At 42.9% G+C, this 240260-nt stretch overlaps 9 protein-coding genes and 1 pseudogene across 19 annotated transcripts; 6 read left to right on the forward strand and 4 right to left on the reverse strand.

Moving 5' to 3' along the window:
* Nucleotides 1–697: 697 nt before the first annotated feature.
* LOC124042891 (Golgi reassembly-stacking protein 2-like) lies at nucleotides 698–5253 on the forward strand. Its single transcript, XM_046361024.1, has 10 exons — nucleotides 698–873; nucleotides 1347–1427; nucleotides 1615–1818; nucleotides 3257–3343; nucleotides 3449–3579; nucleotides 3667–3799; nucleotides 3929–4052; nucleotides 4158–4244; nucleotides 4339–4455; nucleotides 4565–5253. Exons 1-10 carry the CDS (start codon nucleotides 811–813, stop codon nucleotides 4693–4695), a joined length of 1158 nt encoding a protein of 385 aa, XP_046216980.1. The 5' UTR covers nucleotides 698–810; the 3' UTR covers nucleotides 4696–5253.
* Nucleotides 5254–7736: 2483 nt separating this feature from the next.
* On the reverse strand, nucleotides 7737–37883 carry tlk1a (tousled-like kinase 1a). 3 transcript variants are annotated; one of them, XM_046362918.1, is made up of 23 exons: nucleotides 37788–37883; nucleotides 37520–37635; nucleotides 18448–18578; nucleotides 18191–18262; nucleotides 15660–15698; nucleotides 15302–15377; nucleotides 15146–15189; nucleotides 14801–14896; nucleotides 14557–14643; nucleotides 14364–14456; nucleotides 13601–13711; nucleotides 13323–13459; nucleotides 12924–13112; nucleotides 12732–12798; nucleotides 12261–12358; nucleotides 11849–11930; nucleotides 11670–11761; nucleotides 11279–11368; nucleotides 11023–11192; nucleotides 10777–10912; nucleotides 9635–9746; nucleotides 9443–9550; nucleotides 7737–9159 (listed from the first exon to the last, which is right to left on the reverse strand). In XM_046362918.1, exons 2-23 carry the CDS (start codon nucleotides 37626–37628, stop codon nucleotides 8989–8991), a joined length of 2310 nt encoding a protein of 769 aa, XP_046218874.1. In that variant the 5' UTR covers nucleotides 37629–37635; nucleotides 37788–37883; the 3' UTR covers nucleotides 7737–8988. The 3 variants fall into 3 exon arrangements, with proteins under 3 accessions (XP_046218874.1, XP_046218875.1, XP_046218876.1); XM_046362919.1 differs by having other exon boundaries at nucleotides 37520–37632; nucleotides 37788–37819; XM_046362920.1 differs by lacking the exons at nucleotides 37520–37635; nucleotides 37788–37883 and adding an exon at nucleotides 36419–36438.
* A 15196-nt stretch (nucleotides 37884–53079) lies between these two features.
* Nucleotides 53080–56816, reverse strand: LOC124044413 (annotated as a pseudogene).
* Nucleotides 56817–61206: 4390 nt separating this feature from the next.
* dcaf17 (ddb1 and cul4 associated factor 17) lies at nucleotides 61207–68458 on the forward strand. The gene is made up of 14 exons (XM_046362930.1): nucleotides 61207–61930; nucleotides 62016–62119; nucleotides 62225–62315; nucleotides 62681–62817; nucleotides 62975–63053; nucleotides 63193–63282; nucleotides 65111–65218; nucleotides 65351–65453; nucleotides 65585–65727; nucleotides 66165–66274; nucleotides 66426–66510; nucleotides 66665–66748; nucleotides 66889–67044; nucleotides 67236–68458. The coding sequence occupies exons 1-14, from the start codon at nucleotides 61811–61813 to the stop codon at nucleotides 67350–67352; spliced, it is 1527 nt and encodes a 508-aa protein (XP_046218886.1). The 5' UTR covers nucleotides 61207–61810; the 3' UTR covers nucleotides 67353–68458.
* Nucleotides 68459–68605: 147 nt separating this feature from the next.
* LOC124043858 (plasma membrane ascorbate-dependent reductase CYBRD1) lies at nucleotides 68606–71762 on the forward strand. Its single transcript, XM_046362935.1, has 4 exons — nucleotides 68606–69187; nucleotides 69814–70022; nucleotides 70467–70621; nucleotides 70736–71762. The coding sequence occupies exons 1-4, from the start codon at nucleotides 68995–68997 to the stop codon at nucleotides 71019–71021; spliced, it is 843 nt and encodes a 280-aa protein (XP_046218891.1). The 5' UTR covers nucleotides 68606–68994; the 3' UTR covers nucleotides 71022–71762.
* A 145-nt stretch (nucleotides 71763–71907) lies between these two features.
* On the forward strand, nucleotides 71908–92611 carry LOC124043855 (dynein, cytoplasmic 1, intermediate chain 2a-like). Of its 3 annotated transcripts, none has more exons than XM_046362927.1 (17): nucleotides 71908–72030; nucleotides 74050–74167; nucleotides 74479–74593; nucleotides 75345–75435; nucleotides 76764–76823; nucleotides 77228–77343; nucleotides 82313–82402; nucleotides 82624–82786; nucleotides 82920–83019; nucleotides 84025–84150; nucleotides 85214–85360; nucleotides 85538–85651; nucleotides 86087–86220; nucleotides 88685–88829; nucleotides 89129–89269; nucleotides 89489–89614; nucleotides 91538–92611. In XM_046362927.1, the coding sequence occupies exons 2-17, from the start codon at nucleotides 74060–74062 to the stop codon at nucleotides 91649–91651; spliced, it is 1890 nt and encodes a 629-aa protein (XP_046218883.1). In that variant the 5' UTR covers nucleotides 71908–72030; nucleotides 74050–74059; the 3' UTR covers nucleotides 91652–92611. The 3 variants fall into 3 exon arrangements, with proteins under 3 accessions (XP_046218883.1, XP_046218885.1, XP_046218884.1); XM_046362928.1 differs by lacking the exon at nucleotides 71908–72030 and adding an exon at nucleotides 72051–72234; XM_046362929.1 differs by lacking the exon at nucleotides 76764–76823 and having other exon boundaries at nucleotides 71909–72030.
* On the reverse strand, nucleotides 92507–114065 carry LOC124043854 (calcium-binding mitochondrial carrier protein Aralar1-like). 5 transcript variants are annotated; one of them, XM_046362922.1, is made up of 19 exons: nucleotides 113912–114065; nucleotides 113332–113436; nucleotides 112737–112790; nucleotides 110443–110585; nucleotides 109661–109776; nucleotides 108153–108292; nucleotides 105349–105495; nucleotides 105135–105273; nucleotides 104628–104721; nucleotides 104000–104084; nucleotides 102664–102748; nucleotides 101350–101508; nucleotides 100398–100450; nucleotides 100104–100184; nucleotides 97180–97320; nucleotides 95806–95944; nucleotides 95370–95528; nucleotides 95130–95220; nucleotides 92507–93160 (listed from the first exon to the last, which is right to left on the reverse strand). In XM_046362922.1, exons 2-19 carry the CDS (start codon nucleotides 113341–113343, stop codon nucleotides 92947–92949), a joined length of 2052 nt encoding a protein of 683 aa, XP_046218878.1. In that variant the 5' UTR covers nucleotides 113344–113436; nucleotides 113912–114065; the 3' UTR covers nucleotides 92507–92946. The 5 variants fall into 5 exon arrangements, with proteins under 5 accessions (XP_046218878.1, XP_046218880.1, XP_046218881.1 ...); XM_046362924.1 differs by lacking the exon at nucleotides 113332–113436 and having other exon boundaries at nucleotides 113912–114057; XM_046362925.1 differs by lacking the exons at nucleotides 113332–113436; nucleotides 113912–114065 and adding an exon at nucleotides 113149–113261.
* A 145-nt stretch (nucleotides 114066–114210) lies between these two features.
* hat1 (histone acetyltransferase 1) lies at nucleotides 114211–132727 on the forward strand. Of its 3 annotated transcripts, none has more exons than XM_046362934.1 (11): nucleotides 114211–114347; nucleotides 117478–117549; nucleotides 117755–117830; nucleotides 117976–118096; nucleotides 126710–126889; nucleotides 127075–127196; nucleotides 127728–127832; nucleotides 128273–128379; nucleotides 129784–129935; nucleotides 130409–130525; nucleotides 132169–132727. In XM_046362934.1, the coding sequence occupies exons 2-11, from the start codon at nucleotides 117480–117482 to the stop codon at nucleotides 132334–132336; spliced, it is 1218 nt and encodes a 405-aa protein (XP_046218890.1). In that variant the 5' UTR covers nucleotides 114211–114347; nucleotides 117478–117479; the 3' UTR covers nucleotides 132337–132727. The 3 variants fall into 3 exon arrangements, with proteins under 3 accessions (XP_046218890.1, XP_046218889.1, XP_046218887.1); XM_046362933.1 differs by lacking the exon at nucleotides 114211–114347 and adding an exon at nucleotides 114705–114758; XM_046362931.1 differs by lacking the exon at nucleotides 114211–114347 and adding an exon at nucleotides 116772–116858.
* A 40940-nt stretch (nucleotides 132728–173667) lies between these two features.
* Nucleotides 173668–177628, forward strand: LOC124043859 (homeobox protein Dlx1a-like). Its single transcript, XM_046362936.1, has 3 exons — nucleotides 173668–175324; nucleotides 175607–175806; nucleotides 176159–177628. The coding sequence occupies exons 1-3, from the start codon at nucleotides 175012–175014 to the stop codon at nucleotides 176411–176413; spliced, it is 768 nt and encodes a 255-aa protein (XP_046218892.1). The 5' UTR covers nucleotides 173668–175011; the 3' UTR covers nucleotides 176414–177628.
* A 5409-nt stretch (nucleotides 177629–183037) lies between these two features.
* dlx2a (distal-less homeobox 2a) lies at nucleotides 183038–185104 on the reverse strand. The gene is made up of 3 exons (XM_046361025.1): nucleotides 184623–185104; nucleotides 184327–184511; nucleotides 183038–184088 (listed from the first exon to the last, which is right to left on the reverse strand). The coding sequence occupies exons 1-3, from the start codon at nucleotides 184936–184938 to the stop codon at nucleotides 183762–183764; spliced, it is 828 nt and encodes a 275-aa protein (XP_046216981.1). The 5' UTR covers nucleotides 184939–185104; the 3' UTR covers nucleotides 183038–183761.
* Nucleotides 185105–240260: the final 55156 nt, after the last annotated feature.

Genomic DNA, 240260 nt, shown 5'->3' on the forward strand with positions numbered 1-240260 from the left:
TCAGCCTCCTGCACTCCTGTTCTAAAATGATAGCAATATGCCATACTCCTTCCAGTGATTGTATTAGACAGCACCATCCAGCACCTATGGCATCAACAACGATGTTGTTGTTTTCATTTACAATGTGTGGTTGCTGCCATAATGGACAAAGGCACTGATACAGTTTGTTGAGGAAAACACATTACATTTATGTTGTCTATCATCCAATCGTTCAACATGAAATTCCTTTCTCATAATACGTAAAGCCTGGAACACGATGGAATACGCGAGACAGATTAATAAGGCTCCTGTTTGTGATGATTCCCCAATCATGAGCTAGACACCATAGCATACACTGCTTTCATCAGCTCCACTCTCATTCCAAAACATATCAAATAGCCAATTCAGGGTAATTTAACCTTCTATTACCCTTAACATGAACCGTTTTTTCTTTAAAGTGACCTTAAGTAACCTTAAAATAAGAGCATATAAAATCGAGGCACAATATCGCGAGACTTCCGGGAACGGTTGCGAAACAGACCAAGACCAGGCCGGGGTTTGGGAAGTCAAGTAGAGAAAAAAAAATATATATATATATATATATATATAAAACACACTGAACACAAATGGTAGAGGAAAGATACAAGGTTTTAGTATTTTTTGTATTTCAGATGATGCCATAAACTCTCTCTTACAATGTACCGGAAGTGTTTCTATGTAGTCAAACATCTTGATTTTAGCATCATCCCGGAACCGGGGGAAAGTGTTAGCTCCTGTGTAACCAGCTACACTGATTTATTCACCAGAATAATATCCAGGGTTTGATGAGACATGGGGGGTGCACAGAGCATCGAAATACCTGGAGGAGGATCCGAAGGTTATCACGTCCTCAGGGTATGGATCTTTAGTAGCATGCTAAACCACGAGCTGTAACTGGGCTAGTTGATGATGGGAACGTAACACATAAATGCTTGTCATGAGTGTAAATAACGATAATGTTGTTGCTGTCATCAGGTTGCTGTAGAATGTCAGTGTGTATTTTATGTTAGTAATTCCCCACGTTTTGTCGTTCAGGGAAAAAACGGTGTAGTCTAACCAATTAAACAGAGCAATGTCTGACGAGTGAAATTGTGCAAGCTGATTTGAATAGCTAGTTAATTAGTTTGTTAACTAGTGCCAGTTCGTCGCTTGACTCGAGCAACCGGTCTGTCAATGTGTATGACGGGGGTGGGCTGTTGTTTCAATTCAGAACACACTTGCAAAGGGCATTGCACCTGTGTGTTAGCTGTAAAAGTGTGGTGATTTAAATTTTTACGGGAATGTCATGTTATATATGTCATGCGCAAAAATACTGTCTCAATTTGCAGGTGCAAGAGAATTCCCCTGGGCATCGTGCAGGATTGGAACCATTCTTTGACTTTATTATTTCCATCAGTGACATAAGATTGGTAAACTCATTTCTCAAATCTACACAAGATTGGTAAACTGTCATTTCTCAAATGATCTACATCCTGAAGCTGTCAGATCCCATTGCAGCTCAACTATTTTCAAAGTCAGGGTTACAAGACAACCTATAGGTGGACTAACTTTGTTTACAGGTGATGATACACTTTAACATCTGTACATTTTTGTCAGAACAAAGATGATGACACATTTAAAGACTTGCTGAAGGTGAATGTGGAGAAACCCATCAAGATGCTGGTATACAGCAGCAAGACGATTGAGCTGAGGGAGGCAACAGTCACACCCAACAACATGTGGGGAGGTCAAGGGCTTCTGGGTGTCAGCATTCGATTCTGCAACTTCGAAGGAGCCAATGAGAATGTGTGGCATGTTCTGGTGAGTCAATCGCCTTGGCGTTTTAGAGCTGCACGTATGAAGAAATGTAAACCTGGATATGTGTTGATGTAAAGACTTGCAGTGACCCGATATACAGTGCTGTGAAAATGTATTTGCCTTAATAATTTCTCTATTTTTGCAAACATTTTTATACTTAATGTTATCAGATCTTCAATCAAAACCTAATATTAGATAAAGGGAACCTGAGTTTACAAATAACAAAAAATATACTTATTTTATTGATTTTAATTAACAAAGTTATGCAACACCCAATTCCCATGTGTGAAAAAGTAATTGCCCCATTACACTCAGTAACTGTTTGCGCCACCTTTAGCTGCAATGACTACAACCAAATGCTTCCTGTAGTCATTGATCAGTCTCTCACATCGCTGTGAAGGAATTTTGACCCACTCTTGTATGCAGAACTGCTTTAACTCGGTGACATTTGAGGGTTTTCAAGCATGAAATGTTCGTTTTTAAGTTCTGCCACAACATCTCAATTGGGATTAGGTCTGGACTTTAACTAGGCCATTTCAAATTTGTTGCTTTTTATTAATTTTCATGTAAACTTGAGTGTGTGTTTTGGATCATTGTCTTGATGACCCAGCTGCGCTTCAGCTCACAGACAGATTGCCTGACATTCTCCTGTAGAATTCTCTGATACAGAGCAGAATTCATAGTTCCTTCTATTAAGGCAAGTTGTCCAGGTCCTGAGGCAGCAAAGCATCCCCAAACCATCACACTACCACCACCATGTTTGACTGTTGGTATAAGGTTCTTATTGTGGAATGGGTGTTTTGTTTTCTGCAGGAATAATTGGACCCATGTCGTCCAAAAAGTTGACTAAAGTTTGCAAAAAAGCACAAGGAAGCACCAGGATGGTTCAAGACTCTTGGAAGAATGTTCTATGAACAGATGATTCAAAAGTATACCTTTTTGGACAACAAATTTGAGGTTTTGGAATGGCCTAGTCAAAATCCAGACCTAATCCCAATTGAGATGTGGCAGATCTTGAAATGATCCGTTCATGCTTGAAAACCCACGAATGTCACTAAGTTAAAGCAGTTCTGCATGAAAGAGTGGGCCAAAATTCCTCCACAGCGATGTGAGAGACTGGTCAACAACTACAGGAAGCATTTGGTTGTAGTCATTGCAGTTTAAGGTGGCACAACCAGTTTTTGAGTGTAAGGGTGCAATTACTTTTTCACAGGGGCATTGGGTGTTGTACTTTGTTTATGAAATAAATTAAGTAAGTATGTCATTGTTGTGTTATTTGTGTACTCCGGTTCCCTTTATCTAATATTAGGTTTTGGTTGGCGATCTGATAACATGCAGTATCACAAATATGCAAAAGTGGAGAATTAGAAAGAGGGAAAATACTTTTTTCACGGCACACTGTGTTTATAATTTTGGTCTGTATTCTATTTCTTGTCCCTAGGAAGTGGAGCCAAACTCTCCTGCAGCCATGGCTGGTTTGAGACCACATACTGACTATGTCATAGGTGCAGACACTGTCATGAACGAGGTGTGTGGGATGCCTTTCTTTAGTGTTAATTCAATGATGTTTTCCCTACACTAAGCTGTTGATGTAGTGTTTGACTATGGTTTTTGTCTGAACTTTTCCCCACAGTCTGAGGATCTCTTCTCCCTCATTGAGACGCATGAAGGGAAAGAGCTTAAATTGTATGTGTATAACACTGACACGGACAACTGTCGCGATGTGGTTATCATTCCAAACTTTGAATGGGGTGGAAAGGGCAGGTATGGCATTGACGTTTTGTTAATTAATTTAGCAGAAATTCCTATAGGTTGCCCCATAGAACACATACTCACTGTGCCCTTCTTCAGCCTAGGCTGTGGGATTGGCTATGGCTACCTGCACAGGATACCCACACATACATTTGAAGAGGGTAAGAACATCAGCGTTCCTGGGCATATTCCAAGTGAACCAGTTTCCCCACTTAAGGATGGCTTCACAGAGGTAAGACAATTTTGTAAATGACCTACTTCTTTTCACTTCCAATATCTGCCAGTCACGTGAATGAATTTGTGTGCAATGAGAATATTTTACAGCACTGGGTGTTGATCCCAGTTTTAATTTGTTCCTCAGGTTCAGCTCTCTGCTGTCAGTCCTCAATCTGCAGTGCCTTCTGCTCCAACTGGGTTGGAACAAAATCTCTTTGACCTGTCAGTCAGCTCAGCTCCTCTCACTGTCCCGAGCGCTCTTCAAACAGGTATGCTAGGTATCACTACTTTTCATTGAGACGCATAATGCTTACAGACTTGATATCACCAAGTAAGAGATTAGTTATTAATAATGGATTCTATCTTTGTCCAAGGAGTACCTACTGTGCCAATGTTGCCTAGCCAAGTCAGCCACCTGCTAAGCACTATACCTCCAGTCATCCCTGCTACCACATTACCAGGTCATTGTTGGACACTGTTCTAGTTTGGGAACAATATGATGCATGTATTATGCATGTGGCTTGGTGTATTTCATTGTTCATATGTCCAGCACAGGTCTAATGTCGTTACCCGGAGGCCTACCTCCCCTTCACAAACTGGCAAATTTAAATGTCACTTTACCAGACTTGGGCACTGTGTCATTACCAGGTATTGGAGGGATGCCACCAGCAGGTACTGTCAATGTTTTCAAGATTCTTTGATGGTTTTTAAGATGTAGGTTTATGGATATTTGTATACTACTGTTAGTAATATTGCTGTAACTTTCCACCTGTCTCCTCAGGTTTCCCTCCATTGGCCCCTCTTCCTCCCCTAAACGTATCCATGCTCAACTCCCAGCTGCCTCTGGTCCCAGGAGTAACTCCATCAGAGTTCACTCTTCCACCTAGCTCTGCAAGCGGCAATTCCCAATGAGCAAACACCCTCATCCTGGACGCAACATCCTCCTCCAGAGCCCCAGTGGTCAGTGACACATTGTCAGAAACACTTCTCCCTACACCTGTGGCTTCCTCTGAACCTAGAGAAACACTAGTGACTTGACTCCTAGCAGAGAACCATTTACCGACAAGATCTACTGCATTTAAAACTCAACAAGGAAAGAATCTGGAAACGCTCTGTTGTACTTCTAAATCCATGGCGGCATCCCCAATTATCCACCCTTTTCCAGAAGTGTGTGTATATTTGAACATTTGTTATAATCATTGGCTTGAAGTTTCCACCATTGTTAAATCCACGATGGGGAGTGTACACTCTGGGGAAAAGGGTGGAGAATTGGGATGCAGCCTTGGTGGCTGAAACAACAGCAAGGGTCTTCGAAGAACGATGGGCGGTCAGAAATGTGAGAATTATTGTGAGATCTGCTTTAGCCTGTTGTAATGCAGATGTATTTTTATTTTTGTTGTACAAAAAATTACTAAAACATGAATGAAATATCCCGTTCTTGAATAAATTGATTTATTTTTCTTGTCTGCAGCATTGACTTCTCATACTTCCATTTGTAGTTCTTTGGTTGGTGTAAAAATGAAGGTACTTTACTGCTGAAAACCACAGGGTGTCAGTGTAGGACCACAATGAAACGTGACTATGGGAGAATCTATTGCATACTCATCCCATCTTCTCTCAACCCATCATGAGTACACCAGAGGTCCTGCCCTGCTGACCTTCTCCAGTGGGTTTTGAGAAGGATGCAGTTGAGATTTTCCCACAATGTACCTTAAGCAGATTCCTTTGCAATGGGATTGATTCATTTTGCACTCACTATTACCAAGTTGGTGAATCTTGGCTACAAACCAAGTAGTTTCAATTTCCATTCAGTGTTGTAATTTGGTATGATTCACTCTTTGTTGGCCTGCTGCATGTTAATTGTATTGAGCCTTTCAACATTTTCTGCTAGAAGTTTGGTCAGTGGAAAAGACTATTGGTGCAACAGCTGATCAAGAATGCTGCTGCTCATGTTACTTTGCCCTTCAGTTCCATCCCATCACTGGAAGCATTAGGTCTAAAGCATGCCTACTCCACTGGGCAGTGAAACTCAATCATACACGCAAATAATCAGACTGGGTCACTGTCTGGTCAGCAGGCTCTTCTGGCACTGTCTCATCGGTCCTGTCTGACCCCAATGACAAGGAACACCTATCTTCCCTTCTCAATTATCCCCAATATTGTCAGGGAGCCAAATGTACACATTGGTGTTCACTCTGGGCTACGTCTACAATTCCAGCAGAATCCTCAAGTACAGGTTTGGGAGTATAGCTATTTTCCTTTGCCGCAATTGAAACGGTAGCCAGACAGTGCATTTGGAAATTATTCAGACCCTTTGACTTTTTCTACACACAATACCCCATAATGGCAATGTGAAAACATGTTTTGGGATTTTTTGCAAATAAATTTAACAGATACCTTATTTACATAAGTATTCAGACCCTTTGCGATTGAGACTCAATTGAGCTCAGGTGCATCCTTTTTCCATTGATAATCCAAGGTTTCTACAACTTGAATTGAGTCCACTTGTGGTAAATTCAACTGATTGGACATGATTTGGAAAGAAACATCTCTAGGTAAAGTTGGAGCAATAACCAAGCCACGAGGTCAAAGAAATTGTCCGTAGAACTCAGACAGGATTGTGTCAAGGCACAGATCTGCACCAAAACATTTCTGCCACATTGAAGGTCCCCAAGAACACAGTTCCATCATTCCTAAATGGAAGACGTTTGGAACAAAAACTCTTCCTAGAGCTGGCCGCCCAGCTAAACTGAGCAATTGGTGAAGGTCACTGACGGAGCTCCTTTGTGGTGGGAGAACCTTCCAGAAGGACAACCATCTTTGCAGTACTCCACCAATCAGCCCTTTATGGTAATGGCCAGACTGAAGCCACTCCTCAGTAAAAAAAGGTATATGACAGCCCGCTTGGAGTTTTCCAAAAGGCACCTAAAGGACTCAGACCATGAGAAACAAGATTCTCTGGTCAGAAAGATAAAACTCTTTGGCATTCATTGGAAGAAACTTGGCAGCATCATGCTGTGGGGATGTTTTCAGCAGCAGGGACTGGGAGAAGTGAGGAGAGGAAAAGATGAACAGAGCAAAATACAGAGATCCTTGATGAAAACCTGCTCCAGAGCCCTCAGGACCTCAGGCTGGGGTCAAGGTTTGCCTTTAAACAGGGCAACAACAACCCTAAGCACACAACCAAGACAATGCAGGAGTGGCTTCTGAATGTCCTTGAACAGCCCAGCCAGAACCTGGACTTGAATCCCATCGAACATCTCTAGAGACCTGAAAATAGCTGTGCAGCGACGCTCCACATCAAACCTGACAGAACATAAGAGTATCTGCAGACATGAATGTGAGAAACTCGAAATAGAGGTGCCACCAAGCTTGTTGCATCATAAGACTTGATTCTGTAATCACTGCCAAAGGTGCTTCAACGTCCTTCTGTAGCTCAGTTGGTAGAGCATGGCGCTTGTAACGCCAGGGTAGTGGGTTCGATCCCCGGGACCACCCATACGTAGAATGTATGCACACATGACTGTAAGTCGCTTTGGATAAAAGCGTCTGCTAAATGGCATATATTATTATTATTATTAACAAAGTACTGAGTAAAGGGTCTGAATACTTATGAAAATGTGATAGTTTATTAATACATTTGCAAATACATTTGCAAACATTTCTAAAAACCTGTTCTTGCGTTGTCATTATGGGGTTGTGTAGATCGAGGGGGGGGGGGGATTAATCAATTTTAGATTAAGGCTGTAACGTAAAAGTCAAGGGGTCTGAATAGTTTCAGAATGCACTATGTAATTTAAGATGGGACTGGAATGCTTTGTAACTTGTCAGGACTACACTGACTGAAAAGGCCCAACTTCATCCATCCATCAAAACATGCACAAGTCACAGAACACTGGAGAGCTCCTCCCATCGTAGTCTCCAAAAGAAATACGTTGTATAGCATGCTGTGATTCCCTGTTATTTATCATCATTTATTGTTTTTACAGAACTGTACATTGTGTACCCAGAGTGAAACATACAGCCCTAAAAATTAGGAGCAACATCAAAAGCAGCAAAAATTTAAAACAAATTCGGAAAAGAATAAGAAATTGTTAAAGGTCCAATGCAGCCATTTTTATCTCCATATCAAGTCATTTCTGGGTAACAAGCACCTTACTGTGATTTTTAATAGAAAACGTGGTCATAAACAAAACATAACAATTTCTGAAGCAAAGAATTGATAGTGGTCTGAGTGGGGAGGGGAAAACTGAAAAATAGCTATTATTAGCAGTGAGGTTTGGAACTCTTTCTTATTGATCTATAAACTAATTTACCGCCTGGAGATGTCAGCAGGCAGGCCAAAACTCCATCTCACCACACAGGCAAACATTTCAGGTGGTCTTGTCAAACAGCTCTTACACTAAAGGGCATCACCATAATTATCACAATTTCACAGTATTGTTCCAACCTCAGTGTGGTAATGTGTATACAAAACAAAGGGGAAAATCACTGCACTGGGCCTTTAAACATTTGTACAGAATGGTACAGCTGCAGTTTGAAATCTGAAAATCATCTTCTGTACAGCAAATATACATGTACTCGAAGAAATTCATTAAAATCTTCCTGCATAGGATTCTGTACATTGACATTTGGTTATTTTGTGCATTCAACATTAGTATGCTGCCTGGGCCTAAATGACAGATCCCACATATGCTAAAACATTACATTCTCATGGCTAATTGTACAACCCAACACTTTCTGAAAATAAAAAACATACAGCCAAATTGGTGAAATCATTGCATACCTACAAAAAAAAAAAAACACGAATGTCCACTCCTAGAAGGTAAATCATCCCGGCAGGACCATGTTCATTCTTCTAAATGGCGGGCTGCCAGGTATACCTTAGGCCCTGTAAGGCTTCCACCAGCAAGTGTCTAGTCACATTTATTCAAGGTACTGTCTGTAGCAGTGCTCTATTCAACCTTCACAAGGTAATTTACTCATGTTCTTTTAAACATCCATTCATTAATAAGTCTTTAGTAAACACCCATTTGAAACCCAGAACAGTCCAGGCGAAGGCTAAATTCCACACCATTCAGTCTACAGGGTCCAAATGCCTTCCATACACCGCTGGTTGGCAGGCAGCTCCTCTCTCACACACCTGGTCCTGTGGGGGAGAGGGCTCTGCAGGCGTGGTGCAGCCAGTCAGTGCACAGCCAGCCCTCAGTACGAGATGATGCTGGAGGAGGCAGGTCCTGAGCCACCAGCGCCCAGCTGCAGATTCCCTGAGGAGCTGGACCTCCTCATGTGAGGGAGCAGGTAGGAATCCCTTCCCAGCTGGTGAACATCAAACCGGTCCTCCTTCCTGTATGCCAAGCAGCGCCTTATAAAGGCCTTGGGGAATAAAGGAGACATCATTCAAAGGACAGCACTCAGAACCAATTAAATGAAACATTGGAGTAAGACGCTGAGGATGATGGCGATCATGACTTATGGCTGGACAGAAATGAATCTCAAAAGGGGCTGTAATGTCGATCTATCTTGTATGAACACTAGAGGTCTCAACAAAAGCAATGTTAATACAGGAATTGCTAAATCATTAAACAATCCCAAAATATTAAATAGGAGTGACAATTGCAGTCAGATGATAATATTCAGAACAACTTCTCCCACAGACCTTAGCTTCATTACTGGCAACAGGCTTGACAGGAAACTGAACTTCGGTTGCTTTAAGAATAGTGTTCTCCTGCAGGATATCCTGCTGAGACTGATTGTGACCAAATGGCTGAAAGATAAAAATAAGGCGACAAGTTAACTTATCTTTACAAAACTTATTTTACAAGTCGATAAAGCCAGTTCTAACACTTACTTTTCTTCCATATAAACACTGGAAAAAGATGATGCCAACAGACCACACATCCACCTTGTTGGAGATCTTTGGAGGTTCTTTGCCAACAACAAAACACTCAGGAGGCAAGTACCTTTGAGAGAACACAAAACAAAAATCTGTCCATATGTCATCATAGCATCAAAATCATGTCCTGGTCCTGATAGAGACTTCAGAAAGTATTCGTACACCTTGACTTATTCCAAAGTTGTGTTACAGGCTGAATTCAAAATATATATCTCTCACCCATCTACACACAATACCCAATAATGACCCATCTACACACAATACCCCATAATGACAAAGTGAAAACATGTCTTTCACATACTATTTTGCAAACCCCAGGCATGCAGTCATGTGCTTTTTCCCCCAGGAGTAGCTTCCGTCTGGCCACTATCCGATAAAGACCAGTATGGTGAAGTGCTGTAGAGACTGTCATCCCTCAGGTTCTCCCAGCTCAGCCAAGAAACTCTGTCGTTCTGTCATAGTGGTCATTGGGTTCTTGGTCACCTCCCCAAACAAAGGTCCTCCTTGTCCGGTTTCTGAGTTTGGTTGGCCAGCCAGCTCTAGGCCGAGATTGGGTAGTTCCATATTTGTTGTCTTTTCCAAAATGACGGTGACCACTGTGGTGAAAAGAAACTTTCTAACCTAGTGGTTTTATACCCTTCCCCAGATAGAATTGTGATGAGGCATATTTCTCAGAGAACTACTGATAGTTACATGGGCTTCATGGTAGAATTTCTGCTCTGACATGCACTGTCAGCTGCAGGACCTTATATAGACAGGTGTTTCTTTCTAAATCATGTCCAAACAATTTGGCCACCGGTGGACTCCAATCAAGTTGGAATGACATGTCAAGGATGATCAAATTGGACTGTCAAAGCAAAGGGGTGTGAATACTTATGCAAATGACATATTTCTGTATTTAAATTCACAAAATAAATCCCTTTGTTTTACCTTCGTCATTATGGGGCATCATGTGCAGATGGGTGAGAAAAAAAAAGAAAATACATAATCCATTTAGATTTCTGGCTGTACCAAAGCACAATGTGGAATAAGTCAAGGGGTGTGAATACTTTGAAGGCACACTGCATATTTATCCATATATGGTGGCAGTTTGCTACCAGTAGGTCCCTGCTCCTTGTGAGGTCAAGTCCATGCCATCTGCACCGTAGCTGTCGTCATCCATGATTTTGGACAAACCGAAGTCTGTGATTTTGATTTCCCCACAAGCTGTGCCATCAACAAGCAGGATGTTACCTTGAAATTGGAAAAGAACAAGTGAGCACATAGCCTCAGAGAACACAGGATCTCTTTACAGATGGAAAGGTAACCATAATATCCCTGCAGTGTGTAAAGTGTCTGTTCACCTGGCTTGAGGTCATAGTGGATGATGGGGGGCTTGATTTCGTTCAGGTATCGGAGAGCATTCACAATCTGCATGACGATGGAGCGGGCCTCCTTTTCTGACATTAGCTTGTGCTGCTTCAAGTAGAAGTCCAGGTCATTTCCTTCACAGTACTCCAAAACTGTGCAAAACCTGTGACGGCAACATAAAGGAACAATGTGTAAAAGGCAGTGATGAGAGGATGTCACGAGAACATACCGTGAGGAAGGGTCACTTACGTGTCTGTGTCCAGTGAGAAGTAGTCATACAGCTTGACGATTCTGGGGTGGTCCAGCTGCTTGTGTATTCTGTACTCTCGACAGGCGTGTCTGCAACAAGGTGAGCAGTGTTGCCATGGGCAACCAAAGGAATGACTCAAGACAGTAGGAGCGCAGAGAGGTGGAGGTATGACTGATTGGCTAACCCAGACACTAAGCGGACTAGAACAACCAAAGGCTTAAAGCCAGCGAATTACAAATAAAACTGTGCCATTGTTACAGTAATTCATAAAACTGACTCTGCTTTTCTAAAATGATCTAAAGCAGAGTAATGCTTTTAAAAAAAGTTACTTTTCACAGTGTTGATGAACAGAACCTGGCAAAAGTGGCAATTATTTAATGTTGAACATACTTGTGATAGTTTTCTTTTTTCTCCTCCCGCCAGTTCTTGTTGAGCTGGTGAATTTTCACAGCAGCATACCGTTGCTCAATCAAGTCAAACGCCTGTAATAAACAGAAAAGTTCTGACTGGTTTATTCAAACAAAGACTTGCAGATGCAACTGATGACACATGAACTCCGATAGACTCACCTTGTAAACTTCACTAAAGCCTCCTCTTCCCAGAAGATGCAGGAGTAGATACCTATCGTTCAAAGTCGGATGGTCTTTGAATCTTTAGCGGGAGAGAAAAAAGGAAAAAGGGTAAGCAACTCATTACGAACGAAGTCAAATGGTAGGACTTCCACCAACACAAAAAATAATAATCCCTGTAAAGACTTTAAGTTGAACCTTCTTACTGAAATGCCAGTCGGTGAAAAAAAACTGGCTCATTTTACCTCAAGTTGCAGAATAGAAAACTGACATCCAGAATTATTTGAAACGTACTGTGAAAAATACCACGACATGGCCATTACTGCCTCACTGAACAATCTATGGTTGTCAGCAGAAGCCCTTGTGCATATGCCCTGACGTCACAGAGATTCATTCCAGTGATCAGACTCACTGTGAACTGTCCTCATTATTTATTCTCTTAAGTTCCCGAATGTGAAGGTTCCGCACTCTCTCCAGGCGCTCCAACTCCGCCTGGATTTCAGCTTCTTCCTGTAATGATTCACACAGACAGACATAAAGGGGAACATCAGAGAACTGACTACAAGGAGAGGGGAGAGCATCAAAACCCACTTCTACACCAAGGCTGACAAGTCATTTTAAAAACTAACGATTGACGTGGTAGAAAGTCTGTCTAGGGAAATCAGTCTGATGCTTAATCCCTATGAAAGCTAATAATTCAATATACTATAAGGTTTGGATAAGAAAAAAAAGCCACAGGATCTCTAGGCAGTCAAACTAGTGGTTCTATATCAGGATGTCTTATCCCCATTTCATTGTCTTGATAAACAATGGTGACATATGAAACAATGAAAGGTCGGCTTGTGTTGCCTGGCCCTGCCAGGTTGGGCATCTACACACTGACCTTTTTGAGATGGCCGAGTCGCAGTTTGTAAATCTCCTCCTGCTCATGGTACTCTGCTAGAGTCAACCTTCGGAATGAACCAACAAAATAAATGACTAATAAGAGCAACAGGATCAGGCATATATGTTCATAGATATCTAGCGTCTGGTGTGTTTAGGCTCAGCCACAAGTAAGGAGGACAAGCGCACTCACAGCTGAGGTAGGCTGGGCTTGAGAAAGGGATCGTTCTCCGTGCCGTTCACTGCCTTGGTTTTGCGTTGCTTTGGCTCAGAGTTTGTGGTTGGTGCTTGGGAGTTGCTGGAGGATGGGGGTTTCCTCTTTGCTAGGAGTTTTCTCTGCTTCTCGATTTCTTCCCTCTGTTGGTTTATCCACTCTTGCTGTCTGCAGATAAAGATGTTATATGCAATCAATACCATTTCCCGCTACGCTTGCGCTTAACCCTGGCAAAGGCTTTAGAATAAAAAGGAAAATAGTACATTTCAGTACTAATTCTACAGATGTCTTTGATCCCTCGTTGAAAGATAAATACATGTAGCTTGCCAACCATATCATAGTTGAAAGTTAAGTTGACCTGGAATCTAAGGTACTCACTTGACTAGGTTTTGGAAGGCAAAGCCATCTGTCCACTGCTCTGTGAAGGAGGCTCCATGTCGTACAGTGGTAAAATGGCCTAACCGTAGTCTGTCTTGCATACTCTTCTCCCGGCACGCCTGCTTTTCCTGGGTGCTCTAAGCAACACATACACAATGTCAGGCATCACGGACTGATACACAATACCAGATTACTCATACGGAAATGCAAAAGACTTGGCACAACGTCAAAAGCCAGACATGCCGGGCTTTAGACATTCCACTTTGAAATGAAAGTACCTTTTCTATGAGCAACTTCTTGCTCATGGTGATGCATTTATTTAAGCGTTCTTTATACTTTTCAAGTAATTTCTGTTGTTCATCTATCTGTCTCCTGAGATCACAGTTTGCCTATGGAGAAACACACATTAGGTTAATCATTACAATTCTAACACCCAGGACCTCTAAACAGAATTAAAACAGTCAGTCTAGCATGGATAACATGCATTTTTGTATGTACTTTTGAGTCCACTGGCAGCACACTGAACTGTGTTTTAATTGATCTGTGTTCAGTTGTGCCAGAGTAATATATCACTGACACTTAAAGTTCTTAACTTCTTTGGAATAGGGGGCAGCATTTTCACTTTTGGATGAAAAGCATGCACAGAGTAAACTACCTCCTACTCAGTCCCAGATGCTAATATATGCATATTATTATTAGATAGAAAACACTCAAGTTTGTCTGTGAGTATAACAGAATTCATATGGCAGGCAAAAACCAGAGAAAAAAATCCAAACAGGAAGTGGGAAGTCCGGTTTGATTGATTCTATACTTAGTTTGACAAGTTTCTACGACCTGTAATATAACTTTTTGAGCTTTTCGTCCGACGTTCGGCTGGACTTGAACGCGCGTTTGGATTTGTTTATCAAACGCCCTAACAAAAGAAGCTATTTGGACATCAATGATGTAAATGATGAATGGGGTTTCGCAGTCCTAGACAGGTTAAGTCCCTCATTGTGTTTATGCTGAGGTTCTTTGTGCTCATTAGACAGCTTTTCTTACCCTAAGCAAATCATCTATTCTGCCTTCTTTTTTCTCAAGGTCCAGGTTCTTGTTACTTTCAAGGGCAGCCAACTTGAGTCCCGTCAGGTCAGTCTGCAAAGAAAACAAATAGAACCAATTCTTAAAATGCACCAACACAATGCCAGTTATTCAAAAAGTGCTGAACGCACATACTAATGGTTGTCATCCTCACCTGCACACATTTGACTGCTAGCTGTTTAGGATGCATCACATGGTCCCCAAAAGACAGACTCGTAGGAGATGAGCCGTTTTGCCTAATCTGAAACATACCATCAATATTACTTATAAACATTGACTGTTTAAAATAGGCCTGTCTGGCTCTGGGCTGTTCTGGCCTGGACAAGGATACTAGCCGTCTTCGGTTTCAAATGGCAACAAGCGGTAAATTAATTGAAGTGGATATGGGGGTAACTTACACTGGAAACCTGCGCGGTGTGGGAATGTGAGTTCTGGGGTGAGCGGATCACTGGGGGGAGACCGCTCACAGGACTGGACCCATTCCCTCCTTGGAACTGGAGAAAGAGAGGCCACCAGTGTGAGTGCAATCATTGTTTTTGCCAAGTGGCAGGCAGAGGCACAGAAAGCCTCCTTTATGTTTGGTTCTGTTTACTGCCTCTGAGTGAAATGGAACTTCATTGATATTCTCCAAAACAGAAAACCTCTCAGATGAACACCAAACGTGGTGCTCCAGCACACAGGGACATTAAGAGTAGAACTTCACTTAAAAGACATTTAGCATGCGCCCAACTCATGTAACTTACATCAAAATAATCACTAATTTTGGGTCCTCGCACGATAGACTTCCCTGTGAGAGAGAAAATACATTTACCATTGACAATCATTTAGAAATTATGGCCATCATATAGTAGTGACTATTTGTACCCAGAGCATAACAGAAACGGCTTAAGGGACGTTACCTTGGCTGCTCTCTGATTGGATATCAGGTTTCCTTTTTCTTCCCCTGGATGATTCAGAGTGTTTCTTTTCAGGAGTCTGTCCAAGAAAAACTCAGTTTAACCAATAACCACCATCTGGTAGGTTATACAAGTAGAGTTACTTTGATTCCTTGAAATGTCAAGATGAGGATGTAATGACGGTTTTGAAAAACAAAAGCGTTGTGAATATACTGTAGCAGCAGCAAAACGCCTAACCTACAGCCTGCTAAGGGAGTTCCTGAACATAGGTGAACTGACCAACCACTGCTGCCTACCGGCCCAGCAGCTGACAAATGAAGGGGAACATAGCCTAGTATTCCAAATACAATGGAGTACCTACCGAATATGCAGGAGAGCTCCCCCTTTTCACATCGGAGCTCTGCAAACAAGAGGGGTACAGAGAATGAGTTCAATGTAATGAAATACATGACTAATATCATTTATAATTAGCCTGTTTTGACAGAGATTCATTGTATCTATCATTGCTATGCAGACGACACACAATTAATCTTCTCCTTTCCCCCTTCTGATGACCAGGTGGCGAATCGCATCTCTGCATGTCTGGCAGACATATCAGTGTGGATGACGGATCACCACCTCAAGCTGAACAAGACGGAGCTGCTCTTCCTCCCGGGGAAGGACTGCCCGTTCCATGATCTCGCCATCACGGTTGACAACTCCATTGTGTCCTCCTCCCAGAGCGCTAAGAACCTTGGCGTGATCCTGGACAACAAACTGTCGTTCTCAACTAACATCAAGGCGGTGGCCCGTTCCTGTAGGTTCATGCTCTACAACATCCGCAGAGTACGACCCTGCCTCACACAGGAAGCAGGTCCTAATCCAGGCACTTGTCATCTCCCGTCTGGATTACTGCAAAAACCCCTACAACTCATCCAGAACGCCGCAGCCCGTCTAGTGTTCAACCTTCCCAAGTTCTCTCACGTCACCCCGCTCCTCCGCTCTCTCCACTGGCTTCCAGTTGAAGCTCGCATCCGCCAAGACCATGGTGCTTGCCTATGGAGCTGTGAGGGGAACGGCACCTTTCCAGGCTCTGATCAGGCCCTACACCCAAATAAGGGCACTGCGTTCATCCACCTCTGGCCTGCTCGCCTCCCTACCACTGAGGAAGTACAGTTCCCGCTCAGCTCAGTCAAAACTGTTCGCTGCTCTGGCTCCCCAATGGTGGAACAAACTCCCTCACGACGCCAGGACAGCGGAGTCAATCACCACCTTCCGGAGACATCTGAAACCCCACCTCTTTAAGGAATACCTAGGATAGGATAAAGTAATCCTTCTCACCCCCTCCCCCCTTAAAATATTTAGATGCACTATTGTAAAGTGGTTGTTCCACTGGATGTCATAAGGTGAATGCACCAATTTGTAAGTCGCTCTGGATAAGAGCGTCTGCTAAATGACTTAAATGTAATGTAAATGTATTGGAAAGCTTAAGACTAATGGAAGAATTTCAACAGTTGAGAGAGGATATTTATCTATGGCCAATGCAGCCCGTTGGCAGTTTTGGGCCACAGGCTGAGAGAAATAAAGACAAAAGCGACTACAGCAGGTAACAGGTAACTGTGGCACAAAGATTAACTAGCCTTTTCTAATGTCTGATTCAAATCTCAATGACAGAGTATACGCACACTGCCCAATTCTGATCTTTTGACCAATCATATCAGATCTTTTTCAGAACCGATTTGATTGGTCAAAATACCAATTAGTTAAAAATAGACTGCCTGTGTAATACTGAGCTATACTTATGGAGGGGGAAAAAAATAAGATCGCCAAACAAGGAATAATCATGATCAACCAATTTAATTAATTACCAACCACCATGGTAACATGAGGATTTTGCCCTACAAAAGAAAAGCATTAAAATGCTTAAACTGAGAAAACCCAAACTAAATCAAAAAGGAGTAGACTATTTCAACCAGGCAGAGGAATCCTCGTGACATTTATGCAAGACCCCAGGTCCAGGACAGAGCCTTGTGCAGAGAATCTGCTGACAGGTGCTAGTCTGATTGAGTGTGTCAACAGTGCATCATTAGGGAGTGTATGACGTATGGTAGCATCTGTGTGGGTGACATCTGTGCAGATTCAGCAGCAGAGGCGGCCAGAGAGGATTTATTCTGCCTCCTCCTCTCCCCCCTCGATCATGCTCACACACAGGCCTCCATCCGTGACTTATTAAACCAGTCAAACTGTACAGAAGGGAGGGGAGCAGACAGGCACCTGCACAGTCAGGTTGCTAGTATACTCGCACACTCCACTGCAGTGGTTCAGGCTTCTTTATTCCAGACAATGTTGGAGCCCACCACCCCACATAAACAGGCTGCGACACTGCAGCCCCACCCAAGTTGGAAGCCATTTGTGTTTTGCCTTCATTAGCGTAGAGCTGTGCTGCCAAACACAGGAAAACAGTGTGGAGGGAGGCACAGACGCAGCATGATGCCTGTGATCAGACTGCCCTGGCACAGACCGTGTTTGTACAGAGAGGTGAGAACTTGTGGTATGATGCGTCACAAGGCAGTTTAATTACAATAAGATTCCGCACATTTTTATTCTCTCTAGAGCTAGCTCCATCTTAGGTTGCGTCTGACATTTTCACCAGTGACAGAGGATCATATGAGGGTCCAGCTCCTCTCCCTCTGTGGGATCTCCCTGCTCACGCCAACCAGCCCATATCTGACATCCAATCAAAACAGGTCTAATCCAAACAAAGGATGGAATGTCAGACAACAAAAAAAAACACTGAAAAGCCATGAAAACCAGTTATATCGTCTGACAAGAGCCCGTTCAAACAAACATGCACATTGATTAATTATATAATGTTTCACTAAAACTGTAACACCACCATGTTAAGAAACATACCTCTGACTCTTTGTCACTGGAAGACCCCAGGCTTCCAAAACTTTGATTTGAACAGTCATTGTTCGTCATTCCCTGAAAACAAAAACAGAGGTACGTCATGACGTTCTTCTGAAAAGAAACCACGACAACTATTTACTTTATTTTTGTTACACAAAATAAGCCCAACAGACAATTAGACTAGCTGAAAACATGCAGCCAAGTGTTACTGTAGTAATGTGAGTGTATGGGGATCAGGGGTTTGAGGCAAGCGCACACACTTTGGTTCCCCCGCTGGTGCTGCCAGTGCTGCCCCCGGTACTGCCCCCAGTACCAGTGACCGCACCCATGAAGCGAGCCTCCAGCAGCTCCTGTCTCCGGGGGTCCAGGCTGTGCAGCTCCTCCATGGTGCCTGGAAGAGAGGAGAAACACCACCTTAACATTAGAAGGTAAACCACTTATTGCCTACTCCTCCTTACATCCTCACATTTCTCTCAGTCATCCAACGCTGCAGAGTAGACCTGACTGCATCATGATCACCACTTCTATGTCAGGCCTTACTTGAAACGTTTAAGTAGGACATTTTATGAAACACATTTTATGAATGGTGACCATTAGAGTAGGATGCCAAGCCTGGGACAGGCAATGTAACGTCACAATTTTTATGTTGCACCTTACTGAACTCGATCTTAATGTATAGCCTACTCAGCAGCCTTACATCTACCTATTATTTTAGGCCTATACAAGGAAAACCAGAAAGTCTGGCTCTTTTTACAATTTCTTCATGACAAAATTGAGACAAACTACAGAAAGCACACCGAGGTCCACCACTATCTGAAAACTGTTGTATTTCATTGACTTGATCTGAAGCGTCGACCATAACTGAGACCAGGTATACAGCAAATTCAGTTTCAGGCTGACACAAGGATACTTCAGGATTTTGGCAATGAAGCCCTTTATCTACTTCCCCAGAGTCCAATGAACTCTTGGATACCATGTTTAGGTCTCTGCATGCAGTTTGAAGAAAGTTGCCAACTAGCGTTAGTGCAATTGCTAAATTGCGTTAGCAAAATTAAGCAGTCTACGGTAACTGCTCGCATTCTAGTAGATACAGTACCATAGACTTCCAGTCATTGCGGCAACGCTAGTTAGCACTGGCTCGCAAAATATCCTTCAAGGGATGCAAATTCGGTCAATTTCATTGCAGACTAACCAACAGTTAAATTTGTTCCAAACAGTAAAATGAAGTGACCAACAGAAAATACTATGCATGGAAGACATTTTTCATTAAAACCTTGAAAAAAACAAAAACAAACACACGACAATAGCAAGGCTATCCTCTAATATTATCGCACATGAAACTACAGTAATGAAGCGGAGACTGAACACATTTTCAAACATTTGCCAAAATGCAATTTGCGGTTAGACACCGTTCTAAAAAGACGCATCTGATGCGAGCCGTTTCATGTGACAGAGATGAACATCTCCATTCGAAACTGAGGGAAAATGTAAACATGCAACAACGAGGATGGGTTGTTAATACGATTAGGATTGTGCCTTTGGGTTCTGGACAACTAAATAGTTGATATGAAATCCAGTACTGAGAGAAAGTCTGAATCAGCTGTTTCATGCTGCTCCTCCCTCCTCCCTGCTGCTCCTCCCTCTCCCACTGCTCCCTGCGCCTGTCAGTTTGTTTTGTGCATGGGCTGCATCTCAATCCACCGAAGGGCAGCCTTCCGAATCGGCGGTGGAAGGTGGCCGAGGTACAGCTGTGCTTGTTAGACCGCGAGACGCCTCGAAAAAGTCTGTATCATCAGAACAGTTTGGCATACTAACTAATATGACCACTCAATGGAAAGATGAGCCCCTCACCAACACAGCGATGTTCTCGGTTGTACTCTAGTAGTCGGTATTGACTACTACCAACTTGTTTGTAGTGTTCAGTTTGGGCTACACACTAATATGACCAGTCTATGGGAAGGTGAGAATCTCAAACATGTCTGTTGTTTTACTCTAGGAAGCCCACGAGTGTCACACAGCTCACCTGTAGGTAGGCCAGTATCAGTAAAAATAAAATAAATGGAAGTATACCAAACATTAGGAGTGCATCTGGCACCTACTATGATACCCCGTTCAAAACGCAATTAAATATTTTGTCTTTCCCATTCACCTTCTGAATGGCACACATACACAATTCATGTCTCAAGGATTCAAAAATCCTTCTTTTGACCAGTCTCCTCCCCCTCATCTACACTGGTTGAAGTGGATTTACCAAGACATCAATAAGGGATCATAGCTTTAACACCAGCCATGTTGGCGGGTGGTCAGGGCTCCACAGAGTGAGCATTTCTTCATTTGTAAATAAAACTAGTAAAGTATGATCACATTTACAGTACCAGTCAAAAGTTGACACTTACTCATTTCAGGGTTTTTCGGAATAATAGTGAAGACATCAGAACTATGAAATAACAGTTGGAATCAGAGAACAGACTAGCAGCTGTCCACACAAACATACTTTTGGGTCATGTAGTATCAATATTTAAAGTTTCAACTGCTAGGGAAGAAAAAAAAGAAGAAAGAAGCTACTACTGGTCATACTCAATTTCACAGGCAATTTTGTCTCTCATCTGTAATATTTTTGTGAAGACTTCCGTCACAAAAGGTATGAAATTAAATATACCACATTACTTCTTACTAGTAGTACATTTATGGTTTTAGGAATATTACAAAGCACGCTCATCTGCTTTTGTGTTTTGTTGGTGTAATTGCAACAAAAAAACTATATTTGGGTTGTTAAAATCTGAGTGGGTGGTAGATTAAATATATATAATTATAGGCCCTGATTGCATTATAGGCCCTGAAGCTAAGAGCAGGTGTTCTTAATGTTTTGTATACTCCAAAAGTAGTTTAGTGCCCCAAAATGTAGTATTTCTTATATATAGGACAGACACTCAAGTAAAACTGAGTTTAACTATTTTGCAGATATGAAAAGATCATTCTAAAAAGAAATTTTTAAAAAATCAGTAAAAAAACATCAAATTCCCAGTTAATGCTACAAAACCAACTTTTAGGTTTTAAAAATAGGTTATATTTGACTCAATTCCATGATGTAGAGTAAGGCATTGTTGGCAGAATAGATGGATGCAGTTCAATGCATGATGAATATAATTCACCAATACATTTCCTGGTAGTCCCAAAAATATTGCTCTCTGGTTGTAACTCACAGCTGGCCTGGTACATTGTTTGCAACCTCCACCCATTCAGGATTAGGGCTGGGCGATATGAACAAAAAATATCAGTATTCGATTTTTTGAATAAATACTCAATATACTTTGAGTAGTTCATGACCCTAGGGTGGCAATACAAATAATTTCTTTCAAAATGGGGCTTCAATACAACTCTAAACAAAAATACATTTCTGTACTTCTATCATCATTTCACACTGTGCCACTAAGCATGACACGAGCCAAAATAAATCTAGACCTAGTTAATTGGTGAACTGGTGGCATCATGGAAATTATGATTAACCTAATTCTATAGTTGGAAACAGTGGAAAGCACCTAGTATAAATTGTCTGACGTGAATAAGTCAGTGAGGAATTATTGACAGAGTAAGAACCAGTGTTGGTCAGTGTTTCCAGGTGACCCTAATTAGATGTTACATGTTCTCTTACTTCATGTAGCTAGTTAGGTGAATGAATATGTTGGCTATTACTCTCTGATAAGCCGGTTTGTACAGTGGTATCTTATCTAGGCCTACATCAGAATCGGTACCAGGCTGTATTAGCCAACTAGCTGCGTTTGCTTTAACTCTTAGTACATTTAGCAAGCTAGCGATTAGCCTCAGCAGCTAAAAAAAAATATTGTAGCAAAACCTTGCTAATAAAAGAAACTAGCAAATAGTAAGATGCACAAACGAATAGTGCAATTATAGAAACGCTTGTGGAAAGCAGCATGTCACCAACATTGTTGCATCCATCGACCCATGCAGACTGAACCGCAAGAAAGTGCTTGGTCCAACAACTGCTCTCTCCTTGAGTGACAGGGGGCAAGGCTTGTTGTGGTTAGTGGCATTCAGCAGCAGGGAGAGATGAGTCAAATATAAAACAGAGTAAACTACATTTACATTTTACATTTAAGTCATTTAGCAGACGCGCTTATCCAGAGCGACTTACAAATTGGTGCATTCACCTTATGAAATTGGTGCATTCACCTTAAACTATCACATAGACCCCTTTCTGTGTTTGCAAACGAGGGAGATGTGCGCAAGTTGGTGGCAGAACACCCGTTCTTATTGAACGCCAGCAACAGAAAATCTGTGCGTGACGTCAGTGTGTGGTGTACTGGAAAAGGGTCTATTTAACAAACCAAACATTGAAACACTGTTATAGAAGATAAAGTAAAAACTCAAACTGGTCTGTGCATCAATACCGGTATACAGTCAAATATAGCATACCACCCAGCCCTGTTCAGGTTACACCGTTTTAGTTTATGACTCAATATTCTGGACAAAAATGGATGAAACTAAGGCTGGGAATGTCAATACAATCATCTGTGGATCTATTGGGGCGGTATGCAAATTGAAGTGGGTCTAGAGTGTCAGGTAAAGTGGAGGTGATATAATCCTAAACTAGCTTCTCAAAGCACTTCATGATGACAGAAGTGAGTGCGATGAGGCGACAGTCATTGGGTACAGGAACAATGGTGGACATCTTGAAGCAAGTGGGGACAGCAGACGGATGTTCGTAAACACTCCAGCCAGCTGGTCTGCGCATGCTCAGAGAACACAGCTAGGGATGACGTCTGGGCCGGCAGCCTTATGAGGGTTAACACGCTTAAATGTCTTAATAATAATAATATCGGCCACAGAGAATGAGAGCCCACAGAGTGCTCTGGAGCGGGCGTGTCGATGACACAGTGTTATCCTCAAAGTGGGCGAAGGTGTTTAAGCTTGTCCGGGAGCAAGACTGTCCATGATGTGGCTGGTTTTCGCTTTGTAATCTGACTGCCTGGAGTCCCTGCCACATAAGTCTCATGTCTGAGCAGGTAAATTGCAACTCCACTGTCTCTGTAATGACATTTTGACTGGGATTGTCTACGAACAGCATAACTGCACTGTTTGTATTCTACCATATTCCCAGTCACCTTGCCGTGGTTAAATGCAGTGGTTGGCGCTTTCAGTTCTGCATGAATGCTGCAATCTATCCACAGTTTTTGGTTTGGGTAGGTTTTAATAGCCAGTGGGAACAACCCGCCCTATACACTTCCTGATGAACTCAGTCACTGTGCACGTCAATGTTATTCTCGAAGGCAACCCGGAACATATCCCAGTCTGCGTGATCAAATCTTTAAACAATCCAATTGGTCAGACCAGTATAGCATCGACCTTAACACAGGTAAGTCCTGTTTGGGTTTCTGCCTATAGGAAGGGAGGAGCAGAATGGAGTCATGATCTGATTGCCAAAGGGAGGGCGTTGTGGCCATCCCGGAAGGGAAAGTAACACATGTTTTTGAAGCTCAAGTACTACAGGCAATGTCTTGATAGAACTTTGGGAATGTTTTCCTCAAATTTGCTTTGTTAGCCTTGTGACTAGGGGGCAGTATTTTCATTTTTGGAAAAATAACGTTCCCGTAGTAAACGGGATATTTTGTCAGGATAAGATGCTAGAATATGCATGTAATTGACAGCTTAGGATAGAAAACTCTAAAGTTTCCAAAACTGTAAAAATATTGTCTGAGTATAACAGAACTGATGTTGCAGGCAAAAGCCTGAGAAAAATCCAATCCGGAAGTGCCTCATGTTTTGAAAGCGCTGCGTTCCAATGCATCCCAATTGAGTAGTGAATGGGCTATCAACCAGATTACTCTTTCTCCGTATTCCCAAAGGGGTCTACAGCGTTGTGACGTAGTTTTACACATTTATGTTGAAGAATACCCATAAGCAGCTACATTGCGCAAGTGGTCACCTGATGGCTCCCATAGTGACTCTCACGTAAATTACAGGAGGTAGCCATTATTCCAATCGGTCCTAATGAAAATCAAATTGTCCCGACGGATATATTATCGATTTAATTTGATTGCTTTTCCGATTTCCGAGACCAAGTTACCTGCTGCTAGCTGGACAAAATGCTATGCTAGGCTATCGATAAACTTACACAAATGCTTGTCTAGCTTTGGCTGTAAAGCATATTTTGAAAATGATGACAGGGTGATTAACAAAAGGCTAAGCTGTGTCTCAATATATTTCATTTGTGATTTTCATGAATAGGAATATTTTCTAGGAATATTTATGTCCGTTGCGTTATGCTAATTAGTGTCAGTCGATGATTACACTCCCGCATGCGGGATGGGTAGTCACTAGAGGTTAAAGCCCCGAGCTACAATAAATTGCGGCCTCAGGATGTGTGGTTTCCGGTTGACACAAAGTCCAGTGTAGTTCCTTGAAGGCCGTGGTGGTATTGGCTTGAGGGGGAATATACACGGCTGTGATTATAACGTCACTTGATTGTGAGGTATTCTAGGTCGGGTAAACAAAAGGATGTGAGATCCCTGTACGTTATCACAATCACACCATGAGTAGTTAATCATACACCTCCACCTCCACCTTCTTCCCGGGGAGTTCTTTTTTCCCATCTGTTCGATGTACTGAGAACCCAGCTGGCTGTATGGACTGGCACAGTATATAAGGAGAGTCATGATTCCATAAACCAGTATGTTACAGTCCCAAGATAGACATCGGGGAGCTGAGCTCATCTACTTTACTGTCCAGGGACTGAACATTAGCAAGTAATATACACTCGGAAGCGCTGGATGAAGTCCACGCCGAATACCTCTTCCCGCCGGCAGCGTCTTGGAGCAGCCTCTGGGATAAGTTTGATTACCAGTTGTGCATTTGGTTTGCTAATTTAGTAGCTAGTTAGCCATCTAGCGGAATAGTTTGCTTCATCCAAAATGAAGCATTTGCTTGGTAACAGCAGAGACTACCCTGCTGGATCATGAGTAGTGATGCACCGATAACACATTTTTGGCCGATACCGATATTTTCCTTGCAACAAAAAAACAAACAGATATTTAACATTTTGGCGGCCTTAAGCATTCTAGTACAGTTAAATAGTTAACACCACACACATGGACACAGCGGTCTACGGCACTGTATCGCAGTGCAAGAGGCGTCACTACAGTCCCTGGTTCGAATCCAGGCTCTATCACACCAAACATGCACAGCATGACAGTATACCCAGAGAATTCTTTCAGAACAGAAAGCTTCAGGAAAAAAAAGTGCTTCAACAGTGGAAGTCAGTCAGCTAGAAGGCATTGATGTCATTTTATAAAAGGTGATAAGCAGAAATAAGGGAGTACTCTCACATAGTAGTACATGTGAGTTTCTCTTTCAAACAATCCCCTGGCCTTGTACACAGCTAATAGCTAACATTATCCAAAGCAAGCAACCCTATCAGTAGCTAGCTAAGTAACAGCACAGATTAAAACTGATGAGGTCTACTGGACATCTTACTGTAGAAATGATTGTTGAAAACAAGTCTAGGTTGGAACTAGAGGTCGATCGATTATGATTTTTTCAACACTGATACCGATTATTGGAGGACCAAAAAAAGCCGATACAGATTAGTCGGCAGATTACATTTTTTCAATTTGTAATAATGACAATTACAACAATACTGAATGAACACTTATTTGAACTTAATATAATACAATCAAATCAATTTAGCCTCAAATAAATAAACATGTTCAATTTGGTTTAAATAATGCAAAAACAAAGTGTTGGAGAAGAAAGTAAAAGTGCAAAAAAGTGCCATGTAAAAGTGCCATGTAAAAAAGCTAACGTTTCAGTTCCTTGCTCAGAACATATGAAAGCTGGTGGTTCCTTTTCACATGAGTCTTCAATATTCCCAAGTAAGAAGTTTTAAGTTATTACAGGAATTATAGGACTCTCGCTCTTTACCATTTGTATTTCATATACCTTTGACTATTGGATGTTCTTATAGGCACTATACTATTGCCAGTGTAACAGTATAGCTTCAGTTCCTCTCCTCGTCCCTACCTGGGCTCGAACCAGGAACACGTCGACAACAGCCACCCTCGAAGCATCGTTATCCATCGCTCCACAAAAGCCGCGGCCCTTGCAGTGCAAGGGGAACAACTACTCCAAGTCTCAGAGCGAGTGACGTTTGAAACGCTATTAGCGCGCACCCCACTAACTAGCTAGCCATTTCACATCGGTTACACCAGCCTAATCTCAGGAGTTTATAGGCTTGAAGTCATAAACAGAGCAATGCTTCAAGCATTGCGAAGAGCTACAGGCTAACGCACAAATGTGCTGTTTGAATGAATGCTTACGAGCCTGGTGCTGCCCACCACCGCTCAGTCAGACTGCTCTATCAAATCATAGACTTAATTATAACAGAACACACAGAAATACGAACCTTAGGTCATTAATATGGTCAAATCCGGAAACGATAATTTCCAAAAGAAAACGTTTATTCTTTCAGTGAAATACAGAACCGTTCCGTATTTTATCTAACATCCATAAGTCTAAATTATTATCCATAAATCTAAACACAATTTCCCTAGTTTAATATTGCCTGCTAACATTAATTTATTTTGACTAAATATGCAGGTTTAAATATATATACTTCTATGTATTGATTTTAAGAAAGGCATTGATGTTCATGGTTAGGTACATTCGTGCAACGATTATGCTTTTCGCAAATGCGCCTTTGTTAAATCATCCCCGTTTAGCGAAGTTGGCTGCCTTTGTTAGGAATAAATAGTCACAGTTCACAACGAGCCAGGCGGCCTAAACTGCTGCATATACCCCGATTCTGTTGCACAGAACGCAAGAAAAGTGACAATTTCCCTAGTTAAAAGAAATTCATGTTAGCAGGCAATATTAACTAAATATGCAGGTTTAAAAATATATACTTGTGTATTCATTTTAAGAAAGGCGTTGACGTTTATGGTTAGGTACACATTGGTGCAACGACGGTGCTTTTTTTGCAAAAGCACTTGTTAAATCACCCGTTTGCAAAGTAGGCTATGATTCAATTTTAAATTAACAGGCACCACATCGATTATATGCAACGCAGGAAGCTATATAAACTAGTAATATTATCAGCCATGTGTGGTTAACTAGTGATTATGTTAAGATTGTTTTTTATAAGATACGTTTAACTTCCCTAGGGTAGGGGGCACTATTTTCACCTCTGGATGAAAAGTGTGCCAAAAGTAAACTGCCTGCTACTCAGGCTCAGAAGCTAGGATATGCATATAATTGGTAGATTTGGATAGAAAACCCTAAAGTTGCCAAAACTGTAAAAAATAATGTCTGAGTATAACAGAACTGATTTGGAAGGTGAAAACCTAAGAAATATCCATCCAGGAAGTAGGATTTTTTGTTTGTTTGTAGTTTTCTATTCAATGCCATCACAGTATCCATTGACTTAGGACTCAAATTGCAGTTCCTATGCCTTCCACTAGATGTCAACCGTCTTTAGAAATGGTTTCAGGCTTGTATTCTGAAAAATTAGGGAGTAAGACCAGTCAATGGCTGGACCCTAAAGTGTCAGAGAGCTTTTTCATGCGCAATCCCAAGAGCGCACCTTTCTTGTGTACCTTTTATATTGACGACGTTATTGTCCGGTTGAAATATTGATTATTTAGGCTAAAAACCTGAGGATTGAATTTAAACATCATTTGACATGTTTCTATGAACTTTACGGATACAATTTGGAGTTTTTTTGTCTGCCGGTTGTGACTGAGTTTGAGCCTGTGGATTACTGAAGCGTGTGAACAAAACAGAGGTGTTTGGATATAAAGAGAGACTATCGAACAAAACTAACATTTATTGAAAAATGAATGTCTGAGTGCAACCATATAAAGATCAAAGGTAAGTGATTCATTTTCTCTCTATTTCTGACTTGTGTAACTCTTCTACTTGGCTGGTTACTGTTTAATGATTTGTCTGCTGGACGATGTTCTCAAATAATCGTATGGTATGCTTTTGCCATAAAGCCTTTTTGAAATCTGACACCATGGTTGGATTCACAAGAAGTTAATCTTTAAACCTATGCATAACACGTATGTTTTCTGAATTTCTATAAATCAGTATCTGTTTTTGAATTTGGCACTCTGCAATTTCACTGGAAGTTGGTCAGGTGTGACGCTACCGTCGCACGTACCCTAGAGAGGTTAATGCTAGATAGCACCTTACCTTGGCTCCTTGCTGCACTCGCATAACAGGTAGTCAGACTCCCACGCAGTCTCCTCGTGGAGTGCAATGTAATCGGCCATAATCGGTGTCCAAAAATGCTGATTACCGATTGTTATGAAAACTTCAAATAGGCCCTAATTAAATCTGCCATTCCGATTAATCAGTCGACCTCTAGTTGGAACCGTTGCTGTTAAAAGATTGCTTCAAAAAGTCAAAAATCTCATTTCAAACAGTTCTGGGTTGCTCATCTACAGCAGGAAGCAGTCTCCTGCCTAACTGAGAAAGCAGTAGATGTTCTGGATCTGTTTGGCCCCAAATACCTATGTCAATCAGGGTTCTCAACTCTGGATTACTTAAACAAGTACAGAAACAGTCTCAATGCTGAGCATGAGTGTACACTCAATGCTGAGTGTTACACTGTCAGAAACTGAGCCCAGAATATACCTTGTTGAAACACCTCTAATTAGGACTGTGTGTGTGTGTGTGTGTGTGTGTGTGTGTTAACGGTCTACATCCGTGTGATTGAAATTAAAAAATATATAGGCAAGTCAGTTAAAAACAAATCATTATTTACAATGACGGCCTACCCTGGACGACACTGGGATAATTGTGCATATCCCTATTAGACTTCCAAACCCGGCCGGGGGTGATACAGCCTGGATCAGTTTATTCCAATTCAGAATACATTTTTAAAAAGGGGCTATTTTAACAACAACAGCTCCAACCTAGACTTGACAATAATTTCTACAGTAAGATGTACATTAGGCCTGATCATTTCTCATCTGTACCGTTACTTAGTGCAACCCTATCAAAAAGCCTGCGTGTCTGTTCTGTTATCAATCAGTTTGTCCTTCAGAATGAAAATTATTTGTTTAATTTTAAACCGCAACATTTCCAACAGACAGATATGTAAGAGTTTTTAAATGGAGGAAAAGAAACATTACTAGCTATTTATATGGCCATTTCATTTCATTGTTATTTGTTTGTCGATATGCATTAAACAAATGCAATAAGGGCAATGAAATGTACCAATATTTACATATGTTCTTAAGCTTGGATCCCAGGAAAAACACAGAATTTCTCATTCGGGTCCCAGGCTAAAAAAAAGTTTAAGAACCCCTGATCTAAAGTCACACTGTTGCTACCGCCTGTAAAAACTCAGTCCAGTTCAAAGTGAATGATGGCGGGCCCTTGTGGCAAATGGCTTATTTGCATAAAGGCCTACTGTAGCTCTGGTTGGCTATGGCACACCGGTCTGTGTAGACTCCCATCCTGGACAAGGCCAATGTTTAGGTTTTATTTACTCCATTGTCTATTAATTGTCCAAACGCACGGTCTGCTTTTCCACTAGATTGCTATAGAATTTTCATATTTACAGACTGTTTGGAAATGACAGTATGAAAACAACCAAATATGTACTCGCTTGTCAGGTAACGTAAAACAGTTGTCATTCTTCCTCGGGGTTAAAAGGGGTCCTAAAATTCCAAATCAAACAACAAAATTATGTTTTTAGTAACAGCTTAGACTCTTAAGGATTAACTGCAAGGTAACGTCGGGATTGACTAGGAATCCTGAAGACCTTCAGAATATGCTTGAAGATCAGTCCTGAGGAATACCCCAACAATAAAAGGTTGCATAGAATCTGTTAAAAGGCATTATCAAAGAGCTATCCACTTGGTTAAAACTAAAGGATGTGATAAAGCAAAACTAATGAGGATTGTTCCCTTGTCACGCACAAAACAGCTGAAAGCAATTTCCTGAAGTCTGAAATGTTTAATAGGCAAAATGTCTGGTTACGTCATGTCTGAACAGAGAAAGGGAGATGTAAAATGTTATCGTGAGTATAAATTTAGGACATTACAAAACACTAAAACAGCTTAATCCCAGTACATGGGATTACATGACCACATTCTGCATGGTGAGTGTTCAAGGCAAACATGACACTAGGTGCTCTATATCAAGACACTTGTGTAATATATAAGTATGTGGATAGCCCTTCAAATTAGTGGATTAGGCCATTTCAGCCACACCCGTTGCAGACAGGTGTATAAAATCAAGCACACAGCCATACAATCTCCATAGACAAACATTGGCAGTAGAATGGAATTACTGAACAGCTCAGTGACTTTCAACGTAGCAGTCATACGATGCCACCTTTCCAACAAGTTAGTTCGTCAAATTTCTACTCTGCTAGAGCTGCCCTGGTCAGATGTAAGTGCTGTTATTGTGATGTCAAAACGTCTAGGAGCAACAACGGCTCATTCAAAAAGTGATAAGCCACAAGCTCACAGAACGAAACTAGAGGTCGACCGATTATGATTTTGCAACACATATACCGATTATTGGAGGACCAAAAAAAGCCCATTACCTTTTTTTTTTTACGGCCGATTCTTTATTTATTTGTAATGACAATTACAACAATACTGAATGAACACTTATTTTAACTTAATATAATACATCAATAAAATCAATTAAGCCTCAAATAAATAATGAAACATGTTCAATTTGGTTTAAATAATGCGAAAGTAAAAGTCCAATATGTGCCATGTAAGAAAGCTAACGTTTCAGTTCCTTGCTCAGAACATGAGAACATATGAAAGCTGGTGGTTCTTTTTAACATGAGTCTTCAATATTCCCAGGTAAGAGGTTTTAGTTTGTAGTTAATATAGTATTTATAGGACTATTTCCCTCTATACCATTTGTATTTCATTAACCTTTGACTATTGGATGTTCTTATAGCCAGTTTAGTATTGCCAGTGTAACAGTATAGCTTCCGTCCCTCTCCTCGCTCCTCCCTGGGTTCGAACCAGCAACACAACGACAACAGCCATCATCGAAGCAGCGTTACCCATGCAGAGCAAGGGGATCAACTACTAGAAGGCTCAGAATGAGCGATGTTTGAAACGCTATTAGCGCGTGTTAACTAGCTAGCCATTTCACTTCGGTTACACCAGCCTCATCTTGGGAATTAAACAGCGCAGTGCTTGACGCACAACGAAGAGCTGCTGGCAAAATGCAAAGAAAGTGCTGTTTGAATGAATGTTTACACGCCTGCTTCTGCCTACCACCACCGCTCAGTCAGATACTTCGATACTTGTATTCTCAGTCAGGTTATATGCAACGCAGGACACGCTAGATATTATCTAGTAATATCATCAACCATGTGTAGTTAACTAGTGATTATGATTGTTTTTTATAAGATAAGTTTAATGCTAGCTAGCAACTTACCATGGCTTACTGCATTCGTGTAACAGGTAGTCAGTCTCCTTGTGGAGTGCAACGTGAGAGAGACAGGTCGTTATTGCATTGGATTAGTTAACTAGTTTAGTTTGTTTTTTTTGGTAAATCGGCACCCAAAAATTCTGATTTCCAATTGTTATGAAAACTTCAAATCTAAACAAAACCACCTAAAAGTAATCTTTCCTCAGTTGCAACACTCACTACAGAGTTCCAAACTGCCTCTGGAAGCAACGTCAGCACAATAACTGTTCGTAGGGAGCTTCATGAAATGGGTTTCCATGGTCGAGCAGCCACACACAAGCCTATGCTCACCATGCGCAATGCCAAGCGTCAGCTGGAGTGATGTAAAGCTTGCCGTCATTGGACTCTGGAGCAGTGGAAACACATTCTCTGGAGTGATGAGCCACGCTTCACCATCTGGCAGGCCAACGGACAAATCTGGGTTTGGCAGATTCCAGGAGAATGCTACCTGCCCCAATGCATAGTTCCAACTGTAAAGTTTGGTGGAGAAGGAATAATGGTCTGGAGCGGTTGTTCATAGTTCGGGCTAGGCCCCTTAATCTTAAAGCTACAGCATACAATGACATTCTAGACGATTCTGTGCTTCCTACTTTGTGACAACAGTTTGGGGAATGCCCTTCAGCATGACAATGCCCCGGTGTACAACGTGAGGTCCATACATAAATGGTTTGAGATAGTCATGAATGAACTTGACTGGCCTGCACAGATTCCTGACCTCAACCCTGTCGAACACCTTAGGGATAAATTGGAACTCCGACTGGGAGCCAGGCCTAATCGACCAACATCAGTGCCCGACCTCAGTAATGCTCGTGGCTGAATGGAAGCAAGTCCCCACAGCAATGTTCCAACATCTAGTGGAAAGCCTTCCCAGAAGAGTGGAGACTGTTAAAGCAGCAAAATGTAGGGACCAACATATTAATGCCCATGATTTTAGAACGAGACAGTCAACAAGCAGCTATCCACATACTTTTGGGTCATGTGGTGTATGAGTTTCAATAATACCCTATGCTAGATCTTTATCATTTCACATATAAACAAGGATTTAAACTAGTAGACTACATCCTAGACAGAGAATAGGATTGGACTGTCTCCCTAAAGTCTAAAGGCCTCTGGGAGACAGCTGACATAGCCTTGCTCTAACAAGCGCTCCATTTTGTATCAACAAAGAGCTAGGAGGTCTCTTAACACCTGTTCAGTCAGTGCATCATGTCTGCTGCAACACTTCCTCTGTCAGAGCACAGATAGGACTAATACCAGAGAGACACTGATTATTTACATACATCTTACCAAATGCAATGACGGTCAAAAGTGAATCTACATCTCGGGTACTGCCATAAATCTTCTGAATTCTGCTCAACTATCCAGTAAAGTTAAAGACAGGGTGGAGGAAACGCCTAAATAAAAACTAAAGCTCTAGATGTATATCCTTTACAGACTCAGAGCAGTCAGTGTGTCCAGTACAAGCCCCTTTACTCTGGCCAGTACAGTTCATGGTGGTTTCCCACCAGCTTGTGGTTTACAGCACCCACAGACAAGACGACACAGTTCCTCCACCTTGTCTAATATGAGTCTGGAGAACAATGCAGGCCTGTCTCCAAGACAATTCCCACAAGTGTAGTAGGCCCAAGGGACCTGGGCCTGGCTGTTTCACTTGGCTTTCACAGAGTGCACCAACGTATCAGAGCTGGAATAGAGAAAAAAAAAACGGACATCAAATTATTCTCTGGCAGTTCTCTTAAAATCAAACACCCTTACATCAACTAAACTACAAAATACATTGTTCTGAAGAAAAACAAATGACTGCAAGAGCTAGACTGTCTAAAACTAGGCCAGATAACGTTTCCCTACATTGATCGCTCATTAGTGCTACTGTTTTTAAAAGTGCTGCCACCAGTGACATGGCACTTGTAATTTGTTCCCTGTACTGGCTTCACATCAAAATCCAAAAGAACCATCTGGCTACCCATCGTTTCAATCCACTTTCCTCACCTACAATTTCAAATTCCCCTGAGAAACTGAACACTCCTGTTCATCTTACAAAAATGTCCACTGCAAGAAAAATATTTCATTGCCAGGGCATAGCCTAATTGTATAGCTCATATCATATACGTGCTACCATTCTATGACCATTCTATGAACTACCCTGTAATCTATATTAGAGTTTGCTTTTCATCTGCAGTCTGTGGATGCTGCAATACCAGATGCAGGCAGTCTCTCTAAAGCGAAATACGCAAAAGAAAGAAAAAGACAACACCCTGGGGACAAAGGATCAGATACCACAGCAGGTTCCAAGACACCCAAGATGGATGCCCCTTAAGCTCATTTGTGGAGTAGAGGTGAAATAAATGTGGTGCACTTGGGCTCTAGGGAATCAATGTACAAACCCAGGACAGTGCAACAATGTTATGCAGCAACTTTTGGCAAGATGAATTTGATTTAATATAATTGTATGTAACAGCTGCCCAAGTGAAACTTGTGGATTAAGGTATTTTGTATGTTTCACCAATACTGTAATAAGCAGCAGATGTGCACAACAATAACATTATAGTTGATCAAAAGTAGAAAAGTTGAAAGAATGTGACAAAATGAAAAGACAGCAATCATTTACAATACAGCCTAACAAAAACAAGAGAGGTTAAGGTAATGGGGAGTACGGTAATGTTATGGCTTGCCAGTAGATATTTCAGTGCAACATGAAGTAACTTGAGAAATGTCATGTAAGGATGATGTAACACAGTAAATAATACTCGACTTAAATGCCAAATATCTACTTCAGATCTCGGTTGTCATGTCACTTTCATTTCCTTATGATGGTCTGAAGAACCAGGCTACTAGACACGGCTCTCACTTTACAACAGCATCTCAGTGTATACTCTCAGACGCACCACCATTAACTTGGTAGTAAACAAAACAAAAACTATGGTTCTCTTAAAATAAAAGCATAATCTTGCGTTGAGCGAACTATGGTTCTCTTAAAATAAAAGCATAATCTTGCGTTGAGCGCACTTGGATCTACAGTCGTTTTCATATTTTAAAAAGCCAGGAAAGCATGGAGTGTAAGCCCTCTCTCTTTGGCAAGGAGGGATGATTTCCTAGACATTCTGCATAAATAAGTAGCCAATACATTCCAAGCAACCAAATTCAAGCCCCTGCACAAGCCAGTGGTTGAACCCTTAGAATGCTGTGGATGTCATTTGAGCTCCATGCTGTGCAACATAGTGTCCACCTGTTGACAGACAGACACTTGGACAGTCATTCAAAAATTAATTTGGCATAAGACTAGGCCTATAGCTTAGATTCAGATCAAAATAAGTGGCACAATTTGTATAAAGCCACCAGAAAATGTATTCTGGGTTACAATACTTTGACAACTCAACTATAGGCTAACTAGAGGATGCAGTTAATCTACTCATATTTCAACACTAAATGTTTTCCTATGCATGTAGGTCTTAATGTCTAATTAGGTAGTGAACAGAGTAAGTTTAGTACGCATTAGACAATTGTACTACTTTGATGCAGTTTAGTCTACTTTCTTCACATCAGTGGCCTTCTATACTAAGGGGTACTGTGCTCAGTATTTTTTGGGTTACAAAAAAATATATATATAGCCATCTAAAGAATGTTACCAACTAGCACAATGTCTAGAAATCAGTTTATCACTGCTGACAGAAAATTTGCTCTAAATACATTACATGACCAAAAGTATGTGGACACCGGGTCATCAAACATCTCATTCCAAAATTCTGGGCATTAATACAGAGTTGGTCCCCCCTTTGCTGCTATATAACAGCCTCCACTCTTCTGAAAGGCTTTCCACTAGATGTTGGAAGATTGCTGCGGGAACTTGCTTCCATTCAGGCACGAGCATTAGTGAGGTTGGGCACTGATGTTGGGCAATTAGGCCACGCTCGCAGTCAGCATTTCAATTCATCCCAAAGATGTTTGATGGGGTTGAGGTCAGGACTCTGCAGCCCAGTCCTTCCACACTGATCTGACAAACCATTTCTGCATGTACCTCGCTTTGTGCACTGGGGCATTGTCATGCTGAAACAGGAAAAGGCCTTCCCCAAACTGTTGCCACAAAGTTGGAAGCACAGAATCGTCTAGATTGTAATAGCGTAGCCCTAACCATGAAAAACATCCCCAGACCATTATTCCTCCTCCACCAAACTTTACCGTTGGCACAATGGATTGGGGCAGTTAGCGTTCTCCTGGCATCTGCCAAACCCAGATTGGTCCGTTGGCTGCCAGATGGTAAAGCATGCTTTTTCACTCCAGAGAACGTGTTTCCACTGCTCCAGAGTCTAATTGCAGAGGGGGGGGGGGGTGAATTTAGAAGACACCCAGTTAAAAATTGTATAATTTTTCTCCACGAAGGTATCCAAGCATGTACACTGCCATCTTGTCCATTTCATATCTTCTCTCATTGAGACAGGTGGGTGTCCACCCCAAAGTGCTACATGTCATCGCACTCACCTGTCTGGATCAATGAGAAAAGATTTGAAAATAGACATTATTGTGGCATACACATTGGCAGGCCAGTCTACTTTCCACATCATTTAACACCTGATTTACTTAACAAAACACACATCAATAGGTAGTCCAGGTAGGTCATGACATGGCACAAGGGGGCTTTCTTTGTTCTCCATTGCTCCTTAAGCAAAGGGGAGGCTGATGACATAACGTCCCATAAAACCAACTCCACGAATGCCCTATTCCTTGAAGTTGGCAGTTGTGCCTAAAAAAACAAACATTTTTTTTTACCCTTTCGTGTGTGTCGTTTCCTGTATTTATCCTTGGGATATCGCTCTTCAACAGGAAATGTTGAAAAACGCACTGGAGGATGTCTTAAAGGTCGTCAAATGATCCGTGCTAGGCCAAACAGTACCTAACATGTAATGGCTAATGAGCATCACATTAGCCCACTACGTCAAGACTTGTGTCGGAAGTAATACACTGCCCAATTACAAACTATTGCCACCCTCCTTTCCACGCAAGCCATTGAAAATACCACGGTGTGCCCTCATTAGCATAGTAATAGTTGGATACCTAATTTAGTCAAGGAGTGCAATACAATTGATTATAACCCCCAGTTTCTGAATCTGATATGGTCAATTGTACATTGGGTTTCCACAGCAGTGTACCTAGCTGGTTACTGCAATAAAAAGGTGTCATCCCGACTTCGTGTCAAAGGAAAAGAGGGTCGCCAGACATGCATTAGCTAGCTATCGATATGTTGAGATATATATTTGAAAATAATTTCATACAGTCCACAGAATTCCGTTTAGATCTGGCAATACTGAATCCATAGGTCCATGTCATCTCTCGACCCTGATTTAAATCTGACATATTAGCTTGCTGTCTAGCAAATACAACATTCAACAACCGATAATAGCTAGCTAGCTAACGCTGTCAACGTAGCTGGCCGGTGGAGACAGCTAGCTAGCAGTATGTAGTTATTAAACTACCTAGCTATATTAGCTGGATAGCAAATTCTCTAGTGCTGATAACCTAGGCTACATCAGTTCTGTAGTCAGTTAGCCAACTAGCTAACTACTCCACTTCAGCATGTAAACATCTACAATCTTCACTTATATTGCAAACAAAGAACAAATGTATCAGTAGTTTAGGTAATTTGGCTAACGTTAACTAGCTAACGTTCCTCATGTGTTATTTCTCATGGACATTTGCAGACACCACCAGCAAACACTCGTCTGTAGTGGCTAGCTAGCAGGCTGCTGCACACCATGGCTTCGGTGTTACTCAGTTGCAATTAATTTCAAGATGACTCTTAACACGTACCACAAAACGACACACAAAACATGTAACTAGCAAATACTTTTGTTTCAATAATATTATTTTTACCTCCTTTGGCCTTCACCACTGCCGTGATATGTTGCTGAGAAAGGGACGTGGAGATCTGGGACCAAGATGGCGTCCCCTCCAAACTTCCACTGTTACTTTGGACACTCATCAAGCTACTTTTTGAAACGACAAAGCAAACAAACACCGCTGTCAGTGGCAGTGAAATCTTGTGATTTAAAAAAAATCCTGGCAATATTTAGACGTTTGTCCAGCTACCATCGGTAACCTCACAAAATGTTGGAATGTAACATTTTTGGACACAACCCACCTTAAGACCTCTGCGGTGGATCTTTAAGTTCCCTTTGTAAAATGAACTTAATAAGATACCTTACATCAAACGTCACGCATCGTGTGCAAACATTATCGCGAGGTTCATGCTCCTAGGCAAAAATGCCACTAGTGAAAAAGCCATCCAAATTGTGTGAAATAGAATATAGTAATTTATATACTGTATTATCAGTGTCCATTTAATTTAGAAATGGATACAGCAGTATATAGACATGCACACACATGATACAATATGTAATACAAACATAGCCGCGTGAAGTAGGGGTGCTGCAGCACCCCTTGAAAATTCTTGAGGCAAAGAATATGTATATATAGCTCGTCTGTATATGCACTGGGCCTTTACTAGTCCTGTATTAGCAGACTGATATATAACCATCTATAACAGGAATCATCTACTAGATTCAGCTATTTTTTTCTTGAGCGGATGGTCAGGGGGCTGGAACATAATTCCAAATCATTTCTAGACTGCAAATTGACTGCAATCATTTTGTTATATTGTTTTTAAATGAACCTTTATTTAACTAGGCAATAAATCAAATCAAATCAAATGTATTTATATAGCCCTTCGTACATCAGCTGATATCTCAAAGTGCTGTACAGAAACCCAGCCTAAAACCCCAAACAGCAAGCAATGCAGGTGTAGAAGCACGGTGGCTAGGAAAAAACTCCCTAGAAAGGCCAAAACCTAGGAAGAAACCTAGAGAGGAACCAGGCTATGTGGGGTGGCCAGTCCTCTTCTGGCTGTGCCGGGTGGAGATTATAACAGAACATGGCCAAGGTGTTCAAATGTTCATAAATGACCAGCATGGTCGAATAATAATAAGGCAGAACAGTTGAAACTGGAGCATCAGCACGGCCAGGTGGACTGGGGACGCAAGGAGTCATCATGTCAGGTAGTCCTGGGGCATGGTCCTAGGGCTCAGGTCCTCCGAGAGAGAGAAAGAAAGAGAGAAGGAGAGAATTAGAGAACGCACACTTAGATTCACACAGGACACCGAATAGGACAGGAGAAGTACTCCAGATATAACAAACTGACCCTAGCCCCCCCGACACATAAACTACTGCAGCATAAATACTGGAGGCTGAGACAATTGGCCCCCCCAATGGTGGAACAAACTCCCTCACGACGCCAGGACAGCGGAGTCAATCACCACCTTCCGGAGACACCTGAAACCCCACCTCTTTAAGGAATACCTAGGATAGGTTAAGTAATCCCTCTCTATTGTTAAGTGACTGTCCCACTGGATGTCATAAGGTGAATGCACCAATTTGTAAGTCGCTCTGGATAAGAGCGTCTGCTAAATGACTTAAATGTAATGTAAATGTAAACAATAAGCCCTGACATATATAATATTTGTTAAAACAATAATTTTGCACCTTGCTAACATTGCTATGATATCACATATATCGCTCTATTATGCGTGGGAATAATTTGGAACATTTTTCTAAAATTAAATCACTTGGGGCCTCCTGGGTGGCGCAGTGGTCTAGGGCACTGCATCACAGTGCTAGCTGTGTCACCAGAGACTCTGGGTTCGCGCCCAGGCTCTGTCGCAGCCGGCCACAACCGGGAGGCCCGTGGGGTGACGCACAATTGGCCTAGTGTCATCCGGGTTAGGGAGGGCCTGGCCGGTAAGGATATCCTTGTCTCATCGCGCACTAGCGACTCCTGTGGCAGGCCGGGCGCAGTGCATGCCAGGTGCACGGTGTACGGCTTGGTTGGGTTGTGTTTTGGAGGACGCATGGCTTTTGACTTTCGTCTCTCCCGAGCCCGTACGGGAGTTGTAGCGATGAGACAAGATAACAACTACTAACAATTGGATACCACGAAAAGGGCGTAAAATACACCGAAAAATAAATCAATCACTTGGAGCTGATTTTCTGGTGTTCTTAAATGTCCAACATTTTTTTTTTTTTTTTTTACTTGGGGGGTCAAATAAATTCCTCCACAGTCCGAATTTGAGTATATGTTATAAAAGTATAAATGAGGTCCCAAGCACTTTTAGCACTATGAAATACCTAAAAGTATTTTTTTTTACCTAGAGTTACAAAATAAGCAAACATAAAAGCACACAATAATAGCCACTGAATCATTTTTATTCAAACAGTTTACTGCTAAACAAACAAGAAACCTCTCATCCAGAGGCGGCACAGTGGCCGGGGACATTAATGCAGGGAAACTGTTTCACCTAATTTCTACCAGCATGGTAAATGTACAACCAGAAGAAAAAAACCTCTAGACCACCTTTACTCCACACACAGAGATGCGTGCAAAGCTCTCCCTCACCCTCCATTATGCAAATCTGACCATAATTATATCCTCCTGATTCCTGCTTACAAGCAAATACTAAAGGAGGAAGCACAAACCGGAATATGTTCTGGGATTCTTCCGATGTCATTGAGGAGGACATCAGTCACTGGCTTCATCAATAAGTGCATCGATGACATCATCTCCACAGTGACCATACGTACATACCCAAACCAGAAGCCATGGATTACAGGCAACATCCGCACTGAGCTAAAGGGTAAAACTGCCACTTTCAAGGAGCGGGACTCTAACCCAGACGCTTATAAGAAATCCCGCTATGCCCTCCGACAAACCATTGAACAGGCAAAGCGTCAAAACAGGACTAAGACTGAATAATACTACACCGGCTCCGACCCTTGTCGTTTGTGACAGGGCTTGCAAACTAATACAGACAACAAAAGGGAAGCACAGCCGCGAGCTGCACAGTGACACAAGCCTACCAGACAAGCTAAATTACTTCTATGCTTGCCTCGAGGTAAGCAACACTGAAGCATGCATGAGAGCATCAGCTGTTCCAGGTGACCATGTGATCACGCTCTCCATAGCCGATGTGAGCAAGACCTTTAAACAGGTCAACATTCACAAGGCCGTGGGGCCAGACGGATTACGAGGATGTGTACTCCAAGCATGCGCTGACTATCTGGCAAGTGTCTTCACTGATATTTTCAACCTGTCCCTGACTGAGTCTGTAATACCAACATGTTTCAAGCAGACCACCATAGTCCCTGTGCCCAAGAAAGCCCCCCAGCACTCGCATCGGTAGCCATGAATTGCTTTGAAAGGCTGATTATGGCTCACAACAACACCAACATCCTGGAAACCTTAGACCCACTCCAATTCGCATACAGCCCCAACAGATCCACAGATGACGCAATCTCAATTACACTCCACACTGCCCTTTCCCACCTGGACAAAAAGAACACCTACAGTTTAAGTCGGAAGTTAACATACACCTTAGCCAAATACATTTAAACTCAGTTTTTCACAATTACTGACATTTAATCCTAGTAAAAATGCTCTGTCTTAGGTTAGTTAGGATCACCACTTTATTTTAAGGATGTGAAATGTCAGAATAATAGTAGAGAGAATTATTTATTTCAGCTTTTATGTCTTTCATCACTTTCCCAGTGGGTCAGAAGTTTACATACACTCAATTAGTATTTGGTAGCATTGCCTTTAAATTGTTTAACATGGGTCAAACATTTTGGGTAGCCTTCCACAAGCTTCCCACAATAAGTTGGGTGAATTTTGGCCCATTCCCCCTGACAGAGCTGGTGTAACTGAGTCAGGTTTGTAGGCCTCCTTGCTTGTACACACTTTTTCAGTTCTGCCCATAAATGTTCTATATGATTGAGTTCAGGGCTTTGTGATGGCCACTCCAATACCTTTACTTTGATGTCACTAAGCCATTTTGCCACAGCTTTGGAAGTATGCTTGGGGTCATTGTCCATTTGGAAGACCCATTTGCGACAAAGCTTTAACTTCCTGACTGATGTCTTGAGATGTTGCTTCAATATATCCACATAATTTTCCATCCTCATGATTCCTTCTATTTTGTGAAGTACACCAGGCCCTCCTGCAGCAAAGCACCCCCACAACATGATGCTGCCACCCCCATGCTTCAAAGTTGGGATGGTGTTCTTTGGGCTTGCAAGCCCCCCCCCCTTTTTCCTCCAAACATCACAATGGTCATTATGGCCAAACAGTTATATTTTTGTTTCATCAGAGCAGAGGACATTTCTTCAAAAAGTACGATCTATGTCCCCATGTGCAGTTGCAAACCGTAGTCTGGCTTTTTTTATGGATGTTTTGGAGCAGTAGCTTCTTCCTTGCTGAGTGGCCTTTCAGGTTATGTCGATATCAAATCAAATCAAATGTATTTATATAGGCCTTCTTACATCAGCTGATATATCAAAGTTCTGTAAAGAAACCCAGCCTAAAACCCCAAACAGCAAACAACGCAGGTATAGAAGCAGGGGGGGTAGGAAAAACTCCCTAGAAAGGCCAAAACTTAGGAAGAAACCTAGAGAGGAACCAGGCTATGACGGGTGGCCAGGACCAATTCGGGAAGATAGGTAGGAGCAAGCCCATGTAATGATATAGGACTTGTTTTACTGTGGATATAGATACTTTTAAAAGCTTTTTTACCAAAGTGCGTTCATCTCTAGGAGACAAAGCGCGTCTCCTTCCTGAGTGGTATGACAGCTGCATTGTCCCATGGGGTTTATACTTGCGTACTATTGTTTGTACAGATGAACGTGGTACCTTCAGGCATTTGAAAATTGCTCCCAAGGATGAACCAGACTTGGAGGTCTACAGCTTCTTTCCTGATGACTTGGCTCATTTCATTTGATTTCCCCATGATGTCAAGAAATTAGGCACTGAGTTTGACAGTAGGCCTTGAAATACATCCACAGGTACACCTCCAATTGACTCAAATTATGTCAATTAGCCGATCAGAAGCTTCTAAAGCCACAACATAATTTTCTGGAATTTTGCAAGTTGTTTAAAGACACAGTCAACTTCGTGTATGTTAACTTCTGACCCACTGGAATTGTGGTACAGTGAATTATATGTGAAATAATCTGTCTGTAAACAATTGTTGGAAAAATGACTTGTGTCATGCATGAAAGTAGATGTCCTAACCGACTTGCCAAAACTATAGTTTGTTAACAAGAAATTTGTGGAGTGTTTGAAAAACGAGTTTTAATGACTCCAACCTAAGTGTATGTAAACTTCCGACTTCAACTGTATGTGAGAATGCTGTTCATTGACTACAACTCAGCAATCAACACCAAAATGCCCACAAAGCTCATCACTAAGCTAAGGACCCTGGGACAAAACAGCCTCCCTCTGCAACTGGATCCTGGACTTCCTAAAGGGCCACCCCCAGGTAGTAAGGGTAGGCAACAACACATCTGCCGCACTGATTCTCAACACGGTTTCCCCTCAGGGGTGTGTGCTTAGTCCCCTCCTGTACGACACAACGGTGGTAGGCCTGATCACAGACAACAAGGAGACAGCCTATAGAGAGGAGGTCAGAGACCTGTCAGTGTTTAATATATGCCATTTAGCAGACGCTTTTATCCAAAGCGACTTACAGTCATGTGTGCACACATTCTACGTATGGGTGGTCCCGGGGATCAAACCCACTACCCTGGCGTTACAAGCGCCATGCTCTACCAACTGAGCTACAGAAGGACCACAACAAGTAATAAAAACAAATCTAAAAAATATAAGTGTCAATAATTGGCACCCCTTATGATTCATATAAATAAAAATCAAACAAAATGTAATCTACATTAACGTTTTATATATATTTTAAAATAATCTCAGTTTAAGGAACTGTATTGTGGATTTCCATGGTTTACTGTTTCATTGGTATAAAAATGAGGTAACGCACATGCAAAATCCCTTTGTTATCCATCATCATGGGGAAAGGCAAATAACTCACAATAACCCATGAAAAGAGACAAATGGTTGTTCACTTTCATAAATCAGGCATTGGGTACACATTAGCCAAACAACCAAATTCACTTTATATTTACTTCGGATCCGAAACCCCTCAACTGAAGCTAGCCAGCTAACTACCAGCTATCAGTCAGCAAACTGTCATCAGCTAACCTTTAGCTCGGTAAGCTCTCGCCAGTTCGAACAACGCTACTCTAACCAGAGCATAACGGACCTATTATTTTTATCCCCGGATTCCCACCGCAAGCGGAACGTTTTCATCTGGATCTTCACAACTAGCTAACTAGCTAACCGCAACCCCGGATGACTACTCCTGGCTAGCGTTTCCATCCACTTAGCTTGAAGCTAGCCCGGCCAGAGCTCCTGTGCTACCACCGAAGCATACTCCTGGGCTACAATATCCGGACCCACGACCGGTCTATCGATGTCACCGCATGAGGAGGCATAAACAGACTTAACCCCATCGCGACGTCCCCCAAAGGCTAACTTTCTAGCCTTTGCTATCTGCTTGCTTGCTAATTCGGCCTGCTAACTGCTAGCTTGTTTAGCCCCGGTCTGCTAACTGCTAGCTTGTTCCGCCCCGGCCTACTAACTGTTAGCTTGTTAGCACAGGCCTGCTAACTGTCTGAATCGCCGCGTCCCCAGCCAGCCCAACCACTCACTGGACCCATATTTACTTTCAATCTCTTTTTGATTTTTAATTCGATTATACCTTCCGGTGCCTCACCCAATGTGATATGGAATCGCTATTATTTAAAAATTTTAGAACACATTCAAGAACCTCCAGAAGCTAACCAGCTAACTAGCTACAAGCTATTTAGTCATTGTTAGCCACTGCTAGCGGCTTTTACCTTCTGCACAGCCAGCCAGTTTTTTTTAGCCTGGATAATACTCGCCAGTCTAGCTTCCCTGTCCCATCCACCGCTGCCCCCTGGACACTGTGATCACTTGGCTACATAGCTGATGCCTGCGACACTGTGATCACTTGGCTACATAGCTGATGCCTGCGACACTGTCCATTAATCACGGTACTCCATTCTGTTTGTTTATGTTTATCTGTCGGCCGCACTCAGTCTCTGTGTGTAGTTAATCCGACCCTCTCTGCCTTGTCAACGCCATTTTACCTGCTGTTGTTGTGCTAGCTGATTAGCTATTGTCTCACCTACTGTTTTAGCTAGCTCTCCCATTCAACACCTGTGATTACTGTATGCCTCGCTGTATGTCTCTCTCAAATGTCAATATGCCTTGTATACTGTTGTTCAGGTTAGTTATCGTTGTTTTAGTTTACAATGGAGCCCCTAGTTCCACTCTTCATACCCCTGATACCTCCTTTGTCCCACCTCCCACACATGCGGTGACCTCACCCATTACAACCAGCATGTCCAGAGATGCAACCTCTCTTATCATCACCCAGTGCCTGGGCTTACCTCCGCTGTACCCGCACCCCACCATACCCCTGTCTGCGCATTATGCCCTGAATATATTCTACCATGCCCAGAAATCTGCTCCTTTTATTCTTTGTCCCCAACGCTCTAGGCGACTAGTTTTGATAGCCTTTAGCGGCACCCTCATACTACTCCTCCTCTGTTCCAACAGCATCAAATAGTCCCCGCGATATGCAACTGTTCAGGGAAGTCAGGAACCAATACATGCAGTCAGTCAGGAAAGCAAAGGCCAGCTTCTTCAGGCAGAAATTTGCATCCTGTAGCTCTAACTCCAAAAAGTTCTGGGACACTGTGAAGTCCATGGAGAACAAGAGCAGCTCCTCCCAGTTGCCCAGTGCACTGAGGCTAGGTAACACGGTCACCACCGATAAATCCATGATTATCGAAAACTTCAACAAGCATTTCTCAATGGCTGGCCATGCCTTCCTCCTGGCTACTCCAACCTCGGCCAACAGTTTAAAACGACTGGAACGGTGGTAAACTTGCCTGGTAGAGGATGCAAGTGTATCTTGTCCCCACGCACTGTGAGGAAGATGGTTCGGGAGGCAAATCCAAGTCCCACAGTTGGAGAATTACAGGGTCACCAAGTCTCCAAATCTACAATTATTCACCACCTCCATGCCAATAAGCTCCTTGGAAGGGTTGCTCAAATAAAATGCCTTTATTGGGATAACCAACAGATGTAAATGCCTGGAGTTTGTTAAATGGCATTGGCACTTGGATTGGAACCGGGTGCTAGGTCAAATGAGACGAAAATAGAGCAGTTTGTCCACACACACCAGTGCATTTGCATAACCTTGCATAACCTTCACCTCAGATCAAAACTCCAAACCTAAAACCTCATTTTGGACAAAATTACCTGGAAGGATTACTACTACCAAGGATGGATTTTTCCAAGCGTTACAGAGCGTGCTCTGCAAACAAACAGCAGAGACCTGAGAACACCATCCAACCTGGAACTGAGACAGAACAGATACAACTTCAATTAGCATGGAGGTGTGACGTGAGAGCAGTCAAAGCCTTTGAGCCCAACAAATGACAGGAGTCTCACAGGCTACCCAACCCAAACCCAGAGGAATTTGAAGCCCTTTTCCACTGTTCAGAGACCATCCACTGACATTTTCGACAAGAAATCTGCCTCCAGAAATAAAAGCTTCTCCCAAGTGGGTTTGACACCTACTCCCATTGCATGCAGCACTGCTGCTTGGATTCCATCTGGGAATCCGTTCACCGTCTGCCCTGGCTTGTCTCCCGCTGTCTGGTACAGGTACACCACCACACTCCCCCCTCTCTCCCGAGCTTTCACTCGCCTCCAGCACACAGGCACTGTTGGGGCAAGTGACTCTCGACTTACAATGGCTAGCCCCAAGTCGTTATACTTTTTTTCTTGTGCATTTTGCTATTTTGCTATTTGCCTCATGACTCCTGCATGCTTTGTTGACTATGAAATTTCTTGTTTACCCAACCGTGGGACAGACTGTGTTTGGTCCCACACGTGGGACTGACTCTCTACTGGTTACACATACTTTTGGCCTCCCCTCCTATTATAATCACATCTCGATGGCTTTGTATTCATGTTACCTGATGAAATTGCTGTACAATATGATCTTGTTGCCATCTGATGCACATTCAGATGTCATAAATCAACGCTGCAGAGCTTTCCCTGTCCTCTGCCTTGATTGTATAACTGTTGATGATATCTGGAAATGTGCATGTACACCCTGGGCAATCTACTGTTGCTAGCCCCAATTCTGACTTGTGCTCTCATATCTGCTTCACTGATTTCTGCTCTGCATGTTAACACTTGGAGCTTTATTACCCAGAATGGATTTTTTAAAAGTGTGGGTTCACAGCTCCAATACAGATGTGTTGGTCATTACTGAGACTTGGTTAAGGAAGAGTGTTTTGAATACTGATGTTAACCTTTTTTCTGGGGCGGCAGGTACCCTAGTGGTTAGACCATTTGGCCAGTAACCTAAAGTTTGCTAGATCGAATCCCTGAGCTGACAAGGTAAAAAATATGTCATTCTGCCCCTGAACAAGGCAGTTAACCCACTGTTCATAGGCCATCATTGTAAATAAGAATTTCTTCTTAACTGACTTGCCTAGTTAAATAAAGGTTAAATAAATAAATACAAATTAAACCATTCTGGTTAGAACCTTTTCTGGCAAGACAGATCGTCCAAAGTTGGGGGAGTGGCAATCTTTACCAAGGATCACCTTCAGTGCTCAGTTGTCTCCACCACGTCTGTCCCCAAACAATTTGATTTGGCATTAAACTTTCAAATCACTCTTTGTTGACTGTTGCTGGGTGTTATCGTCCTCCATCAGCACCGGCCTGTACCCTAACTGCCCAAAGTGTCATGTATTGTCATGTCTTGTCCCTGTGCTTTCTCTTCTCTTCGTTTCCCCCTGCTGGTCGTATTAGGTTTCTTTCTCTCTCTCTATCTCTCTCTCTCTCTATCGTTCCGTTCCTGCTCCCAGCTGTTCCTCATTCTCCTAACGACCTCGTTTACTCTCTCACACCTGTCCCCTCTTTTGCCCTCTGATTAGGTCTCTATTTCTCTCTCTGTTTCTGCTTCTGTCCTTGTCGGATTCTTGTTTGCTTTGCCCTTGTTCCGTCCTGTCGTAATCTGCCTCTTCATCAGATACTGCGTGTGAGCAGGTGTCTCTATCCTCTACGGCCCGCGCATACCCGAAGGGACCTGCAGTCTGTGCCGCTAGCCCTGCAATTCTCCTCTACTACTAGAAGGGGGACTCTCCTGTAAAGATAGAGGATTTATGTTTTCCCTGTTTGGACATCTCCTGTAAAGATTGAGGATTTATGTTTTCCCTGTTTGGACATTAAAAGACTCTGTTTCTGTTAAATCGCTTTTGGGTCCTCACTCACCTGCATAACACAAAGCTTTCTCCTGGCCCTTTACAGTAAGACTGAATTTGTCCTGCTAGGTGACCTAAACTGGGACCACTTGACCAAGTCTTAAAGCAATGGGACTCCTTAAATCTTTCTCAGATTATTACCAATCCCACAATGTATGACTCCAAATACCCAGAAAAGGCTACTCTCCTCGATGTTATCCTCACAAATAATTAGTCTGGTGTTTTCTGTAATGACCTTAGTGATCACTGTTTTACAGCATGTGTTCGTAATGGCTGCTCAGTGAAACGACCTGTCCTAATTTGTCATAGACGCTTGCTAAAAAACTTTAATGAGCAAACCTTCCTTCATGACCTGGCCATTGTAAATTGGTCTAGAATCAGATTGATCCCCTCTGTCGAAGACGCTTAGATCTTCTTTTTAAATATTTTCAGTAGTATTGTTAACAAACACTCCCCCATAAAGAAAATTTTAATTAAAAACAGGTTCAGCCCGTCTCGATTGTGATCTTGCAGAGTTACTCCACCTCAAGAAATGCACACGCATACTCAGGCTGACTGGCTCTCGTTCAGGCAATTGAGAAATAAGTGCACTCAGGCTATCCGGAAGGCCAAAGTTAGTTACTATAAGGAGCAGTTCTCTCTCTGTGGGTTTAACCCCAAGAAGTTCTGGAAAACGGTTTAAGACCTGGAGAATAGACCCTCCTCCTCACAGCTGCCCATGTCCCTTAAAGTTGATGATGTGGTTGTTACTGACAAGAAGCACATGGCTGAGCTTTTTAATCACCACTTCATTATGTCAGAATTCACATTTGACTAAGCCATGCCTCCTTGCCCATCCAACATTTCCTCATCTCCCACCCCTTCTAATGTGACTACCCCCAATGCTCCTCTTTTTCCCCTGCCACGCTACAAAGTTTCTCCCTGCAGGCGGTCACTGAGTCTGAGGTGCTAAAGGAGCTCCTTAAACTTGACCCCCAAAAAACATCAGATGGGCAGATGGTTTAGACCCTTTCTTCTTTAAGGTTGCTGCCCCTATCATTGCCAAGCCTTTCTCTGACCTTTTTTGAACCGGTCTCTCCTCTCTGGGGAGATTCCCATTGCTTGGAAGGCAGCCACGGTGCGTCCTTTATTTGAAGGGGGAGATCAACCTGATCCTAACTGTTATAAGCCTATTTCTATTTCGCCCTGTTTATCAAAAGTGTGAAAAAAAACCACAATAATCAACTGACTGGCTTTCTTGATGTCTATGCTATTCTCTCTGGTATGCAATCTAGTTTCTGCTCAGGTGATGTCACCACTGTCCTTGATTCAAAGCAATGTTGTGCTGATATTTTTATTGACTTGGCCAAAGCTTTTGATATGGTAAAACATTCCATTCTTGTGGGCCAGCTAACGAGTATTGGTGTCTCTGAGGGGTTTGACCTGGTTTGCTAACTACTTCTCTCAAAGAGTGCAGTGTATAAAGTCAGAACATCTGTTATCTCAGCCACTGCTGTACCCCAAGGCTCGATCCTAGGCCCCACACTCTTCTCAATTTACATCAACAACATAGCTTAGGCAGTAAAAAAGCTCCATCATCCATTTATATGCAGATGTTACAGTCTTATACTTATGGCCCTTCCCCGGATTGTGTGTTAAATGCTCTACAACAAAAGTTATTTTTGATTGAACCTTTATTTAACTAGACAAGTCAGTTATGAACTAATTGTTACTTACAATGACGGCCTACAACGGACGACGCTGGGCCAGTTGTGCTCCTCTCTATGGGACTCCCAATCACATCCGGATGTGATACAGCATGGGCCTCTGTACACCTGTGTAGATATATCAAAGATCTGCTGTTTCCAGCTACAATAGTCATTTACAACATCAATAATGTCTACACTGTAATTCTGATCAATTTTATGTTATTTGAATGGACAAAAAATGTCCTTTTCTCTCAAAATCAAGGACATTTCTAAGTGACCCCAAACTTTTAAACAGTAGTCTATGTATAATGTATAATGCAGAGGCCTCTTTGATTTTCATTTAATTGAAGAGGTAAGGGAGGCTGCTGTGACTGAGTTCTAGAAGGTTTTAAAGAGAAACTATAATTAACTGTAGATGATAGATAGTATCTGCACAACATACCAATACCAATTGTACATGCCTTTGTGTGCCTCCTGGTCAGTATACATGGAGTATACCTGCAGACTAACATATTCTTACATATTCTTACACATACTAACACATACTGCAGACTAACATATTCTTACACATATTCTTACACCTCTTTGTTGGTTGATATCCATTAAATTGTGTCCATTTTCTGTTTTAGAAATCATGTCATTTCAAATCCAAATGTTTCAGTTGGGCAGTTAGGTTCCTTCAAGAACCCCCAGGAGGTTCCTCGATGAACCCCACCTCCTTTGGGGTTCTTGGAAGAACCTTTTGTTGGGCATTTTTCAGAGCCAAGAATCCTAAGGTTCTTCAATGAACTTTTAGGATCTTAGAAGAACCCTTGTTGGACCCCCAAGTTTTTTGAGTGTACTCCAGAACTTTGGAAAATAATGTTTAGTCTGGGAAGCATGCGGACGCCTTTAGAGAGCCTGTTTTTGGAGGGTGGAGGGGGTTGGGTTAGTAAGGACATTCAGACAAAGTATAGGGAAAGGGGAGGGATGGGGGGTTTGGGTGGGAGTGAATGGGAATGATGGGAGTGAGCGCTCCTGCCTTTGTCTCCTAACCTTCACCTACCACTCAGGTGAATGGAGAAGAGCACGAAGACCAGCAGAATAACATCCAGGCTCAGTGAAAGGAAGGGAAAGGAGTCCACCTTGTCACATCAATATGTTACAATTCAACTCATTCATTGGTTAAATGTAGTGGATAACTTAAAAACCTACTGTTGAGCTCTTATGATGGCAATTTGGATAAGCAAAAATTATTGCTTAATTCAAACCTAATTGAAATGCAGAAAAATATGCCCCTGAATGTACTGACAAGCTCCTCAAAGACCTACAGTCCTACAGTATAGTTACATAAACCCACAAATTAGGCATTATGTGAAAATTCCTTATTTTCATCCTTAGAAGAATAACAGCCATGTTTAATGTAAGCAATTTTGAATAAAAAACTATTATTCACTTATTTATTACAGTAGCTGAAAAAGGCATTACCATTCCCAGGTTAAAAGTGCTCTTCAAAACCTGCAGACAGATCATTTTACTGCAAGTCTCAAGAGGAGTTGCTATGGAAACTGAAGTACTCCCCCCCAAAAAATGACTCTGTAGTGGCAAGACCTTAGACTAAATCACCACTAAAAGGTGCATATAACTGAAGGCACCCATAAACACACCAGTACATTACAGTGTAGTCTGAAAGATTGAGATAATTTAGCTATTATGAAGTAGTTACTCAACCGGCAATAGAATTAGAAAAGTGAACAAACTAGCCGTTTCCTAGTGTTTCATGAGTAGATTGCATTAATTGAGCAACATCATGTTAAGCTCTTAAATAGTATTGGAAAGAATTGCACCCCATAAATTGCAAAGCAACTGGCAACAGATAAGGATAAATGTAACAACCTCTAATGAGGACACACAGTCTGTACCTGGTAGATTGCTCTGTTCTGCATCTCTCAGCGCCGTTTTGCACTGAAAGATTCTGTACAGTAATGCCTGGACTGCTGATCATGGCCATTTGATAAAAGACAGTCCATTGCAAGAGCATCAAATGTCCACTAGGCATCAAAGCAAGAAAGGTGTGATAGCAGACATTTTGGGTAGAGAAGGATAATCACAATATGTGAAAAATGGCTGTTTGTCGTGATGTAATTTCAAGTAGATTTGAACATTTTTGTAACAATGTAACTTCAACCATATTTCAATCTGTTTGTAATGACGTAATTTCCAATGTTTGATTGTATGAATCTCACTTGTTTGGAAAATGGTATCTTATCTTGACCAGTTGGACAGTGTAAGGTTCTGTATTTATGTTCTTAGTCAACCTTGTGTTCTGTTTCTTTGTGTTCTTGAACGTAGCCCTGTCTTTCATTTTTGTTTATTGATTTCACCTGTGTTAGTTACTCAACTGGTCTCAGCAGCTCCTTATTTAGTTCAGTTCATTCTCTTTGTGCATTTTTAGGCATTGTTCGTTTTGACTCTACTAAGCCATTTCCTAGCTCGTTTGTAAGAACCAGTTATAGCCTTCAGTCCTAGTTTTGATTCGCCTGCTTGTTTGCCTACCTGTGTATGACCATTGCCTGCCTGTGACCACGATTCCTGCCTTCTGCAAAGGCGAAATAAACCCCTGCCAGCCTCTGCCTGTGAATCTACACCTTTTTTCTCCCTGAGTATTCATTACAGATAGAGTGAGGCTAAAGTACCAGCAGTATAATAATGCCCCTGTCTCTGCAAGACAGCAACAACATAGAGGGAACTTGTCAGGTTAATTTCATATCATTTTCACAACTAACACCAAAACAAAATGGAGTAGTGATACAATATTTAATTGAATAATGACACGTAGATTTAATCGATTGGCATTCTGTAGTAGTCAGTATATATTTACTGATCAAATTGCTCTTAATCACACACCAGGCAGGTAGACTGAGGGACTAATATATTTGCTATCAGATAACATACACTCCATATAATTCAAGAGTCATTCATAGGATTATGCATGCAGGTCAAGGTTAAACACTTCCTCCTCATTATTTTCCTCCCCTAGGCTTGCCAAGCCAAGCCCTCTGGACAAAATATTCTATGTAAGATGACATTATGCTTTAGCACAGGTGGTCTGCATAACAAAGCAAATATCGAAACATTTGCAATCAACAAAGACAACCTTATTCTTAAATGAGTAAGAAAAGAAAACAATTTAACCCCACAGACTCAGTTTGACGTCATGCATCAATACATGTTTCTGATCAGATTGTATAAAATATGTCATTTAGACTGGATAAAATATGTATAATGTTGTACTTAATAGAGCTGACAATAGGAAATACACTGTTACCAGCCCCACATACAACATATGACAAATAACATTCTGTCAAAATAGAAACTTGACTCCTACTGAGCCAGTGAAATCAACACAGGTTACAAGAGTTCATGCATCTTACCATTTATTCTAACTACATAATATTTTAACTGTGTAGTGGATGAGGGATTAAAGCTATATGAAAATGTCTACAAGATCCTGAAAGTTGCATGTTCGCCTGGGAAAGAGCTGGTCTGCCTTGCAGCCACTGCAGTGTCTCTCATCTTGGTTACAGGACTGTTGGCAATCACTTGTCTGTGGATCTATGTGCTGGTGAGTGGGTGCATGCTGCCCCATCTCTGTGTCCCTGCAGGACACACCAGGCTCTGGGCATGGGGCCCGCAGCCCACACTGTCTTTCCTCAATAGCACTGCTCTCTGGCCCTAAAGAAAGAAGCTCTCGGAACTCCAAGAACAGCCACTTGCGATCTTTAAAGAACTTGTCCTGGTGCATCTCATAAAACCTGTCTTAGTATTTACAGGCGTCTATGTCATATTTGCCTGAATGGGTAGGAAGAACAAATATTACATAATTATTAGTTTTCATACAATCAAAATTAAGAACAGAATTTGCTAGGAATGTTTAGAAAGGGGTTACCTTGCGCTTCTAATAGAATGCGTATTCTCATCTGGCTTTTTCTTTTTCTTCCTCAGACCATTTCACAACCTCTTAAGGATACGCTCCTTTTTTCCCATTTTCGCCTATAACGACATATCCAAATCTAACTGCCCATAGCTCAGGCCCTGAAGCAAGGATATGCATTTTCTTGGTACCATTTGAAAGAAAACACTTTGTGGAAATGTGAAAGGAATGTAGGAGAATATAACAGAATAGATCTGGTAAAAGATTACACAAAGAAGAAAAAAAAAGTTATTTTATATTGTTTTTGTACCATCATCTTTGAAATGCAAGATAAAGGCTATAATGAATTATTCCAGCACAGGTGCAATTTAGATTTTGTCCACTAGATTGCAGCAGTGTATGTGCAAAGTTTTAGACTGATTCAATGAACCATTGCATTTCTGTTTAAAATTTTGTGTCAAGACTGCACGAATGTGCCTAATATGTTTATTAATAACTTTTCATGTTCAAAATGATGCACTCTTCTCAAACAATAGAATGGTAATCTTTCACTGTAATAGCTACTGTAAATTGGACAGCACAGTTAGATTAACAAGAATTTAAGCTTTCTGCCAATATCAGATATATCTATGTCCTGGGAAATTTTCTTGTTACTTACAACCTCATGCTGATCGCATTAGCCTACGTTAGCTCAACAGTCCCATGGAAGGGACACCCATCTCAAATAAGTTTACATTTTTTTAACATGAATGTATGCTTGATCCAAAATACACTGCTGTGCCATTTGACACAGTATATTATCAACTTCAGACTTCACATTGAAAATGGCACTGAATGAAAATAATAGATGTGCAAACACATACCACATGTTATGCTGAAAGAAGTCCCAAAGGAGCATCGCCCTCTGCTGTTTAGTCTGCATGGAACCCTGTCCCAACCCATAGCCACTGAGGCTAGGCAGGGGGTCGTGATCCTCTCATTTAGCCTATGGATTGGGAAAACCATGTAAGAAACAACATACATTTTAATGATTGTCTAAATACAAATACACAATGACATGCAGTTTGGGGAACAGTCCCAAAATGTTTTGCGTGCCAGCAGTCAAGTTTTCAAGATATTGGACTTTCGAGAAGTAAAGTGTCACCAGCTACATCATCATGATGATCCATTTTGCATCATCATGATGATGTATTAAGTGACACTTTGGGTTTGTTCGACATTGCAGCTGAAAGTGAAGGCAACCTTTGACTTATTGATCTACAAAGAACCTTGCATCATAAATAACTACTCGTTATTATTTGTAGATCAGTCAGTCGGTCACAATTTACCGATGATACTGTTGTAGGTGTTGTAGGAATTCCCATTGTTAGAGCTTATCCTGCCCGTGATATACTAGACAACCTACACATGGCCTCATTTGTTTAAAAAAGTGCCATCCATTGTTGCCATGTCCACAGTTTTCCTGAAAAATTGGGCTACTTTGAAAATTACGTTGCGGGTGAAAATGTATCTGCCGTAATTGTTGCAAACCCTATTACTAGCCTGTTCAACCTCTCTTTCGTATCGTCTGAGAACCCTAAAGATAAGAAAGCTGCCGCAGTCATCCCCCTCTTCAAAGGGGGAGACACTCTAGACCTTAACTGTTACAGACCCATATCTGTCCTGCCCTACCTTTCTAAAGTCTTTGAAAGCCAAGTTAACAAACAGATCGCCGACCATTTCGAATCCCACTGTACCTTCTCCGCTATACAATATGGTTTCCTCTCCGCTATACAATCTGGGGATGCCACAGGGTTCAATTCTTGGGCCGACTCTCTTCTCTGTATACATCAATGATGTCGCTCTTGCTGCTGGTGAGTCTCTGATCCACCTCTACGCAGACGACACCATTCTGTATACTTCTGGCCCTTCTTTGGACACTTTGTTACCAACCCTCCAGACGAGCTTCAATGCTATACAACTCTCCTTCCGTGGCCTGCAACTGCTCGTAAACTCTTGAACGTGCCGTCCTTGGCCAGCTCTCCCGCTATCTCTCTCAGAATGACCTTCTTGATCCAAATCAGTCAGGTTTCAAGACTAGTCATTCAACTGAGACTGCTCTTCTCTGTATCACGGAGGCGCTCCGCACTGCTAAAGCTAACTCTCTCTCCTCTGCTCTCATCCTTCTAGACCTATCGGCTGCCTTCGATACTGTGAACCATCAGATCCTCCTCTCCACCCTCTCCGAGTTGGGCATCTCCGGCGCGGCCCACGCTTGGATGGCGTCCTACCTGACAGGTCGCTCCTACCAGGTGGCATGGCGAGAATCTGTCTCCTCTCCACGCGCTCTCACCACTGGTGTCCCCCAGGGCTCTGTTCTAGGCCCTCTCCTATTCTCGCTATACACCAAGTCACTTGGCTCTGTCATAACCTCACATGGTCTCTCCTATCATTGCTATGCAGACGACACACAATTAATCTTCTCCTTTCCCCCTTCTGATGACCAGGTGGCGAATCGCATCTCTGCATGTCTGGCAGACATATCAGTGTGGATGACGGATCACCACCTCAAGCTGAACCTCGGCAAGACGGAGCTGCTCTTCCTCCCGGGGAAGGACTGCCCGTTCCATGACCTCGCCATCACGGTTGACAACTCCATTGTGTCCTCCTCCCAGAGCGCTAAGAACCTTGGCGTGATCCTGGACAACACCCTTTCGTTCTCAACTAATATCAAGGCGGTGGCCCGTTCCTGTAGGTTCATGCTCTACAACATCCGCAGAGTACGATCCTGCCTCACACAGGAAGCGGCGCAGGTCCTAATCCAGGCACTTGTCATCTCCCGTCTGGATTACTGCAACTCGCTGTTGGCTGGGCTCCCTGCCTGTGCCATTAAACCCCTACAACTCATCCAGAACGCCGCAGCCCATCTGGTGTTCAACCTTCCCAAGTTCTCTCACGTCACCCCGCTCCTCCGCTCCCTCCACTGGCTTCCAGTTGAAGCTCGCATCCGCTACAAGACCATGGTGCTTGCCTACGGAGCTGTGAGGGGAACGGCACCTCAGTACCTCCAGGCTCTGATCAGGCCCTACACCCAAACAAGGGCACTGCGTTCATCCACCTCTGGCCCGCTTGCCTCCCTACCACTGAGGAAGTACAGTTCCCGCTCAGCCCAGTCAAAACTGTTCGCTGCTCTGGCCCCCCAATGGTGGAACAAACTCCCTCACGACGCCAGGACAGCGGAGTCAATCACCACCTTCCGGAGACACCTGAAACCCCACCTCTTTAAGGAATACCTAGGATAGGATAAAGTAATCCTTCTCACCCCCCTTAAAAGATTTAGATGCACTATTGTAAAGTGGCTGTTCCACTGGATGTCATAAGGTGAATGCACCAATTTGTAAGTCGCTCTGGATAAGAGTGTCTGCTAAATGACTTAAATGTAATGTAAAATGTAAATACAAGTAAAACTAAATGCATGCTTTTCAACTGATCGCTGCCTGCAGCTGCCTGCCCCCAGCCTCATATCATTCATTTTCAAAGACACAAGTTGGCATATCATATTTCAAATATGTGATTACACTGGAAAAATTGGGAAGAAGTGGAATAATAAAATACGTTTGGGGAATAACAGTATTGTTCTTGCTGACAAGCACAGTAATTACCATATATTTTAGCCCATTGTTAAGAATGAGAATTGTTCCACTGATCAGACTAAATAAAGTAAATAGCTAATAAAATCTATTGAATAACATAAATCTGCCCCTACACCCTAACCAAATAATTATTCTATTTTCTTCCAACTCTAGAATCAAAAATACACTTTTGGGTTCACAATCTGTTTGACAAAATAATGTTCATAGTTACAAATCAGGTCACTACCTGCTAAAACCACATGAGGGGACTAGTGCAAGTGTGGATTAAATCTATTTTAGTACATGCTGTCAAAAGGCTGCATTCTGCAATATATTTATGGCTGTATTAAGAGAACATAATTTTGTTGACAACATTTGAGCGCATAAAAGAGCGCTACTCTGCTGCTCTTTTTTACAGCTCTATAAAATCAGCAGAGAACGTTCTGTCTCTCCATTCACTTCCACTCTAATCTTGATGGGCGTTTCTTTAAAACATGCATCCAATAGCCTTGATCCTTCACATAACTAGACCAATCATATACTTCAAGGTGCCACAGTTCACAGTGCTGTGTGGTAAAACAGGACAACGATAGATGTTATGCTCGTGATGTTAAATTGCAGGCGCATATGCTCTGATTTCAAAACAAGTTTGTGCAATAATGTCCTAATTATAAAAATAAAATCAGTAGTTTTCTATGCGTGAGATATAAGAAGTGTGCCATCTGAGTGTGAGAATGGTCAAATGCTTCTGTCTCACGGGGAATGTGTGAGACTTTTTTCTATTTATTTAACCTTTATTTAACTAGGCAAGTCAGTCAAGAACAAATTCTTATTTACAATGACGGCCTACCAAAAGGCAAAAGACTCCTACAGGGAAGGAGGAGAGGATTCAAAATGTCAAAGTGTCAAATATATAAATATAGGACAAAACACACATCAAGACATAGAGACCTAAGAGACCTAAGACAACAACATAGCAAGGCAGCAACACATGACAACACAGCATGGTAGCAACAGAACATGACTACAACATGGTAGCAACACAACATGGTAGCAGCACAAAACATGGTACAAACATTATTGGGCACAGACAACAGCACAAAGGGTAAGAAGGTAGAGACAACAATACATCACACAAAGCAGCCACAACTGTCAATAAGATTGTCTGTGATTGAGTCTTTAAATGAAGAGATGGAGATTAAACTGTCCAGTTTGAGTGTTTGTTGCATCTCGTTTCAGTCGCTAGATGCAGAGAACTGAACAGAGGAGTTACCCACGGATGTGTGTGCTATGGGGACCTTTAACAGAATGAGACTGGCAGAACGGGTGTTGTATGTGGAGGATGAGGGCTGCAGTAGATATCTCAGATCCGGGGGAGTGAGGCCTAATAGGGTTTTATAAATAAGCATCAACCAGTGGGTCTTGTGAAGGGTATACAGAGATGACCAGTTTACAGAGGAGTATAGAGTGCAGTGATGTGTCCTATAAGGAGTATTGGTGGCCAATCTGATGGCCGAATGGTAAAGAACATCTAGCCGCCCGAGGGCCCCCTTACCCTACCGATCTATAAATTATGTCTCCGTTATCTAGCATGGGTAGGATGGTCATCTGAGTCATCGTTCGTTTGGCAGTTGGGGTGAAAGAGGAGCAATTACAATAGAGGAAACAGAGTCTAGATTTAACTTTAGCCTGCAGATTTGATATGTGCTGAGAGAAGGACACTGTACCGTCTAGCCATACTCCCAAGTACTTGAATGAGGTGACTACCTCAAGCTCTAAACCCTCAGAGGTAGTAATCACACCTGTGTGGAGAGGGGCATTCTTCTTACCAAACCACATGACCTTTGTTTTGGAGGTGTTCAGAACAAGGTTAAGGGTAGAGAAAACTTGTTGGACACTAAGAAATCTTTGCTGTAGAGCATTTAACACAAAATCCTGGGAGGGGCCAGAGTTGGCAGCTCTGCTGACATGCAACACATTTTGGGACTGTATCAACGGTGGACTAATACAATAAAATACAGTTTTTGAGGGATTGTTTTCCTTTAAGTTCCAAAGGTTCCCCAAATCTGTATCGCCTATTTGCGTTTAGACAACGTTGGGATTATACAGAGCGTCCGGGTTGTAGTTCAGGAAGGAGCCAGCTGTTATCAGTACTGTCAGCTTAGAACCCAAGGAGGCCACTGTAAGCTGGGTATGACCCACTTGGGCTCTTGAGAGATATTGTATACCCAAATTGTACCATCAAGTTCTGATTAATCATAATGACGAGTCTCTAAAATTGCCTCCTCTGTTCATTGAAAAAGGACACTCAGTGTAGTAGTGCACTTTCAGAGAGAGCAAATGCATGTGAAGAGACATTGAGCTATCAAAGATCGTTGAAAAGCAAAGATGGGAACATGACAAATGATTCCACTTCCTCTTTGGATGAACCATGAACTCGGAAATAATAAACTGAAGTAAGCTAGGAAGGAAATGGATGATACAAAAAAATTGGGGGAATGTGATCAAAGCTAGTATTAAAATGCAAATTAAAACATACAATTACACTGTTAACTGTTTTCATCAGATATGAAGGGATTTACATATTTATATATTCTTATTCCATTCCTTTACTTAGATTTGTGTGTATTGGGTAGTTGTTGTGGTATTGTTAGATTACTTGTTAGATATTGCTGCACTGTCGGAACTAGAAGCACAAGCATTTCCCTACACTTGCATTAACATATTCTAACCATGTGTATATGACAAATAACATTTGATTTGATTTGACATTGCCATATTTTACTTTTGAGTTTCAGTGGCATGTCACTCTATCACAACTTTGAAGTGTGCCCTCAAGAACTACACGTACAAGAATGCCTGCACTCCATACACTCATACACAGTCCCAGGCCAAAGGGCAAGGGCTGCAGAATTGAGGCATGAGCCAACTGAGGGTGAGGCTTCTACCCCACCAAGCTCTCCAGACGTGGCCCTAATCCTACCCCTGTCAGAGCCAATACTTACTCACGGGTGGGTCGGCTGTGTAAGCCACCAGACAGGCTTACTTTGTAAGCATGGGACCGTGTTAACCTGTCCTCTGTTAAATAGAACAACAACAAAAAGAGGCAGACGACAATTGAAGTAAAAAGAAAATGTAATGTATTTTCATTTGTTATGAATTGCCTGTTAAGAACTTAATGTTGTGCTGTTACGTTAGCACTTTCTATTGAAAAGGATGATGCTATGGAGTTTAGTTGATAGGTAATCAACTAGCTGGGCTGTTCCCTTGGGACTTGTACAATACTTGAACATGGCTATTGAACTTGACATTTGTGTCTGTCTTTATTCTTTAATCTAACATATCATACAGAAACAGTAACCAGGAGCGGTATGGTGTTGATATCTTGTATATATCAAAAGAGCAAAAGGAGCATGCATTGTGGCTCGCAAAGTTATCAACGCAGGAAGTGGACAGCTTTGATTGTCGGAGCAGGGCACCAGTTAAAGGTGTTATCTCTGGCATTGACAATCAGGAGTAGTTGAATGTAAAATGTTGCAACTGTGACGGGGATCACATTTCCGAATTCCCTGAGTGCCCTGTTAGAGTGAAAGAGGTTGAGGTGTCAAGGATCAGGGCTGTACAGCAAATCTCCTATTTGGAGGCGGTGAAGAGAGTTCTGAATAAGATATTGTATATCTCAATCAAGTGGTCTGGATACATTTATTGTGAAGAAGGTGGATTTTGTACCATTTATAGTGTACTGGCCAAATGTCCAAGAAAGCAGACATCATTATATCTGCAGCGGAGAAGTTTTTGGGCCTCCAAAACTTAACCACAGAAGCACTGCAAGGACTATTGTCGCCAGGAAATGTCCAGCCATCACAGGATCCTTCTGGGCCTGTGTAGGGACCTGATCAAAACAGAAAAGCAGGCTGATTTAGTTTTTTAAAAATGTCGTTATTGATAGTTTGTATGGAATATATATATTTTTTATTTAATAATTACCCCGCATTTTTTTCCCTTTCGGATCTTTATTTCCACTTTTACAGTAGGTGGCGGAATGCACACGTAATTGTCGCAAAAGCTCTTACACCAAAGAAGAAGGAGGGTGGGGCGGAACGCCTACTATGTGAAGTTTAGTAATTCAATTCGCCCTTGCCCTCCTAAACGATTTACATTTTTTTTTTACTTTGGCGAAAGGTAACGTCTACAAAACGCAGTCCACTCTGTTTGTTACAGATTCTAGTTTTGGAAACTGAAAACGGTTTGGAGATCAAATGTTTCATCGTTGAGATAATCTGAAGAATGCCGGTCAAAATCCACCTCGCTCTATCGTCTCCCACTGCCGACTGCTGGTCTTCCTCTCATCCCCATATTTGGTAGTGAGCGGAAACGCCAACCGGATGCTTCACATTTATACATCCGGTGAAATATATGGCTCGTTCTATCTGCGATCACTGTGTATCTGATGCTAAGGACACGTCGTTTTAGCAGTCGTGATATTTAGTTATGACTATTTAATTATCGTGTTCTAATGGACGAGGTTTGTGTATACGTAGTAATTGGTTGTAAATGAATCGTTGACATGGTTGGAAGTATCGAATACCGACGTGGATAACAGTTGAACTGCGCTTGCTTTGTTTTGGACACACTGGTGTTATTGTGTGGAGTGTTCCAGCCCCTGTGCATTGAGCGCCTCCTAGTGATGCCTCAGCTGAGAGGGAAAAATGTTGCAACCTACCTAGACCTGAGATCGAGAGGCATTTTTGATGCTGGCACTTTGTCAAAACTCAACTTGAAGATTCTTAGGGGTATTGTCCTCCAGGTATGTGAAGTGCAATGTATTAAGTAATTGAATATATTAATTCCACAAAAATAAACCTGAGTAATGACTTATTAATTTACTCTAGGACAGCAAAGACTTCACCAAAGTCTGGACCAAGTCCTCAAAATCCACTATATTTTATGAAAGTGGGAGGATATATTTTGAAAATTATCAGTGTTGCTTCAGTAGGTAATGTGTATATTTTATTTTTTAAACTACATTATATGGCATTGTTATGTTTCATCACATGAGTACCGTTACTTATTTTTTTAATTGAAAAAATATCATTTCCAGCCTTCCATCTGAGCCACAACTTCTGTATGAATTACCCAAGCGGTCCAAAGCGGAGAAGATTGAAGATGCATTGCTATGCCAGTGCCCTCTTGTAAGTGAATTAATATTTTCCATCATAGCCAGTTCACTGTTGCTGTATAGAAATGTAACAGGTGTCAACAGCTTATAATTCCTAAGGGGTCAATAGATATCACTTCCAGTTTTTAGTTCTGTACATCTACATCGTCAGCATCACTGTGGACTTATGGACTATAGAATAGTGAATGGACTGCACTGTATTGCATTTTGTATTTATAAAAGGCATGTTTTATTGTCTATTATACCTATTTCTGAATTATTGCCCCCTTGGGGATGAATAAAGTTTATTAAATGTAATTGTATATGAGTAGAAATTCTATAAACAGAGTGATGTATTAGTGTTATCCTAATTAACCATCATTATGTTTACCCTCATAGGACAAAGGGTTGCCAAAACCGTCAGATCAAAAACCTAGCCTCTTGGCCCTGACTAGCAATAATTGGCTGTATCGCTTCTCAGCTGTGACAGGACAACAATTGGAGAAAGTTTACTTGTCCCCACATCACAAGTTCAGGTAATTGGCAGTTGTATGTGATTCAATTACAATTAACATGTCCTCCACAAATCATGAACCCAACAGATCTCTTTTTATTATTATTGTGGAGCTGGGGTTCCTCTTGTTGTAGGTAACCGCTGATTTTACTTAACATGACACATTTTTTCTATATCAGATACCTTGGCTGGGATGTATCGCAGGAGACATTTTATGTCAAGTCCATTCAGAATAAAGTGACATCTTCAGCAAGACAGGTGTGGTTTCCACGAGTCTGATATGCCCATTCATCTTATAATTTGCCTTTGTAAAGTAGAACCATTCCATGTAGTTTTTCTCTTTGTGACTGGTGAAATCTGAGAAGTATTCACTTATTTCCTATCCTAACTCTCACAGGCAGGTTTCAACCAAAACACCTTGCTGTACCTTGCTGTGTTCCGTGTTTTCCCCCTGCAACTTGTGGGCGTTCTGGAGATCAACAAAAGTGTATGCAATATTTTGTTTCTTAAAGGTTTCTTTAAGTAATGTACTTTTGTAAAGACATTTATGTTGTACAGTGTATTCGGGAAAGTATTCAGACCCCTTCCCTTTTTAACATTTTTGTTACATTACAGCCTTATTCTAAAATTTATTAAATAAATAAAAATCATCAATCTACACCCAATACCCCTTAATGAGAAAGCAAAAACAGGTTTGTAAAATATTTAGCAAATGTATTAAAAACAGAAATACCTTATTTACATAAGTATTCAGACCCTTTGCTATGAGACTTGAAATTGAGCTCCGGTGCATCCTGTTTACATTGATCATCATTGAGATGTTTCTACAACTTGATTGAAGTCCACCTGTGGTAAATTCAATTGATTGGACATGATTTGGAAAGGCACATAGCTGTCTATATATTTTTATTTTATTTAACGAGAACAAATTCTTATTTACAAGGTCCCACAGTTGGTTTTTGCTCTGACATGCACTGTCAAGCCATGAGGTCGAAGGAATTGGCCATAGAGCTCAGAAACAAGATTGTGTTGAGGCACAGATCTGGGGAAGGGTACAAAACCATTTCTACAGCATTGAAGGTCCCCAGGAACACAGTGGTCTCCATCATCATTCTTAAATGGAAGAAGTTAGGAACCACCAAGACTCTTTCTAGAGCTGGTCGCTCGGCCAAACTTAACAAGTGGGGGAGAAGGTGTTGAAGCACAGATCTGGGGAAGGGTACAAAACCATTTCTACAGCTTTGAAGGTCCCCAGGAACACAGTGGTCTCCATCATCATTCTTAAATGGAAGAAGTTAGGAACCACCAATACTCTTTCTAGAGCTGGTCGCTCGGCCAAACTTAACAAGTGGGGGAGAAGGGCCTTGGTCAGGGAGGTAACCAAGAACCTGATGGTCACTCTGACAGAGCTCCAGAGTTCCTCTGTGGGGATGGGAGAACCTTCCAGAAGGACAACCATCTTTGCGGCACTCCAACAATCAGTGAAGAGTGGCCAGACGTAGAAGTAAAAGGCACATGACAGCCAGCTTGGTTATCCAAAAGGCACCTAAAGGACTTTCAGACTATGATAAATACGATTTTCCGGTCTAATGAAACCAAGATTGAACTCTTTGGCCGGAATGCCAAGCGTCACGTCTGGAGGGAATCTTGCACCATCCCTATGGTGAAGCATGGTAGTGGCAGCATCATGCTGTGGGAATGTTTTTCAGTGGCAGGGACTGGGACACTCGTCATTATCGAGGGAAAGATAAATGGAGGAAAGTACAGAGAGGTCCTTGATGAAAACCTGCTTCAGAGCGCTCAGGACTTCAGACTGGAGTGAAGGTTCACCTTCCAACAGGACAACGACCCTAAGCACACAGCTAAGACAATGCAAGAGTGGCTTCGGGACAAGTCTCTGAATGTCCTTGAATGGCCCAGCCAGAGTCCGGAATTGAACTCGACGCTCCCCATCCAACCTGACAGAGCTTTAGAGGATCTGCAGAGAAGAAGGGGAGAAAGTCCCCAAATACAGGTGTGCCAAGCTTGTAGTGTCATACCGAAGTAGACTCGAGGCTGTAATCACTGCCAAAGGTTATTCAACAAAGTACTGAGTAAAGGGTCTGAATACTTTTGTAAACGTGATATTTCAGTTTTTATTTATACATGTCTCAAAACCTGTTTTTGCGTTGTCATTATGGGGCATTGTGTGTAGATTGATGGGGGGGGGACTATTTAAAACATTTTAGAGTAAGGTTGTAACGTAACAAAATGTGGAAAAAGGGAAGGGGTCTGAATACTTTCCGAAAGCACTGTGTATATCTCTGTCATTTCAGATATTTGGAAGCACCGTCATTGATGTAGTTCTGTCCCAAGGGGTCCTTGCAGTTTCTCACAGTACCAAGACTGTGAAGCTCTACAGCTTTGAAGACATTCTGAATAAGGTGTGAATTTATGATTAACAATAACATTTCAGTTGTTTTAATGCATGCTTCTTAAAATGTTCAGATTGTCTACATACTGTATGTTCCATTATTTCTAAAAACATTTATTGATTGTTCTTTCTTCTTTGCCAGTACATAAGAACGGAATTGGTTCTTGGGGAGCAGTGTCATTCAGAAGGCGGTAAAACTGTGGGAGAAGCTCCATTTGGCATTCCAGTGAATATCCACATCAATGGTAGGTGATTGTTTATCTGTCTATAAATCTTTCTGTCCCTCAGATTTTCCAACCATTCATTTGTCTATCCATCTGCAGAATTGCCTCAAGGGACTCTTAGTGATTTTTTTTTTCTCTCATTTTTTCCGCAGAATGCCCCCCAGTGCTGTTTGAGGTGTCATGCTTCGATAATGGAGTACAGATCGGAGGCCATCCATGGCACTATATCTTCACCCTACCCCATAAGAAGCACCAGGGGTCGTACCGCATCTGCTCTCTCAAGGATAACACCCTGGTAATATACTTGTACATATCTATCTTTATGCACTACACATTGAATGAGTCGCAAATAAGTCTGTCCTGAATTGTGAGACTATTTAAGCATATTAAGTATCCTGCTGCTAGTGTGCCTGAGCCATTTGAGCATGTCAGTTTCGGAGCACTACAGATGTCTTTGACAGGCATTGTCTTGAACTGACACAACAAACGTATTACTCAAACACAAATTATCCTCAAAAGGATGTTTAGATGGCTCAGCTGGTTGGAGCATGGTGCTGGCAGCACCAATGTTGTTGAGTCAATTTATGCGTGGCTCACATACTTTTGGGCACTAAGTTGCTTTAAATGTAAGCTTCAGCTAAGTAATTATCCAGTTAAGGTCCAAAGTGTTCTGTAGTTGTCATACCCAGTGTCAATATCTGTAATATTCCCACTGTACGCATTTGTAAATAGGCAAAGCATGGAATACAAGACATGAAGTGCTGTTCTCTGGAGTCTGACTGGATCTACTTCCACCCTGATGACTCAGGAAGAATCATCCATGTTGGACCTAGCACCATAAAGTGAGTTTAAACCCCCCCCAACAAAGTTGTCCACAAGACCATGCTTTACACTGCAGCTTTATGGTATTTAGGTCAGTGCTATTCATCAGTCAGATTTCACACAACAACGTTTCTCTTCTGCCTTTACTGAATATTGAATACTTTCCCCCAGTGTGCTGAAGATTCTGAGTGAACTGGAGAGTGATTCACAGTTCGATATAGTGAAGGAGTTTTCCATCACAGCTCATCGAGACAATGTGAGTTAACATAGTGTTTTGGCACCTTTTTTAACCATGGGTCATAATACATTTTAAATGAGATATATCTTCTCCATCGTTATGATAGAAGGCTGAAAATTGCTGCTTTTCCTGTGATGGATTCATAAAACCTCTTGTCTTCTATCCACCATAGGCTGCCTCGCAGATCAATGTCACTTCCTCAGGCCGCACAGTGAAGAGAAGATTTTATCAGCTGGATGATGACCCAGACCGAGAGGTAGATTCTAAAGGATTAGGCTTAGACTGTATCCTGACTAAATTACTTTTACTGACATTTCAGTGGCATTCTATATAGGCATATTGGTTATTGCTGGTGAGTGTTTTTGTTGATGCCTCTTGCAACATGCTACTTCAAAGACATTCCGGATGGTGGAGTATGAGGATGAGCTTGACCTTCTGGCTGTTGTGGAGGTGACCCACAGAGAGGATGAGGGGAAGGCCCACGTCAGACTCCATGACAACAACACTGGAGCGTTACTGAAGAGGGTTCCACTTGTGGAGTCATGGGATGTGGTTAGTGCTTTTAGAATATTGTGTAAATGTAGCCTGATCCGCCATCCTGACCGCTGCACTCTCATTTTGTTTAAACAGAATGTAAGCTTGCAAGATCACACTGGTCGAACGAGGCCACTGTAGAGGAAGAGAATGTGGGAAATCTCTCCTTTTCATGTTATTTATTAATATATTGTCTTTTCTTGTTTCAGACTTACAGCCACGAGCTGTTCTTTGACAGAGATACAATTGTTCATATTGAACAGACGAAGAATAATAACTTCTGCTGCCATGTCTACAAAATCAGTCGTGGACAAGCAGATGAGTGAAGTTGAGACAATCCTTCCAATTGCTAATGATGTTAGTCAAAAAGATTCCTCAAGTAAATAGCCCTGTTGAATGTGTTTTCCTAGTTATTTTTTATACTTTCTTTCCCAATAAGGACTACATGTTGTCATTCGGTTATTTTGAAGATGTTGTTGGTACTCTAATAAAGTGTCTGAAATAGTTTTTCCAATATAACAGTTGGCTAACTGGGCTACCTCTGCATTTTATATTTTAGGACATATGAATTAAGCCACAACATTTCTAAATTAACTGATAAAAATAGTTGTTCATGTTTGATCATCTGAGAAGAGCTGTGAATTTAGGTTCTCTGATCTTTTTTAACCGCATGTAAGCACATTCCTGCCACCCAAAAATAAAAAAAATAATTGTCAAGATGCATGGAAGTCAAACATTTTGTATCCTCAAAATTGAGGACATGTTTCTCCTTTGCAGAGATCCGCAGAGCAAGGATGCTGGCAAATGTGTGGCAACCTGGAATTTGTCCCCAGCACTTTTGATTCGGCTTCATAAAAAATATTGACACAAAGCGTTGAAAAGAAGGACAAAGTATTGTTCTTTAGACTGATTTACCTCATGATTTGACAACTCGTGCACAATTCATCTGTGCTTTAGTCTGATCAACTGTAGCCTAACCACAGCTACAGGTAGCCTAGAGAAGCCTATGTGCTCTGATCCCCTCTGGCCAAGGGAAACGAAGTGGTAACGTCATGTATTTATAGCCCAAGCTATGTATTTATAGTCTAAAATAGGCCCATTTATTTGTTTAACTTCGGGTGGCTAGGCTAGGCCCATTCTATCCAAAATGATTGACTGGAATGAATCAACACAATAGCGAAGACATACTGTGTGAGTAACTCTAATTACAGATGCAAGCTCAGCCCTGTTTGTTATATTGTCTAATTGCAATTTCTGTGTAAATAAGTACATCTGACCTGATTTAGAACAAATCTGGTCCCGTAACAGCCCATATCAAACCGTTTTAAGAGCTGATTTGACTTTATTACTATTTTTATTTTTAACACCTTGCACTGCCACACTTTTTGTATTCTTGTGGGCATGGATTAAATTAAGTGTATTATTTTTTGCATCTTGGCCTCCTTGGGTTATTTCTTTTCATGGTTTGTGTGCAAGTACCTTTTGAACTCTGTCATACACTGGTCTACAACTAGGGGCAAGAGTTTTACCTGGTTAGGTAAACCATCCAGATCAGGAAAACAATCCCACCACCACTGGCTTTGGGACCTTTGGTGCCACCTCTGAAATCACCATACAATGCTACAAATAAGGAAACATATCCTTTGACCATAATCAATCTCAACATTTCGACTTACTATCTAGAAATGTTTACTTGCATATCTCGTAATTTCGAATACATATCTAAATTTTTTTACTTGCATACCATGAAATGTCGAGTTAATATTGACATAAAAATATTTTTAGAAATGGTGGCGGGAATGGGCTTCCACAATAACTTGTGCCTGGCGCTTTTGTAACAACCTGCGGTTACAAAACTGGTAGTTAAAAACATTCAGACCTTCTGTTATGAAGAAGGGTCATGACCCATCCCCCCTGAGTAACCTCTTGAAATTCCTCTAGTCCAGTGTTGAATTGCGTTCGTCGGAGATGGCGATGGAGAATTTCAAGCAGTTCCTGTTCGCGCTGTCGGCCGCTGTATCCGTTGGTTTTGTGTCGATCATTTTTGTTTTGAGATGGGTCTTCTACTTCAAGGAAGGTTTAGCATGGGATGGAGGATTTGCGGAATTCAATTGGCACCCTGTTTTAATCGTTACCGGGTTCATTTTTATGCAGGGAATTGGTGAGAAGTTTGTTTTTCTCTCTTCTGTACATACATCATTCAGTAAAATCTGAAGCGATGGAGGTCTGTCAATACATACAAAAGTGAAGTTATTTCAACAAGCAATGAAGTTTGGGAATGAATCAATCTTGGAACAGATTGCTATGCAAGGCTACTACTGTTATTGAACGAAATATACATTGTTATGAAACGTGTCAATGTTTAGTAGAAATAGCCTGTTATCGACTTTTTTTTGCAGACAAATGTTAGGTGCTCTATGGTAATTTGTTACCCTGATGCATTTCGGAGTAAAGTTACTGACTGAGGAGCCTAAATCAATAGCACCCTTTGATAATTTACAAAAGTACATTCCAGAATCATTTGCAATATTTCACGTGAAGTACCTCCTTTAGTGTAGCCTAATTAACTTGAATGACACAGCAACTTTGATTGGTATGCACTTACATTAGTTAAAAAGAAGTATAGAAGTATACCTCAGCGATTCTGTCAAAACAGGATGTTGCAACATTTGGTATTCATAGCAGGAATTGCACATCCCAGAAGGTGTATTATTCCCATTCAATTTATGTGAAGTGAATGCATTTTCATGATTAATAAGTTGAATACGTGTTTTTTTTCTGTTTCAGCCATTGTGGTGTATAGGTTGCCATGGACCTGGAAGTGCAGCAAGTTAATGATGAAGTGTATTCATGCTGGCTTAAACATATTGGCCTTCATTTTCGCTGTCATATCTCTGGTAGCAGTATTTGACTTCCATAATGCACAAATCATCCCCAACATGTATAGCCTGCACAGCTGGGTGGGGCTAGCAGCAGTGATACTATATTCATTACAGGTAAGCACACCTCAAATATATAATGTAGCCAGTCATTGTACTCATTTTGGGTGCCGGTACTGTTTATATTTAGGGGCAGGAGCTACACAATACTTTTGAGCTAATATTTTAGAAGAGGAACAGGAGCTCAAACAGTAGAATATTTGAGGTGCTGGTACTCTGCTCCGGTGAGCTCCTTCCCAAGTCAAGCACTGAATGTGAGCTAGTATTACACTATAGGACTGTCCATAATGATTGCTTCATAATATCTATTACATTGTTATAAACCTTGGTTATAAAGCATTATTAATCTTTTTCCCTCTACTATATAACTAGAGTTCTATGCATGGATGCTTGTGAAGACTGTTTATGAAGTGCATTTTATTGCACAGTAGGTATACCACATGCCATTCTTTATTACAATGCTTGACAGAGTTTCCTGATCTTTCCTCTTTTACTGAGCAGCTTGTTCTGGGAGTGTGTATATACTTGATACCCATCACCCCGATATACCTGAGAGCAGCATTTATGCCCCTGCACGTCTACAGTGGCCTGTTCATCTTTGCCAGTGTCATAGCCACAGCACTCATGGGCATCACAGAGAAGCTCATTTTTGGTCTGTAAGTATTACAAGGCAGGAAATACGAGAAATATACTAAACTTGGGTACTTAGAGACCCCATTTCGTAAAATAATATTACAGCTATAGGTAACTCTCTCTTCTTTGTCTCTCAGGAAATATCCCAAGTACAAGGACTCTCCCCCAGAGGCCAACTTTGTGAATGTGCTGGGAGTATTGATAGTAGTTTTTGGCGCAATAATTCTCTGGATCGCTACTCGCCCCTCTTGGAAACGCCCCAGTGAACAGGTCCTGCGCTCCCTGCCAACTTACAGGGATGGGTCAGCTGGCACCAAAATGGGCACTGCCCTGCCACAACAAACTGACCCGATTGACCCCGAAGGCAATGGAGATGCCAGGAGAAGGAGTGGTAAATTGGAGGACTCAAGACAGGTCAACTGAGTAACATGAAAATCAACTGCTGGTTCTGTCTGTTTGTTGATGCTTTAAACAGTTGCATGGATCCACTGTTCTGGCAGTCCCAAAGCAAATGTAAACCTTTGTATTAACTATTGTTCCAAATAGCACCTTGAGGAATTGTTCCCAACCTTTCCAGAATGTTGACCTTTAATTAAGCAGTTTTTTATTTTGTAATTGTTTACAAATAAATTAAACAGCTCAATTTGATATCATTGAATAATGATTTGATAAAGGATTAAACTAGCCTATTGAAGCATAAAAAAAATAATAATCAAATAAATATTCTTTACATTTGTATAGCTTTTATAACGATTACATACTGTATTCTTCAGTGTTTTTATTTTCATTTAAGGGAGCAATTACAGAATCAACACATCTTTAGGGAAGGGATGTGAGAGGTGAATCCATTATAATACAAATATATAATGTAATATTACATATAGGCCTACCTAAAGGCAATAATGGGCAAACAAAGTTCCTCATTACTTTGTTCAATGCACTGTGTACCTGGGGTTTCATACAGTGAGGAATTCATAATTGCGGCATAAAATTAAAGCATATTTTACAAATGATCAAGTTGTAACATTACCTGAATGTTTGTAGACATGTCTCTATATATTTTTGTTGAATTATGATTAGTAGGTCTTTGTTTTTTCAAATATATTTTCTGTAGGGTAAATGGAATTGTACACCCTCTTGGATCCAAATCATAGTATTGCGCGCAGATAAATTATCAGGACTTGGACATGCATCTCTCTCAAATGATCTCTCCACCTACACTTATCTTTATCAGCAGCCACTGGGATCTTACTACTTTGCGCAGACAGTGCTCCCCACTGGAGCAGTAAACTCATTGCAAGCAAATCGGTTGCGGATATCAATCTAGATGTCCCTCTTCGGCATTCGTAATTCCGCATTGGTTGTGTTGGCAAATTTAGGAAAGGATCCTGGGTTCCTGATTCAAGCGATTGGAAAGCTTAGGATAAACCAGGTTTGTTACCAAACTACAAGTGAAACGTGGAGCGTACTTTTTTTGTTTTACCTATTGTTGCTAATAAAAACGTTTTGCGATTTTAGTCGCCATGCCAGCCCTCCCGTTGTCTTTGAGTTGGCTGGCTAGCAGGCCGAGCTGACTCACTTGCACTTCATTGTGATATAGCTAGCTAACGTTAGTTGAGAATCTTAACTTTACAAGGTAAGCTGAAATAAAACTTCATGTTAAATAACGGTAGTTATAAAGTGTCTGCGACATATTCAGCTACCTAATCAATGCTTTCAACTTGAAGAGATCAGGATGCCAAGTCAGTCATCAATTATTTAGCTCGCTAGTTTAAAAAATGTTGTCTGTCACTGCACACAGTGAGGGGATTCGATTAAGGCCCGGTTTGCCCCGGTGGTAGGAGATTGTTTCGGGAAAGCCTCCTGGGCTTTCGTCAGCTTTGTCTGTCGGCGAAGTATGCTAAAAACAAACAAAAGTGACGTAGTTAGGTTAAGCACGTGGAGTAATGAGTTGGATTCTGTGTTCTCGCATGCAAAAGTGGTTACTTTTGATAAAGCCTTATTGTATTCGTCACATGCTTCGTAAACAACAGGTGTAGACATATATATTCCCAATGAAAACTAGTTTGTAAATTCGAACATATATTTTATGGAAAATATATGTTTATGGACGATGCACCATGCTGCCTTGTTGACACAACATGACCCGATTGGCTGAGGATTGCGTTTCTCCCTCACAGTATTTGTCCGTTCACTTCTCACGGGTTTTAGTCCGGTGCACAGCGGCTCATGTTAATATAACTCCCTCACTGGGTCAGTGGCTGGGTGGGGCCGCAGCTAGCTTACCAACGCGATAAATTATCTGTAAAAAATAACTCATTTTTTCCCGCATGTGTTGGGATATGTACACAATGTTGGCGCTCTAGTAGAAGTAAATGTGATGCAAGAATATGCTGCTCAATACTCATCATGGCTTGACCAGTGTCTGTGGTGGCAAGACTAGTTACTTCTCGACTCTTGCCAGCATCGCTTATGTTGGAGCTCTAGATTATCTCTTCTGTTTTTAAAATTATTATAAAAACATTTTTTTAAACGAAACACTTTTTTTTAATAAGAGTTAGCTGAGGCTGAGGTCAAATACATTTGACTTTTGCAGAAGTCTGCATTCACAATTAACACCTTGAAAAAGCATGTTTTATTGTCTGTTTTTGTCAGCAGAATGCAAATGTATGAGTTAAATAAACACAGCTGCATCAACCACATTGTTATCTCAAGGTTGATCAAATTACATGTGCAAAAGGGGTTTCACACTGCGCAGACCATCTTAAAAGGAAGGCTTTTACACATCTATTTCAATATAATAGCTCAGACCTCCATTCATTGTTTTAAATTGTGCAATTAGGACAAATGTCTTGAAGTGGTCTCTGTGTTGGATCTGGAAAGGGTCAGGTGCTGTGGAGGATGTGAGGGTTGATTAATGCTGTATGCAGAATGATAAAGCCTCTTGAAATTATCAACTTAATCTCTGAGAGTGCATTGTGAAGTTGAGTAGACAAAAGAGCCTTGAATGGGGCTTTGGACCAGGAGAGGGTTTTACAGCCCAGATGGTCAGGACCCTGTTAATGGAAGAGCATCCATCCTTTCTCTGCCTGGACAGTAGTGTGCTCTTGAACCAAATTATCTGGGCCCTGCTGAAACTTAATTCATGATAAAAACCTAGCAGTGGTCCCCCTAGTTAAATGGTTTGACCTGGTAGATCAAAGGAGCAGGTGCTATTCTCGTTGATTTGAAACGTTGAAACAAAGGAGTGATCTTAGTTACACTTTCAGAACAGCTCATGAAATGTGCTTCTGACCATACTATAGTCTATATTCCAATGTATAGCCAAATTCGTGGTTATTTGTGAGAGACAAAAAAAAAGAACACCTGTACAAATAATGGCAAATCAGACTTCTGTAAAATGTTGTAGGTCACTGATCTTGTTGTTCTGAAGTGTGTTTGTGTCCTACAGTGTTGGCATCATGTCAGACAAAAGCGAGCTAAAAGCGGAACTTGAAAGGAAGAAGCAACGCCTGGCTCAGATCAGGGAGGAGAAGAAAAGGAAGGAAGATGAGCGCAAAAAGAAAGAGGTTAGTACATGCTTATAGGGACTTACCCCCTGAACTAGTCCTAGCGCATTCTGCTCAGTTTCTGAGTAGGTGTATTTGAGTGTAAAGAGGAACAATAGCTTTGATTCCATGGAAAATGTACAGATTCTACGGCTAGACTAATTGTTTTTATTAAACTTGCCAATTACATTTTTTATTTTTTATTTTATTTCACTAGGCAAGTTAACCAGGCAACTAATTCGGTCTATCAGACTCGAACGCTCCATAAACCCTCTATTCCTCGTGCTTACAGCCAGGATACTAACCGTGTATCTGCTCTGCTTCTCTCCCAGGCTGACTCGAAGAAAGATGCAGCCCCAATGGATGACTCCGACTTGGAGAAAAAGAGACGTGAGACAGATGCCCTTCTGCAGAGCATGGGCATCACGTCAGCTGATGTTCCTGTTGGTAAGAAACCATGTACCAGCAGATTTTTAACAGATCTCTGCACATTTGCTATTTACAAGGACGTGTATTGCGCCTCTAGTGTAGACCATCTGACTCTTGACTTGTGTTTTTCTAAACTGAGATTTATGTGAGAGAACATTGTCACCAAGCTAACAGAAGGGGGCAGAAGTGTTCCATTGTAGATTAATTAATGTTGCCTAATGACTGGCCAGGCCTGTCAGTGTGTAAACCAGAATCTTTGCGATAGAAAAGTTGGGAACTGATGCTATGAATGAAATCAGAAAATTAAATATAATAAATCTAAGGTTTGCCAAGTTTCTTATAAATGTAAATAGTTTTTTTTTAATGACAGTGACATGATTAAATACTTGTTTGTATTTTAAAATTTGACAACTCTATTTTTGCCTCAACTTCTCTACCATGTCTCATCCATTCACTTTTGGTATGCTGATGTATGATTAGTTTTTTGTAATACTATTGGTATTTGTCTTACTGTTGAATTTTCCCTTGCATTTTCACAGTATATGGCATGAAATATAACCATTTTTCTTTGTATTTTCTCTTTTGTGCTGCTCATACCCACTCCTTATTTGCCTTTTTGCATACCAGATTAACATATGTGTGTATGTATATATATATATATATATATATACCACTCCTGGTACCCCAACACTAAGTACTTTTATGCCATTGTGAACAGACCAGCCTCTGCGCATAGTAACAGAGGATACCTGTCTGTTTCACTATCTAGTCCCTCCTCCCATGTCTCCAACCTGCAAATCCGTGGGCACACCAAGCGAGGCAGGGAGCCAAGACTCGGGCGACGGCGCCGTGGGACCCAGGTACAAACACCCCCCAGTCTAATGTTTAATGACAAAATGCTTTAATTTCTCTCTGCAAAGAGCCTTCATCCTCTAAGCACAGTGCAGCGTTGCTGTAATTTAGGTTGTGATGCGTGCAGGTGCTTTTAATCGCAGGAATGAACGAGGGACTGTCTCTCCTAATGTCTGTCATTTTGAAGGATTTGTGTATCACAGGTTTGAGCAGGTCTCTTCTCTATAAATCCATGTCACAGCTGGAACAGTAACCTCGCATCTAGGTTTTTAGTAAGATATTGCTAATGTTCTTACAATAAAATGTAAACTATCGTTGAGTTAGTTTGACTAAATTGACACGTTTTTGCATTTTGCCTTATAAGCTATGCCCATAAACATGTACAGTTTTTGAGATCACATTGCGGGTATTCTTCTCAAAGTAACACACAAATGCCCACCAACAACGCTTTGCCATGGTTTTTCATGCAGTCTAAAACCTAGCATGACGCACTTGTAAAAGTAAACTAGTTTTTGCAGAGCCCGAGGTTCCACATTGTTCTAGATTCGTATAGCACTACACAGGGTAAGCTGATGCATTGAAGAGTGTACATTAACAATATCCCATCTGAAGCATGGTGTTGCATGGTATATGCAGTACCATTAAAGATAATGATTACTAGCTTATGCTGAGGGTGTGCATGTTCATTTTGTTTGTGTTCTGTTGCATTAGGATGGTCCTAAATGGACAATAAAACAGCAGGACTGTGCAATGCCTGGGGGACATCTTAACCCCTAATTAGAGCCCCGGCCCCTCTGCTGAAACTCTAGATCCCCCAGTGTCCCATCAGGGCCAGGGAGCTCTTCCTCCACCCCAAGGCTCTACGTGTTGACTCGTTTCCCTCAGCAGCGTGGCCATTTCCTACACACATGGAGGTCATGTTTTCCCCGCAGGGCGCTCCCTCACGTGGGAGTTCAAGCCGTGGGAGTTCAAGCCGTTGGCGTGACACAGTTCAGGCCTCGCCAGTCCCTCAGGCTGCCTAATTACACCGTGTCATCACACTCTCAGGACCTGTGTCCACGCATTTTAAACGGATACTGTCCTTGTTTTTTAAAATTGTTATTTTTTTAAAATGTGGAAGTGCCTACTAGAGGGTTGTTGTGGTAACCTCGTTTTCCCAACCTCTATGTAAAATGATTCATGCAGTGTTTCTGAAATGAGATCCTATGCAGTCAATTGGTTTGTAAACAGTGTTTTTCAGTGTGGGCATGTTGCGTGTATATGTTCTAACATGTATCCTCTGGGTTATGCCTGCTTTCTCTCACTAATGCTGCCTTCTTGCTGTGACACTAACCAGGACTCTCCACTGGGACTCTGACCCGTCCACTCTTCAGCTTCACTCTGACTCTGAGCTGCGGTATTGGACACTACCTTCTTTTCGACCTCTAGTGTTGTTGCTCTTCTTGACCCGCTCAAAGCCGCCATTTTATATCAGAAGAAAAGTGTGTAGCTTGGTGGCATCTTTCTTTGACCTACATACACGCTGTTATCCTTCCTTTCCTTCTCCACGAATAAGTGATTATCAGAAGACAAAATCCCCCATCGGTCTTAAAGGCAACTTCAGCTTTGAGGTGCTAATGGAAAGGCGGCAATATGCCAATTTGTAAGTCGCTCTGGATAAGAGCGTCTGCTAAATGACTTAAATGTAAATGTAAATGATAGTACTGTTGTGTGCTTTGTCTGGGCTGGCCCTAGGTTTATGTTATTGTTTCAGCTCTCCTTGGCCCTTCCATGTTTCCTGAAGTTGTGCTCTGCTTTTAGGCGGGGAACTCTGAAGATGGGCATGGCCAAGATCACCCATGTTGACTTCCCTCCAAAAGAGACTGTGTCGTACACCAAGGAGACCCAGACACCTGTGATGACCCAGCAGAAAGAAGGTGAAAGCCTGACTCAACTACTCTAGACTCTTTTAGGAGTTGATATTTTCAGAACACAACCAAAGTGTGTGTGAGTGAGATGTGGCCGGCTGGCCTGTGGGAGCAGGAAGTGAACACGGAGTGGAAATGATCTGGCCTTACCGAGCACAGAGATGAAAGCTGGGGGAAATTGCAGGGGCCCCCGAGAAACATAAGAAACCAAAGGAAAGATTAAATACACACACGTATGCCCACTCCTCTCTCAACTCCCATCCTCAAACCAATAGGGCCTTGCTACAATAAATGTGCAGGTTGAGAGGGCCAGAGCGAATGGGGAAGAAAGGCAGTAGATTGGCTAGATAGGAAGTGCTTTGTGCATGCTCGGCTAATGTATTGGAAGCATGTCAATATGTATGTTATTGTTGCACAGCAGCTTTCATGTGGTTGTCTATGCGTATCTTTAAAAGAAAAGCATATTTACTCAAAGTCCACATGTGCAATATTGTGATTACGCCCCTCGTTTGTCTTTGCTAAGATGCAGTTCAAACACTCACTCGGACTGAAATCCATCTTAGTTGTTTACACTGCTTTATCAGCAAGACATGTCAGACTACCCTACTGCTATAAAGAGGGGCAATGTAACCTAGCTGTTTAAAAAGAGTGTATATATATATATATATATATATATATATATATATATTTACACAGTGAGTGATTTAAAAATGTTATGATTGTGGATTTGTGTCCGTAGAAGTTTTGGTTGATGAACAAAAGGTTGATTCCCTGCATGGGCTAGTTGTCTTTGTGCTTGTGAAGCAACTCCTCTAAGTTCCCCCTTCACACTTCAAACTGCATAGAACCAAGTTTGTTCCCTATCATTTCAATCTCCCGTGGAAACGATGCCAGATGACTTGTGGTGATTTGTCATTGAGGATTGTGAATTGCCTGCAGTCTGGCTGTGAACAAGTTGTGTGACTCTGGGGGGAAAAACAACCAGACCCAGTGAAGAATGAAGAGTGGAGCTCTCTCTGTCTGTTCTGTGGAGGCATAGGGACTCTCTCTCTAGGGCATTGTAACACTGTGTTAAACAAGGATGGTTTCTGCTGGCTGTTCAACACTAGACCCCCCCCCCCTTCCACTCTCTGTCACTCTGTAATCATTTCATCAACTCTCTTGCTTCCCTGTCTTTTCCCTTCACCCAATAGGCACATAACAAAACACACTCAGTGACATTGTGCGTTTTCGCGGCATCACTCCTGGCACTTGGTGAGGCGGTGTTCCCTCGCCTGTTCGCACCCTTCTGTGCATATTCCATGTTGGGGGTGGAGTCGGGCGTGTGCCCTGATTTGAGCGATTCATCATGTTGTCAAGAGGAGGCGACGGCACGGCACACAAGGTCAGCGGGCGGTGGCATTGGAGGGAGGTGCTGCCGTGCCATGCTCGACAGAGAGCGCGGGGGTGGAGAGGGAGATCCCAAATGGTCCCCATAGTAGAACAACCCCTCTCCGAAAAAGGCACAAAAAGCTAATTAGTCATCTTTAATTTACATAGGGGGCACTGGTCCTTCCAGCTCCCATCCTCTCGACCAGGGGTTTTCAAACCTCTCCTCGGGGGACCCCCAGGCGTTCCCTGTATTTGAACAAGTCCACAGATATCACACCTGATTTTTAACTTGTCAACTAATCAGCAAGGGCTTGAATAGGCGAATCAGGTGAAATAGTTCACGGCTACAACTAAATTGTGAAACTTCTGGGGGGGTCTGATGGGAGAGGTTTGAAAGGCACTGCTCGAGACTCTCTAATATAGGCTACTAGGAGTCCAGTGTAGATGCAAATGTTGTGACCTGGTGGGAAAGTCTCTATTAGTTTGAGACGTTTCCCCATAAATCTTAGGCCCAACAATATTTATAAAAGTAATACTCATTGTTTATTTGGGATGGTTGTAATTCCCATTCCAGGTCATGCAAGGAAGAGCAGTGAATCAGGCCCCCCCCCCCCCCCCCCCCCCCCGTGTGTAGAAATCAAATGTTGTGGTAGCCTATATCAAGAACGTTAGCGAGTTCAGGCTAAAGCAGTAGACTTTATGCAATGTCAATAAGTGCTGCTTAACAAGAGGTTGTAATTATGGGAAGAAGATATGGGGAAATTTATTGAGTGGTCTGCCTAGAACTCTGTTTGAAAAAGGCTTCAGGCAATACAAGTACATTTGAAATATGATTCATTTCAATTGTTTTAATCACTTGGAATTCAGGGGAAGGCGTTAACTTTTAATCACTAAAGGAACTCAACAGCCTCTTGTTCAAAGTGGCACTCTTTGAACATTGTCTCATTTCATGCGCTTGGCACTTGATGATTAGTACCCCTTAACTGACTGTGTTGTTGAATTAAGTTTAGGCCCAGGCTACCATTTTTAACTAGGATTTCAGCATGCTCATATCAATTCTAGTAGAGTTTATTCCAAGGTATGAATGTGAAAAAATAACCATAAAGAAAGATTTCTAGGGTAGATAATATTTGTTTTTTGCTGAATCACATCTTCTCAGAAAGGTAATTTTTGTCTCAATCCTTTGTTTGTTGCGAGAGAAAGAGCCTATATAAAGGGATAGAGACGCAGAGAAAGTGAGGTAACCAAGTATGTAAACTCAACCAAAGCCTCCCATTTTAAAGCAGACTGAACCCTGATTAACCTGCTCATCAGAATAGCAGTAGGGTGACTGCTGAAATCTCCCGGGTTGTGTTGTCCCTCTAGTAAATCCGTATGTGACACTTGTAGAAAATGTGATGGAGGCATATGCTATGCACGTAAACCTATGTTGGAGCTTGACCTGATTCTGATGGCAGCAAAATACATTTGGAGCATTATGATGTTTTTCTGAGATGTCAAATTATTTTGCTGTTCATTTTAGCTGGCAAATGCAAGAAATAGGAGAACCGAATGAAAAGGAACCTTGTCGTATGTGGTTTGTGAACAGTTGTTATGAGTAATTCTGTTTACTTTAGACTTGAAGGGGAAGGACATTTTTCATTTACGGATTGAAAACTAGCGGTGAATTGAATGACGCCAAGGCGCGTTCTGTATTTAGCGCTAAGTGGGCTCTCTCTCTCTCTACTGACAGACTGTGTGCTGTCTCCTCAGCTCATCTAGAAAGACCAGCAGATGGAAGCTGAGGTTTGTGGAACAGCCTTTAGTAAACTGACACGTGGAAGTCAGATTTGTGTTGTCCATCCTGTGGCTGGGAAGGCGTCGGACACACCTGCAGTGGGGAGTAAAGGTCATTAGTTTTGTACGTGAACAACACACTGGGGCCACGTCTCGTTTGCATTAATATAGTGTCTATTGACAAAGAACTGTGATTACACCTCCCTCTCCTGGCACCCTCCCCCCCCCCCCCAAAAGCTTTTATTTCTCTGGTACAAAAGCCATAATTGGGCCTGCTTTGAGGGGAGGTGTCAGTGTGCAGGACATGGTTGATCCGTGTTGAATTCTGTTAAATGTTTCCCCCCACCCCACCCCCGATTCTGTCCTCTTACCCCAGCAGGGTCACCAGGATCACTAGCTTTTCTCCAAATGGCCATTTTGGCTGGCAGGTGCATTATACCCTTTATTTTCAGATTGTCTTTCCGCTCCTAATGCCTGGCAGGTTGATTGCTCTGCCTGCCTCGCCGGGGGAAACGGCTGACGAGCGCGGCCGGGCCCAGCTGAAAGACAGTGATTACTGTTTTCCTTTAAGCCTGATTGAGGCCCTTGAAAGGAAAGATTTTAACCTTCTCCTTTGGGTCTCAGGGTACGGCCGTCCATTTGAAATGGCTCGTCATCAACGCAGTTCTGTAAACTTATCAGAGCACCCAACGCCCTCCCACCTAATAGGAAGGAGGGAAGAGAATCACTTTATATGGGAAAAGTGACAGATTACGTTATCATAGATCTCAGTGGAAATGGAAAGGTTGTGTGCAACGCTGCTGCCATTAAAGATGAACTATGCATACGTAGAGCTCTAAAAAGGTATGGAAGTAACACACTGTACATTTTCTCATCCACGTGAATGTGTTTGTTTAGACGGCCTATTTATGCATTGAAGAGGCGTGTATATGGAGAGGGGACGGTGATGTGTTGGAGATAGCAGAGTTGTCTAGTGTGTCTGAGCCAGTGTGTGGTTTTGCCAGCTGGTCCGGCCTACAAGCTGTATTTTGTCGTACGTTCTACGAGGTTGAATAGCAGTCTGTGGACCCCCTGGTGGGGCGGTAATTGCACAGGCTTGCCGTTCAGAGAGAGACTTGTCTAGGGGCGGCCAGGCGGGAAACCTCTGTGCCATCCTCATGCCACCTTGTAGTAGAACAAGACAATCCAAGCAGCGCCATCTGGTTAGCACCGTCCTGTCAGCTGGTCAGGCCATTGGGAGTGGGCCTGGGCAGCTGCTCCCCGCCCGCTGGCCCCGGACCATGGCCCCGGCCCCTGGCCTGGTTGGAAGGGGGGACTTGTTACTGGGACATGGAGGATATGGCTGCACTGACAAGTGCAAGCCCCCTGTTGAATAGCTGCGTCTCATTAACAGGAAGAGGGGGAAAGGGGGGGGGGGACCCTAGGACCCAGACCCCTGCTGCGTCACCCCCTCCACACAAATGACAACTTTAGAGGCGCAGGTCCTTTCAGAGAGGTGACATTGTGTTGTCAAACCAAACGAGTGGGAGATAAGACTCAGAATAATTTCATTCCCATACCCATGCTAGCCTGCTTAACATTCAGTGTGTTATATTGAAGAGAAAAACAACGTTGCGGCGGTAGACTAGTACTCATTAGGAATGAACCAAACATTGACACAGAATTGCAGGATCAGTTGTCACTTCAAACCATTGTAATTCAAATAAGCCATAACTTTGCTCATTTGTCACTGTCAAATTTGGCGTCACTCATTTTGTCTCAACCATGAAATATAAAGCATTGCCAGGTTTATCTGGTGTTCAACTGAAATCGTGCACCTTTGACCCAACAGAGGAAGAAGAAGAGGAGGAGGAAGTTGCTCCACCACAACAAGTGCTTGAGGCCCAAACAGAGAAACCTGTCCAGAAAGAGGAGGAGGAAGGTAGGAGTTGTGGTGTTTAAACGAATAACAATTGGATCTCTTTGACGTCCTCTTCATTGAATAATCTTGCAAACCGTTTTTTTGTGGGATTTCTACATCAAAGTTTTGTATGACGTCCCTTTTTTTGTTTTGGACTTTTTAACATTTGAATGAGACAACTCAAACCTGTTAGATGATTCTGTGTCTTTTGCCCGTAACGTTTCCTGTCCTTTTGTCTGTAGCACCTCCACAAGAGCTGACCGAGGAGGAGAAGCTGCAGATCCTCCACTCTGAGCAGTTCATAACCTTCTTTGACCACAGCACCCGCATCGTGGAGCGGGCCCTGTCTGAACACGTGGACGTCTTCTTCGACTACAGTGGTCGCGAGATGGAGGAGAAGGAGGGGTTAGGAAAGCTCTCCGATAGACGAGTCCCATTTCTTTGATACCTTTTGAGTAGAAAAGGGCTAAATCATGTCTCTGTTTAGTAATAGGAAGGAGTGTGGTATTGTTATGACTGTGACTATGCTGTTTTCTAGTGAGATCCAGGCAGGGGCCAAGCTGTTTCTGAACAGGCAGTTTATGGACGAGCGCTGGTCCAAGCACCGTGTGGTCACCTGTCTGGACTGGTCCGCTCAGGTAAAAACATGCTCCGGGGTGAAGTGTCTCCTAGGTGCAGATCTAGGATCAGCTTCCCTTTTCCAATCCTACACAGCACCCGTCTGTCAGCGTTGGCTCATGATGCAACCTTTTCACTGACTCAGTCACTGAGTGACAATGCAAGCAATAGTTATTTATGGTTTCACTGGCCCCTGTGTCTTTGTGACTCATGTCAATCTGTCTTTGTGTGTTAGGATGCCATTGGTATTGTAAGAATGAAGTATGTAAATGTATTGTTGAGTCTTTAACTCCTTCACCACTGCCCTAATTCTGTATGATATACATGGGACTTATTTTATATATTAGACATTTAAACATGTTCCTCCTGGAGCTGGGACTGTGTCATGCACAAATTGTCACTTACGTACGAGTACGAGCTCGCAATGATATGTTTCCCCTAACGTCGCCCTTCATTAGATTCATAGTTCTGCAATGGCTTCGGTCAGTGATTGAACACCAACTCATTGTTCACCACTACGTCGTTCGCTTAGAGCAAAATCCATTCCCTTGTGTTTAATTGTGTATTCACAAACTGTAAACTTCAGTTGTTCCAATATGAGAAGCAGCAGAGGTTAATGGTTTGTTTACATCTGGTAAGTGGTTAAGAGCAGGTCTTTAAAGCCTTTCTTTCCTCCGCTATTTCTCCTTGTGTTTTAAATGTGCACTGGGAGGGTTGAGTTGGAGTGGCCAACGACCTGGAGTGGCCAACTTTACTACCGTGGTTCACTCGGCTCTCTCAGAAGTCTAGGCTCTAGTCCTTTAACATTATGCAAAGCTGTATCATCCGAACGTTATTTACCAGACTGCGCTGTTGGGGAAAAGTTTCCCGGCCATAAATCTTGTTGAAGGAGGGGCGGTTACGCATTCTGCTAGGCATTCACCGGCACCGCGGAGGGCAGGGGAGGCTTGTTCACATGGAGCAAAGCCTGGGGGCCATGACTACTTCCTCTTGACATTCATTTGGACTGATTTGTCTGTCACCAGTATCCTGAGCTGCTGGTTGCCTCATACAACAACAACGAGGAAGCCCCCCACGAGCCGGACGGGGTGGCCCTGGTCTGGAACATGAAGTACAAGAAGAACACGCCGGAGTACGTCTTCCACTGCCAGGTACTAAAGCAACGCAGGGCCCTCCCTTTCCCTCTGCCGCATGGGTGGCTTTCTCCCTGACGAGTGTGGCACACCGCCAACTATCCCTCCCACCTCTCTCTCTCTCTCTCACCTCCACCCCCTTCTCTTATCCACATTGTGATTTCACCGGGCTGGCATTCACCTCCTCCACATCTATCCACAAACACATGTTAGTGAGGCGCCGGAGAAGAGCAGTGTTGTAATAGCTGACTGGGGTCCAAGAGGCTGCAGCAGTTGTATTAAGTGTGCTGTGCAGGGCTGGAGTGGTTATCATGTGTGTCTAAACAAGGGCCCTGTGTTCAGCAGAGAGAGAGAGAGAAGCTCCTCCGCGAGCTTGCCTTAATATACTGCATGCCCTGCGGTTCGCAGACCAAGGCAGGTTGAGTAGAACCACATGTTGCTGCTGCCAGAGCGGATGTAGTCCCAGGCACATTGCGCCGACGAAATAAAACTGAGCAGAAGTGTGAACTCATTTTTCCTCATGCCTCTAAGTGGGCGGCAAATGCAATTTTTCCTCACCAGGTGTCACCTTTTGTGTAAAAAATAAAATAAAATGGTACTTGGATGAATTAATGATTACATATGACGACTACATGTTTTAGGATTTACAGGGGATGTGTTTCAGGCTACGGGGAAGGTAGGGCTTGGACCAGTAACCCAGAAAGCAAGGAAGGAGATTTTACAAATATTAAACTAGCATGAATAATGTAGACCTATCCTGTCGTGAGCAGCCTCCAGCAGAAGGCTCTGCCGTGAGTGGTGAAGTGTGAGTCATGGAAACCACGGGATTGTTAGTTTTAAATGAAAATAAGCAGCCCGTTATACAGCAAGCTGGTATACTGCTGCAGGAGCCTGAATGGCTCAAGTCTGTATGTTATTTTGAGCAGGACTGAAATGGGGACTGCACACAGCAGTTTTTGATTGGAGGTGACATTAGACGTATATTACCGGAGAGCTGTCGCCATTCCGCTGTGCTCTCCATCTCAGCAGACGCTAACATGGCATTCTCTTTTCTTTTTCACCCTCCCCCTCTCTCTGCCAGTCTGCAGTGATGTCGGCCGCCTTTGCCAAGTTCCACCCTAACCTGGTGGTGGGGGGCACCTACTCAGGGCAGATCGTTCTGTGGGACAACCGGAGCAACAAGAGGACCCCTGTACAGAGGACCCCCCTGTCAGCCGCAGCACACACGGTAACACTGGGATGGAATGTCAATCAACCATCACCAGAATATATATTGATCTCAAGTTGCATTTGACACACACAATGGCAATTAGAGGCGAGTGCATGAACATGGTTTCGTTGGCGTGTCGTGAACAGACTCATTGTGGAGCCCTGTTCCTCTCTCTCTCTCTCTCTCTCTATGCAGCACCCAGTGTACTGTGTGAACGTGCTGGGCACCCAGAACGCCAACAACCTCATCAGCATCTCTACCGACGGCAAGATGTGTTCCTGGAGCCTGGACATGCTGTCTCAGCCGCAGGTACCACCCATCAGTCACCTACCCGCCACCACACTGACATGAGACCGTTCAGCCCGTTCTGTGCACACAACACGTCGGCCCATTCATAGGGCATGTCAAACACCGGGACCTCACTAGAACCCTTTTGTTTTACGTAAAACCTTTAATTTTGCGCTCAAATCTTTAAAAAAAAAAATCAATTATTATTATTTTTTTCAAAGTCAAGGAAATGATCTCCGCTAGCAATGTTGTTCCGACGCCGCTGCCAAACCCACCCATGTCAAATGTTAATCATTTATAAAGTGCTAGCTGAATTTAAATTCTGCATTAATAACCTGTCAAGTGAAATTTATAGGCTGTGGTTAGGGTAGTGTGTGTGTTAGCATGCAGGCTGCGCAGAGAGAGCTGGTTGTGAATGTTATTTTGCTCCCTCCCGCCCTCCCCCCTACTCTACAGGACAGCCTGGAGCTGGTGTTGAAGCAGTCGAAGGCCGTCGCTGTCACCTCCATGTCTTTCCCCCTCGGGGATGTCAACAACTTTGCGGTGGGGAGCGAGGACGGTTCCGTCTACATGGCGTGTCGTCATGGAAGGTACACCCCCCCCCCCCCCCCCCCCCCCTTGTCCCCGTCCTCGTCCCCTCTGGCTGGACAGACACCTCCAGGAAACTGAGGAGGCTTGTTAGGCCCGGTTTAAAACATAAATATATCCCCCTCACTTCCCCAAGCAATATGAATCCAACACTTGATCTCCTGCTGTTTTGAGGTTTTCATTCCTACCCCAGTCATCCTGTTTTGCTTTAGCTTCTGTCAGTTATGTTTGTAAAGGTCGCCCAACCTAAACAGGGCACACATGGAGGGGAAACAAATCATTTTTTCCCTCTTTTCTTTTGGAGGAGTTCTCCCTCTGAGTGAGGGAGTTTGTTTAAAACTGGGTGTCCCAAAGAGACTAGAATCTGAAGTTTGTTGCACAATGCTCTCGTTTGAGCGAACAGTCAGTGTGTCCGCATGTGGGGCGACAGAGCAACATGGCTGAACTCGGAGTGCTGCCCGCGACGGAGAGCCTGGTCTCTACGGCTACGGTGTTAACGTTAATGTCCTGCATTATGCCCAGAGACCGCCGAGAGGGGATAGTTGCTAGGTTCTGCGTTGCAGGTTCACCTCGGTAATTGAGGGACTGATTTTTCCACCTCATTTACAATGGTATGATACTCTCATCCCAGTTAATAACGCATAAGCATCACTCATGCTGGGTATTTACCTCTCTGCGTAATTATCAGGGCCACAGCTCTGCAACATTTGACTCTGGAGCTGAATGCTGTCTCTTTCCCCACTGGGCTGGGAAACTACAGGCATGTTAAAAGGGGAATTCTCTAAATGTTATTCTCAAAGTAAATTGAGACAAAAAGGAGGTCTTAACCAAACCTTGTGTACTATAAAATTCAGAAATATACTGAACGAAAAATATAAATGCAACAATTTCAAAGATTTTGCTGGGGTACATTCCTGCAGTCAGCATGCCCATTGCACGCACCTTCAAATCTTGAGACGTCTCTGGCATTATGTTGTGGCCTTTTATTGTCCCCAGCACAAGGTGCACCTGTGTAATTACCATGCTGTTTAATCACCTTCTTGATATGCCACACCTGTCAGGTGGATGGATTACCTTGATAACATGCTCACTAACAGAGATGTAAACAGATTTGTGAACAAAATTTGAGAGAAATAAGCTTTTCGTGCATATGGAACATTTCTGGGATCTTTTATTTCATCTCATGAAACATGGGACTAGCACTTTACATGTTGTGTTTATATTTTTGTTCATTGTATATGTTGGCATATTTAATGTACAGTATATTTATTTGGTAATGATATCACAGTATACACTAGGTGTACAAAACATTAAGAACACCTTCCTAATATATTAAGTTGCCCCCAGAACAGCCTCAATTCGTAAGGGCATGGACTCTAAGGTGTAAAAAGCGTTCCACAGAGATGCTGGCCCATGTTGACTCCAATGCTTCCCACAGTTTTGTCAAGTTGGCTGAATGTTCTTTGGGTGGTGGACCATTCTTGATACATGCGGGAAACTTTTGTGTGGGAAACCCAGCAGCGATGCAGTTCTTGGCACCAACTGGTGCACCTGGCACCTACTACCATACCCCTTTCAAAGGCACCCCGTTCTTGCACATTCACCCTCTGAATGGCACACGTACACAATCCATGTCTCAATTGCCTCAAGGCTTTAAAATGCTTTAACCTTGAATCTCTCCATCTACACTGATTGAATTGGATTTAACAAGTGACATCAATAAGGGATCATAGCCGGGTGGCGCTGTGGTTAAGGGCGCTGTACTGCAGCGCCAGCTGTGTCACCAGAGACTCTGGGTTCGCGCCCAGGCTCTGTCGTAACCGGCCGCGACCGGGTGGTCCGTGGGGCGACGCACAATTGGCCTAGCGTCGTCCGGGTTAGGGAGATCCTTGTCTCATCGCGGACCAGCGACTCCTGTGGCGGGCCGGGCGCAGTGCGCGCTAACCAAGGCTGCCAGGTGCACGGTGTTTCCTCCGACACATTGGTGCTTCTGGGTTGGATGGCGCTGTGTTAAGAAGCAGTGCGGCTTGGTTGGGTTGTGTATCGGAGGACACATGACCTTCAGTCTCTCCTGAGCCCGTACGGGAGTTGTAGCGATGAGACAAGGTAGTAGCTACTAACAATTGGATACCACGAAATTGGGGGGAAAAAAAGGGGTAAAATTCAAAAAAATATATATAAAAAAATAAATATATACATAGCAGAACTCCCCCGGTTTAGACAGGGCTTAGACACATGACAAAAATAACGGGTGAAATGCATGTAAAAAATAATAATAATACAATGTTTCCTTATCTTTCTTATCTCTCAGATATAGGACAGACACTTCAGAACAAACTTCCTTGTGATTATTTTTTAGGGCTTAGACTTTTATTGGTTAATGTATTCATTGAGGGGTTCTTTAAGAAGTGGAACGTGGTGTTTGCTAATTATTGCTTTCTTATCTGCTGTATGTCTGGGCCACAGTAAAGCAGGGATCAGTGAGATGTTTGAGGGCCACCACGGGCCTATCACAGGGATAGACTGTCACACAGCGACCGGGCCCGTCGACTTCTCCCACCTGTTTGTCACCTCCTCCTTCGACTGGACCGTCAAGCTGTGGAGCACTAAGGTACTGTACCGTCTCCATTAGAAAGCCTGCTGTTACTATTGTGCGTCCCAAATGGCACCGTATTCCCAACATAGTGCACTACTTTTGACCAGAGCCCTATAAGTAGTGCACTAAATAGGGAATAGGTTGCCATTTAGGAAGCAAAATATGTGGTTGAATTTGGACCCGTTTAAGCCCACAATGCTGCATCTTTTTTTTAAACATTTTTTTATTGCATTGATCCAGATAATTGTATTTGGCATGGTCAGTTCAATGGGTCTATGTTTTCAGGTGCCACCTACTACGTTTCTCTCTTTCAGAACAACAAGCCGCTGTACTCGTTCGAGGACAACTCGGATTACGTCTACGACGTCATGTGGTCTCCCACTCACCCGGCGCTGTTTGCGTGTGTGGATGGAGTGGGCCATCTTGACCTGTGGAACCTCAACAACGACACTGAGGTACCTGGCGCATGCCCTCTTTACCACGGGTTTTGCACCAATGCAGCATCTATATGGGCGGTTTCCCGGATTAAGCCTGGTCCTGGCAGATTCTCCATTGATAGTGCCGTTTAGTCCAGGACTAGGCTTAATCTGTGTCTGGGAAACTGGCCCATAGTGTGACAGAAATCCAGTCAGTCATCAGTATTGGCGTTGACAGATGAGGTGTTTCTTTTGCAGGTTCCTACAGCCAGTACCACAGTGGAGGGGAACCCAGCCCTGAACCGCGTGCGATGGGCCCATTCCGGCAAAGAGATTGCCGTGGGAGACTCTGATGGACAGATTCTGGTCTATGATGTTGGAGAGGTGAGTGTGTTAAGAGCCTTTACTGTGCCAATAAAAATGCATGGCATTCTTCATAAACTCTGCAAACAAAATAAATGTCCCTTTTTCAGGACCCTGTCTTTCAAAGATAATTTGTCAAATCCAAATAACTTCACAGATCTTCATTGTAAAGGCTGTTTCCCATGCTTGTTCAATGAACCATAAACGATTAAGGAACATGCACCTGTGGAACGGTCGTTAGGACACTTAACAGCTTACAGACGGTAGGCAATGAAGGTCACAGATTTGAAAACGTAGGACACTAAAGAGGCCTTTCTACTGACTCTGAAAAACTCCAAAAGAAATATGCCCAGGGTCCCTGCTCATCTGTGTGAACGTGCCTTAGGTATGCTGCAAGGAGGCATGAGAATGTGGCCAGGGCAATAAATTGCAATGTCAGTACTCTGAGATGCCTAAGACAGCGCTACAGGGAGACTGGGCAGACAGGTGATCGCCCTCGCAGTGGCAGACCTATGTGTAACAACACCTGCACAGGATCGGTACATCTGAACATCACACCTGCAGGACAGGTACAGGATGGCAACAACAACTGCCCGAGTTATACCAGGAACGCACAATCCCTCCATCAGTGCTCAGACTGTCCGCAATAGGCTAAGAGAGGCTGGACTGAGGGCTTGTAGGCCTGTTGTAAGGCAGGTCCTCACCAGACATCACTGGCAACAACGTCGCCTATGGGCACAAACCCACCGTCGCTGGACCAGACAGGACTGGCAAAAAGTGCTCTTCACTGACGAGTCGCGGTTTTGTTTCACCCGGGGTGATGGTTAGATTTGCGTTTATCGTCGAGGAATGAGCGTTACACCGAGGCCTGTACTCTGGAGTGGGAGGGTCCATCATGGTCTGGGGTGGTGTGTCACAGTATCATCGGACTAAGCTTGTTGTCATTGCAGGCTATCTCAACGCTGTGTGTTACAGGGAAGACATCCTCCTCCCTCATGTGGTACCCTTCCTGCAGGCTCATCCTGACATGACCCTCCAGCATGACAATGCCACCAGCCATACTGCTCGTTCTGTGTGTGATTTCCTGCAAGACGGGAATGTCAGTGTTCTGCCATGGCCAGCGAAGAGCCTGGATCTTAATCCCATTGAGCATGTCTGGGACATATTGGATCAGAGGGTGGGGGCTAGGGCCATTCCCTCCAGAAATGTCTGGGAACTTGCAGGTGCCTTGGTGGAAGAGTGCCTTGGTGGAACATCTCACAGCAAGAACTGGCAAATCTAGTGCAGTCCATGAGGAGAAAATGCACTGCAGTACTTACTGCAGCTGGTGGCCACACCAGATACTGTTACTTTTGATTTTGACCCCCCCCCCTTTGTTCAGGGTCACATTATTTCGTTTCAGTTAGTCACATGTCTGTGGAACTTCTTCAGTTTATGTCATGTTCATACAAATATTTACACATGTTAAGTTTTCTGAAAATAAACGCAGTTGGCAGTGAGGCCGTTTTTCTATTTTTGTGTTTGGGAAGGAGGTTTTACATTGACATTTGAGCAAGAATTGAGATCTAAAACTAAAATGTTCAATGGGGTTATTCCCTATTTTCCTCCTATATCTCAAGTGGAGGTGAAGGCACTCTGGTAGTACTTCATGCTCCATTTCTCCGGACAACAATTAAGCCATTGTCTTGTCAGGAGGCCAGCTATCTGGATGGAGACTGCTCCAGAGGGTCTGTCTGAGTGTGTGTCAGTCATGTCACTGAGTATTGAGCTGCAGATGCAGAGAGCAGCTCTTCCCCCCCACCCTGATCTCTGCCACTGACAGGTCAAGTCTCTTGTGACAATTAGAAGATTGCCTGTGATCCCATGCCCTCTGGAAGTGTCCCAGTTTCAACAATGTGTTAGTATTTTCACCCATATCAATGCTTTGTCTTCCTCTCCCGCCAGCAAATCACCGTTCCACGCAACGACGAGTGGACCCGTTTCGTCCGAACCCTGGCGGAGATCAACGAGAACCGGGACGACGCAGAGGAGCTGGCCGCTCAGCGTCTCTCTGCCTGATCGCCATGGAAACTCCAGTCTAGGGACCAGAGAAAGGCTTCATATTGTCAGCCTTGTTTTGATTGGAGAAAAAGACTAGATTTGCGACAATGTTCAGGCGTGTGGACATCTTTTCTTTGGAAACATTGTAGTCAGATTTAATACACATAGCTACTTAACTGGGATAGCCTTCTACTTCGGCTGGTTTAAGTACACCAGTCTCCGATGGGATAACTAACAGGGCTATCTATCAACCTCAGACACTACAAGAAACAGAGCCATCTTCTTACTCTGCAATACAAATCAGTTGGAACTCTTTTTCAACGACTCAAAAACCAGAATGCCTTAAAGGTACCATGTCTGAATCCATACGGTAGTGTTGTGGGTTTAGCTTCAGTTTCACAGGCCACTCGACTTGTTTGTGGTTACACCACCTTCGAGCATGTGTTTGCTGTCCTCATGACTCATGATTGCTGTTCACCATCTGTGCTTCGATGCCCGTGTCCACTTCAACTGCAGTAGACCCATCACTACACACAGGAATGTAGTGGTCTCAGACATCAGCCAGTGTTTTCTATGTTCCTTCAACCTAGATGCACAAGATCTCCACTTGTTTTTTGTACTATATGGACAATTGTAACCTTCAACTTGACTATTGCTCTTAAACTAAATTTGACACTTAAGATATCAGAACCAGAATCTTTAGAAGTTTGAGGGAGAACTACCTGAAGATATTATGCCTTATTGGAAAATTGCTTAATGTGTAGTATGAATTCAGTCTCCATACTTTATGGCGTGTCTAAGCAAAAGTGTTACTTTTTGTGACCTAGATATTACAGAGAATGTCTTCCACGAATCTCAATGTACTTTTCACAATTAAAATTAAGCCATTTTGATTTATTTCAACAAAATACAATAGATACATTTAAATGATTTCCCAAAACCCTGGTCATGATTTCAAAATAAATACTTTTTAAAACATCTGTACATCCTTTCAAGTCTCTGAAATGTGATTGACGAGATGACATCCTCACCAGCCTCGCTTTGAGGAATGCTGTAGTGACACCACTCATTTTCAATGAAAAATGCCTCTTCACAGAAATAAAATGTACAGTAACATTGTGCGAGCTATACAAAGACTAACCAAGGAAGCACTATTCATGCAGCATTCAGAGTAAGTATTTCAAATGCCTATGAATGAAGGAGACCATTTTCTTTACCATTTCAGAGGAATGAAGGGACAGATATTTTAGGACACCTGACTCAAGAAGCATGCAGCCATTTAGCAGTTAAGTGTTGAGGGGGAGACAGACAGCCTATGAGGCTGTAGACTCCTTTCTGGTCGGGGCTGGGGCTTGGCTAACAGACACCGCTCCAGAAGACTTGAACTTGGGTAGGTGTAGACCAAACTTGTTCTCCACGCCAGCGAATGTGGCAGCAGCTAGACGGTAGCCTCCTATGTGGTCGGCACTTATAGGGGGAAGGTCTGAGATCCTCGACTTAGGAGTTGGCTCAGAGCCGGTGGGGCGACTGGGGGCAAAAGATTTAGGAAGGATAATTAACATACAGACGATACTTCAGTTCACTAAGGGTGAACCCAGTGGCAACCTGTAATTCAAAGTTGTTGCCTGTTTTACATGTTATTTTGGCATTAATACGTGTCCCATATCAGTTTGAAAACTTTTTTTTTATAGTTAAAGCCGCAATAGAAACATGGTCTCTTTTTTGCTTGAGTAAGGCAGCTCCAAAATTCAGGTGTTTTAGCCTAGCTTAGTGCTTTCTGTGGTGGAGGGGCAGCCAGTGGAAAATACAGAGCGTAGGGGTTGGTAATCTTCTCTATTTGCACCGTGATTGGCTCAGTGTTCTGTCACTCATGAGCTAGACATTTCAAGCCCCCTTGGGTGTTGCCATAGATTTACATTAGATGTACCCATCCAAGAACACTCAAAGTCATTGGCCACAGATAAAATTCTGTCAACTCCCATTATATCTCCCGTATCTTTGATTAGACTCATGTCAACATAAAACTTTCTAAATCTTAGCTAGCAAGCTAGACAAGCAGTCATTACGTCAAATCTACTGGAAAATCCTTTTCAATCCTTGTCAGATGAAGAAAAATTATAGATCAAACGTATCGGTGCTCATCGGCCATTGGACATTACACAACAAGTTGGAAATCGCAAATTTAACAATGAGTGGTTTGGAAGGAATCAGTGGCTAACTGCAAGTATTGAAGAGAAATCCCTATTTTGCTTCCCCTGCTATTCGGGAGAGAGGGTATGTTGTCCAAGTCTGGGTTTAAGGGTCTCTTTTCCAAGCTTAAAAGGATAAACATCCACACGCAACACCATGGGCCAGAAAAGGTTGAATACATTGGCTATGCTGTCAATCCAGCATGACTTCTGCCACGTCCAAAACTTGGAACTGGGAAATCTCAGACTTCATTGAGCTCAATACAACTGGGAACTCGAGAAATAAGTTTTGAACAGCCATCCAACTCGGAATTCCAAGTTGGGAACTCGAGCCTCTTTCTGGAGCTCCGACCTGAAGATCACACGTCATGATTCAACCTTGTTTTTTTCTGAGTTCCCAGTTGTCTTGAAAGCACCATAAATCCACATTAGGCCAGACTTTGTTTCATGACAAAATTTGCCCACAAGAAAAACGGCTGCGCCACCTTCCTGTTCAAGTGAGCACAGCAGAACGATGAGTCCAAAAATGTCTTGTGTTCTGCTGCATAAATGATGTAATATGCCAGGGAGATATGTATACTGCAGCTAAGAAACTAATACTAAGTGTATGTTGTGTAGAAAGCTGTAAGTAGCCCATGTGCCTCACTCTAATCATTTGGTCCCTTCCCTTTAATAACTTAGCCTACCGTTCTGACTTCGTGGTGCACATGTAGCCTGTTTTAGAGGATTGTAATCATTTAATATTGTAAGAGCTTTCATTGTCTGCTTATATGCCCCCTTTTTTTATCCTACGGTTCTGACTTGTTCTGAATTCTGAATGTGCTGAACAAATAGTTATATTGATAGCTATGTCCGTCCTTGCTCGCTCATTAATGTCTTAATCAAAATTACGGATTGCCTCTTATGCGCTCGTCATTCCCTTATGCCATAGTTTGTACATCTAAATTGTCAGTAGAAACCACATTTGTTTAAGCAAGTCAGCCGTATCAGCTATGTTTTTTAAAAAGGCAGTAAATGAGGCTGAATGAACTGTTTCACTGCCAGAAAAGTGTCTGCTGATAGCCAGGTGTAGCGGTGGTAAGGATTCACTCCATGGTACTGAAAAGAAAGCTCTGCTGTTGGGACAGATTTATGTAGGCCTTAACAGTTTGTGGGCACCATTTATCACGGTTATAGTGCAATTAATGTATTGTTTAGTGTTGTGTAGTGGCTTTGCTGGCATGCATCCCCCATTTGTTTGTTTTGTTTGCCCTACCAAGATTTACATACTAAAATTGCCACTGGGTGAACCAGGCAGAAATACTCACTGTCCTCCAAAGTCAATGTAGAACCATCTCTGCAAGAGTTCATAAGTCACCAAGGTTACACCAAACTGTGGCGAGGACCTGCAGACACGGGCTGGTGGGAGAGACTTTGAAATTACAATGTGGGATTTCACATTTTTTCTCTGATGTCTTCAAGAGAGCAATTATGGGAGCCAAGGAGTGCCTCATTTCCCGGTCATGAAACTGCTCATTTGTGGAGCGCACGCATGTGTGTGCTTTTACCTCCTGCTCCTTTCCACAGGGCCCTGAAGCCCTCCTCAGCAATGATCTTCCTGAAGCAGTCTATGACTCCGTTGTATGTGGTCTGGCCTGCGCGGGCCGCCACCTGGAGCCTGGTCTTGATGACATCAGCAGGGGTCACCAGGGAGGCAGCAGGTATACCTTAGGAGGTGTTGCACAACCCACATAATGAGTCATTCTCACTATGCAGGAATACTATCACCACTGATGGCAAGCAGAGTAGTACAAAGCCAGGTTTAAAATAGAAAAGGAATAGAATGTCCAGTCGTTTACTGTACATATGTTTTTTTTATCATATATAGAATATATGATAAAACATTCAATTGATTGAAGCATTTATTCAGGCCTCTAGTATACTATACTATGTCTATAGGTTGAGATGGTGAGGTTTGCAGCAATGGTTGTTAGTGCTAGCTACCTGCTATGGCACCAGCAGTGAGCAGCTGCAGAGGTCCAATTCTGCCCTGTTCGTCTGCAAACTCAGCCTTGGTGTGGGCGTACACAGGGAAGTAGATGGCAGAGAACGGGATGTCACGCAGAAAGCAGGCTTTCGCTCCCTAGGACACACAAACACAAAAGGAATTATTTTATATAACCCAAAATGACTACACCTGCAAAAATATCGCATTTTCAGTTTTATTTATTTCACCTTTATTTAACCAGGTAGGCTAGTTTTAGAACAAGTTCTCATTTGCAACTGTGAACTTGCCAAGATAAAGCAAAGCAGTTCGACACATACAACAACAGTACATGAAATGTAAAATGCATTTGGACCTGCCTGAATTTCTGTAAGATATTTGCTTAGGATAATGCTTACCGAGTGCTTTAAAAAATATATTCTATACTAGAAATACTGTATAAAATATTGCATAGGTTTATTTGGAATCATCAACTACAAATGAGTTAAGTGGTGTAGACATCTGGTCTCATTAGTCCAGATTTGGACTACTGTACTGAATATTGTAATGTACTGAATATCTTCCAAAATATGATTGACCCTGATGGTGGAGAAGGTAGGGCAGTGGTTGAGGCGGCCGCTGTGGCTTTGGGATCATCTGGCCTGGGAGCTCCAGTGGATTATTGTTGGCAGGCTGTGAGCCTCAGCCAACCCACAGAGGAACCTGGCGGTGCGGTTGATCACAGCAGGAGCCAGAAGGCCCTCAGGCAGCGCTGCTCCCCCCATGGTTCCCCCGGGGCCCCCAGAGAACTCCCTCCCTCCCAGCCCAGCACACAGTCTCTCAGACACACACACACAGAGACTACATTAACATGGACCCATGGTCTACTGGGCCCATCCACAGGGAGGAAGTCAGTCACTTTTAACAAGCTCCACATTGTCTGCTACTCATTAAAATATGAACCATGAACACATTACTTGAGATGTAAGTAAACCGACTAGAACTTGGAAAGGAGCAGTAGCTAAGCATAATTTACTGTTGGTTGTTGGCAGCTGTGGTCTCTCTGCATGTTAAACACTGTTTTGGAAATAAATAATATGATTGTAACAATCAGTGGGGAATCTAGCTAGTCATCCTACTGCAGACTGCGCCTGCTCAAGAGAACTCTCATATTGCAAAAATGTCTTATGTAATATCAGCATTGATACACAGTCATACAGTATTTATTGTTCAACACCCCTGCAACATAAACTGTTAAACTACAACATAAACTATCACATAAACTACGTCACCTTGCGGGTGACATCATGCAGGGGTTATTAACTTAGGCTATAACAGAGGTTTTAAGAGGTGATGTGGTAAGTGAAGCTGCTGATGTAGAGGGGTTTACCCACTTTGTAGAGGCCAAAGAGGCCCAGGTCCCTGACCACGGTCAGGGCACCGACCCTGCGGGCCGTGGTGATCTCTCCGGCCACCTGGAGACGGATCTTGACTATCTCCAGAGGGTTGGTGAAGATCACCTGGGATCCTCCAGCCTGCAGAACACAACTCAGGTTGAGAGTGAGAAGAAACAAATGGTACATGTCACAGTGCATCCGTAACTGAAGCGTAATAAAATCGTAGGTCTCAATCTGCAGAACCAATTTTATACACTATTTTTTGTCTTTCTTTCTGTAGTACTTTGTCGCACAAACAAAATCTATAATTATAATGAAAAACAAATGTAATCACTTACAGTAAGTAAATCAAGACAATCGTACATGTTTTGTTATTACTTGTGTCCTATGATTAGGAAGGGGTTAATAGGTTTTACAACATCTCAGGGGTCAGCCTGTGGTGAGGATGATAATGTCTAAGCATTTCACCCCAATAAGCATTTTCAAATTAGCTTGGTAAACTCAAACACAAAAGACACTCTTTTCAAGTACTGATGTCAAGCTGTCAGAAAGTGGCCTTGATGAGAGCAGGAGAAACAAGCAGGCATTGAGGGAGGCAACAGTGGGGTCAGGGAGGAACAGGCAGGGTGCGAGGAGAAGCCTTGCTTATGGCTGGAAGGCCCTGACCCCGGCAACAGCCCTCTGCCCCTTCCCTCTCCCCCGGGCACCTCCTGTGGAGGGGTAAGTGGCCCAGCCCAGCCTCGCCCCGCACACTTCCCCAATTCACCCCACTCCCAGGGGAGAGCGTTGAATCACACTGCTCTGCTCAGGGCCCTGGCAGGGACGCCCCAGGGTGCAGCCACTCTGACTCTGGCACATTTATCACCCTCCCCAAATCGAATCAGGCCCCTGGATGCCTGCTGGTGACATAGAGGGCAGGGGTCCCATCTGTAAACATCCGAGCGCTGTCCTAAAAAAAGCTCAGGCACATTTAGTCATTTTCAAAGTGGAAGGGGAAGATCCGCTACTCTGAAGATTTATGCATTCATCCCTCTGTCCCTATCTCCTTTATCTTTTCCACTTATTCACAGTCAGGAGGGATAACATTGCAGTCCATCTCCACAAACTAGTAAAACATTTGCCTTCTACAATGTGAAACCACTTTACACGAAGACCACGTTCATCTGATGTGCAAGAAATTGATACTATGGGAAGAATCTAGCATAAAAAAATATACATAGTATATTATATACGATAATATTGCTGGGTGGAGTCAATCACCAGAACAAGGTTACCGTAATCTAAAGTTCTAGATGGCATGCTATACTCCCGAGTGGATATTCACGTCATAAAAAGGAATTTCCCTCGACCACACCCACACATCGGGGAAAACCAAATTACTACCCATTCACCCCCCATTGTAAAAGTCTACTTCGTTTCTTGTTATACAAATAAAATGTTAAAAATAATGCAGAAAAGCTGCTGTGTTGTTCAATGTACATGTAACCGGGTCAAAAATCCTCACTTACGAATCGCAATGCTCCCACGTAGGGAAATAGAGCCTGCAAGAAGAGCCCTGTGGCTTCAGGCTATTCGGCATGGGAGAGTGGGAAATGTGAGGACCCGGTGTGCAAGTAGGTTACACGTAGCTAGAGTATGTGTGGAAAACATTTGATCACAGATAAGACATTTAACTTGTTTACTACTGTCCATTTGTAACTCCACTCACTACTTGTAACTGAATAGTTATTTTTTTTGAGTTGTTCTTGGCTAGCTTAAGTTCCAGTCGATAGCTAGCTAGCTAGCACTGTCACTCACGTGGCTGCTAGCACCGTCCTGAAGCCCTACAATATTACGTTTTTCTAAGTAGTGAGAACCCTCTGGAGCAGGCAATGTTGAAAAGTACGTTTTAGACACGCACCTTTCTTAGATGTAGTTTTGTAATTGACTTAAAACAAGCCGACAAGAAAATTGCATTTGAAAAGGGTCAAGTTTTTGCTGTGAACCAATGGGATAACCTAAAACAGGTTGTTTTCCCTACAGGCGGGCATTCTATCTAATACCGCCTGGGACTATATGCTTGTTGTTGTACATGTATGGTGTATGGAACTGTGGTGCCTATGGCAGATCAGGCCTCAGGTATGTGCAGTCCTGTCAAACTCAATCACAGTGAGGTAAAGCCAGCTCCATCCAGGGCCCTCCAGGCCTTCTTCCTCCAATTACAGGCTGACAGGGGTCACAACCCTGCAGACCCTGCCCTCCGTAGGCAACCTGCAGGCTCTCTTCCCTGCCCTGTCTGTTTCGTTTCACTTAGACCCATTTAGCAGAGGTAGGGTGATGGAATTACAGGCTTTAATCCACCAATGCACTCACCAAACGTTACAGCGTGCCAAATTACCACGCTGAGGTAAAAAATAGTCCATTCACAGACATAATTTCTCAAATTGTGCCCAATTAGGGAGTTCAGAGACCCAAGAGCACCTTTTTATCAAGCTCCGCCACTTATTTAGGATGTCAATACACCGGCAGGAAACTTGAATTAGAGCTTAAATTCATATACAATAATTCAATGTCCGTAATTCAAATTGAAGATGAAAAGCTTATAATTGTAGATACAGATCAGTCAGAAATAATTAAACTAAACCTTAAAGTTGAAGGGGTTGGAAAACCACAAAAAAAGTTCCCCCTTAGCTCAATATCTGGAATCCACAATTTACACCCATGAGATGCCAAATGTTCATAAACTGAAAGAGAAAATCTTAAATCATGTTTTAGTTTCAACAAAAATCTTGTTTCAGTTCCCCCACATCGAGATCAATTAGATTTAAACGAGTCAATGTAGCAGCTGCCAACGCTTTCCCTTTGCATGAAGCACACGCCTTTTCAGCCCTCAGTCTGTAGAGACAGACTGTCTACGAAGACATCCTCACACCAATACTTACAGTGGCACCAGCCAGGACTTCTGCAAACAGGGGAATGGTGTTATCCTCTGTGGTGAATTTGTCTCTTACAAAGTCATTCATCTGTGAGAAAAGAGAATGAGGCAAGCACAACGCATACCTTTAGAGAAAGAAATGCTCAAAGAGAATGACAATGAGTGCATCTAGTCACGCCTTGGATTTTGGAAGACATTGTCTTTTCTGTGAGACTGTATTCATATTTAACATACAAATGGTACAACCTTTCCTTATTGTGCAATAAACATGAAGGCACTCTGCGGGTTTGTAATGACTTGCCGTGAGTTTGATAGCTTTCTCTGGGGCAACACCGATAAGCTGTGGTACGAGACCTGCAAAACAGTATTCATGGAGACCATTTAGATGACCTGACAGAGGAAGACACTCCGACTGGAAATGAATACTTCCATTGCCAGTTACAACAATGAAATCGGCATGATTCTTGTCCGGATAAAATAAACCCATAAATATTTACAGATACGACTGCTACATCTGATGAACCAAACGACAATGGCTCCCATTGAAATGGACAAAAAGCTCAAATATGAAACTGGCAGTTGTATGGGCTCAACATTGTTGTGGCCTGATCCCAGTCTGGTGTGGAACAGAGAGAGCTGTGTGGCCCTGGTGGGGGGGGGCAGTGCTATAGCGCTGATAACCACCATACTGTTTCACCGTCCGTCCTTCAGCGAGCCAGATAAACTTCAGAAGGAGCTGCTGAGTGACTGCTTGTGGTATGCAGCCAGAAAACAGCCAACCGTGTCTGTCTCTCAGTCAATCACCCCTCTCATCAGCGTGGAAAGATAAAGAGGGAGGGGGAGAGCCAAGCAGAGAGGATAAACAAAGAGCTGCAGTGGCAGATGCAGCAGTAGATGGCAGTCTTGACTTCCTTCATCTGATAACCCTCACTGTGGCAGTGTTAGTTATATATATATATAATATATATATAATATATATATCACAAGCCTTCAGCAGCGTTATCACCACACTGGAAAACAGATCTGACACTACTACAGGAGTTCTTTTACCTCTGGGGGATGTTTTGAACTAGCTAAGTAATGACAATGTGACCTTCCATAGACTTGGTCAATTTAGAACAGTCAAATGATTCTGTTATTATGCAAAACATATTGATGATGATACTGGCACAAAAATGTGTTTTGCCGCCGGACCAGATGACAGTATCTAGCATTACATAATAGAAGCACATTCACCAGGCTTTAGTTTATACCTCTGTAGAATCCAAAGAATCCCTCATATCGGAGCACTTTCTTGGCACAGTCAAAGCTATTCTTGTACATGAGCTCTCCTACGAAGGAGCTGGTGGATCGCTGGTTCTGCATACGGGTCTTCACCAGGTCAATGGGGTACACAGCTGTCGCACCCGTGGCTGCAGATCACACATGTCAATCAACACACCATCAACATACTGCATTCACACCATCAACATACTGCATTCACACCATCAACATACTGCATTCACACCATCAACATACTGCATTCACACCATCAACATACTGCATTCACACCGTCAACAAACTGCATTCACACCGTCAACAAACTGCATTCACACCGTCAACATCCTGCATTCACACCGTCAACATCCTGCATTCACACCATCAACATCCTGCATTCACACCATCAACATCCTGCATTCACACCATCAACATCCTGCATTCACACCATCAACATCCTGCATTCACACCATCAACATCCTGCATTCACACCATCAACATACTCTTGTTGGTGATAATATCCTATGATTTTCATATATTCAGACACAGCAAATATCTTTATCATTATTTTAACTATTTAGCCAATCGTTTTTAGGTGGGGTATATTTAAAGATTGGTGTTTTAGTGTTTTGCTTCAGTGATAAATAGTGAGATGTGGGCATATAAAGAAGTTAAAAACAGTCATTAGGCCCAGACAGAGTAGTGACTATTTAGGAGTTTGCAGGAGAGCCGTAGTGTAGAGGGTGTCTACTGTCTGAGGAGGCAGCCATGCAGCAGGTTGCCCTAAATGCAGCTCTTAGCCACAGTGGCTTGTCATGTCTTGTCTCTGACATCAAAGGCCCTGTAATGACTCGGGCTCTCAAGCATGCAGAGAGCTCTCTCACCCTTCGTCAGCAAGAGAGGGTGAGAAAGGTCTCATTATCGCCATGGAGAGCCGCCGTCTTCACAATGCTTCACAAGACTTCTGACCCTCAACTGTCCATTGATCATTCAGAACTGATCACCCTCCTGAGCTGCGAGATCAAAGACCCACTGAGACAGTAGGCTCTTAGAATGTTGCATATTGGTTTCACGCACGAACATCTCAATGGCTGTTATATTAGTTCCTCCCAGTGTAATTAGACAGAGATTCCAGTGCGGTTCCAGAAGATTTGTGTCATTCCAAAGCTCCGGCTCCAAAGACAGCCTGGAGCCACCAGTGGCACAGCAGCACAATGGGCAGACCGGCCCCAGGGCCTCAGTGCGCCAGTCTGACCGGCTTGGGTTACCCCTCAGTGGGCGCAGGTCTCCGTCGCAGACATGTCACTCACCTCCAGCGAGTGCGCCCAGACCGAACCTGTAAGCAGACTCTGCAGCCTGGAGCAAGACGGACCGATGAGGATCCCCATGAGCTTGCTGTGGAGGAAGAAAAGACACCGATGTGGAGAAAGACGGGGGGATCAGAACACCAGGAAAGAATCGACTTCTATTAAACTGTAGTGAACCAGATACATTGTGGAAAGAAAAACGTTATGGACCACTCAACAGTGGAGGAAAGCTATGGAATGTAGACATCTCATCGTGGTATAAGTCTTATTCATAAGCCAGTATTGTATGTCACCGACATAGACACTCTGGCTACGGATACAGTAAATGGCTGTGTAGGAGAACGCTCCAGGGCTATCCATTGATTATGATGGAGCTAGGCAGAGGCTGGAAGCTAAGGGTTTTCCTTAAAAAATCAACTAAGCATGATTTTGCATTATCTGTCTCCATCTCTGGTTTGGTTCATGATCTTGAAAGTGGAGCCCCTTTGTTTTCTCTGTGGTGCCGTGTAACAGATTAGTCCCACAAGCCTTTCCCATGTAGAGATAAGCATCCACATGAATTATTACATTGGCTGAGTAAAAGTTGGAGTGTGTCTGCCCTCCTTGGGGCAGTGAGCAACATCTCCCAGACCAGGCCCTTCCTCCTACCCAGCTGCTTTCACTGAAGGCAGCATGCTAATGAGATCGAGGCCTTGATCAAAAGGTTTAAGCAATTACCCTACTTCCACAAATGGCGGACCTGAGAACGCCAACATGTTTGTGTCTTTCCCTTTTCCCAAATCACATTCCAGACCTCCGAGCAAAAGTCCCGGAACATTGAGTGGACCTGGGCCTGACCACAGTCCGATTTACAGAGCTGTGTCGTCTGGAAAGACAGGAACTATTTCCTCCTCCTCCCTCCCAGAGCCACCTCTCGCCAGCACACTCACCATGCTCCTAGCCTCCTACTCTAAACAGACCTAGCCAGAGGCTTCATACACCAGCAGACTCATGGAAAGCCACCCTGATAAAAGCATCCTATTAGATTCTCAGGTGTATGATTGCGTCTGATGTATATGTCTACACTGAATAAAATGGGACAGGCTTTTAGAAAAAGGGAACATCGCAACATTCCATTCGTCTTTTGTACTGTAATTGGGGGGGGGGGGGGGACTTTTATCCTAGGTGGTGTAATGCACATTCACAAAGAAAGAGAAAACATCAGCACTCTGCTAATTCCATCATTGAACACTCCCTTTCGTTGCTCTTTAATGAGAAAGCATGGTGGGGGAACAGAAGGGCTGCAGCAAATAAAAGGCAGCAGGTAAGAGCTGTGTGGACAGTCATTCAGGCAGGGTACCTGTCTTTGGATCTCAGCCAGGTGGTATGGGAGTGCGCCTTCCTCCAACGGTGCTATCCTCTCGATGTCCGCCAAGTTGAGCTTTCTGCAGAACAGCAGGGGAGAATCACAATGTTACGCCAGGAGTAGCAAACACAGCATAGCATCCCTCACACGGAGTTGATGCACGATTTTCCACAGACATTTTATGGCCATATAACTTGAGGATGTTGCTGGTTTAATATGAGTTTGTATACACAACAGGCAAAAAAAGCTGGATACATGCCCACAACTCAAGCAGTAAATGAAGCTCTCTTAATGCCAGTGAGACACAGATATTCCCTGCTGGCATCATAAAGTCTGCATGCTTAGATTTATTTTGTACATCAACCAGTAGAGCCACTATTGCTAAACTGAATAGGTAATAACTTATAGCTATATTTATTAGAAGTAAATTCTAACTTTTTTTATTCCATTCACAGATTTATTGAAAATAGCTTTTTCTGATTAATGTGTTAGATATTTTGAATTCATGTGGAGGACAGTAATTCAATACTTGGCAGCGCAAATGCCACGTTGTATGGTTGTGAGTAAAAAGCACAACGCAGCGGTGATGAGTCACTGAGACTGGAGAGAGTTTGAACCTTACCCAGAATGAGCGTAAAGGCCGGAGAGCTGGTACAGGATGTCAATTTCCATTGGATTGATCTGACCAAACTTGTTGGCAGCACTAACAAACTCCTCTGTGGTACAATACGGAGCAGAGGGAGGCATGTTATGTAAGAAGAACCAGACAGGGGGTCACTTATTAAGACTAAATATTTAGAGATACAGTGGGTGGGTAGGCCTGCTGCAAGGATAACCAACCACATCAGCAGTACAGTCTAAAGGTGAAAGGGTAAACTCCTATAATACAGGTAACTAATCACCATCAGAACAGGTCAACTATTCATTCCACAGATCTAAGGGAACAGACTAAACTAATAAAACAGAATATTACAGTGTACATTTACCTTATTTACTTAGAGCTAGGATAACATGTTCTTGTGTTTCCTGACACCATTCTGCCAAGAGAGGTGAAACTCCCATGACGGTACTGTATAGCCTCAGTTCATGTTTGAAATCACATTTCCTGACTTGAGCAAGACTAGGCTACCTTTGGTGACTAGGGTATCCTTGTATGGTCCGGCTAGTGTGCTGTAGACCTTGCGGATCAGCTCCATGTTGTTAAGGAGGGCGTTGAAGGCATTGAAGTAGGAGAAGCTCACCATGTGGGAGGTGCTGCCTCCAGCGGCCTAAAGGGGAGAGGAACAGACACTGAGGTCTCATCGTACAATCATCTCATGGGAGACCATAGCTGTCTAACTCACTGAGACCAGGTTCTCCTCCACAAAGGGGGTGAGCATGTGGTGGCGGATGGTGGCCATGATGTCGCTGAAGTCCATGGCAGAGATGGTACCGCTCTTGCTCTTATCCTTCTGGGCAAAGGCTTGGCGAGCATGCTCCAACTGCAGCTCCTACAATGAAAGGAAAGATAGAAAGAGCAGGCTCTTGTGACAAAAGACAAGTCAAATTACCAGGGATGAAGTGGAACATTGGGGGGGGTGGGGATATTGGATGATGTCGGACACTGCTTGGCACATGTGGAAGCATCAGATGAGATAGTGTTAGACCCTGGCTCTTGTAATCACAGCTGTCTCTCAGGAGTCTTGATGAAAACCATGTCCCCCTGAAGTCGGATCTCAAGTCTGTGCAGGAGAGCAGGCAGGTGTGTCCGGAGGAGCACAGGGATGATTCAATGGGACAGCCATGCAATCAGAGGGGAAGCAGGGGTACCACTGACCCAGGGTCAGCACTGCTGTCAAAGCTGATCACATACTACCAGCAGATCCCTCTCATCTACATAACTCATCAGGCCATAGCAGAGTACAGCCCATCATGACAATGGTAACATTTTATACGGTATACTTTTATTCCACATCTTGTAAGAGTTCAGGTACTGTACTAGGGTGCTGCTGCACTATTGAGGGCTATTGCAGCACATATGCTACAAATAGTGATGTTTTTTAAAATTCCGGTTAGACAATTCTGAGAACTATGGAACCTCCAAAAGGTGGCAGGACATATTCTGCAATAACAACAAACAAAAAAATAAACTTTCAGCAGTTTTGTTTATAACTATGTTAGATTTAGCTGAATCACATTCAATAATCTATTAGCAGGAAACAATATGGCAAAACATCAGCAGTGAAATAACAGCTAAAGCAAATGTTGTTTTGAATGAAAAGGGTCGCACACAAGAATCCTTGACGCGCTAGTGGGAACCCTTAGTCAACCATGATCCACCGCAAACTGCTATGAGGGTTTACACACAGTAGAGTAATGGAACTACAGCCAAGCCCTTCCAAGTCCCAGACCACCCAGCTGCATATAAACCCACAAACCCAATCATTCCAAACAAGCTACGTCCACAGCCATACTACTGGCTTTATTGGCCCTCGCTGTTTCTGTGATTACATATGTGTTACAGCTGTAATATATTACATAATTGTGTATCTGTTATGCTATTATAATCGGCCCATGTCTATCTAAACCAGAGATGTTCAATTCCGGTCCTGGACTGCTCGAAACACTTCTGTTTTTTGATTCTACCTGGTAGTTAATTGCACTCACCTGGTGTCCCAAGTCTGAATAAGTCCCTTAATAGAAAGAGAGGATTAAAACCAGAAGTGTTTCGGCACTCCAGGACCGACATTGGACAGCCCTGATCTAAACCATGATAGAAAAATAACTTCCTGCATGCAAGTGATTAAAAAAAAACATTTGTTAATTATTCAGACCCTTTGACTGTTTCCACATCTTGTTATGCTACAATCTAATTATAAAATGGATTAAATTGTTTTTTCCCCTGATCAATCTACACACAATACCCCATAACGACAAAGCAAAAACAGGTTTTTCTAAATTTTTGCAAATTTACTACAAATTAAAAACCAGAAATATCACATTTACATAAGTATTCAGACCCTTTACTCAGTACTTTATTGAAGCACCTTTGGCAGTGATTACAGACTCGAGTCTTCTTGGGTATGACGCTACGAGCTTGGCATACATATATTTGGGGAGTTTCTCCCATTCTTCTATGCAGATCCTCTCAAGCTCTGTCAGGTTGGACGGGGAGCGTCGCTGCACAGCTATTTTCAGGTCTCTCTAGAGATGTTCGATCAGGTTCAAGTCCAGACTCTGGCTGGGACACTCAAGGACATTCAGAGACTTGTCCCGAAGCCACTCCTGCGTTGACTTGGCTATGTGATTAGGGTCGTTGTCCTGTTGGAAGTTGAACCTTCGCCCTAGTCTGAGGTCCTGAGTGCTCTGAAGCAGATTTTCATCAAGGATCTCTCTGTACTTTGCTCCGTTCATTTTTCCCTCGATCCCGACTGGTCTCCAAGTCTCTGCCTCTGAAAAACATCCCCAGAGCATGACGCTGCCACCTCCATGCTTCACCGTAGGGATGGTGCCAGGTTTCCTCCAGAAGTGACGCTTGGCATTCAGGCCAAAGAGTTCAATCTTAGTTTCATCAGACAAGAGAATCTTGTTTCTCATGGTCTGAGAGTTCTTTAGGTCCCTTTTGGCAAACTCCAAGCGGGCTGTCATGTGCCTTTTACTGAGGAGTGGCTTCCATCTGGCCAATCTATTTATTTTATGTTATTTATTAACTAGGCAAGTCAGTTAAGAACAAATTATTGTTTACAATGTTGGCCTACACAGGCCAAACCCTAACCCGGTTAACTCTGGGCCAATTGTGCGGCGCCCTATGGGACCCCCAATCACGGCCGGTTGTGATACAGCCTGGAATCAAACCAGGGTCTGTAGTGACACCTCTGCACCTGAGCTCAATTTCGAGTCTCATAGCAAAGGGTCTGAATGCTGAATACTAAATAAGTTTTCCGTTTTTATTTTTACATACATTTGCAAAAATGTCTAAAAACCTGTTTTCGCTTTGTCATTATGGGTTATTGTGTGTAGATTGATGAGGGAAAAATGTCTAATCAATTTTAGAATAAGGCTGTAATGTAACAACATGCAGAAAAAGGGGAAGGTCTGAATACTTTCCCGAATGCACTGTATTTGTACGGTTCATAAGGTGTCTAGTAATGTCTACTGTATAGTGTACCTGCAGAAACTGGGTGAACTCCAGATAGCTGAGATTCTTCTTTCTGTCACTGCCAAAGTGGAGCCTGATAAACTCACAGTCCCAGTTGAAGGGGATGTGGTGGTGCACTGTGGTCTGGCTGAAGATGTCTCGCACATTGGCTGCCAAATGAGAGATGAATGAGTAACATCAAATTTGAAAAAACAAAACAACCATACAATATACAGTGGGGTTTGAAATGACTGACACCCTTGTTAAAGATATGCAAAAATGACCTTGTCAATTCAATGAAAAGTGAGCTACTGTATATTGTATGCCAAAACAAATGTGAAATTATCTAATTTTATTAGATTCTGAATAATAGATTTTGTTTCAAAAGTATGTATTTTTTTCTCTCAAAAAGGTAGGGGTCAAAAGTATTGACACCCCTGTTTTAAATAACTTTCAATATCTTTTCTAAAATGTTTTATGAGTTGGAGAACACATTGGGAGGGATGTTAGACCATTCCTCCATACAGAATTCTTACAGATCATTGATGTCCTTCGTCTGTGCTTATGGAATGCCCTCTTCAGTTCCAACCACAGGTTTTCAATGGGTTTCATGTCCGGAGACCGAGATGGCCATTGCAAAAGGTTGATTTTGTGGTCAATTAACCATTTCTTTGTGGATTTTGATGTGTGCTTGCAGTTTTTGCCTTGCCGGAAGATCCACTTTCTCTCAGCAATTGTATTAGTATAAAATAATAGAATTTCCACAATTTCTTGAGCATCCAATATAGCTCAGTATTTTCATTATTTATTTCATGCTTATCTTTATTAATGGTGCCAATCATTTCAGACCCCACTGTATGGCCCTATCTCATTTCTGGGAACCTGATATGCACAGAGAAGGAATATGGCCTAGCTGACAATCCCAGTGCCTTCATATTGTGTGAGTTCTAAGCAGATCTAGGTCATTCTGTGTCTGAGCACTGTCTTCCATTTTCTATCGCCTTCATGGGGGCCCGCGCTGCACAATGTGTGCACAATGAGCATTGCAACAGCTCTTTTTTCCCTGTTTTTGTGACACACTGGATTCATCTCTCCCCCTGTCAGATGGGACTTGTTATGATGTGGTATTATCCACAGCTCGCTCAGAGCTGAGACAATTCTTATCTTAGAAGAGACCTCTAGAATAGAAGCAGCTGACTGACAGACCCTATACTACTCTGCAGTCTCCAGAAGTCCAGTATAGAGAGACACACTAGTGCACAAACGGAATACACATTGAGCACTAGGAGTAACATGAGACCTACATTCATTTTCTACACTGAAACAGCTATGTAGCACTTTTTTTACCTAAGGTCCTAGGTTATAAATAAGATATAGTAATCTTGTGTTATCCACTTCTTGCATAGAGATCTTGCACAATGGGAAAGTGTGTGGTCATTGCCCTAAGGTAAAAGCTCCAATGATGCTGTCCCCATTACCTATGACATGGTTATGACATGAAGCAGACACCAGGTCACGGGGCATCCCCATGTACATACCAAATGAGATGTCCCCTGTGCCAGTCTTGTCAAACAACTGAAAGGCAACTATGAAAAGGGCATCCGGGACACACAGAATCGATTCAAAGGCCAGAAACTCCTGGAAAGAGATCAGTCTGTTTGGACAAGAAAGAAAGAGTACTATCTGAAAAAAAGGACATGTCCCTACAAAGCCCAAAGAACATCGGCAACTCAAATTTTCACTTGAGCACACCAATAACTGTAGCCTACCAGATTCATTTACATGAACGTTCAAGTAAAGTTCAAGTATAAAATTGTATTTTGTCCATATTTATAACATGCTCTACAGTCTACAGTATAATGTGGATAGGAACGTGCTGTTTAGTGCTATTTCAACAAGATGCTTTCTCGAGTCTTTGGCATTATGCAAATAATATGTCCGCTTATCTTATCAGGTGGATATTCAATCAAACAAGCATGGGTGTTAAACAACTGATAAAGATGGCTATTCAGGCAATCTGTGAACAACCTTGTGACCAATCATTAACCTAACTTCTCCTTGCTACGGATTTGTCTTCACGACGCCAATACATGTAACATTGTGAACCCCATTGTGTGTATTAACATGGGTTATTTTGGGATCCATGTAGGTAGTGGAACTGAACTAGTGGAAATGTTATGATCCTTTTTTTTCCTCACAAAAAATCTCAATTCCATTTTCGCTGTATGATGTCTTGAAGGACCTCTTGTTTAAGTCCTTCTAAAGCAAGGTTACTATTAGTAACGGTCATCCACCTCACCCGTAGTGGGAGCAGACTTACCCATCCTTGCTGGTGTCGGCTACTCCAGCGATCAGCTGCACAGTCTTGCGGTTGTGGTCGGGCTGGTTGTGCAGACCCAGGAAGTTCTGCACAAAGTCCCTGGGGGACATGTAACGCACCCCATTCTCAACCACACTGGCATACTGAAGGGGAGACAAAAAAAATACAGGTTAGTGTTAAATATAAATGCTCAGAAACTCAATATACAAACTTATGCTCATACAAAATACAAAACTCCCTCCTTGAAGTCCCTTTCCCAAAACAGCCTGTCTTTGTATTGCATCACTGTTCCCCCACCAGCTATCAGACATTTTTTTTAAACTTATGACAATAAATGATTTGTTCAGACAACCTGATGCAGTGTCTGTCAAAGCAATGCATTTTGTCTCCGTAGTTATACTTAGAGTGATTTATATTAATCCCATCATGTACTTTTCAGACATCGCATCAAAGCTAGGCAAAAATATCAGAGTTCAAAACAATCTTGTTTTTGCAATTCATCGTATTCTATTAATTTCTTTGAGTTGTTGCAGTGAGTAAACAGACTTCAAATTTGCTTTCAAAACACTTTCAAGCTTTATAATACCTTATTCAGAAAAATCTGGGAGATTTGCGGTTTAACCCACAATAAGCCAGCACAAGCTGTAGTATAGTGTAGGAAACCATCAAGGCAACAAAGCTTCCCAAACCACTATCATGTTAATTGTCACAATGTATGCAGATGAGTGCAGTGCAGTATACTATATCTAATATACAATATGGGATGTTTAAGTATAATGTAACAGATAAGTACTATAGCAGCGTATATAATGATATGTGACATTAGGGCTTTAGCTGTGGCAATGCAAGGGACTGCCAAGTCATCTGAAAAATATATTTCTCAATTAATTCATGTGCACTACTTAGAAAGAAAAAAGGAACAGCATTGTTTTGTTTCTGCTATGCTGCAAAACATGCAACCCGTGCACTGGTGTTGCAACCTTTCATCTAGGCTTAAAGAAACAAAAGGTCAGTTTCAGAGTCAGGGTTGGGTTACAAGCTGGAACACTGCATGAACTGGCAGCATAAAGGCCAGGCTCTGGGTGTACAGCCAAGTAGAGAGAGAGAGAGAGAGAGACCGAGAGAGAGCGAGCAAGAGACCTTCACAAAGAATGCATTTCAGACCACATCTCACTGCACACTCGTTAATATTTTAAGTGAAAGTATTAATTCCAAGCAATTTATTAACCCATTTCTTCACTCCATAATTTGGCATCAACTCAACGTCACAGTAAGCCTCAAGTGCTTCTTGATAAGATTAGGCAGGTTGGACAAAATGGCCCATTCATCCATTAATTAACTATATGTTTATGACTAATTATTGCATGTGTGTATTAGAACAGCTATGCCTAATATACATTGCTGTGCGTTCAAGATAAATCAGTGCAGTGTTGTATGAAGAAAGAAGAAGACCCTAAAATAGTACAAGGTCAAAATAATAAGTCCCTCCTTGGCGCTATCTGTTGCTAGAGGCACATTTTCCTCCAATCAATGGCCTTACACCCTTCAACTTGGTACTGTGTGTGACTTTGTAAAGCACAAGAATGCATGGTCCAAATTTATAGCAAAAACAACTGATTCACCCAGACATCTGAAAATCCTAGCCAATGTCACAGCCTAAAAGAAGTCTGGGAAGGACAAATTCCTCTGTGAAGGCAATTCAGAATTAGTACAAGCATTTGTGTGACCTTTAGCATTCAACAGTAGACACAACACACTCAGTGTATCTCTCCCTGTGTGTGTGTAACTGTGTGTGTGTCTGTGAGAGAGAGAGAGACTGCTGGCCTGCTGGCAATAATATCATATTTGTTTAACTGTAGCTTTGCCATACAATCAAGGTTATAACCTTATACCATTGACGACAACCAATGTAAAGTTACATGCTGTTTTCAAATCAAAATTCAATCAAATGTTATTTGTCCCACGCACCAAATACAACTGGTGTAAAATGTACTATGAAATGCTTGCTCATGAGCCCTTCCCAAAAACGCAGAGTTAAAAATAATGATAATACAAATTAAATTGTAACAAAAGAGGAATAAAATCAAATATACAAGAATGAAACTATACATGGAGTACCAGATCAATCTGCAGAGGTACAGTACAAGGTATCTAAGGTAGATATGTAAATGAAGGCAGAGTAGATAATAATACGAGTTGAACTGCTGCATTCAGACTAAAATAATATAAAGAATTGTGTTTTTAGTGCCATAGCAATATTGGGTTAAAGATCCACTTGTGAATGACAGTCTTACCTTCAGAAATATAGTCCTTAGTGCATTGGAATCGCCTCTTGCGGTTGTTTCTACCTAAAACATACAGTTGGAGTCATCAAAGCTAAACACTGATGAATCTGGCAATGCAATGAGAGTTTGAGAATGACATAGGACGCAACGACTCTGCATTGGCTACAATGTAATACTATCATTACTGCAGAGAGTAATCGGTTGCTTGTCTCTGAAGTTTCGATGTTTGAAAAAGCAATAACACAGAACTCGTAGTCTACAGTTGAATATCAGCCCTGCCAGCAGCAACAGTCACCTTTTCCATTATCATTACTGAACCGGCTACTCGACCTTCACAGCAATAAACGTGTTATACTATTAAAGTAGCTGAACAACTTCCATTAGATCAGTAAACGAAAATCTGTAACAACGTAAACATTACTCAATTCGTTCTCCAAGGCCGACGTGCCCACGGAATGATGCTGAAAGAGGACCATTCTGTTCGTTTGAAAAAAGTAAATAATATATGCTTCCGCATCAATAAGCTTAAGTCCTCATCAAAAATAAATAAACAACTTAAATACAGGTAATATTCATTTCTGATAGGAAATATTGACAGAGTCACCTTGACAGCCATGCTGGGTGTGACGTCACGTTGACTAGCAGCGCATGCGCTTGGCTACTGTAGCCTTTGATTCTGGGAGAACAGCATGACACTTTTGAAGATGACCTAAAACATACAGTTGGAGTCATCAAAGCCAAACCCTTATGAATCTGGTAATGCAATGAGAGTATGAAAATGACATAGGACGCAACGACTCTGCATTGGCTACAATATAATACAATCATTACTGCAGAGGGTAATCGGTTGCTTGTCTCTGAAGTTTCGATTTTTGAAAAAGCAATAACACAGGACTCATAGTCTACAGTTGAAAATCAGCCCTGCCAGCAGCAACAGTCACCATTGCCATTATCATTACTGAACCGGCTACTCGACCTTCACAGCAATAAACTTATTATACTATTAAAGTAGCTGAATAACTTCCATTAGATCAGTAAACGACACGTTGTAACAAGGTAAATATAACTCAATTATCTCTCCATATATGCTTCCGCATCAATAAGCTTAAGATCTTATCCAATAGAAATAAACAACTTAAATACAGGTAATACTAATTTCTGATAAGAAATATTGGCAGAGTCACCTTGACTGCCATGCTGGGTGTGACGTCACTTTGACTAACATGCTGACCAGACCAGGCACGTCTCGTGCGCGAGCGTCGCAAAATAAATTTTGAAATCCATGTTATTCAATTATTGCACCCACACTGCTAGCATGGGCCAACGAGCGTCTGCGACGCCAAGGGCTAAAATAGAAGTCGTTCCTATTTCTGACGCAGATCGCGCTGAAAGTCATCTCCTCATTGGTTTATAGAAGCAGGTACCCACGCGCCATCTCCTCATTGGTTATACCCACGTTGATTGAAAGACGAACTTTGTTGCCGATTGTCTGGTAATAGAATTAAAGTTTAGATGGATCACCATATAAGTTCAAAAATGAAAAAGCCTGGAAGGAGGAGAGATGACTAGAAACGATTCGGTTGGCAGAATTGTTGGAGTAGACGTCCTTGTGCATTTCAGGTAATATAACAACTCAATGTTTATATCCCAGGACAAATTAGCTAGCAACAGCAAACTAGCTAAATAGGACAAATTAACGTTAGCTAGCAAGTGCAAGCTAGCTAGCTAAATTGCCACACATGTTTAATGCTTTTCGACCTGTCCCCAAATTAATGTCATTGGTTCAGAGTTTGTTTTGATATTTTAACCTGTGTGTCGTGAGCGCGTTTGGGGGGGGGGGGGGACGATAGCGCACGAGTGCAGCCTGGGTTCCAACACAGGCAGTTTGCTACTGTAACTTTTGATTCTGTGATAACAGCATGACAATATTGAAGAAGACTTACATATCCATGTCTTTTAGGATGTATTTTAAGCGTCTGCAATGTGAGTAGGCTATCTGTCAGCAGAGTCTGGCATGGTTCATGTGGTCAGGTAAGAACATGATGCACTACTGTGTGGGCTATCTGAACCTGCAGATAGTTTTTTTTTTTTTAGCATGCATGCTCAACTAAAACAAATCATCAGATTACTAGGCTACACTAGCTGTGCGCAAAGTGTAACATGCTGACTAGACATGAGCGTGAGCGTCGCAAAATACATTTATGCACGATAGCGCACGGTGACCACTGTGAAAACCTCTCCAATTTATGCTGTCCAAAATTATTATACGTTTTCTATCATCTTAATGAAATGTGAGCTCCAGTGAGGTGCACAAGGGTCAAATGTTGCATTACTATTCACGTCCATCCAGTATCCAGGGACTATTATAGGGGATGAATTTAAAAAATCATTTTAAGGATTTTGTGCCTTGGAATCTGAAATGTCATGAAAAATACAATTGAAGGCAACTGTCTGGCTTGTTTTCTCTTTGGTTTCAATACTTGATTTATCATAAAACCATCCACAGCTTTTTTTTTTATTGCATAAGAACTTACTTTATTGTCTGCTTTGTGAAGAAGCTCTGTATGATAATGTTCTGTTACCCCAATGATACAAAATCTATAAAGCTTAAACGAGAAACAGTCTACCCACAAACATAAATAGGCCGCAACAGATCACATCAACGTTTATTGGTTGCGTACACAGTTTAGTGGAGATGTCATAACGGGTGCAGCAAAATACTTGTGTTACTAGCGTCAAATAAGTACATAAATAAATATTCAAAAACTAGAAAAATAAGTCAAGTATATCAGAACAAATCCAATTAACAACCCAAATAGCACTGTATCAGTAATCCAAATACAATTTTTGTTAATATATACACCAACAATATATAGTAAGAAGGAAATGTACAGCAGTAGATATATTACAGTGAGGATTGGGTATGTGGAGGAGGGGTGCGTGTTTGTGTGTGTGTGTGTGAGCTTGTGGGTGTTTTGTGAGTTTATATTTGTCTCTTACTATAGGTGATGGTTGTTTAACAGTTGAATGGCCTGGAGATAGGAGCTGTTTTTCAGTCTGTCTTTCATCAACAGACACAAACAAGTTACACATTGCACAAATTCTAGACAAAAGTTCAGGAAAGAAAATTCTGGTTCCACCAGAAATATTTCATAAAGGTCAGAGATCAAGCTGCATGTATTGCCTCCATACTGACACCCTAACACATAGCAAGAGAGTAAAAGGTGTTGTTGCAGGAAAGGGATAATCTAGTGCTGTCAGAGTAGTAGGTAGGGGTAAAATTATAGTGGCTTAAACATGACTGTGTGGGTCAGTCATTGGTGCTTCTGGAGGACAGAATTGCCATGGCAGGGATGATAGCACAGCATTACCACAGTTCAGTGTTCAGCCATGCACTCTCCCCCAGAGAGGCCATTTATTTTATTGAGCTATCACTGTACTGTAATCCACTTTTTGAAAGACAATTTTCAAGGTTCAAATTCTTCATTTAAGTCTGCGATGGACTGTCATAATGGGACATTTTAAAGGGTCAATTTTGTTTACCACAACATAGTGTGTTTCCCTCTTGGAGTTCTAAGGCTATTTCGTGACAGTACGCTTTGTTTTTTCTCTCTTTGTGGGAGTACTATAAAAGGGAAACCACAGAGGATTTTAAAAATTGTATTTAAACTTTGTGTGTGAGGAGGTTGGTCGTTTAGAAATCATATAAATAACAATACTTCATAGTTCGTGTTAAATTATGGGGGGAAATGAAGTTGTATATTTTAAAAGGATTCACATGTTCAGGCTACCAGTAGCCTATGTAAAATAACATTAAAATAATAGAATATCATAGAACACAGGTACAGCATCAAATCATCTCATCAGTAAAATAATAACTTGTACACGTGTACAGAGAAGTGTTCTATTTTTTCCATCGATTGGTGATGCGCAATCGTTTGTCGTTAAAGTGTAGCACACGCTGGAAGGGTATGCTAAAAAATCAATGGAGAGCGCGATGGTAAAAGAAAGGGATTTCTTCCGCATACACCAGATGCGGCGGAAATACGTAAACAAACAGGAAGTTCTTGGTGCGTATTTTCCGCGGGCCTTTGACGACAACAGAGATGCAACAGTGTACAGAAATGGCGGGTAAGTAATAGCTACATCAATTACGTTATACAAATTATTTAAATGGACAAAACCTGTCTTATGGGTTGTATTACAAGTTCTATGACAGCTGTGCTTACCTTTTTTTTGAGTTTTCGAGGGCGTGGTATGTTGCTGTCACAGGCAATCCAGATGGCAAACACGCTAGCTAGGTAGCTAACTGTTAGCCAGAGGCTCTGGCCCAAGCTAGCCAGCTTGCTGAGTCAGTGATGATGGTGTGGCTATTCACAAGCTAGCCAAATCCTGAATGTAGAACTGCATCGCATCTAGAATAATATCTTTGACTGCATGCTAGCAATAGCTTGTAACTGGTGTGCAAATGACGCTAGCAAGCGACTGACTGTTGTGCAATGCTTCACCATGTTGTGTTTATTGTCGCTTCAATAGCTCAATGTTCAATGCAGGTTGATTAACTAGCTAGCTATGCAGCGCCAGTTGCTGGCTGGCTAGCAAGCAATCTAGCTTCCTTTGTAAACAAGAATAGGGCTGCTATCTATTGTCTTGCTTTACTGCTAACTAGCAAACGTACCACTTGGTGTTCAAATTAGAATGGAGAATGCTGTAAATGTAGAAGCTAGAAATGGTTTGTTTTGATCCATAGGGATGAACCCAATGGAGAAGAAGTTGGCAGAATATAAGTGTGACACCAACGAAGCGATCAGCTTAAAACTAGGTTTGTTTCATTCATCTACTTATTTAGCTTTGTGTAATCTTAAAATTTTGGTTTAGGATGTTGAGAGAAAGTAGCTACTTTCGCTGGAATTTGTAGTTTGGTAGAATACACTGAGTGTTTCGTATTCATAATGCAATATTTTATGTTGGCTGACTATTGACAACACCTTCTAACTCAAAGAATTAACAACAACTATTTATCTCAGTCCGTTTCGCAGATGATTTGGAGGATGAAAGCACGACATTCCATCCAGAGTACAGCCACCAACTTTATGGTGATGAGTGAGTATCAAACCTGATTCAACCCTGAGGTCTGTGTGAATGTCATCTGCATGTGATTTCTACATCTGTGTTCTGGCTGCATGACTAAACCGTTAATAACAGTATTGTGTGAATGCTAACTCATTTATTCACTTTTTTTTCTAAGTGAGGTGGCTTTTGGATACAAAGGCCTTCAGATTCAGCTCTACTACAGTGCTGGAAACCTGAGCACCCTCTTCAAAGTGAAATACTCAGCCAGAGTCACAGAAAAGTTTGATTGTGTGGAGGTAAGAGTTGTTTGAAATTATGCCCTTTGTTACTTATGCCAAGTGCGGTAACACTGGCTCCGTTTACCTAAAAAAAGAGCTGTCCTGTCAAACTATAGGCATTCAGAGATGGGGCCCCATCATATTGTGAATTAGGTTTTCTCGACCGCGTGACTTGACCAGGGAAGATTCTGGGTCTTGGTGATGATAGACATTACATTTGACATTTACATTACATTTAAGTCATTTAGCAGACGCTCTTATCCAGAGCGACTTACAAATTGGTGCATTCACCTTGTGACATCCAGTGGAACAGTCACTTTACAACAGTGCATCTAAATCTTAAAGGGGGGGGGGTGAGAAGGATTACTTATCCTATCCTAGGTATTCCTTAAAGAGGTGGTTTCAGGTGTCTCCGGAAGGTGGTGATGGACTCCGCTGTCCTGGTGTCATGAGGGAGTTTGTTCCACCATTGGGGGGCCAGAGCAGCGAACAGTTTTGACTGGGCTGAGCGGGAACTGTACTTCCTCAGTGGTAGGGAGGCGAGCAGGCCAGAGGTGGATGAACGCAGTGCCCTTGTTTGGGTGTAGGGCCTGATCAGAGCCTGGAGGTACTGAGGTGCCGTTCCCCTCACAGCTCCGTAGGCAAGCACCATGGTCTTGTAGCGGATGCGAGCTTCAACTGGAAGCCAGTGGAGAGAGCGGAGGAGCGGGGTGACGTGAGAGAACTTGGGAAGGTTGAACACCAGACGGGCTGCGGCGTTCTGGATGAGTTGTAGGGGTTTAATGGCACAGGCAGGGAGCCCAGCCAACAGCGAGTTGCAGTAATCCAGACGGGAGATGACAAGTGCCTGGATTAGCACCTGCGCCGCTTCCTGTGTGAGGCAGGGTCGTACTCTGCGGATGTTGTAGAGCATGAACCTACAGGAATGGGCCACCGCCTTGATGTTAGTTGAGGACGACAGGGTGTTGTCCAGGATCACGCCAAGGTTCTTAGCGCTCTGGGAGGAGGACACAATGGAGTTGTCAACCGTGATGGCGAGATCATGGAACGGGCAGTCCTTCCTCGGGAGGAAGAGCAGCTCCGTCTTGCCGAGGTTCAGCTTGAGGTGGTGATCCGTCATCCACACTGATATGTCTGCCAGACATGCAGAGATGCGATTCGCCACCTGGTCATCAGAAGGGGGAAAGGAGAAGATTAATTGTGTCTGCATAGCAATGATAGGAGAGACCGTGTGAGGTTGACAGAGCCAAGTGACTTGGTGTATAGCGAGAATAGGAGAGGGCCTAGAACAGAGCCCTGGGGGACACCAGTGGTGAGAGCGCGTGGTGAGGAGACAGATTCTCGCCACGCCACCTGGTAGGAGCGACCTGTCAGGTAGGACGCAATCCAAGCGTGGGCCGCGCCGGAGATGCCCAACTCGGAGAGGGTGGAGAGGAGGATCTGATGGTTCACAGTATCGAAGGCAGCCGATAGGTCTAGAAGGATGAGGGCAGAGGAGAGAGAGTTAGCTTTAGCGGTTGCGGAGCGCCTCCGTGATACAGAGAAGAGCAGTCTCAGTTGAATGACTATTCTTGAAACCTGACTGATTTGGATCAAGAAGGTCATTCAGAGAGAGATAGCGGGAGAGCTGGCCAAGGACGGCACGTTCAAGAGTTTTGGAGAGAAAAGAAAGGGATACTGGTCTGTAGTTGTTGACATCGGAGGGATCGAGTAGGTTTTTTCAGAAGGGGTGCAACTCTCGCTCTCTTGAAGACTGAAGGGACGTAGCCAGCGGTCAGGGATGAGTTGATGAGCGGGGTGAGGTAAGGGAGAAGGTCTCCGGAAATGGTCTGGAGAAGAGAGGAGGGGATAGGGTCAAGCGGGCAGGTTGTTGGGCGGCCGGCCGTCACAAGACGCGAGATTTCATCTGGAGAGAGGGGAGAAAGAGGTCAGAGCACAGGGTAGGGCAGTGTGAGCAGAACCAGCGGTGTCGTTTGACTGAGCAAACGAGGATCGGATGTCGTCGACCTTCTTTTCAAAATGGTTGACGAAGTCATCTGCAGAGAGGGAGGGGGGGGGGATTCAGGAGGGAGGAGAAGGTGGCAAAGAGCTTCCTAGGGTTAGAGGCAGATGCTTGGAATTTAGAGTGGTAGAAAGTGGCTTTAGCAGCAGAGACGGAGGAGGAAAATGTAGAGAGGAGGGAGTGAAAGGATGCCAGGTCCGCAGGGAGGTGAGTTTTCCTCCATTTCCGCTCGGCTGCCCGGAGCCCTGTTCTGTGAGCTCGCAATGAGTCGTCGAGCCATGGAGCGGGAGGGGGAGGACCGAGCCGGCCTGGAGGATAGGGGACATAGAGAGTCAAAGGATGCAGAAAGGGAGGAGAGGAGGGTTGAGGAGGCAGAATCAGGAGATAGGTTGGAGAAGGTTTGAGCAGAGGGAAGAGATGATAGGATGGAAGAGGAGAGAGTAGCGGGGGAGAGAGAGAGCGAAGGTTGTGACGGCGCGATACCATCCGAGTAGGGGCAGTGTGGGAGGTGTTGGATGAGAGCGAGAGGGAAAAGGATACAAGGTAGTGGTCGGAGACTTGGAGGGGAGTTGCAATGAGGTTAGTGGAAGAACGGCATCTAGTAAAGATGAGGTCGAGCGTATTGCCTGCCTTGTGAGTAGGGGGGGAAGGTGAGAGGGTGAGGTCAAAAGAGGAGAGGAGTGGAAAGGAGGCAGAGAGGAATGAGTCAAAGATAGACGTGGGGAGGTTAAAGTCGCCCAGAACTGTGAGAGGTGAGCCGTCCTCAGGAAAGGAGCTTATCAAGGCATCAAGCTCATTGATGAACTCTCCAAGGGAACCTGTAGACTATAGTTATTCCTGGTCAGGTGACTAACCACCCTCAGTACCCTTCTAGTATCTTCTCTTCTGAAACTTGTCCAGTTTCCCAGCCTGCTTTGTTTTGAGGTGAGCTGTTTTGTGAGCTTTTTCGGTGGGTTGCTTTGTGCGTGTGCGTGTGCGTGTTGGCTCAGCCATTGATTTGAGTTGTTCTGTGATAGGCTGCAGGAAATGGAATATGTCCTGCTTGGGTGTGTTTCCCATAAGTGTGTTTTTATCATGAGGGAGATCACTGAAGAACTTGTTGCATGGAATGAACTCAAACTACAGTTCAGAACCTCTGCCAAAGTCTTCTTGGTCATCAGCTATTCTTTATAAAGTAATGGCCAATAACGCTTCACTGGCTTTACACAAAGCATTGATGTAATTGCTGCATTAACACATTGTCATTTAGTCATTGTATGGACTTGGCTGATGTTCATTATTACACAATATCAAGAAGACAATGTTAACTTAACTTTCTAGGTGGAACGTTTTTTAAATTGATTTAACAAGTCAGTTAAGGACAAACTGTCACCTAACCCGGATGACCCTGGGCCAATTGTTGTGCCACCCTATGGTACTCCGGACTGTTGTGATACAGCTCGGGATCGAACCAGGGTCTGTAGTGACGCCTCTAGCACTGTGATGCAGTGCCTTAGACTGCTGCGCCACTCGGGAGCCTGTTAGTAGGATAAACTAAATGTTGTGTTACACTAAAATTGTCAGAATGGGAAGCAATTGCTGAATTGAATGTGAAATGCATTGACAGTAGTAACATTCTATATAAGAAAAGCAGCGGCAATATCCTTTTTTAGACACTGATCAGTTATCAGTGCAAATGTTTTTCATTATCTACTTTTTTTTTCCATAGTAGTTTTCTTATTTCAGTATTTCCAAAACTGTCTATACTGTTTCAAATACTAAATAGTATAGGTCGACCGATTAATCGGAATGGCCGTTTTCATAACAATCGGAAATCTGCATTTTTGGGTGCCGATTTATTATTATTTTTCATTATTTTATATATACCTTTTATTTAACTAGGCAAGTCAGTTAAGAACCCATTCTTATTTTCAATGTTCCACCTTGTCCGCTCGGGGGATCCAATCCTGCAACCTTACAGTTAACTAGTCCCAACGCTCTAACCACCTGCCTCTCATTGCACTCCATGAGGAGCCTGCCTGTTACGCGAATGCAGTAGAAGCCAAGGGAAGTTGCTAGTTAGCATTAAACTTATCTTGTAAAAAAACAATCAATCATAATCACTAGTTATAACTACACTTGGTTGATATTACTAGTTTATCTAGCGTGTCCTATGTTGCATATCATCAATGCAACGCTGGGGGATGATTTAACAAAAGCGCATTTGCAAAAAAAAGCACAATCATTGGACGACTATACCTAACCATAAACACCAATGCCTTTCTTAAAATCAATACACAGAAGTATATATTTAGCTAAAAGAAATCCAGGTTAGCAGGCAATATTAACCAGGTGAAGTTGTCATTTCTCTTGCGTTCATTGCACGCAGAGTCAGGGTATATGCATCAGTTTGGGCAGCCTGGCTCATTGCGAACTAATTTGCCAGAATTTTACGTAATTATTACATAACATTGATGATTTGCAATGTAACAAGAATATTTAGACTTAGGGATACCACCCGTTAGATAAAATACCGAACAGTTCCGTATTTCACTGAAATAATAAACGTTATGTTTTCGAAATTATAGTTTCCAGATTCTACCAAATTAAGGACCAAAGGCTTGTATTTCTGTGTTATTATGTTATAATTAAGTCTATGATTTGATAGAGCAGTCTGACTGAGCGATGGTAGGCACCAGCAGGCTCGTAAGCATTCATTCAAACAGCATTTTTGTGCGTTTTGCCAGCAGCTCTTCGCAAGCACAGCGCTGTTTATGACTTCAAGCCTATCAGCTTAATGACTGGTGTACCTGATGTGAAATGGCTAGCTAGTTAGCTGGGTGTGCGCTAATAGCGTTTCAAACGTCACTCGCTCTGAGACTTGGAGTAGTTATTCCCCTTGCTCTGCAAGGGCCACGGCTTTTATGGAGCGATAGTTTAACGCTGCTTCGAGTGTGGCTGTTGTCTGTTCCTACTAACGAGCCCAGGTAGGGGCGAGGAGAGGGCGGAAGCTATACTGTTACACTGTCAATACTATAGTGCCTATAAGAACATCCAATAGGCAAAGGTATATGAAATACAAATGGTATAGAGGGAAATAGTCCTATAAATACTATATTAACTACAATTTAAAACCTCTTACATTGGAATATTGATGTCTCGTGTTAAAAGGAACCACCAACTTTAATATGTTCTGAGCAAGGAACTTAAACGTTAGCTTTTTTACATGGCACATATTGCACTTCTCCAACACTTTTGTTTTTGAATTATTTAAACCAAATTGAACATGTTTCATTATTTATTTGAGGCTAAATTGATTTTTATTGATGTATTATATTAAGTTCAAATAAGTGTTAATTCAGTATTGTTGTAATTGTCATTATTACAAATAATGATAAATAATTCCGATGATAAAGCCAGCGTTGACCCACGAGTGTCCACCTCGTTAAGGGTTTAGTGCAGCTGGTGTGAGGTAGAGTTAGGGAGCAGTAGAGTTCAGGCTGCATCTGAAGTGCTTGTCTGTGAGTGCGTGCTCACTGTGGCTGGGTGTAGTGCAGCTGGTGGGAGTTGGAGAGGATGGGCGCTGTGGGACAGTGTTCAGCATGCAGCTGCTACTCCAATGGAAGACTTGTCAGTGATCACCTTAACCCTAAACCAGCCAAATGCTATAATGATGGACTCCACACAGTCAAAAAAAATTGTTCTCAGTCATTGTTTCATACTGGGCATCAATCGTGAAAATCTGGAGAGAAAAATAAATCAGTTGGTGTCTGTTAGCCTAGGTGTAAAATGTATAGATAACACGTACAAATGCCTGGTCAGGATTTTTATTGCCATATGTAGTTTGTTTGAGGCTGACGCCATTGGCAATGATTATTTTGAGTGGAAAAGAATACAACAAAAGGTAATTTGTTAGATCTACAACTTTTCTCAAAGCTCCTCTCTAAGCAGAAAGCGAGGGGGAAAACTTTTTAAAGTTTGTTAGCAAAATAGTTCCTCTGGGCCCAGAGTGTGATGTAATTGAATGCATTTCCTGTTTAGCGACATGTATAAATAAGGGTGTCGCTGAAAAAATATATAAATGTATTATATGTAATAATATATATATAATATTATTATTATATATAATATATTTAACAGAAGTTTATCTCAATACTTTGTTATATACCTTTTGTTGGCAATGACAGAGGTCAAACATTTTCTGTAAGTCTTCACAAGGTTTTCACACACTGTTGCTGGTATTTTGGCCCATTCCTCCATGCAGATCTCCTCTAGAGCAGTGATGTTTTGGGGCTGTTGCTGGGCAACACAGACTTTCTACTCCCTCCAAAGATGTTCTATGGGGTTGTGATCTGGAGACTGGCTAGGCCACTCCAGGACCTTGAAATGCTTCTTACGAAGCCATTCCTTCATTGCCCGGGCAGTGTGTTTGGGATCATTGTCATGCTGAAAGACCCAGCCATGTTTCATCTTCAATGCCCTTGCTGATGGAAGGAGGTTTTCACTCAATCTCACGGTACATGGCCCCATTCATTCTTTCCTTTATACGTATCAGTCGTCCTGGTCCCTTTACAGAAAAACAGCCCCAAAGCATGATGTTTCCACCCCAAATCGAGGGAGATTATCAGTGGTCTTGTATGAGTTCCATTTCCTAATAATTGCTCCAACAGTTGATTTCTTCAAACCAAGCTGCTTACCTATTGCAGATTCAGTCTTTCCAGCCTGGTGCAGGTCTACAAATTTGATTCTGGTGTCCTTTGACAGCTCTTTGGTCTTGGCCATAGTGGAGTTTGGAGTGTGACTGTTTGAGGTTGTGGACAGGTGTCTTTTATACTGATAAGTTCAAACAGGTGCCATTAATACAGGGGATGAGTGGAGGACAGAGGAGTCTCTTAAAGAAGTTACAGAGCCAGAAATCTTGCTTGTTTGTAGGTGACCAAATACTTATTTTCCACCATAATATGCAAATAAATTCATAAAAAATCCTACAATGTGATTTTCTGGATTCTTTTTTATTTATTTTTTATTTTGTCTGTCATAGTTGAAGTGTACCCATGATGAAGGTTACAGGCCTCTATCAGCGTTTTAAGTGGGAGAACTTGCACAATTGGTGGCTGACTAAATACTTTTTCGCCCCACTGAATAGAACACTAAATCAGATCACGTTATCAGCCTTTTTACCTCCATGTTGACTACTCTAAATAAGATGTGTACACATGGTCAATTATATCCCGACGATAAAAGGCTTTCAGATTAAACATGTTCTAAAGGTGCATTGTTGCGTCATCTATACCAAACTATGGCTTCTTTTATGCCGGATTGTGCAATTTAATATCTAGTATATAGGAGAGAGCCTTGGACAATATGACTTGTTTGTCCATGGCCAGCTCCTTGTTCTTCAGAAATGCAGTTGAACAATTACAATGGTGAAGTGGCATTCAGCTGCAGGTGCATTACTTCCAGTTGGATATTAGCTGATGTCTGAAAGGAGAGGAATTAGCACTGTGTTCTATTTGCCTTTTGTAGTGCATTTTTTTCGGGCCTTCTTAATTTCCCTGTTTTCAATGGCGAGCAGCACGGGTCTCTCTACAGAAGTAATACCCATCATGTATGTAAATGGTGTGAAAAGGGCTGCTTAGCAAGTTAATACAAGGTGTTCTCGTGTCAATCCTTGTGGAAATGGATACAATGCAAACATCACAGCTGAACCAAGCACACATTCTAGTGAGTAAAAAGTCCAGGGGGAGGGGCCCTTTGTCTGCCAGGCTCTTTGAAACATGGGGGCAAATTCATTTGATTGAGTTCGCCAGGGTTAGAGAAAAGGCCTCTATTATGGATGCCCAAGGCTTTTTTAAGTTGAGATCAATTCATTAAATTTTATTGCCCAGTGAGAAGCAGAAATACGTTATTGTGGGGACTTGATAAAATATTCATGGTTTAACATAAGTAGTAAATTTATTCAATTAAGTGCTCTTTCACCAAGGGGGGGGTCCTTGTCTGCTCAGCCGACAGTCTTAATTGCCTAATGGTTCTCCTTTTTGTGGAACAAAATATGTATTCTTCCACTTTAATTCCTTGTGTTCTGTCAATCAGGGCTGGAGTATAGCCTAATTACAGAACAATAGGACTTTTTTTAGGTCTTGTTAGTGATTACATATGGAAAAGGAAAATGGAAAAATGTCCACACTTCCTGATTATTGTCTAGTCTATAGTATAGTTTGTATAAAAAAAAAATGAAAACATGTAATAAAGACCTTGGCCATTTTTTGTTATCGGTATAATTTACATTTACATTTAAGTCATTTAGCAGACGCTCTTATCCAGAGCGACTTACAAATTGGTGCAATCACCTTATGACATCCAGTGGGACAGTCATATAATGAAACTATATCAAAGAACAAACCCATTGTACTCTGGGGAAATGACTGTTAGAAAGACCTATGCTAAATGTTAAAGAAATGGGGTTATTTCAAATGTATGTTGGAAGGTGATAAGATTGTAAATGACCTCCCTAGCAAAAACGTATCTTGTTGGTAATCACACTTTTCAACAGAAATGGAATAATGCATATAAAATACCAGGCTGCTTTTCCGTGTACAAGATGCTGTGAGTTTATGTTCTACTAAACCCTCTTTCTTTCCTTCCTGCAGCCTGATGATGTTGAAGGGAAGATCCGGGAGATCATCCCCGCTGGGTTCAGCTGCAACACGGACGACTTCACCTCATTGTTGGAGAAGGAGACTAACTTCAAACCCTTTGGCACCCTGCTTCACACATACAACGTCCACAATGTGGAGGAGGGAGAAGACTTTACCTACCAGATTCACAAGGTTCACATGCTAGTCCTTGCTCTTACAATATACAAAGACATGAGGTTGTTGTACAGGCCAACAGATGTTAGTGCTTTCCATGCCTGCTGTACGACTTGCAGATTATTTCAGTGTAAGGGGGTGATCTGCTTATTTATCATGACTTTGATTGTCCTTGCACCTTCTCCATGTGTTGTGTTCCCTAGGTGGACTTGTCGTGCCCGGGATTCCGAGAGTACCACAAGCGCCTGCAGACCTTCCTCATGTGGTTCATTGAGACGGCCAGCTTCATCGACGTGGACGACGATCGTTGGGACTTCTTTCTCGTGTGAGTCTCCGCCCTCCTTAGCCAATGTCACTCTTCCCCGAACCCTTCGTTGTCTCCCTGAGAAACTATGGGCTCCTTTTTGAGGTGCTCACCGCCAATTTATCTGACCAGTTTGATTTAGATTTTCCCTGGCCATTTGAGAATTCTTGATGTAAAATGTTTTGGGGCAAGAGCTGAATTGAACACTTGTCTTTTGAAACACTGAATGACATCTAAAACAGTAAAAAGAGCCCCTGCCAGTGTTTTCTTTAACCAACCAACTATTATTAAGAGTGACAATGGGAAAATGGACTGAAATGATGTGGAGGGCCTCGATTTCCCCCGTCTAGCCCCATCTCCTCTTCTAAATTGCAGTCCTCCAATTAAGTGCATAATGTATTCCGGTTGCAGCAGGTGTACGGATTGGGACGGCCTGGCTGCTCCAGCATGTGGACACTGAAAAAGGGCACCCGGAGAATGGAGAGGAGAAAATGGCCGCGGCCTGGGAGTGTGCCTGGAATTGACCCGCCTGTCTTTGTGTTTTATCTGCAGATTTGAGAAGTACAATAAGGATGGGGAGACGCTCTTCGCAACTGTTGGCTACATGACAGTTTATAATTACTATGTGTATCCAGACAAAACCCGACCACGTGTGAGGTAATTGCTAGGGGTGCACGTGCCTTCCCATTCTTTTGTACCAAAAACCAGAGGAAAATTATACATTTCGGTCTCCCTTGTCCTACAAAAAAATCCCAAATTACTGGCTTATGTATCCAACCAAATGATCAGTGTCTTGGGGGGGGGGGCTTTTGGCTGTAAATACGCATTTGGATTGATGGACATGATAACAATTTTTTACGTTTCTTATAATCAAGTGAAAAATTACTCCCTCAATTTTTGCTTAATTAGTACATCATTCTGTCAAGTGTTTTTTTTGTTTGTTTTGTTTTTCAGTCTTTAACATTAGTCATGTTTCAATTTTAATCACGTTTACAAGGATTCCCCATGTGTATGAAGTGAAAGAGGGTTAGGTTTGCGAGGTCTGTGAAGCTGTTCTTTCATGTCTTTGTTTGTTGACCTGGTGTCCTTCTGAACAGCCAAATGCTGATCCTGCCGCCGTTCCAAGGAGAGGGTCATGGAGCCCAGCTGCTGGAGGCAGTGCACATGTTCTACTGCAATCTGCACAAAGTACAGGACATTACAGGTGTGTGTGTGTTAATTAACCTAATTGTGTTACTTACATCATCTTATGTTTCAATTTGGGGAGGAGGCTATGTGCTAGAGTTTAACACATACAATTACATGCATGTATTTACATAGTGTAAAATACAAAGCAGTATAAAATACAAAGCAGTTGCACATCAATATGCTGAACAAAAATATAAACTCCACAATTTCAAAGATTTGACTGAGTTATATTAGGCCCTAATCTATGGATTTCATATGACTGGGAATTGAGATATGCACCTGATCAAATATACCCCCCCCCCCCCCCAAAGAAAGGGGCCTCACAATGGGCATCAGGATCTCGTCACAGTATTTCTGTGCATTCAAATTGCTATCTATAAAATGCAAATGTGTTCGTTGTCTATCGCTTATGCCATAAACCCACCGTCACCATGGGGCACTCTGTTCACAACGTTGACATCAGCACACCGCTGGCCCCCGTGGTCTGCAGTTGTGAGGGTGGTTGAACGTACTGCTAAATTCTCTAAAACAACATCGGAAGTGGCTTATGGTAGAGAAACTAACATTCAATTATATGGCAACACCTCTGGTGGACATTCCTGCCGTCAGCATGCCAATTGCACGCTCCCTCAACTTGAGACGTCTGTGGCATTGTGTTGTGTGACACAATTGCATTTTTTTGTGGCCTTGTGCAATGATCATGCTGTTTAATCGACTTCTTGATATGCCACACCTGTCAGGTGGATGGATTATCTTGGCAAATGAGAAATGCTCAATGACAGGCATGTAAACACATTTGTACACAATTTGAGAGAAATAAGCTTTTTAAGTGTATGGTGAATTTCTGGGATCTTTTATTTCAGCTCATGAAACATGGGACCAACACTTTACATGTTGTTTTTCTTCAGTGTAGTTGCTTTGCATAGGCAAATCAAATTAATAACAGAAGCACCTCAGCTCCCCTGTCCAGAGGAGCTCCCTGATTTTTCGTGTCTATTTTTCCCTCCTATTTTGAATGGGGACATGGAGGGACAACTCCTGCTAGGAGGTCTTGTTCCATGTGGCTCTGCACTGAATTCTTTTAACAACAACAAAAACTGTGGAAGCTGGATATATGTAAATTTGAGCAGGTTTAGCAGTACTGGGCTTGTTACATGCAGCCACAATCATAGTCTGACAATGGTGTAATTATTTTACTGTGTCAGGAGACAGTGGGACTTGAATATAAGCCCGTATTAAAAACTGTAGCCGTAGATGTGTTGGTGCGGTAATGTGAACCGTTTAAAAATGTATAAATTGAATATACCTAACATTTGATGTAATTTTATGTGATATACACTGAACGGAAATATTAATGCAATGTGTGTTTAGTGTTAAATGGAATCCCAAGCTTGTTTAATTATCGTCTTGTTCTCTTCAGCTGAAGACCCCTCAGAGAACTATGTGAAGCTGAGAGACTACGTTCTGGTCAAGCTTTGCCAAACACTGCCATCATTCTCCACAGACAAGCTTCCCTTGGGCTTCAGTGACGACATGGCCACAGAGGCCAGGGAGAAATTTAAGATCAACAAGGTCAACAGCAACTTCATCCACAGAGCCCAGAGGATATGTTTGATTACTGCACTTTCTAATAAGGCTTTTTTTTTACTTTCACAACCATTAATAGACAAATTCAGTCATTAACCCATGGCTCTCCAGTCCTAGAGGGGATAATGTACCATTCCATTTAAACCAGTGGGCACTCACTTCAAAAGTGGCCCCTGCTTGACTTCTCTTACTGCACTTAGTCCCAATTTATATTACTAGTTTCCTGTGTCCCTCTTGCATGTAGATGATTATCACAGCTTTCTACCCATGGTGTGGAAAGACCAAATGCTTGTTTCTAACTCTGCCTCGGCTCTTGTGTGAAGCTCCAGGCACTGTTGTACCAGGAGGTCCTTAATATCTCTACTAAGGAATGGCTCAGTCTTTTCTAGATGATGAGGAGACTGACTACGGTTTCTTTTTAAAGGCAATAATAGCCCTGTCATGTTTTGCGCCTACAGAAACACGCACGACGAGTGTACGAAATCCTGCGTCTGAGGGTGACTGACATGAGCGATGAGACGAAAGCAAGGGATTACCGTCTGGAGGTCAAAAAGAGGCTATTTGCCCCTACCAAGGTACGTTTTTATAAGAGAGGGCTGCAGCTTCTCCAGTAGCGTCCGCCTTGTGCTTTAGTTTCTAGTCCAATGGAGTTAGCATTACACTGTACAGACAACCTGCTAACGGCTGTGTAATTCCCTGTGGGCTTCATCAGTGGTTAATGGCTGTTAGTCACACTATTTAACCAGGATCAATCAAGTTGATTTGATAATTGATTATACAGTGCTTCCCCAAGTGCTTAGTGTTTGACAATTTATGACTTTACATGCATGGTTTCAGAAAGGCGGAGAACGAGGCCAAGAATATGACGTGCACTTTATCCGCTTAAAGCTACTTTGGCTGTGTTTAGACAGGCACCCCAATTCTGATTTTTTTTGTTTTGAATTAATTGGTCTTATAACCAATCAGATCGGCTTTGTAAAAGATCTGATGTGAAATGTTCTAATGTGATTGGTCAAAACACTAATTAGTGGGAAAAGATCAGAATTGGACTGCCTGTCAAGATGTAGTCTTGTTACTTATGTTGCGTGACTTTATCCAGAATCAGGAGAACGATTATTCCCCAGTTGCAGGAAAATGTCTGGAGTACCAAAAGCTTATTATATGATATACAATGGAGCACGGCAGGCGTCCATGGTTGTGTTACCCCAGGATTCAGTTCCATTCAGGGCAGTTTCATTATGCAGGATTTGCATGTCATTGAGGGGGTGGGTAATTTAGGTGGAAGTAGGTTGCTGACATCACACATTCAAGCAGTTCGAGAAGCTGCTTGCCAAATGGCACGTGTTTCATATCAGCACCGTTACTGTGCTTTTGAAATCTGATTTTAAACAAACTGCAACTCATTTTGTATTGACATGCTAACATTGATTTACATATTATGCATGTTCCATGACCTGTAGTTGAGTGTCTTATTGAAACCCAGCATAGCAACCATTAGAGGATTGCTGTCAGCAGTGTAACCGCACATTTTGGGCAAAAGGCCAACGAGGAAGAAAGTGTGGCGGAAAACGGAAGTAGAAATTCCTTTGTAGACTCTGGAGTGGAGAGATCTGGTGGCCAGATGCAGCAGGCAGTTCCTGTAGAGGTTTGGTTTGTAGCGAGCCCATCTCTCATTGAATGTGCGGAGGGTTACACATTTCTGCTCACCTCTGCTTCTCTTATCCCCCATTCCCCAGAGAGAGAGGGTGTGTGCCCGCCCGTGTGTGAACACATGCTTCTTTTTAGCATTGTCCCCAAAATACACAAGTGAGGAATCTTGGTCCATGTCCAGAATCTGTCAGCACTCATGCAGACTTGATTACAGAATCATTTTCTTCCCTCCCCTCTGACTATTTGGCTTTAAGACACTGAGATGCTGTCAGGTCTGCAAAATGAGGACCCACAGGAGGAATAATACTCTATATAAACTTGCTCTTGTCTGTTAAATGTGCATTATGTAAGATAAGCTGCTGCTAACTGTATCACACTTCTAAAATACACCCCTCTTAACAGAAGCATTTGCATAATACCATATAGCATTGAATAGCCTCAATTTTTTTTCTCCCAAAAACATGGTTAACACAAGCTAATTATACAAAGGCTTGGGGGGGGGGGGGATTTCAAACACAGGCTGTGCATTAACTAGTGGATTTTGTTGTTGTTGTGTGTGTGTACTTAGAAGAACCAGCGGGAGATGACCAAGATGATGAAGTGTCTGCGGCCAGAGGAGCTGGCATCCCACATCAGTCAGATGGACACGGCGCTTCAGCAGGAGGAGCTGGAGAAGAGCTACCAGGAACTGCTGGCCGAGTACAGGAGAGTCATCGAGAGGCTAGCACAAGCCTGATCCAGGGGGCCTAATGTCAGCCCTGCCTACCCACTGTAATACAACCCCCCTCCCCTGGCCCCTTCTCCTACCCTTCCTCCTTTCCACTGGTGGTCCTAGATGTACAGTAGAGGTGGAGCTGTGCGGTGCAGCTGGTTGGCTGCCTGGGGAAGGCCCACTCTGTGTCCCATGTGTGTAATCACGCTGTGTGAGCTTTAGTGATTTGGCAATCATTCACAGGTGATAGGAACACCATCCGTACGGTCTGGCTGGGCAGAACATGCCTCCTTTTCATATAGAGAATAAGGGAGAAAGGTTTTTTTTTTTTTTCAATATCTGTCTAGCTTTTTCCTGAAGACATGTTGGTTTTGAAGCACTTCATACTGAAATAAATGTTTTTTTTGTACATTGATCAAACTGATTTGTCCTCTTTATTGACTCTATTCTAAAGTGTAATTTCAGATTCACATGTTTTATAGTTGTTGGGGTAATGTATTACATGCAATAATTATTGCTCTGTGATCAGTTTCCCGGTAGCTACTATTGTACTGTTAAAATAATTAATGTTGAGAAGAATGTGTAAACTACAGTATTCTATTTAATGCCTTCCTACTGTTAACTGCATCCTGATTGTACCAGAAATTGTACTTTTAAGCACAGTGGATTTCAACTGGACTGAATATGCATTTATACAATATCAGTTACTCTATTTAGTCTAATCAATTTACAGATGTAATTTTGTTCAGGCACCCTCTTGTGGCTAATGTAACTTCTGATTGCCCTTTATGCTGAGTGTTGGTCTAATGAGCGTTATGGTTTTCAATTTAAAACCTCTTTGCCTCTGCATTGCCCACTTGTCCAAAGCGCTGTGATGAATAGCCATCTATGCATACTTTCACACATTGTTGCTGAATCAAGGTCTCCAGGTTCATTTTCCTTTTTTTTTCTCCACTTCAGTTGTAGGAAGTAAAACCTCGTAATACTTGACCAGCTCTGATTTAAATTGATTCACTGATGGCCACCAGGGGTGTCATTTCACTATTGGAGACCAGAGCATGTATTTTCCTGTAATGTGACTATACAGTGTACAAAATATTAAGAACACCTTCCTAGAATAGACTCTACAAGGTGTCAAATGTTCCACAGGGATACTGGCACATGTTGACTCCAATGTGTCCCATAGTTGTCAAGTTGGCTTGATGTTCTTTGGGTGGTGGATCATTCTTGATACACACAGGGAAACTATAGTGTGTGAAACCCAGCAATGTTGCAGTTCTTAACACAAACCAATGCGCCTGGCCACCTACTACCATACCCTGTTCAAAGGCCCTTCAATCTTTTGTCTTGCCCATTCACCCTCAATGGCACACATACACTAACCATGTCTCAAGGCTAAAAGGTCCTCCTTTAACCTATCACCTCTCATCTATACTGATTAAAGTGGATTTTAACAGGTGACAAGGGATCGTAGCGTTCACCTGGTCAGTGTCATGGAAAGAGGTGTTTGTAATGTTTTTTTAGAATTAGTGTATAGCTACAGTAGATGCTGAGCTGACAGGTAAGACGTTTTTGGGCTTCATTGTATTGGGAATAGTGGTTGCTGTCATCTGAGTTCTGACTTAGTGTTGGGACCTGGCTGGATAGGGCTCCATGCTGTTGGACAGTTTACAGGCCTCAGTAATGTTGTCAGAGAGGGGTTGTGGGACTGGGACCCTGTGCCACCTTCCAGACCAGACCCCACTAGTGATGTGTACAGAAGCAGCACAATTACTCCCCTAGAGCTCTGCCATGCAAATCAGAGGGAGACCTCAGCCCCTTCAGTGAAACCTGTGAAGAGCTGTGACGGTCCTGGAATTTTGGATGACTGTTATTGGTCAGCTAAATGACCGCGGTCTCAGTTATCATTTGAAAAGCAAAATAATTTCAGTTTTATTTTTCTTGCAGGGGTGAAAGGCAGGTGTCCCGGCAAGATAGATACTGGGCGTACACTACTGATAAAACATGAGCCTATCACAAAAGTTAAAACAAAATGTCAAGGAAACTTGAGGCTTTTACAACATTATCATTACCACATGTCAGCCTCATGAAAAATGTAAAGAATGGACTTGAGAACGGGTGTATACCGTACATGCTCCAAAATATGCTGTGGTTCTATGAGAACTGACATTTTTCCAAGGCAGAGATGACTGGCTGAGCCTGATGCACTGACAGCAGTAGATGCATATATCCAGGCAGTGGTGGACATGTAGAAGTGGGTATACAGTAATTTTGACAAACAAATTCTGTGACAAAACAGTGACATTTTGAATGACCAAAAATTATAAATCACATGTTGGTCTTTCACAGTCAGGCCAACCCAAGTCGTATTGTGGAAGTAGACTAATAGTAGGCCTACTGTTGAAATGGATCAATTAGGCTGTCAACTGAGTCAATTGCACAAGATTCTGATCTTTTCCCAACAACATTTAGTCACACTTTCTTTAAATAGAAAATCAAAAAAATTGGATGTTCTAAGTTCACAACAAAGCTTAAACCACTTTAGGAGAACACTTTTGAGGTCTGGGAAAAATCTAAGACATTTGGGGTTTTGAGTGTAGCTACCCTTTAATTCAACTGTGCAGGCACCTAGCACTGTTGATTGGTTAGCAGTGTTTCTGTAGCACATATGAGATGGAGTTGGAAAAACAAATGACCAATGTATTGATGCAAATAATCATATCATTCTGCCAATTAGGCATAGGCTACTTTGTAGTTAACATCAAATGAAGGTTTTTGGGAAGGCCTTTAGGCCTTTCATTAGCTTCACTATATTGTTCCTTTTCCTTAGGCCTACTTGTTTAAAACCTGGACATTTTACTTCATATTATGCGGAATGTCTTACTTTGTTTCAAATTAGCCTATAGCTGAAAGTCCCAGCATAGAAAGGTGGAGGCAGTAATTTTATTAAAACTTCCTCAAATTCACTCTGCTGTTCTATCGGTTTTCAAATCAACCGTGTTTCATTGTCTAGCAGCCAAAGGCATTATCCTAGTTATATTAGCAACCCATGATAGTCATTGCATTTTAAGATCAATTTGCATGTAGGCCTAACACCGTGTACAGATTGCTGCACTTAAATGTGAAGAAATAATAGTTTATCAACCTTTTAAAGCTCAACATTCTGATCTGTGCCGTCAGCATTATTAATTTATAAGGCCGCGGCATACTACACCTCCACTACACTACTTTGATAGGCCTATGCATCGTGGTCAGTGGCGACCTGTCGTTCAGGGGTGAGCCCTACCTGTTTAGTGGCCCCACCTGTTTTTTGTTGCCTGTTTTGCTTGTTATTTTGGCATTAATACGTGTCACATATCAGTTTGCAAAACAATGTAAAAAATAAATAAATAATGGAGTTGATAAAGCTGCATACAAACATGGTCTCTTTTTTGCTTTCTTGAGTAAAGGCAGCTCCAAAATACAGGTGTTTCAGCCAAGCTCAGTGCTTTCTGTGGTGGTGGGGCGGCCAGCGGAAAATACGGAGCGGAGGGGTTGGTAATATTCTCTAGTTGTGCCGTGATTGTCTCAGTGTTCTGTCACTGATGGGGACACTATGTCCTCCCAAAATTTATGGGGAGAGCTCGAGAATTCAAGCCTCTTGGGTGCTGCAATAGAGTTACATTAGAAGTGCCCATCCAAGAAAGTTGAAGGTCATTGACCACAGATAAAATGATGTCAAATCACTTTATATCTACTGTAGCTTTGATTGGACTGATCATGTCAACATCATACTTTCAATATATTAGCTTACGAGCTAGACAAGCAGTCATCCTCACTTCGGAAATCTACTGGCAAATTATTTTCAATCGTTGTCATATGAAGAGAAATGATAGACAAAACGTATCAGTGCCCATCGGCCATCGGACATGAACATTACACAACAAGTTGGAAATCGCAAATTCAGTAATGAGTGGTTTGGAAGGAATCAGTGGCTAACCTCAAGTGTTGCAAAGCAATCACTAGCCTGCTATTCATTGGAGTGGATCTGGGGTTCAAGTCTGAGTTTAAGGGTCTCTTTTCGAAGCTTAAAGGGATAAACATTCAACATTGGCCATGCTGTTAATACAGCATGACTTCTCCCACGTTCAAAACAACTGGAAACCTCTGGAAAATCTCAGACTTCAGTGAGTTCAAGACATCTGGGAACTCTGAAAAAAAAAACAAGCTCCGACCGTAAAAATACGTTTTGAATGGTCATTCAACTCGGAATTCTAAGTCGGGAACTTGGTCCTCTTTCTAGAGTTCCGACTTGAAGATCACTAACGTCATGATTCAACGTTGTTTTTTTCAGAGTTCCCAGTTGTCTTGAAAGCACCTTAAATCCAGAGAATGCCAGACTTTGATGACAAAGTTTGATGACAAAATTTGCCCATGAAGGACCACCGCGTCACCTTCCTGTTCAAGTGAGCACAAGTCAACAATGTGAGTCCAAAAATGTCTTGTATGCTGCTGCATAAATGATGTAATATGTCAGGTAGATATGTATACTGCAGCTAATAAAATAACACTAAGGGTATGTTTTGTAGTAAGCTGATAGTAGCCCATGTCCCTGACCCTAATAATTTGGTCCCCCCCCCCATAATTTAGCCTACTGTTCTGACTTGATTGTGCACATATAGCCTATAGCCTGTTTTAGAGAAATATCATCATCGAATATTGTAAGGGCTTTCATTGTCTGCTTACAGTGGGGCAAAAAAGTATTTAGTCAGCCACCAATTGTGCAGGTTCTCCCACTTAAAAAGATGAGAGAGGCCTGTAATTTTCATCATAGGTACACTTCAATTATGACAGACAAAATGGGGGGGGGGATCCAGAAAATCACATTGTAGGATTTTTAATGAATTTATTTGCAAATTATGGTGGAAAATAAGTATTTGGTCACCTACAAACAAGCCAGATTTCTGGCTCTCACAGACCTGTAACTTCTTCTTTAAGAGGCTTCTCTGTCCTCCACTCGTTACCTGTATTAATGGCACCTGTTTGAACTTGTTATCAGTATAAAAGACACCTGTCCACAACCTCAAACAGTCACACTCCAAACTCCACTATGGCCAAGACCAAAGAGCTGTCAAAGGGCACCAGAAACAAAATTGTAGACCTGCACCAAGCTGGGAAGACTGAATCTGCAATAGGTAAGCAGCTTGGTTTGAAGAAATCAACTGTGGGAGCAATTATTAGGAAATGAAAGACATACAAGACCACTGATAATCTCCCTCGATCTGGGGCTCCACGCAAGTTCTCACCCCGTGGCGTCAAAATGATCACAAGAACGGTGAGCAAAAATCCCAGAACCACACAGGGGGACTTAGTGAATGACCTGCAGAGAGCTGGGACCAAAGTAACAAAGCCTACCATCAGTAACACACTACGCTGCCCGGGACTCAAACCCTGTAGTGCCAGACGTGTCCCCCTGCTTAAGCCAGTACATGTCCAGGCCCGTCTGAAGTTTGCTAGAGAGCATTTGGATGATCCAGAAGAAGATTGGGAGAATGTCATATGGTCAGATGAAACCAAAATATAACGTTTTGGTAAAAACTCAACTCGTCGTGTTTGAAGGACAAAGAATGCTGAGTTGCATCCAAAGAACACCATACCTACTGTGAAGCATGGGGGTGGAAACATCATGCTTTGGGGCTGTTTTTCTGCAAAGGGACCAGGACGACTGATACGTATAAAGGAAAGAATGAATGGGGCCATGTATCATGAGATTTTGAGTGAAAACCTCCTTGCATCAGCAAGGGCATTGAAGATGAAACGTGGCTGGGTCTTTCAGCATGACAATGATCCCAAACACACCACCCAGGCAACGAAGGAGTGGCTTCGTAAGAAGCATTTCAAGGTCCTGGAGTGGCCTAGCCAGTCTCCAGATCTCAACCCCATAGAAACTCTTTGGAGGGAGTTGAAAGTCCATGTTGCCCAGCAACAGCCCCAAAACATCACTGCTCTAGAGGAGATCTGCATGGAGGAGTAGGCCAAAATACCAGCAACAGTGTGTGAAAACCTTGTGAAGACATACAGAAAACATTTGATCTGTGTCATTGCCAACAAAGGGTATATAACAAAGTATTGAGATAAACTTTTGTTATTGACCAAATACTTATTTTCCACCATAATTTGCAAATAAATTCATAAAAAATCCTACAATGTGATTTTCTGGATTTTTTTTCTCATTTTGTCTGTCATAGTTAAGTGTACCTATGATGAAAATTACAGGCATCTCTCGTCTTTTTAAGTGGGAGAACTTGCACAATTGGTGGCTGAATAACTACTTTTTTGCCCCACTGTATATGCCTTCTTTATTTATCCTACGGTTCTGACTTGGTGTACAGGGAGAATACTGTAAGAATGGCCCATGTTCTGATTTCTGTTGCTGTACATTTCAAAAGTGCTGAACAAATAGTTATATTGACCACGTCCTTCTTAGCTCGATCATTAATGGCTTAATCGAAAAACTCTTAATTGATGGCCTCTTATCCGCTCATCGTTCCCTTATGCCATAGTTTGTTCATCTCAATTGTCAGTAGAATCCACATTTGTTTAAGCAAGTCAGCCATATCAGCTATGTTTTTTAAAAGGCAGTAAATGAGGCTGAATGAACTGTTTCGCTGCCAGACAAGGCTCTGCTGATAGCCAGGTGTAGCGGTGGACGGTGTTGGAACTGATGTTGGGACTCTGCTGTTTGGACAGCTTTATGTAGGCCCTAACAGTTTGTGGGCACCGTTTGTCACTGTTATAGTCCAATTAATGTATTGTTTAGTGTTCTGTTGTGTAGTGACTTTGCTGGCATGCGTCCCCCCCCCCCCAAAAAAATGGTTTGCCCCACTAAGATTTACATGCTAAAAATCGCCACTGATCGTGGTGATTAAAAACTTGATTATACACAATCCCCACTACACCACCGAATTCAGGCTACAAGTGTAGGCATAACGGCAACCGGCAAACGTCATTCAACCTTTTGGTGTTTTAACAGATATTTCTTTCCGTTCATCAATGGACAGAGCACTGTTTGGCTGTTGAAATTATTGAGTGGAGGAACGTGCATGGGCAGTTTAATACATGAGCCTTTGAAGTGACTGATAGGTAATACATTTAGTTAAGTTAAATGACAAATCATTACTAGTAGACCCACAGAGATCTTATTAAATTAGTAGGTAGACCTTTAGGCTTTATGTAATTCTATGATTAGGCCTATAAAAATGTTTGTGCAAGAGCATGCAGACATTGGGGGTCCACTACAGGGAAGAAATTAAATCTACTTTCACCCCTTTTTAAAAGACACTCCACTCTCCACCTCCACTCTTGACTGCATGTACTGCTGCTGCTGCAGGGAGGGGGTGTTGCCTAGTCAGCCAAAGACTTGCTTTCTACAACACCTTGCTTGTTTCAGCAAGGATCAACACAGTTTCTTCATCGTAAAGCAGGGATGGACAACTTTGTTGGGGGTAGGGGCCACAATTTTACACATTTTGCCATGGGGCATAGAGAAAACGTTTGCTGCAATTCGACACCTTTTGCCATGGGCGGAGGGAAGATTTTGAGAACTCATTTCATGCAATTCTACTAATTCTGCCATGGGGGAGAGTTGTTTTTTTGCAGTTCTACAGCTAATTTCCTGCAGTTCTACACATATTGCCATAGGGTGGATAGAAATGTTAGCAGTTTTTAATATGATATTTAAGTGAGAGTGACTAACAAAATCAATGGGGGCCCTGCGGTCAGTAATTCTACCATGATTTCTAGTTTAGATAGGTGGCTAGACTAACTTACCATTCATTTTAGCTGACATGGACTAATTGGTGGTCAGTGACTGAAATAACAAGAGAAAAACTGCTGATGCACAAACGCATTTAGAAATTGCACCTTGCGTATTTTACTATTCTACAGTAAGTTGAGACACCGACTGCCCCCCCCCCCCAAAAAATCATATCACATGCCAATCCCGGTTCTAAAGAGTCTATTTTACAGCAGAAAAGGACTCAACCGCACAAATTCCTGGCAGTCTTCAGTTAGCTGTTTGTTCCGCAAAAAAATACAATAATAATTATTAAAACGGTTATGACAGTCATTTCATTTTCATTGACGGTCCTCATCCATAATCTTTGGTTACACGATACGGTAATTGTGCCAGCCTTATGTAGTAGGCTATAGTCTTTGGGAGTTTAGGAGAGAATGTGGCTAAGATTGATGCAATGCTGATGACAGCAACCCACATCTAGCCAGCAAGGAGCATACAAATATATTTCAAAAGGCTTGCTTGATAACCTGGTATAAGGATATAAGTGTTGCTTAATTGCACTCAAATAACTGTCTCAAAACAGGTGACTACACTTTCGAAAGAGATGACAGAAGAACAGACTTTCTATTGAACAGTAAGCATGTTTTTGTATTTGGGTGGGGTAGAGACGAGAGACAAAGTGGAGCTATGTTCTGACCAGGATCTATTGTATTTCATACAGTTAGTAATCAGATGTTCTCCCATGCACTGTGTTCAAATGGACCTCTTGTGGTAGTCGTGATAGAAAATAACCATGTTTAGCAAAAGACACATCCAGACTCCCTGTAAAGTGTAATATTATTGGACATCTCTATTGCAGGTTATTCTCCCTCTGCAGTCAATCAACCATTCAGGCGCAGTGAATTGAAATGTAAATAGGACATACGCGGTTCTCCCAGCCCATTCCAGGCTACTACAGAGGAGCCAGCCGTGCCCATTATTTTGGCGCTACCATGGTTAGAAGAAGAGATTTTCAAAGAGGGTTCTCAAAGGAGCATATGGGGTTTAAAGTGTGTTTGTCTCAGTCACCAGATCTCAAACCAATTTAACACTTAGGGGAGATTCTGGAGCGGCACCTGAGACAGCGTTTTCCACCACCTTCAGCAAAACACCGAATAGTGGAATTTCTTGTGGAAGAATGGTGTCACATCCCTCCAGTAGAGTTCCAGACACTTGAAGAATCTATGCCAAGGCGCGTTGAAGCTGTTCTGGCGGCTTGAGGTGGTCCAACTCCCTATTAAGACACTTTATGTTGGTGTTTCCTTTATTTTGGCAGTTACCTGTATATACACTGCTTTTTCCATGACATAGACTGACCAGAGGAATCCAGGTGAAGCTATGAGCCCTTATTGATGTCACTTGGTAAATCAGTGTAGATGAAGGTTAGGAAACAGGTTTAAGAAGGATTTTTAAGCCTTGAGACAATTGAAACATGGATTGTGTATGTGTGCCAATCAGTGGGTGAGTCAGCAAATGCAATATATCTAAGTGCCTTTGAACAGGGTATGTAGGTGCCAGGCACATTGGTTTGAGTGTGTCAAGAACGGCAACGCTGCTGGGTGTTTCACTCGCAACAATTTCCTGTGTGTATCAAAAAGGGTCCACCACCCAAAAGACATTCATCCAACTTGACACAAGTTGGAGTCAACATGGGCCAGCATCCCTGTGGAATGTTTGCGTCACCTTGCCCAACGAACTAAGGCTGTTCTGAGGGCAAAAGTTGGTGCAACTCAATATTAGGAAGGTGTTCTGTAAGTCGCTCTGGATAAGAGCGTCTGCTAAATGACTTAAATGTAATGTAAATGTGTTCCTAATGTTTTATACACTCAGTGTATAGTTTATTTATGTATGCATTATAGTGGATGCATTTTTTGGGGGGGTACTTTATTGAAATACAGTATATGCTTATCATTGATGTTGTGTTATTACCAAAAACGGACTACGTGTGTGCACTGTGCATGGGCCTTCTCAAGAAAAATACAATTTCAACCAGAAATGGGGCTTATTATTCATGACTATTGTGCAGTAGGAAGCTAGACTTTAAGTCTCTGATTTCACCTGTTGGCATGCAGGTTGTCTGCTGCTCTTACCCGATGGCGCCTCCCTATCCCTCCACTGAGACAGACAGGGAGTTTGGACACCGGCCCAGCTGTACTGAAGGACCTGATGAATATGATACCTGTGTTGAGGAACCCCAACGTCTAAGCGATGTCTTAGCCTCTGGATTCCCAGGAGAGTGAAAAGGAGGCACGTTGGTGCCTCCCCTCCCTCCCTTGTCCTCCTTATCGTGTTCCCAGTTCTATTGTGCTCCTCGGTTACCCACATACCCCTGGGCCAATGGGCCCCCTCGCCGTCATTGAACCTGGCCAGTGGCTTTCTCTGCTTAAATGAGGCCTCTTTAAGATAATGTTTGATGCGCTGACAAGCAGAACCAAAACACTGTCAAATAAACCAGGTTTGACATCTTTTAATTGTGTGTCAGAAAAGAAGGATTGCGGCTCTTCGACCGGTTGAGATCATGCTGCTGATATGGTAATTTTCTAAAGTAAAGGATGTGATGAAAGTGGAGACCACTTTGCTTGTGGCTCGCTTCAAATGATCCATAAACATGTCAAGATGGTTCAGGCAGTGCACCTATTTACTGGCCTTTGCTTCAGCAAATGACATGCAGTTTGTGTCCGCCGAAATAGAAACATTCATAAATACATTTATTTGAACAGAATTGAATGACTGAAACAGGTGGCAGACACATAGCCAGGGCCCAAGTGATTGGCACCTTTGATAGAGATCAGCAAAAAAAGACTATCACATAAATCATATAATAATTATACTAATATAATTAAGATTTTTTTTAAACAAGTAATACAAAACAAACCTCAAGGATAAGGGTCAGAATTATTGGCACCCCTGTTTTTAATACCTTTCAAAACCTCAAATTGCGAGGATAACGACACTGAGCCTTTTTCTAAAATACTGTATGAGATTGGAGAACATATTGTAAGGGATCTTAGTACATTGCTCTATACACAATCTTTCCAGATCCTTGATGTCCTTCATCTGTGCTTATGGACGGCCCTCATCAATTCAAACCACAGGTTTTCAATGGGGTTCAAGTCCAGAGACTGAAATAGCCATTGCAAAATGTTGGTTTAGTGGTCAATTAACCATTTCTTTGTGGATTTTGATGTGGGCTTGGGGTTGTTGTCTTGCTGGAAGATCCACTTGCTGCCAAGTTTTAGCCTCCTGGCAGAGGCAACAATGTTTTTGGCTAAAATGTCCTGGTACTAGGTAAAGTTCATGTTGCCTTTGAAGCCTGTAGTTTGAATTTAAGACTGCAGTCCATAAGCACAGACAAAGGATATCAAGGACCTGGGAAGATTTTGTATGGAGGAATGGTCTAAGATCTCCCCCAATGTGTTTTCCAAAACATTTTCCTAGAAGGTGATGTATTGAAAGGTATTGAACACCCCTGCCAATATTTTTGACTCGTACTTGTTAAACCAAATATCTTTCTTTGAGCAATTGTATTAGTATAAAATAATATAATTGCATACATACACTGTAGCTCAATATTTGTATTATTTATATTTTACAGTATGTTTTGCTCATTTTTATCAAGGGCGGCAATCATTTTTTAACCTGTGCAATAACTGAAAAAGATCGAGAAATCTGCAAATGTGTTGCTCATTTTGATGGATTGTGAACCGTACTGTCAGGATTTGTTTGTGTATTCTAAACGTGTTCATCCTTGCATCATTTTGTGATTACATCTGCATCGACAATGTTATTGTGATTTTTTTTTTGGTTTTTATCAAAGAACTGCCAAGTCTTCATTCCCATACTAAGGGAATTAGAAGAGGAGAAAATGGATTCATATTTGAACGACAATGCAGGAAATCAGTGGTGTTCAATGGATTTCGTTATAGTGATTGACAGTGATTGAACAGTTCCAGGGAAGAGCTTGTTATTTTTTGTCCAAGTGATGTATGTTTGGTAGTGCTGGAAATATAAACAAGCCTTTCCTGTATCACAGCTCAATAAAGATCCAGTTTCAAACTCCAAAGAAAACTTCGTCTTGGCCTGGCAGTATGGCTTGGTGAAATATTTGAGGGTTTTTGTCGTCCTCATCCGATGTGCTCATTTATTATGCCTCTTTTTTTGCTTTTTCCTCTTGTATAATGTTCCACTTTTTAAATTGACTTGAACAAATGCAAACGACCAGATGCTATTAGACTGAACATGTGTGCCATAAATGATGTGAACCTGTGTGGTGACATTTGGCTTTCATTTACTTTATGCGTGGGTACATGTTGCCATGTGGCGTGATAAAATCATCCGGGAAGTGGGCTAGAAATATCTGAAATTGTGTTTGGGTCTGGGGAGGAGCAGCTTCCTTGACATAAAGGTTATTCATCAGGACTAACTGTACTGCCATCCAGGGCTGGGTAGCATTCATCTCTTCAATGAGCCATGTTGTGGAGGCTGAGGAAAAGCACATACTTGCTCAATGTCGTTTTCTAATTAAAACTGTCCCATTAGGCGGTAATTGGTGCAGCACTATCTGGACTTGTGATGGAGGCGTAAGGAAGGGAGGGGAGCTAGGAGTCAGACTAAGATGGTATCAGGTCTAGGAGACAGGAAGCCTCTGTAATCTTGTCAGGTTTGGGGATCAGTGCGCTGCATAGGACAGGGCACCTCCTCTCAACTCCTGTCTTAACGCACAATTTTACTATGAGGCTTTCTAAACGGAGTCTGGCATAAATTCAACCTGGTAGATGTTTATGGTAAAAAAGGGTTGTCATGCAAGACTGCATGTTCATTATTAATTGGTAACAAACATTTACGGAAGTGTCCCATTTAATGGTCATAGACGGTTCCCTGAAGGCATAGCCCACTTATTCATTTTGATCCTGTGTATTTAGTGAGACACAGTAAACCGTTTTAGGAGTGCAACATATCGGAACGATCATAACTACTGACAACTGTGGTGCAATAAAAAGGACTTTCTCAATAGCAGAAGCGAGACCTATCTCGGGAGAGATTCTTAATTCAAAAACATAGTATCCAGATTGATATGTAAATACCCAGGTCATTGGCAACACCATAGGCTATAGAGGGAAGACTGTTTGCAAAGTTCAAATGCTGTTTTTTTTCTCAGTTTGAACCAGCAGCCTGAACCAGAAGATGTGATTAAGATATTGGGTTTGGCTGGAGGGAAGTGTCACTCTATGGGGATATAATCTTTTCCGTGTTTATCTGCAGAACTACATAGAGTGTCAAGTTTGGTGTGTTGGGAAAGGTGACTGTGAAGGTGCCATTTCTTTCATGCTCTGACGGTACACTTTAACCTGGCAAACAGAAAGCTATAGAGTGGTGGGAGTCCAACCTGAATAAACAGACATCTAAATCCATGTTAATAAAACCAGGGGAAAGTGAAATGAGTGCCATTCCATTCTATATGTCACTTTCATTCTGTGTGTCACTCCGGTTTTCTCTGTCTGAAACATTTTGAAACTCCCGGTGTATTTTCGAGCCGAACCCAAGCTTAGTAAGTAAATAGGAATGTTGCATATGCTGCGAGGAGACACGCTGACATTTTCCAGATGCTCAGTTCTAATTAGGGCCAAGTATTCCCTCTTTTATGGAGTGTGTGAGAAGCATAAGTGCACTGCTGCCCAACTTACAGTATCAGACCTGATTTGAGTGAAACTTCAGTGTTTAGACTACAAACATTTGAATATAACAAACACTGCTTTGTTATTCGTTTGTAAACCAGAAGTGTTATTCTAGAGGCGGAATTTGTCATTTCATCGTTCGTAGACATGAGAACTGTCATACGATCCAACCCTCCTACACTTTAGCTATCTGGATCCCCTTATGTCTTTAATGGTTTCAGAGCTCTGTATTTGGAGTCGCGAGAGACGACCACCACGTAGGGTTTCAGTGGTTACTGTTGTAGTAGCAGCTCATCGACAGGCACTTTGTGTGTGTAAGTGGACTGGATCTGTTTCCTGGTGGGTCCAGAGCCCTGGAACATGGAGACCAGCTCCAGCAGGAGGGATGGCTCGATCATTGTTGGAGATATTAGTACAGTCCTTTTGACAGAATGCCTCCTGCCGAAGGTGCAGCCAGACTCTTGAGAGGAACACTGTAATTAAGGATCCACTGGCTCTTCAAAAGCCAGAGGCAGCAAGTTTCAGCATGTCTTTACTGCTGTGCCTTTGTGTGTGCCTCAAATACAGTACCTTCGGAAAGTATTCACACCTTTGACATTTTCCACATTTTGTTGTGTTACAGCCTGAATTTAAAATGGATTCAATTTACATTTTTTCTCACTGGCTTTAAAGTGGAAGTATGTTTTATTTTATTTTATGTTTGCTAATGAATTAAACTGAAAAGCTGAAATGTCTTGCATCAATAAGTATTCAACCCCTTTGTTATGGCAAGCCTAAATAAATTCAGGCGTAAAAATGTGCTTAACAAGTCACATAATACGTTTTGTGGACTCTGTGTGCAATAATAGTGTTTCCATTTTTGAATGACTACCTCATCTCTGTACCCTACACATACAATTATCTGGAAGGTCCCTCAGATGAGCAGACACAGATTAAATCAAAAACACCAAGGAGGTTTTCCAATGCCTCGCAAAGAAAGGCATGTATTGACAGATAGGGAAACAAATCAGACATTGAATATCCCTAGGAACATGGTAAAGTTATGAATTGCACTTTGGAAGGTGTATCAATACACCCAGTCACTACAACGATACAGGCGTCCTTCCTAACTCAGTTGCCGGAGAGGAAGGAAACCACTCAGGGATTTCACCATGAGGCCAATGGTGATCCAGTTACAGAGCTCAATGGCTGTGAGAGGAGAAAACTGAGGATGAATCAACAACATTGTAGTTACTCCACAATTCTAACCTAACTGACAGAGTGAAAAGAAGGAAGCCTGTACTGAATAAAAATATTCCAAAACATGCTTCCTGTTTGCAACAAGACACTACAGTAATACTGCAAAAAATATGCCAAAGTAACTGATTTTGGGGAAAATCCAATACAACACATTAATGAGTACCACTATCCATATCTTTAAGCATAGTGGTGCATCATGTTATGGGTACGCTTGTAATCGTTAAGGACAGGAGAGTTTTTCAGGATAAAAAATAAACAGAATGTAGCTAAGCATTGTTAAAATCATAGAGGAAAACCTGGTTCAGTCTGCTTTCCACCAGACACTGGATGATGAATTCACCTTTCAGCATGACAATAACCTAAAACACAAGGCCAAGTCTATGCTAGAGTTTCTTACCAAGAAGACACTGAATGTTCTTTAGTGGTCGAGTTACAGTTTTGACTTAAATCTACTTGAAAATCTATGGCAAGACCTAAAAATGGTTGTCTAGCAATGATCAACAACCAATTTGACAGAGCTTGAAGAATTTCACACAATTCCAGGTGTGGAAAGGTCTTAGAGACTTACCCAAAAAGTCTCACAGCTATAATCATTGCCAAAGGTGCTTCTACAAATTGTAAATACTTGTGTGAATGAGATATTTCTGTATTTCATTTGAAGTACATTTGCAAATATTTCTAAAAATATTTTTTTAAAGTTGTCATTATTGGGTATTGTGTGTAGATGGGTGAGAAATAAAATAAATGGAATCCATTTTGATTTCAGGCTGCAACACAACAAAATGCGGAATAAGGCAAGGGGCATGAATACTTTCTGAAGGCACTGCACAGAAGCAGTCAGCCATTACTCCACAACTGAGTTGAGCTTGTCTTTCACAGCCTCCATCTCTCCAGCGTGAAATCATGTATTATCCTACCTCATCTGCAGGTGTTCACGCGTCCAAGTCATTTTATTTTACCATGACGATTAGTTACAATTAATTACAATTTCAAATTAATTACAATTTCAAAAACAATCAAATACAAATAAATATTTACACTGAGTGTACATAACAATAAGAACTTCTGCTCTTTCCATAACACAGACTGACCAGGTGAATCCAGGTGAAAGCTATGGTCCCTTGTTGACGTCACTTGTTACATCCGCTTCAATTAGTGTAGATTTTCGGGCGGCAGGGTAGCCTAGTGGCTAGAGCGTTGGACTAGTAACCGGAAGGTTGCGAGTTCAAACCCCCGAGCTGACAAGGTACAAATCTGTCGTTCTGCCCCTAAACAGGCAGTTCCCAAACCCACTGTTCCCAGGCCGTCATTGAAAATAAGAATGTGTTCTTAACTGACTTGCCTGGTTAAATAAAAAATAAAAAAATAAGAAAAAGGGGAGGAGGCAGGTTAAAGACGGGTTTTTAAGCCTTGAGACAATTGATACATGGATTGGGTATGTGTGCCATTCAGAGGGTGAGTGGGCAAGACAAAATATTTAAGTGCCTTTGAACTGGGTCTGGTAGTAGGTGCCAGGCGCACCTGTTTGGATCAAGATCTGCAACGCTGATGGGTTTTTCATGTGTATCAAGAATAGTCCACCACCCAAAGGACATCCAACCAACTTGACACAATTGTGGGAAGCATTGGAGTCAACATGGGCCAACATCCCTGTGGGACGCCTTGTGGAGTCCATGCCCCAGTGTATTGAGGCTGTTCTGAGGGCAAATCTGGGGGGTGCAACTCAATATTAGGAAGGTGTTCTTAATGTTTTGTACACTCAGTGTATATTCTCCCTGAAGTCTGTGAAATTGTTGGAGATTGACCTGGAGCCCTGTTGGGGGAAGGAAACAGCACAGAGCAGGAAGTCAAAGGAGACCTCTGAGCTGTAGCCACCCACAGACCCCATCCCTGCCCTCCCTTCCTCTCCCTCTTACCCCTCCCTGCCTGGCTCTCCTGGGCTGCAGCATGGGGCTGTGGCCTGGCTCCTGTCCAGTTTCCAGCACTGTGATGGGGAGGGTCATGGAGTGCCTGACCCGGGCTCTGCATGTTGGATGTTGTTATTATTAGTACTCGACGCCCCCCCAGGCCGGCGGTCTCCATTGCAGGGGGAAGAGGAGGGCTCTGGAGAGGCTCTGGACCTGGTGAACAGCTGTGCTTGGTAGAGGCTGCAGGGGCCCCCAGCACTCCTGGCTCCCCTGGGGCCTCTGCACGGACCAGGCAGGAGGTAGAGCTCCACACTGCTATTTATACACTCTCAGTCCCATTGCACAACCTCATTCGCACACTACAGCAGAGCCAGAGCCAGAGCCAGAGCCAGAGCCAGAGCCAGAGCCAGAGCCAGAGCCAGAGCCAGAGCCAGAGCCAGAGCCAGAGCCAGAGCCAGAGCCAGAGCCAGAGCCAGAGCCAGAGCCAGAGCCAGAGCCAGAGCCAGAGCCAGAGCCAGAGCCAGAGCCAGAGCCAGAGCCAGAGCCAGCATAGCAACAACACCTCACCTCACAACCATCCATCTCTGCTGGGTAGTTGAATATGAGTGTTCACTTTTATGTTCTTGGAGGATGCATGATAGACTCATTTGAACAAATGACACCAGCTCTTGACAACACCCGAAAATTGAAACATTATTCAGGCTGAAGCTATCATGGCTTACATACTTTATAATTTTGCATAAAAGCCCCTGGTTGTTTTTGAAACACACAGTACACATGTCATGTGATCTAAAATGACGTCTAAATCGAGGACAGCCAATGTCCTGCTTTGTAAATTACAGTAGGCATATTTAATGGAGACCACCTTACCATCTTACTATCTTGATTTTGTATATTCATATTAATGAAAACTAAAACGTAACCTTAATTTAAGGTTGGGGTTACCAGTGTGGTAAGGGTTAAGGTTAGGGTTAGGTTTAAAATCAGATTGTGTGACTTTTTGGCTGTGCTAGCTAGTGACCGTTCTGCAGAGCTGCCTCTAGAACAAGATTCATAACGAAAAACGCTAACATGCATCTCGAGGGGGCCTTCTCAACTGTGTAAATAGCTCTGGAAATTGCGCATGCCCTTTGACTGCCTGTGTAATTATGAGCCTCTTGCAGTATTTTGCTTGGCAGCCTGAGAGGTTAACCCCTGAGGGCTGGAGGCCTGGGGCTCCCTGTCTGACTGGCAGAGGTCTCCTCAAAGCACTGCTTGTTCCCCTGTTAGCTGCGCTGCCTAGGCAGCTCTAAGCACGACTGATCCTCTGGTGGCTGGGCCCTGGGGGGGAGGCTGTCACATCAGGCCACAGCAGAGGCTCCGCTGGCTGGGTGAGGGCTGCATCATTACATGCCCACACAGACACCGTGCCTGGGTCTTTGGGAGCCCATTGCATTGCTACAGGGGTCAACAGCGCTTGTCCCTTTATCGTCTCCATGAGAGTGTTCCGTACCACCACTCAGCCTATAATAGGACAGGCTTTCACCTTATTATCTGCGCCATAATCAGACTATCCATCGTTATGTAGAAAATGACAACCTCCTCTGACAGGCATTTTAGCCATAATCCCATTGAATTCAGAAGTTGGAATTGATAATGTAGTGGTTGGTGATAATGTACAGGTGGACTCATGTAATATTAGATGTTTCTTATTCTGGGCTCAGGCATTATTAACACCAGCTCAGAATTGTAATAATTTCTATCTGTGGAGGTTACATGACTACTTCTTTAAATGAGCTTGAGTACATTACTGAGCTGAAAGTAATGGGACATTACTGCCTTCTCAGTGCACCAGTCCACATAGAATGGTGTGTTTATACATACAAAAAGTATACCGTTTGGTTACCCTTTAGACTGTCACGCAATGGCCAAAATACAATATTGTTTTTAGGTTTGTATTGTGCAAGAACACTTTTTGATTTGGTCTGTCTTCATCTGAGCAGTATTTGGGGTCATGTAAGGGAAGGGTTGGGGCAGAAGGTACAGTCTGGCCTGTCTGACGTGATTGATGATGTTGCTGTATGAAATAGCCTGTGAAGATACAGCCTCTTCTTGGAGTCACAGCAGGGACTGTAAAAAAGGGAATGTGTGGGTTCTTCTCTGGATTCGCACATTGTTCACCCTCCCACGCTCCTCTCCCATGGGCCATAGAGTTCTTCTAAAGCCCCAGACAAAAGTACACTGAGGGAAAGGATCTCTTGTGAGAATGGCACTTTATGTAATTCTGCCGAGTGGTATAGATTTTCCTCTGCTTTGATTGACAGACTAAAATCATTACTGGATGTTGTGGCCAGCTGGGCCTGAGACTGAGGCATAATGGAGGCACGAGCATTCATCTCTGTGGTATTCGCCTTCATAACAATCCTCTACCTCTGGATCTCTCTTCCTCACCCATCTCTGTTAGGGAGGTGTTGTTGAAGGCAGTGTGTGTCTCTGGCCCTTGTCCTCTCAGCTACAGCAGGGCCAGGGCTGGGGATGGATGGATGGGGGATACAGGGTCCATCCGTCTCAGGGCTCTGTGCTGGGGAAGATCAGCAGCTGTGTAATCAGGGCCTGGCTCTGACCCTACCTGGGTGGAAGGGCCTCTCCATCATGTCCTCCTGTCACGCAGCACGAGCAGAGCGGGCTCCTGATGAACTGGTCGCGTGCAACCTCTGAGGAGCTTTGACCTGATGCTTGATTTACTGAGAGGCTACAGGTGTCAGTGGGCCTAAAATCAGAGGGACTAGGAACACCCCAGCAAGTAGCCTGCTCTTGTTATTTTCTTCAATCATTGCTGAACAGTATAATCATTGCTATACATTATTACAGTATAATGACTGTAATTCACAGTTCCGGGGACTCAAATGCTAGCACTTGCATATTAAATATAATGAAAATGAATGTTTTATATCTGTCATGGAAATGCTTGGAATATATCCATATTCCCTTCTCTGTGTTTCTGATCGTAGCCATACTGTTGAGATGACAGAAGAGCCTCCTCGGTGTGGTTGTATGCGGATCCTCTTGCTGTCACTGCTGAGAACACTAAGCTCCATATTTGCACTCCTCTTGGTGGAGGATAAAAGCCTCTCCAGCCCAGGCTGGGAGTGGGGCTTCCCGTCGCTGCTACGTCTGAGGCTGATTGGTGTGGTGATGAGCGAATGAGCGGCGTGAGCCCGGGCCAGGGGAGCCCCCACACTCTGAAAGGGTTAAGCTGGCGGTCAGGGAGGAGACATGTTCTGTGTCCAGGACGTTGAGTGGTGCGCTGATGTGCTGTTAAGCCATATGAGGCCTCGGCGGGCTCCACTCGGGCCCTGATTGGGCTTGTAAGATCACAAGCCCCTCTATGCCCTCCCCTCAGGGCTTCTCTCCCCACATCCTCCCTGATGATTATCACCACTGCCAGCACTGCCTCTCGCACTCCAGCTGCTGTCCACAGTCCACTTGCTCTGGGGCTTGGGCTAATTTAAACAGTCCACATGGAGGGAGAGTACTTTGTCACATGGCCCAGAGAGAGCTACACACTACGCTACACAGCTCATATCAGGCTGTGGCCGTCTGCCCTCCCCAACACCACTATTCCTCCTGCTGCTGCTGTTCAATACAGAGCTGGTTCACATAAATGTGTTGTTTTGTAAGTGATATAACAGTCATGATGATACTTATCTGGTCTCCTAAGGTCCATTCAAAACAGCGTCCAAAGCTTTTCTAGACGAAGGTCATCGTCTTTCACTACCAGAGAAACAGACCGAGAAGAACATCTCCAACATCTGGTCTGTGCAGGTGTTTCCTCCAGCGGGGCTGGGGATCAGTTCCTCCAGCGTTGTTAGAGTATAGTAGTGCTGTGGTCTATCCACCCAGTCCCAAAGGGGAATATCAACCGTGTCTTCTAAGGCCAACCTAAACAACAGCCATAATGGTACTCCCCCATCTACACATTTTCAACTGTATTTGGAATGTGCTGGAATTGAAGGTGTTCTGTACTTCTGTATTTTAACATGCAACTCCTGAGAGATATAGTTTTTGGACAGTATTTGTTATTGGATTATTCTCGAGGACTGAAAGGAGGTTCAAGTCAGAGGTGCCATTGCTTTGTAAAACAAATTGCCACCTCTTGCCATTCTGTTGCGTTTCAAGTTTCATATTGACATTTACAATGTTCGGAGGCATCGGCATCAACAGGGATGGAGGCATTAGCAAGGGTCGGGTGTCCTGGGGGCCCTAGGAGAGTGCTTAGGTGCACCCCTCCATGAAGTACGTGAGGTTTGCAGAAGCCAAAACATTTGGAATTTCTCAAACACCTGAAACGGCTTTTCCCTGCAATCTAGACCCCACTCTATACCCACTCCTTACCCCACAACAACTATAAACACATGGACTGGATGCATTTTCCCCACAAGATAAGTACTCTGTCTTTATTGTTGCACTGTGCTCTTCATAACTTGGCAGTCTAGATCTGCTTACACATGGTATTGGGTGTGTTCATTTATTTTAGAAGCTAGCTAGAAATTGATTGACAACTAGTTCGCTAATAGCTAGCTAGTTGCATGGATTGAGAACAGGACAGGACACACTCATCACTCAACTCAACAGGTGAAAATAAATAGTTACCAGTTGTAACGTACCTCTACCTTGCACCTTGTTGTCACCTCTTCTGCACTGCTTCTGTGCAACTTGCACCCATCCCCCACTACGTCCACATCTGTAACTCTGACCCGTTGTCCTCCTTTAGATGCCTTGCCAGATGCATACCCTAGCCTAGCCACCTCCTCCTCCTCCTCACTCTCTCATCAGCAGCACTAGATGCCTTGCCAGATGCATACCCTAGCCTAGCCACCTCCTCCTCCTCCTCACTCTCTCATCAGCAGCACTGCTTCTGTGCAACTTGCACCCGTCCCCCACTACGTAAAACCACATCTGTAACTCTCCGCAGGTTTGTGCGAGGGCCTCTTTAACTTGCCTGACCAAAACAAAAGATAATGTAATATTTGGTTAGGGCCTTTGACATTCTGGGGCACTAGATTGGGGGGGCCCTTTGACATTCTGGGGCACTAGATTGGGGGGGCCCTTTGACATTCTAGGGCCCTATGCGGCCTCATATTCGGCCAATTGGCTGGGCCGACCCTGGGCATCAGAGTAATTGCAGTGTGGGAACATGACAAAATATGTAGGTGCATAAACTTGGATTGAAATGTATAGTTTTCTTTCCTACAGACATTATTTGTAGCAAATCAGTTTTAGGAAAGGGTGTATGAAATTAATATGTACCTACATTGAGATTGAACTCCACAAATCATTGTTATTATACCAGTATATATATACACTGCTCAAAAAAATAAAGGGAACACTAAAATAACACATCCTAGATCTGAATGAATGAAATATTCTTATTAAACACTTTTTTCTTTACATAGTTGAATGTGCTGACAACAAAATCACACAAAAATTTTAAATGGAAATCAAATTTATCAACCCATGGAGGTCTGGATTTGGAGGCACACTCAAAATTAAAGTGGAAAACCACACTACAGGCTGATCCAAATTTGATGTAATGTCCTTTAAACAAGTCAAAATGAGGCTCAGTAGTGTGTGTGGCCTCCACGTGCCTGTATGACCTCCCTACAACGCCTGGGCATGTTCCTGATGAGGTGACGGATGGTCTCCTGAGGGATCTCCTCCCAGACCTGGACTAAAGCATCCGCCAACTCCTGGACAGTCTGTGGTGCAACGTGGTGTTGGTGGATGGAGCGAGACATGATGTCCCAGATGTGCTCAATTGGATTCAGGTCTGGGGAACGGGCGTGCCAGTCCATAGCATCAATGCCTTCCTCTTGCAGGAACTGCTGACACACTCCAGCCACATGAGGTCTAGCATTGTCTTGCATTAGGAGGAACCCAGAGCCAACCGCATATGGTCTCACAAGGGGTCTGAGGATCTCATCTCGGTACCTAATGGCAGTCAGGCTACCTCTGGCGAGCACATGGAGGGCTGTGCGGCCCCCCAAAGAAATGCCACCCCACACCATGACTGACCCACCGCCAAACCGGTCATGCTGGAGGATGTTGCAGGCAGCAGAACATTCTCCACGGCGTCTCCAGACTCTGTAACGTCTGTCACATGTGCTCAGTGTGAACCTGCTTTCATCTGTGAAGAGCACAGGGCGCCAGTGGCGAATTTGCCAATCTTGGTGTTCTCTGACTAATGCCAAACGTCCTGCACGGTGTTGGGCTGTCAGCACAACCCCCACCTGTGGACGTCGAGCTCTCATACCACCCTCATGGAGTCTGTTTCTGACCGTTTGAGCAGACACATGCACATTTGTATCCTGCTGGAGGTAATTTTGCAGGGCTCTGGCAGTGCTCTTCCTGCTCCTCCTTGCACAAAGGCGGAGGTAGCGGTCCTGCTGCTGGGTTGTTGCCTTCCTACGGCCTCCTCCACATCTCCTGATGTACTGGCCTGTCTCCTGGTAGCGCCTCCATGCTCTGGACACCACGCTGACAGACACAGCAAATCTTCTTGCCACAGCTCGCATTGATGTGCCATCCTGGATGAGCTGCTCTACCTGAGCCACTGTGTGGGTTGTAGACTCTGTCTCATGCTACCACTAGAGTGAAAGCACCGCCAGTATTCAAAAGTGACCAAAACATCAGCCAGGAAGCATAGGAACTGAGAAGTGGTCTGTGGTCACCACCTGCAGAACCACTCCTTTATTGGGGGTGTCTTGCTAATTGCCTATAATTTCCACCTGTTGTCTATTCCATTTGCACAACAGCATGTGAAATGTATTGTCAATCAGTGTTGCTTCCTAAGTGGACAGTTTGATTTCACAGAAGTGTGATTGACTTGGAGTTACATTGTGTTGTTCAAGGGTTCCCTTTATTATTTTGAGCAGTGTATAAAAAACATATATATATTTTTTTACTGCTATAAAGCACTATTCTCTTGAGATGATGCCTATAATTTATATCTGATTGGGATTTGATGTGAAAGTCAACAATTGAACCAGCATGGCATGCAGGTAATAAGCATCGAGTCAATGTCCATCGACATCAACTCTTCACTGGTAGATATCCATACCGCCAGATGGAGGATTGCCAACAAGCTCCAGAGTTAAGCCCAGTCTTACTTGTGATTGTGTGCCAGACAAACATTATACTGTATGAGGGGCCGGGAGTGTTGAGGTGGATTGAGTCCCCTGTCAGTCCCCAGGGCTCTGGAATCTTTCTTTTGGAGCTACCCTGGGTCGGCCTGGAACATGGAGGGCAGGCTGCTGTTGATCCCTACACCCCCATCATGGTAAATGGCTGCATTGTGACTGCAGATCGGCTCTCATTTTCATGCACAATCTCTTTTTCCCCTGCTGCCTCCCAGCATATAATGACCCCAGACTATGTGACGACGGGTATTGTATCCAACTGGGCGACCACAGAGAAATTAAAGATGAAGATCCGATTCAGGGGCTGCCTTTAGTTGGCGTGCTGTATCCTGCCACTGGTTCGAATGATTGTAAGGTCTGTGTGCGCGTGCGCGTTTGTTTGTTGTTTCCTACACATGTAATAGTTAACTTCAGATCAGCTGCCCAGAGCAAGAAATCAATATTAGGTTTAGCCCTGTAATTTGATGCATATCTTGGTTAACAGGCAGGCCTGACATAAAAGTCCTATTGTGATATGCAACGTTATACAATGATTCCCAATAATGACACAATCCCTGTAATTTCAGTTATTTATTCATGTTAGCTCAAAGACAACATTGTCAACATCAAAGACTTGTAAGGAAAGAGCAGATATCATACATGCAACTCTTCTCTACAAATGGACAGATAATTGCCCGTGCCACCATTAGCATCTCGATGTCAAAAGTGTGTTCAGCATGCATAGACCACCTACATTCACCATAATGAGTCCTGCAAACCTATTTGGCCTACTTATATATATAGTCTCGTGTGCATGGCCGAGTAATTGTTCATTACTCATGATTGGAGTTGAGCTGCAATCTGTATTCTGTACTTATTTAACCTTTATTTTATCAGGGAGTCATATCTACTGCAGACAGAAAGAGAGCGAGAGATAGAGGGGGAAACTGTTTTTTTTATCCTGTTTTTAAATCTGCAGGTTGGCATGACAACTGAAGAAACAGACTTTATTGTTCAGCAAAAAGCAATCAGACACAATAGCCATCTGGCTCCACAGAAGCTTCCCAAAATCAATCTTTATCCCAGTGAACAATGTGGTATGTCACAGTATACCTGACAGGTATTCACTTCCTTTTAGCTGTACAGTCTGGCTCTGGCTCTAGCCCAGGCTCTGGCTCTAGCCCAGGCTCTGGCTCTAGCCCAGGTTCTGGCTGGGAAACCCCCCCCCTCTCCATTATGGCAGCCCAATTTAGGATCAACCCCAGGAACAGTGATGTCTGGCAGTGGAGTTATGCGACCTTTTTTTCGTTTAAATAAAGCGATGTGCCTATAGGAACAAGGGAACACAGTGTATTGGGTTGCATTGATATACAGATAAGTCTTGGAAAGGATCCCTGTATGGTCATAGATAGACTTGTCCTTTGCTATGAAAAAAAAGCTAATTGATGTCCCATCCTGCCAACACAAGAGAAACAAATGACATGCAGTTAATGATTTGTATGGCATATTGAAAATGAAAATCCATTGAAAGGAAAAATACGCATGAGTATGTATGGAAGACATAGACATGGAACAACGATGGACTAGAAGAAATATAATAGCTCATATTCCTTTAACATGTCCTGAGTTCCTGATATAAAGTACAGTGCCTTCAGAAAGTATTCATACCCCTTGACCTATTCCATATTTTTTCTGTGTAACAGCATGAATTCAAAATGGATTCAATTTTTTTTTCCCATCTCACCCATCTGCACACAATACACCATAATGACAAAGGTGAACATATGTTTTTAGTATTTTTAACAATTCTATAGAAAAATGAAATACAAAAATATAAAATGTACGTAAGTGGTCACACCCCTGAGTCAATACATGTGAGAATCACCTTTGGCAACTGTGAGTCTTTCTGTGCAAGTCTTTCTGTGCAAGTCTTTCTGTGCAAGTCTTTCTGTGCAAGCCTGTGCAAGTCTTTCTGTGCAAGTCACCTGGATTGTACAATATTTTTCAAAATTCTTCAAGCTCTGTCAAATTGGTTGTTGATCATTGCTAGATAACCATTTTCAAATCTTTACATAGATTTTCAAGCAGATTGAAGGCCAAGTGGAACATTCAGCCACACAGGAACATTCACTTTCTTGATAAGCAACTCCAGTGTAGATTTGTCCTTTTAGTTTTAGGTTATTGTCCTGCTGAAAGGTGAATTTATCTCCCAGCGTCTGGTGGAAAGCAGACTGAACCAGGTTTTCCTCTATGATTTTGCCTCTGCTTAGCTCCATTTCGTTTATTTTTTATCCTGAAAATCTCCACAGTCCTTAGCGATTACAAGCGTACCCATAACATGATGGAGCCATCACTATGCTTGAAGATATGAATAGTGGTACTCAGTAATGTGTTGTATTGGATTTGCACTAAACATAACACTTTGTATTCAGGACAAAAAGTGAATTGCTTTGCCAAATTTTTTGTAGTATTACTTTAGTGCCTTGTTGCAAACAGGATGCATGTTTTGGAATATTTTTATTCAGTACAGGCGTCCTTCTTTTAACTCTGTCAGTTATGTTAGTATTGTTGAGTAACTACAATGTTGTTGATCCATCCTCAGGTTTCTACTATCACTGCCATTAAACTTTGTAACCTTTTAATGTCACCATTGGCCTCATGCTAAAATCCCTGAGTGGATTCCTTACTCTTTGGCAACTGAGTTAGGAAGGATGCCTGTATCTTTGTAGTGACTGGATGTATTGATACACCATCCAAAATGTAATTAATAACACTGTGCTCAAAGGGATATTCAAGGTCTGCTTTTTTTACCCATCTACCAATAGGTGCCCTTCTTTGCGAGGCATTGGAAAATCTCCCTGGTCTTTGTGGTTGAATTTGTGTTTGAAATTAACTGCTCGACTGAGGGACCTTACAGATAATTGTATGTGTAGTGTAAAGAGATGAGGTAGTAATTCAAAAATAATGTTGAACACTATTATTGCACACAGAGTCCATAGAAAATGTATTATGTGACTTGTTAAGCACATTTTTACTTAGGCTTGCCATAACAAAGCAGTTTAATACTTATTGACTCAAGACTTTTCATTTTTAATACATTTGTAAACATTCTGAAAAACATAATTCCACATTGACATTATGGGGTATTGTGCGTAGGCCGGTGACATAACATCTCAATTTAATCCATTTTAAATTCAGGCTGTAACACAAGAAAATGTGGACAAATTCAAGGGGTGTGACTACTTTCTGAAGGCACTGTTTATGTAAATAAATACTTTAAATGGTTCATATGAAGGTCTTATTTAATGCAGTGATTCAAGTCAGTATTCGACAACCATCCATGGCTGAGGAATTGGGTGATGACGTGGAAACCAGCCACTAGGGGCAACAGTGAGCACTGTTACCTTCAAGTAGGTCGTTGTAAAAGTAAAATGTTGCATATTCGATTCAAAATGTTGCATATTCGATTCAAAATGTTGCTTATTCGAATCCAAGATACAAAGTCATTTTTTATATTTTTATTTTAAGCTTATCCCAAACCTTAACCCTTACCTTAACCATTCGTAGTTAATGTCTAACCTTAAGAATTTGTAGTTAATGCCTAAACATAACCCTAACCTTAAAAATGTGGAGTTAATGCCCAAGCTTAATCTTAAACACTTTGAAATGTGACGTTTGGAACAACTTTGAAATGTGACATTTGAGAAACATGGACGAACATCTAATTCTGACTGTGAGAACTTGTAGCTTACTTTTTGCATCACTTCCACCTCTGTTTTACATGATAACACTTCAAGAGCAGACCGACCCGGGAGATAACGTCTTGTGTCTCTAAGGACGATTTAAAAGAAATTAGCCTAAATTGCTTGTAATTTGATGTTGTCTGCTTTTTCTGTATGTTTATCTTGTGAAAGGTTTCTCAGAAACTCCCACTTTTTTAATTGCTCCAAATGTTTTTGTTTTTTATGCCTCTGGATTTCCAGACGGCCACTTCAAGCTGGAGATGTTATCGACAATGATGTCAATGTGACTATTTATCTCTCTCATACACGTTCATGCATATACAGTGTTTGCATATGTATACTCTATATAACATAGCCTATATAACATAGCCTACACAGGTCAGGCTTTGACCCAGTTCTTGAATTGCCAGTAGCTGCAGGAAAAACAGTAGATTGAAAACGAGGAATGCACAGAGGGGTGTGCTGTTTACTTGTACACCGGCAGCTGGTTAGCTACTCCCTCTGCCATTTTACACTCCCACCCCCTCGCTTTTCAATTCCAGCCAGACCCCAGGCTCAGGCACAAACTGGAGGCTGGAATACTGTGTGCTGGGATCAATGCAGTCCTGAGTGAAATGTCAAGCGCGTCCCTGCAATGTGTCAGGCTGTGGAGGAGTCGTAATGGTTATTGATCCACTGTGTACTTAATGCAGAGCTCCCTCGCCACTGTGTGGGCCAGCTGCAGCAGATAGATATGTATGAGATGAGCTAGAAACGGAGAAAAATAGAAAAGAAAGAGCCTACCGTTTTCCCCCTTCCATCCCTCCCTCCCTCGCTGCAGATTGATCTTCCTCTTCCTGCTGATTCTGACTGGGGTCTGTCATTATCTTACTCTATCATTAGGGGCTCCATTGACAGCCTTGGCCTGTCTGTGTCACTCTATTGAGACAGCAACACTTTTCCCTCGCAGTATTCCCTACATTTATTACAATCCCTGACAGCCTTGCTGGCCACAGAGTGCATTAGGGACACCTTAAAAACCCTTGCTGTTGTTGAGATTTCACTGGGTAGATGCTCGTGCTCAAAGGAAACCGTGGAATGACTAGTAAACACACTAACCTCAGGAATAGGTTTTAATAGTAGGCCATCTGTCCGCGTGACAGTGCTAAGGTATAGATGGTCTGGTTTGCATTGCCCGACGGGGTATGATGACCAATCATGGTAGGTTATAGTCAAGCCCCCTGTGTCGTAAGGTCTGTCATGTCTGTCTGGAGTCATACGCGAGGGTCACTGATAGGATGATGCAGTGGTGGTTGGTTGATCTTGCTCCTTACACCCATTTAGGAATTACATGTGTGCATGAGTTTGTGTGTAAAGCCAGTTTTGATGTATGAAACTCCCTCCACAAAATGACAAATGCTGATTTTGTCATACAGGGACAACTCCTTTGTTTCCTTCACTGTGAGTCAACCATTTATCTCAATCACCAATTAATGTCAGGCAAGCCGAATGGAACCCCTTGAAATGTTTGCTTTCTGTTCATGTGTTAGACAAATAAACCATGCTAGAGGTAGCAGGTAGTGTTACAAGTTAGCAGAGAGACTTACAGTAGGGAAGACCGGATACAGTTGTAGCACTATTCACCTTTTTGTCCATTTTTCAGAGATTGTTTGAGCTACTACAGTCAAATGTGACACAAACAACATCCATCTGTCTGCTACAAATAGGTACAGGTATTATCTTTCTAAATCAAACAGACAAGGTGTGACTTTCGCTCATGTACAAGGAGTAAAATGTTACAATTTACCCCACCTCCAGGGTCATTTGCAACACTGCTTGGGGTGAAATGGAACATTTTCAGGAAATGCATATATCACAACTTACAATTTAGCAATAAATGTGTTCATTGAGCATTTGAACAAATATCAGAAAAGCATTGCAATTGATGACACGTCATGTGGCACAGAAATGACTTAAAACTCACAAACCTTATGGCACTTTTTTTCTGTTGAATGTCTTACGCAAACAGCTGAACTAAACCAATCACTGTTAGATTGTTTGTGTGTTTTCACACTTGACTTCGCAAGTTTGTGTGTGTGCGTGTACACCCATTGGAAGCCTCTTCCCTCAGATTTACAGTTGTGAAACATGTACACTTGTCCTCTAGGAGTGCATCCTTTGTGGGCCAACAACTTTGTGTGCTTCAAAGCACTGCACCCACATCTCACTTGGGATAGTTGCAGTGTCGAGTTTAGCTTGGAAATCTTGGTGGGGCAAACAAACAAAATTTGGGATGCATGCCAGCAAAGCCACTACACAACACAACACTAAACAATACATGAATTGCACTACAACAGTGACAAACGGTGCCCACAAACTGTTAGGGCCTACATAAAGCTGTCCCAACACCTTACCACTGCTACACCTGGCTATCAGTGGAGCCTTGTCTGACAGCAAAACAGTTCATTCAGCCTCATTTACTGCCTTTTAAAAAACATATCTGATATGGCTGACTTGCTTAAACAAATGTGGGTTCTACTGACAATTGAGATGTATAAACTATGGCATAAGAATAAGTGGATAAGAGGCAATCCGTAATTTCGATTAAGACATTAATGAGCGAGCTAAGACACACGTCATCAATATAACTATTTGTTCAGCACTTTTGAAATCTACAACAACATAATTCAGAACTTGGGCCATTCTTACAGTATTCTCCCTGTACACCAAGTCAGAACTGTAGGATAAATAAAGCGGGCATATAAGCAGACAATGAAAGCTCTTACACTATTCGAAGATTACATTTCTTAATAACAGGTTATAGGCTACATGCGCACCACCAAGTCAGAACAGTAGGTGAAATTAAGAGGGGAAAATAGACTAAATGATTAGAGTGAGGCACATGGGCTACTAACAGCTTACTACACAACATACACTTAGTATTACTTTCTTAGAAACAGTATAATTATCTCCTTGGCATATTACAAGATGACGTCAGTGATCTTCTGGTCGTAGCTCTGGAAAGATGCCAGAGTTTCCGACTGACAATTCCGAGTTGGATGATCGTTCAAAACTTTTATTCCCAGTTTATTCCCTTGAACCCAGACTTGGGACCACACAGCCACTCTATTAAATAGCATGCTAGTGATGGCTTTGCAATGCTTGCAGATGGCTACTGATTCTTTCCAAACCACTCAATGTTGAATTTGCGATTTGTGTAACGTTTATGTCCAATGGCCAATGAGCACCGATACATTTGATCTATAATTTATCTTTGTTATATCTCTTCATATGACAAGGATTCAAATGGATTTTCCTGTAGATTGTTGACTTGATTCATGATGATGACTGCTAGCTAAGATTTTGAAAGTATGATGTTGATATGATCAGTCGAATCAAAGCTACTGTAGACATAAAGTGTTTTCAAGTCATTTTATCTGTGGCCAATGACCTTGAGCCTTCTTGGATGGGCACTTCTAATGTAACTCTATGGCAGCACCCAAGGGGCGGGAATATTCAAACTCTACCCTTAAATTTGGCAGTGAGGTAGTGTCCCCCTGAGTGACAGAACACTGAGCCAATCACGGCGCAACTAGAGAATATTACCAACCCCTATGCTCCGTATTTTCCGCTGGCTTCCCCACCACCACAGAAAGCACTGAGCTTGGCTGAAACACCTGTATTTGGAGCTGCCTTACTCAAGAAAGCAAAAAAAGAGACCATGTTTGTATGCGGCTTTGTTAATGCAATTATTTTTATTTCTATTTTACATTGTTTGAAAACTGATATGTGACACGTATTAATGCAAAAATAACAAGCAAAACAGGCAATCTCCCCCCAAAAAGAAAAATTATTATACTTTTTTGCTAAAAATCTGGGGCTCAAAACAGGTGGGGCAGAATGACGGATCACCACTGGATAGTTGTAACATTTTGTGTTTACAACTCACCCCAACCTTAGCAGCCATGACATTGCTCCACATTTTAGCTTAATGCTCCAACTTTAGCATGGACATCTAGCATCAAATATATTTACAAAGACTGGTGACACACCAGATGGAAGTGCTTGCAGATGGAAGTGCTTCCCTGCTTGCATGTGGGTTTGGGACAGATAGGCCCAAGTGTGCACAGTCAGTCAAATGAATCTAGCTTGTTCCCAATTGGAGATATTGAGAGTGTTACATTATATAGCGTAGATCAGGGGTAGTTGTATGACAGTTTTCAATTTAAACATAAAAGTCAACAATGGCAAAAAAATAATAATACGAGCTTTTCGCAGCCCATAGGTGAAATACTGTATGGCTTCAAGGCTCTCTATTTCTTCAAACTGTGAACATTTTGAACGTCAGTGTTCTCATATACTTTTCATTCCTGCATTCCTGCATGAGTATGCCCAGCCTTTGTGCTATTCTCTGTTTCTGGACTATTACCATGGCGACTTGACAAGTTGGAGACATTTCTGGTGGCTGTCAGGAGAGGCGCTGCGGGAGGCTGCTGGGGGATGCTGGGAGCTGAGTGTTGGTGGCGGGACGCGGCTATTGGCGCCTGTGAGCTGGACACCCCTCTACATGTCATCAGAGGCACAATCAGGTGGGACCAGGGGGTCTCTGACTGGCTGGCCAAGAAGCACACAGGCTGCTCAATGGGACAGAAGTTATTGTGGGTTTGGGATGAAGCTGATGACATGGTTGGTGACAGAGACTCATCATTTGAGTGTGATACAAGCATTTGAGCTGCCAGGCTGTAATGTTTCTCGCCTTGCCTGGAAAGATTTGTCCCAGATTACAGGGCCTAAGGGGTCAGCAGCCATACATGTGGGAACAGTTTAAGGTTTGTCTGAATAAATTGCAGTTTTGTGGGGGTCTACTAACATCCCAATATGGACAACATCCAGGTGTCAGCTAGTCAGAAAAAATAATAAGAAACAATAATCAACCATTGATAGCAATGGGGTAGTTATTGCTCGATCACTCAATGTGTTATAACAGTTGGTTTGAACAGTTTAACATTTACAGAATAGTAGGGTAGTAGGGTACACTGGCAAGACATGCAAACATTGTATTTATTGTTTAGTTGTTCAGTCTGGACAGGGCAATGTGATTCTGAGGAGAGCATGCATTTATTTATTTTGCTGAATAACTTTCTCTAAATTGTTTCAATTCGCTTTGTGGATCATGCATTTGTTGCAAGCATTTTTCCAAAGAACAAAGGTGCACTGTATGAAATGATGATCCCTGAATTCAGAAGGTCTACTGTTGTCAAGATGTATGTTGGCCATTTACTGTAGCACAATGAACTTTTTTTCTCCACAGAGACTGAAATTATAGGCTGGCTCCTGCTTGCCAAGAATCTTTTCTATCTTTTCTGTGGAGAGGAAATGTTTAATCCGACCCCCACTGGGAAACAAAAAGTAATGCATATTTCACTGTCTCTCATGTCTGCTATAGTGTGATGAAATCGACATTTTAATGCATATCAGAGTTTTTCGAAAAGGCAGAGTTGATAGGAAAGGGAACATCATATTTATGAACACCCTGGGTTTAATGCACTCGACAACACTGCTATTCCTGTGTTCCATTGAACAAAACATGTTCTGCAATATAAAGAAAAGCCAAAGTACTCAATTATTCCTCAGGCTTTCTATCAGGCCTCCTGCATTCGTGGCAAAGGCTAAAGGTCATGTCAGTCGTCCTGTATCTCAGAGAGGTAATTATCCTTTTCCTGTCACAAAACAACAAATGATAGCCAACTACTAGTGTGCATTTGCAGGAGCTGAAATTTTGTCAATAGGAAGGAGAGAGAGGTATAATTTTCAGGCAGCTGCATATCTACTTTTTAAAATCGTATTTATTCAATGGTCATTTGTCTACATATGTATTTGTGTATGTCTGTGCGTGTGAGGGAGAGAGTGTGTGTGTTTATTTATGTCTTTGTTTGGTAGCTTTCGAGGGGTGTATTTATATGGTCCTACTTAACATATTTATTTATAGTCCTACACTTTCTTACAGTCATCTTTTTTTTGTCGTAGCCATTTCACACTCTATATTGTCCAAGTAATTTCCCTTTCAGCGTCTGTTTTTTACCTTTCAGAAAGAGCCATGAATGGAAGGGAAATTATCACAATTACTCATATAATTGAGCAGTCTTTGTAGCAAGTGCAGCTTCAGTAGCCTTTTTCCATCAGCCAAAATGGTTTCATTATAAGGGTTTTTCATATTCCCTGACATGGGGCTCCACTGAGGGCCTGGCACGTGGATGAAATACAGGGGGAACAGTGCGAATCATTAAGGTCACAGTGGGAATAATTATCCCAGCTATGGAAAGAGCATCTAGGGTCTTTTTTCTTCCCCAGCACAAATGCACTGTCCACGGCTTTTAGTCACAAAGAACTTTGTAACAAATAGAGCTTCCACCTACTACTTATACAAAGAAGAGAGAGGGAGAGTAAGAGACTTGTATCAACATGACAATTTTCCATCATTAAGACTAATGACAGGCACGGACTGTGGGGATCAAGGGGAACACAAAAAAGGGAGCACGTTCAGGTGTTGGCTGAGTGCTGACCTCCTTCCTGTCTTTGTTGGAGACTTAACTCTTAACAAAAACTAGAAAGAGGTGCCAGATGAAGGCACAGAGGCAGCTGAACTCCAGGCAGCAGCCTAGTCCTCCATGGCAAATGACTTAATTAGGACATTTGCATGATTCCCATTTGTGAGGAAATACATTCAATGAGACATACATTTGCATCCATATAATTAAGCATTGTTTTCACATGGGTCACAGAGAATTCGACAGATAGTTTACCCTGTCACATTATCCTGTGTATGATTTGCCCCTCTACTAAAATAAAATATATTTTGCTTTCATTTATTACATTAAGATCATGAAGACCCCACAGTTAATCACATTTCACTCCCAATGGCTCTCTTTACTGTTAACTCATGGACTTATTTCCTGATCATGGCCGTAACTACATATGAGAACATCGAGGTCTGGACCTCTGTAATAAAAATATATATATATAAATAAAAAGCATATAAATAATAGGCCTAATATGTTGTACATAAAGAAATGAAATGACGAGTCAACATCTAAATATTGCTCCCGACGTTGATCTAAGCTCAGAACGCTTTGGGCTATTCTTGATCTGATCGAGTTCTTGATCTGATCGAGCCTGCCTCTGCGAACGAGTGGAATCATGAACAGCGGTTTGTTGGTAATGTTCGCCTGCGTCCTCCGGATTTGACTTTTTAGCAACACATTCACCTCTCTCTCAAATGTCTTGCTCCGCACTCTCGCAGCAGAGGCCGAGGGCCTTAGACATGAAAAAAAACTACCCCAGCTCGGAGGCAGCTTTAAGTAGGCTACTAGAGATGCCGCAACCAAGATGATAATGGCTGGGGTCATATTTGCTTGTTTTTGCTGTTCTCCAAATAGCATTTTTAAAGTTATTAACTGTAAGCCTATACAAATGCAGGGCCTCACTAAAACTCAAACGCTGGTGACAGCCCTGTTTCTGATTAGCCTAAAGATGTGGATTCCCAGTTATTTTCAACTTTAAGCCAACAGCTAGAACTGTAAAACATCAAAAGTGTCAAGACTGTTTTTTTTTTTACTGAATTAAGTAACAGACATATTTTTTGAAATCCACTTTTTTTTAGCTATACTTTTAGGTAATTGGTCATTTTGTGGCCAATTTCAGGCGGGTTGGAGGCTTGCCACCACCCACTGACCCCTGTAGCTGCAGTAATGGGGAGCAGCGTTTTACCCAGAGTCCATTGTGGGTTGCCACAGTGTGACCCTTGGCTTTTCAGATTCTCAGGTGAGGGAGCTGGACTGATCATCAGAGGCGAGAGGGCAGAGGGACTTCCAATTTATAATTTCTCATGTCAGAGAATACCATAATATTTTAAGAAAATATGTAGCTCGCTGTATTCATTTAACTTCTTTTGCTCCAACATAATATGTCCAAGGACTTCAGTGGTTTACTGTGGGACAGGGCTTCAGACAACTCCAATATGATGCATAAATGAGCCTTCTCTTCTTCGCTCTAAGAAAACCCCTTGAAAAAGATGGCAAATGGGAAGTCAGTCTGTCTATGTAATATTTCTCAGTGTGCAGGTGTCAGTTACTTGCAGTGTCTGGAGACAATTATGTCTGGCTGATCTTCCAAGACTGATGTGGTACTCTGCTAAAATTCCACCATCCAAGCCTGGCAAATACTCAACCTTGACATAACAATGAAAATATTGTTTAAAAGTCATATTATATGCTTGGGAAAGCTAAAAATCAAATCTTTGAAAAACCTGGATGAAAAACCTGCATATTTATTCAACCTTTGACAGATGATATTTTGTGTATGATTTTCACCCCCCAAAAAGCACACACAAAAATAACCCAACAACAGTTGATCAGATGTTGAGATACTGACTATTTCAAATACAGATATATAGAGACAGTATTACTGCTTTGAGATTTTAAGAGCCATGCAGTACTTGTTTGGTGTAATTTAATTCTTGGAGTTTTTCTAACTACACCAGGAAGTGCCTTTGACAGATGTAAGAACAGAAACTCAGACTGACCCACAGCCTGATTGCTAGGTCTTTCTTGATTCACCCAGGGGAAACAAGTCCATCTTGTCTCTATGTCCTTCTGGAGAACTGGCTCAATATAGCCAACAACTCATCCAGTCCAACAAATGGCTATCAAAGTGTAGGAGTTTGAGTTTATTTAGCTGCGTTTAGACAGGCAGCCCAATTCAGATAATTTTTCCCACTAATTGGTCGTTTGAACCGATCAGATCTTTTCACATCAGATATTTTTCAGAGCTGATCTGATTGGTCAAAAGACCATTTAGTGAAACAATTATCAGAATTGGGCTGCCTGTCTAAACGCTGCCTAAGAAATATAAAGGAAACATGCATTATATGATAAATATCACTCATTATCACAGTTTCATTAACCACTTGGACTGAATCAAAAACCCAGAATTGATTGTTAAGGGTACAAGGCTATCTGGATGTGCTCTGCAGTTCAGGAGTGACTCACTGACATTGCAGATCAGAGAAGGTACACTGCTCTGAATCCTCACTCTTTATTTTGTAATACAATTGTGATATACATATATACACAGTTTGATACTTTAAAAAATGTAAATAATGTATCATGCCTTCTGTTTGAAATAACTGAAATAAAAGGACAATTGATAGTTGGCACATTTGTTAAATTTATTATTAAAAAAATATTTCAAACACAGAATATCTTGTTGTAGAAATTATACCATTTCATAACAAATAAGCATTTTATAAAGAAATCATGACTTCTCATCCTAATAGTTCAAGCACTTACTGAATTGTATTGCATTTGAATGTCCTTTACATCCTTAATTCAGTATCTGTTTACAACATAACATTCAGTAAATTCAAAGCAATTCACTTTTTGATGGTAAATTGAACAGGAAAATACATCTCTAAAGTTGGCTTAATTCCTCTAGTTGGTGCCCAGCGAAGCAGCAAATTACAAGAAGGCAAGGACCTCCAAGGGCAGAGAAGGAACTGGGGGAAATACCATCCCGAGGATCTGTTCACATTGGATTGATCATGTTTTGTTAAGTCACCATTTTGTTTTATCAGCAGCATGCTTTAGACATCAGACAGATATTGATCACGGGTCAATAGTATTGGAACTCTGATAAAACAATGCGTTATTGCAGATTTGAGAGAAATATACAGTCATTTTGTCTTGCTATTATTGGCAAATGGATCATGATGTTGCAGTTCAGTAATGTAAATGTAGGTCACTGTTCAGTTAATCTTTTTTTTAATGCTGCATAAAGACAGCATCAGTACAAATAATGAATGCAGTATTTCATTGATGACAAAGTATATCAAATACATGCACAGCAAATTATGTTTTCAATTTTCTCATACATTTGATTAACAAAGTGGTCTTTAAGAGCAGTCTCTAGTACTCCTGGCTTGTTAGAAATGTACAGTGTGGATATGTTTGCAGAAACTACATCTTCATATAAACGGAAAGATTATGTCCAGAACACAGAGAACTGTGTACTACACATCAAGAGACTCACGTGCATTGAAACAAGAAGCAGGAAATGCAGTCCACAGGAAAGAAGAAAAATGAACTTGGAAGGGATATACATCACGATCCCTTCAACTACTGGTAGATTGATCGTGCAATCTTTAAGAAAACACGGAACAAATTTCGTGAAAGTTTTGAAATGGGACATAATTATCTCCTCTTCCTATTTGACATAAGTAAGTATTCTGCAGATATCCCTAAAATATCACTCTGTCCAGCATGAGATGACAATGTTGCTAATACATTATTTATTCAAACTGAACAAAAACAAGTAAGCATTATATTGTCTGCATTTGACAACATTGTTCAGATATTCTTCATAATAAACGGTCACCTCGTGAAAACAACACTAGCATCTGCAATAAATGGTCATCTTAGAGAGTTAAGTTATTCCGCATATCAGCTGTTCAAATCATGGGTCAGATTTGCCGTGGATAGCGTGTCTCCCTCCCTTCAACAGAGGAAATGAAATGAAAAGGAGTATCCTGTGCCACCAACAACAGTAATTAATCATTGACATTTACTCCCATTTACCCTGGACCTTGTAAAGTCTGAAGCAAAATAAGTGAATTAGTTTAGCAAGCCCCATAGGTACTGAAGATTCATTTGAAAAACGTATTTCTTCCAGAGCCACAACATGCATATTTGGCGACTGTTCAAATGTAGATTGGAAGGGGTAGTTAGAGAGGGCTTTCCGTCAGAGGGCTGAAATGAAGTAGGGGACACTTCAGGCCCTGCTCTCTCCACCCTTCACCCACAGCGCTGGCTGCTAACCCTCAGGTGGAGTGCAGCAGGTGTTAAAACACACTCTGCCATAGAGCTACTCACTGCTAATGAGTCCTGTCTCCTTAAACTCTCTCTCTCTGATGCTTCCATGCACATAGGGCTTTGTTTTTAGTGTAGGCCAGTTAGAGCCATGCCATGATTCCATCCGAAGATGAAGAAATCCTTTAAGACTGGCCATTACAAGGTACTTCCATCTGCAGGAGCCAAGAATGTAAAGGCTGAGGCATGTTATTCAATGTTTCTCCAAGTCAGCAGTGTTTCTGAAAGCTGTCGTATTTTCATTTGGAGTTGCAGTTAGTTTGATTGTTACAATAGTATTTAGTAAATAAAAAAAAGTCATTGTATTGTTCTTTGTAATTCCTAATCAAAATATAGGTTGAAAATAATGAAAGAGTTAGTCACATGAAATGCAAAGAAATATTTACCCTTTTTGAGTGGGCTAATGTGGATTTTGTCAAATGACATATTATTGTATGCAAAGGTAAGAGGCGGCAGGGTAGCCTAGTGGTTAGAGCATTGGACTAGTAACCGGAAGGTTGCAAGTTCAAACCCCCGAGCTGACAAGGTACAAATCTGTCGTTCTGCCCCTGAACAGGTAGTTAACCCACTGTTCCTAGGCCGTCATTGAGAATAAGAATTTGTTCTTAACTGACTTGCCTAGTAATATAAAAAATAAAATAATTACAATGACATTTGAGAAAGGCAATATTAAATGGTAAATAATTATGTATGTTATTATATGTAAATATCAATATGTTTAAGATTAGGCCTACTTGGCATTTTCGTCAGTGAAATGCATTTGTTATTATTTATCTTTTTCATGCTTTTTTTCCTTAGAATTAAGTCTATGTTCCATCTGTTAATGGTCTGAAATGTAGGCCTATTGCTAAGAACACGCATGTTCATCTTCAGAATTCCAGTTTGCAGATACTATAATCGGGGGAAAATAATGACAGTTATCAGTCGCACCCACCAAGTGCCCATAAAAATCTGTCCTCTGTTCTGGAAGATGATAATTATTGGTTGCACTACTATTATCATTTTCACTGTTGATAGAGGAACCCTTTAAGTATTTTTCGAACGTAATTCCAGAAATAGATTGCTTTAAATTGGGCAATTTAAAGGAGAGAAGCCCAGTTATCCTTATAAGCGTTAATATTTTATAGAATTCTTCAAATCCAGAGATCCACTGTTAGATGCACATCGCAGACTAGACATTGCTCACCATGATGTCAGCGCTCACATTTTCAAAACACATTCGTAAGTTGCTTGATCTGCTTTGAGTTCAATTATGTAATTAGGTTGATAATCACAGTGACGGAATTTAACTGCCTTTAATGTGTTATTCAGGTGAGGAGTTTGAGCTGCCGGGGGAACAGGCTAGTGGTGTTTTTGCTTTCGGCTCATCCACAGCAGAAGGACTCAACATAGGCCACATTGAAAAATAAAATGAAGATCAGGATGGTTGCTGCATCTTCGTCACCCTCAGTGAGTGGTGCGCAATGGAGTATTTCTGATCTCCGATATTGGGGATACTTTTTCTTCTTTTTCATCACATGATTGTCGATATTAAGTAAGTGAAAATGATGACTAATCGTCGTTAACACTTCATCTCAATGCTGAATGAAATGTGGATCTCCTGTATTCTTAGTGTAACCATAAATGTTCAACGTGCCTGTTATAGCCTAAGGATCAGCGTGGTTTTTTGAACAAAATGTTCTTCGAAAACTGAGCCAATAACAAAGGGAAACGGCCTAATCTTTAGTCAGTCGTTAGTTTCGGGTAAATCAAACGTCCTCTGAAAAGCATTGTTCATGTCTACATAGGCTGCAGTCGTAATGGGAAACTGGCCGCACCCCCACCAACCTCGCTGGGAATTATGTTAATTGATTGAGACTATGTTTAATATTCGGCTGTTTTACGATTAAACTAGCCTACATTATTATGTTACAGAGTAAATCGAAAATGTTAATTGTAAAATTATTTGTTTGAATTTCACGACAAATCATGATCTTCTAGGCCATTTGGATTTACCCACTGCTGGGCCAATTAATAGGCACTAATAGATACAGAGGAGGTGCGGGCAGCATGACTAACAGCATGGTTCTGCATGCTCGCGCCATATTTAATACGGTATTATAAAACGATTTACTTCCCATTAATGGCAACTGATGGTGCATCATGTAGTATATTGTGAGAGCTGGGCAATACATTTATGGCAGCCAAGGACACCCAATATGTATTATATCAAAGCTATAGCATAATGCACTCCTATTTAACATGTACTGGACAAGAATTTGGAAATGGGTGATATTTAATTTGAAATTAAGGTATAAATAATAAATATAATCACATCATTGTCCACTCTCAACACAACCTGTTCAAATGTTGTTGTTTTTTTGTTTGTTTTTGTTTTACATTGCTTTACCATGCTTCAATAACAGCCGCAAATGAAATCTACGTTTAACCCCAAAATGGAACATTTGGAGATTTGCCAGCGGTGTAGTTTTTTACGTCGGTTGACAATATACACCTACTAGATACAATTATTGTTTTGTAGGTTGATAACGCACGTTATATAGGCTACTACAAGCATTTTGTTTCTGGTCATGAAATGATTTCACATGTGGAGAATAGAGCAATAAAAGGCGTATAGCCAGTGAAAAGTACCCAATTGTCATACTTTAGTAAAAGTAAATATACCTTAATAGAAAATGGCTCAAGTAAAAGTGAAAGTAACTCAGTAAAATAATACTTGAGTAAAAGTCTAAAAGTCTTTGTTTTTAAATATACTTAAGTATCAAAAGTAAAAGTAAGAGTATACATCATTTCGGATTCCTTATATTAGGCAAACGTACGATGTTTTTTTTTTTTTCAAATTTAGGAATAGCTAGGGGTACGCTCCAACACACATAATTTACAAACGAATCATGTGTTTAGTGAGTCCGCCAGATCAGTGACAGTAGGGATGACCAGGGAAGTGAATTGGACAATTTTCCAACATTGCATGTTAGGGAAAAATGTATGGAGTAAAAAGTACATTGTTTTCTTTATGAATGCAGTGAGGTAAAAGTAAATGTAATCAAAAAAATATGAATAGTAAAGTAAAGTACAGATTCTCCTCAAAACTACTTAAGTAATACTTTCAAGTGTTTTCTACTTAGCTGGCTATAGCCTATATGGATCAATGTTGCAGAGAAACAGCCCAATGGTTTTTACAAATATCAAGGTTAAGTAAGTATTCCTTTTCACAACAATATTTTAAGCATGAAACATAGGTTAGTCATTGCTTGAATTTATCAATTCAACCAGGACTCAGATATTTGAGACCATGAGCCATTGCGAGTGTTAAATATATGTTTAATTATGCGTATGAAAATTAAACATTAGTGTTATGCTAATTCATCTTGCTTCAGCTGTGGCTCAGAGCACTTGAGACTGGCATTTGATCAAATAGACCTGTAAGTAATATATATGTGCATGTGAACACCAAAAGACTCTGTCAATAATTAGTAAATCTATTACAGTTTGTTTTGAGATATCGAAACAATATCTAATGAGAAATAAAACATAACTTTTCTGTTAAATAGGCCTATAACGCCTCAAAGTTACACTTCAATGTATTCATACTGCTATCTCTGAACATTATTATGTTTTGTTGTAGTGCGATTCATTTGTATGAAACAGTTCTTAAACGAGAATAATTTGCGAATCTTAACACAGGCTGTTTCTTAATGTTTAAGTGAACAACAGGCCTATCGATACAACAGGATCTAACCATAGCCTACTTGTGATTGACAATAAAATAGGCTATTTCTTTATAAGAAACAATTTTATTATTATTATTATTGTTATTATTATAAAATAGGCTGGATTTAATTGTGTGTTGTTTATTTTAAAGCAGATATTTAGGATTTCAGTGTCTATTTTGCTAATACCTTTCTCTGCTACCTAAGCAATATTTTTTTATTGACATCTCCGGGCTGAATCTCAGGTTTTGTTGTTTTTCTTGAGTTTATCAGGTCCAAAGGACCCAACCTCAGGATCGCCAATCGGCATCATTCTTGGATAGAGTGGACCAATCAGCGACCGTCTTTGATGAATATTCATGATCCCTGATTCAAACCTTTGAGCGAGTTTGTCTAGACCCAGTGCATCATACCTAGACTTTTCACAGAGACAAACTACATTTTCTTATGAATGGAAAGAGAAAAAATCAGTACAGCTTAAATTGGGATCCATCCTTCACTGAGATCATAGAAGAAAACAAAAAAGGAAGAGGAGAGATCCGCCAGAAGAGATGACAATGACTACAATACCAGAAAGTCTTAATAGCCCTGTCACAGGAAAACCCGTTTTCATGGAATTTGGGCCACCGAGTCAACAAATGTCGCCTTCCTCAATGTCTCACGGACACTATTCCATGCACTGTTTACATTCTGCTGGTCATACTCAACACGAGAGCTCGTACAGTCCAGCCTCATCTTTTCCTAGATCTTTAGGTTATCCATACGTTAACTCCGTCGGCAGCCATTCCTCAAGTCCATATCTCAGTACAGTGCAGTCGTACCAAAACAGCTCGGCACTAACACAGACACAGTTAGAAGATACAGGTAAGCTTTCAACTTCATCCTTTTTGTCTCTATAAAGTTCTTGGAGCCATTTGGTTTCTGTTTTCGGTCCAGCAAGCAAATGTTGGATTGGTAAAGCAACCCAGATGTTGGGGTATTACGCTCGGTAATTATTTATTGCGTAATGCTATAAACAATGTACGCAATTAAGGGTAATTATACCTAAACTACAGCCTGTAAAACTTGCACTGTGATGCGCATTGCTGTGCAGCGACGTTGGCGAGCTGTCTCCTGAGTAATTCTGCTATTTTCTCCCCTTCTCAGCACCAGAGACAGAGAAGAATACAGTTGTAGAAGGCGGAGAGGTACGGTTCAATGGGAAAGGGAAAAAGATTCGCAAACCAAGGACTATCTATTCCAGTTTGCAGCTACAGACTCTAAACAGAAGATTTCAACAAACTCAATATTTGGCACTGCCAGAGAGAGCCGAGCTGGCAGCTTCAATGGGACTCACGCAAACACAGGCAAGTTAAAGTTTGCTATCTTTACTTTCATTTAACGCTTGTATTTCAATGTACCTTTGAACACGTTAAACAATTGTAGGCTATTTATTCTCTTTCTGGTTGTGTTATAGAACGCTCTCTTCGTGTTTTGAATAAAGTTGGGTTTTATCAAATGTTTCATATTGATTATCATCATGCTGATATTCTATGAAAAGTGTAGAAATATTTCGAGGCTGGGAAGAAATCGAGGCTTTTACCAAAACATTATTTCGACATTCCAAATCAAAATGGTGCCTTACTGTCCCCTGGTATAGTTTCTTGAAATTGCCCAACTAGACAATCTTAATGACGTTGATTGTCTCTTTCTTCTCAGGTAAAGATTTGGTTTCAAAATAAGCGATCGAAGTTCAAGAAGCTGATGAAGCAAGGTGGTGGAACAATTGACAACAACACTTTAGCCCAGTTTAATGGTCGCATATCTTCGACTGGCTCTCCGGTAGCACCGGTTTGGAGCTCACCGACCACGGTGAAAACATCCGTGGGTACACCAGGGTCTTACATTCCAAGTTACACCTCATGGTATCCAACTGCACACCAAGAGTCTATGCAGCAACCGCAACTCATGTGAACATAACAGTGAGCTAAAAGACCTGCCCCGCCCTCTATACTATCATGGCCCATATCAGGAGATTTTGGGTCAACCACCCAGCGTGGCCTTGCACTGTCCCGCTGCAGCCATGCACAGATGTAATCCGGAGTTTGCTCCCAAAGTTGCCAGCTGACATGTCGGCCTCCTCATGCCGATCGACGGGACAGAGAACAAGAGCCCTGTGAGCCGAGGGACTGAAAAAGGCACCGTTCTCGCCCGAGGGCAACAAGTCCTTTCATGTCACCGACAGACACCGGAAATTGTTATGAAAAATGGGTCCTCAAGCTGCTCTTATTATCTTTTGTGACATTTTAATAGGCTATGTGTTAAAGTAAATATATTGAGCTGTAACAAGTCAGTGAGAGTAGGCTATATTTATGTATCCTATGTTTGATTTTAAGATTTGCTTAATTTCTTATCCCAATTATGATTTTTTTTAAATGGCTTATGAAGCCGCACGTTTCCAAGTATGAGATGTAGGTCATGCATCTCCAACGAAGGTCAACATAGTGATTTGACCATCACCTTAAAACCTTGCTTTCAAACAGACAAAACTACCACTGGTCTACAATGTAACTTTGACCAACGAATGTAGGCCAATCCAATTAAGAGTCGTATCATTTTGATGGGCATGGAATGGAATATCGAGTCCGTCCCTTAGTTCTTTCCTGCGCCATTGCGCTAGCCACATGTTGCTACCATGCTGTTTTGTGTGTTAATTTAAGTTAAATTATTTAGTTTTTTCAAAGTCTGTGTGTTTATTTAATATGCAGGTGTGTTTGACTTATGAAACGACAACAAAGTGTCGTAAATGCTGCTCTAATGCAAGCAAAACTCCTCTTCTACGACGGAGCCCCAAACATTATGTGAAAAAAAGTTTAAATGGCTAGTGGCTGCTTGAGAAGAGCACTAAGTTGATCCCGAAGATGAACATATGGTTTGTCATTGTTTGTTATGTGTTGCGCGGGTGGATGTACATAAGGACAAGATATAATATGATTTTTTTCAGCTTTGGTTTGTGCTGTAGCCTAATGATACATTGTGAAATAGGGTTTTTGTGTGTTCATTAAGATGAATGTGTTAAGCAGTCTATAGAAATATTTAGTTTTGTATTGATCAATTTAATTTATTGCTTTGTTTTATTGAAGTTATGTACATATTGTTGAAAACAGTAAAAAAAAGTATGATTTAAAAGGACAGTATAACGGTGTCAGTAATATTGTGTTTATAGGCATGGTGCTGGCCTAGCCAGTGGGGTGGTGGTAACGATTAGAAAGTAAAGTGAAACCCTAAAACAAGTCCATGTAGGCTTGCGATGTGACAGCTATTTCTTCAGGACGTTATATTTAAAACGAAATCGGTGGTAAGATACAATGTAATAAAATAAAGCCTCTATGGTTACTCATTTCATTTCCATTAGTCTACAATGTGCAGCATTGGCCGTGTAGCCTACACGGGATTAGGAATAGGCTTTTAGCCAGGAATATTGTTCATAGCCGAAGCCCAAGGGGCCTAATGGATATATATAGGCCTATCCGTTTTCATAATCTCTTTCTGTGTGCTGGATATCGCCATGCTGGAGACATGTCAATTCAGACTGGACACGATTAATCATGTGTCGGTTTCTATAACATTGTAATTCTTTCAACAATATAGTGCTTGTTTCTTTTCAGGTTCATTTAGCCGCTATAAGCTCCTTTCTCGCTTCTGTGGTTCCAACAAACCCCGTTTTCATCGATGAATAGAGGAGAGAGCAATGGTGTGTGTTAAGTGAATAATTGGGCGAGAAGCAGGTGCTGCAAACAGACTGGTTGGTCGAGGAGGTGGGGGTGGGGTTTAAATGTAGATAAGTAAAAGTGAAAAGTTCAAAGGGCCTCTTGTTTGGGGTTGATGGTTTAACTGCGCTTTTACAGAAAATTCTGAAGCACCCGATGAGCTGAGGAAAGGACCAATTGAGTGAAAACGTTACAGTTCTACGGTAGACAATAGACTGCAAATATCATTCCGAGCATGCACCCTGCAGTTTGCACCCAGTTGTCCATTTCATAAACGTTAGGCCTACACGTCCAGTTCAAATATTTAGAAATATAAATGTGGCTATTATGTGGTGCCTGGAAAAACATATACTGCAGACAAAACTGCGTGTTATGTCCCTCAAGTTGTTTATGACGAAACAAAACGTTTCTGCTTATGTACCATAATACAAAAATCCAATAGATGTCTGTGCTAGACGATGTGTGTATGCACAAACGTGCGTAGTTTCCCATGAATATTAAACTGTTAGTGTTTAGTAATTAAGCTAACACATTTGACATGATTTGTGTGACCTGCAAAGATGTTCTCTTGTTAACCGGCTTGGCCTGGGCAGAAAAGGCTCCAGCCATCCCCTGAGAAAACCACAGAAATCATGGTGCAAACTGGTGAAAACACGGTCACAAATTGCCCTTACAGTTCACACATGCACAGATCATCCATGTGCACGCCTTTATTTATTGTTTGATTTAGTCTAACAACCTGATCACATTGCTGTTATTGTAACGTTGCCATTTACTGTATGATTTTACTATTATTATTGTTCAGGAAAGGGAGCAGAAATATGTGTTTTTGTTTCATTTGTCAACAGTTAAATCAACTATTGGGCCTAATACGCATAACAAATATGTTTTTTTTGTTGTCAATCAACAATATTATCGGCTAGCGTGTGCCTTTTTTAAAACTGTTTAAAAATGTATCGTTGCGTTTTCCATTCATCTGGTATTAGTCGGCCTATTTTTTTTTATGAGGAGTAGCTATATAGCCGTGAAATAATAAACCTTAAGAAGTGTAAGGTGTCTGCACTTATCTCCTCTCCCTCCAAAAGACTAGGCGCAGCTGCACATCCAAGAGGGTCAGTGCTATTTCACTGTATTCTCCTCTTGATTACGAGCCGAGCCCATCAAACCCAACATAATTACAGTAATTTCGCCCTTATTTATTCTAATGCAGTTTCCCATCTCTGGGGTAATTATGAGCAATTTTTTTCGCATAGTGAATCTTTCAGCGTTAACAAAAGAGTGCACTGAAAGAAATTTGCTGCGCAATGAAAAAAGTGAAATTAGGTGAGCTGCCATCTCGCCGCTGTTCCCTGACATGCATGGCTGGTAAATTGCTTGCAGGTGTATAGTGCGGATTTGTCTATGCGAAGAAGGTTCAAAATTAGCAAAGCACAATGTAAGAGTAATGAAGGCTGCGGGTAAATTACAGAACGAGAGGAGGCTTAGCCTATTCTATGCCCCGTCCATTTCCAATCCATAGACTATTGAGCACCCATTTCCTGATGTAGAATCAGTCTTAACATAACATGGTAAGTGTTGTCTTGTCTCTGGAATAATAATCGAGAATCCTTGGTTTTTCAACACATTTGTAATAATCAGAAACTCCACTACAGGCTTGAGACGTTTATGACAAAACGTGTTACATTATGGTCACATAAGTACCTTGTTTAAAATTACTCAAATGTCTATGTTTTCCAGTTGCCTAGAATAGGCAAATTACAGTTTGATATGCGTGCATAATTTTGGCATTTCCAGAAATGAAATGCATAAGAAATATGCTGTCCAATTAAATTGAAAATATATTTGTAATATTTTAATGAATAGGCATAATTCATTAACTAACCTACTACCGGTATATCCGTTTGATTGTTATAGCCTAAAAATGGTGATATATTTATTAATCAATCAATTAATGAAAGATTGGTGCATAATAAATAGCCCGTCGACCACCAAAAACTTTTACAATTTTAAAAATAAAAATAAACTGTAAAAATATATGAAATAACGCTCCATACATACTTACCTAAATCTCTAAAAAGGAACCACGCGGACTCTTTCTTTGTCAGGATTCAAATATTCCCTGATTTAGAGAGAGGCAGATAAATTAGACTAGCATCCTGAAGCATGGCCATAGGTTGAGCGCTTGAATCCCATAAACTGTTGACCATGCAGTGTTACGTGCTATAACAGCACAGCTATAACAGCACGGAATATGACTGAACATTTCTGCTTTATTTCCCCTTTTTATAGCGGATGGAAAAAATTGTAGATTATTAGCATAAATGTTTACTCCTCATTACGCTGATGACATTGTGCACTCGAGATCTTGGTAATCTTTGGGAAAATGATGAGTAATTTTTAAAAATTTAAAGCAGCAGTTACCATGCAATTCAGGCTAATCTGCGTAGGCTCCACACAGATATAATTATCGTCGAGTCAAGATGGTATGCTAAAAACTATGCATTGATATTTTTATTTATTTTATACATACAACTTTGACAATGTTGATGCTTAAAATAGCTGGAAATGATCTTGCGCAAAAATTACAGACCATATTAGGACATCTAAAATTGCGAAGGATTAAATACTAATTGCAGGCTTTCAGATCGGAAAGCCAAGAATTCTCAAATTAGAGAAAATGTGGAAGAAATAACAGATCAGGGTATTAACTAGGATAGGAATATGTCATTTTCAAATTGTCTACAGGATTCCGGAAGTATAAAGCCACATCATTGCTAATCCATATGAGAGAGACATGGGTGCAGGGCCAATGAGCGAAAATGTTCTGGAAAGAACCAAAAAGGGTTCTATGCTTGCTTCATATATGGCACGCCTTTATGTTCTATATAGAACCGACATTGGTTCCATGTATAACCCTATATGGAAACAATGTTGGTTCAGTGATGAAGAACCCTTGGGGTTCCAATCAAAGAACACTACAAAATAGTTATATATAGAACCTTTAGGGGTGCCATATATGAGGCAAACAACGTAACCCTTTTTGGTTCTATACAGAACCTTTATTTCTAAGAGTGTGGTAGTGATTTTCATTAACCACTGTGTGTTCGATACTTTTTTACTTGACAGACATACACAAAGATACAATATTATTAAATCAGGCATATTTAATTGATTTGATCCCGTGCGCAATGGCTACAAATATGTTTCCATAAATTAACGTTATTATTGTTGTGTAGACACAGGAAAGACTCGAAATGCTGCAATTCAGCTAAGGGCATATGGACACAAGACCTATCAGAAGCAGGTGAATTAGTGCATGTTTTTTAAGGAAATTCTTGTTCCATCAAAATGTCGCCATGGGAAAAGCGTCAAAACGAATGAGTACTTTTACGCATATTACGCATGCACTTGCTCAACGCAAGCCTAATGTGTGAATCTTACTAAATGTAAAACACCACTTATTAAGCATATGTATAAGCATATATATCTATCCAAGCAATCATATATTCACCGTAGTCCACAACCAAATGTGTGTTATATTGCTTTTTTGCTCCACGGGCTCACTCAACATGTGGTAGGCCTGCTATCCCGAGGGACTCCTCATATCAAGATAAAGCAACGACAGCCCCAGGGAGAATGTTCCATCTTGTAATGTGACAATCACTGACAAGGTACATCCTTATTATGCAAAACGATTCCACTTTATGTGGCTTATGATCACTCAACCATAAAAAGCAACGGGTTGACATGATTATCAAACCTAGCAAACGCTCGTCTATTGGGCTATGTCTTGTATATCACTTAAGAGAACACCGCGAATATATGCTACTGTTTTAGGGAATAAAATAGAAATAAACATGATAAATATTTATTTAGCATCTAAGAAAATCCTGATTTTATCCTTACATTTCAAAACAGAGGCTAGACCTAACCTAATATCTGGAATGCATTTACAAACTTGGCTAGGAGATAAAGTAGATACCATTTTGCAAACAATAAGATCTCATAAGCATATGGCTAATTATATATACAAAAAAATTGTATTGACTATTTATAATGTTGTCTTGTCTACGATGGACAAATCGACTGTAGGTCGATTCGCTCATGAGAACCGATGAGAAGAAGGGCTTTGTGTTGTGTGAGTGAACAAGATGTGAGAAATGTTTCCATGTTGCTCAGCTTCAGGCGGTCTTGGGTCTAGTTCTTTGGTTGGTCTGTGTTCATAAAATGTCTGGAGAGCGGCACTCTGACTCCAAAGAGTCTGAGGGGTTGAGCTCAGTCATACGCCCTCATCTTCCCTTTCGCATGCCAAGGCGTGTTGCGTGCCTTCGAATACTCCAGCGCTCTCGGCGCCCTGGGCACTGTGTCTCGGCTCTGTTAATCATCTTGTCTGTATCAGGTTCCCCGAACCATATACCCAGCTAGATTTAACGTGTCTATAAAACATGAGTTAAGAAGAGGAAGCAATTTGCAACCAATAATGAATACAAATGCATTCCCAAATAATGCTATTTTTAGGTGCATCTTCCAAAAGTTTGTCGAGCCCATAGCCGACCTGTGGCGTTAATCACATTTTGTGAGCTACGTTGAAAGATTTACAAGGGTTAGAAACATGTCTTTTGACGGAACCAGAACTCTTCTGGCGCCGTAGTACTGAATGGAAGTGGAGTATAGGTTTCTTCTCTCTATAGACTAAATAAGAACGCGCAATATAGTTTATTGACAGGCTATTACGAATCGGGCTAAGCTTGAATCAAAAACTAAATCCACTTCTTACTGCGTATGCCAATTTCTTAATGTTCTTAAAATGGAGAAAAACCCATTGTGAACAGAAAACATAATTTTATTTAAATAACGTCTGATCATATAAAGAAAACACTGCTAACCATACAATAAATTAAAGACAATACACCATATAAATGTTATACAAGTTCATTGGAATAGGGGACAATCAGTAGTTTATGAAGGATAAAACAACCGTAAAGAATAGGTACAGTATTGGTCCCCAATATTAAAATAAAATAAAAATGATGCCAGGATGGCACGTCAAAATAATGTTGTGAAATATTTCTCAAAGCCGAATTCTGACCTACAAAAGGAAACCAACCGTAAAGAATAGGCCACATAGAAATCTGTGTACATGTAGGCTTATACATGGATCACGTACAACAAAATTAGGACATTTTCAAAATGCACGACGCAGTTGAAAAATGTGCTACATGTGTGTCAGTTGTTCACGTCCTGCAATCAACTTTGGACTCGCGCTGATTCAAAAGTAACACACGTTCGTAAAAGCATCTTACTACGTGGTTGTTTTGGCTATTAGTGGTTCATAAATCTCATCCATTAAGATAAACACAATAAATAAATACAAAAATAACTGTAAAAATATGTAGTCTGCCATTTTACCGGTGCGGGCACGGTGTCATTCTGAATTACCCTAGCAGCTATAGGCCAAAGTTGCGCGTAAAGTTCGCTTGGTGAGGTATGTAAAAATGTATAATGACATTTTGTTTGTTTCACCAGTAGTCTCCGAGTAAGAGTCAGTTGTATTAAAATATTGTCCCAGCGCTCAAGGCGGAGTTGTGGTGGTGCTGGACAAGCGGGCCAGCCTGAAGATGCGTTGCAGAGTTCGTTGATGAGTACCAAGAATAGTTTGCCAAGAAAGAAGGCTCAGTCGTATTTGGAGGGCTGCTGCTCTGAGATAAACTAGAGTTTACATTGTTCATTCTTTGATTCTGTGGAAAGTCCCAGGCAGTGGCGGGTGGAGAGTTACAGGGGGGAGACTCGCTGGAGGTCACATGTTGCTCATGGGGGATTTCTCCATTTTTCCACAACTTCTTGAACTTGGAGCGTCGGTTCTGGAACCAAATTTTCACCTGAAAAGGAACACATTGTTATTATTGTTGTGACGTTGATTTTAAAACGTATTCTAACGAAGATTAACAGTGAGAGACTAACTATGTATACACAACAAATGCTGGATAAAGTTAAATAGCAGTCTAAAGCGAAATGTCAAGCCTATATAAAATAAGTAGCCAGCCTGAGCCTGATTATATTATTCACAGATTGATGCGGGATTTGACAGCTACGGGACGCATTAAGAGTTGCACTAACCTGGGTTTGTGTAAGGCCCATTGAGGCTGCCAGCTCGGCTCTCTCGGGTAAAGCCAAGTACTGTGTTTTTTGGAATCTCCGTTGAAGGGCGGCCAGTTGGAAGCTTGAATAAATAGTTCGAGGTTTCCTGACCTTCTTTGGTTTCCCGTTAACCATTCGGATTTCAGGTTCACTTTCTTCTTTCTCTGATAAATACATGTAAGAACAATAACTAAAACACATCACGGCTGGTCTTAGTATAACCTACATATAATAGAATACGAATGTGAATAGGAAAGCAGTGACATGTTATTTACCTGCATCCGTTGGAGTCGGTGAAGAACTGGAACCGTAGGAGCCGTAGGTGCCATAAGAGTTGAAACCAAGGTCGTATGATTTAGTATTGTATTGAACGTTGCTCATACCACTGTTGTGGTACTGGTAAGTTCCGAGTTGGCCATATGGAGACCCTGCGCAGTATCCAGGCTGTTGGCTATTGTAAAAGCTGCTGTCCGTTGCAGTCGATACTGGTAGAGTTGGGGACTCCTGCGATTTATGCAAGCTGTGGTAACTGTTCGAGGTAATCTGGTTCGAATGCATATCTGTACTGAGACTGTCAAAAACTCCAGTCATCTTGTGGGTAAAGTTGCACAGCTAAATGTGCTTGAAGCAATGCAATTGAAAAAGTCAATTTGCAATGAATGCTTATATCTCGTGGATTAAATTCACTTTGAGTTTAAAATGGCATCCCCATGAACTTTACCAAAAAACGACGAAGGTGTGTCCCTATCACAGTGGTCTGTGATTGTCTGTTACCTAGGATGCTAGCGGGCGGGCATTTATCCAGTATCACGTGGGAGGCAGAGCTGGTATATTTGAGGCAGCCAATGAGTACAGGATGCATGTCTGACAACTCCACAGATTTTCAGAGTCCACTATTGAGTTATCCCGCTTGATTGCCTTGCACGGATTGAAAAGTAAAACATTATTTAACAATACACTTGTAAAGCCTAGGCTATTAAAATGAAGAGTTATATAACATATTCAAAAAATATCATTTTTAGCTTTTATGCATCTGTTAGAGAGAATTGTGCTGTTTGAAAAAACATTCTGCCTCCACTTTACCTCTAAAATCATTTCCGAACTTCAGATACCGGTGCTTAAATGTAACTTTTGCACAAATGTTCCACTAACATGACTTTATGCGCGCATCTACGTTAGAATTCGACCCTAAGTGAATTCAATTTTTATTTATATGGATCAAGATTGTATTAGTTTTAAGAGATGTCAAAGACAACTGTAGTTTTACTTGACACGGGATCATATTTCAACGATAGCCATAGGGAATCATGGCATCTGTGCGCCACCTGTCTGTGCCAAATAGAAACAAGCAAAAAAAGCCCATCGCGCACACACACACACACACACACACACACACACACACACACACACACACACACACACACACACACACACACACACACACACACACACACACACACACACACACACACACACACTGCCTTGTAAACATTTTAGGCTAGTCACCAGATTAAGGTGTAGACCTAAACAGCACAGCAATGGAAATATGATGATGGGAGATAGCCTTTTGCTTTTGTCGTGGAGTTTATGATCGACAGGGAGCCTGACATTTAGGACCCCTGGGCTCTCATCATCGATATACTATCCCCCTGAAGACGGCCATGGTAGGCTGGCGTCCTCTTGTGGTGGCAGAATATAAATTGTGAAGTTTTTCTCGTTGAAAGGGGGATGCCTGAGAGATTATGTGGGCTACTGCAGGCCTACTGAACTACCAGCCGAGCGCCCTCAAAAACAGCATGCACTTCGATCTTAGAGGACAGGGATACGAGTGCCCTACACGGAGAAAAACTATAGGGGAGACAATTAAGGACGTTGGGGGTAAAACATTAGAAGCAGCTGGCCCGTGGTGCAACCTGGCTTCAGAGAATTTCGTATTATTCTGTACGTAAATCCGAGACACTCCGTTTATGATGATATGTTACATTTCGTTTGGTATGTATTAATTTGTGGATGACCATCACAACAGCAACATCATACAACAGCATACAAGACATTTTTGGTTGTTCTGTGCTCAGGTGGCATAGTGATCCTTCTTGTGGGGAAATTTTGTCATGAAACTTTGTCATCAAAGTCTGTTATTCTCTGGATTAATAGTGCTTTCAAGACAACTGGGAACTCTGAAAAAAACCAATGTTGAATCATGATGTCAATGATCTTCAGGTCGGAGCTCTAGAAAGAGGCCAGAGTTCCTGACTTGGAATTCCGAGTTGGATGACTGTTCAAAACGTATTTTCCCAGTCGGAGCTAATTTATCTAAAGTTCCCAGTTGTCTTGAACTCATTGAAGTCTGAGATTTCCCAGTTCCGCGTTTCCAGTTATGCTGGTTTAATATCATGGCCAATGTATTCAACCTTTTCTGGCCCATGGTGTTGTATGTGAATGCTTATCCTTTTAAGCTTGGAAAAAAGACCCTTAAACTCAGACTTGGATCACACACCCACTCCACTGAAAAGCAGGCTAGTAATCGCTTTGAGGGCTCCTGAGTGGTGCAGCGGTCTAAGGAACTGCATTTCAGTGCTAGAGGTGTCACTACAGACACTGTGGTTCAAATCCAGGCTGTATCACAACCAGCTGTGATTGGGACTCCCATAGGGTGGCGCACAATTGGCCCAGCGTTGTCTGGGTTTTGCTGGTGTAGGCTGTCATTGTAAACAAGAATTTGTTCTTAACTGACTTGCCTAGTAAAATAAAAACGTTTGCAGTTAGCCACTGATTCCTTCCAAACCACTCAGTGTTGAATTTGTGATTTCCAATATGTTGTGTAAGGTTTATGGCCTATGAGTACCGATATGATTTATATTCATATGACAAGGATGAAAAGGATTTGCCAGTAGATTGTCAACTTGATTCATGATGATGACTGCTTGCTAGCTAAGATTTTGAAAGTACGATATTGACCTGATCAGTCCAATCAAAATTACGGCAGATATAACGTGATTTACATTTGAAGTGCCCATCCAAGAAGGCGCAAGGTCATTGGCCACAGATATAATTACGTCAAATCTATGGCAGCACCCAGGGGGCTTGAATTTAGGAGCTCTCCCATTAGATTTTGAGTGACAGAACAATTGGCAAGTCACTGTGCAACTAGAGAATATTACCAACCCCTAATCTCCGTATTTTCCTCTGTCTGCCCCACCACCACAGAAAGCACTGAGCTAGGCTGAAACACATACATTTTGGAGCTGCCTTACTCAAGAAGCAAGAAAAAGACAACATGTTATTTGACATTGTTTGCAAACTGATATGTGACACGTATTAGGGTTAGAGGTTAGGGTTAAGGTTAAGTTTAGGAGCTAGTTTAAAGGGGTAAAGTTAGGGTTAAGGTTAGGGAAAGGGTTAGCTAAAAGGGTTATGGTTAGGGTTAGTAGTTAAGTGGTTGCAAAGTAGTAAGTATTTGAAAAGTTGCTAATTCGCTAAAATTATCGTTGATGTTATTTGAACTTGTAACCTTTGGGTTGCTGGACTTTGTGTTACACACCCACCCTTCCACCCAGACTAACCACCCTACTTTCTTTTTTTGTTTAAAAAACCATATCAAACATAGCATACTGTATCATGCTAATTTGAGTGCCTCAAATTTACTGACAAAGCTTAGTGGATTAAAGTAACTAAGTAAAAATACTTTGAAGTACTACTTAAGTATTTTGGGGGGGTATCTGTACTTTACCATTGATATTTTTGACAACTTTATATTTTACTCCGCTATATTCCTAAAGAAAATATGTTATTTTTTACTCCCATACATTTTCCTTTACACCCAAAACTATTTGTTACATTTCAAATGCTCAGAAAGGACAGCAATATGGTTAAAATCACGCACATATCAATAAAACGCGTTGTCGTTCCTACTGCCTCTGATCTGTCAGACCCACTTAACACAGCTACTGCTTTTGTTAAGGAAGTCTGAGTGTTGGTGTGTGCCCCTGGCTGTCCATAGATTAGAAAAACAAGAAACTTGTGCCATCTGGTTTGCTTAATAAAAGGAATTTGATGGCATCTACCTTTACTTTATAGTTTTACTCAAGTATGACAATTGAGTACTTTTCCCACCACTGTACTAAAGTACGTTTTAAACCAGATACTTTTAGACTTTTACTCAAGTGGTATTTTACTCGGTGACTAACGCAAGTTAGTCAGTGCCTAGCTCCACTCTTATTCCCCAGGTGCTCTCTTTTGATGACTTCTGTAATGGTAATAGCCTTAGATTCATGCATGTTAACATTAGAAGCCTCCTCCCTAAGTTTGTTAAATTCACTGCTTTAGCATACTCTGCCAACCCGGATGTCCTAGCCGTGTCTGAATCCTGGCTTAGGAAGACCACCAAAACCTCTGAAATCTCCATCCCTAACTACAATATTTTCAGACAAGATAGAACGGTCAAAGGGGGCGGTGTTGCAATCTACTGCAGAGATCTGTCCTACTATCCAGGTCTGTACCAAAAACAATTTGAACTTCTACTTTTAAAAACCCACCTCTTTAAAAACAAGTCTCTCACCGTTGCCGCCTACTATAGACCACCGTCTGCCCCCAGCTGTGCTCTGGATACCATATGTGAACTGATTGCCCCCATCGATCTTCAGAGCTCGTGCTGCTAGGTGACCTAACCTGGGACATGCTTAACACCCCAGCCATCCTATAATCTAAGCTTGATGCCCTCAATCTCAAACAAATTATCAATGAACCTACCAGGTACCACCCCAAAGCCGTAAACACGGGCACCCTCATAGATATCATCCTAACCAACTTGCCCTATAAATACACCTCTGCTGTTTTCAACCAAGATCTCAGAGATCACTGCCTCATTGCCTCCATCCGTAATGGGTCAGCGGTCAAACGACCTTCACTCATCACTGTCAAACGCTCCCTGAAACACTTCAGCGGGCATGCCTTTCTAATTGATCCTGGAAGGATATTGACCTCATCCCGTCAGTAGAGGATGCCTGGTTATTAAAATAAAATGCCTTCCTCACCATCTTAAATAAGCATGCCCCATTCAAGAAATTTAGAACCAGGAACAGATATAGCCATTGGTTCTCTCCAGACCTGACTGCCCTTAACCAACACAAAAACACCCTATGGCGTTCTGCATTAGCATCGAACAGCCCCCGTGATATGCAACTTTACAGGCAGTTAGAAAAGCCAAGGCTAGCTTTTTCAAGCAGAAATTTGCTTCCTGCAACACAAACTCAAAAAAGTTCTGGGACACTGAAGTCCATGGAGAATAAGAACACCTCCTCCCAGCTGCTCACTGCACTGAGGACAGGAAACTCTGTCACCACCGATAAATCCACTTTATTTATTATTCATTTATTTATATATTTTTTCATTTTTTTACCCCAATTTCGTGGTATCCAATTGTTTTTAGTAGCTACTATCTTGTCTCATCGCTACAACTCCCGTATGGGCTCGGGAGAGACGAAGGTTGAAAGTTATGCGTCCTCCGATACACAACCCAACCAAGCCGCATTGCTTCTTAACACAGCGTGCATCCAACCCGGAAGCCAGCCGCACCAGTGTGTCGCAGGAAACACTGCACCTGGCAACCTTGGTTAGCGTGCACTGCGCCTGGCCCGCCACAGGAGTCGCTGGTGCGTGATGAGTCAAGGATATCCCCACCGGCCAAGCCCTCCCTAACCCGGACGACGCTGGGCCAATTGTGCGTCGCCCCACGGACCTCCCGGTCGCGGCCGGTTGCGACAGAGTCTCTGGTGGCACAGCTGGCGCTGCAGTACAGCGCCCTTAACCACTGCGCCACCCGGGAGGCCGATAAATCCACTTTAATTGAGAATTTTAATAAGCATTTTTCTACGGCTGGCCAGGCTTTCTACCTGGCTACCCCTACCCCGGTCAACAGCACTGCACCAACCACAGCAACTCGCCCAAGCCTTCCCCATTTCTCCTTCTCCCAAATCCAGTCAGCTGATGTTCTGAAAGAGCTGCAAAATCTGGACCCCTACAAATCAGCCGGGCTAGACAATCTGGACCCTTTCTTTCTAAAAATTATCTGCCGAAATTGTTGCAACCCCTATTACTAGCCTGTTCAAACTCTCTTTCATGTCGTCTGAGATTCCCAAAGATTGGAAAGCAGCTGCGGTCATCCCCCTCTTCAAAAGGGGGGACACTCTTGACCCAAACTGCTACAGACCCATATCTATCTTACCCTGCCTTTCTAAGGTCTTCGAAAGCCAAGTCAACAAACAGATTACCGACCATTTCGAATCACACCGCACCTTCTCCGCTATGCAATCTGGTTTCAGAGCTGGTCAAGGGTGCACATCAGCCACGCTCGAGGTCCTAAACGATATCTTAACCGCCATCGATAAGAAACAATACTGTGCAGCCGTATTCATTGACCTGGCCAAGGCTTTCGACTCTGTCAATCACCACATCCTCATCGGCAGACTCGATAGCCTTGGTTTCTCAAATGATTGCCTCGCGTGGTTCACCAACTACTTATCTGATATAGTTCAGTGTGTCGAATCGGAGGGCCTGTTGTCCGGGTCTCTGGCAGTCTCTATGGGGGTGCCACAGGGTTCAATTCTTGGGCCGACTCTCTTCTCTGTATACATCAATGATGACTCTCTTGCTGCTGGTGAGTCTCTGATCCACCTCTACGCAGACGACACAATTCTGTATACTTCTGGCCCTTCTTTGGACACTGTGTTAACAACCCTCCAGACGAGCTTCAATGCCATACAACTCTCCTTGCGTGGCCTCCAACTGCTCTTAAATACAAGTCAAACTAAATGAATGCTCTTCAACCGATCACTGCCTGCACCTGCGCGCCCGTCCAGCATCACTACTCTGGACGGTTCTGACTTAGGTTATGTGGACAACTACAAATACCTAGGCGTCTGGTTAGACTGTAAACTCTCCTTCCAGACTCACATCAAACATCTCCAATCCGAAGTTAAATCTAGAATTGGCTTGCTATTTCACAATAAAGCATCCTTCACTCATGCTGCCAAACATACCCTCGTAAAACTGACCATCCTACCGATCCTTGACTTTGGCGATGTCATTTACAAAATAGCCTACAATACCCTACTCAATAAATTTCTTGCATCACTTGCAGTTCCCTTTTCTACCGCAAGATGACAGCATGTTCAACCTGATGGTTCACGGACATTTACTGCATTTAAGAAGTCTTTTAGGCTTTTCAGTCATGTTTTATCGAATGTAACATTATATGTAGGCTATTTTTACTTAGAGGGAGAGGTTATCTCTGTGTTTGAGAGATTTGTCAAGATGTGATCCCAGTAATGGAAAAATATGTCTTGTTTCCCAGAGAATATAACTGAAGTATTTGCCACTTCCTCTATTTGAAGTGATACATATTCGGTCCTGTAAAACTTACAAGAATGTATCTTCTACCCCTTCCAGATAGACTATTTAGACTATTATAAAGACTTTTCACCCGGCAATGTGACATGATCATGAGTGATATTTTACATACCAGGCAAGCACAGCCTTGGGAAGATTGTGATCTGTTGCCACACCTGCATTCACCTTGATCGTGGTATAATAAATATACCACAGTGATGTTGTGGGTGAGTGGTACAGTACAAAAATAAATGTTCTTTTGATGAGGGCACTCCACACCTCTATTACGAAATCATCTTGGATGATTGTCCTTTAAAAACGACTGACATGGTTGTTGTGGCGGGCAACTCATATTGCTATACCATGTACTTCCTACCTGAGAACTCATGCAAGAGGACATGAAGACGTCAATAAGACAACACATTATATTGTCAATTGTTTGAGTGCATTATTTTGGTTGTTCAGAGTGGCCCAGGTATGCCCTCTAGGGGTCAGTATCATCTCATTTAGCCAACATATTCTTGAAATAATGTGATACACATTCCAATGGTTTTTGATACAAAATTCATTCATCACAGCATTTAATATTGATATGAGACTATGTGCATATGATCATAAAAATAAGCTTATGTCTATGTACAGTACATTTTATGAAGTTCAGAATCACTTCTACTCTTTTTGCCCTTACTGCTGTATAGAAACAGGGAGATATGGTAATGAAGATGAAGCCCTGGTGCATACAGTAATAGTCAGTACACATTCGTTTTGGGGGTATGGGCAAGGATAAATACATGGCTCACTCTACACCTGTACCAACAGGTTGCCTACACAATGGTCCTCTGTCTTAATTCATTCTCACGTAGGTTTCACTTTCTCTCTCTCTCTTAATCTTTTTTTTGGGATGGTCTATTCCAACACCGTTTATCAGTGTGTAGGGCAAATGTTGAATCACAATATTAAAAGAGGAAACTGACATAGAAAGGGACTACAATCCACTGAATGACCCGATCAATATTTGTCAACTTTACCCTTTCACCAGTGGCGTATATTCATGGATGCCAAGGGAAGCCAGGCTTCCTCATGTATTGACCAATAAAAACATAAAAAATGATAAAATGATTTATCTTTCGTCTCTCTGGGTTTTTATAATTTCCCGTAAATTGGCAAGTGTCTGAATCTCACCGGAGAAATCATCAGAGCGAGAGAAACAGTGCCCCTCTGTCTCTGCAAGGTTATCACATGTATCTGATGCTGCCTGGAACAAAAGAGTATCACATTTTGCTGCTGTGAGACAAGATAGTAGCTACTAAACAATTGGATACCACAAAATTGGGGTAAAATTAAAAAACAAAACAAAAAAATGTATCAATTGATTGATTGATGTCAGCAAGAACTTGGCCTCCCTTGAAACTTTTTTTTGTTTTGTTTTTTAATTTTTACCCCAAATTCGTGGTATCCAATTGTTTAGTAGCTACTATCTTCTTAACACTTGACCTCGCCTTCTGGATGATAGTGGGGTGAACAGGCAGTTGCTCGGGTGGTTTGTTGTCCTTGATGATCTTTATGGCCTTCCTGTAACATCGGGTGGTGTAGCTGTCCTGGAGGGCAGGTAGTTTGCCCCCGGTGATGCGTTGTGCATACCTCACTACCCTCTGGAGAGCCTTACGGTTGTGGGCGAGCAGTTGCCGTACCAGGCGGTGATACAGCCTGACAGGATGCTCTCGATTGTGCATCTGTAGAAGTTTGTGAGTGCTTTTGGTGACAAGCCAAATTTCTTCAGCCTCCTGAGGTTGAAGAGGCGTTGCTGCGCCTTCTTCACGATGCTGTCTGTGTGAGTGGACCAATTCAGTTTGTCTGTGATGTGTATGCCGAGGAACTTAAAACTTACTACCTTCTCCACTACTGTTCCATCGATGTGGATAGGAGGGTGTTCCCTCTGCTGTTTCCTGAAGTCCACAATCATCTCCTTAGTTTTGTTGACGCTGAGTGTGAGGTTATTTTCCTGACACCACACTCCGAGGGCCCTCACCTCCTCCCTGTAGGCCGTCTCGTCGTTGTTGGTAATCAAGCCTACCACTGTTGTGTCGTCCGCAAACTTGATGATTGAGTTGGAGGCATGCGTGGCCACGCAGTCGTGGGTGAACAGGGAGTACAGGAGAGGGCTCAGAACGCACCCTTGTGGGGCCCCAGTGTTGAGGATCAGCGGGGTCGTCAGGACCCGTCAGGACGTCCAGTACCCAGTTGCACAGGGCGGGGTCGAGACCCAGGGTCTCGAGCTTGATGACGAGCTTGGAGGGCACTATGGTGTTAAATGCCGAGCTGTAGTCGATGAACAGCATTCACACATAGGTATTCCTCTTGTCCAGATGGGTTAGGGCAGTGTGCAGTGTGGTTGAGATTGCATCGTCTGTGGACCTATTTGGGCGGTAAGCAAATTGGAGTGGGTCTAGGGTGTCAGGTAGGGTGGAGGTGATATGGTCCTTGACTAGTCTCTCAAAGCACTTCATGATGACGGAAGTGAGTGCTACGGGGCGGTAGTCGTTTAGCTCAGTTATCTTAGCTTTCTTGGGAACAGGAACAATGGTGGCCCTCTTGAAGCATGTGGGAACAGCAGACTGGTATAGGGATTGATTGAATATGTCCGTAAACACACCGGCCAGCTGGTCTGCGCTTGCTCTGAGGGCGCGGCTGGGGATGCCGTCTGGGCGTGCAGCCTTGCGAGGGTTAACACGTTTAAATGTCTTACTCACCTCGGCTGCAGTGAAGGAGAGTCCGCATGTTTTCGTTGCAGGCCGTGTCAGTGGCACTGTATTGTCCTCAAAGCGGGAAAAAAAGTTATTTAGTCTGCCTGGGAGCAAGACATCCTGGTCCGTGACTGGGCTGGTTTTCTTTTTGTAGTCCGTGATTGACTGTAGACCCTGCCACATACCTCTTGTGTCTGAGCTGTTGAATTGAGATTCTACTTTGTCTCTATACTGACGCTTAGCTTGTTTGATAGCCTTGCGGAGGGAATAGCTGCACTGTTTGTATCCGGTCATGTTACCAGTCACCTTGCCCTGATTAAAAGCAGCGGTTCGCGCTTTCAGTTTCACACGAATGCTGCCATCAATCCACGGTTTCTGGTTAGGGAATGTTTTAATCGTTGCTATGGGAATGACATCTTCAACGCATGTTCTAATGAACTCGCACACCGAATCAGCGTATTCGTCAATGTTGTTATCTGACGCAATACGAAACATATCCCAGTCCACGTGATGGAAGCAGTCTTGGAGTGTGGAGTCAGCTTGGTCGGACCAGCGTTGGACAGACCTCAGCGTGGGAGCTTCTTGTTTTAGTTTCTGTCTGTAGGCAGGGATCAACAAAATGGAGTCGTGGTCAGCTTTTCCGAAAGGAGGGCGGGGCAGGGCCTTATATGCGTCGCAGAAGTTAGAGTAACAATGATCCAAGGTTTTTCCACCCCTGGTTGCGCAATTGATATGCTGATAAAATTTAGAGAGTCTTGTTTTCAGATTAGCCTTGTTAAAATCCCCAGCTACAATGAATGCAGCCTCCGGATAAATGGATTGCAAAGAGTCAAATAAAGTTAGTTCAGAGCCATCGATGTGTCTGCTTGGGGGGGAATATATACGGCTGTGATTATAATCGAAGAGAATTCTCTTGGTAGATAATGTGGTCGACATTTGATTGTGAGGAATTCTAAATCAGGTGAACAGAAGGATTTGAGTTCCTGTATGTTTCTTTCATCACACCATGTCTCATTAGCCATAAGGCATACGCCCCCGCCCCTCTTCTTACCAGAAAGATGTTTGTTTCTGTCGGCGCGATGCGTAGAGAAACCAGCTGGCTGCACCGCCTCCGATAGCGTCTCTCCAGTGAGCCATGTTTCCGTGAAGCAAAGAACGTTACAGTCTCTGAGGTCCCTCTGGAATGCTACTCTTGCTTGGATTTCATCAACCTTATTGTCAAGAGACTGGACATTGGCGAGAAAAATACTAGGGAGTGGTGCACGATGTGCCCGTCTCCGGAGTCTGACCAGAAGACCGCCTCGTTTCCCTCTTTTACGGAGTCGTTTCTTTGGGTCGCCGCATGGGATCCATTCTGTTGTTCTGGTTGAAAAGCAGAACACAGGATCCGCGTCGCGAAAATCATATTCTTGGTCGTACTGATGGTGAGTTGACGCTGATCTTATATTTAGTAGTTCTTCTCGACTGTATGTAATGAAACCTAAGATGACCTGGTGTACTAATGTAAGAAATAACACGTAAAAAAAACAAAAAACTGCATAGTTTCCTAGGAACGCGAAGCGAGGCGGCCATCTCTGTCGGCGCCGGAAGTGTGTACACTTGTGTGTATAAGGTAGTAGTTGTGGAATTGTTAGGTTAGATTACTCGTTGGTTATTACTGCATTGTCGGAACTAGAAGCACAAGCATTTCACTACACTCGCATTAACATCTGCTAACCATGTGTATGTGACAAATAAAATTTGATTTGATTATTACAATGTAGAAAATAGTAAATAGTTTTTTTTAAAGTAAGAAAAACCTTTAAATCAGTGCTTTCTGTGGTGGTGGTGCATTCAGTGGAAAATATGCACAGAAAGGGTCTAGAGCAACAAACCGCCCTTGCTGTCTCTGCCTGGCCGCTTCCCCTCTCTCCACTGGGATTCTCTGCCTTGGGTTGTGCCGTGGCGGAGATCTTTGTGGGCTATACTCGGCCTTGTCTCAGGATGGTTAGTTGGTGGTTGAAGATATCCCTCTAGTGGTGTGGGGGCTGTGCTTTGGCAAAGTGGGTGGGGTTATATCCTGCCTGTTTGGTCCTGTCCGGGGGTATCATCGGATGGGGCCACAGTGTCTCCTGACCCCTCCTTTCTCAGCCTCCAGTATTTATGCTGCAGTAGTTTATGTGTCGGGGGGCATGGGTCAGTCTGTTATATCTGGAGAACTTCTCCTGTCTTATCCGGTGTCCTGTGTGAATTTAACTATGCTCTCTAATTCTCTCTTTCTCTCTTTCTTTCTCTCTCTCGGAGGACCTGAGCCCTAGGACCATGCCTCAGGACTACCTTGCATGATGACTCCTTGCTGTCCCCAGTTCACCTGGCCGTGCAGCTGCTCCAGTTTCAACTGTTCTGCCTGCGGCTATGGAACCCTGACCTGTTCACCGGACGTGCTACCTGCGCCAGACCTGCTGTTTTAAACTCTCTAGAGACAGCAGGAGCGGTAGAGATACTCTTAATGATCGGCTATGAAAAACCAACTGACATTTACTCCTGAGGTGCTGACTTGCTGCACCCTCTACAACTACTGTGATTATTATTATTTAACCATGCTGGTAATTTATGAACATTTGAACATCTTGGCCATGTTCTGTTATAATCTCCACCCGGCACAGCAAGAAGAGGACTGGCCACCCCTCATAGCCTGGTTCCTCTCTAGGTTTCTTCCTAGGTTTTGGCCTTTGTAGGGAGTTTTTCATAGCCACCGTGCTTCTACACCTGCATTGCTTGCTGTTTGGGGTTTTAGGCTGGGTTTCTGTACAGCACTTTGAGATATCAGCTGATGTAAGAAGGGCTATATTAAATGATTTGATTGCCTCATCATTACATTTACATTTACATTTAAGTCATTTAGCAGACGCTGTTATCCAGAGCGACTTACAAATTGGTGCATTCACCTTATGACATCCAGTGGAACAGCCAATTTACAATAGTGCATCTAAATATTTTAAGGGGGGGAGGGGGGGTGATAAGGATTACTTTATCCTATCCTAGGTATTCCTTAAAGAGGTGGGGTTTCAGGTGTCTCCGGAAGGTGGTGATTGACTCCGCTGTCCTGGCGTCGTGAGGGAGTTTGTTCCACCATTGGCTAGCCAGAGCAGCGAACAGTTTTGACTGGGCTGAGCGGGAACTGTACTTCCTCAGTGGTAGGGAGGCAAGCAGGCCAGAGGTGGATGAACGCAGTGCCCTTATTTGGGTGTAGGGCCTGATCAGAGCCTGGAGGTACTGAGGTGCCGTTCCCCTCACAGCTCCGTAGGCAAGCACCATGGTCTTGTAGCGGATGCGAGCTTCAACTGGAAGCCAGTGGAGAGAGCGGAGGAGCGGGGTGACGTGAGAGAACTTGGGAAGGTTGAACACTAGACGGGCTGCGGCGTTCTGGATGAGTTGTAGGGGTTTAATGGCACAGGCAGGGAGCCCAGCCAACAGCGAGTTGCAGTAATCCAGACGGGAGATGACAAGTGCCTGGATTAGGACCTGCGCCGCTTCCTGTGTGAGGCAGGGTCGTACTCTGCGGATGTTGTAGAGCATGAACCTACAGGAACGGGCCACCGCCTTGATGTTAGTTGAGGACGACAGGGTGTTGTCCAGGATCACGCCAAGGTTCTTAGCGCTCTGGGAGGAGGACACAATGGAGTTGTCAACCGTGATGGCGAGATCATGGAACGGGCAGTCCTTCCCCGGGAGGAAGAGCAGCTCCGTCTTGCCGAAGTTCAGCTTGAGGTGGTGATCCGTCATCCACACTGATATGTCTGCCAGACATGCAGAGATGCGATTCGCCACCTGGTCATCAGAAGGGGGAAAGGAGAAATCAAATCAAATCAAATCAAATCAAATTTATTTATATAGCCCTTCGTACATCAGCTGATATCTCAAAGTGCTGTACAGAAACCCAGCCTAAAACCCCAAACAGCAAACAATGCAGGTGTAAAAGCACGGTGGCTAGGAAAAACTCCCTAGAAAGGCCAAAACCTAGGAAGAAACCTAGAGAGGAACCGGGCTATGTGGGGTGGCCAGTCCTCTTCTGGCTGTGCCGGGTAGAGATTATAACAGAACATGACCAAGATGTTCAAATGTTCATAAATGACCAGCATGGTCAAATAATAATAAGGCAGAACAGTTGAAACTGGAGCAGCAGCACAGTCAGATGGACTGGGGACAGCAAGGAGCCATCATGTCAGGTAGTCCTGGGGCACGGTCCTAGGGCTCAGGTCCTCCGAGAGAGAGAAAGAAAGAGAGAATTAGAGAGAGCATATGTGGGGTGGCCAGTCCTCTTCTGGCTGTGCCAGGTGGAGATTATAACAGAACGTGGCCAAGATGTTCAAATGTTCATAAATGACCAGCATGGTTGAATAATAGTAAGGCAGAACAGTTGAAACTGGAGCAGGAGCATGGCCAGGTGGACTGGGGACAGCAAGGAGTCCTCATGTCAGGTAGTCCTGGGACATGGTCCTAGGGCCCAGGCCAGTTGAAACTGGAGCAGCAGCATGGCCAGGTGGACTGGGGACAGCAAGGAGTCATCATGTCAGGTAGTCCTGGGGCATGGTTCTAGGGCTCAGGTCCTCCGAGAGAGAGAAAGAAAGAGAGAAGGAGAGAATTAGAGAACGCACACTTAGATTTACACAGGACACCGAATAGGACAGGAGAAGTACTCCAGATAAACAAACTGACCCTAGCCCCCCGACACATAAACTACTGCAGCATAAATACTGGAGGCTGAGACAGGAGGGGTCAGGAGACACTGTATCCCCATCCGAGGACACCCCCCGGACAGGGCCAAACAGGAAGGATATAACCCCACCCACTTTGCCAAAGCACAGCCCCCACACCACTAGAGGGAAATCTTCAACCACCAACTTACCATCCTGAGACAAGGCCGAGTATAGCCCACAAAGATCTCCGACACGGTACAACCCAAGGGGTGGGGGGGGGAACCCAGACAGGCCGACCACAACAGTGAATCAACCCACCCAGGTGACGCATCCCCCCCCAGGGACGGCACGAGAGAGCCCCAGCAAGCCAGTGACTCAGCCCCCCGTAACAGGGTTAGAGGCAGAGAATCCCAGTGGAAAAAGGGGAACCGGCCAGGCAGAGACAGCAGAGAAGATTAATTGTGTGTCGTCTGCATAGTAATGATAGGAGAGACCATGTGAGGTTATGACAGAGCCAAGTGACTTCATCATACGGCATGCCGAAGTTGTTGTTGCCCTACTTAGAGAGCGGTAGAGAGAGTGACTTTGCCCTCCTCAAGATGGCCCTAGATTGACCTGATGAGCAGTCACAGACACCTAAACGAGCGATATAAGTTCCAAGTTCTGAAACTACAGAGTGCAGTCCAGCTTACTAAGGCCTACATGCATGACCCGAGACCTTACACCTTACAATCGCTGCAGGGCAAGTACGGTCAGCCCCGCCAACTTGTCCAGTGTGAGCTAGCCACCATCTTAAACTCCCCCACCGTCAAGTTTGGAGATGCAGAAGCCTTCGACACCTTAGCCCTGTCTATCCACTCACTGGTAGGCATGCTCAGGACCCTTGAGGGGCAGAACGGCTATGAGCTCAGATGGGGATCCTATGTCGACCAGCTTTTGACCAAGATGCCACAGAGCTACCGGGATAAATTAGTTGAGTATTGATTTGATCGCGTCATCCTCAGGACTGGCACGGACCAGATGTACACCCTACGTGACTTGGCAGCCTGGTTTCAGAAGAAGTCCCAGGCTAAGCGCATATGAAGCAGAGCCATTCGAGACCACCGTGTCTTTACGAGACAGAAGGAGAAATCTGCTTCAAACCTTTTCAACGCAAGTGAAGATCCAAACCCCAAGGAGCCTGTTAAATCCAAGGAGAAATCCAAACCCAAGCCATACTGTCCCCACTGTGACAATAAAGAACACTTTCTCAACTAATGTGAAGAGTTCAAGAAGCTGAACACAGAACAGATCGTCAAGTGGATAAAGAATGTGTCATGTTTTGTCATAGATCGTCATGTCTTGTCCCTGTGCTTTCTCTTCTATTCGTTTCCCCCTGCTGGTCTTATTAGGTTCTTTCCCTCTCTCTCTCTCTCTCTCTCTCTCTCTCTCTCTCTCTCTCTCTCTCTCTCTCTCTCTCTCTCTCTCTCTCTCTCTCTCTCTCTCTCTCTCTCGTTCCGTTCCTGCTCCCAGCTGTTCCTCATTCTCCTAACTACCTCGTTTACTCTTTCACACCTGTCCCCTATTTTGCCCTCTGATTAGAGTCCCTATTTCTCCCTCTGTTTCCGCTTCTGTCCTTGTCGGATCCTTGTTTGCTGTACTGTGTTCTTGTTCCGTCCTGTCGTGTTTTGCCTTCATCAGATGCTGCATGTGAGCAGGTGTCTCTGTCAGCTACGGCCTGCGCCTACCCGAAGCGACCTGCAGTCTGTGGCCACCTCTCCTGTCCTTCCCCTCTACAGACTAGAGGATTTTTGTTATGGATTCAGGATTCGTCGTTTTCTGTTTTGGACTTGAATAAACTCTGTTTCTGTTAAGTCGCTTTTGGGTCCTCACTCACCTGCATAACAGAACGATCCGACCAAGAATGGACCCAGCGACTACGGATCCTCGCAACTCAGCCGTCGAGATCCAGGGAGCGATGCTCGGCAGACACGAGCAGGAATTGTCTGCTGCTCATCATGCCGTTGAGACCCTGGCCGCTCAGGTCTCCGATCTCTCAAGACAGTTTCACAATCTCCGTCTCGAGCCACGAGCTACTTCCTGGTCTTCTGAGTCTCCGGAACCAAGAATTAATAACCCACCGTGTTACTCTGGGCAGCCCACTGAATGTCGCTCCTTTCTCACCCAGTGTGATATTGTGTTCTCTCTCCAGCCCAACACATACTCTAGGGATAGAGCTCGTATCGCCTACGTCATATCTCTCCTTACTGGACGGGCTCGTGAGTGGGGCACGGTTATCTGGGAGGCAAGGGCTGAGTGTACTAACGAGTATCAGAACTTTAAAGAGGAGATGATACGGGTTTTTGATCGTTCAGTTTTTGGGAAGGAGGCTTCCAGGGCCCTGGCTTCCCTATGTCAAGGTGATCGATCCATAACGGATTACTCTATAGAGTTTCGCACTCTTGCTGCCTCCAGTGACTGGAACGAGCCGGCGTTGCTCGCTCGTTTTCTGGAGGGACTCCACGCTGAGGTTAAGGATGAGATTCTCTCCCGGGAGGTTCCTTCCAGCGTGGATTCTTTGATTGAACTCGCCATCCGCATAGAACGACGGGTAGATCTTCGTCACCGAGCTCGTGGAAGAGAGCTCGCGTTAACGGTGTTTCCCCTCTCCGCATCACAACCATCTCTTCCCACTGGCTCAGGTGTTGAGCCCATGCAGCTGGGAGGTATTCGCATCTCGACTAAGGAGAGGGAACGGAGAATCACCAACCGCCTCTGTCTCTATTGCGGTTCTGCTGGACATTTAGTCTTTTCAAGTCCAGTAAAAGGCCAGAGCTCATCAGTAAGCGGAGGGCTACTGGTGAGCGCTACTACTCAGGTCTCTCCATCAAGATCCTGTACTACCTTGGCGGTCCATCTACGCTGGACCGGTTCGGCAGCTTCCTGCAGTGCCTTGATAGACTCTGGGGCTGAGGGCTGTTTTATGGACGAAGCATGGGCTCGGAAACATGACATTCCTCTCAGACAGTTAGGGGAGCCCACGCCCATGTTCGCCTTGGATAGTAGTCCCCTCCCCAGTATAATATGTGAAACACTACCTTTAAACCTCACAGTATCTGGTAACCACAGTGAGACCATTTCTTTTTTGATTTTTCGTTCACCTTTTACACCTGTTGTTTTGGGTCATCCCTGGCTAGTGTGTCATAATCCTTCTATTAATTGGTCTAGTAATTCTATCCTATCCTGGAACGTTTCTTGTCATGTGAAATGTTTAATGTCTGCTATCCCTCCTGTTTCATCTGTCCCCTCTTCACAGGACGAACCGGGTTATTTGACAGGGGTGCCGGAGGAATATCATGATCTGCGCACGGTCTTCAGTCGGTCCAGAGCCACCTCCCTTCCTCCTCACCGGTCGTATGATTGTAGTATTGATCTCCTTCCGGGGACCACTCCCCCCCGGGGTAGACTATACTCTCTGTCGGCTCCCGAACGTAAGGCTCTCGAAGATTATCTGTCTGTTTCTCTCGACGCCGGTACCGTTGTGCCTTCTCCCTCTCCCGCCGGAGCGGGGTTTTTTTTTGTTAAGAAGAAGGACGGTACTCTGCGCCCCTGCGTGGATTATCGAGGGCTGAACGACATAACGGTTAAGAATCGTTATCCGCTTCCCCTTATGTCGTCAGCCTTCGAGATTCTGCAGGGAGCCAGGTTCTTTACTAAGTTGGACCTTCGTAACGCTTACCATCTCGTGCGCATCAGGGAGGGGGACGAGTGGAAAACGGCGTTTAACACTCCGTTAGGGCATTTTGAATACCGGGTTCTGCCATTCGGTCTCGCTAATTCTCCAGCTGTCTTTCAGGCATTAGTGAATGATGTACTGAGAGACATGCTGAACATCTTTGTTTTCGTTTACCTTGACGATATCCTGACTTTTTCACCGTCACTCCAAATTCATGTTCAGCACGTTCGACGTGTTCTCCAGCGCCTTTTAGAGAATTGTCTTTATGTGAAGGCTGAGAAGTGCGCTTTTCATGTCTCCTCCGTCACTTTTCTCGGTTCTGTTATTTCCGCTGAAGGCATTCAGATGGATCCCGCTAAGGTCCATGCTGTCAGCGATTGGCCCGTCCCTAAGTCACGTGTCGAGTTGCAGCGTTTTCTCGGTTGCGCGAATTTCTATCGGCGTTTCATTCGTAATTTCGGTCAAGTAGCAGCTCCTCTCACAGCCCTTACTTCTGTCAAGACGTGCTTTAAGTGGTCCGGTTCCGCCCAGGGAGCTTTTGATCTCCTCAAGAAGCGTTTTACATCCGCTCCTATCCTTGTTACTCCTGACGTCACTAAACAATTCATTGTCGAGGTTGACGCGTCAGAGGTGGGCGTGGGAGCCATTCTGTCCCAGCGCTCCCATTCTGACGATAAGGTCCATCCTTGCGCGTATTTTTCTCATCGCCTGTCGCCGTCGGAACGTAACTATGATGTGGGAAACCGCGAACTGCTCGCCATCCGCTTAGCCCTAGGCGAATGGCGACAGTGGTTGGAGGGGGCGACCGTTCCTTTTGTCGTTTGGACTGACCATAAGAACCTTCAGTACATCCGTTCTGCCAAACGACTCAATGCGCGTCAGGCTCGTTGGGCGTTGTTTTTCGCTCGTTTCGAGTTCGTGATTTCTTATTGTCCGGGTACTAAGAACACCAAGCTTGATGCTTTATCCCGTCTCTTCAGTTCTTCTGTAGCCTCTACCGACCCCGAGGGGATTCTCCCTGAAGGGCGTGTTGTCGGGTTGACTGTCTGGGGAATTGAGAGACAGGTAAAGCAAGCACTCACTCACACTCCGTCACCGCGCGCTTGTCCTAGTAACCTTCTTTTCGTTCCTGTTTCTACTCGTCTGGCCGTTCTTCAGTGGGCTCACTCTGCCAAGTTAGCTGGCCACCCCGGCGTTCGGGGTACGCTTGCTTCTATTCGCCAGCGGTTTTGGTGGCCTACTCAGGAGCGTGACACGCGCCGTTTCGTGGCTGCTTGTTCGGACTGCACGCAGACTAAGTCAGGTAACTCTCCTCCTGCCGGTCGTCTCAGACCGCTTCCCATTCCTTCTCGACCATGGTCTCACATCGCCTTAGACTTCATTACCGGTCTGCCTTCGTCAGCGGGGAAGACTGTTATTCTAACGGTTGTCGATAGGTTCTCTAAGGCGGCTCATTTTATTCCCCTCGCTAAGGTTCCTTCCGCTAAAGAGACGGCACAGATCATCATTGAGAATGTGTTCAGAATTCATGGCCTTCCGTTAGATGCCGTTTCGGACAGAGGTCCGCAATTCACGTCTTAGTTTTGGAGGGAGTTTTGTCGCTTGATTGGTGCTTCCGTCAGTCTCTCTTCCGGTTTTCATCCCCAGTCTAACGGTCAAGCAGAACGGGCCAATCAGACTATTGGTCGCATCTTACGCAGTCTTTCTTTTCGAAACCCTGCGTCTTTTACACCTGCATTGTTTGCTGTTTGGGGTTTTAGGCTGGGTTTCTGTACAGCACTTTGAGATATCAGCTGATGTACGAAGGGCTATATAAATAAATTTGATTTGATTTTGATTTGATTTGGGCAGAACAGCTCCCCTGGGCAGAATACGCTCACAACTCACTTCCTTCGTCTGCAACCGGGCTATCTCCTTTTCAGAGTAGCCTTGGGTACCAGCCCCCTCTGTTCTCGTCCCAGCTCGCCAAGTCCAGCGTTCCCTCCGCTCAGGCTTTTGTCCAACGTTGTGAGCGCACCTGGAGGAGGGTCAGGTCTGCACTTTTCCGTTAAAGGGCGCAGACTGTGAGAGCCGCCAATAAACGTAGGATTAAGAGTCCTAGGTATTGTCGCGGTCAGAGAGTATGGCTTTCTACTCGTAACCTTCCCCTTACGACAACTTCTCGCAAGTTGACTCCGCGGTTCATTGGTCCGTTCCGTATTTCTCAGGTCGTTAATCCTGTCGCAGTGCGACTTCTTCTTCCGCGACATCTTCGTCGCGTCCACCCAGTCTTCCATGTCTCCTGTGTCAAGCCCTTTCTTCGCGCCCCCCGTTCGTCTTCCCCCCCCCCCCGTCCTTGTTGAGGGCGCACCTATCTACAGGGTACGGAAGATCATGGACATGCGTTCTCGGGGACGTGGTCACCAGTACTTAGTGGATTGGGAGGGGTACGGTCCTGAGGAGAGGAGTTGGGTTCCATCTCGGGACGTGCTGGACCGTTCGTTGATCGATGATTTCCTCCGTTGCCGCCAGGGTTCCTCCTCGAGTGCGCCAGGAGGCGCTCGGTGAGTGGGGGGGGTACTGTCATGTTTTGTCATAGATTGTCATGTCTTGTCCCTGTGCTTTCTCTTCTATTCGTTTCCCCCTGCTGGTCTTATTAGGTTCTTTCCCTCTCTCTATCTCTCTCTCTCTCTCTCTCTCTATCGTTCCGTCCCTGCTCCCAGCTGTTCCTCATTCTCCTAACTACCTCGTTTACTCTTTCACACCTGTCCCCTATTTTGCCCTCTGATTAGAGTCCCTATTTCTCCCTCTGTTTCCGCTTCTGTCCTTGTCGGATCCTTGTTTGCTGTACTGTGTTCTTGTTCCGTCCTGTCGTGTTTTGCCTTCATCAGATGCTGCGTGTGAGCAGGTGTCTCTGTCAGCTACGGCCTGCGCCTACCCGAAGCGACCTGCAGTCTGTGGCCGCCTCTCCTGTCCTTCCCCTCTACAGACTAGAGGATTTCTGTTATGGATTCAGGATTCGTCGTTTTCTGTTTTGGACTTGAATAAACTCTGTTTCTGTTAAGTCGCTTTTGGGTCCTCACTCACCTGCATAACAGAATGGAAAAAGGTGTTGCTAGTGCGGACGATCCAAAGCTGATTTCTTGCACCCTCAGACAACCTTACAAGACATGTAAAGAGCAGCACCTAATGATCTTTCATGACGCCATACAGGAAAACCAGAAAAGCGTGCTCATGGTGTGTGTCCCTACGACCAATGTTTACCTGGACAGAACAAAACCAATTGGCAAAAGTAATGCGGAAGGTCGTGAAGGTTTTACTTCATAATGGAGACCGAGCCCTGAAGACGCTTGGAGCGTAACATCGTCCTGCCACAGTCTGTTCAACAAGTAAACCTCACTTCGGAACTTGAGACCCTCACCCTCTCCCAAGTACAATGGCTAGCCTCAAGTCTGTTATGCAGGTGAATGAGGACCCAAAAGCGACTTGGCGAAAACAGAGTCTTTAATCCAGTTTAAGGAAATAGCAATACTCCTAGACAAATCGGAGCGGTAAATAAAGCATAAAAAAAAATTCCACTCGTAATCACGAAAACTGACTGGAGACTCGATAATAAACTGCAGGTTGCCTCGGGAAGGCACTTGACCGTAGCAGACTCAGACACCTGCTCACCACGCAGCATCTGAGGGAAACACGACACGACAGGGCGATACAAAGACACAGCACGGTGAACAATATACAAGGATCCGACAGGACAGAAACGGAAAACAAGGGGAGAAATAGGGACTCTAATCAGGGGAAAAGATAGGGAACAGGTGTGGGAAGACTAAATGATTGATTAGGGGAATGGGAACAGCTGGGAGCAGGAACGGAACGATAGAGAGAAGAGAGAGAGAGAGGGAGAGAGAAAAAGGGGAACGAACCTAAAAAGACCAGCAGGGGGAAAACGAACAGAAGGAAAAGCAAAATGACAAGACAATATAAGACAAAACATGACAGTACCCCCCCACTCACCGAGCGCCTCCTGGCGCACTCGAGGAGGAATCCTGGCGGCAACGGAGGAAATCATCAATCAGTGAACGGTCCAGCACGTCCCGAGACGGAACCCAACTCCTCTCCTCAGGACCGTAACCCTCCCAATCCACTAAGTATTGGTGACCCCGTCCCGAGAACGCATGTCCATGATCCTACGTACCTTGTAAATAGGTGCACTCGACAAGGACGGGAGGGGGAGGGAAGACGAACGGGGTGCGAAGAAAGGGCTTGACACAGGAGACATGGAAGACAGGATGGACGCGACGAAGATGTCGCGGAAGAAGCAGTCGCACAGCGACAGGATTGACGACCTGGGAGACACGGAACGGACCAATGAACCGCGGAGTCAACTTACGAGAGGCTGTCATAAGAGGAAGGTTGCGAGTGGAAAGCCACACTCTCTGGCCGCAACAATACCTAGGACTCTTAATCCTACGTTTATTGGCGGCTCTCACAGTCTGTGCCCTGTAACGGCAAAGTGCAGACCTCACCCTCCTCCAGGTGCGCTCACAACGTTGGACAAACGCTTGAGCGGAGGGAACGCTTGACTCGGCAAGCTGGGATGAGAACAGAGGAGGCTGGTAACCCAGACTACTCTGAAACAGAGATAACCCGGTAGCAGACGAAGGAAGCGAGTTGTGAGCGTATTCTGCCCAGGGGAGCTGTTCTGCCCAAGACGCAGGGTTTCTGAAAGAAAGGCTGCGTAGTATGCGACCAATCGTCTGATTGGCCCGTTCTGCTTGACCATTAGACTGGGGATGAAACCCGGAAGAGAGACTGACGGACGCACCAATCAAACGACAGAACTCCCTCCAAAACTGTGACGTGAATTGCGGGCCTCTGTCTGAAACGGCGTCTAACGGCCATGAATTCTGAACACATTCTCGATGATGATTTGTGCCGTCTCCTTAGCGGAAGGAAGTTTAGCGAGGGGAATGAAATGTGCCGCCTTAGAGAACCTATCGACAACCGTAAGAATCACAGTCTTCCCCGCAGACAAAGGCAGACCGGTAATGAAGTCTAGGGCGATGTGAGACCATGGTCGAGAAGGAATGGGGAGTGGTCTGAGACGACCGGCAGGAGGAGAGTTACCTGACTTAGTCTGCGCGCAGTCCGAACAAGCAGCCACGAAACGGCGCGTGTCACGCTCCTGAGTCGGCCACCAAAAGCGCTGGCGAATAGAAGCAAGAGTGCCTCGAACACCGGGATGACCAGCTAACTTGGCAGAGTGAGCCCACTGAAGAACAGCCAGACGAGTGGAAACAGGAACGAAAAGAAGGTTACTAGGACAAGCGCGCGGCGACGCAGTGTGCGTGAGTGCTTGCTTAACCTGTCTTTCAATTCCCCAGACTGTCAACCCGACAACACGCCCATAAGGAAGAATCCCCTCGGGATCAGTAGAAGCCACAGAAGAACTAAAAAGACGGGATAAGGCATCAGGCTTGGTGTTCTTGCTACCCGGACGGTAAGAAATCACAAACTCGAAACGAGCGAAAAACAAGGCCCAACGAGCTTGACGAGCATTAAGTCGTTTGGCAGAACGGATGTACTCAAGGTTCTTATGGTCTGTCCAAACGACAAAGGAACGGTCGCCCCTCCAACCACTGTCGCCATTCGCCTAGGGCTAAGCGGATGGCGAGCAGTTCGCGGTTACCCACATCATAGTTGCGTTCAGATGGCGACAGGCGATGAGAAAAATAAGCGCAAGGATGAACCTTATCGTCAGACTGGAAGCGCTGGGATAGAATGGCTCCCACGCCTACCTCTGAAGCGTCAACCTCGACAATGAATTGTCTAGTGACGTCAGGAGTAACGAGGATAGGAGCGGACGTAAAACGTTCTTTTAGAAGATCAAAAGCTCCCTGGGCGGAACCGGACCACTTAAAACACGTCTTGACAGAAGTAAGAGCTGTGAGAGGGGCAGCAACTTGACCGAAATTACGAATGAAACGCCGATAGAAATTAGCGAAACCTAGAAAGCGCTGCAACTCGACACGTGACCTTGGAACGGGCCAATCACTGACAGCTTGGACCTTAGCGGAATCCATCTGAATGCCTTCAGCGGAAATAACGGAACCGAGAAAAGTAACGGAGGAGACATGAAAAGAGCACTTCTCAGCCTTCACGTAGAGACAATTCTCTAAAAGGCGCTGGAGAACACGTCGAACCTGCTGAACATGAATCTCGAGTGACGGTGAAAAAATCAGGATATCGTCAAGATAGACAAAAACAAAGATGTTCAGCATGTCTCTCAGAACATCATTAACTAATGCCTGAAAAACAGCTGGCGCATTGGCGAGACCAAACGGCAGAACCCGGTACTCAAAATGCCCTAACGGAGTGTTAAACGCCGTTTTCCACTCGTCCCCCTCTCTGATGCGCACGAGATGGTAAGCGTTACGAAGGTCCAACTTAGTAAAGCACCTGGCTCCCTGCAGAATCTCGAAGGCAGATGACATAAGGGGAAGCGGATAACGATTCTTAACCGTTATGTCATTCAGCCCTCGATAATCCACGCAGGGGCGCAGAGTACCGTCCTTCTTCTTAACAAAAAAACCCCCCTCCCCGGCCGGAGAGGAAGAAGGCACTATGGTACCGGCGTCAAGAGACACAGACAAATAATCCTCGAGAGCCTTACGTTCGGGAGCCGACAGAGAGTATAGTCTACCCCGAGGAGGAGTGGTCCCCGGAAGGAGATCAATACTACAATCATACGACCGGTGAGGAGGAAGGGAGTTGGCTCGGGACCGACTGAAGACCGTGCGCAGATCATGATATTCCTCCGGCACTCCTGTCAAATCGCCAGGTTCCTCCTGAGAAGTGGGGACAGAAGAAACGGGAGGGATGGCAGACATTAAACACTTCACATGACAAGAAACGTTCCAGGATAGGATAGAATTACTAGACCAATTAATAGAAGGATTATGACATACTAGCCAGGGATGACCCAAAACAACAGGTGTAAAAGGTGAACGAAAAATCAAAAAAGAAATAGTCTCACTGTGGTTACCAGGTACTGTGAGGGTTAAAGGTAGTGTCTCAAATCTGATACTGGGAAGATGACTACCATCTAAGGCGAACATGGGCGTAGGCTTGTCTAACTCTCTGAAAGGAATGTCATGTTTCCGAGCCCATGCTTCGTCCATAAAACAACCCTCAGCCCCAGAGTCTATCAAGGCACTGCATGTAGCACCCGAACCGGTCCAGCGTAGATGGACCGACAAAGTAGTACAGGATCTAGATGGAGAGACCTGAGTAGTAGCGCTCACCAGTAGCCCTCCGCTTACTGATGAGCTCTGGCTTTACTGGACATGAATTGACAAAATGTCCAGCAAGTCCGCAATAGAGGCACAGGCGGTTGGTGATCCTCCGTTCCCTCTCCTTAGTCGAGATGCGAATACCTCCCAGCTGCATGGGCTCAGTCTCTGAGCCAGAGGAGGGAGATGGTTGCGATGCGGAGCAGGGAAACACCGTTGACGCGAGCTCTCTTCCACGAGCCTGGTGACGAAGATCTACCCGTCGTTCTATGCGGATGGCGAGAGCAATCAAAGAGTCCACACTTGAAGGAACCTCCCTGGAGAGAATCTCATCTTTAACCACTGCGTGGAGTCCCTCCAGAAAACGAGCGAGCAGCGCCGGCTCGTTCCAGTCACTAGAGGCAGCAAGAGTGCGAAACTCAATAGAGTAATCCGTTATGGATCGATCACCTTGGCATAGGGAAGCCAGGGCCCTAGAAGCCTCCCTACCAAAAACTGAACGGTCAAAAACCCGAATCATCTCCTCTTTAAAGTTCTGGTAATTGTTAGAGCAATCAGCCCTTGCCTCCCAGATAGCTGTGCCCCACTCTCGAGCCCGGCCAGTAAGGAGTGAAATGACGTAAGCAACCCGAGCTCTCTCTCTAGAGTATGTGTTGGGTTGGAGAGAGAACACAATATCACACTGGGTGAGAAAGGAGCGGCACTCCGTGGGCTGCCCGGAGTAGCAAGGTGGGTTATTAACCCTAGGTTCCGGAGGCTCGGCAGACCAGGAAGTAACAGGTGGCACGAGACGAAGACTCTGGAACTGTCCAGAGAGGTCGGAAACCTGAGCGGCCAGGTTCTCCACGGCATGGCGAGCAGCAGACAATTCCTGCTCGTGTCTGCCGAGCATGGCTCCTTGGATCTCGACGGCAGTGTTACGAGCGTCTGTAGTCGCTGGGTCCATTCTTTGGTCGGATCCTTCTGTTATGCAGGTGAATGAGGACCCAAAAGCGACTTGGCGAAAACAGAGTCTTTAATCCAGTTTAAGGAAATAGCAATACTCCTAGACAAATCGGAGCGGTAAATAAAGCATAAAAAAACAATTCCACTCGTAATCACGAGAACTGACTGGAGACTCGATAATAAACTGCAGGTTGCCTCGGGAAGGCACTTGACCGTAGCAGACTCAGACACCTGCTCACCACGCAGCATCTGAGGGAAACACGACACGACAGGGCGATACAAAGACACAGCACGGTGAACAATATACAAGGATCCGACAGGACAGAAACGGAAAACAAGGGGAGAAATAGGGACTCTAATCAGGGGAAAAGATAGGGAACAGGTGTGGGAAGACTAAATGATTGATTAGGGGAATAGGAACAGCTGGGAGCAGGAACGGAACGATAGAGAGAAGAGAGAGAGAGAGGGAGAGAGAAAAAGGGGAACGAACCTAAAAAGACCAGCAGGGGGAAAACGAACAGAAGGAAAAGCAAAATGACAAGACAATATAAGACAAAACATGACAAAGTCGTTATATATATTTTTTAATTATTGTGCATTTTGCTATTTTGCTATTTGCCTCATGACTCATGCATGCTTTGTTGACTACGAACTTTCTTTACCCATCCCATTGTAACCACCTCTCGCCGGCTTTGTAATCATGCTACCTGATTTAATTGCAGTACAATATGATCTTGTTGCCATCTGATGCACATTCAGATGTCATAAATCAGCACTGCAGAGCTCTCCCTGTCCTATGCTGTGCCGTGATTATATTACTGTTGAAGATATCTGGAAATGTGCATGTACACGATGGCCCATCTACTGTTGCTAGCCCCAATTCTGACTTGTGCTCTGATATCTGCTTCACTGATTTCTGCTCTCGTAAAAGCCTGGGTTTTCTGCACGTTAACACTAGAAGCTTATTACCTAAAATTAATCAATTAAAAGTGTGGGTTCACATCTCCAATCCAGATGTGTTTGTCATTACTGAGACTTGGTTAAGGAAGAGTGTTTTGAATACTGATGTTAACCTTTTTGGTTATAACCTTTTTTGGCAAGACATATCTTCCAAAGATGGGGTAGTGGCAATCTTTACCAAGGATCACCTTCAGTGCTCGGCTGTCTCCACCAAGTCTGTCCCCAAATAATTTAATTTGCTGGTTTTAAGTGGTTAAGTGGTTAAGTGGTTAAGTTACACTTTCAAATAGCTCTTTGTTGATGTTTGCTGGGTGCTATTGTCCTCCATCAGCACCGGCCTGGTTTTAAGTATTACACTTTCAAATAGCTCTTTGTTGACTGTTGCTGGGTGCTATCGTCCTCCATCAGCACCGGCCTGTACCCTACCTGCCCTAAACTCTCTCCTGGCCCCTTACACTAAGTACAAAAAGTACGATCTTTGTCTCCATGTGCAGTTGCAAACCGTAGTCTGGCTTTTTTATGGCGGTTTTGGAGCAGTGGCTTCTTCCTTGCTGCGTGGTCCCATGGTGTTTATACTTGCGTACTATTGTTTGTACAGATGAACATGGTACCTTCAGGCATTTGGAAATTGCTCCCAAGGATGAACCAGAATTGTGGAGGCCTACAATTATTTTTTGGAGGTCTTGGCTGATTTATTTTGATTTTCCCATGATGTCAAGCAAAGAGGCACTGCGTTTGAAGGTAGGCCTTGAAATACATCCACAGGTACACCTCCAATTGACTCAAATTATGTCAATTATCCTATCAGAAGCTTCTGAAGCCATGACATCCTTTTCTGGAATTTTCCAAGCAGTTTAAAGGCACAGTCATCTTACTGTATGTAAACTTCTGACCCACTGGAATTGTGATAGAGTGAATTATGAAATAATCTGTCTGTAAACAATTATTGGAAAAATTACTTGTCATGCACAAAGTAGATGTCCTCACCAACTTCCCAAAACTATAGTTTGTTAACAATAAATTTGTGGAGTGTTTGAAAAACGAGTTTTAATGACTCCAACCCAAGTGTATGTAAACTTCCGAACTTCAACTGTATCTAACATTGTTAGCTACATTTTCGCCTGTAATTGTTAGCTTGTTCGTCTGATGTTGCTAGCTACTTGTATTTTCGTTTCAGTCATTGGATTATTACAACAGATGAGAGCTGTTTATCTTGTTTTGTTATTGCTAAATGAATGTGCCTTATCTTAGTATTGATGCCATTGTATTCATGTTTATTATTTCCAGACCACATCTTGTATGGATAAATGGACAGTTAATTGGATAATCACAGCTCGGTGACATGGCACAAAATTGCAAACATTGTTAATGTCCAATCAACATTAAATAACCCTGAACGGAGGTACTGTCACTCTCACCGTCTCTCTAACAAGAGTACAATCTCCATAACTTAATTTACTCAATCAGTGTATAAATTCCAGAGGCATCACCCTCTAATTCAATATATAGCCTTGTTGATTTGATTATGTTTAAATGTTGAAGTTGAAATAGCGCTGCAATAGTGGAGGCAGTGCTCTTGTTGTCTTTGTACTGACTTGCGGTAGCTCTGTGGTTCTAAATGAGCAGTTGTTTAGTAAACTGTCAAAAACATTAATTTGCTTGACCATGTTGCAGGTCATATAACTGTTACTTGTAATATTTGCTTCGTCGACTTCACAGGACAGATGCTGCTCTCTATAGTTTTGTGATTTTATTCCTCCACTGTGTGACTGTTGAATTTGTGTTGCTCTTCTTGCTCTTCTTATTGTATATCAAGGTGGCGTATGAATAAATGGGTTATAGAGAAAATAACACAAATATCACAACATAGGTTGTAATATGGCTTTTTTTATTAGCTTGGCTTCTCCAGTGATTTTATCAACGCACCGCTACTGCCTTTCAGAAAGACTTTACCTACTCAGAAAGATGTCCAATTTACACTTGGCATTGAAAACGTAAAAAGGCATAATATGGTTACATTGTAAATAGAAATAAAAAAATAACTAAATAAGTTAACAGGAAAATGAGATTCAATAAGCCATACACATGCTCTTCTGTTGCCAGGTTACCTCTGACCTGGCCGTCTGCTGTGGTGGACATGGTCAGTTTGAGTTCTCCTGGTCTCAGAGCCAGGCTGCTGGGATCTCACTTCCACACATATTGAGGGGAGATACAGTCTGCCCATTGTTTCCAGGGACACAGCACTCCATTCCCAGGCTGGACCGATGGGGACTGCCTGTCACAGCCAATTAAGGATCTCCACAGTCTCACTGCACTCAGCCAGCAACAACCAAATAGTCTGTTGCCAGAATGAGCTGCTCCCGTGCAGTTAGAGTAGGAGCACTGAAGTTGATCTGTTTCAGTATCACTTGATGTTTCTTCTAAGGATAGAAGTGTGGGTTTGTTCTCTGAAATAAGCATACGTCTAGGAAAAAACTATTGCGACCTATTGCATGGTTATGAGTAGTCTCGCTACGTTTCCTACATTTATGTGGCTAATTAGTCTGAATATGTGCTCCATACAAATTCATTTGGTTATTGATATGTTGGGGGTTGAGATTCAACAAGTGGAAATAGACTGACAAGGTGTTTTCAGCCAGGACAGGCATCATAAAGTAGTCTGGAGTGAAAAGATTAGCAGTTATCACTCCCACTACTCTCCTCTGCTTGGCACTGTGTGAAGAGGTGACAGCTTGAGTCTTGGTTGTGTGCCACGAGAGTGTCCCTAGAATAGATTCAACATCTGTTTTTCTCAGGAGGCCAGCTAACAAGGCACAGGGTGCAAATACTTGGCATGAAAAACATAAATACTGTCAGAAGCTGTTAAAAGGAGCAGAGAGGCACTGGGAATGCGTGAGTCATCACTTTCAGATTGTGGAATGGTGGGATTTCACACGGCCATGACACTATCTCAGTGTTGTTTTACCCTACATGGGGATTATTTACAGGACTGGAGCTACTACACGACTACTCTTCTCACTACTACCTTAAGGACAGCAGGTCCTGGTTGTATTGGACTTATTGATTTAGCTGTTTTCCTGAGATTTTCCCCTCAGCGCTGTGCTCCAGCATGGCACAGTGGATCTTCTCAGTGTTAACTGAAATGAGGATAATGACAAGAGACAAGGAGCAGGTGCCAAGGCCGTCTAGAACAATCATGTTTCACCCCTGTGCTCGTAACCCTCCTTGACCCAAGGAGAAGCTCACTAACCAGTCTGGTTTGAATGTCTGTGAGGATCTTTGCCGCAATGACTATCGTTAGTTGGTTTGTTAGTTAGTTGGTTTGTTAGTTGGTTTGCAGCACTAACTGGACAGTATCCGTCTACCAACGTGTTTCATTCTGATTTTGAGAATGGGGTTACAATGTGTTGACGTAATAAGAAACAGTGTTAACATCTGCTGATGGTAAGTAGAACAGATAGCTGCAGGGAGAATTCAATTAACAGGATTTTTCCAGATGTATTGTTTCAATAGCTGAGAAAAAATGGACCTTTCTTGATTGGATGTTTTTTTTCTTTGGCCAATTCACATGCTGTACAGACTTCCTATTGGATCTGTTATAGGATAAAATCATGAAATCATGTGTAATAGAAGCACTTCTCTTTTTTTGCTGCATTATCAATAATTGAATGCTTAAAATGCTCATATATTATGTATTACTGTGTAAGTCAATAGGGAACGTTAGCAAAGATGGCTGACAACATTTTTTAAGCAAATGTCATTGCCACATTTAGTTGATGTGATTTATCTGTCTTGGTGTGAATGGGCATTTATAAATTACTGTGTTAGTGTGTGTTTTATTTAGACTTTATTCTCTTCTAAATACCCCTGAAGACACAACAAGGCCAGACAAGGTTGCTGTGCTCTGTTATTCTTTAACTTCTTGGTTATGCTGATAACAGGGTCATATTCCTCTCAGCCTCTGCCTCTGCCTCTGCCTCTGCCTCTGCCTCTGCCTCTGCCTCTGCCTCTGCCTCTGCCTCTGCCTCTGCCTCTGCCTCTGCCTCTGCCTCTGCCTCTGCCTCTGCCTCTGCCTCTGCCTCTGCCTCTGCCTCTGCCTCTGTCTGTCTGTCTGTCTGTCTGTCTGTCTGTCTGTCTGTCTGTCTGTCTGTCTGTCTGTCTGTCTGTCTGTCTGTCTGTCTGTCTCTCTCTCTCTCTCTCTCTCTCTCTCTCTCTCTCTCTCTCTCTCTCTCTCTCTCTCTGTCCTTTTTACTAATGCACACAGCACACAATCTGTACAATCAAGGCAAAGCAATGGTGTCTATATCTTCCTCTCACTCCCCTGCATTCCCACCCACAACCTCACTCTCTGACTCCATGTAGCTCTCACTGCCCTCACTGGCACAACAACACATTCCTTCCCTATCTTCACCCACCTCTGCTACTTTAGAGCCTCATAAAAGAGCCTACCGCAGGTAGGTTGTAGTTCTGTATGATGCAAAATGGTTACAAACAGGTTTCAGGAGTTAAACATCAGCTGGTATTGATACTTGCTGTTAGCAGTCAAAGTTCAGACAGCAGGATGTCAATGTGACAGATAACGATTTTGACCTCTGGAGACGATCTATACATTCTACTTAAGTGTCCAACATATCCCAAATCAAATCAAATCAAATGTATTTATATAGCCCTTCGTACATCAGCTGATATCTCAAAGTGCTGTACAGAAACCCAGCCAAAACCCCCAAACAGCAAGCAATGCAGGCGTAGAAGCACGGTGGCTAGGAAAAACTCCCTAGAAAGGCCAAAACCTAGGAAGAAACCTAGAGAGGAACCAGGCTATGTGGGGTGACCAGTCCTCTTCTGGCTGTGCCGGGTGGAGATTATAACAGAACATGGCCAAGATGTTCAAATGTTCATAAATGACCAGCATGGTCGAATAATAATAAGGCAGAACAGTTGAAACTGGAGCAGCAGCACGGTCAGGTGGACTGGGGACAGCAAGGAGTCATCATGTCAGGTAGTCCTGGGGCATGGTCCTAGGGCTCAGGTCCTCTGAGAGAGAGAAAGAAAGAGAGAATTAGAGAGAGCATATGTGGGGTGGCCAGTCCTCTTCTGGCTGTGCCGGGTGGAGATTATAACAGAACATGGCCAAGATGTTCAAATGTTCATAAATGACCAGCATGGTCGAATAATAATAATGCAGAACAGTTGAAACTGGAGCAGCAGCACGGCCAAGTGGACTGGGGACAGCAAGGAGTCATCATGTCAGGTAGTCCTGGGGCATGGTCCTAGGGCTCAGGTCCTCCGAGAGAGAGAAAGAAAGAGAGAAGGAGAGAATTAGAGAACGCACACTTAGATTCACACAGCACACCGAATAGGACAGAAGTACTCCAGATATAACAAACTGACCCTAGCCCCCCGACACATAAACTACTGCAGCATACATACTGGAGGCTGAGACAGGAGGGGTCAGGAGACACTGTGGCCCCATCCGAGGACACCCCCGGACAGGGCCAGACAGGAAGGATATAACCCCACCCACTTTGCCAAAGCACAGCCCCCACACCACTAGAGGGATATCTTCAACCACCAACTTACCATCCTGAGACAAGGATGAGTATAGCCCACAAAGATCTCCGCCATGGCACAACCCAAGGGGGGGCGCCAACCCAGACAGGATGACCACATCAGTGAATCAACCCACTCAGGTGATGCACCCCTTCCAGGGACGGCATGAGAGAGCCCCAGTAAGCCAGTGACTCAGCCCCTGTAATAGGGTTAGAGGCAGAGAATCCCAGTGGAAAGAGGGGAACCGGCCAGACAGAGACAGCAAGGGCGGTTCGTTGCTCCAGAGCCTTTCCGTTCACCTTCCCACTCCTGGGCCAGACTACACTCAATCATATGACCCACTGAAGAGATGAGTCTTCAGTAAAGACTTAAAGGTTGAGACCAAGTTTGCGTCTCTGACATGGGTAGGCAGACCATTCCATAAAAATGGAGCTCTATAGAAGAAAGCCCTGCCTCCAGCTGTTTGCTTAGAAATTCTAGGGACAATTAGGAGGCCTGCGTCTTGTGACCGTAGCGTACGTGTAGGTATGTACGGCAGGACCAAATCAGAGAGATAGGTAGGAGCAAGCCCATGTAATGCTTTGTAGGTTAGCAGTAAAACCTTGAAATCAGCCCTTGCTTTGACAGGAAGCCAGTGTAGAGAGGCTAGCACTGGAGTAATATGATAAAATTGTATTTTATCTAGCAGCCGTATTTAGCAGCCGTATTTAGCACTAACTGAGGTTTATTTAGTGCTTTATCCGGGTAGCCGGAAAGTAGAGCATTGCAGTAGTCTAACCTAGAAGTGACAAAAGCATGGATTAATTTTTATGCATCATTTTTGGACAGAAAGTTTCTGAGTTTTGCAATGTTACGTAGACGGAAATAAGCTGTCCTTGAAATGGTCTTGATATGTTCTTCAAAAGAGAGAACAGGGTCCAGAGTAACGCTGAGGTCCTTCACAGTTTTATTTGAGACGACTGTACAACCATTAAGATTAATTGTCAGATTCAACAGAAGATCTCTTTGTTTCTTGGGACCTAGAACAAGCATCTCTGTTTTGTCCAAGTTTAAAAGTAGAAAGTTTGCAGCCATCCACTTCCTTATGTCTGAAACACATGCTTCTAGCAAGGGCAATTTTGGGGCTTCACCATGTTTCATTGAAATGTACAGCTGTGTGTCATCCGCATAGCATTGAAAGATAACATTATGTTTTCGAATAACATCCCCAAGAGCTAAAATATATAGTGAAAACAATAGTGGTCCTAAAACGGAACCTTGAGGAACACCGAAATTTACAGTTGATTTGTCAGAGGACAAACCATTCACAGAGACAAACTGATATCTTTCCGACAGATAAGATCTAAACCAGGCCAGAACTTGTCCGTGTAGACCAATTTGGGTTTCCAATCTCTCCAAAAGAATGTGGTGATCGATGGTATCAAAAGCAGCACTAAGGTCTAGGAGCACGAGGACAGATGCAGAGCCTCGGTCCGATGACATTAAAATGTCATAAACCACCTTCACAAGTGCCGTCTCAGTGCTATGATGGGGTCTAAAACCAGACCGAAGCATTTCCTATACATTGTTTGTCTTCAGGAAAGCAGTGAGTTGCTGCGCAACAGCCTTTACTAACATTTTTGAGAGGAATGGAAGATTCGATATAGGGCAATAGTTTTTATATTTTTTGTGTCAAGGTTTGGCTTTTTCAAGAGAGGCTTTATTACTGCCACTTTTAGTGAGTTTGGTACACATCTGGTGGATAGAGAGCTTTTTATTATGTTCAACATAGGAGAGCCAAGCACAGGAAGCAGCTCTTTCAGTAGTTTAGTTGGAATAGAGTTCAGTATGCAGCTTGAAGGTTTAGAGGCCATGATTATTTTCATCATTGTGTCAAGAGATATAGTACTAAAACACTTGAGCGTCTCTCTTGATCCTAGGTCTTGGCAGAGTTGTGCAGACTCAGGACAACTGAGCTTTGAAGGAATACGCAAATTTAAAGAGGAGTCTGTAATTTGCTTTCTAATAATCATAATCTTTTCCTCAAAGAAGTTCATGAATTTATCACTGCTAAAGTGAAAGTCATCCTCTCTTGGGGAATGCTGCTTTTTAGTTAGCTTTGCGACAGTATCAAAAAGGAATGTCGGATTGTTCTTATTTTCCTCAATTAAGTTAGAAAAATAGGATGATCGAGCAGCAGTAAAGGCTCTTCGGTACTGCACGGTACTGTCTTTCCAAGCTAGTCGGAAGACTTCCAGTTTGGTGTGGCGCCATTTCCGTTCCAATTTTCTGGAAGCTTGCTTCAGAGCTCGGGTATTTTCTGTGTACCAGGGAGCTAGTTTCTTATGAGAAATGTTTTTAGTTTTTAGGGGTGCAACTGCATCTAGGGTATTGCACAAGGTTAAATTGAGTTCCTCAGTTAGGTGGTTAACTGATTTTTGTCCTCTGGCGTCCTTGGGTTGACAGAGGGAATTTGGAAGGACATCAAGGAATCTTTGTGTTGTCTGTGAATTTATAGCACGACTTTTGATGTTCATTGGTTGGGGCCTGAGCAGATTATTTGTTGCAATTGCAAACGTAATAAAATGGTGGTCCGATAGTCCAGGATTATGAAGAAAAACATTAAGATCCACAACATTTATTCCATGGGACAAAACTAGGTCCAGCATATGACTGTGACAGTGAGTGGGTCCAGAGACATGCTGGACAAAACCCACTGAGTCGATGATGGCTCCGAAAGCCTTTTGGAGTGGGTCTGTGGACTTTTCCATGTGAATATTAAAGTCACAGAAAGATTAGAATATTATCTGCTATGACTACAAGGTCCGATAGGAATTCAGGGAACTCAGTGAGGAACGCTGTATATGGCCCAGGAGGCCTGTAAACAGTAGCTATAAAAAGTGATTGAGTAGGCTACATAGATTTCATGACTAGAAGCTCAAAAGACAAAAATGTCTTTTTTTTTGTAAATTGAAATTTGCTATCGTAAATGTTAGCAACACCTCCGCCTTTGTGGGATGCATGGGGGATATGGTCACTAGTGTAGCCAGGAGGTGAGGCCTCATTTAACACAGTAAATTCATCAGGCTTAAGCCATGTTTCAGTCAGGCCAATCACATCAAGATTATGATCAGTGATTAGTTCATTGACTATAATTGCCTTTGAAGTAAGGGATCTAACATTAAGTAGCCCTATTTTGAGATGTGAGGTATCATGCATGATCTCATTCAATAATGACAGGAATGGAGAGGGTCTTTATCCTAGTGAGGTTGCTAAGGCGAACACCGCCATGTTTAGTTTTGCCCATCCTAGGTCGAGGCACAGACACGGTCTCAATGGTGATAGCTGAGCTGACTACATCAACACAATTATCCCAGAAACCCTAGACCCACTCCAATTTGCATACCGCCCCAACAGATCCACAGATAATGCATCTCTATTGCACTCCACACTGCCCTTTCCCACCTAGACAAAAGGAACACCTAGGTGAGAATGCTAATCATTGACTACAGCTCAGCATTCAACACTATAGTACCCTCAAAGCTCATCAATAAGCTAAAGACCCTGGGACTAAACACCTTTCTCTGTAACTGGATCCTGGACTTCCTGACAGGCCGCCCCCCAGGAGGTAAGGGTAGGTAACAACCCATCTGCCATGCTGATCCTCAACACAGGGGCCCCTCAGGGGTGCGTGCTCAGTCCACTCCTGTACTCCCTGTTCACTCATGACTGCACGGCCAGGCATGACTCCAACACCATTAATAAGTTTGCCGAAGACACAACAGTGGTAGGCTTGATCACCAACAAAGATGAGACAGCCTATAGGGAGGAGGTCAGAGACCTGGCCGTGTGGTGCCAGGACAACAACTTCTCCCTCAACTTGATCAAGACAAAGGAGATGATTGTGGACTACAGGAAAAGAGGACTGAGCATGCCCCCATTCTCATCGACGGGGCTGCAGTGGAGCAGGTTGAGAGCTTCAAGTTCCTTGGTGTCCACATCAACAAACTAACTTGGTCCAAACACAACAAGACGCTTGGACCACGGGAAGAAGGCATGACAAAACCTGTTCCCCCTCAGGAGACTGAAAAGATTTGGCATGGGGCCTCAGATCCTCAAAAGGTTCTACAGCTGCACCATCGGGAGCGTCCTGACTGGTTACATCACTGCCTGGTATGGCAACTGCTCAGCAGAGGGTAGTGCGAACCGCCCAGTATATCACTTCCTGCCATCCAGAACCTCTATACCAGGTGTGTCAGAGGAAGGCCCTAAAAATGGTCAAAGACTCCAGCCACCCTAGTCATAGACTGCTCTCTCTGCTACCACACGGCAAGTTGTACCGGAGTCTAGGTCCAAGAGGCTTCTAAACAGCTTCTACCCCCAAGCCATAAGACTCCTAAACACCTAATCAAATGGCTACCCAGACTATTTGCATTGTGCCCCCCTCCCTCTTTTCACCACTGCTACTCTCTGTTGTTATCATCTGTGCACGGTAATTTATGTACTTCATGTACATATTACCTCAACTATGTCACATGAGGTGACGCTGGAGAAATGAAGCAGTAAAACATTTAATAAAGATGGACATAGAACGAGACAGGAACAGCATCAGCAAACTAATACTAAAGACAAAAACAATACAATAGAGCAGCGGGGAACAGAGCAGGGAACTGACAAATATAGGGGAGGAAATGAACAGGTGATAAGTGAGTCCAGGTGAGTCCAATAATGCTGATGTGCGTGATGAGATTAGGCAGGTATGTGTGATGGATGGCAGGAGTGCGTGATGCAGGGCAGCCTGGCGCCCTCAAGCGCCAGGGGAGGGAAGAGCGGGAGCAGACGTGACAGTACCCCCCCCCCTCTTGGGGTGCCACCCGGCGTCCCACCTGGGCAAACCGGCCGAGACATGGGCGCTGGGCTAGCCGGTTGGTGTGGAAGCCCGACGAGCTGGCTTGGCACCCCCGGTTCCATTGGTGGCGACCCAGAGCCGATGTCACCATACCAACCGGAACGCCAGTACTACCCGATGTATGTTGGCTGCTGCATTCTGTCACATGAGATGACGCTGGAGAAATGAAGCAGGTACGGGGAGTAAAAACATTTAATAAAGATGGACATAGAACGAGACAGGAACAGCATCAGCAAACTAATACTAAAGACAAAAACAATACAATACAGCAGCGGAGAACAGAGCAGGGAACTGACAAATATAGGGGAGGAAATGAACAGGTGATATGTGAGTCCAGGTGCAGACGTGACAAACTAACCGGTGCCCCCGCACACTGACTCTGTATCGATACCCCCCTGTATATAGTCTCGCTATTGTTATTTTACTGCTGCTCTTTAATTACTTTTGACTTGTATTTCTTATGCTAATCCATATTCTTTTAACTGCATTTTTGGTTAGGGGCTCATAAGTAAGCATTTCACGGTAAGGTCTACACCTGTTGTACTCGACGCATGTGACTAATAACATTTGATTTGATTTGATACATGTCTATCACCTACATATTCAGAGAGAGAGAGAGAGAGAGAGAGAGAGAGAGAGAGAGAGAGAGAGAGAGAGAGAGAGAGAGAGAGAAAGAAAGAACCAAAGAAAGAGATTCTACAGCAGTAAACAACTACATTGGACAAAACGTGAAAAATTATACCGTTATAAAAAAACGGATAATGGCTGGTGTTCAGTCTGAGAGTCCAACCTCATGAAATAATCAATATATTATCAGATCAGACTGACCACTCCCACTAAAAGGAGCTATCTACAGTACAGGCACAACAGGTGGATTCAGGACCATGGTCAGTGCATCAGCCGGACACCAGCTCGGCACTGGATTGGAATATGTGCAAACAGTTTATTGCACAAAGATGCAAGAAAGAAAAGAAAGCCCTGAAAGTATTTTCATTAAGCCCCCAAGTGCACACCTTTCCCATATGAAAACACCCACACACAATACAATACAAACACTTTAAGCCTATATCTTGAGCTCTATGGCAGGTATGAAATAAATAGCTCACTTTGAATAAGAAAACTACTGTATAGGCATTCAGAAATGAAAACATGAAATCATTATACATAATACCACGGTGGGTATGAATACAGCCGTCCTATTTCATAGGGCTAGGTTGTTGAGGTGCAGACAGCATGCAAGATCGGATGGGTAAATGTTTTGATACGGCCTGTAGTGGTGAAGAGTCTCTCAACAGTACATGAAGTCACACAGTAGGAAGGGTGAGGCCCTTAGTAGTCTAAGCTGCAGCTGTCCTAAACTTCAATAAGGGATGGGAATTCCTGACCTTTCCAATGTAACGGATGTGAAACGGCTAGCTTAGTTAGTGGTGGTGCACGCTAAATAGCGTTTCAATCGGTGACGTCAGTTGCTCTGAGACCTTGAAGTAGTTGTTCCCCTTGCTCTGCAAGGGCCGCGGCTTTTGTGGAGTCATGGGTAACAATGCTTCGTGGGTGACTGTTGTTGATGTGTGCAGAGGGTCCCTGGTTCGCGCCCTGGTTTGGGCGAGGGGACGGTCTAAAGTTATACTGTTACACCAACGCAGTGATGGTAGGGGTACCATCTGATTGCGGTTTAACCAATTAGATCCCAGGAACTTCCTACTGCATTTTTTAACATTTCTGATTTGCCAGGAGACAATACAAACAAATCAAATTATGGGTGGGCCAGTGTTCAATCTGGCAGGGTCTCTGCCCTGCCATGGCTTCGCTGCCATGGCTTTGCCTATGACCACATCATGCTATTGCCAACACGAGGCCTGAGAATATGATGTGTCTATGTATACTGGACTGAAATCACAGCTACTGGCAATTTCTCAGATTGATGTGCTCTTTCTTTGGGTCTTCACTGTAATGCTTCATTTGACCTGAAGCCAAATCCCCATGCTGGAACAAAGACAGACTTCAGGCTCCATCTATCAGAATGGCCATTAATGAGCTATTCCTGGCAGAGAAAGCTCAGAACTTCTTCTCAAAACTATTGGCTGCCAGTGGGACAGTGTTGGGGATTAGTGAACTACACGTAGTTCAACTAGTAATTAAACTACATTTTACAGTAGCTTGGTAGTAGTTGAACGAAATTCAAATCTTGGTAGTGTTTTCAGTCATTAATTAGAGTGTAGCTAACTACTGGAACAACACACTAGCTTTTTTGCAAAATTAGAATAAAATATGGATGAAGTAGGCAAAAAGTTGCTAAATACTGCCCAGTTCACACTTGAAACAGTTTTTGTGTTTAATAGAATAAATGACACATTATGTTAAAATCGGACTACAGAGTGACCTGTTCTTGCAATTTGTATTCTAATTTTTCACGAAGTAGTTTGGATGTAGTGGACTACTTTTTCAAGGCAGCTTTAGTTAAGTAAACTATATTTTTCTAGACCTCTAAAAGTCAAATCCTGAGGGAAGTTCTACTAAGCTAAAATATGGAATTGTTTTAAGATGGTCATACCATGCATGTATCATTAAGCTATTTGATTTGGAATCTTAGAACAAATAAACATTTGATAAAATATTTGAATTTGACCCATAGAAACTCATTGAATGACACATTCATAAATGGCAAAAAAGTAAAAAACATTGTAAAAGAACATTTTGGACACATATTTAACGTTTTTTTGTTTGTTGTTGGCACAAAACTACCACCATACTTCCCATTCACTTGTATGGGTTACCTTCAGACGAGTCCCGTGACACTTGTGGGGGTCTTAGAGCAAACGTATTTGTGAGAGTATCATCTGTCATAGAGTAAGTAGTCTTTTATTAGTTAGTAGGCCAAACCATTCAGACACTACTGATGTTTTCATGAGAAGACTGATTTTTGGGATGTCTCATGTTCTCCTGGTCTGACAAACAGCACTGTTAGCTCTGCCACTTTTCACTGCAGATGCAGAAGGCCGACATAGGCATATGCCCATGCAAATAAACAAAAGTATGTGGACAAGCCTTAAAATTTGTGGATTCGGCTGTTTCTACCACACCCGTTGCTGACAGGTGTATAAAATTGAGCACACAGCCATGCAATCTCCAGAGACAAATACTGGCAGTAGAATGGCCCGTCATAGGCTGCCACCTTTCCAACAAGTCAGTTCGTCAAATTTATGCCTCGCTAGAGATGCCCCTGTCAACTATAAGTGCTGTTATTGTGAAGTGGAAACGTCTAGGAGCCACAACAGGTCAGCCGCGAAGTGGTAGGCCGCACAAGCTCACAGAATAGGACCGCTGAGTGCTGAAGCGCATAGCACGTATAAATCGCCTGTCCTCGTTTGCAACACTTACTACCGAGTTCCAAACTGCCTCTGGAAGCAACATCAGCACAATAACAGTTTATCGGACGCTTCATGAAATGGGTTTCCGTGGCCGAGCAGGAGCACACAAGACTTAGATCACCATGCGCAATGCCAAGAGTCAGCTGGAGTGGTGTAAAGCTTGAAGCCATTGGACTGGATGCAAGGAGAATGCTACCTTCCCCAATGCATAGTGTCAACTGTAAAGTTTGGTGGAGGAGGAATAATGGTCTGGGGCTGTCTTTCATGGTTTGGACTAGGCTCCTTCGTTCCAGTGAAGGGAAACCTTAATGCTACAGCATACAATGACATTATAGACGATTCTGTGCTTCCAACTTTGTGGCAAAAGTTTGGGAAGGCCCTTTCCTGTTTCAGCATGACAATGCCCACATGCACAAATTAAGGTCCATACAGAAATGGTTTGTCGAGATCATTGTGGAAGAACTTGACTGGCCTTCACAGAGCCCTGACCTCAACTCCATTGAACACCGACTACGATCCAGGCCTAATCGTCCAACATCAGTGTTCGACCTCACTAATGCTCTTGTGGCTGAATGGAAGCAAATCCCTGCAGCAATGTTCCAACAGCTAGTGGAAAACCTTTCCAGAAGAGTGGAGGTTGTTATAGCATCAAAGGAGGGGACCAACTCCATATCAATGCCCATGATTTTGGAATGAGATGTTTGACGAGCAGGTGTCCACATACTTTTGGTCATGTACTGTATCTCTAGGTTAAACTGACAGAGTTTGATGGGAATTGTTTTATTATGTTAATTAAATTAACGCACGGGTCAAAGATTTCTTAAGAGCAGCTTTGGTGTAGCTTAACTTCTTCCAGTGTGAAGTAATTGGTAGCTTGGTGAACTACATCTTCACAGTTTATTTCCCAACACTGCATTGGGAACAACACTAATGGTTTAGGAGTAGATAAAGATAATGCATTAGTGGTCGCCCTGGCAACACACAAGCATTCCAATCAAAAGTCTATAGTTATGTCAAAAAACATATATTTTCTTTGTCATGTGTTTTTATGAGGAAGTTTGACGACTAAAGAGCTGGATTGAAGCTAGTGTGTAGATTTAATCTAGAAATATATAGTAGATACAGCCCTTATGGGACTACCATGTGGGTCTCACTGACGTTCATTTTGCACAGTTGAGTCGTTTCAAATGATGGTATTCATCTCATACAACCAACAGGCTCAGCAGAAGTGAGGGGGATGGGAACCATATCTGTCCAGCCGCTCACTGAGGCAATTAAATGCTGAGCGGTTCAAAAAAATAAAATCAGTCATCAACTCAGAATTGTGACACACAATTAATTAGGTCGCCAATGAATAGACGCGGTCAACAGATCAACATTCTTCATCGGTGATCTAATAAAGCTGACCAGACATTGGACGTGGACAGATCACAGGATCGCTGAAAATCAACTTAATACATTATGGTCCATGAGCATGTCCCTTAAACTGGAAAAATGTCTGACTTCCAGCCTTCCTAATATATGTTGTGCTATATGTAATTGTAGTTATGTATTTCTATTATAGATAAACCATGTGACTCGGGCCCTGGCAATCATGACCCTTGATCCAAATGTGGTTGTCCACCCTGTTCCCTGTTTGGAATTCCAGGTATCCAGGGTGACCAATAGTGCCTGTTTACACTTCCAATGTTCCTTACAAAAGCAGCCATTCCTCTCATCAGGCAGAGATTCACAGTGGGAGAGGGGAGGGAAAGACCCCAATGCCTAATGGGTAAGGTTACTTTTATTAGTATGTTTTCATGTTGTTTATTGATCCTTTAAATTATTCTGAAGTTGGACAATGCAGACAAAGTAGGGAGATTCAAATGATTTTTCCTGGGGGTCAGGCCCATTTCAGTGAAGAAAATCTGTTTCTGTTTAAACTTTCAACAGAGAAAACACACACACACACACACTATACTTAGTTGAGTTTGCAACACTTCAGTGGCCAAGGATGGTCCTGCACCTAACAAGATTATAGAAGAAAGTGGAGGATATGACTTTCATTGTGGTGCATTGTGAGGCAAATCAACGGTGGGCAACCCCACTGTGTTAGCTGGGTTCTCCTGCTGCTCTGAATACTCACTCACTCAGTGCTGAGGGAGCAGTGGTGCATAGGATCCCCATAAATCAACTGAGCCTGCCTGGTGCTAAAAGGCTTCTCTCTCCTACTGTGGAGTTCAAATCTACCATAGCCCGAATCATACTGTATGAGACAATGACTATAAGACAATGACTATAAGACAATGTCAAACATTTAAGGTTGAGTAATCTATAAGTGAGATCACTCAATGAATGCAGGCACCTTTCGAGTTCAGTAAAAGGGATTTGGCTGCCGTGTGATTCGCTGAGCCTGTCTTGCTGGGAGTGTTGCAGCTATAGAGATCCTGTTAAATTGCTAAGTATTCTAATTCCTATTTGTATGGTTGCAGCATTCATCACCATGGCAACTCGCCATGGATATGATTTCCTCAACTGGTTTTAGCTTTGTAAGGCCATTCCTGGTCAGACTCTGACCAGGGTAGCTCTCTGAAACCTCTGAGTTCCTCTGCTAGGTGCAGGAAGAGACCGAAGTTAATGTTAGAACCATCCATGCCCGGGCTCTCATGATTGAGCACCTGTTTCCTTTGAATAAGTCATGTTGCCTTTTTTTTCAGATGAGAGGGTCTTTTTTTATTTATTACAACAATAGCTTCAAATGGGCAAGCTGCAGCTGGAATAACAACTGGGAGGATGTGTTCACTGTCAAACAACACTATAATTAGGTTACCGTTTTGCAGATGAAGCGATGTGTTTGAGTGCATATTATACAGCAGATAGTGTCAACATTGACTGGATTATTTGTGTTTAGCCAATTGACACTTTGAAACTGTATTATTTATTCACGCAGGGCATTCATTCTGTGCATTTAAATGGTGAATATGTCATTGCAGTGCACAGGATATAATTATGTTCTAAATGTATTATATAAGTATTATCATTTAGAATTAGCACTTCTTGGGGATATTACAAATTGACCTTATTACCTGCGATGAGCCTTATGATTCTATGCCCGAACAACCTGAGAGACACATGGAGAAATTGCATGGCTTTGTATCGAGGGAAACACAATCCTGCAGTTTGAAGTGAGAACAAAGGGGAGTCCCCCAGAATTCCCTGCGTCATCTGCTGGACCTGCCTGAGAAAGAATGCCGCAAGGTCCCACTCCCCTCATTGTTTATTCAGAGGCACACCACCCTCCCAGGAGTCATAAAAGGGAGGCAGTCCTTTGTGAGGGGGACCAGAGCAGATTTACTGCCAGGGGTTTCTCCACAAAGGGCTGTGCCACTGTCACAACAGGAGTAGATCAGGAGCTCTCCCTTTCACACAGTGTGATTTAACACCACGCTTCACACAGCTACTGGTGCCTCTCTGGCCGGAGACTTTTCACTGTGGCTTTTAGTGTCACACACACTCACTCACCAGACGTTCACACACTTTGAATGAAAAGCAGTAAGCGCTCTGCGGCTCAATTGTTAATAGCTGTGACTGATGTTTGTGTTCTTCCAACCGCATTTCCTAAAATGTATGACCTTGATAACAAGCTTCAGAGTTGAATATTTTTGTTTACACGTTTTGTATTATCTCAGAAATCGATTGATCTGAAGTGATGCAGGGTGAACTGTGCAGTGGGGTCACAATGGTATGTGAGTCGGTGCTCTCTGGAGTTTCATGGTGAATTTGTCTCAGGTGACACTATATCTCGCCTGTTGGAGATGTCAGACTGAATTTAGATGCGTATGCAAACATAAGGATGATAAATCTGTCCAAGTGATGTTTTTATGAGACAAAAGAACCACCTGATATGCAAGTAGCCCAAATATCTCCCCAAACACAGATGTAACAAACTCCTGTGAGAATTCATTATGTTGCGATCATGTGACCATTTATTAGAGCTACACCAAAGAATCAAACTGAAAATGGATGTCATCAATTAGAATGCATTTAAATCCCTTTGAACCACACTACACTCCCATTTCCTCATATTGAGACTTGAAGACACAGAATGACAAGAGGCTAAGTGTGTAATAAATGAGGTGAACAGATGGCGTGGTAATGAATGAGGAGTGCTGTACTCCTTAGTGGTCTAATGGTGCATCTGTCATTGCATTGCATTGCAGTGACTAGTCCAGGATTGTTAGATGGGGTGTAACGGCAGTTGTCTAAATGCCTTTATGAGTGCCAAGCCTGCTGTGCTCTTTGGGCTCTGTCCGATAACTTCTGGGTTTGGTTTCTTCAACCAGTCAGTTTTGATTTCACCACTGTAACTTCAGAAGCCAGCCCTCCAATCTCAAAAGCAGCATGGGTTCCAAACAGCACTGGTATTAAGACGCCTTAACAAGACAATAAAGTCTGGTGTTAAAACATATTTAAAGTGGTAAAATATATATATACATAATAAATCATGTTTTATGGAATATAAAGTATATACAAATGTACAGGACCAGTCAAAAGTTTGGACACACCTACTCACACCTAGGACACACCTATTCAAGGGTTTTTCCTTATTTTTCCTATTTTATACATTGTAGAAAAATTGTGAAGACATCAAAACCATGAAATAACACATATGGAATCATGTACTGTAGTAATCCAAAAAGTGTTAAACAAATCAAAACATATTTTATATTTGAGATTCTTCAAAGTAGCCATCCTTTGCCTTGATGACAGGTTTGCACACTCTTGTCTTTCTCTCAAACAGCTTAACCTGGAATGCTTTTCCAACAGTCTTGAAGGAGTTCCCACATATGCTGAGCCCTTGTTGGGTCCTTTTCCTTCACTCTGTAGTCCAACGCATCCCTAACCATCTGATTTGGGTTGAGGTCGGGTGATTGTGGAGGCCAGGTCATCTGATGCAGCAATCCATCAGTCTCCTTCTTGTTCAAATAGCCCTTACACAGCCTGGAGGTGTGTTGGGTCATTGACCTGTTGAAAAACAAATGAAAACCAGATGGAATGGTGTGTCGCTGCAGCCATGCTGGTTAAGTGTGCCTTGAATTCTAAGTAAATCACAGACAGTGTCATCAGCAAAGCACCCTCACACCCTAACACCTCCGTGCTTCATGGTGGGAACCGCACATGCAGAGATCATCCGTTCACCTACTCTGTCTCACAAAGTCATGGCGGTTGGGACCAAAAATCTCAAATTTGGAGTCATCAGACCAAAGGACAGATTTCCACCGGTCTAATGTCCATTGCTCGTGTTTCTTGGCCCAAGCAAGTCTCTTCTTCTTATTGGTGTCCTTTAGTAGTGGTTTCTTCGCAGCAATTCGACCATGAAGGCCTGATTCACACAGTCTCCTCTGAACAATTGATGTTGAGATGTGTTTGTTACTTGAACTCTGTGAAGCATTTATTTGGGCTGCAATTTTTGAGGCTGGTAACTCTGATGAACTCTGTGTCTTCCTTTCCTGTGGCGGTCCTCATGAGAGCCAGTTTCATCATAGTGGTTGATGGCTTTTGCGACTGCACTTAAAAAAACTTTCAAAGTTCTTGAACTTTTCCGTATTAACTGACGTTCATGTCTCAAAGTAACGATCAAATGTCATTTCTCTTTGCGTATTTGAGCTGTTCTTGCTATAATATAAGCAAATCTGTGAAGAAAGGCTCTCTCATCTGTGGAGATCCACCTGTCTCTCCCCAATATCTCTCAGGTTACCCCGTACCATTGACCTGAGACAATCTGGCATAGCAAACTGACCTCTTCTGACATCTCCTATTACATACCCACCCAGGGCTATACTGGACATGAAAGCCCTGCCTGCTGTTTATGTGGTTTCTTTTTTTGGTTTTTGGTTTCTATACTAGTTTGGTAATGGGAGGCATAGCTCATAGGTCAAAGGCCCTGGTGACTTCATGACCCTTTGCTACCCATTAATTTATCAAATCAAAATTCTGGACAGTAAGACAGAAGAATAGGCTATAATTCTTGATGAGGATGCATAACATACAGTACAGCACATAGGGCACTATCAGTCGCCTTGATTTATGTCACAAAGCCATTAATTAATTTGCCACCTAATGTGGTAAATTGCCAACATAGATAAAGATAAATCATTTCTAAGCACATCTTAATTTCACAACAGCAATAAATTCAGTTGCATATAGCATATGAAACCGTAGACTTAAAATCTTGTATTCTGTATGCGTGGATTGATGGTTTTCTCACAGGCTGATACCAGCTGCATGACCGCTATCATTAGCTTTTTTGGCACTTCCTCTCTCACTTTACCGCAGCCTCCAGCCTGGTATCAACACAGCCTTAGAGCTCTATAGCAGATTCAAACAACACTGTTGAAAAATCTGCACATGCCTGAGACTATTAATAGAGATTCTGGTTTCACATCTATATTTGACTTAATCAAATCAAAATCAAATCAAATGTATTTATATAGTCCTTCTTACATCAGCTGATATCTCAAAGAGCTGTACAGAAACCCTGCCTAAAACCCCAAACAGCAAGCAATGCAGGTGTAGAAGCAAGGTGACTAGGAAAAACTACCTACAAAGGCCAAAACCTAGGAAGAAACCTAGAGAGGAACCAGACTATGAGGGGTGGCCAGTCCTTTTCTAACTGTGCCAGGTGGAGATTATAACAGAACATGGCCAAGATGTTCAAATGTTCATAAATGACCAGCATGGTCAAATAATAATAATCACAGTAGTTGTCGAGGGTGCAGCAAGTCAGCACCTCGGGAGTAGATGTCAGTTGTTTTTTCATAGCCGATAATTAAGAGTATCTCTACTGTTCCTGCTGTCTCTAGAGAGTTGAAAACAGCAGGTCTGGGACAGCTAGCACGTCCGGTGAACAGGTCAGGGTTCCATAGCCGCAGGCAGAACAATTGAAACTGGAGCAGCAGCATGGCCAGGTGGACTGGGGACAGCAAGGAGTCATCATGCAAGGTAGTCCTGAGGTATGGTCCTAGGGCTCAGGTCCTCCAAGAGAGAGAAAGAAAGAGAGAATTAGAGAGCGCATACTTAAATTCACACAGGACACCGGATAAGACAGAAGAAGTACTCCAGATATAACAGACTGACCCTAGCCCCCCGACACATAAACTACTGCAGTATAAATACTGGAGGCTGAGACAGGAGGGGTCAGGAGACACTGTGGCCCCATCCGATGATACCCCCGGACAGGGCCAAACAGGCAGGATATAACCTCACCCACTTTGCAAAGCACAGCCCCCAAACCACTAGAGGGATATCTTCAACCATCAACTTACCATCCTGAGTATAGCCCACAAAGATCTCCGCCACGGCACAACCCAAGGGGGGGCGCCAACCCAACTTAACAATTCATAGGCCCACAGCAGTTACCTGTATTGTTCTTAAACCAATTATCATGATCAATTCTAAGCATTATCAGTAATTATATTCAACTGGCCTGTCAATTATGTGACATTACATATTTATACTGTACGGTTATTAATCACTGCTCATAAAATATCACCGTAAAGGGTAGTACTGTACACTGAATGTACAAAACATTAAGAACACCTTCCTAAAACTAAGTTGCACCCCTCTGTATTGCCCTCGTAACAGCCTCAATTTGTCGGGGCATGGACTCTACAAGGTGTTGAACGCGTTCCACAGAGATGCTGGCTCATGTTGACTCCAATGCTTCCCACAGTTGTGTCAAGTTGGATGGACGTCCTTTGGCTGGTGGACCATTCTTGATACACGTGGGAAACCCAGTAACGTCACAGTTCTTAACCCAAACCAGTGCGCCTGGCACCTACTACCATACCCTGTTCAAAGGCACTTAAATATTTTGTCTTGCCCATGTACAATCTGAATGGCACACATACACTATCCATGTCTAAATTGTTTCTAGGCTTAAAAATGATTATTTAACCTTCATCTACACTGAGTGAAGTGGATTTAACAAGTGGCATCAATAAGGCATCCTAGCTTTCACCTGGATTCAAAATGGTCAGTCTATGTCATGGAAAGAGCAGGTGTCCTGAATGTTTTGTACACTCATTGTATGCCTGAGGTGAAGATGCACAGACCATGCCGGATCAATGGAATCTTAGAAATACCTACACTGAAAACTGATTTGACTCATGCTTCACTGCCACTGAGCCAAATCACATTCTCCCAGGTAATGTAGCGTAGCCGTAGCCGCAGTTGTGGTGTATTGGGGTTGTGCAGCAGAGCATCAACAGAGTTGTGTGTGTTGATATGATCACGTTCTACAAAAACGGTTGAACTGAATTCCTGTCTCGTGTTTCATCATTGTTGAATTGTTATAAACTCATGGTTATGAAATCCACGAGACATAACAAAAGATTGGTGATGAGTAAGTCTGAACCTACAGTGCAGTGACAATTCTGTCCGGAAGGAGTCCGTTTTTACAAGTTTTCCGTGGTACTGTCTACTCTAGGCTAATGTTAGGACAGTGTATTGATAGCAGTGGCAAGTGCATCGTCAAGCTAGCTAAGAGAGAGTTAGCATCGGCATGGATGGCAGAAAATGATTCACTATGGACATCGGAGCGGGAAAACAACGTGATTAAAAAGGGAGGAATATTCAGTGAGTAAAGGAAAGGAAATGTATTCAACTGTAAAGACGAACATGGGAAGAAGAAAACTGGTAAATTAGCGAATTTGAAGATGAAACGCTAGTTAGTGAAGTGAATGAAGATCACGTGACTGAGGAAACTCTTGCTGTGGTTGAGGACAATATTGAAGTGAGTGACAATCAGGAGCCTATTGGAAAAAAAATGTCTGGAATTGTTGGAAACATTTGACAGTTTGATAAAAGTATTGAGCAGTGGAGCTCATATACAGAATGGTTAGAGTATTTTGTTCTTGCAATTTAAATTAATGAGGACAAAATTGTGTTAACAATTCACCTCACAGCCTGATACAGCCAGAGAGGCCCAGTAATAAGATGTATGGGGATATTGTGGAAATACTGAAATGGCACTTTTCCCCCGAAAGCACTAGTTATTGCTGAAAGGTTTAGGTTCCACAAAAAAAATGCTGCTGCGTTAAAGAAACTATCAGTGCACTGTGAAGTTAATGATGTTCTAAATGACACCATTAGAGACAAACGAGTATGTGGGGTACGGAGTAAAGCTACGCAGAAGTAATATGACCTTGACAAAGACCATTGAAGTCAGTGTGTCCATGGAACTAGCAGCTAAAGAGGCTCAGCAGTTAAGTTCATCAGGAAAAGTGCATAGACTTGCAACTGAAAATCATATACAGGGAAATCAAGGCACATGCTTCCGCTGTGGCAAAGTGGGACATCAGGCATCTGTCTACATGCTGGTGTAAGGACAAGGATTGCAGAGCCTGTGGTGAACTATCACCGCGAGAGTCCTCACTGACGTCACAGTTCAGTTAAACGGACAGACTGAAAAGCTACCACTCTACGTCGTACAAGGAGACTATCCATCACTATTGGGACGTTCGTGGTTGGAGAACATCATACTGGACTGGCCATCACTACAACGACACATGGAGACACAGACCTACCCTCCACGTTAAAGAAACATTGAGGAGTCTTTAATGGAGAACTGGGTAGTATGAAATATATTAAAGTGAAGATTAGCATTAAGCCAGACAGCAAACCAAAGTTTCCTTATGCTATCACAGCCATAGTTGAGGCTGACTTGGATGCTTTAGTCAAGAACAAAGTACTGGAGCCGGTCAGCATGAGTAAATGGGCGGTACTTATCATACCAGTCCTCAATAAGGATGGTGGTGTCAGGATATGTGGAGACTTTAAAGTCACAATTAACCCTGAGTTGTCCGCTGAGCAGTATCCACTACTACATATCAACAATCCTTTTGAGAATTTAGCTGGGGGCCAAAAGTTCTGCCAAGCCTATTTTCAGATGGACGTGGATGTAAAGTCAAAGGAGCTGCTGACCCTCGTCGTACACAAGGGGCTGGCTCTTCAGGTACTGTCGTCTACCATTTGGAATCACAAGTTCTCCAGCACTATTCCAGAGGGTGGTGAACCAGATCCTGTGTGGATTGCTAGGAGTACAGTGCAACCTGGATGACATCCTCGTTAGTGGGAAGGACAAAGAAGACCATCTCGAGAACTTGGATGAGACCTTACAGAGATTGACAGACTATGGACAGTGAGTTTGTAAGGACATGCGTGCATTCTTCCAATCATGGGTTGAATACTCCGGACATGTCATCACGCCATCCAAGGTCAAGGCTATCTTGGACGCCCTAGCTTCTCAGAACGGGAGCCAACTACTTTCTTTCCTGGGGTTACTGAATTACTATGGACGCTTTATCCCGAGCTTAGCAACAAAGCTGAAGCCACTGCATCAGTCGCTTTGTCAGGACAAAACAAGGTGATGTACTAAACAACGCGAGGAAGCATTCATGAAAACCAAGGATGCACTCCTGAAACCTCAGGCACTGACACACTTTGACATGTCATTGCCCATCCAACTAGCTGATGATAGTAGTCTATATGGTGTGGTAGCAATCTTGACCCATATCATGCCTTCCGGTAAAGAGAAGCCGATCGCTTTCGCATTGAGGACATTGATCGAAGCAGAAAAGGAATTCGTTATGCACCGCTAGAACGAGATGCCCAAGGCATAGTTTTTGGAGTGCGGAAGTTTCACCGGTATCAGTATGGGAGGAAGTTCACCCTTCTTACAGATCATCGTCCACTGAGGAGCATCTTTGGACCGTATACTGGGATTCTGTCACTTGCTGCAAGGAATATGCAAAGGTGGGCTTTGTTGTTGTCAGCACACACCTACGACATCAAGAACCGCAAGTCAGTACTGCACTGCAACGCAGATGGACTTTCCAGATTACCACTACCTGTGGTCAAACCAGAGTCACACCAAGTGGACATCTTCTACTTCAGACAAGTGGAAAACGCACCATTCATTTCAACATAAGTGTGGAGAAACGTCAGAAATGACCCGTGTTATCTGATGTGATGGACATTATCATCAAAGGTAAAGCTGCAGGAGATGCTCCGGACCTGAAACCTGAGCTGTCGATTTGTCTGCTGTGGGGAGGAGAGTTATCATTCCATTTTCTCTAAAGAAACCAGTGTTGCAACAGCTACACTCAGGTCATTATGGAATGGTTCACATGAAGGAAATCGCACAAAGCTATTTCTGGTGGCCTAGATTGGATGGAAGCATTGAGGAGAAAGCATTGACTTTGCAGGTCCAATCAAAGACAGAATGTTTGTCGTGATCATGGATGCTTATAGCAAGTGGCCAGAAGTTGCAATTATGAGGTCTACTACTACTGAGAAGACCATTAAGAAGATTGGAGAAGTGTTTAGTCGGTTAGGATCGCCACTCCAACTTGTTAGCGACAGCAGACCACAGTTAGTGTCCCAAGAAATGCCCATGTTCCTACAGGTGAATGTGAGACAGCACATCAGGTCTGAAATGTCTCATCCATCTACCAATGGGCTGATGGAGAGTTTCCTACAGAACCATGAAACATGCCTTGAAAGTGTCTTAGGGTCAAGGGACGCTTGAACAGCTTTATGCTATCCTACAGGAACAAGCTGCACGCAACCACCAAGGCTTCGCCTGCATCTCTACTCATGAAAAGAGAGCTACGCACAAGCTTCAACCTACTCAAACCTCAGAACGCAAAAGAGACGAAGTGTGAAGTCAACAGAAGAGTCAAGCCATACATTGTAAACAGAGAGCAAAGGACAGAGCTTTCAATCCTGGAGAAATGGTCTAGCTAGGAACTACCTCAATGGACCAATGTGGGTTCCTGCTACAGTCATTGCTCAGACTGGTCCTGTGTCCTACACTGTTCACCCCGCAGAGGACATCATCTGGAGAAGGCACACAAATCAGTTACTGTCACACACACCGACAGAACCACCAGTCGTGAGTGGTCCAGAACTGTTACTGGGTGACCCTCTGACCCAGCAGTCATCACCTGGGGGCTCACAGTCAAATTCTCAGGACACTGACTCAGCTGCATCCATGCAAGTGTGTGACGAGACTGTGACACAGGCTACTTGTATGCCTACACCTGTGACAATGCCACCGTCTAAAGACATTGTTCTTGATAGTCAGATTGACCGCGGTTACCCTATGAGAGATAGGCGGGCACCAAGACGCTTGGACTTAAGAGTTCATAATTGTTGTTCATAACAGGGACAATTTGACTCAGAAGCTATTCAACAAGTAATCTGGAATTCTCGTTCCTGACTTAGAATGGTCATGTAATTGACTTTGTGTTTCACAAGATTGTAGTTTGAGAGGATAGATAATCAAGTTCCTTAGTATTGGAACTCAATATCCTGCTTTATTGCAATTATAAAGCATACATTGACTTGATGGAAACTATTTTAATCTTTTTGTTGAGGAAATGCTGAGCATAACGTTACATACTGTACATACATGCATTGTACTATTTGTTCCAACTCATGAAATAACTGGATTACATTAGTAAAGAGACATGCCTAATGGTATCTTGCTTTGGTCTTGTTATCTCCATTATTGTAATCCTTGTGTTCTGACACATCTTTGCTGTAACCAGTAATGCTTCTATTATAATGACCTGGCATAGGCACCTCCCAGTCATAGGCACCTCCCAGTCATAGGCACCTCCCAGGCATAGGCACCTCCCAGGCATAGACACCCCCCCCCTCAATTAAATTCAAAGAGCTTTATTGGATTGGGAAACATATGTTATATGTTTACATTGCCAAAGCAAGTGATATAGATGATAAACAAAAGTGAAATAAACAAAAAATGAACAGTAAGCATTACACTCACAAAAGTTCCAAAGGAATAGAGACATTTCAAATGGCATAATATGGCTACAGTACAGTGTTGTAACGTTGTGCAAATAGCTAACGTACAACAGGGAAAATAAATAAACATAAACATAGGTTGTATTTACAATGGTCTTTGTTCTTCACTGGTTGCTCTTTTCTTGTGGCAACAGGTCACAAATCTTGCTGCTGTGATGTCACACTGTGGTATTTCACCTGTCATGTTTTGTCATTTATTATCTTGTCTTGTCCCTGTGCTTCCCATTCTATTCGTTTCCCTCTGCTGGTCTTATTAGGTTCTTTCCCTCTTTCTATCCCTCTCTCTCCCCCTCCCTCTCTCACTCTCTCGCTCTCTCTTCTCTCTATCGTTCCGTTCCTGCTCCCAGCTGTTCCTATTCCCCTAATCAATCATTTAGTCTTCCCACACCTGTTCCCGATCCTTTCCCCTGATTAGAGTCCCTATTTCTTCCTTTGTGTTCCGTTCCTGTCCTGTCGGTTCCTTGTCTAGAATTCACCGTGCTGTGTTTGTGTATCGCCCTGTCGTGTCGTGTTTTCCTCAGATGCTGCGTGGTGAGCAGGTGTCTGAGTCTGTCTGGTTCAAGTGCCTTCCCGAGGCAACCTGCTGTTCACCTGCTGTTCAAGATCGAGTCTCCAGTTTGTCCTCGTCATTTCGAGTGAAAGTTGTGTTTTTTGTTTGTATTTACTTTACTGGATTAAAGACTCTGTTTTCGCCAAGTCGCTTTTGGGTCCTCTTTCACCTGCATGACAGAAGGAACCGACCAAGGAATGGACCCAGCGACTTCAGACGCTCGTTACACTGCCGTCGAGATCCAAGGAGCCATGCTCGGCAGACACGAGCAGGAATTGTCTGCTGCTCGCCATGCCGTGGAGAACCTGGCCGCTCAGGTTTCCGACCTCTCTGGACAGTTCCAGAGTCTACGTCTCGTGCCACCTGTTACTTCCTGGCCTGCCGAGCCTCCAGAACCTAGGGTTAATAACCCACCTTGCTACTCCGGGCAGCCCACTGAGTGCCGCTCCTTTCTCACGCAGTGTGAGATTGTGTTCTCTCTCCAACCCAACACATACTCTAGAGAGAGAGCTCGGGTTGCTTACGTCATTTCACTCCTTACTGGCCGGGCTCGAGAATGGGGCACAGCTATCTGGGAGGCAAGGGCTGATTGCTCTAACAAGTTCCAGAACTTTAAAGAGGAGATGATTCGGGTTTTTGACCGTTCAGTTTTTGGTAGGGAGGCTTCTAGGGCCCTGGCTTCCTTATGCCAAGGTGAACGGTCCATAACGGATTATTCTATTGAGTTTCGCACTCTTGCTGCCTCTAGTGAGTGGAACGAGCCGGCGCTGCTCGCTCGTTTTCTGGAGGGACTCCACGCAGTGGTTAAGGATGAGATTCTCTCCCGGGAGGTTCCTTCAGATGTGGACTCTTTGATTGCTCTCGCCATCCGCATAGAACGACGGGTAGATCTTCGTCACCGGGCTCGTGGAAGAGAGCTCGCATCAACGGTGTTTCCCTGCTCTGCATCGCAACCATCTCCCTCCTCTGGCTCAGAGTCTGAGCCCA

The sequence above is a fragment of the Oncorhynchus gorbuscha genome, linkage group LG09, assembly GCF_021184085.1.
Source record: "Oncorhynchus gorbuscha isolate QuinsamMale2020 ecotype Even-year linkage group LG09, OgorEven_v1.0, whole genome shotgun sequence".
Lineage (NCBI taxonomy): Eukaryota > Metazoa > Chordata > Actinopteri > Salmoniformes > Salmonidae > Oncorhynchus > Oncorhynchus gorbuscha.

Coding starts and splice junctions, on each gene's coding strand:
- LOC124042891 (XM_046361024.1), top strand. CDS start 811: ATGGGGGGTGCACAGAGCATCGAAATACCTGGAGGAGGATCCGAAGGT. Junction 3,580..3,666: donor GAATGGGGTGGAAAGGGCAG/GTATGGCATTGA, acceptor GCCCTTCTTCAG/CCTAGGCTGTGGGATTGGCT. Junction 4,053..4,157: donor CCCGAGCGCTCTTCAAACAG/GTATGCTAGGTA, acceptor TCTTTGTCCAAG/GAGTACCTACTGTGCCAATG.
- hat1 (XM_046362931.1), top strand. CDS start 116,834: ATGCAACAGTGTACAGAAATGGCGG. Junction 116,859..117,477: donor ACAGTGTACAGAAATGGCGG/GTAAGTAATAGC, acceptor TTTGATCCATAG/GGATGAACCCAATGGAGAAG. Junction 129,936..130,408: donor AGAAATTTAAGATCAACAAG/GTCAACAGCAAC, acceptor TTGCGCCTACAG/AAACACGCACGACGAGTGTA.
- LOC124043859 (XM_046362936.1), top strand. CDS start 175,012: ATGACAATGACTACAATACCAGAAAGTCTTAATAGCCCTGTCACAGGA. Junction 175,325..175,606: donor GACACAGTTAGAAGATACAG/GTAAGCTTTCAA, acceptor TCCCCTTCTCAG/CACCAGAGACAGAGAAGAAT. Junction 175,807..176,158: donor TGGGACTCACGCAAACACAG/GCAAGTTAAAGT, acceptor CTTTCTTCTCAG/GTAAAGATTTGGTTTCAAAA.
- LOC124043855 (XM_046362927.1), top strand. CDS start 74,060: ATGTCAGACAAAAGCGAGCTAAAAGCGGAACTTGAAAGGAAGAAGCAA. Junction 83,020..84,024: donor GTCTGGACTGGTCCGCTCAG/GTAAAAACATGC, acceptor GTCTGTCACCAG/TATCCTGAGCTGCTGGTTGC. Junction 84,151..85,213: donor AGTACGTCTTCCACTGCCAG/GTACTAAAGCAA, acceptor TCTCTCTGCCAG/TCTGCAGTGATGTCGGCCGC.
- LOC124043858 (XM_046362935.1), top strand. CDS start 68,995: ATGGCGATGGAGAATTTCAAGCAGTTCCTGTTCGCGCTGTCGGCCGCT. Junction 69,188..69,813: donor CATTTTTATGCAGGGAATTG/GTGAGAAGTTTG, acceptor TTTCTGTTTCAG/CCATTGTGGTGTATAGGTTG. Junction 70,622..70,735: donor GAGAAGCTCATTTTTGGTCT/GTAAGTATTACA, acceptor TTTGTCTCTCAG/GAAATATCCCAAGTACAAGG.
- dlx2a (XM_046361025.1), bottom strand. CDS start 184,938: ATGACTGGAGTTTTTGACAGTCTCAGTACAGATATGCATTCGAACCAG. Junction 184,512..184,622: donor ACCGACTCCAACGGATGCAG/GTAAATAACATG, acceptor TGTATTTATCAG/AGAAAGAAGAAAGTGAACCT. Junction 184,089..184,326: donor TGGGCCTTACACAAACCCAG/GTTAGTGCAACT, acceptor GTTCCTTTTCAG/GTGAAAATTTGGTTCCAGAA.
- tlk1a (XM_046362918.1), bottom strand. CDS start 37,628: ATGAGTGTCCAAAGTAACAGTGGAAGTTTGGAGGGGACGCCATCTTGG. Junction 18,579..37,519: donor AGTGGTGAAGGCCAAAGGAG/GTAAAAATAATA, acceptor CCTCTCTTCCAG/GCACCATGGAGGAGCTGCAC. Junction 14,457..14,556: donor TAGCAGTCAAATGTGTGCAG/GTGAGGATGACA, acceptor TTTTCTTTGCAG/ACTGACCTGACGGGACTCAA.
- LOC124043854 (XM_046362921.1), bottom strand. Junction 104,722..105,134: donor GGATACCCTAGTCACCAAAG/GTAGCCTAGTCT, acceptor ATTGTACCACAG/AGGAGTTTGTTAGTGCTGCC. Junction 93,161..95,129: donor TACATTGACTTTGGAGGACA/GTGAGTATTTCT, acceptor TTTTGCCCCCAG/TCGCCCCACCGGCTCTGAGC.
- dcaf17 (XM_046362930.1), top strand. CDS start 61,811: ATGCCTCAGCTGAGAGGGAAAAATGTTGCAACCTACCTAGACCTGAGA. Junction 66,275..66,425: donor GTTGGACCTAGCACCATAAA/GTGAGTTTAAAC, acceptor ACTTTCCCCCAG/TGTGCTGAAGATTCTGAGTG. Junction 66,749..66,888: donor ATGATGACCCAGACCGAGAG/GTAGATTCTAAA, acceptor GCTACTTCAAAG/ACATTCCGGATGGTGGAGTA.